Below are 225,501 nucleotides of genomic sequence, written 5' to 3' on the forward strand. Positions count from 1 at the left end.
TCTCACTCAGGTTTAACTCATTAGATAAAGATTCATTACTTATTGGGATCCAGTTTGTCTCCTCAGTGATCATCACAAAATCCTGGCTGCAGTTCTTGCTGATAGAATAAAACTAGTCTTAACTCGATTATCGATGAGACACAATCAGGCTTTGTGAAGAACAGACTTATTAAAAACAATATTAGACTTGTTTTGAACTTGTTGATGATGATGGCTTCATTTTATTTTTAGACTTTTACAAAGCCTTTGACACGATTGAGCAAAATATTCATTTTCCAATCTCAAGATCTCAAGATCAGTCTTTTGAATTTCAAAAAATATATGAACTTATGCTGATGAAGAACTGCTCTGAAAGTGAAATGATGAATATTCCAGTTCAAACTGAGGTTAATCTTCACAAAGAACCACCATGACACATGTTCAGAGAGCTTTATTATAACAATCAAAAAGACTCAAAAGAAGCTGAATCCTTGGCTTGTTAGAGATCTCTCATCTTAATAAAGAAATCAAAAAATCTTCTTCAATTATTTTTTTTCTGAATGTGGTGATCTAAACACTTTCCCTTTCATGGCTTACCAACACCTTGAAAATGAACTGCATTCATCAGTTTTACTGCTACTTCTTCAAGTTGGAAAAAGAAGTATCCTTCAGAATTCCTCATAGATTTTACCCCTGCAGGAGTTATCTAAAAAATGTTTGAATCAGGCAGTGTGAATATAAAAATTCAAAGGAATTCTTAATTAACCTGCTACTTTTTTAGCAAAATTTCGAATTCACAAAACCAGATTTTTATAAAGAAAATCCCTATTTTTGACTTTTATTTTGGAGGTCAAATATTATCTTAATTCTACCTTTCTCTAAAAATCAGAAAGCTGTGAAATGTCTTTAGATCGGTTCCCAATATAACATATTATGAAAATGATCTTTTTTATTCTCTCTGTTATTTGGTGTGTACTACTGCATACTTCTCTCTCTCACTCCCTGGCAAATGTTCTCACTTTTTGCACTTTTTATATTGCAGAAGTTGTTTTTTTTATGTGTGCCTTGCATAAATCTTCCATATGTAAATATTCTGTTTGTGTGAATACAATTTAAAAAAAAAACTACACATGAAATAGCAAACAGTAAAGTAATAAATTGTGAAATTTCTTTTCAAAAACAGTAACTGGTAATGTCATTGAAATTTACGAAGTAATGAGTAGCTAGTAACTAATTACTTTTTTGAGTAACCGCCCCAAAATTGATATTAATAAAAAAAATCTATATAAAGTATTTTAAATGAATTACAATTTGAACTTTGATGTGTTTTAAAAAACTGACATTACAGGTGTAAAAACTCCGGACCCCACATGGCTTTATTGTTTGTAATGTCGTGCTGTCGCCACTAGGGGGCGGTAACTCTGTTACAGAGGAAGAAACAAACCCCTATTTCCTTCGGTTTATATTGGCCAATCAGGAGTTCGTATCTTGTATTACGTCACAGTTTTAAACTCTGCCTTTTCCGGTTACTGTTGACCAATCAGGAGTCCTTAAGCCTTTCACTGTTGTAAACTCCGCCTACTCTGCGGTGTATCGACCAATCAGGAGCCTCCCAGCTCTTCCTGGTTGTAAACCCCGCCTCCTCCGGTTCGCATTGGCCAATCAGGAGTACTGCAGCGCTTGACTAGTTCGCTGTAGTGACTCGGAACCGCTAAACACTGACACGAAGCTAAAAACAAGAAACTCTTTGGGTTTTTCGGGTTTGTTCGGGTCCCCAAGTTTTCTTCCACCCGGGTCACCAGCTCACTCAGCCGCCGAACGCTTCGCCATGGTGGGAGTAAAAGTGATCGGCAGCGACCCGGACTTCACTCCGGAGCTGGCGGCCGCCGGCTCCAGGCTCGCCGTGGTGAAGTTCACAATGGCCGGGTAAGCTGAGCGAACCGGCGGCGAGGCCTCGAGGCTCCGCGGGCTGTCACCGGTCTTTATCCAGCTTCAGAGTGGAAAACCGCCAGGACAAGCTGTAAAACGACCAGAACCGAGTCTGTAATTCTGTCCGAAACGGGACCCTATGCTGGAATAACGAGCTTCCTCCAGGCTAGCATGCTTCCGTTAGCATGCGGGAGCTAACTAGCTGCGCTGCTTACAATGACTTAGCACTATTTAACTGTCAGTGGAGCACAGAACTGGGAGGATCTACATTATCTAAAGCATTCACGGTAACTAAAGTAATTCGCCGTTTTTACTGTAACTAATGTATTTACAGTCACTGATCTAAAGGTTAAAGTCTGTTAGTCATTTAAAGGAACAGACTGTCATCAATAACGTGGTCAACATTAATACTATTTAAATATGTAATCAATAATCTAACAGATGAAACATCAAGTTCCTCAAACTGCAGGTCTGAAAACTGCAAACTACTAGTTATTACCAGTTTTATAAGATTAATATAACATTACTATATGTTGTCTTTGCTGGTGAATTGCTGTCAAGGATGTAATTCAGATGTTTACTCTCAGCTGGGCCGTGAAGCTTTCAGCAGACTCCAGCTCATATCGCCTCAGTGATGAAATCCACTCTCAAAGTTTCTACTGCTGTCATCTGATCTGCATCCCAGCCAGAGGACACACACACACACACACACACACACACACTCACACACACACACACACACCATCTGAGCGCTGTCATTCCTGTCTTTGAACCTGCATACTGTACACCTGCCAGAAAGCTTAAAACCAACAGATTTGTTCTCAAACTGTCAATAACCTTGATTAATGAGACACAAGCGTGTTTCTTTTTTCATATTGGTGATGAACATAAAAGTCTGAGTGTTTACAATTCCAAGATATGTACCTCAACATCGCCGTAGTTGTAAATCCTTTATAAGTCAGTCAAATTCTTGGTTTCAGTGTTGATGCTTTCTATCATAAGGAGCCAAAAATGATCCAATAATCAGTGTTTTTTTTTCTGCGCGTGAGCATCAAAAATCATTATAAAGACAAAAAAAAATCAAGATCTTTCAGTGCATGTTTTAAAATTCCTGAATTCCAGTCTTCAGTTAAAAATCAAAGAGCAGTTTTATATAAACGGTGATCTGGTATTCTGTGTTCTGAATCTGCTGATCTGAGATCAGCTGATGCTTGACGCTCACTGTGGCCCCTCTGCCTCCTCAGGTGTGGCCCCTGCGTCAGAATAGCTCCCGTGTTCAACATGCTCAGCAACAAGTACCCACAGGTGGTCTGCCTGGAGGTGGACGTTCACGTCTGTCAGGTACGTCTCAGGGTGGATCAACTCTTCTCTCCTGTTTCTGTTAGTGTGGAACAGTCCTGGAAAACACACACAAAAAAAAAAACAAATCCATTCTCGTTTATCGGCTTGTCTTCAGGCAACAGCAGCAGCCCACAACATCACAGCCACGCCCACCTTCCTGTTCTTCAGGAACCGGGTCCGGGTGGATCAGTACCAGGGCGGGGACCCGGCGGGGCTGGAGGAGAAGATCAAGCAGCACACAGAGAACGACCCCGGGAACAGCGAGGACTCGGACATTCCTAAAGGATATGTGAGTGGCGCTCCGACGCCGCCGACTTTCAGCCGGGAGCAGACTGAGAAACATCCTGTTGGATGTTTCTCAGTTGACAAAAGTCAAAGTTGACATTTGAGATATAAATCGGTGTGACTCGCCGTGTCGTTCCCAGATGGACCTCATGCCTTTCGTCAACAAAGCCGGCTGTGAGTGCCTGAACGAGAGCGACGACTGCGGCTTCGACAACTGTTTAATCAAAGACTCTTCCTACCTGGAGTCGGACTGCGATGAACAGGTCCCGAGCGTCTGAGACGTCTTCTCAAGTGTTTTCCCTGTGGGGGTGTTACTTAATGTGTGTGTGTGTGTGTGTGTGTGTGTGTGTGTGTGTGTGTGTGTGTGTGTGTGTGTGTGTGTGTGTGTGTGTGTGTGTGTGTGTGTGTGTGTGTGTGTGTGTGTGTGTCCAGCTGTTGATAACGATGGCCTTCAACCAGCCGGTGAAGCTCTTCTCCATGAAGCTCCAGTGTTCAGACTTCGGTGAGTTCTCTTGGTTTTGTCTGAGGTCGACACAGTGAGACCGGTCCTGACGTCCGTCCCTCCCGTCCCCCCTGTCCCCCCGTCCCCTCCAGCCCAGGCGCCGAAGGAGGTGAAGGTGTTCATCAACCTGCCGCGGTCGATGGGCTTCGACGACGCCGAGCGCAGCGAAGCCACCCAGAGCCTGGAGCTGTCGGAGGAGGACTACAAGGAGGACGGCTCCGTCGCCCTGCGCTACGTCAAGTTCCAGAACGTTCAGAGCGTCACGGTGAGAGCCCGGGCCCCACGCCGCTGGAGGAGGTTTCAGGAGTTGGAGCGTGTGTCTGATGCGTGTTTCCTCTCCAGTTGTTCATCAAGTCGAATCAAGCAGACGAGGAAACGACGAAAATCAACTACCTGACGTTTATCGGCACTCCGGTACAGGCCACCAACATGAACGACTTCAAACGGGTACGAGGCTCCTGGCTGCAGTCCTCCTCCTCCCGGGGGTCCGGTTTGCTTCACTGACAAAATGTAATGTGTGTGTGTTTGTGTGTGTGTTTTCGTCACGCAGATCTCAGGGAAGAGAGGTGAGAGTCACTGAGGAAGAGGAAGAGGAAGAGGCTGCCCATACATCCAAGGACTTTCCTTCTGCCAAAGCAACCACACACACACTCTCACACTCTCTCACACACACACACACACACACACAGCCAGCCTCCAGATGTCGTCCTTGAGCCCTGAATGAATCGTCCCTCTGCGGAGACTCGCTCTATAAATCATTTGTATTGTAATTCTGATGGCATCTCTGTAAATAAAACCCGGTCCTTTTCCAAAGGCATGTGTGTCGTTGGTGCTTTCTTTGACTGGAGGTCAGCAGGGGGCGTCTTGCTGCGGTGAGGACAGGCTGACGGCTGCAGAGGTCATACTGACAGCACAGTTAACTGGAACTGGTCAGCGCTTTAGATTGAAATCAAACGAGCCTTTTTCACTCCGCTGTGATGTGAGAGGAACAGCCTCAGAATGAATAAAGCTGTTCTTACTGTGCTGCGTCTGTCTGCACTTCTCTGCTCTGGGCCCTTGGGGGCAGTGTTGGGTTTTATTTTTGTCAGTTTTTGCCTAGTAATGTCAGGTTTGCAGTGATATTTTGGAGTTTGAGTATATTTTGTTTGTGAGATCAGTTCAGTAGCAGCAGAGGTCGCGGAGGCCCGGAGGAGAGAGGCCCGGAGCCCACGCGCCTCCTGAGGGCCAGTGTTTTGGTCTCCACAGGGTTGGGCGGACTTTATGCTGGAAGCTGTCAGTCCGACCTGGCAACCCTGCAGCAGAGGATGGCGGTGAGGAGCCTCCGCAGCGGCCGGACTCGAGGTGAGTCTCAGCGGGTCTGTGGGGGTCAGGGGCCCCGGGACCCGGTGAGGACCCTGCTGACCCCCCCGGTCTTGGTCCCGACAGGCGACAGCGGAGAGGAGAGCGTCCCGCTGGACGTGAGCAGAGGTAAGACCGGCTCCGGGTCCTGCTGCTGCTCTTTAAGAAGTCCCATTCAGTTCGGATTTAACAGGATCTGAACTTCGGTCTAATGTGAGTGAAGGTCGCGAGTTCGAATCCCACCAAGGATACACTTTATAAATGTTATCTTTGACTTCTCCACTAAACCACAATTCATTGAGAAGCAATATAAAGAGTCCAATCATTCAGATAATTTATTATGAGCAACTTAAAAGAGTTCCTCCTTTGAGATCTCAATACGTGGGCAGATGAGGAATCAAACCTGCAACTTTATGTGGCGTATTAACCATCAGCCCTCTCCTGCTGTGTCTATGAAGGATTTACAAATCTGAAAAAAAAGAGACTAAAATACAATAAGCCTTATATTCAGTTGAAAACTGAGACAGTTTTATTTATGATTTAAATATAGTTTTTTTTTTTTTTTGTTTTTATAATGTATGAGTTTCCACTATAGAACTGCAGGGTGTGAAGCTTTCCAGAGTGTGTGGAGAGCAGGGATGTGCAGCTTCACTCCTGCTGACAGCCTCGAAACGACCGTCACCTACTGAGGGAAAGTAATCCTGAGAGCTTTAATGTCACAGCAGCTTCATTTCTCCAGGGCCACAGCGGTCTGAGCATGGCAGCAGGAGAACAGTCCTCCACCGTTTCCTCCTTTTCAGTCTCATTTCAGTATATGTGGAATAATAAATCAACCTTGGCAGCAGGGTCTTCTATAAAACTACAATCAGAGATGTAAATGTGGCTGTAGGTCAGTGGGGAGCTGAGCGAAGTGAAGTTTACACTGCAAACAGGCCGCTGTCAACACAACAGGCGGCGCAGTGAGGGTCAGTGAAACGTGAGCGGGGAAGTCCAGTCTCACCGGCGTGTCTGAAGTTTGGTATAAACAGCGACCCGTCGGCCATTCAGGAGCTCGGCGTGCCGAGAGGAGCGTCCGATGTTCCACATTCACCAGTTTCTCATGTCATCAGCCTCTAAGCCTCTCCTCCGTTCAAACTGGTACAAAAAGTTGTGAAATGTGTGTCAGACCCAGGCTGGAGGGACTTCAGCCGGCCCCCAGGCGGACTCGTCCGCCTGTATTTACCTCCCGAGTGTTTTTGTTCCACGTTATTATGGTGACACTCGGTAATGAGGCGTCTTCGGAAACGTGGCTGCAGGCGACGCTGTGAGGAAGAGTCTCACTCGCCTCTCTGGAACGTTGTTTCCAGATCCTGCAGAGAACGTCCGGGAAATCCTCCAGAATGTGGCCAAGCAGCAGGGAATCCCCAACGTGCTCAAGCTGGCGCACCTCAACAACTTCGTCAAGGTCGGTCCAAACGAGGCTCAGTCGGAGAAAGGTCGAGGTCACAGGTCGCTGTGGTCATGCTGCTGCCAAGGAGGTCAAACTGGTGCATTGTGGGTGCTAATGTTCTCTATTAGGCGATCTCTGAAGCATCTCTGAGCAGATGCCAATGACTTCATCTGCAACAGCAACTTATTGTGAAAATACAGAATGTCAAGACAGACTTCCCGCTTGGCTTGAGGCAAAGTGTGTGTGACTGCTGTGGGAGTGAAGGTGGAGCCGGTGGCTTCAGCGTTTCCCTCCCTCCTCCCTCCAGCTCCTCCGCCATGTCGGCGTATCCGAGGACCGGCTCGGCTTCAGCTTGGAGGAGATCATCATCTGGTGAGTCTGCGGACGCCTCGCCTGCAGCTGCCCCCCTGCAGAGTTCTCACTCCTCTGCTTCTCCCAAGTCTCCGGCTGGCCCTGCTGAACGAGGCCAAGGAGGTCCGGGCCGCCGGACTCCGAGCCCTGCGCCACCTGACCAGGGACGGCGGCGTGCTGGAGAAGCTGCTCCTGCTGCAGGTGGACTACCTGATCGCACGGTGAGGCGCGTTGTGAGGAGCTGCTACCCACAATGCCCCCGTTAAACCGGATCGAGTTGTAATCACTGTTTCCCCGTCGTCCTCTGGATGCTGATGCAGGTGCATAGACATCCAGCAGAATAATGAAGTGGAGCGGACGCAGGCTCTCAGGCTGGCTCGCAAGGTGAGATCTGCTGCTCACACTCTTTTCTTTCATCATTTGGAGGCTTTCTGCTATTCCGGTTGGGGTGAGGGAACAGAAAGAGAAGGAGAGAGGACAGTTTCTTGTATCTACATACATTTCATGTATAAGCAGAGAGTATGTGGACTATAAGAGAAACAATAATCAATGACTCGTAGTTATGAAACATTACATATAGAGACCACCATTTCTAATAGAAGATCAAGAACATTTAAAGATCTCTGCCTCGATATAGTCTCCAGAGCAGTTTAAACACAGCTCAAACCAGTGATCAACACTCCATCACTCAACATGGAGACATTGATTTGAGCCTGAGAAGCTCTCAGCTGGGAGAGAACACCACGGATCCCACAGGAGCCCTGAGACTACTAAGACCACAGACTGAAGTGGTCTGACTTGTTGTTTTTGTACCTGATGGCTGCAGGTCTTCAGGAGTCTCTGAATGTGGTCCTTGTCTCCTGGTAAACCTTTCTGACCACCTTTTTCCACAGCTGTCAGAGACCTGGTGAGACACAAGGCCGGTCTCTCTTTTTCCCGGTTTTGACTTTTGACAGCGTAAATCTTCATGTTACTAACGTCTTCAAGAAGACAGTGAAGGTCTGGATGTTTCCTCGCCTGAGCTAGCTCTCGTTAGGACCGAACTGAGAGGTCGGACGGCCACCGCTTCTCTCTGGAGCGGAACACGTCCTGCTCTGCGACAGGCTTCAGGGTGATAAAATGTTTGGAGTGAAAACGGTGTTGCGCTGCCTGTGTGGCTGAGACCTGAGTGCTGTGGATCTGCTGCCTGTCCAGATGCTCAGCGTCAACGCGCTGCTCTTCCCCTCCTCCATCACCAACTCCCTGATCGCCGTGGGCAACGACGGGCTGCAGCAGCGGGACCGTCTGGCCCGGGCCTGCACCGCCATCATCTGCGAGCTGTGTGCGTAGAAACACACACACACACACACACGCTCAGACAGAGGCGGAGTGTGAGGTCAGCGGCGTTGGCAGACCTCTGTGTGGGCCCTTTATTCCCCAGCCGTGAAGAACCCGGTGGCGGCGGCGCGGCGAGGCGGCCTCAGCACCGTGCTGAAGAGCGTGACCGACTGTCAGCTGAGCCGCATCAATGAGGCGCTCATCACCACCATCCTGCACCTCCTCAACCACCCGCACACCAGGCAGTACATCCGCTCCGACGTCGGGCTGGAGGTGTCGGCACTCCTCCATCACACATCCAGCATGTGTGTGTGTGTGTGTGTGTGTGAGTGTGTGTGTGGACTTCGACTCTCATCCATCTACTGTTTCGCAGCAAATCCTGGCTCCGTACACAGACTTCCACTACAGACACACCCCGGAGCTCGCAGAGGGCCAGCTCCAGTGAGTCCAGCACTGTGTGAGAGCGGCAGGGTCCGGGGCAGCTGGATCCAACACCGACAGTAATCTGAATGTGTGTCCCGCAGGGAGGACAGGGAGGCTCGCTTCACGGCCAGTAAAATGTCCATCGTGGCGTCTTTTCGGTCCTGGTCAGGTAAATGAGTCGGTTCACAGTGGTGCTCTGAAGTCATGGATTTCATTTACACCTGTGGGAAATCCTTCATAGCTATTGACTGTTTGGAGTGTTGGACCGTCAGAAACCAGCAGTGAATGGGTAATTAGATTATTTATTTTGTACACAAATATCCAAAGTGTCCTCTGTGTCTGATCACCTCACAGGCATCATCAGCCTCTGTAAGACAGGAAACTCTGGGATCCAGTCCCTGATTGGCTTGTTCTGCATCCCGAACATGGAGGTGCAGGTCAGTGTTTTGCTGTCGTCTCTCACAGTGTGAGGAGAGAGGTCTGAGGATGTTTCAGCTGACACGCCGACGCGACACGAACAGCAGCAGCTGCTCTTTACATTTTCAGCCGTGATGATCAGAAGCATAAACGATAACGCGTCCCGTTTCTCGGCCTTGTCGTCCTCAGAAGGCTCTGCTGGAGGTGCTGTTCGAGGTCTTCCTGCTGGCTCCGCCCTCAGCGACAGCAGACTTCAGCGAAGCCCTGATGAGTATCGGTTGGTGGACCCCAGTGGCCTCGGTGACGGGTTATTTTTTCTCCCACTGACTGGAGCTCAGTCCAGACTGCCGTCTGCTCAGACCCCAACAGGTTTCAGGACAGCTGGAGGTTGTCTCATGGATTCGTGGCTTCTGAAGCCAAATCAATTCTTCCTCACCGATCCAGCTCGAGGTGAAACCGGGCCCGAGGCTCTGATATGTCCTGTTTCTGATCTGTGCTCAGAGGTTTTACTGCCCGGCTTCTGTTCCAGGCCCAACCTGGTGAACAACTACCTGGCTTTCGTGCTCTCCGCCTTCATCAAGAGCGGCTTGCTGGAGGTACAGCGACCATCCAGGAGAGTTTCCCCATCTTCCGCCTCTTTGTGACGCTGACTGTGACTCCGCAGAGTCTGGTGGAGGTGATCACCTGCAGTACGGACGTGGTGTCCATCCAGGCCACCATCCTGGTGGGGGAGCTCCTGCACATGGTACCCTCCTCCCGTCGTCCACACACACACACACACACACGCCACTCTGGTGCCAGTTCGGCTTGAAAGCAGGACTTTCCTCCTCCTGCAGGCCAACACACTCCTCCCTCACAGCCACAGCCACCACCTGCACTGCTTACCCAGCCTCATCAACATGGCCGCCTCCTTCGACGGCCCGTCCGAGAAGCGACTGTGAGTGCGGGAGGTTTGGCGGGAGGCCGCGGCGTTACCGTCCGGCGACTCACACGGAGGCTTCTTTCAGACGAGCGGGCACCGCCGTCAACCGCCTGAAGCGTTTCCACGAGAGGAAGAAGCGAGGAGTGCGAGCGAGCAGTCTGTACCTGGACCACATCCTGCGCACATCGGGACAGTCCCAGGCCTGCGGGAACCCCCTCTCCAGATCCCACAGAGACAACTCATTTCTCAAGGTGTGCTCACAGCTTCACGTTTTAATCAAATACCAGGGTAATTTATATTTTAGTCACGTTACTTTAAACTTAAGCCCCAAAATAGGACCTCAACAAAAAAAAACTCAAGAACCATTAGCACCTGCTGTGTCATTCAAAACCAAAACTGAAACAAATTATTCATCATTTCATATTCTAGCTCTCCATTGGACCAGTTCTTTTTCCAGTTTTCTAAGAATAATTTTGAATCCTAGTCAAGGACAGTGGGCAGTTGGGGCACAGACAAACGACTAGCTAGCCTGACTAGCCTATGGCAAAAACATGAGCTAAGCTCAAGCTGCCAGTCACTGTCAACAGTGTGCCAACGTTAGACAATGATTCAGGATTTTATGAGACTGGACTAGAAGCAGAGTGTCCTCAGGATTAGCTCACTTGCTAGTCAAATGCTAACAATGGCAACAACAGGCCCTTACCTGTACTTAACCTTTTGTTGAAGTTTGAAGTAGTTCCATGACCGTCTGTGATCGTCGAATTGCAAAACCTGCATTCAGCTATCTGTTTATTGTTAACCACTTGGTCATTTTTGAAATTCAGTTCTTCCAACTGTAAACGGAGGAGGGGTGGAGGCGTTGTGGGGGGGGGGGGGGGGGGGGGGGGGGTTTCCACATGGAGCCTTGAACCTCCATGTGACTGATGACGGGAGTCACGACACCGACTTTGTTTAATCTTGTAATGAAGTCATGAAACATAGAAATGACAAATTTATTATACTTTGGATTTTGAAAAAAACTGTCATTATATGATAACTGGACATGACAAGAAGGGGTCACGTCAAGTCCAAGTTTAGGGTCTCTGTGCCAGAGTATAAGTCAGTCCTGCAATGTGAAAGAGTTTCTGTCTCCTCCAGGACACTGAAGACACTCTGATGAGCATCATGAGAGACAGCCACGTCCTCAGCCATAAAGACAGCCTGGAATGGAACTGGGACCTCATCGAGACCGTCTTAAAGGTCGAAAACATCCAGCTTCAACACTGATCAGTCACATATGTGGCTGTGCGAAGCTATTCTGATTAATCATTCCGTCCAGTTTGACTCGATGAGCTGCGTTCCTGTACATTTGTAAAAACCTCATCGCGATCACACTTCTCTGCTTGTACTCGCTCCTTTTCAAATGTGTCTGTAAGTTTGATGCAGAATGATGTTGAAGCTGTGTTTTGTACCAGAAATGAGGCTCATTCATTCAATCTCGTCTGTATCTCGTCTCTAGTGGCCAAATATTAGCCTCCGCGGCAGTAAAGACGAACAGATGCACAAGTGAGTCTTCCTCCTCTCACTCGGCCTCATTCGCCTTTCACAGCGCTGATAAACGCCTCGTTGGGCTCATGTTGGCCTTGTGGTGTGCAGGTTTGTACAGAGGCTGCTCTCCTTCTACAAGCCCAGCAGTGTGCTGTACGGCCACCTGGAGCTGAAGCATCCCAAAGCCAAGCAGCTCACGATGGTGGGCTGTCACTTCATGGACTTCCTGTTGGCGTCTGAAGAGGTTAGAGGGAACGGTTCCTGAGCTCCGCCCTGCCTCAGAGCTGACAGGATGAAGCACCTTCAGAAGGTGGACTGTGTGAATCTCGGTCCCCCTCACTCCCGTCCGTCTCTCCGTCTTGGTCAGGACGGTCAGGTGTACTTGGAGGACCTGGTGAGGGACGTGGTGGTGTGCCTCTTCTCGCCCGCCGGCCTCAGGGCCGAGCGCAGCCGACTGCTGGCCACACTCAGCCAGAAGTACTTCCTGCTGCTGGGCACGCTGTCGGCCCACCCCAACGGCATCAAGGTGCTGGAGAAGTGCAGCGTCTTCCAGTGGTGAGGGCCTGCACCTGCATGAGACCTGTGTGTTCATGTCACGGCACCAAACATCACGAAATCCACAAGAGAACCCGACTGATGGCGAAGAAAAACAAGTATTTCTCTAAAAGCTTCCTCAGATGGAGGAAAGGTCAGGTGTGACTCTGACCTCTTGTGTTTCTCCTGTCAGCCTGTTGAGACTGTGCAGCGTGAGGAATCAGGAGCAGCTGCTGAAGCTGAGCGTCTCCACGCTGGACTACAGCCGAGACGGCCTGGCTCGCATCGTTCTGTCCAAAATCCTCACGGCTGCCTCCGATGTGAGAACACACACTGCTCCGAGTCTCCACTGGAAAACGACACTGATAGCGGTCATACACACTCAGACTGAGAACACACAGTTAGTGCATCAGGAAGTTCATGCACTCCATCTCTAGTTGAGCATAGTGATGTGTGAGATCTTCCGTTTGGACGTCAAGTGCTGAGCTGTTGGTTCTCACTCTTGCGTCTCCTGGGCTGAACGCAGACCTGCAGGCTGTACGCTACCCAACACCTGCGGGTGCTGCTCCGTGCCGGGGTGGAGTTCTTCACCAACTGGGGCATGGAGCTGCTGGTCACGCAGCTCCACGACCGCAGCAGAGCGGTCTCCATGGAGGCGCTGGACATCCTGGACGAGGCCTGCGAGGACAAGGTGAGGCTGCAGCCACGGCCTGAAGGAGGCGCCTGGCGTCACGTGGGCCGAGCTGAGCTCTGTGTTTGCTTCAGACCAACCTCCACGCCCTGACTGAGATCAGACCTGCGCTCACTCACCTGGGGGACAAGGGGATGCTGCTGCAGCTCAGGTACTGCGTTCAGACTCGGTTTGTGTCTGGGAGCGGGGTTCAGAGTGTATTTAGATGTTTTCAGCTTAAAATAACTCAGAATCCCTGGAGCTGCGCTGTGATCTCTCCTGGTTTGCTCCGTCTCCAGGTTTGCATCTATTCCGAAGGGACTGTCCTATCTGAGCGAGAGAGGATACATCAAGAAGCAGCTGGAGGAATGGCAGCAGGTACAAACGTGACTTCCCTCTCTCCTCCCGTGAAGCGAACCCTCTGACGCCGCCGTGTGTCCCTGCAGGGGTACAACCTGAGATATGTGGATTTGATAGAGGGCCAACTGAACGAGGCCCTCACCACAAACCGCCAGCCTGCCGGTGGCGACGGCTCCCTCCACCGCTGCAGCCAGAGGTGACGGCCTGCGCCCAGCGCTCGCCACATGGCGGAGGCCCAGCGCTTCTCCACTCAGAAGTGTTCAGACTAGGACCAGTTCTTATTGAGATGTGGTTCTCCCCCCCCCCATTGCTGTTTCAGGCTCCAGAGGCCCAGCGTCTACCTGCCTGTCCACCTGTACGGCCAGCTGGTCCAGGAGAAGAGCGGCTGCCAGCTGCTTCAAACGCAGGTCGGTCTTTTGAACACAAGAACTATAAATCAGAAATGTGTGTAAACGTGGGTGGAAGAAGCTCAGGTCCAGAACGGTCTATGACCCCTGCTGTAGAGGAGTTGTGCTCCCTGCAGGCCTGCAGAGGGTCAGCGTGAGTCTTCATGCTTCATGAGTCTTCATGCTTGCTGCTCTGAACTCATCTACTGTTGATGTGCTTGTCTGGTTCTCCTGCAGGGCGTGGTTCCCGGTCTCAGCAACCTGGTCCGAAGTCCAGTCCTGGAGCACTGGCAGGGGATCAAACAGCTGAAGGCGGCGCTCTGGGCTTTGGTCAGCTTGTCTGCTTGACTCCTCTGAGATGTTTGACCTGAATGCATTTTGCAGTTGTTCACCAGCAGCGTCTTTGTCCAGGGACACATCGGCTCCTCAAACTGGGGGGTGAAGCTGCTGCAGGAGGACGGGCTGATCCCGGACCTGGTGTCTCTGGCCCACCACTGTGAGGTCCTGTCGGTCCGAGGGTAGGGATCCGAACAGCACAGGAAGTGTCTTGTAACGTCCGTGGATGGCGTCACTGTAAGCTCCCACTGTGTGTGTGTGTGTGTGTGTGTGTGTGTGTGTGTGTGTGTGTGTGTGCGTGCAGGACGTGTGTGTATGTGCTGGGCCTCATCAGTAAGACCTGGCAGGGCTGCGACTCGCTGAAGCAGCACGGCTGGGATGCGGTGAGGCACAGCCTCAACACGCTGTGGCCCGTCGTCCCGGAGGAGCTGGAGCCGCCGTCCAAACCCTGCGCCCCGCTGCCCTCCACCGCCCCGCCCGGCCACGACGGCGGCTCCACGCACGCCGGTAAGACCCGGCAGGATCCGGCTCAGGGCTGCCGGGGAGCTGCTGACGTGAGATGCTGCTGTGCGGTTCACAGGCGGCAGCCTGCAGGACCGGGGCGGTTTGGAGAATGGTGGGGGAGTGGAGGAGTCCGGGGTCCAGACGGAGCAGGACTCCCAGCAGTCTGCGGGAGATGCAGCGCAGGTGAAAATGCGCAGCCACAGCTTGAACTGCGGCGTCGGCTCCCTGAGCTCCAGCCCGTCCGGAGAGACGCTGCCCTCCTCCGACTGCCTCACCGTCACCACACACTCACCCCTAGCTCCGCCCTCCATCCACAAGTCCTGCTCCATGTCCCTGGACTCCCCCGGTTCTGCCCGCGCTGCCCCCCGCAGAACCCAGTCCCTCAGGTCCCCCGGCGTGAGGGCCCTGAGCCGGTCGGAGGACCGCGGCCTCGTGCACTGGGGCTCCAGGCGAGCGCTGCCTTCCGCCACGCTCAAGTCCTCCAGCTTCCACGGCGGCCGCACCAGTCCGCGGGACGCTCAGGGCTACGCCACCCTGCGGAGGCTGCAGCAGCTGCGCATCCAGCCGTCTCTGTCCCGCAGCAAGGCCCTGGTGTCCCCGGCCACGGACCTGCTCTTCGCCGACGTGATCACCATGAGCACCGGCAGCCTGGCCTCCAGACGGACGTCACAGAGGTACAGTTCAGACAGACTCACCTTACAGCCGGACCCGTTTCAGCTTCAGCATATATATTTCTAACTGATCTCATAACACAATAAATGAAACTGAGGCAACATGTTTTGGGGTTCACGGAATCAAATCTTCCTCATGTCTGATTTGAGGTTTCTGAAAGCTCTGAGTTTTACCTCTTTGGACAAAGAAGAGCTGCTCAGCCCGATCAACCAGAGCACGCTGCAGCGCTCGTCGTCTGTCCGCTCCATCGTGTCCAAAGCCGCCTTCAGCTCCTCCCGGGACTACATCGGCCTGGCCTTACCCGTTAACATCAGCAGCATGTTCCAGGTGAGAGCGTCACAGCTGACTCCATCCCCTCTGGGACTCTCCTCTGGCTGCCTGACTCAAATAGTTGGTCTCTTGTGTTTTCAGATTAAAGAGAGTCTGTATTTCCAGAGGACTGGCTCTCCTCCTGAGGAGCATCCTGCTGGGATCACCTCTGGAAGCTCAGACGGTGAGAGTCAGTCAGTGAGCCGTGTGTTTGAGCAGCAGGGTGAATGAGTCCTGCAGAGTCGACCTGTCCTGCTGTTAGTTCACATTTCAACAGCAGGTTTGGGAAGAACAGCAAATCAAATTTACTGACCTTCACTGACCTCTGACCCCCACATCAGTATTGACCATGAGCACAGACTCATGGTCAGTACTGACTGATGCCAATGCTGTGTGTGTCTCTGTGTGTGTGTAGGATCCAGTGTCGGCTGTGAGACCCTCGGTCTTCCCTCTCAGGGTCTTCTGGAGTCCAGCGTTGCAGAACAGCAGCTGGGATCAGATGAGACCGGACTCCAGGAGCACCGACACGACAACTGTCTGTACTGTTCTGCTCTGTCTGTGCTGGAGCTGCACCTCCAGAGCAGCAGCCAAGGTGGGCCCTCTTCCTCCACGGTGGTCTTCATCAGTGGCTCCCTGTGAACAGGAGTTAACCAAACCCTGAAGGAGTGTGGTACTGAATGACTCCTACCTGGACTCTCTCTCCTCCCTCCCCAGAGGGAGCAGACGTCCCCCCGCCGCCGGAGAAGAGCCCTCCTCCTTCCAGGAGCCTGCTGGAGGCCCCGGTGGCTGCGGGGCCCTCGGGGGTGTCGGGGTGCAGTGACATCGTGTCCCAGGGGTCGGGGGGCAGCACTGGCAGTGCAGAGCTTGTTGTGGGTGCGTGCTTTGAGCTCAGCTGCAGACTTTCAGTGACGTTACTGTGTTTGTGTTTGAGGAAATACCAAAACCTTAACTGTCTCGGCTCAGACAGAAGCAGAGTTCTGACGCTCAGTCTTTTTCTTTGTGTCGGCAGGAGTGAAGTTCCTCCCGGAGGACGCTGCAGCCGGTCGGGTCCCGCTGAGGAAGGAGGTGCTTCGACTTGTCGTCAACCTCAGCTCCTCGGTCGGGACCAAAAACCACGAGAACAGCCTGTTAAAGTGAGTGAACCCTGAACCCTGACCCCTGAACCCGAACACCTCAGCCTCCCGGGACGCGTCGGCTCATTCTGGTTTTGTTGATCAGGATCAAGGAGAAGTTCCCCCACACGTTCGATGACGTCTGTTTGTATTCAGAAGTGTCCAACCTGCTGGCTCACTGCAAGTTCCGCCTGCCTGCACGCCGCTTCATCCAGGAGCTCTTCCAGGACGTGTCCTTCCTCCCTGTAAGCCTCCCTCTCTGTGGTTCAGACATGCAGGGCTGGAACAGCACAAACATTCTGATGTTCTGAGTGTGTGTTTCTCAGATGTATGAGGAGGCAGAGAGCATCCTGTCTCTGTATGTGCAGAAGACCTCCGCTCCACAGTCCGATTCAGCCTGAAGACTTCATCATCTTCATCATCCTGACGGCTCCTCGCCACCGGAGATCCATCCAGCGAAGTCTGCATGCTGTTAGAAGACCAGCAGCGAGCTGTGGGTGTGTTTCTACCACCTGCATCACAGCAGAGGGAACTGGGAGCTCTGGCTATAGTTTTTCTTAAAAAGGATTTTCTCTTTTCTTTTCCACATTGATTCTTCCTGATGTGGAATAGTTGTGTTTTCTCTCAAATCGTAAACATGAAATCACCTGGGAGATGACCTGGAACGACACTGAAAAGCCCCGTTATGGTAAACAGACTCACCTGTCCTGGTAAACGCAGTACAGGGAGCGTTCCTGCTCTGGTGTGTGTTAGGGGTGCAACGGTTCAGTTAGCCCACGGTTCGGTTTGTACCTCGGTTTCGGGATTACGGTTTCGGTTCGGTTTCGGTTTGTGCTTTGCATTAAAAAAACAAGAAGTTTGACTTTCCAAAAGATTCCTTTTATTTTGCTTTTAAGAAAACTAAATTATGACAATGCCTCTTAGTCTTAACTATTATATGGCTGATACATGTTATCAGGGTTAGGTTAGGTTATCAAAATAAAATACAATATAATAATTAATATGGAAACAGCAATACTGTGATGATTAAAAGATATCAATGGCAATAATAGTCATAACAGCAATTACAAAATTTAAATATAACAAAAATATTATACTAACTGTGATAACAACATGTGATAATAATAGATATAACAGCACAATATCACAATAATGCTGATCAGAATCATACAACCATAATATCAATAGAAATCAAGTACAATATACATCCTTAAACCAATTCTCTCAATAAAAATCTCTGTCTGGAGAGTTTATGACTTCGTTCATGTCTGTGTGTCCTCTGTGTATGATGTTCATAATGAACTCGATCAGAAGTTGAAAACTGATCGATTTATGGTCACTTCTGTGCGGCACACAGCAGCAGACTCACGTGACAACAATGCTGGTTTGAAGTTTGTGCCTGTTTAATTGCATTATTGTAAATTTTGTATTTGTAAAACTCCTGTAGTTTCTCATCAATTGGTTGATTCTCACATTTTTCCTCCGTGCAGGTTTGGGTTGTAATTTGATTGTTCTTGTTAAAAGTGGAGCTACATGAGTCCAGGCTGGACTTCAGTTTACTGTTACAATTTTTAATGCTAAAATCACAGGGTGCAGGTAAAGTCACGGCAGGATGCTCTGTAGAAGCTCTATAAAGTCTGCAGCCACTTCAGAAGTGAGGTAGGTCTCCTCACTGTTCTCACCGGGACTTCCTTCTGGTAAAACTGGTGATGCTAAAAGAAAAGACATGGTCAAACAGCCAGGTCAACAACAGCACACACTGATGGAAAGACCGGGTCAGAACCAGGTCCAGGGTGTGTCTGTTGTGAGTCGGGTCTGTGAAATGCCGTTTAAAATCAAAACATTTTAAAAATTATCTGAACATTGAGTCCAAGATAACATCAATATGTCAGTTAAAAACACCAGTAATTAAAGTTCTGTTGCATTTAGAATGAATAACTGATAGAAGTTCTGAAAATTCACTAAAAAAAAGACTAGAGTACTGAGGGGATCCGTACACTGTTGGATTGGGGACTGACGAAAAGAAAGGTACGACGCTCAAATGAAATAAAACTGTTACAGCAACAGTTAAAATTTGGTGCGGAAGCCTCGGTGAGGATAATGCTACGTTCACACCGCCAAGTGCTGTCTGCGATTTTGCGTCAAAGACAAGTGAAAACAAATGGGAATGCGCGTTCCAGCTGCGATGAGACGCAACGCGTTGGACGCGGCGCGTCGTCACGATGCGTCATGACGCGTCGTGCGGCGCGTCGGGGCGTTGGCGCTACGCATCGCGATTTTGCGTCCGACGCTGAAGTTGGGAAATCTGAACTTTGGCGCGTCACGATTTTGCGGCAAGCCAATCATAGAGCGTGTCCATGGTGACGTCGGCCAGGGAGCGGGAACCGGTCCGAAGAGAAGCACTACGACCATGGAGGAGCGTGTTATATATAATGGCCGTTTACGCTCGCCCAGAGCTCTGGGACAAAACTTCTTCATTTTACAGGGAGCCCCGCCTCCCCGCCAGACACGACGCGTCGCGTCTGGTGGGGAGGCGGCTTTTGGCCCCGCGTTGTTCAGCGTCGGACCTCAGAATTGACACGCGTTCAGCTTCTCGCGTTGACGCGCTTTTTGACGCAAAATCGCGTTCGGTGTGAACGTAGCTTAACAGGTGCATCGGTGCCACCATGTCTCAGTAAAAATAAAACTATCTAAACTATGATCTAAAATAAAATCATTTATGATGAAAGATTTGTTTAAAAGAGAGCAGACATTCAGCAGCGCCATGTTCAGACTCGTGGATGGGCTGCATGTGTGACCTCCCACAGCTCTCCAGCAGTTTAGAAAGGTCTTTAAAATCCTGCTTGGTGACCTCCGACGGCCGCCGGGCCGTGTTGCTAGCCCCGATGTGGACGAACACCCAGCGAAGAGTGGAGGAGATGGACTGCAGGAGCTCCGGGAGTCTGTAGAATCGTGGGGACTGGAGCACCAGGAATACACCGTTTTCCAGTGTGAGGTTGACATCACGGCTCAAACCACTGTGGCCATCTTTGAGATAAAAATAAACAAATATCCTGACGCTACTGTCCCCAGCCGTGACCGCCGGATCAGCGGGGACACCGGGGAGCGGTGGACACACCTGTGGGTGCGGGAGCAGCGGAGACCACAGCAGCAGACCCAGAGGCTGGACGCCAGTCTTCACCGCCGCCGTGGTGCTGGGCCAGGGCCAGGAGGCGGGCTGAGACAGGGAGTGGAGGCGGAGCCGCGGTGGGATTGGGCTTGTGTCCATGATGGCTGGTGGTTTGGCGCGGAGCAGGAGGGAGCCCAGGGTGCTGGGTGGGCGGGGGCCGAGAATGACGCCATCCTTGCTCGTGGGCCACCGCCTGGGTCTGTGCCAGCAGAGCGTCTTCCTCGCTGACCTCAAGTTAGCAATAAGTTTTTCAGTTTTTGTGACCAGGAAGTGCGGGTTAAGTCCGCGGTGCGCGGCTGCCGCCATGCGGGCACAGAGCTGTGGGACGCTGATGGCGCAGCCAAGCTAGCCGGCTAGCAGCCAGCCAGTCAGTACCCAGGAGAATTTTTGGTGGACCTGGGAATGTGTTGTCACTTGAAGTCATGTCGGGACTTGAAATCCCAGTGAAGAACCTTCTAGAACACCTGAGGACCGAGAAGCTCACTTCTTATAATTTAGACATCATTGAAACAACACATCATCAGTAGAGGAAAACTAACCTGTCTCACGACGCTCTTTAGGAAATACAAAAAGAATACTAACACTGAGTTTCTCCATGAGGCAGGGCAGATTTATTCTGCAGCGCTGTTCAAACGGCTCCACAGCTTCACTAAAGAAAAAAAAAAAAAAAGCAATGCATTAAAATAAAGAGAGTAATAATCTTCATCTGAAGTGATGAATATGAAGAAAAACATTCAAAGACAACAGGAATGGCATAAAAGAGAGGATAAATAAAGCTAAAGGTTTATTCAGATGTAGGTAAGAAATTAAGTAAAATCTATTGTTTAATGTAAAACATAAGCCTTTAATAATACTTTAGGTTTCAGTGTCTGTGTTGGAGTAAATGTTTCTTGAAAGAAAATACACTGAGCAAGTGACAAATCTCCTGTATTCTTGTTTTTATTTATTTTTAAAGTAATTGAATACTAAAGTGTTTGCCAGAAAGTCACGTGTGTTCTTCTTGTCCTGGTTCCAGTTTCATTTCTGGTTCTTTCCAGATGGAGACTGTGTCTGGGACTCCCTCCTCCTGTCTGATTGCTGCTGATGTGTTTCACCTGTGCTGAGTGTGTGATCGTCTTCACCTGCTGGCTCTGCTTTATATATCGGCCGTCTTCAGCGTGTTCTGGTTGTTGGCTCGTCTGTCTTTCTGTGTGGGGACGTCTGTTTTGTCTCGGTCTGTATTTCTGTGTCCTGCTTTCCACTGCCTCAGTCAGATCTGTGACGTCTTAGATGTTATTTTGAACATTTGTGGAGTTTTGTTTTTGTTTCTCATTGGGAAAGACGATGAGCATCTGTTCGACCATCAGCAGTGTCCTGAATCTTCCTCTGAGTCAAATTCAATTCTTCACATTATTCAGTCAATTTCCAGAAATACTAAAAGGTTGGTTTCACAGCTAATGGCAGGATGAAGGTCATTTTAAATACTTCTGAACCAGGTGGCCATTGAAATGCCTCCAATTTGATACATTTCTGTTTATTTAAAGGTGAAACTGTCAGTTGCATGAATATTGTTTGTAATCAGAGACATATTTAGTCCTTTTGTCACTGATATTTCTGCAATAATCCTGATAAATCCTGGTGAATGTGTCCCTTCAGATGTTGAGTGAATGTTTTGTTTGAAGACAATGAAAGTTAAAATTTAACGTTTGAAAAGGGGTCAAAGGAAGCAAAGGCTTGTTGAATTCACCTTCTCTACAGTCACTGTTTATCGATCACACAACCATTAACTTTCAAACTTAAATAACAAAGCAAAGAAAACAGGCAGCAAGTACATAAACAGAATGTGAGATGAAGAACTCCCCTCATGTCTGCTCCACCTTCCCCTTCCTCCACCTGCTGAACACCATTTCTTGGTGCTGCTGTTTGTGTCCTGCTTTCTGAAGCTTGTATTGAAAAAGGCTGGAATACTGAGGTTTCAACTCGGTCCTCTTTGGCTTCATCTGGTGGCCAAAAGAATGAAGATCAGCCTGAGTGAAGTGCTTCATTTTGGAGGCTCCACTGCAGGATGGAGCAACAGCTTCTGTTTAACATCATGTGACAGTTCTGTCTGGAGTCAGGCTGATGTTATGGAGCTACCAGCGTTTTAACTTGATTAATTTTGAAAAGACTCTCCTTGTGTAAAGATATGGCATGGTGTGGTTTCCCTTTGCCTGTGACTTCTTGATGTTTGTGAACTTAATAGATACTGGTCAATACAATCTTGTAGAAGTACTTCTAGACTGGGGAAGTACTGTTGAGCTGGTAAAAGCAACACATGGTACAGATTAGTTTATTTTCATCATCAAAGCCCTGATCACTTTCCTCTGTGTGGGATTTTGAAAAATGTCCCACTCCCCACTCTCCTGTCCTCTTCTCACTCTTGGACTGCTGGTTGGAGAAGGAGGGGGAGCCTGAAGACAGCCGTCCTCTCCTGGTCCGGGATCTTAACCCCCACCCGCCACTGGAGGGCGCGGTTTTCCCCTGTGAGCCAGCGTTCAGCGACCTCCACCAGCCTGAGGAGGCTGGAGTCAACGGAGGAGAAACAGTCCTCTGGGTTTCCACAGCCTGGAGTTCCCAGCTGCCTCTGCAGCGTGTTTCAGCCCCCGGCTGGATGTCCAGCCAGGGCTGGTCCTCGCTCCTGCTGTCCTGGTTGTTTCCCGGGTTCACTACCGCTGTGATCACTGTGGTTCTATCTAATAGGCCACATTTCCTCAGAAACCGACCCACAGTCCAAATTGCAGGAGTTTTGGCTAACTCCTTGGACTCCGCGCGAGCTGCTCTTCGCGTCTTCACCATGTTTCACTCGTCTCTGGTGCGTCCAGCTGGGTTTCAGGAACTAGATGAACGGGCTGCGTAGGTCCCTAGAAATACAATAATGATTTGAAACTAGCTTACATATAATCATTTTTTTTCCTTGAATACGGTAAATAAAAAAATAAAAATGACTTCCCTCCAGTAAAAAGTGCCCTGAAAGTCTGTCAACTGAATCTCAACACGTACCGGTCCAGTGAGCTGAGACAGGTCTGGGAAATATAAAATAACTTTTTTTCTTTTTTGACAAAAAAAAACTCTCTAATGTATTCAATTTTCAGAAATACTAAAGGACTGGTTGCACAACTAATGATAGGATGGAGGTCATTTTAAATACTTCTCAAACAGGTGGCCATTGAAATGCCTCCAAATATTTTTTTAAAAATATGAGATTATCAAATGCATGAGTATTGTTTGACACTAGAGACATATTTAGACCCTTTGTCACTGATAGATGAAATAAATCTGATAAATCCTGATGCACGTGTCCCTTCAGATGTTGAATGAATGTTTTGAGTGTGAAGACAATGAAAAATTAAAATTTAACGTGCTTGAAAAAGGGGTCAGGGGAAGCAAAAGCTCATTAAATCCCTCCTCTAGTCGTTCTGTTTTCCATCAATCACATAACCATAGAATTATACATACAGTTTCTCCTGCTTTCAGACAATTCTCTCACGTGGAACAGAAGAGGCAGAGAAACCGTCGTGACAGTTTACCGGTGGTGTGTAGTAACTGAATCCAGGGCAGCGAGAGCAGCTTCACAATTATATTCAGAAAAGTCCTGCTTCCTCCTCCTGGACCTGGGAGTGGGTGCAACAGCTGGGGGTGTTGGTGAAGCTTCTGCTTCAGCAGGAGGCGGAGGTGGCCCTGAGGTAGATGAAGATGGAGAGACCGAGTCTTCCATGCCGACACTGGAGAGCTCCTGGCAGGCGGTTGATGGATCCTGACTCACTGACCGACTGACCTTCACCAGGGTCCGACTCATCGATGACCTCCAAAATAGAGAAATGCTCCTAAAGGAGATGTTTGCACAAACTGATAACATTTTTCATCGTGATATAAAATGTTATATTAATTCTAATGAGTATGATGATTATCTGATCATGATGACATAATTATTGCGACATTCTTTGGGATTATTCTGTACTTCCCTTATCCTGCTGAATGGGCATATTAGTGGCTGTCGGATGTTGTTTAATGTTCGTCCAGCCACTGCAGACTGGTGAGCAGGGCTGCTGCTGGTTTCCTGCTGCCGGCCTCTGCTCCTCTTGTCAGCGACACAGCGCCTTGGCAAATTTATCTCGCAGGTTCTTCCACCTCCTCCGACACTTGCTGTCATCCATATTTAAATTTTTGGACAATTTCTGCCCATGAGTTATTGCACATTTTTGCATCTGTATGGCTATTTGAGCTCAGGTTGTGAAGGTGCTGGTAGCACCTGACTGAGGCTGATAAGGACCGGAGACTTTCTGTCTTTATTAGTTACAATGGGGGAAATAAGTATTGAACGCATTAACTGTTTTGTCATTACATTTATTTCCAAAGATGCAATTCATGTGACATTTCTTCCAGACACTGGTATTAACTCAAATAATCCACACATGAAAAGAAATCACAACATTCAAATCCATAAAGAGTGATTATGTGGAATTAAGTGCAATAACACAGGAAAAAAGTATTGAACACACTATCTGAGACTCGTTTAATACTTTGTGGAGAAGCCTTTGTTTGCAATGACTGCTTCCAGACGCTTGTTGTATGTATGAACTAATCGCCCACACTGCTCAGGTGTGATTTTTGCCCATTCCTCCGCACAGATTGTCTTCAAATCCTGAATGTTCTTTGGTGCCCTCTGGTGAACCCTTATCTTTAGTTCTTTCCACAAATGTTCGATCGGATTTAAGTCAGGTGATTGACTGGGCCATTCTAACACATTGATTTTCTTTTTTTTAAACCATTCGAGAGTCAACTTTGCCGTGTGCTTCGGATCGTTGTCCTGTTGAAAGGTCCAGCCCCGTCTCATCTTCATCATCCTGGTGGATGGCAGGAGGTTCATCTCAAGAATTTGCCGATAGATGTTTCCATTCATTGCTCCTTCAATTATATGAAGTCTGCCAGTACCACGAGATGAGAAACAACCCCATGCCATGATGTTTCCACCACCAAACTTCACTGTTGGTATAGTGTTATTTGGGTGATGTGCAGTGCCATTTCTCCTCCAAACATGGTGTGTAGTATGACAGCCAAAAAGTTCAATTTTGGTCTCATCTGACCAGACAACATTCTCCCAGTATTCCACAGGCTTATCCAGATGCTGTTTAGCAAACTTTAGACGAGCTTCAACATGCCTTTTTTTGAGGAACGGAGTCTTGCGGGCTGAGCGTCCATAGAGGCCATGGCGGTGGAGTGCATTGCCTATCGTTTTCTCTGTAACACTTGTACCTGCTGCCTCCATGTCTTGCTGGAGTGCTTTCCGGGTGGTCCTTGGCTCTTTGAGAACTCTTCTGACCATCTTTCTGACTCCCTGGTCAGAAATCTTGCGAGGAGCTCCTGTGCGCGGCCTGTTGATGATAAGGTGATGCTTCTTCCACTTGCGGATAATGGCCCCAACGGTGCTTACTGGAATACTCAGATTCTTTGAGATAAGTCTGTAACCAGTTCCATTCTGATGCTGAGCAACAATCAGGCTGCGAAGGTCTTGAGAGAGCTCCTTGCTTTTACCCATCATGAGATGTGTCTTGTTTGACTACTTGGTGAAAAAACAACCTGTTTATAGGGCCATCAATTAGCACTAACCCAGCTGATGTTGGTTTGCACTTATAGGAAGTACAAAGACTAATTACTTTCAGGTGTGAGATGGTATGGTGCCTTTCCTTGACAAACTATACAGCTTTTCCATGGTGTGTTCAATACTTTTTTCCTGTGTTATTGCACTTAATTCCACATAATCACTATTTATGGATTTGAATGTTGTGATTTCTTTTCATGTGTGGATTATTTGAGTTAATACCAGTGTCTGGAAGAAATGTCACATGAATTGCATCTTTGGAAATAAATGTAATGACAAAACAGTTAATGCATTCAAAACTTATTTCCCCCATTGTATCTGACATTTTGACTGAGGATGAACAGAATCAAAAAAGAAACAAAAAATGTACATTTGTGGTATTTTTATTCATTTTGAGTTTGACGAAAATAATGGGAAAACCGGAGCGGCGGGAGAAAACCCAGACTTGACCAGCGCTGGGCGGATGAAACTTACCTTTTTTTTTATTTCATTCTGCCTCCACCAGCGCTGGGCGGATGAATCTAACTTTTTATTATTTCTTTCTGCCTCCACACCAGCGCTGGGCGGATGAATCTAACTTTTTATTATTTCTTTCTGCCTCCACACCAGCGCTGGGCGGATGAATCTAACTTTTTATTATTTCTTTCTGCCTCCACCAGCGCTGGGCGGATGAATCTAACTTTTTCTTTGATTCTTGATTCTCCCTCCACGCCCTCTACACCCTCCCTGCCCCCCCTCACCCACACAGACTGTCCAGCACCAGCACCCCCTCGATCACACTCTTGGGTGCTCACATTAAGCCACCATGATGGCCGTCCCCCTCAGCCCACCTCGACCTCTTGAGGTTCTTCTAGGCTCACATCTCTGCTTGTGGTTCCTCTTGGACCGACGAACCGAGGACGCAGCTGGGACCGGGTCCTGGTTCTGGCCTCTGGTCGTGCTGGATCTGAGCCAATAGGTGTGCAGAGCAGGAACCCGGCCCTCATCCTGGTCTCTGGTCCAGGTGTCTCTGAGGTCAGAGGTGGACAGTGAACTATAGGAGCTACTGTCCACCTCTGACCTTGTCCTCTTGGTCTCCGGCGGTTCCCGCTCAGAGTCACAGCTGTCGTCCCTTTTTCTTTTGCGGCTGAACCTGGAGTCCTCCCGGACGTGGGCTTCCTCCTGTGACTCTTCTTCCTCATCAGAATAATTACTCTTGAGGGAGTAGACGTCGTCCGAGTCAAAGTCGTACAGGAGGAAGCTGGTCTCCTCTTCTGGGATGGAGAAAACCTCGTCCTCCACCCCTCCTTCATCCAGGCGGACCTCTGGAATGTTCTCCCGTTCATACACTCCAGGATTCTGACGAACAATGGCGGCGCCCTGGTCCTGGTTCGGTTGGGCAATCATGTGATTGACCGAGTCTCCAGCTTCAGCATAGAAGCGAAGCAGCGGTCCGACTGGGAGGAGAGAAATATGAGTTAGTTTCAACATCTTCAAACAGTTCTCTGTGATTTCTAAAAGTCATGCAGGTGATTTGATTAAAGTGCAGCTAGTCAGGAACAGATTTCTCTTGCTTGATGCTAAATGTGAAGAAAAGTTGGACTCTTACAGAACATGTTGCCGTGCTGTCGTGGCTCCATCTCTCTCTGGTTGTTCATGATGTGAATTTCAGGCTTTCGCTCACAGCTGTTCACGCGGGGTGCCCTCTGGTGCTCTGTTCACAGACACTGTGGCAAGTTCTGTGGTGAGAAGCGACAGGAGGGATTCAAGGCGCTGATGACGTCACCACTGACTGTGACGTCACATAGCTGAGAAATCCACAAGTGGGAGGAGCCTAAGAGTCCAACTCATAACAAACGTGTTGTCATGGCGACGGATCCACGAGCTTCATTTATAAACCCGTGTGTAGAGCAAGTTTCTGAATTCTGTGTTAGGAAGGAAATGTAGAATGTGTGTCAGTACAAAGAAATCTGGAATGTTACTCATTTTTCAAGTTTTATATGAAGATAATTACCTTAAAAAGGGAGACAATGAGAAAAGTGAAATATAAACGCACCCGCTCACTCCTCTGTATTTAGTGATGGGGAAAGGACGCTACTGCCCCCTACTGGAACCCCGAGGTAACACCACAAATGACAACAAAACATGCTGGAGCTGTGATGGCTTCCTCCCTCTAATGCATAGAAAATAAATTAATCAGTAGAGAAATCCAAAATATGGAAATGGCAACAAAATGTCTGAAAATCAACCACTTCCCCAAACCTCTAACAATGTTTGTTACATATACCGACCGCATCAGCAGGTTGAAGCTAACCAGAAAACATTATTTGGTCCAAAATTGTTGGTGAAACCAACCAAAGGGGAGATTCTGTCTGGGATAAGGTAACCACCACAGTGAAGTGAGCAAATGGGAAAAAGGGTGGAATACTTAAAAAAGAAATCACTGTTAATTTATCTGGTACTGTCTTTTCATTCTTGCCGGTCCACGCTCTACAGTGAGTCAACAGGCCTCAAGGTAACTCATTTTCCTCAACATGCAGCTGCAGTGTGGTTCACCCTGGACCGGTTACTGGATAATTTAGCCACAAATTAACTTCTCATGTATGTTTTTAAACTTGTGGAAGGAAATCAGAGCATCCTCAGAATAACATATACACACACCCAGAGAGTACAACCCCAAAGACACCCAAAACATTCACATTAATCATATTCTACATTTTCATAAAGAGGACCAACCTTTTTTCCCTGAGAATGTATCCAGTTTCATTAAAATACCTCCGACACGCTGCGTTTCCACTGGTACGGGGTACGTTTGGAACGTGGGCGGGGCTATGAGTGTCTGTCTCACCACACCGTATGTGACCAGTTACACGTCCGGCAAAGGCGGGAGAATTTGTGAAAGACTTTGTGGAGTAAACCTTGACGAAATCGTGTTCTTTCTCTTTGCTTTTTACTTCCTTGCAAAGAACAGTCAGGCTGTGTTGCAAAGCAGACTCCATGAGGCTCGGAGAGATGCTGCCGCCAAAGAGAGTGTGCAGACACGCTGTTGCGGTGTGGAAGCTGGCGACCGACGCTGACTATCGGAGCATCGGCCATCTTTTCAGAGTCTGCAAAACAACCGTGTGTCGCTGTGTGCAGGACTTCTGCGATGCCACCTGTGAGCTGTTGGTCCCGGAGCTCATCAAGTTTCCTGACCAGCAGAGCCTGCAAGAGGTGTCAGCCTACTTCTGCAGTGGGTGTGTGCTTTTGATGGTTCACACATTCCCATTATAGCACCTCAAGAATTCCACTGCGATTACTTTAATCACAAAGGCTGGCACTCCATCATCCTCCAGGGAGTTGTGGATGGGAGGTGTTTTTTCCGAAGTGTGCATGACACACGTTTCTTCAGACTGTCCACCCTCTGGGAACTGGTAGACCATGGCTGCTTGTTCTCTTCATGGACAAGGGACATCAGTGGGATGGATTTGGGCTACTACGTCCTTGGAGACTCTGCTAAGACTCTAAATCACACTGCTCACAACCCCAGCTCCACCAACCACAGTTAATGGTATGTATTGGTATGCATTGCAGGAAAACTGCTGCCACTGCAAGGGAGTGACTGCACATGTCAATCCAGCATTTCCACAACACCGTCCTTCACTTGGAACTCGTGAGTTCAGAAAACTTACTCCCCAGATGAAGTACGTTGAAGCTGAGCCGTGAAATGAGAGATGGGAAATAATAATAATAATAATAATAAAAAACTTCATTTATATAGCACTTTTTGAGATCATCATGTCACAAGGTGCTTTAAAAAAGCATAAACGAGGGATAAAAACACCGAGCAGAAATCAACACAGAAACAGGTAAATAAACAACAAATCACAGAAAAGTAAGTCTAAAAAGATGGGTCTCAGGCTGCTTTTTAAAAGAGTCGACAGTGTCCGCTGATCTTAGATGAGGTGGGAGGGAGTTCCACAGAGGGGTGCCACAACCTCAAACGCGCGGTCTCCTTTAGTGGGTGACCTCCTGCAATCCATACATTAACAGTTATTTTGCCCCCTACAACCAGCATGTCTGCTACACATGTTCTGCCACTCGTGTGGCTCATGTGTTCAGACAGACATTGCATTCTCAAAATAACATGGGCAAATACAAATACAAGAAATGAATATATGGAATGTGTGAAAATGTCATGGTGATCTAAAAACAACAGTTTATTGTCAGTCTAGTGGTTCTTCTCTCCAAAACACATCAGCGTCATGTCACTGTGTGCGTCATCACATGCACACGTTCATCTGTCAAAAGTGGTCAAGAGCAAACAGCTATGCCACGCACCCCAGGACATGACATTGGTGTGATGGTAAGGAGCACTGCCAAATCTGTTTTGTTGTTCAGAGAACACCGTGTGCACATTCAGTTCTTCTCAGAAATACACAAACCAAAAGCAGTGGAAGGATATCCTTATTATGCCGAGGTCCTCCAGATGTGAAAATAAGTTGAACTACCCCAGTGAAAACGTCAATGGAGTTGTCACGTTGCCTCACTTGTAATTGAAAACCACTGGCTGAATTTATCCGGTAGTGCTACACAGTGTATTGACAGACCATAAACACACATTCTGTCTGTTTGGGTTGTGTTGTGGTTCAACTTCCTGCATCTCTGACAACTTCATGACTTTGGGTACGCAGTGTGAGCAGGCAGTGCTGAGTGTCTACAGGTTATTTCTTCAAAAGCTCATGTCAGTGCAAAGGCTACAGACGGGTTCCTGTGGGAGGGCAGGGGAACGTGGTGGTTTACCACTTGGGGTGGGGTGTGGACATCGCTTGGTGCAGCGCTGCAGATACAAGTTGTGCCAACACTTTTGTTTTGGTGTTTTATGTATCCTGCATAACCTTGTGCACCACGCCATATACTTGAGTGATAAATACCACCTTACCGTGTTTTCCATTCACACCGGCCATTTAGGAAGAATGTCAAATGGTATATTGTCGCTTGGCCTAATGTGCTTGTGTAGACCAAAAACAAGTACATGCAGATTTCGATAGGGTGTTAAAAACTGATTTTATTGCCTAAAACAACTATTCAGTCAGTCCAGTGCCACGCAGAGCTGCCATGCCCTGTCTAAACGCAGACACACTCTGCAGAAATGTATGGGCGAAGAAGTGATTGTGCTCTGTGAGCTGCACCGCCGTCGTGGCTTCATTCTGCTGTGCAGTTTGTGCCTGGTTCTGGAGGAACATCAGGTACCGACGCCGCTCCTCCTGACGGAGGCGCCGCTCCTGCTGAGTTGTGCCTCCCTCGTATCGTTGGCTTGGAGCTCCTGCAGGACCATCGACAGGTCGCGCTGATGGTCCCGCCGCCTCCGGGCTTCAAAGCAAAGAGCGACAGAATTGTTAAGCACAGCACCGCCACCCACCCACACACTGCACTGACCCACGAAGGAACTGTAGAGGCAGTTTGCTACGTCATGCCCATGGCCAATAACATCACAGAGCACGTGTGACGCATTTCCGGGGTTGCATAGTGTAGCCAGTGACTGACTGTTCTGCACATCTGTAAAGGATTCACCGTTTCCTCTTTTGGTCACTAACAATTTCTGTGGCGTTGACATATTGTGGCGACTGTGACACTTCTGTGCAGCATCTACAGCATGTACAAGAGTCCTCCTCACCTGAGCGCTGCAGTGTGCATGATACCACCGATGGAGCTACACGTCCTCCGGGAGGTGGTATGGGGGAGCACGGCTGGGCGAGTGACGGTGTAGATGCCAACGTATTCACCGGTGCCGAGTGCTGCATCTCCCGTCGACGTCGCTGGGCCCAGAGGCAGGGGGCTCCTCACGCAGGAGCGCCACACGTCCTCCTGGAGAAATGTTACACAGAAAAGAACACTTAAAAAAAAATGCCGACAGCACATGGGTGCTAACTGGCTGAGCCGCGTGCTGAAGCTACTAGCTAGCGCCCCACACCAGTGCAAATTAAAGACCAAAAGCATGGAGTGAAGTCCTGGATAATTAATTGCATAGCAGCACCGGTGGTTGAAAGCACAGTTAAGAATTGCGAAAACTCACCGTTGCCGCCCACAACAGATCTGCGCCGGGCTTCGTTGCTCTCCGCTGTGGTTTCCTTCCCTTGGCTGGCCGGTCTATGGCCATAAATGACGTCCATCGCTTCAAACCACCGCCAGTTCTCACTCTGGACCCCACTGCGGCCGTTGTGGTCCTTCACCTTCCGATTGTCGTTACACATTTTTTGGGACTTGGCATGGCATTGCTCAGTAGCGGTTGACGCCGTGTTGCCTCATGCGATCTGAAATGACACAGAACGTCTTCTGATTGCGGACGGCGCCGTCCAGGTCACGCTGTATGTCCTCCTCACCGATTATGCCGAGGAGTGCTTCAACCTCGTGCTTTGACCACTGTTCGGTCGACATTTTAAGCGGAGAATCTGTGAAGTTGTTGTTACTGGTAGAATGGATTTCCACAGATGGCTGGCTGCTTCAAGGGCGAGCTAGACTGGCAATTGTCACGGACCAATGAGCAGACAGCGGTGTTCAGTTCCTCCCTACCATATCCGGTGCAGCATGATTGGTCACTCCTCGCAACCAGGGGCGAAAAATTGTCACGGGTCGTAACTCTTATTACGTCACCACGGCCAGTGGAAACGCACATCTGGCACAACCCGACCCGTGCCTGACCCGTGCCGGAGCTGTGGAAATTAGGCTTAATTCAACTACTTCAGCCTCCATAACAAGTAGTGGGCTGAGCCAGGCCGCCCTCTCTTCAGCACCAACATCACCCGACACTCCCTCGGGCACCGCTGGGCCCACATCAGAATCCAGCCAAGGACCTTCTGTTTCAAAAAACAATGTTCCTGCCATTAAAACCAAATAAAATCAGTGTCAGTACAGTTTTTCCAAACCTGCACTGACCCCACTGAGACGGGCAAAACTCGATAAAGAACTCGTCCAAATTATTGCAACTGACTTGCAGCCATTTTATTTTGTGGAAGGTCGTGGATTTAAAAGGTTCTGTGATGCTCTAAACTCCTCGCGCAGTCTACCGAAATAGAAAGATAATGTCCCACAAAATAGATGTCAAAGTGTCAGCTATGTGTCTCACAACAGACTGCTGGACTCCCAGAGTGACCGCCTCCTTCATGTCTGTAGCCTGCCACTTCACTGAGGACTTCAAAATGTGCTCCTGTATAACCAGCAATGCTGCCAGCGTAACAAACGCCATCCAAATCACAGATTGGCCCCACCTGCCATGTCTGGCACACACCATAAACCTTCTGGTGAAAGATTTGGGAACAGAACAGACAGGACTGTGTCATCAGGTGGAATTCCACCTGTCACAGGTTGCAGCGGTTTCTCATCAACAAACACCCCATCGTCTCCACCCTGGCTGTCACAGAGGCACCAGTCAGACCTTTTATTCCCTCAGGTGGCTTTGCAGGATTGGCTGACGGGCCTGACGAGCTGCTTCCCATGGCTCCACAGGTGCCAGCGATCAAACAAGGCTCAGATCCTGCTGCAGCAGCAACCTTTCAAACTGCTCTCACACACATATATATTCAAATCAAAACTCTCACATGCTGAAAGAGGAAAATGCAATTTCAGGGAAGTCCTCAAAGCAGGTCACACTTATTGCTTACACTTATTACATTGTTCAGATTGTTCTGCAGTTTAGCACTGACATCTTCATCATGCCCAAGTTTTATAGTTATTTAGATTTTTATATACACTTTATTCTTATTTGTGTTCTTTCTGTAATACACAAATATTCTTGCGTGGTTTACATTGTTTTTAATCAGTGTTTACGTTGATATTTGATTGTTCTACAAGTTTACATTTTCACCAGGTTCTTATTTTTATTCTAGTTTTATTTGTTTTTGACAGACACTTTATTTTCTTTTTGTATTACAGATATATTGTTGTGTGGTTTATGTTGTCATAATTGTTCTACAATTTTGCAATTTCTACACTAATATTTTTTATACATTTCATACATTTTTTTATATATAATGTAATTGTTAAAATGTTCTTGTGTGGGAAATATTACCGTAAAGTTGTTTTGCATGGAAGTCATCTGTAGCCTGTGCAGTTTTTATGTTGCCATAAAGTTTTATAGGGGAGGTAAAGTTTAATCCTGGGGATTTGTCACCCTATGGCATGTTTGTACGCGATGCTGCAGAGACGTGTCAACCAAGACAGTCCCTGCACATCCAGAGACTCACGGTACTCGGGGCGAACCTCGTCCACCCCGGCGCCTTGCCACCGAGGAGCTGTCATCTGAAGATCTGGAACTCTAAAAGGAAAGACTAGCAGTGGCAGCTGACATGTACAGTAAAAGGCTGTTTTACCTCCATGTGCAACGACCAAAATGTATTTCCTTACTAAACAAGAGGAGGAGATGAGCCCAAGTTGAGCAGAACACTTTATTTTTCTTGTGGAAAAAATATAAATAACGTGCAAAAAATGCATAGGAGGATTTCAAAGGGGCATGGCTTCCTCGCCACACCTGCTGGTGACCACGTCTGCGCTGAGAAAATTACAAAATCTACCTTTTCTATTTTCTGTCTTTTACTGATTTTATTTTTTGTTATTCTAAATATAAAATGAAAATCAAATAATGATTCTTTTTTTAATACCATTTCAGAACAGAAAATCCAATTGTCAGCATCTCTGCCAGCTTTAAACACACATGACACAAATTCAAGTGTTATTTACTTGAACAAAACTATGAACACAACAGAAAGAACTATGTACCAACAAATGAACAAACTAAATAACTGACAAACAACTGGTGATTAATACAAGTTTTTAATTATTGCCAGAGCTGTAAACAGTCCAGCCAGTGGGAGAACGGCTCCTCCTCTCTTCCATGGAGTCTGCATCCCACCAGTCTGGAGGAGAACATGGGCTGGGTCGGTACATCTAGAAAGAAAAGGAAAAGGAAAACTGATATTCTGGACTGTTTCTAAAACACTGCTGACTCAGAAATAATTAAGGAGAGAGTAGACTTTTAAATGGACTGGGGTCAGGAAAAATAAACATGTACAGTAGTTATTTGTGCACATAAAGTAAACATCAAATTAAAGTGAGGTTCTTAATCACTGTCAAAATATCAAACTTATCAAATCCATCAGTCCATCACTGAAGGAATTGTTGTCATGCTCCAGGTGATCACTTCTGTTTCACTTGTAATTTCCAAAGGTGTAAAATAAACACAGTTCCTCTGCAGGTCAAGCACAGGAAGGCCTGCTGGTGTTGTTTATGATCTCTGCTCTGTGATCAAATGTATTTGTCACTGATCGGCCTGTTCAAACTTTCGTCAGCTAATATTTGAAATCTAAACAATACCTGGTTCTCCATCTTCTCTGCTAAACTCTTGTGAAAGCAGTCATCTCATCTGCAGGGATTTTCCTTGCATTTTGTCTCCATTAGAAGACGAAGACAGTCGTTGGTCTTCATGTTCTGCCTCTGCATTCACACCAAAACCATTCATTTATCCATACAGCAGCTATCGGGCTTAAATGGAAACCAAACAGGAAGTCTTACTGCAAGTTACCCAGTGTGCCTTCAGACTCTACAGTTTCATTTCCAAGACCGTCTGTCAGGATGTAGCTTCCATCGTTCCCCTTGGCCTCCTTCACTGTTTAATCAGTCACTGGTACGACGGCCTCTTCTTCAACAACTCCAACCATGACCACCCAGCTGGTCATTTGTAGGGTTCGGCTCTTTCACGTGTTTCTCCGAGGACATCGGTAACTTGTATAGAAGTAATCCATCATGGTAAATCCCCAAGTGAGCTCTCCTGTTATTTATATCCAAAAATGTTAGCTCACCCAGTCGTCACTGTTTTGCCAACATTTGGACGGAGCCCATCTGTTTTCTTTTTGTCTTGCAAACTATAAATGTGACATTCTGCTGGATTTCTGAATTCAGTCAGTCTGATTCAATATTCGCTTTATTCAGTCTTTCCTCGTTGAGGTCAAATTACTGTTTAACATGCAAGTGACACTCTTGCAGCAGACAGGTAACCCAACTTGTCCTGTAAAAAGAACAAGTTTAATGTCACAGGGTTCAGGTTCTTCATGCATTTTTACACCAAAGGTCCAGGTGCTCCAGAAACAGAAGTGAAGCCCCTCCTACCTTCGGATTGACCGAGACGTGCTCACTGATCTTGGCAGCTGGCCCTTGATTCCAGTGGCTGATTGCTGCCCAGATGGAGGTGGGGGTGGGGGTGGTGGAGCTGGGGCTGCCTGCTGACTGTCCTGCTTCTCTACTGTGATCCTCATAGAGCTGAAACTCCCATCATCCATGGGGAACAACTGCAATATTTCTGGCATCAGTGATATAGAGGTGAGCTGCGCTGACCTTAAAAGAAACATCAATAAAACGCCAATTTCATATTTCATAATTACACCGTTGTAATTTATTTCCAGGAAGAGCTGTCAGTAGATGGCGCTCCCTTCGTTCCCTCTCCTCCTCCTCCTTCTGCTGACTGGGAAAAAGCCTCCAAGAAACTCACGTTTGAATTTCCTGTGACTCTCCGGACTGGCTGGTTTCCACAGCCAGCCGCTGAGCGCCAGTGAGACAGGCTCTTACTGACATTTAAACTTCAACTTGTTTTTTTATTTTAGCATTTTAAAAATAGTCAATTTACATTTTACGCTGTTTTACGCTGTTTTTTAAAGGGGCACAGCGCAGTTTTAAATATTAAATTATCAATTATTCACACCCACACACGTTTTCACCTTTGCCTGATGGGCAGCAAGAGCTATTTTTGCAAGATCGCAGTCGCTCCAATTGTCCTGTGCAGGGCACTGAAGGCACAGCAGTATGAGTGATTCGGGTACAAATCGCTCTGAGCCTGACGTAATGCGCGCTCCCGCTGGCCTGGTATTTCGATTTGTCCGCCATTACTCCGCCAGGCGCTTAGCAGCAACAACTGAGCAGTACTGAGGATGGAGCTTCAAGAAAGTAAGAACAGACCAGCTTCTACACTGCCACAGCTCCAGCACAGACCCCACCAGGCAGAAGAAAGTTACATTTTACTCGAGCACTGCTAAAAGAGCGAGGAAGGAGTTCCCCTCTTGTGTGCACGTGCATGGGCGCATGCCACAGACACGAGCTTTTCACTAAGCTACAGTTACGCCTAAGGCCTGCAGGGGTCGGTGTTTCGCATAAAACGAGCAAACTGCGCTGTGCTCCTTCAAGGTTGGAGCTGGATTTCAACCAGACTGGTTTTTCTGCTCCAAGGAGCTCATGCGCCATCTGGTGGCTAAACTGTGGCATTACAACCACACACAGCAGCCACTGATGAGTTTGAGCAGCTTGTAGGAACATTACAGTAAAGAGAATAAAAGCTAGGATGGGCTTCAAATGAACAAATTATTGATCTGAATGAACAAGTTAACTGTGTCATGGCAGGACAAATCCTGCAAAAAGACAAAAGGTACAGTAACCATACCTGCTGAGAAAAGAGACTCTCTAGGATAGAGGTTGGTACGATCCACTCACATCTCCACCCCGATGTAAACAAAATGGCTTTTAATGAGACTGGAATCCACAGCGACAATGAAATGTGCCTCTATGTAGCTTCAAATGGACTCTCCAGCCTTGTTGAAGACACGTGTTTAGTATTAAATCCTCCATGGCTGGGTCTAGAGGGTTTTGGAGAATTCAGCTTCCAGTTCTGCAAACAGTCTGTAGAGAGCTTGAGATACTTTTCTCACTGTTTCTGTTTATTATTTAAGTAGACGATGATGAGGAGATCCACACAGGGTTACTCCCCCAATCATTTTTTTTAATAAATACTTTTATCAAGTCAGGAGATGTTAATCCAACAAACAGCACAGGCTCTCCTCTCATATTCCGCCGCCGCCTTCTTCTTCTCCTTCTTCTTCTTCGAGTTTTACGGCAGTTGCCAACCAACGTAGGAGCATTACCGCCACTCTCACATGCCTCACTCGCGCGCCCTCTTTACCCTGCAGCTCCAGTCAGCCTGACTGGCTTCAGGTGTGTCTGTTCTCTCACCTGCAGCTCATGCAAGAGGAAAAGCAGTGAACACAAAGGGGAAAGAAACAGATGTGTAAATGAATAAACCAAAAGGGAAAATGTCTACACCCAAAAATATTTTTGAATGAAACCGTAAAAAGTCACCAAACATATCCCCCCACTACTGATTTAAGTGCGAGGAATGTGCACCTTCAGGACATTTCTCACCCCTTCTCCCGGTGGCTGACGCATAGCGCAGAGTGTCGGTGGCCCACCTGAAGGCCAGGCCCTCCTTCTCAGTGGTAGAATACCTCTTCTCCCGGCTGAAAAGGTTTCTACTCAGGAACAGGTTCTTCCTTCTCCGGGTTCTCCTTGCACCAGCGCAGCTCCCAGCCCGACATCTGAAGCATCTACTTGGAGAAGGATGCAGGAGCTTGGCAGATGAGAAATCTTGAAGGTCAGCCTGGACTCTTCAGTCCACTGTAGTTTTGATTCTCTGGACGTCTTCGTGTGGTCGGTTAATGTGGGATGAACCTTCTGTACCACCCAGTAAGTCCAAGAGATGATCTTAGCTGCTTCTTAGGTTCAGGTCTTGGGATCATTTCTACCGCTTTGACCTTCTCCACCTGGGGTTTTTATCTCTCCCTTGCCAATCAGGGAACCCAGGTACCTCACCTCCTCTCTGGCCCTGGAGGATTTTACTGTACAGGCAGGTTCTGGAGCTACCTGCCAGGATCCTTTGCAAAGATCCAAGGTGGTAATGCTCTTGGCTTTGCCCGGTTTTTCCAAAAGTTCATCACTGAAAACGAGTCATAACCTGAAACCCGCCCCCCTCGTCCAATCAGAACGCTTCACAGCCCCCGCTGTTAAAGAGGATGTAATCCTTCGTTTTTCCCACGTAAACACCAAGCTCAGGAATAGAATTCAGACTAAACCAATTCCAAATTAAAAACATCTTCTAACCGGACTCAGTGAATTATAACTGTATATTATTTCTCAACTTTTGATTGATAAACACATAAATAAGATAAAGGCTGGTTTCTCAATTTTCAAATTCAGTCAAAGATTTAAAGTCTGTTCTGCTGATAAACAGAACATCAGCTGGATAAACTGAATTGTAACTTCCCAGCCTGAGAGCTTGTGGACATGCAGGTCCTCCGGCAGCCAGCAGGCGGCGCTGCGGCGCAGACGCTTCCAGAAAAACAGGACACCGGCGTGAAGAAGGTTTGTACGGGTGAGTACAGTGATTGATTTTTAATGGCTTCATAAACAACTATATAAAACAGCTCATAAAAATCCATGCACTTTCAGTGTAAATTCATTTGGAAATATAGAGGGAATCTATGTACAACAGTGAGAACCAGAACAGCGACTTCATTCAGTTGGCTGGTTCCACACACACTTGGCTGCATAGAAACATTGACATTATTATTATTATTGCCTACGTAGAAAAAAAAAAATCAAAGAAACAAAGTCTAGTTGGTTTAAGATCTACCAGCTGCTTCTACTGAGAGACGGCGGCCCGCTGCCGGGACCGAGCCCGGCGGCGAGGCGAGGCCGGGCGGCTCCGGATCCAAACGCGCCCAGAAAAAAAAAAACTAAGGACTTAGAGAGTTCAGCGAGACCTTTCCCTTTACCAAAAGTTACATTCTGAAGACCCATGATACAGAAGCTCGCTGGGAGAACGACAAAAAGCCTGAGTCGATGGGAAAGGAGAGTCCGAATAAATCCAAAAGCCTGAGGAAAAAGACCACCTTTTACTATTTTACAAAAAAAATGTACAGTCTTATTTAAGAAACAACATGATACAAGATGCTCTGAAAAATTCCACATGACCATTTTGTACAGCTAAGATATGTTATTAAATAATTCACACCTGGCGGAACAAAGGAAAACCTGCTGAGACATGAGAAATGCTGTATATGAGGTACTCCAGGCGGGGGCCCGGTTCGATCGCGGTGCGGCCGGCGGGGTCGCCGCCGTCTCACTCAACTAACACTTAAATAAGGTCGTCACAGGAAGCATGATGGCGACACACACACACACACACACACGCGCGCGCACGCAGACGGACAGACAGACACACACACATCCAGTGTCATGTGAGGCAGCACTCAGGGTCAACGTGTCCATTTCCAGAGTTTAAAAAAAAAAAAACAAAAAAAAAGTTTTACAAAAATAAGAAAAGACCTTGTGCTGCGCGGCGCCGAGCCGACACGGCCCCGCGGCGGCGGCGGCGGCGGCGGCAGCCGACGGCTCTTAAATAGAAAAATAAGCTCTGATTGGTTTCCTCCGACAGGCAGTCCTGTAAGGCCTCTGCTGTGTGGTGAGTCTATGGCTGCTACCGCAGACCCGGCAGCTCCTGCTATGTCTTGCGGCTGCTCCAGATCTGCTCCGGTGTGCTCTTGTGGTCCGACGAGTAGTCGAAGGGCGAGCGGTGCCCCATGGGCGAGCGCGAGTCGTAGGGCGAGCGCTGGTCCCGCGGCGAGCGCGGCCCGCTGGCCGACGCCCGCTGCTCCGCCTGCCAGTCCGAGTGGTAACGGTACGAGGAGCGGTGCTCCGCGTGGGAGTGGTCCTTCAGGTCCGGGCGGTGGTCTCTGCTGCCGCCGCGGTAGTCCTCCAGCTTCCTGTGCTTACTGTCGTTGTAGTATCTACACACACACACACACGCAAACACACACGCATTGCATTTTTAGAAAAGCATTGACTTCAATTTTTTTCCGCCATCTTGAAAACCACATCGATTTCAACCATGAGTGTTTTGTGTTGAGTTTTCTGTCCTCACCGGTCCCGGTCCCGGTCTCTGTCTCGGTCCCGGTCCCTGTCCCGATCCCGGTCTCGGTCCCTGTCCCGGTCCCGGTCCCGGTCTCTGCTGTCCGGCCTGTAGTGGTCTCGGTCTCGGTGGTCTTTGCCGTTGCTGAAGGAGGAGTAGGGTCTCTTCCTGGACTCCCCTCCGGCGGTCTTCCTGTGGGGCTCGGAGCTGGGCCGCTCCTTGGCGCCGCCGCCGTCGTGGTACCGGCCCGAGGGCGGGTGCCGGTCCGAGCTGTAGCTGTCCCGGCTGCTCTCGTCCTGGTGACAGTTGTCCTTCAGGCGCTCGATGTCTGGCGGAGGAAGCAGAGGGACGGAGGTGGGTGTGGACCGGTCCGTCTGGTCCTGAGGGTCTGCAGACGGACCGGGCCGGGGCTCACCTGCATGTTTGTAGCTGTGGGCGTTCAGACTTCTAGTGTTCTGCTCCAAGGCCTGCGGAGACGGACAATACCATCACCATCATCATCATCATCACCGCCGCCGCCATGCGGGTCTCCTCCAGACTCACCTGAGCGTTCTCCTGCCTCTTCTTGATTGCGTGCTTATAAAGTTTATGGAGTTTCCTGGCGTCGAACTCGGTGAACTTGGAAACAAATATCCACAGGTTTCTGCGGGGGAAACGTCACGGCGTTAAATCTAACGGCGAAAACCGAACGGCTGCGAGGAGAAGAGCGGTACACGAAGCGCACTGACTTCCTCCACTGCTTGATCTGGTCGGGGTTGGAGTACTCCTTCAGGCACTCGGTGATGTGGTCCCCGATCTTGATGAGACACTGCCGGGTGTGTTCCAGCTGCTCCCGCTCCGACAGGCCCTTCTCCGGCCGGTCCAGCTGCTTCAGGGCGGCCTTCACGGGACGCATCCTCTCCTTGCACTGCAACACCCAGCAAAACGCCGCCCGTCAGTCACACCAGGAGCACAACGGGCAGAGAAGCAGAGGACCGAGAGAACCGCGGGAATCTGATGGATGGAGACTACACAGACCTTTGAGGTGAGGGCGAAGTAGAGATGAGGATCTTTAATGTGTTGAATTGAATTTTTGGATGATTACAGTCGTTTCTCATGATGCAAACCAGAAAGTCTTTAAAGACACTCGGTTTCTTTCCCACAGTTTGAAGACAGTGAAGCAGGCAGTACCTCTGCCTCACTGCAGGGGGCAGTGCTGAGCAGAACAAACATCAAAATAAACTCTAAATGCTCCATATTCCTCTAATTTTCCGTTTTTTGTTGATGGCAAGTCTCATGTTCTTAAGTTTAATGAACTCACACATGCCAAAATAAACTAGCAATAGAATTTATCATCCTTTTTGTATTTTTGAAAACACATTTCACAATAAAAAATGTTTAGGGGAAGAAACTGGTGTTTAAAAAAAAACTAGAACTTTCAAAAGATTAACTTTCCCCAAACAAGATTAATCACATTATTTCCATAGTTAATCACGCTTTGAACTGCACATTTTAAATGTTGTTGTTTTGATTTGAAGGCTGTTTTCAGTCCATAACATAAATCGTAAAGCATCCATCAGTCCAGAAAATCAGCTATGAAGTTAAAGGTGCCTTAAGGAGTTTGCACGTTTTATGCGAAACAGCGCCCCCTGCAGGCCTTGGGCGTAACGCAGCTTAGTGAAAAACTCGTCCCTGTGGCTCGCGTGCATGGAAGACGGGGACTCCGTCTTCGCTCGTTTAGTAGCGCTCAAGTAAGATTTAAGTTTCTTCTACCTGGTGGGTCTGTGTGGAGCTGTGGCAGTGCTAGAAGCCAGTCTGTTCTTACTTTCTGGAAGCTCCTGCTCAGTTGTTGCTCACTAAGCATCTGGCGGAGTAATGGCGGACAAATCGAAACCTATCCAGCCGGAGCGAGCATTACGTCATTCCTTTCAAATTCTCCCCCAAAAAACTCTGGTGCCGGACCGGCACTGTGACTTTCAAGTGACAATTTAGCGCTGTTAGAGGTACTTATAATGAATATCTCAGAGCACATTGTACACATCATTAAAAATGCGGAACATATTTATGGTGGAAAATAAGTATTTTTAAGGTTGTAAAACTCCTTAATGCACCTTTAAATTTAAAGTCATTGCTGAAGTTTCAGCATCACGACTTCTTGCAGCCGCCGATTTCTGACCAGAGCGTCTTGATCGGGAATCGGACACAGAGAAAGAATTTCCTTTTTAACCTTGTTGGCAGTTTTTTTCAAAATAAAGTGTCATGTAGATCAACTTAATGAAATGTTAAAAATACAGTTTTCAAACTGAGAAAAAGCCCTAGGTCTAATAATGTAATCACATAATATCACGATTTTTAAATCATGATTAATCAACTACGATTTAAAAAATTGATCCTTAGTCATTCCTACATTAATTAATCATTTTCTAATGTGATTAACTAACAGCCCTAAAAAAAACTAGACATTTGAACAGTGTTTTCTTCTGCCTGTGATACTTTAATGTGTGTAGGATTAATATTTCTGATGTGAGTGTTGGAAGCTTCAGTGCAGAGGAGTGACTGGACGGGGGTGACGGGGGGTGACGGGGGACGCACCACGCTGAAGGTCCTCTGGTCCAGCTCCTCGGACTCCTCGGACACGGGGACGGGCTCGCCGCTGGCCGTGATGTGAAGCGGCCCGTCGGACGGCTTCTTGGCCCGCTCCCGGGCTTCGGGCTTGACGTCGTTCTGCTGGACGGGAGCGAAGGATTCAGTCAGACCGAGTCCGAGGATCAGGTGACCCCGGCGCTCGCGGCGGCGTCCTCACCTTGTCCAGGCTGTCCTCCTGTTTATGGACGGCCTCCAGCGGCTTCGCCTCCTTCTTCTCCTTCGGCTCCTTCGTCTCTTTCAGGTCGAAGCTCTCCTCCTTCTTCTCCTTCTTTCCATCCTTCTTGATCTCTTTTTCTTTGGGCTCCCTCTCGCCGGCCGAAGACAGCTCCTCCTGCTCGGGCTCCTCCTCCTCCTCCTCGTCCTCGTCGTTGTAGTCGTCGTCTTCGTCGTCCTCCTCCTCCTTCAGCGCCGGCCGGTCGGCTCGGCCTCGTCTGCTCGGAGTCTTGGCCGGCGCCGTTTCCTGGAGGACGGGAACAAGTCGGGTGAGGAGGTGAAGAGAGCCGAGCCGAGCCGAGCCGAGGCGGGCCGACCTACCTTCTCCTCCTCCATCTCGTCCTCGTCGTCCGACCTCTTGTCGGACTGCAGGTCGGAGGACGGGCTCTTCATCACCTCGTCCATCTTGGGAGGCTTCACAGTTTTGCTTTTCTTGTTTCGGGGTTTCCTCTTTCGTGAGTTGGCCTGCGGACATCGAGAGGGGTTCAGAGGTTCTGGTTTTGTCAGCGCGAGGACTGGAGTGGCGCCGAGACTTACGCCGCCGGCCAGTTTCTGAGCCTCCTTCTTGGCCAGGTCTTTGCTCAGTAGCTTGATGAGGTAGTCTGCTCGGGTCTGCAGCTGCTTGGCCTGCGGCTTCTTATCGGGGTCGTCCGGTAGAAGCTGTTTCCACACAGCAGGACGTTAAAATGACAGAATCCTGCAGAGCAGCGGTGGAAGGAGGCCTGAGCGGAGTCTGGACTCACCTTGTGAGTGAGGTTGAGGTCTGGATCCATCTTGATCATCTCCCAGCTGCCGTAGCCGTACTCGTAGATTCCTATCAGCAGGCTGGAGTCGTCCTCCTTCCCCCACTCGATGTCGAAGTGGGCCGCCTTCGAGTGGCACGGAATCATATACCTGAACACACGGCATGCAGTTCAACGCACGAGCCACGTGCGACGCGAAGCGGGACGGGAGGGGGGCGGGGCTTACTTCTTCCTCTCCTCGGGGTCGGCGGGAATGGCCTTGTGGAGCGGCGCCAGCTCCTCTTCGTGGGAGATGACGAGCTTGGCGTTGACCTGGACCCCGGAGATCCTGAAGGTGGGACCTTTCACCTTCCCTCTCCTGCCCCCTGGTGGCCACAGTGTGGAAACACATGAGCGCCTTCACATCTCTTGATGGTTCAACACGAAACAAACCCAGCCCGGCGAGAAAGCTCCGCCTACCTGAAGTCTTCTCCGGCCCGCAGGGGTTCTCCCGTAACGTTCTCACACAGCCGTTGTGAACCGTCTCTGCCAAACGTTTCAGGTCGTGCTCGGATTTGTCCACCAGCTCCGCGTCCCGAGCTATAGCGTCCAGCCTGAGGGGAATCGAACCGTCAGCAGGCTGGAGAAACACACGTCTGAAGACCGGACGGGAGGACGGCGGCAGACTCACCTCTCCAGTGGTCCCCCAAACTTTTTGTAGCTCTTGACAAACCTGTGAGGTTGTTTACAGACGCATTAGGAGGGAACACTGACAACTTCACCAACACACACACACACACACACACACACGCGCAGCGGTGCATCACCGTCGGATCTCAGCGTCACTGAATCCTTTAATGTTCTCTCGTGGAATGGTCCGAGGCCGTCCCCGCTTCTTCGGCCTCTTCCGGTCTGAGGGCGAGTCGCTGTCGGAGCCGGAGTACCTCCTGCTCCTGCTGAGGCGGCCCTCGCTGGCGTTGAAGCTGATCTGTTAAAGCAAACCGATCCGGATCACACGCCTGTCCCGCAGTCCCCTGCGTCGGCGGCGGACGGCGGCGCTCCGTACCTGCTTGGCGCAGTTCCTCATGCGGGGCAGCATGTAGATCTCCTCCAGCTCCTTCTGCCGCTCCTCCTCCTCCATCCTCCGCCGCTGCTCCTCGGGAATGATGTCGTCCCAGCTGCGCTGGCTCCGCTCCGAGTCGATGTCGATGTCTTCGTCCTCCATCATGGTGAAGTTGGCCACCTGTGGGAGACGGAGCGGCACACCTCAGTCAGCGCCGAAACCTTCAGGACACTCTGAAACTTGAAAAAAAATTTAAAAAATCATCTCCTACCTTAAACTGCGACAGCAGCTCCTCTCCCACCGTGGAGGGTCCGGGGTCGTTCTCCCTGGTTTCAGCTCTTTTCAGGATCTCGTCGATGTCCATTTCCTACAGGAAGGAAGCGTCCGATTTGACTGATATTCCGTCTTTCTGTGCCGTTCCGCCAGTTCTCGGAGCAGGAGGACACACACACCTGAGGCTCCTGCTCTTCTCCCTCCGGCTCCTTGAAGAGCTCCTCGGCGCCAAACTTCAGGATGGCAGAGAGCTCCTCTTTGTTGAACGGCGCAGAGCTGAGAATGAAAAACACACCTTCAAGTCAGACGACGTGGCCAACGGGCCGAGAGCTTTAAGAAGAAGAAGAAAAACTGATCGAAAAGCCATAAAAACAGCCCCGTGTCGGCTGAAACTCCGTCACTTGCCTGGACGGAGCCGCCCCGGTGTGCAGGACGGTTTTCCCCGTGGTGTCCATCCTCTGGATGACCAGGTGGTCCAGCACCATCTTCTTCTTGGCCCTCTCGATGATGTCCTCCTCCACCGAGCCCTTGGTCACCAGGCGGTAGATGTTCACCTGCGGGTTCCGCCGGCAGACGCGCGGCGGTCAGCGGCGGGGATCGAACCGGCTCTCGGTGGTGGTGGGACTCGTGCGGCGCTCACCTGTCTCTTCTGGCCGATCCTGTGCGCCCTGGCCTGGGCCTGCAGGTCGTTCTGGGGGTTCCAGTCCGAGTCGAAGATCACCACCGTGTCGGCCGACGCCAGGTTGATTCCCAGGCCGCCGGCCCGCGTCGACAGCAGGAAGCAGAAGTCCTGCACACAGGAAACTTTCAGGACGCCGCCCACTCTGACGAGTCTGGAGCAGGAAGGAGCGGCGGCGGCGGCGCCGTACCTCCGAGCCCTCGGCGTTAAAATGATCCAGCGCCTGCTTCCTCATCTCCCCTTTGATGGAGCCGTCCAGCCTCTGCAGACGAGCAAAAACAAGAAACGGGTCAAGCACGTTCCCGGATGAGAGCGGCGAGCGGCGTGCCGGTCTGTCCCATCGGAGCGGCGCGGATCCACCTGGAACAGGAACTGCCGGCTCTTCAGGTAGTCGGCCAGGATATCCAGCATCCGGACCATCTGGGAGAAGATGAGCACCCGGTGGCCTCGCTCCTTCAGACGCACCAGCAGCTTGTCCAGCAGCACCAGCTTCCCACTGCTGCGGATCAGTTGCTGCCGAAGGAGGGAGAAAGATGTTCAGCTGGTGAATAAACGGTGAAACTGTGTAATCCATTTCAAAACGCAGAGTGCGGAAGGTTCAAAGGTTCGTTTATCGCCAGTGACGATGAAGTAAAAACCATTCACGTTTCCGCATGTGCTCAGGTCCCGGCACAATAAAACGGAGCAATAAAAGATAAGAGCAACTGAAACGCAGACCAAAGCCAATCCTCAGAGTCTCCCGTTCAGGACCCTGAAGAACCAACCTGCAGCGCTTCGGCCCGGTTGAGGAACTCGTTGTCCTCCGGAGGCTTGATGAGATAGCAGTGGTTACAGCACTTCTTCAGCTCCATCATGATGTTGAGGAAGCCCGACGTGCTGCCTTTGGTACCTTTGCTCAGAGCTTTGTAGTTTCTGGTCAGGATCCATCTGAGACACACACACAGACACACACACACACATTAGGACCAGATCCAGAAGATTTCCCGTTTCTCTCTGGATTCTGTCAGCTGGAATCCATCAGCTTCCGAGAGAGAAGCACTCCGTACTTGTAATACTGTTTCTGGATGGCGCTCATCTCCACCCGGAGGATCTGCTCCACCTTGGCCGGGAGCGACTTCTCCACGTCCTTCTTGACTCTGCGCAGCAGGAACGGCTCCAGCTCTTTGTGCAGGCTGGTGTAACCCGAGTCCCGGCCTTTCCCGTGCTCCTCCTCGAACAGCTCCCAGGAGTGAAACCTGCACAGCGGACGGCAAAAGTCCATCAGGATCGAGACGCTGATGGTTCACCGTTTAGCATGAAGCTCGGTTATCAAACATTCAGACGGACCAGCAGCAGTTTTCCTGGATTTTTCTCGAGCCAAGTCAAATCAGAGAGAGAGAGAGAGAGAGAGAGAGGTTTACTTCTCTGGCATGATGAAGTGCAGCAGCGACCACAGCTCCTTCAGAGAGTTCTGCAGCGGCGTTCCCGTGATCAGCAGCCTGTGGTTGGACTTGAAGTCGATCATGGTCTTGTAGAGGAGCGAGTCGTCGTTTTTGAGCCGATGGGCCTCGTCCACGCCGATGAAGGCCCAGTTCACGTTGCCCAGAAAGGACTGGAAACACACACAAACACACACACACACACAGTTAAAACAGTGACACGTGATGAGGAAAGCAGGAGAGGGGATTTGGTGGAGCAGCGGCCGACCTTGTCTTTGAGCAGGATCTCGTACGTGGTGAGCAGGATGTTGAATTTCAGCCTCTTGCTGTGGGCGTGCATCCACTCGTGAGTTCTGATCTGAAAGAGCAGAAAGCCACACGTCTGGATCGCGCTTCGCTCTCCGCCCGCCGCGAACCCCCCCGACCCGAGCCGAGCCGAAACGCACCATGTTCCTGCTGCTGATGTCTCCCAGGTAGACCACCACGTTCATCTGGGGCGCCCACAGCTGGATCTCCCTCTGCCAGGAGGTGAGCGTGGACAGGGGGACCACCAGCAGGAAGGGCCCGTACAGCTGGTGCTCGTGGAACAGGTAGTTGAGGAAGGAGATGGTCTGGATGGTCTTCCCCAGACCCATCTCGTCCGCCAGGATGCAGCTGTTGCCTCTGTGCAGGAGGACAGGGCGGCAGGTCAGACGGCGGGCAGGTGAAGCTCTGAGAAAATGGCGTTCGGGGATCACGGCGTGTCGTACTTGCACCAGGAGTGGGCCATCCAGTTCAGACTGTCCAGCTGGTAGTCTCGGAGCTCCAGCCCGTCGTGGCCGATGTACGACGGCTGCTTCTTCATGGGCACGAACCGGGGCCTCTGCTTCAGCACCTGGCGGGAGAGAAGCGGCGGTTCTGACGGCTCGCTGCTTTTTAAACGGCCCACCCCGGGGAGGCAGCGCAGACCCACCTTGCATTCTCTGAAGGGAATGGTCTTGGACTGGTTCCGGCTCATGTAGTCGTCGATGCACTTCTGGAACTTCTTGGCGATCAGGGCGCCGTCCTCCCAGCTGCACTCCGAGTACGGCAAGCCCTGCCACTTGCACAGGTAGTCCGGGAAGCCCGCCGCCGACTTCTGGTTCGAATGCCCTGCTCACAGACGGTCCGTCATCAATGAACTGACACCGAACTGCGGAGAGACGGTTAAAGGAGGAGGACGCTGTACCTATGATCCGCTCCACCAGCTGGTACTGAGAGTGCAGGTCGTCCATCAGCTCCTCCTGACAGTTGAAGTATTCTATGTCTTCTGGTGACGCTGCCTTTAGCCTGTGGTGACAAGAACAGCTTTTCACTCCAGATCTTTCCTCGATCATCACGAGAGAGCAAACACTTGAGGAGATTATGGGAAAACATATGGAATCTTTTAGCTTCGTAAGTCCAGTTGGAGCTCCAGAACCGTCTGTGAAGACGTTCCTCAGCTCCTCACAACCTCCTCACACACTCTCAGCTCTTTCTGCTGCACCTTTTTAAAGCTTGCAGACACTTTTCTGTGAGTCTGTAGCAGCTTTTTGTAGTCATACAGTGACATCTAGTGGCCACAGATGATAAGGATCACCACATCTAAACAGTTTCTTACAATAACGTTTAATATAAACCGCATGAGGAGCTGAGCAGCTACAAAGTCCATCAAAAAGATGAGGGAGAAACGCTGACACACGATTCTCTGACTTAACGATCTCCCCTGATCAGAAGCTGAAACACTGACGGATGTGAATCAGTCACAGCGGCTCGTACCATTTCTTCCGCTCCTGTTCCTTCTTCTTGAAGTTGTCCAGCTTCTTCATGCCCTTGACGTTCTGGAGCTTGAGCGTCTCCTCCGTCTCCCACGTGTTGTGGATGTGGGCCCAGTTCTTCCACTTGATCAGATACTGGACCTCTCCGGCCTCCTTGTTGGGGTTGAAGTTGGCGTTGGGGTCTCCGTCTGCTTCGATGGCGTACACCGTCGTCACACTTCCAGTTGCTGGAAAGAGAATTTGTTGACAGAAATCAGACCAAACCAGCCGGACCGGGAGCTTCCACAGCCACGTCACGGGAATTTACCTCTCTTCCTTCCTATCCGGCCTTCCATCACTCGCTCCAGGGTCTCGAACTCGTCCTCCTCGGGCTGCGGCACGTCTTCCCCCAGAACCTCCACCAGGTCGTCCGAGTCCGTCTTCAGCTCTTCGTCCTCCTTGTAGCTGATGTTGACGGTGGCCTGCCGCCGAGGCCCGGCAGACGCCACCTTCTTGTAGTTCTCGTCATCGTCGTCTGAGGACGAACATTTCTGGCTCTTCTTTTTCGGCACGCTGCTTTTCTTTCCATTACGGAAATTCATCCTGAGACACGAAGCAAACGGAACATTTCCAAGAGGCTTCAGATGTGAGGAGCGGCACTGAGAGAGCCGTGAAACAATCAGCGGACACTCACTTGGTTGGAGGTTTTCTGCTTTTGATTTTGTGACTCGGCTCGTAGTCCGACGCCGTCTCGTCGCTGTTGTCCTCCGCTGATGAGTCGGATCCTGACCCGCTCCCGGAGCCCGACCCCGATCCCGAGTCGGAGGAGCCAGAGTTTTTTCTCCTTTTGGATCCGCTTGATGAATCTGATTCGTCGCTGCTTGATGAGTCCTGCGCGGAAACAACGCAGAGCGTCAGAAACGGAGACGAACGAGGCTTTAAATCCAGACGCTTTCCTGAACGAACCTCATCAGATCCGCTGTTGGAGGAGCTCTGCCGCTGCTGCTGCTGCTGCTGCTGCTGAAGCTGCTGTTTCCTGAGCATGGCAGATCTCTGCACTGCGAGGATGCTGGGGTTTGCCTTCCAGAACTGAAATCAATACACAATCGCATCAGTCCAAAAAGGCTGAAGCCGGCGCGGAAGCGTCGCATGACGACTGTGACAATAACTGATTGATTCAGGTTCACGGCTGCAGAGTGCCGATCTGATCCAGCTCAGAGTGAAGGCAGGTTCAGCTCTTCACACACAGAGACGCACTCACTCACATTCAGTCACCATCTAATGAAAAATGCATGCTTTAAAACTAAACACGGCTCGGGGAGAACATGCAAACTCCACACTATAACACTGATCACCAGAACATGAGAATTACAGTCTGTTTGCAGGGAGGATTTCAACACTGTTCACTAGTTTACAAACTGTCCGTCTCAACTTTGGCTCATGTCGTACCTCGGCTCCGTCGATGTTTGACTTATTTGGTTGGTCCATCTTTTCCTTGGACTTCTCTGTGTCTGAATCCGAGTGGCTGCCGGAGTCTGAGCCGCTTCCTGAGTCGCTGCTTCCTGATTGGCTGCTGCTGCTGGAGGAGCTGGAGCTGGAGCCTGAGCCAGACCCTGAGGCCGAACCCGACCCAGAACCGGACTCATCATCAGAATTACTGTCGCACAGGGAAAGGAAAACACGGCAATTTAGCTTCGACTGGCATGTGGCTGCTTCACGCAGGCTGATTCTGACAACAGGGCACACAAACTTACACTGACCACAGACATGAACGTCCTGACAGGTTTGTTGTTGTTTACATGTTGACATGGGTTGCAGGTAAAGAAAGTCAGCTGAATAGTTAGAGCCCCCTCTTTCTGGACATTAGTTCTCATCCTTTACATTATCTTGTTGACTATTTTGACTGCACATTGTATTTGCCATTATGTACAGCATAGCAGCTGTTTAAAATTTGTTCATATTATTTATTATTCATTCTTCTGTCTTGTAAGTGGAGTCACTGCTTCCTGAAGGTTTCGTGTTGTCTGCCAGCTGTACAGACGGCGCTCATGTCTGAGGTCAGAAGTGTTTTCCTGACAGGTGATGGGTGAGGATACCTGGATTCTCCACTGCTGTTGCTCACACTTTCATCCTCACTGCGTCCAGCCATGCTGAAACCCACAGTACACACTTCCTCCAACAGCCTGTAGTATTATCTTCCACGTGATTAATCTGGAGGAAAGACAAGGTGATAGATAACATTAGAGAATGCTGGATGGAATGGGCTGCATTCACTGAGGCTGTCCTCAGTATTATGACTTGATCACAAAGTGTGACAAAAACAGAACGAAACACGAGTCGTACAGTCAAATTAATTAAACGCAGACTTAGCCAGCTGAACAAACATCATTACTATGATCTATCGAAGGCGTTCATGTCTTCTGCTCCAGCCTGTGTCAGTGATCTGGAGACAGGCAGAGCAGATGGACTGGAGCTCACTGCAGAGGCCTTCAGGCCTGCTCCATCCAGCGGCTTTCCCAGCCTCCGCAAGCCCCGAGAAACGCTCAAAAGCAGACACACAGCGCCCAAAAATGTCCCGCAGAGGACGGCTGGTGTCCTGCAGGGGACAGACTGACGTCCACATCAGGTCTCAGGCGTCCCGAGCGGGTTCCTGCTGCAGTTCGTTTAGCTTGTAGCATTAGCATGTAGCGGCTAGTTGACGGCTCGTTAGCTGTTGGCGGGTTAGCGGGGATGAATGCGGAGCACCGCGGACAGCCGCGGGATCGAGCCCCGGTTTAACCCGAGGACCCGCCGCCGGATCCCGGTCCGAACCGAGAGCCAGCGGCCGGGTCCCGGTCCAAAACCGAGAACCAGCCGCAGGATCCCGGTCCAGACCGAGAATAAATGAGCAGTATTGTGAGCGCATCACCGCACAGTGAGCGTGTTATTACCGCGGGACAGCCGCTCTCTGCACTGTTTGTTAGCTCCTTATGTCATTTTTCTGGGTGAGGGAACCATAAAACCATAAAATCACCGGCCCGCGGTCTGTAGCCAGGGCCCGGGTCTGCGACCCGGGTCCAAACACTGGATTCGGTCCATTTATTACAACTATTATTGATGAGTGTGTGTGAGTGTGTGTGTAGTAAACAAGCAGAGTGAAGCAGCTAGCTTGAGTGAGACACGAGGCTAGCTGGAGGCTAACACAGGGAGCAAAGTTTGCGGATGGAGGCTGTGCGGTGTTTTTACTTTCTGCTCCGCTGCTCCGCGGTTCGGCTTCACCCCTCTATGTAAATGAAAGCAGAGGGTTTAATCCTCCGGGGCTCGCGGCTGAGGCGCGGAGCGGCTCTCCAGCCCAGCTCCCCGGAGCAGCGCTCTAACTTCTCCCTCTTCCATCTTGTTTTCCTCCGCTCTCTTCTCGCGGCTTTTACTCATCAACATGCAGCTTTAGCTCACTTTTCCCCCGCAGCCCGCAGCTAACTCCGGCTGCATGTGTCCGCCGCGCGGTCGCCTTACCGGAGAAGCTCCACGGAGACGGCTTTAAAACCCGCTTTCCCCTCCGGAAGAGTCCTTTCTTCTATTATTCAGGCGGCGAGCCTCCGCCGACAGCTAGCCGTCCGCTGCTAGCTAGCTCTCCCGGTCCGGGAGCGCAGCCCCGAACAACTCAGCCCGGTGGAACCGCTCAAATCCCGCTCCTTCCCCCGGTCAACAGTTCAGTTAGTCCCCGGTCCTTCGGTTCAGATGTACGGAAAGAGTCCTCCCAGTCGTTCAGCACCGAGTACACAGAGCTGGCATTTCAGTTCAGGGTCCTCCGACAACCGGCCTCCGCCATGACGCCGTAGGGTTCACTCCACTAGGAAAGCCCGGACAGTGACGTAACGGCGGGGCAAATCCTCACCGCAGCGCCGGTGGTGCTCCGGCTGACTCCCCAGACACATTCACCCATCCGGCAGCACATTCACCCATCCGGCAGCACATTCATCCATCTATGCAACACATTTATCCATCCGATGATGCATTTATCCATCTACATTCATCCATCTGACAGTGTATTTATTCATTTATACAGGCATATATCATACATACACACATTTATCCATCAACAACACATCTGTTCACCCATACAGCACATCCATACATATTGCTCATAAAGTTGTATCAGGTGACTAAACATCATGTTTTTATTCACTTTTCGACATCTTCTTTTCACCGACACAGTTTTTTAAATCATGTTTGGAACGAACACTGAGAGACCTCTTCAGTTTTTTTTTTTTTTTTGTTTTCGTACTAAGAACATGAATTATAAAGTCCCTAAATAAATCAAATTAATTTTCACACTTTAAATATATTATAATTATATTTATTCTGAAAATTCTGTTGAGCTGTAGAGTCACTATAGATTATGTTGAAGTCGACACTTCAGTGGTTCTGGTTGATTGTATCTTCATGTCCTAATATGAATATACCTGAACACATGGTCATCTTTTCGATTCCTACATCTGAACCCACTTTTTAGAGATTTTAATTCTATCCATAGCCCTCCCCTGGAGACCACTGTCCTGAAGTCTCTTTTATTACATGATGTGAACACAGTTATGTGTTAAAAACACACTTTTGGTTCCATCCGGCGTGTTGTTAGCACATTCCTTTACACTGAGTACGTGGTAAACTATTTTAATCTGTCCTGCTGAAACCTTGAAAGGTTTCACTGAGTGCTTCACACCTTTTAGTGCCACCAGCAGCTCACACAGCCGCTCACAGCTCTTGTTTCTTCTTATTGTTACACAAAGAGCCGTAGAGCCACAATCTTTCATCGTCAGTTTCATTTTCAATGTTACCAACAGTGTTGGTACCATACATTGTATGTTAGATTACCCTTTCAAAGAAAATTAAAAAAAAAAACCCAATAGAAGGGTCCATTATATTTATATAAAAATTACAATGTTATTTCCGATATTCACAATCTTGCCTTAGATCTAAACAGGTAAATATTTGAATTAATTACTCAGTAGGCTACTAATAAAACTTCAGTAATAAATAGATATATGAATAACATGTGTACAAATGGTAAACTGGAAGAGAGGAACCGGCCAAAAAAATAACCTGTAATTTAGGAGGAGAGACAGTAAAAATCTTAATAAAAATTCAGATTTCTGAAGAAAGAAGTTAAAAAAAAAAATCAGAACAAAACAAAGTGAAGACATTTTGAGAGGCTGCTCTTCAGGCGTGCTGTCTGTTTAAGGGTTAGAAACGCGCCCCATTGGCCAGCGTGTGTGTGTGTGTGTGTGTGTGTGTGTGTGTGTGTGTGTGTGTGTGTGTGTGTGTGTGTGTGTGTGTGTGTGTGTGTGCGCGCGCTGCAGGGCTGCAGCTAACAGAAGCTCCTCTTCCAGGATGCTCCCGCTGCTCCTCTCCCCGCCGCAGAGCGCCTCAGCCCGGACGCAGCGGCGGCCATGAGCCGGTGAGTCCCGCACGCCCCGCAAACCCCGCAGACCCCGCGGGCACGCGCCTCCGCTCCGGTCACCCGCCGATTCCCCCGCGTTTCTGCGTTAAACCCGCTGACCCGCACCTCTCTCCCGCCGCAGTGTCAGCGTGAACCGTGATGGAGGGAGCAGGTGTGTTCACGCGCTTCCTCCTTATCAATCGCTGTGATCGTCACGTGAGCGCGCGTCTGCGTTCGGCATTGATCCGGATGAGGAGGTTCTCTCAGGTAGCCTCACCTGCTCCTCACCAGGGGCGGATCTAACAGCAGGGGGGTCCGGGGCACAGCGGGCCACCAGGAGCCGCCAATCAGCGCCTCTCACCGATATCCAGCTGGTTCTTATTATTATTATATGGCAAAACAATAGATTAATTCATTATTCTGAATTAATATCGGAGGGTTGTGAAGGGTTCTGATTGGAGGGAGTGGTGAAGATTAAAAAAACATCCTGCCCCTGTGTTTTTTCTTTCACGATTAACTTTGACGCTTTAAACAGGTCTCATGCTCCCGTCCATCCACTCGTTTCTTGACATCCATTTCTTTTAGACTTTCGTCAAACTCATCGTCTCGGCTCGGGTCCAACGCTCGCTTCGGACGCTCGCTTCGGGCGGCCATCTTGGAATATTTGTGTCGTGGCAACAGGACAAGAGAACGAGAAGAACGAATTTAGAGAGGAATGAAGGTTTACGTGATGGAGGAATTATTTAATTCACATTTAAAATCCGCTTAATTTAGAATAAAGTTTGATTCAGAATAATCATTTTATTCGGAACTAGAAATTGGCACTCAGAGAGCGCAGACCTCCGCCACAGCTCAAATCAGTCACCAACAACCATAAGAACACCGTATATAATCGCACAACATTGTGATCGGGGTGTGATCAGAGCCGAGCGCTGCAGCGTGCAATGCCTCTCTCTGTCGCCCTCTCTCCCTTTGTGTGTGTGTGTGTGTGTGTGTGTGTGTGTGTGTGTGTGTTTATCTGAAAAGGAAAACCGAAAAGCAACATAATTTATGTTATTTTACTTCATTTTAATTTGAAAATGGACCGGATTCTCTCGTATTTTCCGTTCCCGACTTCCTGTGTGGTGCGATCTGCTCTGTCCAGCTTTACAACTGGCGGTCCACGGCGCTCGCGGAGAAAATAGAGAGGAGCGGAGCGGCCGCGGTCCATGGCGCGAGCTGCTACGCACGCAGCGCTGTCCCGCGCCTCCTGTATGAACCGTCAGATAGGTTAACAGGGGCGCCGATCTGACAGTCGGTGCGCGGAGCTTCTCACTTCCACGTTGGAAGCAGCACGTCCTGTGAACCAGGTGTTTGTCGCCCCCTGTCGGCGGGCCTGCCCAACCATGTGAAAGACTCCCTATCTCTCAATGATAAAGAATCCTTTAAAAAATTCCTGGATCCAGACAGTGATCCGGATCATCACCAAAATTTAATCAATTCTAAGTTAGCCCAAGACCCACCTTTCCACAAAGTTTCATTGCAATCCGTCAGTTACTTTTTTCCGGGATCTTGCTAACAAACCAACCAACAAACCAACAAACCAACAAACCGACATGATTACATAACCTCCTGGTGGAGGTAATTACGTGTTGATGTGGTCATTTTTTGTGTTTTTTTAAAGCAGACTTAATTTTTGTCTGGTATTGAAAGTGTCTTCTAGGCATGGCTATTGATTTAAAGACACTTTTAAAGAGGTAAAAAGACAATTCCACATGAGTAGCAGGAAACAGTGGAAAAGAAACGCTGCCTCTGCTCCTTCCTGACATTGACGCACTGACTAAACCATAATGCCACACATGGTTTCTGTTGAAAGATGTGTATCTTTGGTCTCATATTTCAATCGTGACCATATTGTAGATATCAGAGTCGGTGGGATTCCGCTGAAGAATAAACCACACAGTGCTATATGAATAAATTAAAATCAGCACAACTTTCAGCAGTAAAATACGAGATGCATATCATGCATGGAGGAGGCATCATCAGTGAAGGGCTGCAGCAGAATGGATGACCTCAGTGACCTGCACTTTAGCTCCATCCCTTAAAACAACTTAAAAAAAAAGACAGGACAAATAAATAACTTCAGTAAGTCAACCAATCAATCTCCAAATCTCAGGAATTCAATTCAAACTGCAATTTAACGTAGAGAAACTTTAAAAGCTGCATTTTCTTCATTCTGAACTTTAAACCAGCTCAATTTCTGATAATATTATCAAAACTATGAAAAAACAGTTTTTACAACAACAATAAGGCTGATAGTAGTATTGTTATTAATGAAATGCCTGTGTTATTTAATATAACTGTCACCTACATAAACTCTGCGTGGAATAAATCTTTTTCCTGCTGTAGATCTTATAAAGTGTCATTTTTCCAGCTGCAGGCAGAAAAAAAGCTTCCGGCTGCCCTTTCAAAGGTCGCCAACCTCAGGTTGAGAACCAACAAGTAGAGTCATGAGGGACAGGAGGCAAATCCTCATTTAGTGGATGAAGTCTGCCCCCTGTAGGCCGAACATGGAACTGTTCAAACTTCATGGTCCATCATTCATCCTCTCATCTTCTTTTTTTAAGCTAACCGTTAGCTTTGCTGATGCTAACCTTTAGCCTTTCTTCATGATCCATCGTTTACGTCTCCATCTGCTTCATAATCTGTCATCTGTTACTCAGAAGTTACTGATTTGCCGCTGCTTGTTACCTTTATAAAGTTTGTTACTGGTTATTTTCCCAGTTTGCTGTGTTTGTTACCAGTTTCTGTTTATTTCTGATCATTTTACCAGTTGGTTACTTTTTTGTTGCCTGTTTGTTACTGGTTAGTTACATGTTTGTTACCAGTTTGTTTCCATTTGTTACTGGCTGATTACCTTCTAGTTGCCTTTTTTATCAAAATGTTATTTGTTTTTTTTTGACCATTTTGTTACCTGTTTGTTACTGGTTAGTTACATGTGTTTTCAGTTTCTGTTACTGGTTATTTTACCAGTATTATTACATCTTTGTTACCATTAGTTTCCATTTCTTACCATTTTTTATGGACTTGTTACCAGTTATTTTACCAGTTTGTTACCATTTATTACTATTTACGTATTAAGTTCCCAGTTTGTTACCTGTTACCTGTTTGCTACAGATCTAAACTGGGCGACAGTGGGTTGAAACAACAGTGATTTCACTCATTTCAGTCATTTTATTATCATTCATAAACTTGATTTAATTCAAAAACAGTTATCTCTAAATACAGTGTTTCATAGGTTCCCACTGTTTATTTCTCCACTTCTTGTCCTCATAACTCCCTCATCACTGTTGCATTGAAAGTATTGCTCAGTTACTTGTGTAACCTTTGTGTTGAGGTGAAATAAACCCTGGTTTAAAATGTGGAGCTGTGCAGCAGAAAGCAGAGGAAGTGTGTCAAACAGGTGACGGCAGAGAAGAGAAGATGTGTGTCGTCCTGCAGCGAGCGGCTGGAGGCAGGCAGCTGGAGGATGTCGAGACGCGGCACTTCCTCCGCCGTCAGGGCCACGGTTCGAGGAACCGGAGTCCAGACGGGCCCGGAGGAGCTGCGAAGACCGGCTCCTCGCTCGTCTTCTCCAAATGTCACCGCGTTGCACAACTTCTCCATCCTGCCCCGTCGCCTCCACCTCTCTGTCAACGGTCTGACATCAATGCCCCCTGAGATCTACACATTTCTGCTCATTTCCCTTCTTTTATTTTCACCAAATGTAAGACAGAATAAGGACAAAGCAGAAAATATGAGTTACAGGTTTTTATGCAGAGCAGAAAAGACGCTCAAAGTACAAATTCCTCATGTTAGAAGAACTGTTTGATGAAATGATAATGAGAGCAAATGGAGTTTGAAATGTTTCTGTTACATTATTCAAACTGCAAACTTCATTCTAAATAAATTAATGTCCTATTTTGATATTCTTTTTGTAGTTTTCACATTTCACAGTGATCTCAAATCATTCAAAAGTCTAATAATGGAATAATATCATTACTGTGCATAATAAAGGAACATAAAGCATGACAGAAAAACACCTGTTTTTAGATTCAAACAACAGAAATGAAAAACTCAGTCAAGTATACAGAGATACAAGCTGTAATCTACATTATCAGTGCTGCTAAAAGGTGTAGAGATGATCTTCTCAGGGCGGTCTGAGTGTGTTCAGCAGACCGCTGGTCAGTGAGCAGCTGAAAAAAAAAGAAAAAAAAAGGAAGTAGCAGTGTTAAAATGTGAAGGAAGCTGTTGAAATGAGGAAGTTGGAGGGCTGCACGGCTTCAGACCGAGTCTGAGGTGAGATGTAGACGGACTGAACGGACCGAGGAAGCAGCTCCGCTCCGCTCAGCTCGCACAGTAAGAACAGTGAAGAACGGCTGCTGCCGGAGAACCGTTCTCTCCGCCGTGTTCTGCTCTCTGCGTTCTGATCTCTGCGTTCTGATCTCTGCGTTCTGATCTCTGTCTTTTCTGACTGGACGTGTCTCTCTTCTGGCCTTTTCCTCCTGTGGCCTCACTGCTTTGAGAGTCGACTGATTACTGATCAATATAAAGCTGTGAAAGCGTTTTAGCCCGTTATAAAGAACTCCTATGGATCAATAGATCAAATCTGAACTGGTTTTCTCTCGCTGTTTTGGACGTTCGGACCGTCTGTCACTCTTCTGTCAGTGGTGAAAGTACTGAAGTAAACAGTCGTGTTCTCTGATAGTCAATCAATAAGATCATTTCCTTTGATTTTATGTATATATTTTGATTTAATCATCAGGTTTTGGTGTTTATTTGGTTCTGGACTCAGCATGCATCCCATGTAGAGCTCTGCAGAAGATCTGGAAATGTCCTGATTCTCACACTTGAAGCGAGAATTTAAGTTATTCTTTAATGTTTCTGGCAGCCTGCAGCTCTGTGTGTGCATGAGTCTGGAGCGACTCCACATTCAAAGGCTTAGAGAGATTAAAAACCTAAATCAGATTACAAGGTTTACAGAGATTACAAGGCTAAAAGACATTAAAAAGATAAAAGAGATTAAAAGACTGGAACAGATTAAAAGGCTTAAGCAGACTTAATGCTGTTAAATTGTTAAGTTAAATTGCTGCAAAAAATAAAAGATTAAACAATTAAAATAACCTAAGGCTGACATATATAGTAAAATAGCTAAAATGGTCAAATATCTGCAATATTTAAAATGTCTATAATATTATATAAATTGTCAGGTGGTTAATAGATAAAAAAAGATTTATTGGCTAAAGTTGTTCTAACTTCAAAAACAGTTGTAATGAGAAAACAGCTAAAACATTTATGATTTAAAGTTAAAATGAGGTTAAAAGAGCTGCAGTGGTCAAATCAGTTAAAACTATTAAAAACTGTTCAGTAAATACTAACATATCTTCAAATTCGTCAATGCAGATTGAAATATTTATAAATCCAACGGACGCTGCAGGCCTGATAAAAACAGAAACACTTCGGCCTGAGTTTCGAAGCTGTTTTATCTTTCCTCTTTAATCTTTCAAATGTTTCGCGGCTCCTGATAGCATGTGCTCAGCGCGAATTGTTGAAAATATCACAGCTGTCACAGTTTTCTTCTGCTTGACCAAAACTCACATCTCATTTCTTTGTGGAAGGGACACATTTAATTAGACTTTTAATGCTTTATCCAATAAAACTCTGAAATCTAAATTTCAGGCAAAGAAAAAAGGAAAAAAAAAAAAATTTATGACAATTTTTTGCATTTTTTATTACTGTCCTCTGCTGCTGCAACAATGGAAATGAAGGATAATCTGATCTAATCTAATGTATTATAATATATCTATATATATATATATATATATATATATATATATATATATATATATATATATATATATATATATATATATATATATATATATAACTGCTGTTCTTTTCTTTCTGTTTTCATGCAGAGAGACACAAGTAACTCCACAGTTGTCTTTGGTCTGAATTTATTTTTAAATTGATCGTTTTTAAGGTAAATGAGATCACTTTAACCACGATGCCATTTGAAAAGGGGGCGAAGCGGCGTGAAACGTCCAAAAGCCACATCCTGTTTGCTGCTCGCCGTGCACGTTTTCACTTTTTCACGCGAGCGGCTCGACGCCCCCGCCTCGGTCGGCCGGGAAGCCGAGCGACGCCGTGGGTCGGACCGGACCGCCGCCGGGCCCCCTTCGGTCCACGGGTCTCATGTTTGGCACCTCAGCGTTGAGGGGTGGTGGTGAGCGGTCCTCCCGGGCGGTGCAGCAGAAGACGAAAGAAGTGAAGCGGCTGAAGCTTCTGGAGAGCGCGAAGAGTGAAAAACATCTTAAAATGTCTTTAAAACAGCTGAAACTGTCAACAAGGATGAGGAAATATTATCTGTAGTTTAACTGTAGTTTAACTGTAGTTTTCAGATTTACAGTTTGGAAAATCCGCCAGAAGATCAGAAGATTTGTTTTCTTGTTTTGATCCAAAAACCCATTTTTTTGGCTTTTGGTCTAAAGAGGTGAAGATTTATTTTTTGGTCATAAAAGTTGCAGTTTCCATTCTGGATTTAGTCCTGGCCTAGTCCCAGACTTAGTCCTGGTTTTACTCCTGGTTTTAGTCCTAGGTTTAGTCCTGGGTTTAATTTATCAAATTAAATAATTTATCTAAGAATTCTTCGAAGAAAAGACATTGCAACTGAGATTCAGGATTTTAATCTTCTTTTAAAAAAGCAGCTGCACAAACTCTGCTGCGCTCCAACATAACTGAACCTGGACCAGACGTCTCTGGACGTCCTGTACAGCTGCAGCAGTAAGAGACCCCGTGACAGTGTCTCTGGAGCTTCATGGCTGTTGTTACAGCGTCTCTAGAGCAGGTGTCTCCAACCCTGTTCCTGGAGAGCCCCTATCCAGCATGTTTTAGTTCTCTCCCTGCTTCAACACACCTGTATCTAATGATTCTGGCCTCACCAGGCGCAGAGCAAAGCCCAGTAACGAGCCTGTTAATGCCAGCAGGTGTATTGAAGCAGGGAGGGAAGTAAAACATGCTGGATAGGGGCTCTCCAGGAACAGGGTTGGAGACCCCTGCTCTCGAGCGTCATGGCTGTTGTTACAGTGTCTCTGGAGCGTCATGGCGGCTGTTGTTACAGTGTCTCTGGAGCGTCATGGCGGCTGTTGTTACAGTGTCTCTGGAGCGTCATGGCGGCTGTTGTTACAGTATCTCTGAAGCTTCATGGCGGTCGTTGCGGTCGCCGTTGTACTTGACAGCTGGCGGCTGTGAGCGTCTGTTTGCTCTCTGGTCACAACACAAGGCCCATCGTATCGACTTCCTGTTTAGCTTCTATTTTTACAGTCGAACGCGGCGCTCCCACTCAAGCTGCTCGCGTGCTTTATTCAGAATTTTGCTCTCAGTCGGGAACATTTCGCAATGAGACATGACGAAAAGATGAAAAGCAGACCTGACTTGGACTTACAGTAAAAACCATCGAGACCAAACCAACATGGACGAAGACAGTACCAGAACCGTAGAACTTACACTACAATCATTCAAGTCCAAGAATCATGTTCCCCTCATTCTGCCTCCCTGTTCGTTGGCGCTCTGCGTTGCAGGATTCTTGCTTCCTGGTGGCTGAACCCGGCTCGGCCCACCAGCGACAGAGACACCATGTCCGACAACGTCAACGCCTTGCCGTTCTTCTACGGGAACATCACCCGGGAGGAGGCGGAGAGCTACCTGAAGCCGGCGGGCTCGGACAGCGGCGTCTACCTCCTGCGGCAGAGCAGGAACTACCTGGGGGGGTTCGCGCTGTCGGTGTCCAACCTGGGCCGCTGCTACCACTACACCATCGAGAGGCAGCCCAACGAGACCTACGCCATCGCCGGGGGCAAGAGCCACCGCAGCCCCGTGGACGTGATCGACTACCACTCCCAGGAGACGGACGGCCTGGTGTGCCTGCTGAAGAAGCCTTGCAACCGGCCCAAGAACATGCAGCCCAAGGTGGGCCCGTTCGAGGACCTGAAGGAGAAGCTGATCCGCGAGTACGTCAAGCAGACCTGGAACCTGCAGGTGAGTGTGAAGAGGGGGGAGGGTTCCGGGAGAGAACCCGGGTCGGGATGGGACTGACGCTCTGTGTGCTGGGCGTGCAGGGCGCCGCCCTGGAGCAGGCCATCATCAGCCAGAGGCCTCAGCTGGAGAAGCTGATCGCCACCACGGCCCACGAGCGCATGCCCTGGTTCCACGGGACCATCACGCGAGAGGACTCCGAGCCGCGGCTGCAGCACGGGCCCCGCGTCAACGGGAAGTTCCTGTGAGTACCCCGCGCCCCCGCGGTCCGGCCTGCGGCGTGACGAGACGCCCGGCGAATCGACTCGGTCCAGGGTGACGCGTTTCTGCATCTGTGGTGCAAACCAGCCGTTCGGTCTCAGTTATGAAACGACAGAAAGTCCCCGATGGACACACTCTGTTCAGAGCAGTTCTTCAACAGCCACAGCAAAGCTGCAGCTGAAGTCCGATCGATGCGGCCGGGCGACACTTTCGGTTTCTCCTGTCGGTTCACGCTCTTCTTCTTTCACTCGGTAGAACTCGGGTCAGCTGCTGCCTCGCAGCTGAGCCCAGGCCCCGGCAGAGTGTGTGTGTGTGTGTGTGTGTGTGTGTGTGTGTGTGTGTGTGTGTGTGTGTGCGCGCAGTATTTATAGCAGTTTCAGTTAGGATGACGGCGCACACACACACACACACACACACACACACACACACGCTGTGGTTTCCGCTCTGTCAGTTTGCAAAAGACTTCCTGAAGTAGCCGAAGAAGAGAAGAGGAAGAAGGAGACTCTTCTGTCCTTTTTCTCACCAAGAGCCCCCTCCCACACACACACACACACACACACACACACACACACACACACACACACTCCAAATACATCCAGGTTCATCTTTTATTTCCTTTGTTTAATTTGCAGTCAATTAATCAAACAGAAGTGTGACTTTTATTCAGCTTTATCTCTTTATTTATTTCATTTTGAATGTGGTTCATATTTGTTTCATTTAATTTCAGTTTTTGAAAATCCTTCAAATATGATTCGGTGTTTAATTAGATTTTAAATAATTATTGGCACAATTAAAAACCGTTTGCACCGACAGCGACTGATTTGAACAGGTTCTTCTGAAACAGTATTCTTGATACCTGCAATATTTACACCGCATGCAAAAAAAAAAAACAAACAAAAAGATGGCTGCTGCTGTTTTCTGTTAGTCTTTTTAACAGTTTTATCTGAAAAGTTGTTTCTGTTCCCTCGGTGAGGTCTGAGTCTTTGGTGAAATGATATTTCAGGTTTTTCATGTTTGGCGGTTTGACAGGAGCCTCGTCTCAAACGTCTCTCGCTCCGTTCCACAGAGCCGGTCTGATGTCTGAAACATCAAAGCCGTGAGCCGCGGCGCCGGCGATCGACAGCCTCCGTCGACCTGAAATTGTGAAATTCTGACTTGACGCGACACATTTTGTGTTTTAAACACTGCCAGTGAACCGGATCTACTTTAGGGCAAAAAAAAAAAAAAAGCACAACATATAGAAGAGAAAGGTTTATTTAAAGTGTTAAAATGTGCTTCTGTACAGCCGGGGCTCCATTTTTCAGTTCCCAGTGTTTTGAAGAGATTCACCCTGATGAAATGTGTTTACATGGGAACAGTTCAACTCATCAGAACTTTATTCAACCAGACAGAAAACAACGGTGATCTGAGCTTCACTCTTCTTTCCCACAACTATCAAACATTTTCCGCTGCAGCTGGATGAGTTTGGCTCTGATATTGGCAGTGAGGCTCGTTTATCTTCTCATGGTGTTTCAGTCCATCTGCTGTCAGGGTTTTATCGGCTCTGACGTGTTTTTAAACTTCTTCAAACCGAATCAGCATGGAGGAATCTGATTCCGGGAAGCAAACGGGAACCCAATCAGCACTTTTATGTCTTTATTAACGCTCTATCAGACTCGTGACTGCGCCCGCTGACTTCTTCATTTCTTTCTGTTGCTTCCAAACTGGAAACACACAGCTGTCATTCAGCATTTACTGTCCATCAGATACGTGTGAAAAACAAAAAGGTGTTGGTCGTTAGTGAGCGGTGACGGAGCTGATCAGAACGACTGCAGGTTTAAACGCTTAAATCATGGACTCTTTATAAACCACTCATTCTGCTGCGCTAAAAACATGTAATATAGTTCCTATTATATTTTAAGATGCATGTTGTACATAAAGTTAGATCTTTTCTTTTTACATTTCTATTATTCTTATCAAGATTTGCACTGTTACTTATTCTTTATTTGTACCTTTCACCACTTCTTGCACTCTCCTGTGTCTTACATGGTGAGATTCATGAAGTCTATGTTATTCTGTTCTAAAGACTCATTTTAAATCATCCTTTTGCTCGTGGTTGCAGGATTCGACAGAGGGACACCAAAGGCTCGTACGCTCTGTGTCTGCTGCACGAGGGGCAGGTCATGCACTACCGCATCGACAGGGACCGCAGCGGAAAGCTGTCCATCCCCGACGGGAAGAAGTTCGACACCCTGTGGCAGGTCGGCCCCACATTAACCCCCCCCTCAGTGATCAATGATGAAACCCACTGATTAACACAGGGGTCAGAGGTCAGCTCAGGGAATCACTTCTCAGTATTTTGTCTGAATAGACAGAATTGGGCGCTCAGACTCAAGGTCTTTTTTTTTACATTCATAAAGACTTATTGTTTCTCCCGCCCGATAAGGAGGTGTGTGTTTCTACACACCGCCTCGTTATCTCTCAAGGCCGCAAGTCCTCCTTTCTTCACGTCCGTCGGACGCAAGCCTTCCTGTGAGATGATAAAAAAAAAAATTACATGCAAGGAAGGAGAGTGCAACCTGGGGGACGTCTCACAACCTCCAACACAAAACTAAATATTTCCCTTCATTAGAGAGTAATTATCCTCAGAACAGTGAGAAGTGAACCTCGGTCTCTGTGTCTCTCTGCATGTCGGCGTGTCGGCGTCGCTCAGCTGGTGGAGCACTACTCCTACAAGCCCGACGGGCTGCTGCGGGTGCTGACGGAGGCCTGTCCCCGACCCGACGGAGACATCAGTACGAACCGAGGCCGCCGACAAAAATCACACCTTCCAGCGAAGACGTGCGACTGAACTGACCTGCCGTGTCTTTCTCCCTCCTCAGCTCTGGTCGACCCCTCGCTGCAGCATCACCTCGGGCTGGGTCAGAGCCTGGTGAGACACACACACACACACACACACACACACACACACACACACACACACACACACACACACACATATGCAGTGATCTAACCGTGAAAAACTGTTGCAGTAGAAAGTTTGTTAATAGTTTAAAGTTATTTAAGCTGTAGGAAGTGGAAAAACCCTCAGCGTCGGCTGGGTTCAGCACATAAGCACCAGATTCGTTTCCTCTTTTTCATGTAAATCGACTCACATCTTCAGCCGTCAGTCAAATGTCAGTTACTGTAAAGGGAGAAGAAAACCACCCAGACGATGCAAATGGAACAGTATCTTTAATCACACAGAGAAAATGTCTCAACCGCTCGGTTTATGTGCCTTTACTTCACGCTTTGATGGTTTAAAGAGCTCCTTCAGAGGACCTCCGACTCAAAGTTTGGATTTCACAGAACCCTAATATTATAATGAGGATTAAAAAAAAGTAAAGAAAACTCCTCCGAGGTCCAGAGGTAGAGCTGAAGAAACGGGGCGTATCAGCACTGAACTCAGCCGTTTACACACAAGCAGTAATGAAGCACAGCCGGTAGCAATGACGGGATGATCAGAGGAGGATACAGGGCGGAGTGATGAGACATACCGGCAGGAAACGTGAAGAAAAACACGTCAGATGCTACCGAAACTAAAACATGAAACCATGAGGCGAGTTTAAAACGGGAACAAGTTTCAGCGGATGTAGTTTTTGTCTTTAAATGGACGTTTTCTGAATGAGTGAGGAGCAGCCTGAACGTCTGTGTTTGATCTTCGATGTGCTTCGGCACTCATAACCTCTCTGACGTCTCTTTTCCAGCATAATGCAACCAATGGACTCATCTCCATAATCAAGAGGACCGCCATACTGGGACGGCAAAAGGTGCACTGCAGTGCCCCCCCCCCTGCCCCCATCTCTCCTTTCAGCCCCGCCCCTCTGGCGGTCTCTCCTGCATCCCCATCCTTTGCTTCATGTCACTCAAACCTGATTCCAACAGTCCCTGTAGTTTGCCCCTCTCACCAATGGGTGACTCTCTAGCCCCATCCAGAGGTGTGTGAGGGTAATTACAACGTGACGTCTCGTGTTGAAACGCTCTCTCGTCGTTCCTCTCCTAGCTGCCGGGTTCTCGACATGACAACTCAGACCATCTCAATTCGTACGAAACCAGAGTGCCCAGCGGTCAAGCTCACACCAAAGGTGAGTGGCTTCAGCTCGGGAAGCCGTGCACTCCTGAGGTGACGATTCCTCACTTCCAGATGATCCGCCACGTCCAGACAAGATGAGCTATCCCCAGAAATAAAGACCCAAATGCAAGGCAGCAAACAAGGCAGGAAGACTGGCTGTCCTCCACTGTAGCCTGGGAGGTCTTCAGGCCGGTTTGGCCTCTGTCCTGTCTGTCTATCTGTCTCCGTGCTGCAGTGTTCTTCCTCACACGGGCCTTTATAGAGCAAACATTGAATGTGATGAAGCAGGAAAACGTTCCTCACATGCAGGGAAGCAGGTCTTCAGGACCAGTTCTGGAAACCAACAGTTTCATATCACAGTTTTTCCATACAAATGCACATATTATTTTACATCCTAAGAACAGGAACAACCTGGTGTGTAAACTTTTGACCTTAAACCCTTAACCCTTAACCTTGACCCCAAGACCCTTAATACAAAACATTAAACCCTTAACCTTAACCTTAAACCCTGAACCCTAAACCTTTCATCTTTTCTTAACCCTGAACCCTACCCTTAACCTGGACCCCTAGATCCTTAACACTAAACATTAAAGCCTAAACCCTAACCCCTTAAATCCTAAACTGTTAATCTAAAATCCTAAACCCTTAACCTTGAACCCTGAAACGTAAACCCTTAATCCTTCCTTAACCCTAACCCTAACCCTAACATTTGACCTTAAACCCTTAACCTTGACCCCTAGACCAGGGGTCGGCAATTAGATTTGGCGTCAGGCCACTTTTTTTGGGGCACTTGAATCACAGGCCGGGGGTGTGGGGCTCGCACGTGCGCCCATCAGCGGGGAGGAATTGGTGGCAGCGGCGGCATACATCCGCGGATCGGGTGGTGGGGGGACAACGGGGCAGAGGGGCGGGTTGTCGGGTGGCGGCGACGGAGGCATGCACCTGCAGAGCGAGCGGGGGGGGAGAACCGTCAATATGGGGTGTGTGCGTCTGCTCCAGGGCCCAGGGTAATGTGTGCATGTGTGCATGTGTGCGTGCGTGCGTGCATGTGTGCGTGCGTGCGTGCGTGCGTTGAAATCCTCTCTCGGGCCGGAAATTTCCGACCACTGCCCTAGACCCTTAACACTAAACATTTAACCCTAAACCCTGAACCCTAAACCTTAATCATTTACCCTAAATCCCTGCCTTAACCCTGAACCTTAACCCATAGCCCTTAACCCTAAACCCTTAATCCTTCACCCTAAACCCTTCAACCTAAACCTTAAACCCTTAATCCTTCACCCTAAACCCTTAAACCTAAACCTTAAACCCTTATCCATTAACCCTAAACCCTTAAACCCTTAACAGTTAACTCTAAACCCTAAACCCTAAACCCTAACCTTATGGTGGCCTGTGAGGAGACAGTCCTGCTTCCAGCAGGTTCTCCTGGGGTCTCTACACCTTAGCAGAGCATCAGACATGTGGAGACATTACAGAAACCATATTATGATGATTTGACATTTACTAGAGTCCAGCAGAAACCTGAAGGTCCCTGATGTTGTACGTGCATGACCTCCTATCTGGGTTGACTGAGGCATTCCGAGAAGCTGGAAGCAGATTGGCGGATCCACAGCTTGTTTAGAGGGAGCTGATGTTCTGTTGATGATCCCATCACTGCTCCTCTGACCTGAAGTGGCTGTCGCTCCATCAGAGGCCATGCCGATGGACACGGGGGTGTACGAGAGTCCTTACGCTGATCCGGACGAACTGCGGAGCTCCACCGTGAACCGCAGCCAGCTCTTCCTGGAGGACGGAGAACTGGGCTCTGGAAACTTTGGCACGGTCTTAAGAGGCACCTACACCATGAGGAAGTATGACGCTTTGCTTCACGCCCCGTCAGGCTAACATTCTGGCAACACTAGTTCTCAAATTCTGCAGCTCATGTTCCTGAACTCCTCTCGTACTTCAGGACAAAGAAACCCGTCGCCGTCAAAATCCTGAAGAACGACGACAGCAACCCGTCAGTCCGCGAGGAGATGCTGCGAGAAGCCAACGTCATGCAGCAGCTGGACAATCCCTACATCGTGAGGATGATCGGCATCTGCGAGGCGGAGAACCTCATGCTGGTGATGGAGCTGGCCGAGCTGGGGCCGCTCCACAAGTTCCTGCAGAAAAACAAGTCCGTGCTTCTGCTGTCTTTATCAATGCGTCCGCAACTCTTTAATTATCAGTACAATGGTTCGGTTTAAAGTCTGCGGTCTAGTTTGAGGTCTAATGTGAGACCTGTTGACCGTAGGAGCACCTCCATGAAGAACATCACTGAGCTGGTCCACCAGGTGTCCATGGGCATGAAGTACCTGGAGGAGCATAACTTCGTCCACAGGGACCTGGCGGCCCGAAACGTCCTGCTGGTCACGCAGCACTACGCCAAGATCAGCGACTTCGGCCTGTCTAAGGCCGTGGCCGAGGAGCAGAACTACTACAAGGTAGCTCACAGTGTCGCTGATTATTCAGCAGTCCCATTCCGACGATCGGTGGGATCTGAGGCTAAAAAACCAGCCAGAACGCACACCTGACAGTGTCTGTCCCTTCAGGCAAAGGCTCATGGGAAGTGGCCGGTGAAGTGGTACGCTCCCGAGTGCATCAACTACTTCAAGTTCTCCTCGAAAAGCGACGTGTGGAGCTTCGGGGTGCTCATGTGGGAGGCCTTCTCCTACGGACAGAAGCCATACAAGGTGAGGAGGCAGCTCCCGGTGCCCAAGCTGTGGTTCTCCCATCTCAGCAGTTCCTCATTGGAGGGTGAAAACTACAAATACTTTATTAAGACGTATCTTTCTGACCGAGTTTGTGTCCGTCCACAGGGGATGAAGGGGAACGACGTGATGCAGATGATCGAGAGCGGGCAGCGGATGGACTCGCCGCCGAACTGCCCCCCGGAGATGTACGAGCTGATGAGGACCTGCTGGACGTACAAGTGAGACGCTCACGCCGTCCCCCGGCCTCCGCGCCGCCGCACCGCTCGCTTTAGCTGACCGCTCACTCCGCTCGTGTCTTCCAGGGCAGAAGAACGGCCGGCGTTCTCCATCGTGGAGCCCAGGCTACGAGAGTATTACTACGACATCGCTCAGTGATCCGTCATGTGGACGTCTGGAGTCTATGCAAACTCTTGGCTGAGGAGGAAAATCCCAGCAGCTGGAAATGGTTATGTAATATTCACTGTTAGTTCAACTTTTAATATAAGTATGCAATAATAATAATATTGATAAGAATGGCATTTATTTTATTACTTTGAGTCCCTGGAAGTTGTGATGAACATGTGAGTTCAGCTAACTTCACGGAAACGAAGGAGAACTCGCTTAAATGCTGCATGCTTCATGTGAAACAGCAGGGGTGTCAAACATATGGTTCAGGGGCCAAAACCGGCCCGCCAGAGTCTTAATTTATGTAGTGGGGATTGTAGTGTTGAAGGAATGTGGGATAGAAACTGCATCGTGGTGCAAATGGGTTAAAGTCAGGGGTTAGGGGTGAAGGGTTAGGGTTAGGGTGAGGGGTAGGGGTTAGGGTTAAGGGTAATGGGTTAAGGGTAGGGGTGAGGGGTTTGGAGGTAGGGGTTAGGGTTTAAGATTGTTTAATATATAAATACATGTTCATATTTCATAATGCACTCACACTTCTTTGCACTATAATGAAGCCATACATTTGGAGTTTTACTCACCTCGTCGTTCTGATGAAACCCGCTGTATGAGACCTGAACTCTGACCTACAGGCAGTCTGACTCCCTGCTTGAGCTCAGATCATCATGAAAACCTGCAGAGACGTCCTGAAAAGACAGATGGGTCTACAGGTCTGGTGGTCTCGGTGTGAATTAGAGGTGGATCTGTCTGCAAGTCGTTCCACTCTGACTGCTCGTCTTCCCACATGAAATAAAAGACATTATTGCGTCTCGTCTGTGTGTGTTCTTCAACTTGTGTCCAAAATCTGGGATCAGACAAACCTCCAGTCAGGGAGGAGGACGGTTGATCCAGGAGGACTGACGATTTTCATAATGAACACTTTTCAAAGAAAGACAACAGAGAGCAGAGCTCTGATCAAAACAACAGACAGGCACTTTACTTAACAGGCGCACACACGCACACACACACACACAGTGACTGCTTCCCGGAGACGATCCTGTACGGTAGTGCAGTCAGTCTGTCCAGCACCCGCCGCTCACACACAGATCTTAGACCACCGCAGAGCCTTGTTTGTCCAGATGTGTGACGTCCCTCGTTATGATCAGAACATCATTTACAGATGCTGAAGGATTACTTCAGACTACTGTGAAATAAAAATCCTTCGATGTATTAATAGGGTAATTAATAATAATAACAACAACAATAATAATAATTAGAATAATTAGATTAAAGGTGCTGTAGGCAGGATTCCGCATCTCCGCCATCTTGCTTAGGCTTACCTAAGCAAGATGGCGATTTGACCCATCTAAGAAGACGATTTGAAACCCAGCACAGCCAATCCTGTCCTGTTTTCTCTGACATCACGCCCTCACGCAAGTTAAGCCCCTCCCACAAGAACGTGCAACGAACGCCCCTCGATCAATCACGGTTAGCGCCTCAGGGGCTCTTCTGATTGGTCAAAGATACCTGGAGCTGTCGAGATTCCTTTTCAGCTCAGAACAGAGACAGATGGAAACGCTGCGCCCTCACGGTATTGCAATTATGCTACACTCCTAAAGGATTATCAATGGATACTGTAACATTTAATCCAAAGAAAACACAGAAAAATTAGCACTGACTAGCAAAATCCTGCCTACAGCACCTTTAATTGGCCTCAATGTCAATAATTTTCATGTTTTCACTTTTATTTTTTAGTCTGGTTTTCCTTTTTTTATTATTATTTCCAACAAATAATCAAACAATTGTATCTGTTGATTTCTCTGTAACCTGAAGGTAAACAGAGGAGTGCTGTCGAACAAGTGTGTGAGGTTTGGATGAGCGGTGATGACCTGTTGGACCAGCAGGTGGCAGCAGAGTCAACTTATTGTTCAAACCAGGAGGAGAGTCACAAAACCACAGAACTTCACCTGGCTCTTTCATTCATTCATTCACCTGTGTGTTTTTGAAAGACATTTGACTACATGGTGAGACTGTATCTGAATAAAAACGTTGATGTTTTTTCTTCAAACAACTCTTTGAACTTGTTCATTGAGATTTTTCATTTTCAATCTCTGAGAAGAAACTGATGAAAACGAAAATATTCACTTTTAGAATATTACTTTTTTTTTATTAGAGCAAAGATTTTTATTACAATTTTTAAAAAAAAACACTAGAACAAGGACAGTTCTGTTGCTTTATATCTGATGGATCAATATCAGTTCTTAATATTTCATCATAAATTATTGATTTCCATGAGACAAAGGAAAGAAGAGTCAGAATCTTCATGTGGGGCTTTAAAATAACAGGTGTTCTTTAGCATTATTTCAGTATAACTTCTTCATGATGTGACGGCCCGATGCAGGGAGTCCAGTGTGGATGCAAGCCTCTGTTAGACCATCACACCTCCGCTGGTCCAGGTCTGATGGAGACTCCTCAGACCTCCTCTGGTCCAGTCCTGGTGGTCTTGTGTGAAGTGTATCCTCGTTTTCCTGCAGGGTCCCTCGTTGTGGTCTTGATCAGCTGTTGGAGAGGCTCGGCCAGTCAGTGGTCATAATGTTTTGGCTTCTCCGTGTTCACATTTCTGTAAAACTGCAGTTTGCTATGAACTACATCTAAAATGAAATGCAGGAGTGAAGAAACATTCAGATTTATTGATCCATCTTCATTCGGCTGAAGAACCCAAGGCTGCTTTTGTTTTAGAGTCTGAAACTGAAGATAATCCAGAGTCTTAATCCAGCTGATCAGACTTATCGACCCAGCTCTTGAAACTTCCTGTGTTTAGTTGAAGGATTGTTTGTTTAGTGAGGTTTTCTGTCGTCTCGTGACAGATTTACTGCACCCATGATCTCAATGCAGTTTGTGACGTTCTTCTGGGATTATGGGAAACGAGTTTCACTTCTATGAAACTCTTTGAAAACTCTTTCCACCGTGAGTCCATCCATCGTGTTTCTACCGTCTACCTGTGCAGAGTTCCAGACACACTCAGTATACATTTTTCGTTGTTTTTCAGAGTTTCTCTGCAGTTCAAACTATTTCCACCGAGGCGACGGTTTCTAATGTCGGCGCAGCTTCAGTTATGCTATATAAAAACTCCAGAAATAGCCTCCATTGGCATTGGTGACCTAAAACCACTTTTTGAGAAACCGTTAAAACCCGAGCAGCCGGCGCGCTGGAAGCCAGCAGGAAGAGGCACAACTCCCACACCGCCGTCCCTAACAACACAAACCCAGCTCCTGTGCGAGGGACGCCGTTACAGTTACACCTCCCACCGCTCCTCCGAGCAGCGGCTGCCCGCGAGCCTCCGGCGTTTCTTTACGCAACTCAGGCTTGTGGTGGGATCCCCCTCGGCTCAGAGCTGGGACATCTGCCGGAAGGAGGTCAGCCACAGTGGGGATGTTCAGACGGGTGGGTGTCAGCCTCAGAGCAGCAGCAGCAGCAGCATGAAGCCACAGGGCAGGCCTGCAACGCACGCACACACACACACACACACACACACACACACACACCCTCAAGACAGATTCCCTTCAACAAAAGATTTGTGTTTTGTACCTGGTTGTTTAATTCTAGTCCTACATTGAGCTTTGACTCATCTGAGGAGATCCACATCCACGAAGGGTCGAGCAGCTCCCACTCTCTAAAACATGGAGCTGATCTGAGGTGTGGCGCTCTGGAACATTCTGCTGGGAAGACAACAAGCCGTCTCCAGGCTGCGGCAACAGGAGAAAACCCATTCCAGAAACTACAACGGGATCCGGAGAGACGACGTCTGCGGTTTGGGACATTCCCCGTCCAGGGAAGACATGCAGTTGGTGGATGGTCGCACAATCACTCCCATGGTGAAGAGAAAACTCTTCATAACAGAAAACCAAGTGAGCAACTCTCTCCAGGAGGTCAGCGGATCAAAGACTGGAAATACAAAGGGTTCACTTCAAGGTGCTCGAAACTCAGAGGCCCCAAGAAGAGGCAGGCTGGCAGGCTCTCCAGAAACACCTCAAAGACAGAGAGAGTCAACTCAGACACGGTCAAAACACAGTCTATGCAGCTCAAGAGTTTATCAAAGTATTGAATTATTCTTTAACAGCCAAGTCAGTGATGACTATGTGTTAAAGATATCAGGGTGTCATCAACAGAAAGGGATTTTCAAGCAGTTAGGAATGAATTGTTTATTTTCAGTTTTGTGTTAAAAAAAAGCTTTGGTTCCTTCCTCATATTTTTATGTAATCTTTCACTGAATTTAAGATGAAAGCCTGCACTCCTGCTACATGTGACCTGCTTCATTTAAAATTAACTGTGGAAACTTTCAGAAGCAAAATTAGAAAAAAGCTGCCTCTGTCCAAAACTTTGTAAACCCAATTGCAACTGAAAATGACTCACAGCTGCAAAATACAACTGAGGAGAGAAGATTAACCTCTGAAGACAAAACAAAAGGACAGACAGAAGCTCTGTTAGCTAGACGCTAGCTGCTCTACAATCTGGATGTTAGAGGAGGAAGATGCTCTATAATGTGGATGTTAATGGTGGAACACACATCTAGGAATGGAGAATCACAGGAATACAGACAGGTTAAAAAAAAGCACCATAGATCCAGTTCTGAAGCAGAATCAATATTTATTGATCTGAAGAGGTGGAGACATCGGGATTATTTCATGGCTGTATGTGTAAACACAGGACGAGTGAGGTGAACTGGACCAACAGTTCTAAATAATGTGATCTGGTTCATCACGCTTTCTGCCAGGTACTTTTCAGTTTGATTGATTGAATCTGATCTGATCACATCTCTCCAAACCGCACCCCGGTGGAGCTCAGGTCCACCTGGACAGGTGAGGACAACGTCAACACGACGAGGGACCGACAGACCGAACTCACTGCTTCAGCACAAACACAGACATGAAGACAGAAAAAGGCCACTCTGAGGTATAAAGTAATCTGGAGGGAAGAAAACGGTTTCGACGGAATTCATCCGCCGCTATCGGAACATCAGAAACCACTGAAGTTCTCTCAATCTCTGTTTTATACATGTGACATTAGATATGGAGATAATCTACAGCGAAGAATCACCAGGGAAAATATCTGAACTTGCTTCATGGAGTTCTCACAGCGTTAGACGATACGTTTTAATTCTCAATCTGGCTTCACTCGCAGTTTTGCACTAAAGCTAATTTATCTTTACAAATGACCAGTTACACGTTCATTAAATTCAGTATTAAAAAAAAAATGAAGTGAAATCATGAAACCACTGTGGGGAAAAGAATCCTGACCATCAGAATCCTCAGCAGGCGTCCCACAGGGAGGGCCGGCACCACAGTTTGAGAACCAGCATTCGATACAGATGTGTGAGAGAACTACAGTTTGAGCTAATCTAAGCGGTTTAATCTGGGATCATTGGGATGATTGATCCTGGCTAAGAGCACACGGAGGCACCAAAGGAAGACATTTAGATCCTCAACAGTTTCAACAAATCGCAAATCCAAACCATTTTATTCAAGTGAAGAAAAGAAAAATAAACCTGATGGGTGATGTCATGCAGTAGCAGGATACTAATAAACCTGTAGGTTGGTCGATCGTGTGCAGGACACTCTCTATGTCCTCTATCGTTGGTTTTCTACGTCATGGTTGATGGCCTCCAGGGGGTTGCTGGGACCCTGCGGGCCGAGGCCGATGCTTGGTTAGTGTCTTGGTTTCTCGGTGAACGGTTAGTAGACTCCGCCGGTCCGTGGTGGCGCCCGGCGTGCCGCAGCCGCCGTCACGCCGCCGTCCCTCGGGTTGATGCGTTGATGGAGCGGCTGCCCTTCACTCCCCTTTGTAGTTGGGACGCCGCTTCTCCTTGAAGGCGGCCAGGCCCTCCAGACGGTCCTTAGTGGGAATCACCTGAGAGAAACACACGGCGTCAGGATCCCGAGTCTCTCCTGCTGGAGGTTTGATTCTGGGGCGGAGGAGGCGGGGCTCACCTGGGCGTAGCACGCCTCCTCTATGGCCAGACCTGTAACCAAATCCACCTGCAGGAGACAGACGCATGTCTAGTTACTGAGTGTGGTTACAGGGTGTTTTTAATTTAGAATTGGTTTATTCTGAATTAAGTAATTCAGAATTATATTCATGAGCTTCGTGTTTACATGGGAAAAATGGAGGATTAACGGGATACTTCAACATTTTGGCAAATTGGCCCATTCAGCGCAATTCCTTAGTCATTTTGAACAGCATACATACTTTTTTTGTGAGGGCAAGCTGTTGTTTATTCAGAGGTGAGTCGGGGAAGGTTTTCGGGACGGACACAATGGAAGTGGATGGTATTTTTGTTCCCCCTCGTCAAACTCATCAAATACACAATCCAACAACCCCAAAACAGTTTGATGGACACGTTATAATCCGTACATTCACTACACTGTGAAATACTAATGTAAAATTACAAGATTGAGTTGTTTATGCGAGGATTGCTAAGACGGAACTACTTACTAAACATGGCGTCTGGGCGTAGTGATTTCAAAAGAAAAAGTAGTTCCCAGTATTTGCTTCAGTGTCAAACGCTACAATATTATTTGTTGGTGTTCCACAGCGTAGTGAATGTGTGGATTATGACGTGTCCACCAAAGTGTTTTGGGGTTGTTGTGTTGTGTATTTGATGAGTTTGACGAGGGAGAACAAAAATACCATCCACTTCCATTGTGTCCGTCCCGAAAACCTTCCCCGACTCACCTCTGAATAAACAACAGCTCGCCCTCACAAAAAAAGTATGCTGTTCGAAATGACTAAGGAATTGCACTAAATGGGACAATTTGCCAAAATGTTGAAGTATTCCTTTAAATCCTCTTTGATGCCAGGCTTTGCGAGGTCTTCTGATTGGATGCGGCGGCCGTGACGTACTGACGTCTCCCGGAAGTAAACAGCGTTATTCTCGTCTTCCTCTCTCGATGAACTTTGACGCTACAGCTTTGAAAATGTCCGCGTTGTTAAGCGCCCGCCCATCCGCTCGTTTCATTATATCCAATTCTCCCAAAACTGCTGTTAAATAAATCATCTGCGTACGAGTCGAAATGCGGACTGCGGGCCGCCATCTTGGAATATTGCGTCATCACGACAGAGCATGCGCAGAACGAAGTCGCCTAATTCGCATATAATTCCGATTTATTCGGATTCAAACTCAATTCCAAACATAGTTTTCAGGCGTTTACATGGTCGCTTTAGAGCAGAATTAGGCTTTATTCGGATTTACAGAGGAATAAAAAGTGCCATTTAAACGCACGGACCGAGGACAGTTCACGCTCAAACTCACCTCAATGCCCTGGTTGATGGCCAGCTTCGCCATCCTGACCGCGATGGGACCCTGCGGAGCCAGACGACAGCGTTAAGCCTCCGGCGGCGCAGTGCCGGCCGCCCTGCGGCATCTCACTACGGGGCGTGGTTACCTGAGGGTTGATCTCCCGGGCCAGCTCCAGAGCACGCAGGTAGGCGGCGTCTCCGCTCTCGTTCTGCTCCACCGAGTGGTTGACCAGCCCCAGGCGGCACGCCTCCGCCCCCTGCACCACCCGCGCCGAGAAGATCAGCTCCTTCGCCTGGGAGACGCCGATCGCCCGCGGGAGGCGCTGCGTGCCTCCTGCAGGGGCAAACAACCAGGAGATCAGCCCCGGAGCCAAACACCAAGGGGCAAATAACCACAAATGTTATTTGTTTTATACATGCAGACCAATTACAAACGACCCTCCAGAGCTTTCTGGTGTCCTCCAGACAGGCTGCGCACCACAGAGTGAGAAACACACCAAGCTCTGGAGACGTTAATGAGACTTTGGCTGGCGAGCAAGAGAACGGTTGTGTCATCAATCGTCTCACCTCCTCCAGGAATGATGGCCAGTCGAGTCTCCACAAGACCCATCTTTGCGTCATTGGCTAAAAAAAAACAAAAACAAAAAGAATCATTGCACAGGATTTACTTTAGTTACTTTTAAACTATAAGCAGGACTGATCACTTCAGGAAGTTACAGATTGAAGCTGGGAGTCACAGCATGGACACTTTACAGAGAAAACATTAACGTGAACGCTACAGGAGCCAACCACATGAAGAGAAACGAGGAAGTGAACTGAGATGAACTGCTCCGGCACGACAAACACACCGGCTTGACGACGAAGAAATAACTGGAACTACAGTTTAATCTGGAAAACAAGTCAAATATAGAACAAAACTATTGATTCTGGGTTTATTTATAGATGCAGGTTGATTCAATATTTATTTAAGGCAAGTTGAAAAGTTTATTGGGGAGTGTCTTATCATTTCTTGGCAATTTTGTTTGTTCATTTATGAAAAAAAAAACTAGACACTTTAAGGACTCACAAGAAATCCTGATGTCGCAGGAGAGCGCCATTTCCAGACCTCCTCCTAAAGCGGCTCCGTCGATGGCCGCGATGGTCGGCACGGGCAGGTTCCCTGAGAGAGGCGAGGAGGGAAACACACACTCTCACACACACTGCTCAGCAGACCCTCCGCTCCACCCGAGGACTTCCTGCTCCGCCCCGACTCACCCATCTCTGAGATCAGGGCTCTGGCCTTCGACACGAACGGACCCACCTCGCTGGGCTGCATCTTGGTCCGTTCCTTCAGGTCTGCACCTGCAGGAACAGACACCGTGAGGCACGCGTCCGTTCCTTCCTCTGACCAACAGCTGGTTCCTGCAGCGTACCTGCACAGAAGATCCCCGGAACCAGACTGCAGAAGATGACGCTGCGCACGCGGTTGTTCTTCTTGATGTCCTCCACGGCCTCGAACAACTGGAACAACGAGAAAATCGCAGAGCAGCGGTCAGAACGGAGCGGCAGCTGAATGACAAGACTCCATGAAATCACGATAAATAAGTAAAGATGAAATTAAATATCATTTATCTTCATCATGGATAAAAGACAACACCAACCAGTTTAACCAGATTTCTGCTGATGGCATTTTTGGCTTTTGGTCGATTCATCCCAACAACAACGATCCCTGAAACAGAGGAGACAACGAGGCTTATTACTGACTGACAACAGCAAAGAGACTTTATTGATCACCATGAAATAAGAAAAGTTACACTAAAGTCCAGCTGAGAACATCTGGATCAGTGATGGAGACATGAACAGATTACATGCAGTTTGGATTATTAAGTTTAAATGTCTCGCCATGGTTTGGGACTGTTTCTATTTTAAATCCTCCATCTGATTGTGCAGGTGTCTTCCTGTTTGTCTTTTCCTCTGTCTGCGGTATTTGCTCTGGTTTGTTTGTTTTGACTGCTCTGTGTTCACAGCTGTATCAATAAAGTTTCCTTCAGTCGCTGCATTAAAACTCGATCTGCAGGTTGAAATAATAAAACCTGTAAATCCTGCTGATTGGGACTTTATCACTGAGCACCTGGAGGACCGGGGCCGGTGACGTCAGCACGTCGCCTGGAGCGTGAAGTGGGCGGGGCTCCGTCACCTAGCTGGACCTGTGCCCAGTGTCACCGGGTCGCGAGCCCTGCGGTCAACGCGCGCGTGCAGAGGTGCAGAGCACCGGGGGCCGTGTCTGGACCTACCGGAGTCTTCTCCGTCCAGGTACCGGACGCGCAGGTCCTCCTTGTGGTCGGAGCTGTAGCGCCGCGTGGCGACGACGCCGAGGCGGGAGCACTGCGGCGCCGCCCCGCACCACACGGCCCGGTCCCGGGCGGGGAGGCCGCCCGCCGCCCGGCCCGGTGCCTGCTGGCGGAGCGCCGTCCACAGGACTCTGCGTCCCAACTGCACCGCCATGATGCAGCCGCACTGCGTGACTTTGAACTCCGACCCGTCACGTGACCCGTCACATGACTCTGCGTCCACTGCAGAGAAACATAGAGATACACCAATAGAATGTAGACATATAGAAGTAGTATAGATATAGTGTGTTCTCATATAATTTTCATTTCTCATATAACTCATTCATCTGAAGTCACTGTTACAGACAGAAATCATCACTTCCGCTTGAACAAACAGATTAAATCTCCCCATAACATGAAGAATCCTGCAGAACCAGACTCAGAGGAGGTTTTTTGTGTTTGTGGGTTAGAGGTGAGAAAAGAGGGATTCAAACCGTGGTTCTGTTCGCAGGGAGACACAAGCAAAGAGCAACGGATTGCGAGGAGAAGTCATAAATCCAGCCACTGCAGGTGTGATGGCTGCTGGAGGTTCAGACCACAAACTTTCAGTTCCTCTGTCAAGATGAAGAAATATATAAATCTACAAATAGACATATAGATATATAGACATGCAAGAATGTTGTTCTTTGTTTCAGGATCCATCTTAGCTGAAAGAGGATCCAGTAAATATACATTAAGTCACTTCCTAAAATAAGCCTTCAGTCATTTTTGGGGGAAAAAAGGAGTTTTTAATATTTATTTATTTATTTATTTATTTATTTATTTATTTATTTATTTATTAGCTGTATCATTGTAAGTGAATATCATATATTCAATATTCTTAGTTGTTTTGTGCTTTTCTGAAAAAATGACTTAAGCCAATATTTTAAGATGTAATCGATGTGTAATATATTAAACATGAAGGAGTCTAGGGGGAGACACACACATCAGTGAACTCGTTGACATGTAGATGTAGATATGCTGTCAGAACACACAGATCGTTATCACAGCACACACATTTATAGGTGGACAAAGTTCAGATATACATAGAGGCCTTTTCTACTATGTGTGAATTCACAAACCAAAGCTGAACCACTTGCATCAACTATCCTCTGAAAACTTTAGGACAAAAGGAATACGGTTGGTGACTTTTCATCAAATAAATTTGCATAGAATCACAAACAAAAGTATATTTTTGTTGTTTTTGTTGTATTGAGAACATACTGCTGACAGGAAACCACGGCTTCTTTTTGGACTCAGAGATTAGAAGAACATTAAAATGTTTCTTTGCACTAAACTTAGTACACTGAGTCAGTAAAGATGTTTATAGAGCCACATGTGGCTGCAGGGCTTCAACAGTGAACAGGCTGATCACCTCAGAGGGGAGAAAAAAAAAGCCATTGGTGAACGTCTGAACTTTACCCCGACGCTAAACAACGCTGTCGGGACATTTATTTGTGGAGTGGGAATAAATTGTTGGGTAAAAACACTATGTGGGGGTTAAAACAGGACAGGAGACTGACGGCAGCCTGTTGGATGTACCAGGCTGCTGTGGACTGCACCGTGGTGTGTGGAGTTTGCATGTTCTCCCTAAGCTGGGCTGAGGTTTCTCTGGCTCCTGTAGACGACAGATTCATGGCTGTTACTTCGGGACCTGGAGGAACTGCTTTCATGCAGGAAACAAAGACATTACTGAGTTTATGGACCTGTGGTCTGAACATCAGACTATATCTACTGTTTAGAGTAATGCGGTCACAGGTTGAGCCCTCGTAAAAGCAGGATGCCAATAAAGCTTCACAAGAACTTGACCTCAAATCAAGGTTTTGGAATTTAGAATAGAGTTGAAAGCAAACAGACGGAGGATTTAACAGGCTTCTGTTTATAGTGTGTTTATCACTTTTTCTTCCTTTCATACTTTGCCTCAGTGCTTATAAATCCGAGCATCTTAGCAGCACCTGCCATAAACCTTATCTTACCTTCAGTCGAATTTCATGTTGACGACACTCATCCAGCTCAAACACACCATTACATGTTAGTTACTTTTTTGTATCAGGCTAAAAATATTCAGTTTTATTTTCAAATCAAACCTTTTTTTTAATACAACTGCTTCCATTTTTTCCTGTTATTAATTAGTAAGTATTTCCCGTGTATCATTTGTTGAATAAAATGAAGGTGTCATCAGCAAACGTTTGCGTTAATGGCAAACTTCTTGAACATTTTAAAGACGTCGTCTTCTGTTTATCCTCTGTACTCTGAGAGTCGATGTGAATCATGAAAAAACTCCAGAAAACGTAGACGCAGGTCAGTGGCAGGACATTTATTGTAAACAAAAAACTCACTATTACAAGAAGTTTTGAGGCTGCTGGCAAAGGGGCTCATCATCATCATCATCATCATCATCATCATCATCATCATCACTTCCTGCTCAGTCTGTCAACAAACACACTTTCAGTGTCAGAGTTTAAACTCTCCTCCCGGGACGGGATCACCTCTCACGGCGAGACAGAATAAATAATCCACCTGCTGAGCGCCGCCGCCTCCGTCCGGCGCTGTGAGGGCGCGGGATTCGAACCCTCGCAGGACGTCTTGCTTGGTGAAGTCTTCTCGCTCTCCTCTGCCAGCAGCATCAGAAGAAGCCACAGCTCTCGGCCAGTGTCACACACCATCTCAGTTTAACCAGCAGCCTGGAGGCTTTCAGTCGTCTAACTAAACTACCAAAAATAAAAGGTGTGCTCGCAACAAAAGTAAAGCAAAGCAGGCGGCGGCTCGCAGGAAAACAGTGGAAAACCTAAACATCTGTGTTTCCAGAAAAGGAGCTTTTTGTTTGTTTTTGAATGGGCTCTGATTTCAACTCATATTTCTTCAAAACCGTATTTCTGGATCCGGCGATCATACAACATAATCATAAAGCATGAAGGGTTTCAGCTGTAAGGCAAATGGCGGCCGGACTCAGTGAGCCAGTCAGGACCGTTCTGGTCCCTCTGCTCGTCCAGCTGTTTGTGGATTATTATGCTGCTGTTCTCCTGCTCCGAGCCGGTCCAGATTATAATCTGGACTGGCTGCTGGTAGAAACCCCCGAACTGATCCGTAACCTCTCTCCTGGATCTGCAGACTTTTAGAAAACTAAAAAGTAAGAGTGTGTGGGGGCCGGGAAGCAGGGTGTTGAGAATGAATGCGGCCTGTAAAGAAGGAGAAACGCCTCCAAACAGCTTTAATCTGAGACTCTGGCGCCGCGTCAACAGCTCCAGACTGAAGACCAAATCAAAACGTTTCACACTCACACACGCACACACACACACACACAGTGGACAGCGACGACAGTGAAGCATCATGGGCAGGAGCCCGGCGGTGGTGAAGGCCCCCGGCGGTCAGCGGTGCTCTGAGACGTGCCTTGCTCCGAGGCAGGCGGCGTGACGGGGCCGCCGGCGTCTTCCTGTGCGTTAGCGGCGGGGCTGGAGCTCCGCCCACTCCAGTCCCGCATGCTGCTGAGCTGCAGCGACAGGGGGCAGTGGGGGGTCTTGGCGAGCCCCGAGCAGTCCTGAGCGGCCCGGCAGCCCCCCTCCTCCGGAGCCGTGAGCTTGGCGGAGGACTCGTACTCGGGGTCGACGGCCTCCACTTTGATCTGCAGGGTTCTGGATTTGATCCGCAGTTTGTGGGGCAGAGCGGAGGAGCCGCCGTCGGGCACTTTGTGTGTGGAGACGATGACGCTGCGGGGGTCGGGCGCTGACAGGGCCGCCGGCGCCGGGCCTTTGGGGACCCGCTGCTCGTCCTCGCCGTCCGACGACTTGCTGACCGCCCCGTCGTCGGAGCTGCGGGGCGAGTCGCTGGACGAGCGGGCGAGCTGCATGAAGGCGGCGGGCTGGGAGAAGGCGGCGGTCAGGGCGCCGGCCACGCAGCGCTGGTACAGCTCGTAGGGGCTCCGCCTCTCCTCCGCCGGCTCCCGCTTCACCTCGGCGCTCCCGCACACGCCGGCGAAGCCTCCCTGAGCGGCGGCGCGCGTCCCGGGCACGTGGGGTGAATGCTTGATGACCGATATGTGCAGAGGCTCCACCTCCCTGCCGCCGGACGCCAGGCCGCCGGCGGCGGGGACGAAGTCCGGGTACAGGCTGACGGGCGAGGCGCTGGACAGCTTCTGGACCTCCTGAGCGTAGACCGCCGAACTCACCAGGCCAAACCTGAGCTTGAGGGACAGCAGCTCGGCCTTCAGCGAGGCGTTCTCCTCCCCCAGCGCCAGCAGCTTGTTCTCCAGAACCATGTCGTTGATGCGCCGCTTCTCTCGGGAGCGTTTGGCCGCCTCGTTGTTCTTCCGGCGCCGCTCCCAGTAAACCGTGTCCTTCTTCTCCTCCGGGATGAACTCCCTCTTCCTGCGGCAGGTGGTCTTACCCTTGTAGGGCAGCGAGGGGACTTGGTGTCCCAGCAGGTCTGCGTTGTCCCCCTGTAAGGCCACGGCCAGCACCAGGGCGTCGTCTCCGCTGTAGGACCCGCTGGAGTCCAGCTCCTGCTTTATGGACTGCATGCTGCCCACCCGCTGCTGCCCGGGGCGTCTAGACCAGCATCGCTGTGCCTGCTGGCAGCCACGGGCGCTGACGGGGAGTCCACGTCTGAGGAGACAGGGAGACAGAGACAGTGCTGAGATATCGCTGGCTTCAACGTTAATCAGATATTTCATCAATTAGAGTCGTTTTCTGTCCATGAACTGAGGTTTCTAACTTTATGGACATTTTATTCAGAGCTAAAGACAGCAGTATACCAGGGCGAGCGTCTTTCAGGGCGGACTGTCGGGATTCGTTTCATGGGACGTGAGTCCGGCGTCGTCTGTCGGTGTTTTTTCAGGTCTTTCCCTTCACATACTTTCTGTCTGTATTCATACATTCGTACACTCGCGTTCACCTCTTAGAGCTAAAGAACATGGAGCTCTGCAACGTGTTCACAAATCACTGATTCATCCATGATTCATCACCACGTACCCCTCATCGCATCTGGACCTGATCAAACCTTCGCTGGGGGGCTCACTCCATCAGTTTATTCTCAATTCATCAATTTATATCCGTTTCTTGGTGAAATGTTTGAGGCGACTGTGACAGTGAAGGGTCTGTGATCTACGATATGTGTTTATCTCACAGTGGACAAATTCAGTGTTGTCAGCAGCAGCACAGAGAGACACATATTAACAGACAAATGTACACATAAATAAATGCAGACATAAGTTTAAACAACACAGAGAATGGTGCAATAAAGGAATTGGAATGTAAATATATAAAGTTTTCCTCTGTGATCATCTGAATGTCATTTCATTCTGAAAACGGGGGCAGAGGAGGAAGTCAGCATGGAGGCTGGGTTCATAAGGGTTAATAAATGAACTCCCCGGACCGTTCAGAGTGAAAGCCGTCACCGTGAATCAGCTTCACGCCGCTCTTCTCCCGGCCGGTAGCGCGAAGGCCGAGAGAGACGGCGGTCCTCTTTGTCCTCCTGACATCAGACTTCACATGCTGACGTCTGCACGGCCTTTTGTCTCCGCTCTCTGTGACATCAGGACTAAATTTAGACCACACGTGATAGAGAGGGCGCTAGCTCTCCAGCGGTGTCACATAGATGTGCCGGAGGGGGCGTCAGCGCAGCCTATTGCCCCAGATTCCTTCATTGTGTCAGTGTTACACAATAATGCCCCCACCCCGGCTCCCTGCCCGGCTCCCGACCCCCCCGCCCGGGGACGCTTCACAAACGGGAACCAACCTCGGTGGATGTTTCAGATACGGGCCATATTTATTAATAGTTTAATCATTTATTACTTTCAACTAGTCTGTGGCGTGTTCAAGTATTATTTAGTCTTTTAACCATTTAAAACCCAAACAGGAAAAAAAGGCCGAGCACTTATTCTACCTATATTATATAGACAAATATATACATGTCTATATTCTGACCAGGCCCCCCCCCCCGGTCCAGGTCTCACAGGTCTCTCCTCCCTCCTCTGCTGCTCATCTCGCTCTACAGCTGCAGACATTATGCAACATCAGCTTGTGTGGCAATAACTGCAGACAGATTACATGGTCAGTACTCAGATTACACCAGAAAACCAACACCAGGGCCAGACGGCAGCACGGCGGCCGAGCAGCAACCGGATCTTTAACACCATAGAATAGAATTAAGAACAGGTGAGAAATCTGGAGCCTGTGTTTTCTGATATTTGCTGTGTTGCTGCAGGGAAGTGATTCTGGGTCTTCATGAGTGTGTGAGAATACACGTCTTGTTTTACGTTTGTGAAGGAGGATGAGCTTTTTATCGCGGTATCGAGAATGCCTCCTCTGGACGAAGTTTCTCTTTTCGATTCTCACTACATAAATAAACCTGTACAGACGAAACATTTTCATTCGGTGTCTTTTGACTGCAGATGCGTCAGATTTCATTCTTTATTCTTCTTTATTTATATGGGTTTATAAAACGCGTTTGATGATGAGAAAAGAATTTGTCCGCTCACTTTTTATCTTGGATCGTGAACTTGGAGTGAACAGGCTGCTCTGCAGACATGACGCAATTTACCATGTGTGAAACACTGAGGTGATGAAGAGGAGCTGTGTGGGGCGCTGTGTCTGCAGGCTCAGTGTAACAGGCTGTGTGTAACAGTGTAACAGGCTGTGTGGAACAGTGTAACAGTGTGACACCCCTTTCCCACTGAAACTAGCATGTAACACGGGTCAAACACTAACAATCGGCAACTGACTCCTCTCCCATCGCCTGCAGACCCGGGTCAAATCACCAGCAGGTGAGCTGCGTTTTCTCGCGCTGATGGTGTCCCACGTTGATGACATCATCAGGGCAAAGGAGCACAGCGAGGTAAACAATGTGGAGGAGCACCGTCTCCGTTACCTGTCGACGAAACCAAGAGAAGCTCTCTGGTCTCGCTATCTTGCCAGTGCTGGGTCATCTTGACGAAGGAAATCTCTCACTTCGTCTAGGCACGCTACGTCAACGTCATCCCGTAAATCACCTCGTCGACCCGGGTCGGGCTTTCCCGCTGAAGGCGATCGGAGGCGAGCCGATTAAAACCCGGGTCGCTCGCAGGGTCGATCGACCCGGGTCAGAATGCCGATTAAACCCTTTCCCACTGCCATGAGGAGCCGGTTATTAGCGGGTTAAAACGGGTTTTTTGGCAAGTGGGGAAGGGGTGTAACAGTCTGTATGTAACAGTGTAACAGTCTGTATGTAACAGCCTGTATGTAACAGTGTAACAGTCTGTATGTAACATTGTAACAGTCTGTATGTAACAGTCTGTATGTAACAGTGTAACAGTCTGTATGTAACAGTGTAACAGTCTGTATGTAACAGTGTATCGGGCAGTGTGTAACAGGCTGTGTGCAACATGCTGTGTGTAACAGTGTAACAGGATGTGTGTAACAGTGTAAGAGGCTGTGTTTATCAGTGAAACATGCTGTGTGTGTGTGTGTGTGTGTGTGTGTGTGTGTGTGTGTGTGTGTGTGTGTGTGTGTGTGTGTGTGTGTGTGTGTGTGCCGGTTGAGACAATGTGGCTCTGAGCGTTACATGACATCACTGCTGCTTACTCATGACACCCGGCGGATCGACGCCCTGAAAACTCTCAAAGTCTCCAGAAAACTGCCTCAGCGCGGCCGGAACCGGGACACCTCCTCCTCCAGAGCCGCTCCCGGGGGAAACGGGAGCTTTTTGACCCGCACCCGGGCTCCTCCGAGCCGGTCCCGCACCGTGCGGCGGTCCGGCGGAAGGCCTCCCCGCTCCGTCCCGGAGCCGCTCAGTCCTCCAGCCTCAGCGGGCTCACCGCAGACGGGACACACACACACCTTCACACGGCCCACCGTGAGCGGACCCCCGGCAGCCACATGGTTCCGGGGAGCGGCGAGCTGGACCCGGGGCGGAAACACAACAACACTCCCGGACCCGGTTCACTCACCTTCTCCTCCACCTGGACCCGCTCCGAGGCTCTCCCACGGCGGACCATGCACGGACAACAACCGAGGTCCCCCGGCGGCGGCTGGGGGGCGACTGAGCACCGGAGCCGCCGTCCGCCCTTCTCCTCCCTGTTCCTCCTGCTGCTCCTGCCGCTCCTCCCGGTTCCTCCTCTCAAGGAGGCTCCTGACTCAGGATCTGTGTTAGTAGGTCACTACTTATAACTGCACGGCTAGCGTCACGTGACTGACAGCTGCCGCAGCCAATCAGAGCGCAGCTCAGCGGCGCCTCAGCCAATCAGAGGCCGAGTCGGTGAGCAGGAGCTGAAATCTGTGACGGCACTGATGATCTGAATCAGCTCGAGACATTTTACACCACAACACTCCTTGTAAACACCTTTCACACCACAACACTCCTTGGAAACATATTCTAGACCAAAACACTCTTTATAAACATATTATACACGAAAGACTATTTCACAAACATGTTTTACACTAAAATAAGATTGATTAATAAATGCTTCACACTAAAAGAGGCTATTTTAAACACATTTTACACTAAAATACACTTCAGTAAAATATTTTACGTTAAAAAGAACATTTAAAGACATATTACACTAAAACAAACTGTATAAACATCTTTTACACGGAAGCACAATTTATAAAAAACTTTTACACTGTAAAAAATATTGTAAACATAATTTACACCAAAACACAATTGATTAAAAAAACGTTTACAATAAAACACATCTAAAAAAAAGGTTTTAAAAACATTTTACTCTAAAACAATCTTCATAAAAATCAAACAAACTCTTTTCAATCACATTAAAACACACTTTTTGAAAACTTTACAGTCCACCACTTTCACCCTGACCTCAAAAACATTTTAAAATGAGCACACAGCTCATGAAAGATCGTTTTCATAATTTGGAACTACATTTGGGACTTACATACTTTTTTTTTTTTTTTTTTTTTGTAGTTTAACCACTTTCGGTTGTAATTCTTTTTCAGAAGTTTGTAATTAATTTAGTAATTTTTTTAATGTTTTTCCGACTTATGTCTTCTATTTACATGAGCGGTAACACATCTGGAGCTTCATATTTAATGTTTCTGGATACCACAGCATACTGTCTGACAGAGGCTCTGGTCTGCATTACATTGGGTTGAATCTTCTTAAAGTTCAAGGTGTAACAATCATGGTCCTATTCAGACCAACGGGGTTAAACATGTGGCCCCCGGGGCCAAAAACTCAGGAGTTCATGGACTGACCACTGAGGGTCAAACCCGACCCACAGCAAGCCAAACTTTACTGAGACACCTGACAATTACTGCATTTTCTAATCAATGCAAGTGCTGTAAAGAATCTGTCCATGTGTGTGTGTGTGTGTGTGTGTGTGTGTGTGTGTGTGTATGAGCGTTCTTGTATTTCTATCCTTGTCGGGCCCAAATGTCCCCACAAGGATAGCAAAACGTGGAACGACGTGCCTTGTGGGGACCTTTTTCCGGTCCTAAGTAGGAGAAACAGTGTTTTCTTGACCATGTTGTTGTTACTGAAAAAAGTAAAAGTGCAAAAACATTTCTTTAGGGTTAGGCTTTGTTGTGGTGTGGGTTAGGGTTAGGGTAAGGGTCAGGGTTAGGGGCTAGACATGAATGGGAGTCAATGGACGGTCCCCACAAGGATAGAAATACAAGACTGAGCGTGTGTGTGTGTGTGTGTGTGTGTGTGTGTGTGTGTGTGTGTGTGTGTGTGTGTGTGTGTGTGTGTGTGTGTGTGTGTGTGTGTGTGTGTGTGTGTTTGATCAGATCAGCAGAATGAACGTTCGCATGTTTCCTTCAGGTTGTGCTTGCCGGTGCCCACCAGGAGGGAGCGCTGCTGTCTAACAGCTGCGGCCTCCTGCAGCTTCACCCTCAAAATGGCTGCTGCAGGAGCAGAACTTCAGGACTCCTCCACAAATGTCATGTTACGAACTAAAAGCCTGACTTTACTGTGTTTCAGAAGAAGGAACATCAGAACAACCCTTCCTAGTTGTTAATTTATATCAGTCTTGACTCCACACAAACATTAAATCATAGTTATTTAACTGTAGAGGAAGAACATCGAGACTGTGTTTGTTTTTTAAATATAACTTCTTCTATTTGGGTTATGTTATTGCTTCTGCTTCGGTCCAAGATTGCCGGTAATCTAGAACTTCTGATATTATTTAGTGAGACAGTTAATCAATAGATGACTGATTGTTTCATTTCAAAAGCCAAAACTGACATGAATGTTGAAAGACGTAGTTTATTTTTTGACATTTTGGTTTATTCATTTATTGACAGGTATTCGTTGCTAAAAGCAGCAGATAAAGGTCATGTTTTTTTTTTCTTTATCTTGATGAGTTCTGCAGATCTTTGCTGTCAGGTGAGACATAGTCATTAAAAACAGTTAACTTGACTCTCTAATTCCAACGTCAATGCATTAGAAATTAGAGTTTTTGACCCCTATTTCTGCTATGGGAGCTGTAAAAGCAGAATGAATACCCACAGCTGTCAAATGAATACCCACATGCTTCTGGAGAAAAACATCATCAGCTGCATCTATTATTTCCATCCGAGGTGTACGTTCGACCGTCTTGACCTTTGGCTTCAATACATTAATGAAGCTGCTGAAGATGGCCTGGTTCTCCTCCACCTCTTCTGCCTTTACATCGTTTCCGTGTAATTCCTCCTCCAGCTTTTTTGTATGAGACACATTTTGCCAATCTTGCCGTTCTCCCCACTGTATTCAGGGTAAACTCATGTTGCCATCATGTTTCTTCTGCAGCGTCCCACCATGTCTCCAGAGGACAGACCAGCAGTTTGAACTCATGCTGTGCTTTATTCTGATGTGCAGAGACCCTTTAACATTCATTAATCCTTTCCTCTGCTAAACAAACTCTGCTCGGATTATGTGTCTGGCAGAAAACACTCTCGTCTCAGATTTCACATCCTCAGACATATTTTGTGGGAGCTGGACTGAACCACACGAGCATTCCTCCAATAAAACCACGTTTGATGGTCTGAGACTTTTTAGTTTCATCACTGTGCTGCTCTGAGGTTTTGTCGGGTGGTCACTGAAAATAAAAGAAATATTTTAATACAATGCTGCAGAAAAGGCCTGGTATTCATTTTATGACACAGTGCAGCTTCATCTTGAGTGGAACAGAGCAGAAACAAGCAAGCGAACCTAGAAATAAAGACATGATAACCCAGGAATACACAGAAAATATGCATAATATTCTTTCACAGCTGAGAATTATCTATAAATACATAGGTGTCTTTACCTGTGAAAACGAAAACAAGCAGAACATATGAAAATGACCATGAAAACCTATACATAGAATCATAATCAGTTAATATAAATGCAGTAGCTAAGTCACAAATCCATGAAAATACACTTGCTCTGATAAATTAAGATTTCTTTTAGTATATTATGCAAGAATCTCCATGGAAATATGTCCATATTTCCTTTTTTTTTCCCTTTGGCTGCTCATGCAATTAGAGAATATACCCGTACATACAATGTGTGACCACTAGATGTCTCTGTATGACCACAGAAAGCTGCTACAGTAAAACATGAAAACCTCCATTAGTAATGGACAGAGCAAGAAAAGAGAACCCCGAGTATTGAGAAAGAAAACGTCTAATTAAAGAAAAGTATCATGAAAGAAAAATCTCCAAAACAGAAGTGAGAAGAGAAAACAGAGAGCAGCAGAAAGAGTTCAGAGCGAGACGCTTGTGACGGAAAAAAGAAATTGAGGACTGAGGAAATTTGACAGAAGGTTCTGGAAGCTGCTGAACCTGGATTCATCATCTGGACTTGGAGGATGAATGTGTATTTTTCCCTCTTCATGGAGCCTTTTCTGACCAGTGTGGCTTTTCCTGAGGGGAGACTCATATTCAAATATTCCAATGCATCTTTCATGTTTATTTCTAGTTTGTACACTTTGTAAAGTCATCTCATGAACCGTCTTTGGCCCATGTGACGTATTTTTGAAAGCCATAATACACAGCAGAGTCCTGTCTTCAATGGATGAAATATTTTTATCTTTCTACAAGACTCTTCTCCCCCAGCTGAAGGTTCAAATGTTCCATTTAAAGTAAAAAAACGTTGAATGATTGATACGGTAAAGTGTTCATGCTCATGTTGAGTTTTCAAAGTCTCCACTTGCTGAGATAAAATCCAAACCAAGTTTCCTCGGTTTCTTTCACCTGCTGTTTTACCTGGAGCTCTGAGGCGAGAACGCAAATTACTGAAGAGCCATGATGAGGTCTGGAATGAAAAAACTCTGAAAATGACTGGAGAAAGATGAAAAAAAAAACATTGAAAAATATGAAACAAATAATAAAAATATATGTATACATGGTAACAGGAAGTAGCTGAAGGTTAGTCCTTGTACTGGTCCTTTAAATCCCTGCTGGAAATGGTTTTCTTCAAAACAGCAATAGTAAGCATGAATAGTAGTGCTGTCTATCTATTAAAATATTTAATCAATTGCAACTCTGACGATAATTAATCAATTAGTCGCGTCTTCATCAACTCACAATGCAACGCCAATTTAATGCAGAAAAATTGCTTTATCTGAATCTTACAAGTGGCACACATCAGAAAACACTCACAAAATGTGGGATTTGAACCATCCATCATTTTAAAGTTGAGATGCTCAAGGGAAGGCCAGTCCCATTTTCTCTTTATGTGTTGAACAGTTCACATCATAGACGGCCACAGGAGGATCGTTGTAACATTTTCTAGCTTCAAATGAAGAATCCAATTCTGATAATTCACCTGGACTGCAGGGATGAACTGAACAATGAAGTCCCAGTGACGGTAAAATGACTTCTCTCTCCTCTTTCTCTTCTTTGAGCTGATTGCTAACCCTAACCCCAATTCTGCGATCAATTGCAATTTTAAAAAATAGTTGACAGCCCTATATTAATTAATCTCGTTTGACGCGATTAAAACTGACAGCCCTGATAAATAGCTGAAATGGAAAGACAGATTCAAAGAAGTCTCAAACTCGTGAAAGTGTTAAAGCTGCGAGGATTTATCTCTGTGTAGTTTATTAAAACCTTTAATAACAGATGATGCTGAATTCAAACCAACAGGTAATGTTCTTCAAACTGAGAGGAAAACAGATTTTATTCATTATTTCAGTACATGACAGCAAAAACATCATCGTATAAACTCCTAGCTCAGCAACCTTTACACAAAGAAACAGTTAAAACCAAAGTGCATAAATTACTCATCTACGCAGTTTGGTTAACTCAACGTCAAAAATTAAACACATCCGGTCGGTTTGACCGTTTTCACCTCTGAACATTTCTTCTTCTCACAAATCTTCTGCTTTGTGACTTGGTTTTAACAAGAACCCACTCACAAAGAGGGGCACACTGGTTCTGGTTCTGGTTCTGGTTGAGGAGCTGGTGCTCTGGAGGTTTGATCCCCGTCAGTCCTTCACTGACAAGCCACTAAACAGCTGGTAGCTTCAGGAAACCTGGAAAGAACTTCCCAGAAGTCTTTGTGTTGCACAGCAACGGCAGGAAAAAAGGCTCCTCTGAACGGCGACGGCATAAAAACACGGTATAAAGAGGAATTGCACAGTTTGGTCAATGACACAGGGGTTGAGAATGAACACAGCTGACGCTCACGGGCATCCGGACTATCTAAGAAACATAAAACGGACATTCGGTCTCTGTTCCTTCACTTGGCGTCGCCCACAGAGGACCAGCTGCTTTATGTGTCCTGGCACAGGTGAAGCATCAGGTCGTCCGTCTGGGCAGCCTCGCCGTCCCCCAGCAGCTCCGTCTCCGGCACGGACGTGTCCTCGTGGTGGGACGCCTCCTCGTCCGCGCCCTCGCCGTCGTTGGCCCTGGAGTCCTCGGCGAGCAGGGCGGCCCGCTCGGTGGCGGACGTGTTGGAGGGGGCGGTGGTGACGTAGCCCGTGGACGTGGACCCGCTGCCGCTGTGGTGAGAGCCGGCCTTGTTCGCCGCCTGCGGCGGGTGGTGCATCTGCTGGTGGGGCATGGCCATGGGGATCTGCACCGGGTAGAAGTTCTGCAGGTAGGGGTAGGCGGGCATGGGGTGGTACCCGTTGACGGGGATGTAGAGCTGGGGGGGGACCATGGGCCGGTGCATCGGGCCCTTCATGGGCACGAACTGGGGCTGGTGGAACGGCGAGGTCTTCTTGGGGCTGGCGTAGCGCGACGCGTTGGCCGTGCTCATGCTGACGTTGCTGACCGGGCTGGTGCTCAGGGAGCTGGTCTGGGTCATGTTGCTGGTGCCCGACGTCTGGGCCGAGCTGTTGTAGTTGGACAGACTCTCCCAGGAGCGCAGGCGCGCGTGGATGTCCTTGAAGCGAGGCCTCCTGGCGGGAAACTCGCTCCAGCACTCCAGCATGAGGGTGTAAATCCAGGCGGGGCAGTCGTCCGGGCAAGGCAGCAGCTGGTGGCTTCGCACCATCTCGATCACGTCCTGGTTGGAGTATCCGCAGTACGGCTGCAGGCCGTAGCTGAAGGTCTCCCACAGCAGCACGCCGTACGACCAGATGTCGGAGTCGGTGGACAGTTTGCCGTACATGAGCGCCTCCGGGGACATCCAGCGGATCGGGAAAGGACTCGTCCCCATGAGGTTGTAGTAATCCGCAGAGTAGACGTCTCTGTACAGGCCCAGATCCAGGATCCTGACGGTGAGTTTGTCAAACACCAGGATGTTCCGGGCGGCCAGGTCTTTGTGGACGACCTGGTGGCCGGACAGGTACTCCATCCCGGCGGCGACCTGCGTGATGACGTGGAGGAAGTCGGCCTGCTCCAGGGCGGACTTCACCGTCTTGTCGTCGTCGGAGCTGCCCACGTCCGAGTTGGGGGAGCGCATCACCAGGTACTCGTGCAGGTCGCCCAGGCTGGAGTAGGTGAAGACCATGCTGAGGGGCTGCTCTTTGGTGACCACGCCCAGCAGGCTGACCACGTTCTGGTGCTGCAGGTGGAAGCGCAGCATGGCCTCGTGCCGGAACTCCTCGCACAGCGCGGCGTCCACCTTGTCTTTCAGAGTCTTGATGGCCACCACCTGGGTCTGCTCGCCGGGGGCGGTGCCGTACAGGTGGCCCTTGTAAACCTTCCCGAAGCGATCCTCGCCCAACTCCTCCATAAATCGCACCGCCGACATGTTTATCTCCCGGAGTTTGGGCTGCAGTCAGAGAAAAGAAGACACGTCAGGAAAGTGTATGAGTGAGTGTTTTCAGTATCACATACTGAGGAGGGGGGGTTACCTGGTTCTTCTGCTGGCCCAGCAGAGACAGCTCCACCTCCTGCGTCGGGGGGCTGCTGAGCTGGCAGCTCGGGGGCGTCTCCGTCGAAGCCTTCTGTTTATTCCGACACATGCAGACCAGGAAGAAGACGCCCGCGATGATCAGCGGCGTCATGATGGCGGAGCTCATGATGAACAGGATGGTGTTCTGGGGGTTTTCTGGAGGACCTGCAGAGACAGACACGGCGTTTGTCTCTCGGCTTCGTCGGTTTCAGAGAGACTTCCCCGTGAGCGCCGCTGCTCTGCCACCTCCTGACATTAACGCAGCAGCTGCTCGTTAATAAGAATTAAAGCGGTGAATCTAATGAAAACCCTGCAGCTTCTTTAAGAGCATACAGTTTAAACCGGCGACTGGGAGGAAAGGGAAGTATGTGAACACTTTTCCAAATGTTTGTCTGATGCTAAATAAAGAAGTAAAATGAAAGTGAGACAGGGTGAGACCACCAAACACATGGCATGGTTTTCATCTTTAATAATAATTATTGCATTTGTTTTTTCCTGCTGGCTCCCCACAGCTTTTATTCACAGACTTTAGGATAAGATAGTCTTTATTTTTATTTATTACTCCCTCTGAGGGGGAATTTCTTCACTGAATCAACCAGCAGCAACCAGCAGCCTGGCTGCTGGTCAGGAAACGTTTAAAGTCTTCAGCAGTGAAAGCATCCAGCATGCCAGACGTCACCACGTACGGCACAAACGACTCTTTAAAGAGCTGAATAAGCGGTGTTGTTACGGAGCGTGTGTCCTCCTGATCCACACATCAGTCTCTCCTTTCAGCTCTGAAAGAACGGGGCGGTTTAATCGCAACAAAGGGCGATATCTTAAGTTCTCCCACGCACAAAGACGGACCGCGACAGTGACGGAGCTCCTGGAGCTCCACCGTCTCACTCAGCGGCGCAGCATCTTTTCTTTTTACGGTCAGCAGTAACACTAAACTCCTCAGGTCGTCAGACATGAAAGCTACTGGAAAAGATTTACGGCGGTTTTCTGTCAGAGCCGAAACATCTCGGGTTCCCCTCCGTGAAAGAATACTGTATGATAAACTGCCAGCAGCCAGGATCTCTTTTCATTGGATATGTGAAGACAAAAGGTCATTTCAAGGGTTAAAAACATTCAAATGTTGATGTATTGATGCCGTTTTTAGAACGTAAACATCTCCCTGTGCTGATCAGAGTTGGTGTTTTCTCATTTAAACTGGAATGTGTTCAGGGGTCACTATTCCAGTTTAATGGCTGAAATTAGCCTGAAATCACACAAAAAATGCAAACCAAGTTTAAATAGTAAAGGATTCTGATAACTTCTGACTAATTTATGCCATCAGCTTGAGTCATTTGATCGTAAAGCATAAGATGAGAATATATTACCGTGGACCAACAGACACAAAAGAACACTCAGGGTGCATGAAAAATCTAGAAATACAGTAAGAGTTCAGTTCTGGGAGTTTGTGACAATCGATTAATTTACAACATGCAACTTCCTTTATCCCACTGCCCAAAAAGTCGTCCAAAACACATCGTCTCCTCGATGAGCAGAGATACAGACGTGTTCTGGACCACCTTCTGCTTCCTCTTGTGTTTTTCTGCTGTCTGTAATTAAAACTGAGCTGAACTGTGAGCAGATGAACAGCTGGGGAGTGTGTGTCGGGGCTCTTACTGCAGGGCTGGACGTCACACAGGTCCACGCGCACGTCGGGGTCCAGGGTGAAGCACCAGGGCGCCTGCATCTGGCCGCCGGGGTTGCGGCAGAAGTTGTGGCTGCCCCAGAGCTCGGGGTAGTCCTTGGACAGGTGGTGGCTGTGGGGGTACTGGGCGGCCCACGGCTGGCAGTGCAGCCCCGACTTGGTGGTGCTGACGGTGCCGCGGTAGTCCGCCCCGCTGCCGTTGTAGCAGGTGAACTCCGAGGGCGAGTCTGCAGAGACGCACAGTCAGCACGGAGCTCACACCTCACCGCGGCGCCGACGGCTTCTGACGGAGCTTCACCTACATGAGCCCAGCTTCTCCGAGGGAACGCCGATCCTCATGCAGGACGCGGCGTCCGCCGTGCCCGGCCGGGGCAGCAGGTGGCAGGTGGGCAGCTCCAGCTGCATGAGGATCATGGGGTTGGAGCGGGCGATGGTGTACTCGGCGTGGCAGATGTTGTTCTCCAGGGCCTCGCACTCGTCCCTGCACAGCTGGCGGCGCCGCGGGCCCCGGGAGCCCTCGTCGCACAGCGGGAAGACGTAGTAGCAGAAGGACGGGATGGCGAACTTGGAGCACTGGTCCGACAGGTGGGTGGAGGTGCCGATCATGGTGAAGGCAGCTGGGAGGGAGAAGATCAGGCAGACAGTCTGTCACACACACACACACACACACCACACACACACACACACACACACACACAGGTCGGCTGAGCCGCTGCGGTCCTCACCGGTGATGCGGTTCTCGCTCTCGCCCTGCATCTGCAGCGACTCCACGTAGATACTCTGGTTCCCGATGAAGCGAGCGCAGGCGATGCCGCGGTACGGCTGGCAGAAGCCTTTATCACCAGACCTGAGGGAGACGCAGCACACACACCACAGGCACACTCTTACTGCTGCACCATCCTCTACCGCACCTGCACCGAAAGAAGAGTCAAACATGTGGCCCGTGGTCTGGATCCAGGCCACAAGAACACTCAGTCTGGGCCGCCTGATGATGTTTGAAAATAAAACAAACAAAAATGTTGTGAGTAAGAAATGTAATATTTCCAGTAGCTAATGATAAATGATAGCATTTCCATAATGTCGGAGGAAGACATATAACATTGTTTGGCTCATCCAAGTGCCAGATTTTTTTTAAGATTCTTTCTTAAAAACTGAAACAAAATGTGCTCAAACGGGGAGCTGGGCCTCAAAAGAACTCAACAGAAGAAGGAAGGACAGTGAGGAAGCTCTGCTTGTGCCTTAATAAAGTAAAGTTGAGTTTAAACTGTCCAATGAATTACTGTTGAATAATCTCACCATGTTAGCCATCAACAGAGTCTGCAGTTATCTGCCAGATTTCCTTCCTGGATTTTGCTGCGGCAACAGCGTTGCTTTAGTTGAGGATGATATGTTTGAATTGTTCCTGTCTTTGGAGGATAGCTGTTTGCTCCTCATGGTGAAGGGAGCTGCTCTGCAGGGTTTGTGATTGGTCAGACGCTGAAAACTCCTCCCCTCTAAATGGCAGTGCATCGAGCACCATTGGAAACGCCTGGGTTGAATTATTGAGTTGATCAACGGCTTCGTAGAACCACTAATCAGGAATGTCCACCTTGTTTCCCGCTCATCACTGAAGGGGAAGAGGTGGCAGCATGGAGCATCTCTCCTCTGCAGCGTCTGCAGATCTGAACAACCCACGGTGGAATCTCTCCAGCGGGGCCCGGGGTCTCCTCCCAGTGGGATGTGGGTCCGGTAGGCCTCAGCCAGGAGGCCACCAGGGGGCATCCTACTCATCTGGATCCCCTCAACATGGAGGAGGAGCAGCTCCACTCTGGCCTCCTCCTGGAGGATCCAGCTCCTCAATCCGCTGGACTCCAGTGGTTCACTGAGCAGCAGGGCGACGTACTGCAGGGAGGCAGCCTGGAAGCACCGATCGGACGGAAAACCCTTCAAAAACACCCAAAACACAGGAGGGTCTGGCCCCCCAGAGGGTGTGGGGGTTTTGCCTGACGCCAGTTCTGGTCCCGCCTGCCGCGTCGCTGCTGCACATGTGCAGGAAGTTGTTCTGGTTCACCCGACTGATCCCCGCTTGTTTTTAGACCGAGGTCAGTCGCATGTCATGTTTATGCTGGGTTTAGTCTCCCAGGTCGGACTTAAGTCTTAATCCACAAAACAAACACAGAGAGGCCAGAGCAGGAAATAAACACACACAACTGACCCACACACACATTTACACAGGTCAGCTCATTAAACCACCGACAGAAGAAGAAATGCAGACTCCCTCTGCCACCGATGGGATTCTCTCTCATTCCAACGCTCTGCGTCTTCATACAGCTCCTAATGCAACACAGCAGCAGAGTCCCTTCAAGAGGAAAGAAAGTGGACGTTCCCCAACATTCAGCAGGCCTGAAACAAAGGTGATCTGCCTCCATGAGGCCCGCAGCCCTAAACCGGCCAAACGCTGATCTGGCAAAGCAAACGGGGGAAAGCGCTGATGATTTAAGTCTTTAAGTGTTTGCACTGTTTCAGGAACAACAGACAATACGGCTCTTAAGACAGGAGGTCAGAGGTCGGAGGTCAGAGGTGACGTCCTGGTGCCAGATTTTAAGAGTTTCCAGGTTAGAGTTGATTTACATGTTGGTGAAATAAAAACTGAAGGCAGATGATTCATGAAAGATGTTACACAGGCTGTAGTTCAATCAGTAAACCTGTGTTTCCTGTGAAGAAGATTTAATGAAAACACAGTTTGAATCCAACTCCAAACGGACTTAAAGTACACTAAACATGTCCAACAAGTCAACGGTGGGCACAGCAGAACATGCTGTCTTTGTTATTCACTCATTTATCTGATAATAACAGAGTCATGTATTTTTCCCAGGCCTTCAGGATGAGCTGTAACGTCTCATGTTGGATGTTTGCCTGAAGTAAACCGAGTCTGGTTGTTTGGAACTTGGACTGTCGGACGTCTCCGATTATTCTTCAATTATCACAAACTGAAGCCGATGTGGAACCTGCTGAAAAAGAGCTTTAGGGGAACCGCTCTGCTCCAACCCGGCTCATCTGAAGCATTATCAGGCTCCGCCTGTTTGAATTATACAGCTGGGAAACCCAGACTAGGATTAAGGTTAGTGAGCTGAGCGGTCCGTCCCAGAAGAACACCTGAATTCAGCTATCTGATCAGACCGAAGAGGTGGAGGACAGGCTGGTCCAGACCACGGAGACGTCTCCAGACTGAGGAGGCTCCTCGGAGGAACAGCTTGACTCTTAATGTCGGGGTGCAAAAAGTTCTTCAGAGTTTGTGTTAAAGCGTGACCGAAGTGAAGCCCTGACATGTCTCTGCATGCTCCCTGCAGCCTCAGACCACCAACTCAACGTGCTTTCACCTCCACATTCAGGAGGAGGGAGGCTCTTTGACTCATCTCTGAAACAGCAGCGAACCGATCCGTGCTGACCGCTGGAGTCACTGCTGACTGTGGTTACATGTTTTTAATTCCGAATTGTTTTATTCTGAATTAAGCAATTCAGAATTATATTCATGAGCGTTGTGTTTACATGGGGAAGACGAAGAATTATATCCTCTCTCAGGCCGGGGTCTGCGAAGCGTTCTGATTGGACGGGGCGGCCGTGACGTACTGACGCTTCCCGGAAGTAAACAACGTTTTCCTCGTCTTTCTTTCTCGATTAACTTTGACGCCACAGCTTTGAAAACGTCCGCGTTATTAAACGCCCGTCGACCCGCTCGTTTCATTATATCAAATTCTTCTAAAACGGCCGTTAAATAAATCGTCTCCATACGAGTCGAAAAGCGGACAGCGGGCCGCCATCTTGGAAAATTACGTAATCACGAGCATGCGCAGAACGAGCAGAATGAAGTTGCGCCTAATTAGCATAAACTTCCTCTTCCAAAGGAGAATAAACCCCGCAGATCCATTCAAATTTAAACTTAATTCTGAATAAAGTTTTGAGGCATTTACATGGTCACTTTAGAGCGCAAATCTGATTAATACAGGAAAAAAAGTCCCATGTAAAAACACGGACTGTAATGAGAGGAAAGACTCGTCTGAACCCTGAGCACAACATGTTACTCTGAACCAAAGGACAAAAGCCTTCACAATCTGAAGCTGAACTAATGGCGCATAAATCCAGAATAATGAACTCACATTCAAGTGCGTCCCTGCTGGTCTGTGGATATTATATGACCCACATCACGAGTGTCAAACAACAGAGCAAACCCATGAGTGCAGTTTCCCAGCAGGCCTCGGTACTCTTTATATGATTCCCTGTGGAAAACTGCTGCACGAGTGCTGTGCTCAGAGTTTAGAGATGAATCCATAAAGAAATTCCAGCAGGCCTGGTCTGTTCACTGTAAACAGGAATCGTGCTAACAATGGCGTTTGGAAGGTCATAAATTAGCCGGTTTGTATAAAACACAGGCCCAGTTTTCTTTATACACCAGTCCCTCTCTTAAAGGACGTCTAATCCCTAACACTCCGCATGTTTCATCCGTGACAGCAACATTTCACAGAGCAGCCATAACAGTGTGTAAATAACACAAAGATTAAAGTTACTCTCATTTTAAAGCACTGTCCCAACCTTTTTGCCACGGGGTTGTACATATATTAGGCTTTTTGTACAAGGATGGGCTCTGATTGGACACTTTCCAGCTCCACACTGCCTGGATATACATTAAGTTCACGGTGAGACAGCTTGAGTCGGGTTTGAGCTGACTGACTGATTCTCCAGCGTCTGTCACTCAAACTGCCGTTGATTTGCCCTCAGTGCTTTCAGGGGTTGTTACTCATGGAGTTTAGTATTGAAGGCTTCCTGCCCCGGTGGCTGTAAAGAGGTCCCTGGTATGCTTTGACTTTTTTTTTTCTTTTACAACATGTTCTTGGGTGGATTGCAGCGTCTTCAGTTATCCAGCTGCTCTCCTGTGACTCTGATCCTGACTGCTCCGCGATCCCTTTTAAAAACTTCAACAAAATACATTAATTTCTTTGGTCTTTGAGGTTTTAACATGCACGTAGTGTTTCTGTCCTGCTTTTCTTCTGCTTCCAGCTGTCAGAACGCACATGTGCTGGATAAAGAATGAACAGGACGGTTCCATGTGGACTCCTGAACCCATTCCTGTGTCTGTGCTGGTTAAACCTTATTCCACACCCTGTCTCAGTACCAACCTTCACACCGATATGAGTCTATATGATGTGTTTACATCATTATGATGATTAATTAGTAATGTTTTGTTCATCCCAAACTGATCCTCAAACAACTCCAGAGCAGTAATTCTTAATCTGATGCCAGGCAGTCAATATTCTGGCTCTTGTTTAACAATGAACCAATACATGACGTAGAAATCAACAAGTTTGTCAAGTTATTTTCAGCACAGCAGCGTCTTTTAGCAATGAAACTCACAAATTGAAATCCTAAACATCCCTTAATGTTTGTGAGCCTTGTGGCTGAATGCCCTCCCCTCCTCCTACTTTGTTAAATCCTTAACTAAATCAGCCTCTCCACTTATTTGACGTTAAGTCATTAAGGCTGAACCGTGTAACTGTAAATATTTAGGCAGTTTGTGGCCGGTCATTAATCTCATTACCACCGAAGTAGTTCTCAGATTAAGAAGGCCAATGGTTCCTGGCGTCAGCTGTCCTGGGAAACAGAAATATCCTGGGAGAGTCTTTTTCTGTTCACAGACACGTCATTACTACCATCTTCATCATATGACTGAAAATCCTGAAATAGCTTGAATACTCAGAATTCAGAAGCTTTCTGACGTGTGAAACAGCAGTGAAACACCAGATTACTGTGCTGAGACTTACGGCTCATCGGGACCACGTGTGGGCATCTGTCCTGTGAATCCAGAAGACGACAAACGTTAGGTCCACATCCTGCTCCCTGTGTTTTCAGCTGAGGTGTCTGGATCAAAGTGAGGCTCACCCAGTTTGACGTAAAGCACTCCGGTGGCGGAGATGACCTTCAGCGAGTTGGAGGCCACGCACTGGTAGTAGCCGGTGTCGGTGGTGTCCAGGTCCTGGATGCGGAGCTTGGAGCCCGCCTCCGTCTTGCGGATGGTGATGCGCCCCTGCTCCTGGACCACCGGCGCGTCGTTCTTCAGCCAGCGGATGGTCGGCCTCGGGTTGCCGCTCACCTTGCAGTGCAGCGTGGCCGTCTGGCCCTGGAAGTGAGTGATGTTGTTGACGGGCTCCTGGAACTCCAGGAAGTAACCTGGAGGAGGCGAGACGGCTTTTCAGGGTTCAGAGGTTCAAAAGAGAGCTGCAGGATAACGTCTGATGTGTTTCGTCATTGACTGTCGTAACGAAATGATCTGAGCTCAATCCAAACAGGGTCACAGGTCAGGGTGGAAAGCAACAGAGGACAGCAGTCCTGTTTCTGACGCCGTGACTGGATTAACTCAGACTATCATCAGTCCCAGCACCCGACTGGAAGCCTGGATCTGAGCCAAAATCAAGTTCTGCTTCAACATTTGGTTTTCATTTTTGCTGACGGTATCCAGCCGTCAACGGTCATTAAGCAAGAGGAATACTTTACTGGAGGGACTGGAAACTGTGATTTTACACTGGTTCTACAGAAAGTCTCCTCTGACTCTGGTTCTGCAGGTTCTTTAACGTTACAGGGAGTTTCCACCATCTCCTCAATTTGCTCTTGTGGAATTTTCTGTCAAGCGTTTGCAGATGACTGTGTTGTGTTTTGAGGTGTCGAAATAAAGTTGAACCAAAGTGAAATAACTTGCACAGATTGAGTTTCAGCTGTCCTAAAAACTGTTGTGATTTCAGTTGCTGGACACATAAATCATTTACAACAAAGACAGGAGAAAAAACACAATTACCATTTCCTATGTCAGTATTGATCATTCTCTCATATACTGGTTTTGGACTGGGGTGTTAAATCAGCGTGGCAGCCATAAAGCTTTAAACCAGGCATGTCAAACCCATTTTATGTAAGAAGTCACTTTACAGTCCTACGTCATCTAAAGTGAATCAGGAAAATGAAAGATCATCCACAACTCCCATCTTTTCTTTGTTTCTTGGAAAATATGAGTAAAATATGACAAAGCGGTATTTCATTATCTTTTCACAAAACCTAAAAACCACGTTGATATTCACAAAATAAAAATATACAATCAGTTTGTATTGATTACTCAAGCACTAAGTTTCTGCTGCCCTCGGCACATTTTTCATCCACCCTCACAGAGCGCTAATGCTACGTCACCCTCAGAGAATCAGGTGAATGATTGATATGAGTGACAGTAACCTTCAGCTGCACCAGAGAACACAGCAGATTATAATCCAGTCTGATTACAGCAGGGGGCATTCAGAGTGCTTATAGCTCAGCTCACGGAGAATTGAATCCAGATATCACAGAAAATTAGATCAGTTCTTTCTTGTTCAATTAACTGTTAGTTTGCAACTAAACAATCCAAGTATCTCCAAAAGTTTCTGACCAATCAACCACCTGGCCAGCCAGCCAACCAACCAACCAACCAACCAGCCAACCAACCAACCAAGAAGCCAGCCAGCCAGCCAACCAACCAAGAAGCCAGCCAGCCAACCAACCAACCAAGAAGCCAGCCAGCCAGCCAACCAACTGACCAACCAACCAACCAACCAACCAGCCAACCAACCAACCAAGAAGCCAGCCAGCCAGCCAACCAACCAAGAAGCCAGCCAGCCAGCCAACCAACCAGGAAGCCAGCCAGCCAGCCAACCAACCAGGAAGCCAGCCAGCCAGCCAGCCAACCAACCAAGAAGCCAGCCAGCCAGCCAACCAACCAACCAAGAAGCCAGCCAGCCAGCCAACCAACCAAGAAGCCAGCCAGCCAACCAACCAACCAAGAAGCCAGCCAGCCAGCCAACCAACTGACCAACCAACCAACCAACCAACCAGCCAACCAACCAACCAAGAAGCCAGCCAGCCAGCCAACCAACCAAGAAGCCAGCCAGCCAGACAGCCAACCAACCAAGAAGCCAGCCAGCCAGCCAACCAACCAGGAAGCCAGCCAGCCAGCCAGCCAACCAAAAAAGAAGCCAGCCAGCCAGCCAACCAACCAAGAAGCCAGCCAGCCAACCAACCAACCAAGAAGCCAGCCAGCCAGCCAACCAACCGACCAACCAACCAGCCAGCCAGCCAACCAACCAACCAACCAACCAGTCAATCAACCAGCCAGCCAGCCAACCAACCAACCAAGAAGCCAGCCAGCCAGCCAACCAACCGACCAACCAACCAGCCAGCCAGCCAGCCAACCAACCAACCAACCAACCAACCAGCCAATCAACCAGCCAACCAACCAACCAACCAACCAGCCAATCAACCAGCCAGCCAGCCAACCAACCAACCAGCCAGCTAGCCAACCAACCAACCAACCAACCAGCCAACCAAACAGTCAGCCAATCAACCAGCCAGTCAGCCAGAGGGCAGAAAAGCAAATGTTTGAACGGCACCATAAACTGCTAATTGCAAAATGACACTAAAATAATTCCTCTTCAGGCACAACACAGATTCTTGCTTCAATCCTGCAGTTTGAATGAATCCACATCAGAAACCTGCAAACACAGCATGAGCTCAATGACACACTCTACTGTGTGAAAATAAAGTCAGGGTGGAAAAGCAATCTAACAACAAGTGGAGATATCAAGTAGTGACCTTTTCTGTCTCGGTTTTATGAATTGTTATCCATTACTTGTTCCTCAGATGTCACCACGATGATATACATCTAAAGGATTATTCATAGTTTGGATTAAATCACCTGAAACAGCAGCTCAGCGAACATCTGTATTCTGCATTCAGACTTTCTGCTCCCACAGAAATATTTCAGGTTCTTCTGACGTGAGGTTCTGGAGTGAGAATATTTATGAGCCGTCTGTAACGGAGACCAGCGCTCCATAGATCCTCAGAAGATTTACTTAGCGAGGACAGACAGGAAATGTCTGCAGTAATGATTCAGCTGGGAATCGAACAGGGGAGCCACTGCTGTGACATCGCTGTTCATGCGGGGTTTGAGGTGGAAACCTTTCCCCCTGGTCATTAGTCGGTAAAGAACCTCAGTTCACCTCATTTCACGGACTGTTTAAGTTCCCGCGGTTGTTTGGTAAAGTTTCAGCTTTCGGATGAAGAAGCTGAATCTAGTCGGCATGCAGCCTGCAGCATGTACAGAGCTCCTCATCCAAACGTAGTCTCTCCAGCTTTTCATGTTTTTTATTTATAATATTTACATTTTCATGCGAAGCTCCAGTCTACATTCACTACACTGACCCGCTGCTAATAAGCCGGGATTTCCTGTTCCGACGTTATCTCCGTCCTGCAATCATTTACGTCTGCATGACAAGGATCTGCTGGATTTACAAAGACTTTCATGATAAATGTTTCCTTCCTGAGATGCGGTCCCACATGAACGCAGACTTGTTTGTTTTGCTTCCTCCTCCACTGCTTTATGCTTCTTCTTCTTCTTGTTTCTGCTCTCAGCTGTGATGAGCTTCATTCAGACAGTGAGGACAGAACAAACAAACATTTTGGAGCAAACCACCGACGGCTGACTGATACCAGCAGGCAGGAGTGAGCCTGGATGTTCACACGTGGTTCTGTTTAAGGTGCACGTCGTGTGCACGCAGGCCTGTTGGTATGTAATGTCACAGAAACAACACAATACAGCTTTGTGCACTGATGTAACCCTGCAGAGGGTACGGAACATACTACACCAGCTAGTAACTCTTTGTGCCTCCACTGCTTTCGAAAAAAGTAATAACAATAAGAAGAAAGATCCTCAAAGTCACTTTACAGGGAACATAAAAGAAAAAAGAACTGGCATAGAGTAGTTAAAAATAAAGAAACAACGAGATAAGAGTAGTTAAATATTGAAATCCATCTTGAACAGGTGGGTTTTCATGGTTATTTTTAATGTAGCATTAAATTTAATATATAACTGAGCATAACTAAGCATTTAATAACTATAACCAAGTATTAAAATGAAAATCGCTAAAATGGAAAATAAAAAAAGAAATGTTTGAACAGCTAAACCCTGAAAAAGCTGGAAGAGTTAAAACTGCTAATCTGGCTAGAAATGCAAAAGATCCAAAAAAACAAAAATAACTAATAAACAAATAATTAGTTAAAGCCATTAAAATGCTGGTGTGTGTGTGTGTGTGTGTGTGTGTGTGTGTGTGTGTGTGTGTGTGTGTGTGTGTGTGTGTGTGTGTGTGGTGGTGGTGGTGGTGGTGGTGGGTGGGGGGGGGGGTGGGTACAAATGTGTTTGTACTTTGTTGAAACACGTTTCATCACTGAATATTTTTCTTTGGGCCACATTTCAAAAACAGATGGACTGAAGCACTGATTGGCTTTCCCTCCAGTCCTGAAGCCCGACCATTAACGCCCCCCCCCTCCCATACAGAGCAGCCTCCGGGCCTGCTGACAGCGGGGCGAGCGGGACGGAGCGATGAAAAGCGAAGGTAGACGTGAACGCAGGCCACTGAGAGGCTGGCACCGCTTCATCCTCATTCCAGCTGGAAGACGTTTCCTCTTTGTGGCGGCCGGAGGCAGAACTGGCAGTTCAACCACTGGTGATTCAAACAGATCCGCCTTAAATGGATGTGCAGAGAGGCCGATACACAAGGCTCATTATTTTATTACGTATCGACAGCGGTTTTTTATTTTTCTCTCTCTTTTTAAGTTAAAGCAGCTGAATAATCTGGATTTGATTTGAATTCAGACTATCAAAGCTGAGTTGCTCATTATCTGATCTACAAAAGCTGAATGAAGCGATACTCCTCCTCACCCCCACAGTTGGTCAGTCAGTAAAGGATTACAGCTGTAACGCAGAGCCTGGATGATTCCTCGCGCCTGTTTGCCTGGACGTCATGTAGCTGCATGTATGACTGTATAAGGCAATAACAGCAGAGACAATGATAAACACTGGCCGACTTTCAGAAGTCTCGTGGCTCTGGCTAGCATCTGCATTTCAAGCAGAAGCGTCGCTCTGGAGTTTACGCAATGGAAAAACAGAGAAGTGTGGCCGGATTCCCGTCCTGGCTCAGCAGAGCTCTGCTGCACATGAGTAATGTCACCACACGGCTCTGTAATTATAAAGTCTTCAGCCTCCCTGCCACTCGCTGCCTGTGTGAGGTAAGAAAACATCCAACAGCTGACAAGCTGCACTTAAAACTACCTGCAGGATCCACAAGTTAAAGGAGGGAATGTACCAGCACACAATTCACTCTCTGAGCACAAAGGCTTGTAGATCCAATACTGTTACAAAGCTTCCACGTCTTCTGTCACCTTCTGTTATATAAGATGATAATTAACACACCCATTGATTTATCTGCTCTGAGAAAGAGTGTGAAAGTTACGTGAAATTGTGTTTCGTAAAATACCCAACTGTAAACTGTGATAGTTTGGATTAAAATTCCCATTTGAATAAGTCATCAGGAACATTTCCAGCTCAGAATTCTCTGTATGTATCACAGCAGGATGAAAAGCTGTCAGCTCCTGTCCTCCGTCTTCCTTCATGCTGTAAGTCCACTCAGGGTCAGAATGAAGAAATGTTCTCCTCGTACGCAGATGACACCGCTCTAAATGTCTCTGCTGATTAAGCTGCTGGCGCCGTACCAACTACCTTTCTCCTCCTCTTGATATTTTCTCAGAACATAATTTACAGTTCGTCTTTTGTTGACATTTCACTAATATTAAAGTATCTCAATATCAATGCATCCTTTGTTGGAAATGTTGATTTGGATAAGAGAGGTTGAGTTCTAAAGAAACACTCTGAATCCTCCGCCGATGTTGTGCAGAAACAAATGTTCTGTAAAGAAAACACCCCGAAGGTTTTCAGCGGAAAGTGTGGCTGAGTAAACAGGCTCTTAGTGGTCTGTAGTTTGGCTCTTAATGTGTCTCACCTGAACGTTTCCACCTGCGTCTCCTTAAAGCCTCCGTCTGTTTCGTGCCCTCACCTCTGGCCGGCTCACTTTTTGTTTTGGAAAGAAAGAGTTAAACCTGATCTGTTGGTCCATTCTTCCTGCTGCAGCTCAGCGAAGGCAGCATGCCTGCATGTATTATAGGCTCACAATCACCGATCAACTGTGAGATTCTGAGAGCATCATTCCCGGTCTAAATCCATTCCACTTTGTGCCCGGCGAGGTACTTAAAGCGTGGCAGTCTCAAATATCAAGGCCCAAGTGCTTGATTGATTAGTCTTATCCCCACGAGATAGAGGTAATGAAAAGCAGCTTTCTCTCCGAGCTCGCCGGCTGGCACGCCTCCAAAGCCTCCAAAACCCGGTCTACTTGGACCACCAGCTTGTTTTTCTAAGAAACAAAGTGCTCCAGAAATGTGACAAACGGAGCCAAAAGGGTTTCAGAGCGAGTCTGACTCGGTAAATCAGGCGCGGTCAGGAAACAGTGGACTGCAGAAGTGTGAATGAAGTCTCGGACAGCCGCTGAGTTATGAAGGTTTGATTCGCTAATGAGAAGCTCACACACATCCCTGAAACAACAGGAAGTCGGCGTGCTACTCCTGTTTAGCTTAGCCTTCACATCTGGGCAGAGAAAATAAGACCTACCGGCACAAAACTCAGTCCTGTGCACAAAATGAGCTGCGTGGCCTCCACACAAACACAACCCTCTACTCTGGGTGAAAGAGGTGATATCAGTAAACAAACTGCACCTTAAATCATCATTATAACAAGGAAGTCATAATTAGACATGTGCAGTGACTTCTGAGAGGCTCAGTGCTCCCCTCAGCCCGAGGCAGGCCGGTGGTCAAACTCTCATGACAATGTACCGTTTCATTTCCCCACCCTGGCATTAAACAGAGCCTGCTGCAGCGGTGCCGAAGCGTCCCCTGAAATTACAGCATGATTGATGCTCGCGGGCCAGGAGGCCGCGCTGAACACCCACCGAGCGGCGGGAACGGTCCCACAGACCAGAGGGCGACGCCGCCGACCAGCAAGAACCCCGCTCCACATCATTAATGAGCGCCGGGAAAACTGCTTCAGCAACTCTGATGTGACAATAATTCATCCCAGATCAACGGTGTGTGTGTGTGTGTGTGTGTGTGTGTGTGTGTGTGTGTGTGTGTGTGTGTGTGTGTGTGTGTGTGAGAGATCCTGAAGTCCCTGTTTCGACAACAACAGCGCCAACTCGTGGCCCAACATGAAAACTATTTCATTCAAGAGAAAGCTTCATTCTGAGGTAGAAAAACAAACAACTGCTTTTTGTTTAATCCACTCATATTGTCTTAAAATGATGTGGTTACACAAAATGCGTTCTTTTGCGATCACTTTGGGAATATAATCTACATTTTGCACTGAGAATAAGGTAAACCAAAATCCCTACGAAGAGCCGTAATCAAACATGTTTGTAAGAGTCGAAACTGCTCCCACCACACTGTAAATACTGGGGCATGTTCGTGGAGTCTGTGGTCCACAAACAGAATTCCCAAACGACCGTTTTTACAGCTAAAGAAGAGCAAATCCCAGAAACATGCCGCGCGTGATTCCCCGCTCGCCCCGACCAGCAGCACCACTTTTCAATCTGCGGATCTGAGTGTAGGAGGAAGACTTCTGTCTGCAGTTCAGACCAGAACCTGCTGACAACCAGCGCTAATGTTTATGTAATGCTGAAACAAAGAGAAATCCAAACAGATCCTCTTCAAAAGTTGAGCATATTTCCCTGTTTCTTGAAGAAAAGCACGTTATTTTGTTTGAGCAGTTCATCTCCTGGTTCGCCACAGGCTGATAATCAGGTAAACTCATGTCGGAGGAGAGTGCGCACGTTTGGCCTGATTCAATGGAGGTTTGCGTTCAAAAACAGGTGGATTGCCAAGTCCTGCGATTCCGTCACATTAAACCCATCCTGTTTCCACAAGCAGAAGGTTACAAACCAACCACAACTCCGAATGCTGGAATTCATGCATGCGTTACCGGCGGCCTGTGGATTAGCGATGCTGCTAATGCTGACGGACAATTCAAAGCCAAATGTTTTACAGAGCGTCACACACAAACAGGGTGCGAGGAGGGAGGAGTCACCGACCTTCAGATGTGGGGGCGGCTCCACTCTGAGCCTCCAGCAGTCCGTCTGTGTCCGCCGACAGGCCCGGGTCAGCTGCAGGAACAGCACAGGACACACAGTCAAACCTCAGAGCCCAGCAGGCCGACACCGAGCCCGGCGGTCCCCGGAGACGGCGGAGACCACCACAAGCATAACAAAGGAGTCGGATGAAGGAGACGGCATCGGGAACTGTTTACGGAGGGACTAAACATTTCAAGGTCTGCGTGTGGTGCTGGGAAGGCCCACGAGACATTAATACGGGGACTTGAGTGATGTTCAGGGCAGCCTGCCTGTTACACAGTGACTGTACGAGGGTGAAATCCACGGCCGAGGGGCGAGCGGCCGGCACATACATCCTGACAAAGAAATCCCCAGCTGGATTCTGGGAAGGCCACAACCCCAGCATGGTCCAAAATGTGCTTCTCAACGGCCTCTGTCGGGTTTCCATTCAAAAAAAGAAAGAGAGAGAAAAGAACGAAGCTTCTCACGACTGTGTCCGGAGAGGAAATGTGCCCAGATCATTTTATTATAATTAATCTGCTTTAAAAACATGAAACACATGTTAAACTGCTGCAGAGCAAATGTCAGAGTGTTGCTGTGGAAATACGCAGATGTTGGTATTCTAAAGTCTGACCTGACGAGCATGTGAATAACGTCTTTACTGTAAAGCCCAGATCAGTCAGAAATGAGGCGCCGCCATCATCAGCATGAAAACCATAGAAATATAACCAAAACCAGCAAAGTGAGTGGACTGCTCTGCTGGTAGAAACACGTGATGGAAAAAAATGAAGCAAAAAAAAAAAAAAAAAGAGCTCAGTCACTGCTGGTGGAAATTAGGGGCAAGAAAAAGAACACTGGTGTTTTGGCTGACAGAGGACGGCTATCTCTGGAGCTCTCAACGTTATCACGTTTACTTAATCCGGAGCAGCCCTCGCAGTCAATTCTAATAAACAGACTGTCGAACCTGAGCCTCGTATCGCTCCTCTGAGCTCCGACTGAATTCCTTCAACAACATCTGATCTCCGGCGGCTTCGGTCCCGCGCTCGGAATCCTCCTTGATGAGAACCAGCTCGCGAACCACAATTATGTCTGATGGAAAATCAGAAAAAAACAGTGGAGTCTCAAACTGTCAAACAAGATTTTTCTCAGCGTTCTGGAGCTCCTCTGCCGTGGCACGGAGCGAACGTGTTGACCAGCATCCACAGCAACAGCAAGGCGTCAGAGCTGCCTTCAGAGGTGGCTGCGCTCTGATAATGATGGGAAACTTTGATTGCTTCCTGCTCTCGCGCCGAGCTTTTGGCTTTCCATAACCCCATACTGTTGTTTCTTGTGAGTAACAGACACTCTGGCTGCTCCTCTGATTGGCTGCAGCTCTCCCTGGGAGCTAATCAGGATCAGGCTCCGTTATTAGCTCCACTCCGCTTGGCACCGGCCGCCGCTGCTCGCTCATACGCTGCATGTGCTCCACAGATGTGGGCGCTGGAGGAAATTGGTGGTGCTGGAGACTCGGGAAGAACAGTGTGCAGCGTTGGTTTGACGAGCCCCACCGGCTCCCGCAGGAACAGGAACAGTGAAGACACACTCGGCCTTCAGCCGCCTGCAGACACTGGAAGCTTCGTGTTCCTGTGCAGTCAGAACCGGACCGTTTCTGGACGTCCGCGAGACGAGGCCTCACTTCAGAGCTCCTAAACACCGACGACCACATGACAGGACCGAGCAGAAGCATCAAAGCGCGACGTCTTGTTGGCTGTTTGGATCTTTGATCATGTTCACCGCTGCTGCCATCTGGTCTCCATCCACTGCACTCAGTTTTCAACCAGAACCACCAGAGTGAGGCCGGGCGGGTTTTCACGTTTTCATACCGTTAGAAGTTCCTCACATTGCCCGGGGTGTGCGGTATTAAAATCACCGTGAAGAGCTCAGAGGGAAGGCTTGAGCCAAATCAAGTGTTGGGACTTCTTATTTACCTGACAAGGCTTGAACGCAACACAGTTAGGGGCCGTTCAGGAGCCAGTTCACCTGACAAATCAAGATTGTCCTGTTAGACGGGGATGGTCCTGTTAGAAGTAGCGTCCATCCTGTCAAAGGGGATCCTTCCTAGAAAGGGTTTATCAAGTTAGACGGGGGAATCCTAGACCCGACACTGGGATGACATCCTCAGGTGGACTCTCAGGACATTGGACAGGTCTTACCAGCTGGACGGGGGTCTTTGAAGGGGGAGCTGGAGAAACAAGGCAATGGGATGTCTTTTCAAGGTGACATACCATAAGTTTGAGCACTTTATTTTGTTTCCTTCGCTTCCTTTCTTTTTCTTTTCTTTTTCAAATGTGTTTTAAAAACAGATTTTCTGAGCCGTTCCTCTTCTTAGGCTCTGGAATCTTTTCTCAAACTCTCCTGTTTTTCCATAGATTTCACTTTGGAGTCTCGTTATTAGCTGGGCAGCTACAAAACAAACCGAAAACACAATCTATTTGCAATCCGTGTGCAATTCGGCACATTTTATGAAGGATCTCTGTAAATCAAGAAGTTTCTTCTCTTCCACATAAGCAGCTGAAGCTTCAGCTCGCTGCTCACACACACAAGCATACAGGAGTTACATGACTGTGCTGAAACATCATGAAACGGCTCATTTCAGCGAGTCCACCGCCACCGTAAACGATTCGCCGCCCTCATGAATCAGCAGTATTTTTCCAGACCCTGTGTGTGAAGCCGTGATGGCCAGGAGCCGAGCGGAGTGGAGCTTGATAACGCCGCCTTGGAACGCAGCGAAGTGAAGGCAACAGGATGCTTTTCCACGCCGGGCTCAGCCGGAGCGCCGGCCGCCGCATTCCTGCAGCCTGCTGCCTCCGCCATGAAAGACTCCTTTGAGAGCGGCGAGGCCGAGCCACCGCCGCACGGCGAGGGCCTCCTGGCACACCTCAACACTTTCCTTCACTCCGCTGTTAAAGTGCTGCCGACACGCGCGTGTGTGTGCGCGCGCGTGTGTGTGCTGTTTACACAGTCGTAATGCGGCCGTGCGTGTTCTTAAAGGACAAAAGTTATTCCTCATTACAGAAATAGTTAGAACGTGAAGTGATGAAGTGCTTACAGATTTACAGTGAAGTCGTTAAGGGAGTTAGTTTTGAGTGTGTGTGTGTGTGTGTGTGTGTGTGTGTGTGTGTGTGTGTGTGTGTGTGTGTGTGACGGGAGCGTGGCCTGATTTTACAGTTCACAGACAGCGGAGCGGCCTTGTACAAACATCTCTGTGCTTTCCAGGCGGAGACGCCGCCGCTGAGCAGGAAAACATAACCGCCGCCTCTCTTCCCTCCTCTGCAGGAGCGCCGCGGCGAGCCGGAGCGCTCGCAAGCAGCCAAGCAACACAACACGGAAACAGAGTGAACACAGAGGGCCGGGCCGTCCACGCTGACTGAAGCCTCCTGAAGCCTTCAGACTCAGAAACATGGCTTCAGTGAAGATGTGGTCAACCGGCCTCCTCCCGCGATCCGGTCCAGCCCCGGCTGTGAGCCTCCTCTGTCCCTCTCCCCCCCGTTCAGCCTCTCAGTTTTCCGTCTTGGGACTTATTCAGGACCTCCTCGGTTTCAGAGTTAAGTGCAGTGAAGAAAGCCCTCGCTGCTGCTTTCAGATCAGTTCAGCTCAAATCTCCTCCGCACCAGCCGGCCCAGTTCTACTGCGCACAAAGCGGCAATAATGAAAAGACAGGACGCCGTGCAAGAGGTCAGACCGCGAGCTCCAGGATCGAGGGAAAGAAGCGGTCCGGTTCATCTGGAGGTGGAGGAGGAGGGGTCAGGGCGAGGGGAGGGATTACTCTGCTCCAGGAGTTACTGTGACCTGCGTGTAAAGGTATGAAAGTCAAATCTGAACCTGCGGCGGTCGACTCGCAGCAGCGAGTTTCCATGATGGTCTGTACCGTCCCTGAATCTTCCAGCCGGCTCTCATGTTCAGCAACGATTCAGTCTGACTAAGAGCAGAGCAGGTCAAGATTTACAACAGATATGAAACCTCTCAAAGCTGCATCTTTAATCTCCTCGCTGAGGACGGAGAAGAAAACCAGCCGTGAAAAAGTTCCTGTGCTGAGAAGCGATCCTCTTCTTTCATCTCCCTCCACCCCGATAAACATCTCTATCCGAAGCAGAACTGTGACGATCGAATGCAAAGTGTGCAATGTGGGACGAGTGTGCTTTGAAGAGGAAATGCAGATAGAGCGGAGCGGCGGCTCAGGCTGGCCGTGTGGAGAGCGGTGGGTGCAGCGTCCCGTCTGCCGGACCGAGCTGCCAGCCAGCCAGAAAAAACTCCACTGGATCAGACAGCGAAAAATGAGAGCGGAAATTCTAAATTATTACTCTCCCAAGCCAGTTAAGAGCGGGCTGGAAAGTCTGAATACAACATGTAGGAATGTGTTACCGGCAGATCGCTGTGTTTGTCCAGCGCTCAGCGTCTCTCCGCTCGGAGAGGACGCGGGAGGCAGACGGCAGTTATGACCCCTCATAAACACTAAAGGTCAGAGAATCTGAAGCCTCCCCAGTGAAAACAGCCCAGACGGCCCTGCAGGTTCCTCGTTCCCATTCAGCTTTAGGCTTCATTCGGCCTTAAAGGCGCAATAAGTAGGAAATTTCCATTTTTCATCTGCCGTTGAAGAAATATTCCCTGTGAACATCCATTGTCTCCTTAAACAATGTCTTTGTCAAGTGTTCTTCTTCCAAAATGAGTTGTTCAGGATGGAGCAGCAGGGTTGCCAAACAAGCAGGACAACATTCCGTATTTTATGACTGCGCTGTTAGCCGAGCGGCCAGGACCACCAGTCGACACCAGTCGTGCTCGAGCATGGCGGGCGTGCGATGTCAGTCATGTGCGATGTGCCGCGAGGGCGACGCGCCTGAATACAGTCATCTAAAGTCTCCCAACCTGGCAACCTGCATGACGCTCTCTAAAGAGGAGGGGGAGGAGAACATTATGTGAGGTAATATTACTTACTGCAATTTTAAAGGAATACTCCCAAGATTTTGGACCCACGCCCTTTCCCTATCATTGACAAAGTTAGACAAGATCATACATACCTTTTTTGTGTCTCTGCGTCCAGTGGCTGGATCCCAGCTGTTAGCATCGTAGTTAGCTTATTTATTGAGCTTATTTAGCTCAATTGCTGGAAGTCAATAGGAATCAGAGCCGGACTGACGAAAGTGGACAAAATACTCCTTCCAGTGGTCCAGGGGACGGCGTATTAGCATGTGAAGTAAATCCGAATGGTTGTGAAACATTTTAAAAGTTGCGTTTTCTTTTCAATCTGTTAAAATAACATTTTGACACACACAGATCTGCACAAGCATAGTGATCCGCGGAAGGATATACCAGCACACAGCGGCTTAAGTCTGTGGCTTCTACTGCTGTGCTCCGGTACGTCCTTCCGCGGAGCACTGCGCATGCGCAGATCTCTGTGTATCAAAACGTTATTTTAACGGATTGAAAAGAAAACACGTCTTTTAAAACGTTTTATAACCATTCGGATTTACTGCACGTGCTAATATGCCGTCCCCTGGACCACTGGGAGGAGTACTTTGTCCACTTTCGTCAGTCCGGCTCTGATTCCTATTGACTTCCAGCAATTGAGCTAAGCTAACAACGATGCTAACAGCTGGGATCCAGCCACTGGACGCAGAGACACAAAAAAGGTATTTATGAGTTTGACTAACTTTGTCAATAGGGAAAGGGCGTGGGTCCAAAATCTTCGGAGTATTCCTTTAACATGTTTTATTCAGCCTTAACTCAGGTTTCATATCCTTCAAATTCTCAGTTAATCATTCACATGGTGCGAAAATAAATCGGGAACATTTTCAGTTCTGTATTAATGCACTTATGCATGCTGACTTCTGAATATGCTGCTGTTTTCAGCTCCTCATTTTTCACTTCCCGGACCGTTAGGATCAAGCTGCCCTCATGTTTTTATCTCTCGCTCGGAGGTGATGAATGTGGCTCTGCTGTTTAACTCCGTCTGCTGCTGAGTGGAGGCTTCAGCAGAGCTATTTTTACTGAAAACCTCCGCCTGCCCGATAAAACCGGAGCCTTAATACAAACTTCAAGACTTGTTTCACCGTCCTGAACGTGGGATCTTTGTTATCCTGCAGTGGTTAAAGCTTTATGGGAGAGGCCGCTGAGACGCTGCACGCCATCAAAGACAAAGGACTGAAAGCAGCTTGATTTCTTCCACCTCTTCAGTCTGACGGAGTTCAGCAGCCCTGGAAGTTTATGACCGACTCGACCTTTGTGACGCAGTTTGACTGCACAGTGCCTCTATTTTACTGATTCTGAAGAGAAAACCACCTACCAGAGTCAAGATGGCCTCAACACCCGGAAGACTAAAGAGGTCATCATTGACTTCTAGAAAGGGAGGACCACACTCAGGCCTGAACATCCAGCAGGAACGAGTGTCACCAGGTCACATTCCTGTGAGTCCATGTCTCAGAGGACCTGGGCCGGACTGTGAACACCACCCACATCATTAGGAACACACCCCCTCCACCTCTGCCGAGAAACTTTTACCACCGTGCAATAAAGACCGTCCTGACTGATGGATGTACGGAGCGGTATGCGTCCCAGAGAAAACAACGGCGGCGGGTTATCAAGATGGCTCCCCCACTCCCACGCCTCAGGGAGATCCACTCAAGACGCCTTCTCCAACGGGATACAACCCCACCCACCCAGGACACTCCACTCTCCACCCAGGACACTGTTTGGTGTCTTTATTCGCGGAGAGCAGCTGTGGCTCGCAGTAGCGCTGTTCACGGATTTCTGACTCTCTCAGAAGTTAATCCGATGCCGTCCGTGGACCCACGAGCGTGACAAAGCCTCTCCATGACCCCCTCACATCACGGCACAGATTTCAAACCGGCATCAAAGGCATCAACGCGACTGTCCATCCGACGTCGGACGGCATAAAGTCACCTCCGGACAAATGCACTGGCGAGCGGCTCAGCGGAGCAGGTCCTGTCACTCAGTAACCATGAGCAGATGTGATTATGTTTGCCACATAGGCTCCATCACTCTTATCACTCAGACATAAACACGCATGTAAAGCCAGTTTACAGCGTGTGTGACGGAGCGGCTGGATCGCAGCGCTCCGCGGCTCCTCTCCAGGTCCTCAGATGGTATCGCCGGCTCAAAGTGGAATTTCCCTTCTCCCGCTCTGATGCTATCTCCCGCCCGGCGAGCCCTCATCAGCGGGCCAGCTCCAGCAGGGTAACTCCATCCCCATGACTGAGTTAAAACAACAGCAGCCATCTCATAAAAAAGCAAGCATTTCCCTTCAGATGTTTGGCCATTTGGAGGCTCAAAGACAAGACAATAACCAAGTCTGGGAGGTGGGGCTGGAGGTGGAGGGGGGGAGCTCTCTCATATTGTACCCCCCCTTTCTGATAAGCATGCCAGAGTCCATCTGAGGAGGCATTTCTTTATCTTTCTGACTCATTTTTCCAGAAGTGAGCGCTGCAGTGTGAGGCTGAGCGGAGCCAGAGGGACGATCCGACGGTCCGAAGCTTCACTGCAGCTTCTCTGAACTGTGATTAACAAAGCATCTGCTGCAGGAGGAGGGACGGCCATGATTCTGACAGGCTGTTATTCTGACAGGCTGCTGTTAGCATGTTTCCACAGACTGTAAAACCTGCCAGTCCACAGTCTCTAACAGAGTCTCTAACAGTCCAGAGTCTAACAGTCCAGAGTCTCTAACAGTCCAGAGCCTCTAACAGTCCAGAGCCTTTAACCACCTCGAGAAGTGATTCTGAGTGAAGACGCATGAAGACGTACTGGTGCCTGTTCACACTTGTCTTCAGTACTCTATGAACAGGGCCTGAGAGGACTCGGTCCAGCCTCAACCTGAGAGAAAGCGACTTGGTCAACGAGACACTTCAAACATTCTCCTGTGCTCTACTTTCTACTTCACTATACAACTACAGCTGGACAACAATAACAATGAGCTCATTTACTTTTAAATATCACAATTAAGGATCGACCAATTATTGGCCTGGCCGATAATATCGGCCGATATTGGGCATTTTTCTAATAATCGGCATCGGCCTTTTTTTCCACCAATAGCCGATAAAATAAATTTATTTAAAAACATGCTCTTTGGATCATATATACAGCCGTCTCTCTCTCGGCCTGAAGTCACTACCCTGGGCTGTGTAACAATTACCCCTTTCCCACTGCAACTAGCGGGTCGACCCGCGTCTGCGACCCGCTAACTATCGCCTTTTTAGACGCCTTTCCCACCGCCTGCAGACCCGCGTTTCACCTCCTGCTGGCGAGCCGCGTCGCTGCGTTTTCCCGCACTGATGGTGTCCCACGTTGATGACATCATCAGCGCGACGGAGCAAAACGAAAGTAAACAATGCAGCGGAAAACAGTCCCCGTTACCTGTAGACGAATCTCCTCTTCCCCACGGATCAGGAGAAGCTCTCTGGTCTCGTTATCTTGCCATTGCTGGGTCATCTTGACGAAGGAAATCTCACGCTGTGTCCAGAAACAACAACTAGCGCGTTAACTTAGCCGCGCTGCGTCAACGTCATAGTGTAAGTTCCCGGATGTGTCCCTCCCACTAAAAGATGCTACAAACTCACCCGGGAATTTACCGTGTCGATTGCAGGGTCAACGACCCGGGTCGAAATCCCGGGTCAAACCTTTTCCCACTGCCATCACTTAGCGGGTTTAAACGGGTTTTTTGGCCAGTGGTAAATGTCCCACCCACAGCTAAATTTTGACGCCAGAATGTTCATTTTCACTACAAATGATTATCGGTTCGACATATCGGTTATCGGTTTCCATAAGCACCAATAATCGGCATCGGCCCTAAAAAAGCCATATCGGCCGATCCTTAGTCACAATCCATCAGAATCAGTCAGTCCCATCAAATAATCTTAACTCAATGTCTGTTCGCACCATGTTTTAATGGTTTGTGTCTGACTCGTCCTGCCTTACGGCTCCCATTGTTACATGCAAGTGCTTGTTATTATGGTTTTAGTGTAGAAACTCAGTCCCGATGGCAGCAGGTAATCACATTACCAGTTCATATTTAAATTAATTTCAGATCTGATTTCACAGTGAATAGAAGCAGATCAACCTTATGAATTAATTTTATAAACATTGTTCATGTTTATTATTGTGATAACCAGTTTGAAAGCAGCGTTTTAATGTTGGTTTCACACACTCAGAGGAACTCGCACACCGCCAGGACTTCAGAGAACCGCTCAGGGACACGTGGACTCCTGGACATGTGGACGAGGCAGAACAGGACCGAACCACCAACCTCCAGAAGATTCCTGCTGCTCGTTTCCAGCATTGTTTAAACATCAGCCGCACGATGAGTTAAACATGTGACCCAATTTTAACCAGATGAAACTTTCACTTGTTTTTCCTTTGTTTCTTGTGTGTCTTCAGTTTCCTCCAGCTGTCTTCAGTTTGTTGACTTTGTTCTGAGGATTCAGGTGTTCGCTTGTTTTCGGCTGGACTTCCAGAAACGCCAGAGTGAGTGAACCGTGCTGGTTCCGCTGAACATCACGAACATGTTGTTCCGTAGACCCGGGCCAACTGGGACTACAGGAAGTGGACTCAGTCCGCCACTTCATTCACCAAACAGAGACGGTGAGTCACACACTGGACACCTTCCAGTCACACGGAAACGAGAGAAGAAAGAAGAACATGCAGACTCCAGAGTCCAGACGCACAGCGTCCTTGCTCCCAGGCACTAAACCACTGCACAGTCCTTCATAATTACTGTTAAATGATTTTCACCAACGAACAATGGAGCACAGATGTGTGGCCGGCTCCTGGTAGAATCACTGAATCTAATCAGTGGAACATCGCCTGGTTTTTTCCATTTATACACGAGAATGTTTCCACTGTTGTGCAGCACCGAGGAAACAAATCCAATCAGCTCCAGTCACTGTGGGCCTGTTGTAGGGTGTCGAACGAGCTCGCATTGTTCGAAGCAGGGCTGCTGGGCGGGAGCTGTCGACGTTCTCGCTCTGTCACATCTGCTCTCTGACTCATTAAAGCCATGTTGGAATGTGTTAATATAAGAAACCGCATCACCGTCGGGCTCAAAACATAAAGCAGAGGTAAAGAGTTTCAACTGGATTTCACAGCCAATCACCCGAGCAGGCGGGAGTCCCACGAGTTCAGCGCTAACCGTGTTTCTGTGAGTTAGAGGAGGAATGTGTAAGCTCCACGGTCACATCCACATCAATGCAATAAGTCCCACAATAGAGTTACACAGGTAGAGAAGTATGCACAATAAAACATGAGAACACATCCTGGGACCCTTTAACAGGATAATTACAAACAGACTCAACAACACAGCCCGTGGCTCCGAGTGTCTTCTAATCCAAACGCAGCGCCGTTAAAAACATCTTCTGCGGGGAAAACCTCCACCTTCCTCCTGCGGAGTCTTCGAGACAAGAAGGGTAAAAGCTCTGCTGGCTTCACTCTGACCTCTGAGTCAGGGGTGGGGGCGGTGGGGGTCCTCTCTCAGTAGACTATACAGTTTATATAGCCCAGTTCCAGAGGTGATGGAGACCACTTCCTGTCCAAACAAGTGGGGGTTTCGGACCCGTTTGACCTGCAGACAGTCGGTCCTGGTTCGCGCCTGCCTGTGTGGACACGCTCTCAGGATGAGAGCCACACGGCGCGGAGCAAGTGTTTCGTCACGATGAATGAATCCCACCGTGCTTTCTGTTCATACATGATCAATTTCAGACTCTCTACACACACATCGGCACATGCCGAGTCCTCCCTGACACACCGTGTGGTTCTTCTGATGATATGCCGATGATACCCGAGTGTTCGCTCCACCTTCAATAAAACACATTCCTCAGCACATACCTGACTGCACCTCCTGCTCGCCGCACAGCGAGCAGCTGAGCAGCCGAGCGGCTCCTCGGATTATTAAAAGACTTCATATCTCCAGCTCAATCAGAAAACGGCTCTCTGGAGCTGAAGAGAACGAGCTTCAAAAGCTTTGGAATTCCTGAATATCTGACCTGGTGTGAGAAAGTGAGTGCTTCACGACACGATATTACTGCATTACTTTTAGCTGATTACAGAGTAGTACTGGCTTAAATCACAGGTAAAGGATTGTGTGGAAAGTTGTACTAGTTTTATAAATGCAATGCAACTTTCCAAGGTTTATTAGTTTTAGATAAAACTCATCCATAAGGTGAAATGACTCGAGGGCAAACAGCCAAAATGTGACCCAAATCCCAAAAAATGATCAACAATTAGCACAATAATTTAGTGCAAATTTATCAATAAGAAAGTGATCACTTGAAAGAAAATAGAAGGCTGCATAAACTTTAGTGAAGTTATACCAGTTTTGTTATGTTAAATATGTTAATTAGTGAGAGTAATTAAGAAGTAATCTTCAGTAAACTGCTGATGCCTGTGGAGGAGATCTGAAGCAGAACGCTGCTGAAGCTCCAGATTCACTTCCTTCTGAGGACCTGCAGGATGAAATCAGATCCACTTCCAGGATTATAATTAATCCCAGACTGAGTCCAAGTGTGTGTGTGTGTGTGTGTGTGTGTGTGTGTGTGTGTGTGTGTGTGTGTGTGTGTGTGTGTGTGTGGTTGTCGCCCCCTCACACTAATGAGCTGAGGACAAAGTGATTCCTCTGGGACGTCCAGGTCTCTACTGAAACCACAGACCTTCAGCATGTGCGGATTTTTACTCTTTGTTTTGAGGAGACCGTTTTTAACCCTAAGCTGGACGCACAGCGGCGTCCGTGGGTGAAGAGGTGACCTCCCCGCCAGGCGCACAGTCTGCTTTTTAAAGACACTGTTCACCCAACCAATCACAAACACCTTGTGTTCAGGTGAAACGTGTCAGACATGGTTCCTCTTGCTGAGTTCCTGTTATTGATTTCTGATTTCAATGTGATTGTCTGGTGGGCTGGAGACGGGACAGACGGGGAAATAGTAGGCCCGCGGGCCACCAGTTTCCCTTCCTCGGTTCTCTGAGGACTCTTTCACTTCCTTCAGGCCTTTTCCAGAGAAAACCTTGTGTGTTCCTCAGTGGATAATCACACGCTCAGTCTGGGTTTCATCCATTCATACGGGTCAATCGCCTCTTTATTCGTGTTCACACCAGACTCGGCGTGATCACATGACACCCGAAAAAAAAAAAAACAACAAATCACTGCAACTGAAACTCCACTTTAAGGCGAGAAGGTGCCGGAGGTTCCCGTTACTGAAGGAGGAGCTCCTCCTGCATGTAAACACGTCAATCAGACTGAAGCTGGTGTTCTACACTGGAGCTGCCTGTCTTCTTCTGTGTTTAGAAAAACGAATTCAAAGGTTTTCATATAGTAGTCGACTGAATATGGAAGCACCATGAGAGGATCATGAAAGGATCATGAAAGGATCATGAGAGGATCATGAGAGGATCATGACGGGACCATAAGAGGACTGCAGCCAGGCCGTCCTCTCTGCTGGGCGATACGGCGAAAATGGCAGCAGACTGGATTTAATAAAGTTCTTCCTCAAATACAAATTCTGGGTCAAAGTCACTAACAAACTGCAACACAGGCACTTTAATAACCACCAGCCGCACAAAATAAACATGTGGATTCTCCAGGAAAATAGTGCAAAAAAAAAAGTGGCATGCATTAAAAAAACAGATGCTTGTGGGGTTCAGGCCAGCTGAGGCAAACTCATTTTAGTTCAGAGAGAAACTGGAGGGGGTCGGAGCAATGAAAAAACTGCACAATAATGCACAAACATCCACAAATCCAAACGTGTCAATGCAAATAAATAGAATACATGAATGGAAATGTAAAAATTTGTGCAATTTCAACATCCTCTCAGTTTTGTTATCATTTTATCACCCGGCTCTAACTATAATTCACACTTTAACTGTTTGCTAGAAGATGAAACTCCGGACTGTGTCTGGCTGTTCGTGTCTCGTTCAATAGACGATGACACGGCGCTTGTAGCTAAAACCCCTCCGCCATCAGCCGTTACACACAAGTTTATATGCTTTCCAAATATCAGCTGCAAACCTTGGTATTGTACCGAGACAAATTTCTCAAGTTGCCCAATGTGCACACACTGGAGTGTGTAAAATGAATATCCCTGTGAAGAAGGATATTAATGGAACAACATCACTCGAAACATAAAATTACCTCAAATCAATGCAGGAATTGAGCTCCTGACTGTACCAGAAGCTCTTGAGCCACTGGAGGTGGTCTGTATGGTGTATGGCTGTATGGTGGATGGAGGACCATTTGCTACGAGGACCAGGACGCGATGGACGAAATGGACCACTAGGAGGCAGCAGTTAGACGACTGCAGACAGTAAACATCCACAAGTAACTGTCAACAAGGTCTCTGTTGTGAAACTGGGGGAAGTTTGTCAACCCCGGACGCAATCACTTCGACTCCTCCACTCCTCTACTGTAAACGCTTCAAAGATCAATCCAAAGCAGAAACATGTGGTTGAACTAAAGGGCCCGAAGAAGATGAAAGTAGAAGTTAAAGCTACTCAAACAGAAGAAAGACACTGAACTTTCTAAAGATAGCATCTCTAATGAAGCATATGAATTGATGGTTAAAGAAACACCACCCTCCAACCACTGGAAAGAGGTCGAGGAGGAGCAGTGGAACCTCTCGGTCAGCGCTCTACAGCAGAATGAGACGGTACATGAAAACATCGAAGCCAAAGAGGAGCAGATCACGAAGCTTCGGGAGGAGAATGAGGAGCCGAGTTGGCACAACAAGTCCGGTACATGTCTGGAAGGTACATGTTTGGGAAAGGACCAGGTGAAAGAATACTTCCTCAGCTACAGGAACACCAGAAAAGGACAAGAGCAAGAAGGAACCTCAGGGTTGGAGACTTCGTCCTCATCATGGACAGCACGGCACCTCGGAACTCATGGCTGATGGGACGACAGGTTCAAACCTTTCCAGACCGTCGGGGATTTGTCCGTCAGGTTAGGATCAAAACTCAGATCAGCTGTCTGGCCCTAGCCTCGTAAACCAGCCCGGCCCGCCAATACCAACTCTGTGCAGGGGGCGTCGTTACTCCTTTGACTGACAAGCACTTCAGCCAATCAGCACTTCAAAACAAATACGTCATCAAAATGCGTTAGCTTCTCTGAGAGTTAGCTTTTAGCTATCTAGCTCTAGCTTATCGATATGCAATGAAACTCACCAGGCGCAGACTGTTGCTCTTTCTTCATTGTTGTAATTCTTGGTATTTCGGCTAGAACTTCACTTATTGCAGCTTTCAGACGATGGTTAAAGTTCATCTCCGTAATCTCCGCTACGCACAGTGATGGCGTCACTTCCAGTTTAGTCGACGGAATTCGCCAAAAAAATTTGAAAACAAAAAGTGGCAACGCCAATTGGATCGCATTCGCTTTCTGTTGCTTGGTCCCCAGACCCACCCCAGCTCCAAAATCCAAATGTGGATGAGGAGTGGGCGGGGCTGGTTCACGAGGCTAGTCTGGACCGAGAGGTACCGAGATCTGTTTGCTGCAGGAGGCTGACGCTGGTTAAGGACGAACTGGCCTCAGCAGAGACGTTGGATCCTGTGGATCCCCTACGGAACTCGATCTATGGATTACCTTTTTGATTTTTTTCTTCACTTTCGTGCTTCGAGTCAGAGGGTTCTGGAACAGCAGCTGCTGGACCTGGACCCACAACATCCGATACTCAGGTGTGACTGATAGTCCGGAAAATGTGGTACTTGTGAAGTAGCACTAGATCAGGGTGAGCATGGGTTTACGAGCACGTTCCAGGTCGAAGCTGCAGAAATCATCTGCAGAAGGTTTTTCCACCAACGTGAAGAGAAATCCAGTCGCAGAGGAAAACAAGAAGCTGCTTTTAGAGCATTTCCTTGTATTTTACCACCAGTATTTCACCACATTCATTCACTTGGAGTTGAGGTTGTTTGTAGATTATTTTTGCGGGTCTGGACCTGACTCCAGATCAGCCTGCTGCTGCGAGAGGCCAGCTTCACATTCTGCTGCTTCATGCTCCACAAGTACCGAGGAAAACCCCGAGCAACGGACTCCAGATTAATGCTGCGACCTCTGGCTAACTCCTCCGAGTGTGTGTGTGCGTGTGTGTGTCAGTTCATCCAGTCCATGAAGCCTCAGTCAGGTTCTGCTCCCTGATTTCTTCAGACTGTGTCTGATCTTCTGTTCTGCACCTGACGACAACATTAACTGTTCGTAGCCTCGAGCGATGAATGAAGCTGAAGTGAATCACTCTCAGCTGCTGTTTTATGTCTTCCTGGTTTAGACTTTAGAGGGACAAACACACACACACACACACACACACACACACACACACACACACAGTGTGAAGCAGCTGAACCAGTCCGCGGTGAAGCGCCCACACCGTCGGGGCCATGCTTCGTCTCAGAGGAACATTTCCAGCACCAGTTAACACAGGAAGCGACAGGCGGAGCTGGAAATGCTTCTGTAATCTGCACAGGAATTACAAGATTCAGGATTTCACTGGAAACACGCGTTCACCTTCATTCTAGCTCATTTCAGTGCCGGCGGATCAGCTGGCTGGACCATGAAGACCTCTGCAGTCCAGAGAAGTTTCCTTCTAATTTAATGAAGAGAATTCTGACTGAGGAAATATCTTTTTCCTGGTAAAATGTTCACACGGAGAGAAGCCGGACAATGCTGGACAATACCAGGCTGTTTTATTGGCGGCTGTATTTGCGGCCTGCAGGCGTCTCTCCTGCAGAGTGAATCCTGAACATCACTGACGCTTTTCAGCCCCGCCGAGTTAAAAACTCAGTGAAAGCGGTAAAAGATCCAACTTTACAGTTTTGTCCCTGTTTTCATGAGATTTTCAAGTGAAAATGCAAAACCTACGTAGTTTTAAGCGATTCTGCCACGTAAACGGGCTTTACTGTGCAAACACAAAACCATACTGAAATGAAAAAGCAAAAATAATAGTTTTTCCTTTGAAAAGTGGTGGAAATGGAGCCTCATTTCCCAACATGGCCGACTGCAGGGTGTGTTTTTGGCACAAACTGTGAATCATTCAAGCACTTCAGAGATGTTTTCCTCCATGAAGATGTTGATGTCAGGATGAAGATATGAACAAAATGCTTGTGCTCGTGCTCAGAGAAAACAGCTTTCAGATTGAGGATGATCTATGAAGACGCTCCAGCCTGATTTTCCCAGGAAGTGTCCTCTTGAGGCGTTTGGCAGACGTGAAGCTGGATGTTTGAGGAGCTCCTCACTCTGAGTCACAGCTGATGTCTGAGGTCCAGAGCAGCTCTCTCTGCTTCCTGGGAGATTTTCCCCGGTTTCCTACCTCCTGTGTGTGTCCAGAATGAAAACAAGTGGCTTGTTTAGAGTCGCTCATCGTGATCGGATCCAGGAATGTGGAATCAGACGAGGTTCACTGACGTGTTTATGATGAAGTAACTCTGCTTAATGGAGGATCAGCTGCAGCTGGGAACATGATGGAGGTCTTCCTGAGGAGGAGGAGGAGGAGGAGGAGGAGGAGGAAGAGGAGGAGGAGGAGGAGCAGCATTCAGGACACAGCTGCTGTTCACACACCTTGTTCCCACTTTATCCACCGATTTAAAAATGTCAAACATCTCACCGATTGACAACAGGGCTGTCAAGCATATGGCCCGCGGCCCAAAAACTGGCCTGCTGACAGTCAAATCCAGCCTCAGGTCTAAATTTCACAGGATTCCACATTAATTCCAGTTTCCCAGGACAGTAGCCGCTGTTGTAACGACTCCACGGTGTTTCTGAGGCCAGAAGACATAAAGCTCCATTAACGCTTTCCTCGTGTTCCAGCAGCACTTTTTAAAATCTCTGTAACATCAAACACACATTCGCGGCGCGGCGCTGCTCTGTGCATGAAAGAAACAGAGCAGCCAGAGGAAATCTGGTTTAAATGAAGCTGAAATAAACATCATCTGCTGTTTTCTTGAAGAAAAGGACTCGAGGGCCCAAAAGTTTGTGGCCCGCAGGCCGCCACCTTCTCGTTCCTGGTACAGACATCTTGGTTTGTGTATTTAAGAAGTCAGATCCGCACGGCGGCAAATGTAGAACATGCAAACACGCAGACGCACAAAAATAATCCCCGGTGAAAGAAGCCTGATGTTCCCGAGCAGCCCTCCGCCTCCAGCAGGGTCCGGGGTCACAATGAAAGAGCGGCTTGTTTGCAGACCAGAGGAGCAGAGAGGTGGTAAAGGTGCAGATCCCAGAGCCCCCCTGAGCCCCCTGGACCCCCCCTGCCCCACCCCCACAGCCCCTTTCACTTCAAACCAAATGGTGAGTCCTGAAAACAGGAAACCTGCCCCCCTTCCTCCTTCTTCTCCTTCTTCCCAGCACTAAATGAATCAGCAGGACTGACAAAGGCCGGGATCACCTCCAGCTATGCATCATTAACATGACAAAGACGCAGAGACCCTCTCAGGCTGACACAAACACCTTCCTCTCTGGAAGAACAGGTCAACAAAGAGCCTGGAGGGGTCACACACAAACTCCACTTTACAAATCCTGAAGCATGGATCAATAAACCCTCTGAAACAGGGACCAAAGAAACCTCTGAAACTGGGATCAGCAAACCCTCTCATCAGTTTCAGACATCAGGAGTCAAAGCAGTGCAGAGAGAAGAGATCAGGCTGTTTCTGCAGACCCAGAGAAGACTTTCAGCCCTGGAACTGCAGGAAAAGGAAAAGTTCCTTCCAGGGTTTGAAATCCTCTCAGTGGAGGGTGAACAGAGGAAAGAAAATTAATTAAAAAAAAAAAACTTTTTAAACTTCTCAGGGAAGTTTTTTCAAACTTTTAAGGGTTTATCTTGTTAAAGTCTGTGCAGGTCTGGGAGAAACTCACCTTGACTCCTGAGGTCTGGAGCCACGCAGAGGATCCAGAGCAGGACCGGGAGGAGCGGCGCCATCAGTCCGAGTTCCTGTGCACCGAGCCGGGGGAGAAAGTTTCACAGCGCCGGGGAGAGTCTCATCCAGAGCTCCAGCCTCTCCTGCCTCTTCAGCCTCTCCTCGGCTCTCTCTGCTCGAGCAGCCCGCGCGCACAGCTCTTCCAACAGGACGTCCTCACGCACGCATGCACGCAGCTGCGGGACTGATGCGGGTTCACGGACGGAGACAAAGGCGCGTTCATGCCGAGCGGAGTCCGAGCGGAGGACGAGGCTGCGGATCAGCCGGAGACTGGAGAGGAGGAGAGGAGGAGGAGGAGAGGAGGAGAGGAGGAGGAGGAGAGGAGAGGAGGAGGACCGCGGAGCGCAGCGGGAGGAGGCCGGAGAGCTCCCTCTACTGGCCGAACACCGGAACAACAACCGACCGAACCCTGGAACAGCTCCAGCTTTTTTCTGTTCTGTTGACACTTTGCAACACTGTTCCTCAAAGCTCACTTCACAGCGACCAAGGTCATCAAACATAAGGCCTGGGGGCCAAAAGTGGCCCGCCAGAGGCCTTCATCCAGCCCACCAGAGATTAGACCAATCATGAGCTCACAGAAGTAAAGAGGTCGTGAAGGTGTAAAAATCAGTTTATTTAGCAGGAAAACAGTCGTCAGCATATAAAAACATGAACCATCATGAGCGGTCCGCGTACCGCAGACATCCAGTCGGACCGCCGGTCGGTACGTGAGCTGCAGTCAGTCATCTGGTCTGTGAACACGAGGAAGCCTTCAGCAACACCAACCAGGAAACATGGAGAGCGACACACTCAGACCTTTCAGAGTGTGTGTGTGTGTGTGTGTGTGTGAGAGCTTCACCCCCTGGACCACCCCCACCCTCCGGACCACCCCCACCCTTCAGTCAGGACTCCTCCAGCAGAGATCAGCCGAGCGTCACTTCAGGAGGACGGCGGCCGCTTCTTTGACACAACATACGAGTTTGAGCAGGTCGTCTTCGGTGTGCTCCACCGTCACCACCACACGGATACTGGAGAGAGAGAGAGAGGGAGAGAGAGAGAGAGAGAGAGAGAGAGAGAGAGAGAGAGAGAGAGAGAGAGAGAGAGAGAGAGTTAACAGCTTCCTGAGCAGAAATGAGTGACCCCTGACCCGGGCTGAGCAGAGGAGAGGCTCACCTGGGGGGTGGCGGGAAGCGCTCCTCCTTCTCCAGGTACCGAGCCAGAGTCAGAGCCACGTGCCTGTCCAGACACTGACACACGCACACACACACACACACACACACACGCACACACAGGATGAAGCCACTGTGGGTTCTAGAGCTGACATTGATGTTCAGAGTGTACTGTTCTCTGCAACAGCGCCAACTAGTGGACCTACATGCTAACTGCTGTCATTTTCATGGAAACGGAAACAGATTTCAAAACTTTTTGCAAACTTTCCCGAAGTGAAAAGGCAAAAAAAAAAAATTATGGCTTTTAACTTGAAACGCTGTCATGGAAACGCAGCCTGGGATGGAAGAAAAGAGACAGAACTCACGTAGTCCACGATGTTTCTGAGAAGCCTCATGTCTCCGTCTCTGGAGCCCGACGACTTCTCCAGCTGCAGGTGCAGAGCGGGAGCCACCGGGACGCCCTCCAGCTTCAGACCGGGAATACTGACACACACACACACACACACACACACACACACACACACACACACACACACACACACACACACACACACACACACACACACACACACACACACACACACACACACAGAAAAATTTACAGCCAAGTTCAGCAATGTTTCCAAACGTTTCTGAAGGATCTTCCAGCAGAGGGCGCTCTCAGCCCGATCGCTACACAAAGCTGAAGCTGCTTTGCCTGAGAGGATGAGTTGATGGGTGGAAGATGGTGAAAAGTCACAAAGAGCCGCCTCACTTCACTTCCTGAAGCTTTCAAGACTGCAAGACGCTTCTAAAGTTTAGACTCTAAACATACGCTGCAGGGACAATGCTAAATGCTAAATGCTAAATGCTAACCTCCAGAGCCCCGCAGGGAGCTTCGACAGACTTTGAAGGCTGTGATAAACTCTCCATATCCACACAGCTGAGGAGTAAATCAGTGCTGTGCAGGAAACAAAACCTCCTGCTCTCCGAGTTGGACTGGAAGCGAACAAACATTCCACGCTGCTGGTTTAACCAGCGACGGTTCTCTACTCACCCCTGTAGCGCCTGGTAAACCTGTTTACACTTCTGCCTCAGCACGCTGAAAATGTCTGCAGAAAACACAGTGGAGATGTGTTTGAACGTCAAAGAAATTGGCTTCATGTCTCTGCGCATTTCAAAGTTTCTCACACTTCCTTATAAAAGGAATTCAAATAGAAATTAAGATAAAAATGAACCGAGATGCTGTTAGAAAGGAATCTGATCTAATCTGAAGTGATCTATCATGGTGCTGCAGAGCTGAGATGAAGGGTCGGGGGTTCCGGGGGTCAGGTCTGGTACCTGGATCCTCCTCCATGATGTTCAGGGCCTCGATGGCAGCAGCAGCCAGCATGGGAGGCAGCGAGGCGGAGAAGCAGTAACCCTGACCCGACAGACGCTGTGAAACACACACACACACACACACACACACACACACACACACACACACACACACAGATCCTGAGTCAGGGCCTGGACCGGGACCGGGACCCGATCGCTTCCAGTGAGATGAGATCGACTGATAACGTCTGACAGCTGCACCGGTCGTCACCTGGTGGTCGATGACGAAGGAGCGTCCGCAGCAGAACCCTCCGATGGAGGCCACGGCGTTCTCCATGTTGGCGCTGATCAGGTCGATGTCGTCGATCTGCAGGGAGACCGAGGGAAGCTCAGCACCTCGACGGCTCCAGCCGCTCCTGTAACCCTGAACCTGTCGGGACGTGTCCGGTACTCACGTTGACCCCGAAGTGCTCGGTGACTCCGCGGCCGTGTTCTCCCAGCACGCCGAACGACATGCTCTCCTCCAGGAAGATCCGCACCTTGTACTTGTACTTGAGCTTCACCTGGAGGTCAAACGGGTTGGACAGGAGGAGGAAGAGGTCAGCGGGGCGGAGCAACCAGGGTCGCTACCGAAACACGCTGCATGTCTGAGATCAGAAGGAACACTGATTTCCTGCTGCAGGACTCAAACCGAGGTTCCCCTCCTGGAGCAGGCGGGGCGCGGCGGCGGCTCCTCACCAGCTCCGGCAGAGGACAGATGTCCGCCGTGTTGATGTACAGACCCTCCACCACGATGAACTTCCGCGTCACTCGAGCTTTCCGCGGATTCTGAAACGGAAACCACCTCCAGTGAGAACGGTAACCACACACACACACACACACACACTCACACACACTTTCTACAACGACTCCACACAGCCAGGTCGTCGTGCTCGACTCCTTTAACGGCTTCGTCGAGCTCCGCTGATCAGAGGGTCGCCGCTGGGAGTGAGACAGACTCACAAAGGCTTCATGGGTCAGGCTGCTCCGCTGACATACTGAACTTCACCTTAACATGAACTTTCAAAATAAAACCACTGATGGAAAACGGAAGGAGCTCGGAGTGGATGTGTTTCCTGATGTGGGTCCGGGGCGGCGGCCGCTCTCACCTTCTGGTCCTCCACCTCCTGCTCCTTCAGCAGCCTCTCCAGGTCGTCCAGGTCGTTGTGTTTGAAGTACTTGATGAAGCTGCGAGACGCCTGGAGGCCTTTCTGGATGGAGAAGCAGGCGGCTTCGTCCCTGCAGGCACCAGCACATGATGGAGCGGTGAGAGCTCCGCCCACATCGCGTCGATCGACGCCGGACGACGTCCGGAGCGTGACATGAGGCGCCGAAGAGTCGGCACTCACACGAAGATGATGTCGCCCCTCTTGGAGTAGGCGGGGATGGCGCTGGCGATGGTGGCGAAGCCGTAGGAGTAGATGATGGCCTCCTCCGTCTTCATGAAGTGAGCCAGGCGGCTCTCCAGCTCCAGGTGGACGTCTGAGGGACCAGAACAGCTCAGTCCCAGACGGACGCCGGCAGCAGCTCGGACAGCGCCGCAGACGGAGGGCACACTCACCGAACGTGCCGTAGAAGCCTCGCGGTCCACACGTCCCCACGCCGTACTTCTTCAGGGACGCCAAAGCCTTTTCCTGGGAGGAGGAGGAGCAGAAGCCAGGTTGACCAGCTGACGTTCACTAGTTTTAAGAGCGTGCGGCGCTGAAGACGGACCTTGACGCGCTCGTTGTCCAGCAGACCCAGGAAGTTAAAGGAGGCGAAGTTGATGCACTCTTTTCCGTTGATGATGATTTTGTGGCTGGGGGGTCTGCGGCAGAGAAACCGGCGATTAAGACCGCAGGGCGGAGGACTTCAGGGCTGTCAGAGCGTCTGGAGGCACGAAGCCGCTGGATTTCACCAACGTGTGACTGAAATAAACACCGTCTGCTGGTTTCTCTACATGTCAACGTGATTCTTCTTTGACCTTTCATAAAGCTCATAAAAAGATTTTCCAGATCCGTTTTTTTTTTAATTTTTGAAATAAAGATGATAAAATCACAGGAATATAATATAACAGCTGTTAGCTGTTTTTAATGACGGGCAGCAGGTTTAAGGAGGAATCTCAGCTGAACTGCTTTCATGAATTCTTTGAAAGTCTTGTTTAAGTTTAGACCAGGGGTGTTCAACCTGCGGCTCTGGAGCCACATGTGGCTCTTCAGTCCCTCTGTAGCGGCTCAATGAAGCTTTCTCAATACGAAACATAACTGAACATTGAACTTAATTTGAATATAGTTACACTCCACGGTACTGTTCAAAATGATTCGTCACTCTCAGTTCAAAAGGGATTCAAATGAAGGTGCAAGTAAATTTGGGAAAAATAGCTAAAACCACAAGAAGTGGAGAAAAAAGTGATAGAACGTCTTAAAAAACATTAAAAGTCTAGAATGTCTAAAAAAGAACATAAATATGGTTGGAAAAAAGCAAGCAAAATTGCTTTAAAAGGAGGTAAAACGGTTGAAACGGTTGAGCTAAACTGTTAAAATCAGGTACAAAGAAGTTAAATTTAATAAAATGTTCACTACTCTGAACTCTAACTTCATAAATGCATCATGAGATATATTTTTGCATGTGCATCAAAACTATATATGAAACTTCCTTATCTGCATTCAACTCATATTCAAGGTAAAATAAAATGAATGTTCTTTGTGGCTCCACAACTACTTGACTTGACGAAAAGTCACTAAAATGGCTCTAAATGTTGCAGAGCCCTGGTCAAGATAGATATTACTCCATTCCCTGGAAGCAAATCAACAAATCTGCTTTGAATCATAATCAACAGTGTGATAACCTGTGACAACATGTGGAAGTGGAAACATGGATTATTGATTTATTGGTCCTGATGTTGAGATTCCTTTAAGAAATACTTCCGTCCAAACTCGAATTCTGAACAGAATTCCCTCACAGCAGCTCAGATAAAGATCATCTCAGACACACTCCGTGTGTTTTACCCCGTGACCACGTCGTAGTTGAGGGCCGGATGCTCTTTGGACACCGGGGGGACGAGAGGTTCCGGCTGCCACTCTTCAATCAGGTCCTCTTTCTCCTGGAATTTGAGCAGTGTGTGAATGCGACGGTCGGATCACGCCGTCTGTTCCTCTCTAACGGGACTGTACCTTCTCCGTCAGCTTGTAGGTCTCGTGTAGTTTGTAGGTTTTAGAGAAGAGCAGCCTGATGATCCAGAGGATGAGGATCCCCTCCAGGATGAGGTGGTAAGCAGGAGCCTGGTGAGGACAGAGCAGGTCCACGTCAAATCCATTATCTGTATCTCACACACACTTTATTCCAGCCCTGATGAAGGATGCTGAATCTGAACTTGTGTTTTTGAGCCACACGGACCAGAACTTCTCCTTCAACTCCAACGTTAAACAAGTCTGCAGGACAACTTTCCTTCACATGGATTACTTCTAAAATCAGGAGCATGATGATTCAGAGTGGTAATGATATATTAATCCGTGCATTTGTTATTGATAGAGTGGACTATAGAAGAGTCAGGCTCTGCAGAAAGTCTTCACCAGATCTGGTTCTGTTTGTGTGGAATTATTGGCTTTTCTCTATAAAGTATCTTCTGATGACCCTGTTTGACAAAAAGCTGTAGAAATAGAGTTGATTTTAACCAGTTTAGCTCCACGGGGGTCCCAGACTAAGAGTCACGTGACATGAATTGGTGGTCTCAAACCCGGAAGTCCTCCTATCAATGTACTTGTCTGTGTTCATCTTACAGTATTGAGGAAATAAACAGAAACTTCTGACTTTCCGGTTAATTGTGAGTGGTTTTCCTTCAGTAAACCGTGAAAAGAAAACAGTGAACAAGTTTATCATACTGTAAACTGCATCTAACAACTCCCGCATTGCGTGTTTTCCGGAAGCTGATTGGTTGATGCGGGAACAGAGGGGCGGTACTTGCTAAAAGAAGAGACAGCTGATTGGCTGTACACACCTGTCAATCATATTTCAGAGAACTGTGGACATAGTGGCCGAAAACTGTACATATAATTCCCCTCTGGATGACTACAGGAGGTTTTATAATGACGAATTCATAAGAACAGATTGAAGTAGATAGAATTAGAAGAAGAAACACTCACCTCGTAAAACGCCTGAACCATTTCCACCAACACCCACTGCTGCCCCGCCGCCATGTTTATCCGGCTTCTTCCTGGAGGAGTGGTGCTGCGTTCAGGGGAGTGATGCAATGTAGGAAATCTGACCGCCGTGAAGCTCCATTATACTTTCAGGGGGAAGATGAGGCAGAACCAAACAGTGTTGTTGCTGCGCTCAGACAGTTTTGAAAACGCCAGTTCGTCTGAGGAAGTGAGGGGCATCTGAAGCCCCGTGCTGCATTCAGGGCAGTGAGACAGTGTTGTGCTTCATTCACGGTCTGCTTCAGTGTGGGACACCCGAGGCTCAGTGTTGCATTCAGGGGCATAAGACAGTGTGGGACGCTTGAAGGTCAGTGTTGTGTTGAGGGGTCTTCTTTCGTTAATATTATTTCAAAGCACTGTTTAAGCTTCGTTTTGAGAAGTGCGAGATGTGAATGAGTGAATATGAACACGATTATAAGTTATTTGGAATTTTTAACAGTGCTGAACCCAAAACACGAGCAAGCTAAACTCTCACTCAACATTTACCTGGATATTTTTTCAGTTCTCAAGAGATTATGAACTGATTTGATATCATACTGATATGGGGCCAATTTTCTCCTGTAGTAGTATGAAATTCCAAAAGGATTTTTTAAACTTTGGGTTTCATATTTAATAAACAGGGAAACTCATTAACTTCCAGTATTTTATGCATTGTCTCTGGAAAGTGTTTGCCACTGCATCATTGGTGTGTACATTGCGAGAAGGAAACATGAACCAAACATCAATAAAGTGTTTCAAGATTTATTAGAAATAATGAAATGTTAATACAGCACTTATTATTGCTGGCAGACTTTAACCCTTTATGTCGTTTAAGCAGTCAGAAACTGAAAACACTGAAATAATCCTTCATTCAATAAATATATTAAGAAATAAACATGAAACAATACAAACAGGTGTGTATTTCAATAAGAATAAAATCTGTTGACAAGTGCAAAACTGACAAAAACCGTCATCATTTGTTCATACTGCTTTTAAAGAACAGGTGAGGTTTGAATCTGTGACAGTCATAAATGACAAAACGCTCTCACGTGTCTGATAAAGGGTTAAAGTCACGAACTGAAACAGACTGATGGAAACAAATCAGATTACATCTCACAGAGCTGCACTGCAGCCGTCAAGAAAAAAAAAATTAGACTGAAGAGCTCAAAAGATGAAGCTGCGTGATAACTGGAAGTTATGGCTTCCAGACATCAATAAGAAATTACAAAATACATCCCCCGCTGTTTTTGGTGCATGTCAATAGAAAAATCTCAACAGTTTCTGAACTCCAGTGATTCACGGCTCAGGAATGGAGAACAGGTGAACAGATGAGTCTCCAGGAGCTCCGGAAGCCGTTCTGATGGAAGAAAACTAACTGGTTTGGTCAAAAGAATCATTTGGTTGAACCTGAAAGAAGCCCATCAACCTTCATTCAATCCCAAATCCAATAAAACCTCAATATGACTGCAGGAGAAACACAATCAGAGACAGACACCTGATGATTGTCCTGCAGTTTGACTTCTGTCCCTCCTCTTTTGATCACTTGCTCTCCCTGCTGATGGAACTTGTTCTTTGGGTAAGTCGTTGGAATTCTTCAGCACGATTCTGAGGTTTCAGATGTCAGGATGGTCCCAAAGCACCACATGTGAAGGGTTTCACCGTACCAACGGAAACGTGACGACCGCCTGAGCCGAACGAAGGTTTTCTGAACATGAAGTGTACCGCTGCGAGTTACGGGGCTGTCAGGAGCGCCCAAACACTTGACTTATCTCAGATTATTATTGCAATACGGCGTACCGAGTGTTGGAGCAGTCTGATTGGACGCTGCCTGGACAGCGTGTACCTGATGTGTCAGCTCAGCGTGAGCAGGGTGTACCTGACCGCTCCGCTCAGCGGTCTGGATGGACAGTCCGGTCCCGAGGCATCAGGAGGACGTCCTGTTGTAGCCCGCCTCGATGTGCTTCTCCAGCCACAGCTCCGCCAGCTGCATGGCGGACGCGAACGTGCTGGCCCTCGACCCCACGCACATTTTCTGCTGCTTCTGCTCCAGGCTGGCGTTGCAGTGGACCGGGTGGTAAACGTGCACGATGCCCGGTTCCTGACTGCGGACCACTTTCAAACCAGAATTGATGACTTTGGTGAAGAGGTCTACGTCCTCCAGTCCCCAGCCCAGGATCGAGGTGTCGAAACCGCCCGTCCTCAGCAGGTCACTCTTGAAGATGCAGGCGATGCCGAAGCCGTAGTCCCTCCAGAAGCCGCTCTTCTTGGTCAGGACGAACTTGCTGTTTGTCGGCGGCTTCTCGCCGTACACGATCTTGGGGTTGTACTGGCTGAAGACGACGGGGAAGTAGGCCTGGCGGCCCTGAGCCGTGTTGTCCCTGCAGCGCTGCAGGGCGTCGGCGCTGAACAGCAGGTCCACGTCGCAGAAGAAGAGCAGTGAGTCGTTGTGGAGCTGCGAGGAGCCCAGCTCCAGCGCCAGTCCGCGGGAGAAGTTCCCCGTCATGGGGATCACGGCCAGGTCCGCGCGGGGGTACTTCCTGCTGTAGTCCTCCATCAGCTCCACCTGCTTCCTGCTGCTCTGGCTGCCCTCGCCGTCCACCAGAATGACCGAGAGCTTCACGTTCTGCTTGGGCACCAGGCAGACCTTCTCGAAGTTCTCCATGAAGCGGACCAGCGTGTCGTAGCGGCCGGACAGCGGGACCAGGACGTTGACCTGCCTCTGGTTCTGCTCCCACATCTCTCTGGTGGACTCGTAGAACTGGAACGGCGACAGGAACTTCAGAGAGTTGGACAGGAAGGACAGGGACTGGGACTCCGAGTTGATGGCGGCCACCAGCTCCGCCACGTCGATCTCCTCGTTCTCAGCGAAGAAGGGTCGGCTGAAGGACTGCTGCAGGTAGGCGTGCCGCCGCACCGGCACCGTGATCTTGCGGCCTTTGTGTTTCTTGTACAGGAGCAGCAGGTCCAGGATGTACTCGGCGCCGTGCATCGGATCCACTCTGTAGTAGCCGTACTGGATCTCCTTGAAGTCGATCACACGGCCGCGAGTCTTGGAGTTCTCGTTGATCATCTCCATGACCTGCAGGACGACGTCCTCCAGCGCCGTCCGCAGCAGGTTCCCCAGGCTCTGCCGGGCCATCTTGTTCTCCACCGCGGCGTAGACGTGGCGGCCCGTCAGGAAGTTCCAGGAGATGACGTTGTTCCTGTCGTCGGGCCGATAGCGCATGTAGGACGGCGGAGCGCCGAGCTGCTGGTCCTCCCACAGAACCTCGGTGTCGCTCAGGCGGCTCATGGCCAGACCCTCGCGGTGCAGGGAGATGGTCCGGTACCGCAGCCGGGAGATCTCCCTGCTCAGCAGGAAGCCGTGCAGCCGGTACTGGTAGGCCGGGTTCTTGTTGGGGTGCAGCGTGATGGCGTTATGGATCTTCCGGCTGTGGAGCTCTTCGATGAAGCCCTTCTTGTTGTGTTCGTAGTTCTCATAGAAAAGCTGCTGCATCTAGAAACAGACGAGCGGAACAACAAGGTCACACAACACGACGAAAACACACCACCTGAATCTGAAGAAGAAGAAGAGTTCAGAGACCAGTGTGGAAAACACAGTTTCAAAACATCTGCTTCTTAAACATCCAACTTCTGCTTTTCTGTCTGCACTTCACCACCTGCAGCGACGCCGATAATCTCAGAAACTTTCCTCCTGTTTCTGAACTACAGTTCAGTGATATCAACATATCCGCAGGTCTCCAAGATTCAGAATAAAACACATCTATAGTATAAAGAACGATAAGACACATAAGCCTGGTCAGATGTCGGACGCCTCACCTCGTAGGACCACACACACTGAGTCCCTCCGAATCGCCGCACGCAGCGGCCCACCTCCACGTCCTCGTGGGTGGTGTACATCTCCCTCAGACAGGTGCCGATGTAGGGCACCATCCTGCGGAGCACCTCCCGGCTGAAGATCATCCCCGGGCCGCCCATGCAGAAGTTCTCCCCGGGCTCCAGGGCCAGCCGGCCCACCTCCTCGGCCATGCCCAGGCCCGTCTGGCCCAGGTAGTGGGGCTTGCTGCTGTTCAGGGAGCGCAGGAAGGACTCCAGCTTCTCACCTGGAACAGGTCAAAGGTCAGGTTCTCTACACAGTGAATCACACACACACACACACACACACACCTCTGATGTAGGCGTCGTCGTCGGCCCTCATGAACCACTCGTACTGGTCCAGGTAATGGTCGTGGATGTATTTGAGCATCATGAAGGACTTCTTCTGCGGCGGGTACGAGTCGTCCACTCCGTCCAGGGAGACCACCGGGAGCGGGACCGAAACCGGGACGGACCCGGACCCGGAGCTGGAGTAGAACTCCACCTTCCCCGGTATGGATCCGGCCCAGGTCTGGTAGGCTGCCACGGCCCGGGAGCCCACGTACTTCTTGGCCGTCATGACGCCCACATAGAGGAAGTGTTTGGGGGTGCCGACCGGCCTCCCGGTGCCGTTGCCCGGGCCCGGGGCGGGGGGCCGCTCCTCCTCCGGGCTGAGCCGCTCTCTGCCCGGGTCTCTCGGCGGGTCGAGCCCGCCGCCGGGCGGGGAGCCCCGGTAGGGGCACACCGGGGCTCCCCGCCTCTTCCCGTCCAGGACCTGCGGAACTATGAGCCAGGAGGACGCGGTGAAGCCGAGGAAGACCCCGAGCAGCAGGGTGGTCCAGGGTCTCCGGGCCTTCAGAGCCATGTCTGCTCAGCGGGCCCCGCGGACCGACGGGCGGGATGAATGCGGCCGTTGTCTGCGGAGCTGCTGACGTGTATCCAGCGGCATTATGGGGTCCGCATGACGCGGAGAGTTCCGCTCTCTGCCCCGCGACAACACGACCGCGGAGCCCGCGGTGCTCCCGTCCCGGCCCGGCCCGGCGCTGCTGCTGTCCCGGCCCGGCGCTGCTCTCACTGCACGGCCGCTCAGCCGGGCTTCATCCCGGCTGCGGAGCTCTCGGGCGGAGCGGAGGAACCACGGAGCTCCGCTGACTGTTCACGGCTGCTCCTCGCCCCGACGCTCTTCTCCGATCCTCCGGTAATACCGGAAACCAGACGGTAACCCGGGAGTTAATCCCGCTCTGGACTCACTGAGAAGTTCGCCGAGGTCAGCCCCTGTCGCTGACCCGCTCTGAGAGCCTCCATCCCGGCTGCGGTGTCCTCGAGCTAGCGCTGATTCACCGCCTCCGGGCCGATCCTGACCGGAAACACATCACTCCTTTCATAATAAAACCCCGGCGTCTTTCAGCAACTTTCACTGAGATTTAACTGGCAAATATAAATAATTCTCTGAACTATTTTCAATTAAACATAAATAAAATACTTAAATGTAATATTAAAATGTGATTTATGATATTTTTCGTCATTTTAGAGACTTAAAGATGTTCCAGGAAGACATCATTTCTTTTATTTGGAAAGGTTATATGATACGCGATTGTTTTCACTGTAAAAACAAAACAAACAAAACACATGGCAAATGTACAAAAAAGAAAAAACAAAATCAAAGTCCAAAACACACAATGATTTAAAAATAAATAAATAAATAAATAAATAAAAAGTTGAAATTCTAAACGTAAAGCAAACAAATAAAACGAGAAAAAACTAACTAAAACTAACTAACTAAACTAAAAAATAATCTTTCTTGCGCAATAAATGTCTGAAGCCATCATTAAGTGAAATCTGTTTTTTTTTTAATTAAAAAAGTCTGAATTACAAAACAGTTTCATAATTCTGATTATGTAAACTTTTGAATTCCGGCCGGGAAAACCACTAAAAATGAGAACGAAAAAATACCTTCGAATTCAGAGATTAAATTTAGAATTAATGCTGAAATAATGGTTTAATTTTGTACTTATTTTTTTTTACTTTATTGACTTTATTCTGACAGTCCTGAAACTTATTTTTGTCTAATTTCTGAGCAGAGTCTCCTCCTGCAGGAAACTCCTGAACAAACACTGAATAAAGCATGATGGAATCCTGAAAAACATGGACCCAGAGGAACTCACATGATATAAATATTAAAATCAATAAATGGCAGGTTATGATTGACTAGTATTTCCAGACTATGTAACTCAACACACCAATAAAATGACCTATGACCTCCACAACAGCAACACTCAGCAAAGCGACACCCAATATTTCCTCAAACATATATATCTTTGTCCATGGGCTGTAATCCTCCATCACTGCTCCTCCTCAGGTTTAGTGAGTTTATAACCTGTCACCGCAGTTTTTATCACTTCCACAAACACGCAGGAGCTCTGTCAAAGCATAGAGACACGTTTTAGCCTTCAAATCAAGCCCGTTCACTCTCAGAAAGAGAATTGAAGCTGCACAGGTGGGTCATCCTCCACCACAGGAGCTCCATGCTCTATCAAAGCTTCACCAGCAGGGGGCAGAACAGTCACACTGCTGATCAGTTCAATTCAAAGGTTTTCTTTTTATTATTTAAATTCTTTTCAGGGGGAAAGTTTATTCTTTCTCTCAGTAATTGATGTAAAAGAAACGTTCTCACCCAATCCACTAAAGTTTCTTAGAATCTAATTAAATATAAATAGTTAAGTAACTGAATCCGGTTCATAAATGTTGAGTTGCTTTCACGTCACTTATAACGGTGATGCGTACGATCCTTCATTTGTCAAGCTGTAAAGGTGAGGTCATCTTTATTTTCCTTCCTGTGAGCATAGCAGGACATCAGTTTTTATTCTAATGTCAGTTCATCCAGGAAACCTTCTTAAACCACATCACGTGATCACATTGTGCCACAGGAGTCCTCAGGCTGAGTTGACCCAGTGTGTGAAGGGTTAAGTGTGTGTGTGGGGCTGCAGCCTGTGATTGGTGCTCATGCTCCACACATACACACATTCAGAAGTGTGTGTGGACAGTCTGAGTCAGTCAGTGTGTTCAGGAGACTTCAGCCTCTTTCTTCAGTCCCTCACCAGTTGTGTTTGTTGAACCTGTGGATTTATTTGTGACGGCAGCAGACTGGATCCATGATCCTGGACTCAGCTCCTCCTCAGCAGTCCTGGAGGTCAACCTGCTGCCTGATGCTGTAACCCTGTATGTTATCCTCCTGGATCCATGAGCCTGGAATCAGCTCCTCCTCAGCAGTCCTGAAGGTAAACCTGCTCCTCTGCATCACCTGGATAAAACTGTATACATGTCATTATGTGGTAGTTATACATCAACTGTTTCAGAAAGCTGCAGAGAACTGAACAACATCCTCACATTTATATATGGTCAATCATTAAAATACTCAAATTACTATACAACACTGTTATTAATGTGACAACATTTTATTATGTTTTAAAAGGTTTTTTGAAAGTTTGTTCTTTTACATAAACCCAAACACACAGTCAGACAGAGACTGAAGAATCACAATGAAGCAGATCTTGTTGACACTTTCTGTGCCAGTGACTTCTACTGAGCTCATGTCTGAGCTCAAAATCTCATGTCCTGTTTAAACTGGGATCATTTCAGCTGGACTGGCTGCCTGAGATTTGAACTGAAGGCAAAAGCAGCTTCATTCAACCAGTTTGTTTTCATGATCCTTCAAACTTAAATGTTCACCAGAAACAGTATGAATTACCATCTGCCCAAGATTGGATTAAATATTTCAGGTCAGAAGTTTCGATTACTGTAAAATAAAGCAAATTTGACTCTATTGTGTTTATGTTTTCAGCACTGTCTCGTAGTTTTAGATGAATGCATCAATACCTGCTCCATCTGAGAACAGTTTGTTAAAGAAAACCACAACAATGATGTGAAGTTTCTGCTCTTATAGAAAGTTTTAATGAAAAATAAGCCCCATTTTCTCTTTTTCTGCTTTGTGAATGTTATCAGTTTTTTGGTTTAGAACAAAATCCTTTTCAAAAAAGATGCAGAAGCTGCTAAAAAACAGTCACTAAAGAGTAATGAGAGGCTCATTGTTCTTGCATTGATATAAAACTGTATTTGTTGAGAAATGATGCTTGAGATGAGGCCAGAGTCTCAGAGATGCTCCAGGTTGTTTCTCATGAAGAAAAACAGGAAGTTTTCCCCCAGCCGTGATGAACCCACGGCTGTCCTGACCCCCTCCAGCAGCAGAGCCCTCAGAAACTCGGCTCGCACCACTAAAGACAGAGCAGCTCGCGGCCGCAGAGGGCGTTCAGACGGCTATTTTGGGAAGAGGAGATGCTGGCCACAGCTTGGTGGGAGCAGCCTTTCTTCTAGTCTGTGAACGACTGTTGTGTGTAGTCTGCTCTATTATGACCTTCATGGTTTATTCACTCATGAAATTCAAAATGCAGTTTTGGATGCAGCAAGAAAAATCCCTGAAACCTTCAGAAAAACCTGAAATCCTTTTGGATTTCAGGTTTTTCTGAAGGTTTCAGGGGTTTTTCTTGCTTTGTTGCTGTGATTTAAATATTTACTAATTAACTTTTGTGAGTTTTTATTTGCTTCCTGATTTGCAGAACTGCTGTTTGTGCACTTTATGGTGGCTCTTTTTGTGAATGCAGTGTAAACATGCAGCACCTGTTGAAGCCTGAGAGGCTTTAACAGGCCTAATAAGCAGCACCTGTCTCACACACACACACACACACACACACACACACACACACACACACACACACACACACACACACACACTGTGGCTCTTCCATAGTGCTTTCACTGAATTATATATAAGCGAGTATTTTCTCATTTTAATTGCCTGAGGAGAGAAAAACAGCAGAATAGTTCAAACTTGTGAAGAAAATGACTAAAAAGTCTCAAAACAAAAACAATTTTCAGAGCTCATTCAATCTTCCGACATTCCCGAAATGCAACAAGCAGTTTTGTTCAGTTTTGTTTTGTCAGCGACACTTTTTGCCGCTGCAGACAAATTCCACCGAGTGTAAAATGGTTTAAAAAAAACGCTCTTTACGTTGCAGACGTTTGAGAAAAGTCAGTTCAGATTAGAGGACAGTGTGTTATCTGCTGCTGAATGAATCCATCCCATCTGAGAACACAGGCTGACACCCTGCAGTTTGACACCGAAGCTCCAACTCATAAAACATCAGGCTTCCTGCAGCAGGACCATATACTGTATACTTGGATCTCGTTCCACTTCTAACAATATGAAATTGATAGATACTGATTGACCAATAGTTTTAAAATGTAAATACACTGAAAGTTGATGAGGAATAAGAGACATAAAGAGGCCGTTAAAGCCTCAGTGAGGAGTGTGATGAGAGCTGCTGAAGGCTTCATGTGCCGCGATGAACAGTGAGCAGCAGCTGCAGGACAGAAACACTCGCCGCAGCAGTTTGGCCTCGGCGACATTAGCTGTGTTTTGGTAGGATTAGCAGACTTAAGGCTCATTCATGGTGTGTGTGTGTGTGTGTGCTGCGTAAGCTTCCCCGTGTGTTCAAAGTGTTAGAAAGACCATTCGGCCCACTGTCCCCACAGGACAAGCACTGAGGGGACCTTAAACACCTCAACATACACAAAGCCTGTCCATATTGAATCCGTATTGAACGCCGATTGATCGGGTTTTCCGATGGTTACGAGATGCTACGGTGACAGCTGTGAGGTGGACTCTAAACTGGGAACATTAGTCTAAAAAACAAAAAGACTGTGGCAATGATTGAAATAAAGTTCAAAGTTCTGGTCCATCTTCACTGGGGGGCCGATTGTGGCCCCTGAACTGAGAGGAGTCTGACAGCCGAGCGCCGTTTCCCCAGTGAAAGTGTCAGGAGTCGTTATTTCACTCTGCAGAAGACTCAGAGCTGACCAACACACACACGCGCGCGCGCACACACACACACACACACACACCAGTGGAAGATGTGGCAGATGTTTTTGAGTAAACAATTCAAAGACATTTCTATCTTCCCGTTGAGGCTGTCATCACCAAACATGTGGGGAATATTTAGTCCTGGCAGCTGCTGAAAGTTATCTTCCGCTCTTCTGCCGTGGTTTTCCACCCCTTTGGTGTAATGTTTTTGGCGATGGTTTTAGGACGCCGTGGGCCGTCGGGGTCAGCTCCCGGCAGTCGGAGATGTCTTCTGTAATCAGTCTAAGCCTCACTTTGTCAGGCTTCCTCAGCATCCACCGGAGTCAGCTGTGAGGCCACATCATTAACTTCAGCTGTTGTTTTCTCACACACAACCATCAAGTTACGATGGGAAAGTACCAGCGCTCATCTCCCTGAAAGAAAAATTCACACAAACAACCACAAACCATTACACACTTAATGTCCTGAAGGATGTTCCTGGTGACTCATTTCGCTGTTGGCCCATTGAACTTTCAAATCCAGGCTAGTTGACAAGTCGAACTGCAAAACTGTGAAAAACAAACTCAGCTTATTGTCAGGCGTTTTTAACTGCGTCTCTTCAGATTCAACATCTCCAGGAAACTTTCTGAAGTCTCCGAAACTTCAAGAAGTGAAGCGGCCATTGTGGCATTGAGCTGTGTTACCCTCTCAGACCTTCAACATGTCAAACTGCCCTGAGCGTGGCTAGCCAGCAGCTAGAAGCTAGCAGATAGAAGCTAAAAGCTAGAAGCTAGAAGCTAACAGCTAGAAGCTGGCAGCTAGAAGTTAGACGCTAGAAGCTAGCAGCTTGAAGCTAGGGAGGGTGAATAACAGATAAGCATGTTGTACATGAATAAAATGCCAACAGGCTGTTATTCCAGGTGCAGATTGGTGATGTTTAACCTTAAAAAGATTAGTGACGCGCTGGCTAGCTCTGAATACACAGTAACCACATGAAAGTGCTGCTGTCAGTGAAATACGCCTGCAGCTAGCTCTACGCCGTGTGCATTGTTAAAGATTATTTTCAGTTTCTGTTGGCGGAGTTCATGTGTCTTTGCTTTTGTGTGAGACTCTGAAGCTTCAGTTACACGTCCAGACACGAAAACAGCAGATGGTTTCCACGCTCCGTGTGAGTGGCCAAAGAACTGTGACATTTTTAATCACTTCTTAAATGCTTCCCAGCAGGAAGGAAAAAAAAAAAAAACTGTATGCAAGCAAGTAAACAAGCTGACAAATTGTGCCTCGTTTTAGTAAGTTCTTCCTGAAATAACAAAAACTGCCCACAAACATATATTGGTTCTCGGGGTGAGTGCGGCCTTTGTCCGGTTCTGGAAGGACTTCAGTCAGGTCCTGGTTTCTGGCACTGCTCAGTGGACGGACACGGAGGCGTCACCGCCGTGCTGCTGGGAACTGCGTATCAAAGTTGTGCTGCCCAGTCTAATCCGCTCCAGTAGGGGTTGTGTCTGGAGCCCTTTCACTCATACAGCATGCCCCTTGTTTGTGCAGTTGTCTTGGGTCGGGGGGGTCGGGGGGGTCCGGGGAGGGTTTCGTTGGTGGCGGCCGCAGCTGTGGCGTCTCTCTCAGCTCAGTGAAACCAGAGAAGACGACTGCGCCGCTCTGTAAAGTGCCTGTACAGACACGCTGTCAGGAGCCGTGCCCTGCACACATCTCCAAGGCTTCCTCCAGAAACCGGCGCTCTCAAAGGGAGGTGAGCCAGAAGACACTGAGCCGCTGACCGGCCTGAGCTCTCTATCACCCAGACTCATCCAGCAGCTGGGCCAGTAAAGACTCCCCAGCTGTTTCTGCCCCATTAAGGAAGAGGACCAGACAGACTTACTGTGGACACACTGTAAAAACCCCTGAAGATCCTTATGTTCTTGATACTTGGGATTACTTTTTAACCACCTTTGTTCTACAAAGGCGTCTGTTGCACAGCTTCCTCAGTAAAAAACTGGAGAAAACCGATGCTCCGTTTTCACAACGATTGACTGGAAACAGCATTGTTTCATCTTTGTTTCAGAAAAGTTTCCTGTTTATCAACAGAGAAACACTGGAAAGGCTGTCATTTTTATGCAGGCCACTAGTTGGAGCTGTGTTGAGCTGATGGTCCAGTCACTGTAGGAAACGGTGACTTGGTTGGATAAGAGCGGTTTAATTCTCACAAACTGTCTGAATCCTTCACTCCTGTTGTTCCTCGCTTCACACCTGAGCTCACAGCGACACGTCACACTCTGATAGACGTTTTTAAAACTCTACTGACTCCAAACGCCACAGTCTGTTCTCCTTTGAGAGGTCCAGGTGAAGCAGCAGTTGAAGGTAAAAGAGTGAAACGTTTCTCAGCTGAAGTTAAAGGCAGCAGGCAGGAGACACAGACCTTTGTTTTCTACCTTCAGCTGGAAGAGAAGGGTCATTCTGGAAGATTATCTCAAGTGTAAATAAGGTCAAAAGGCTTATTTCTGTGTGGTTTAATGGAATCTTCACAGAGCTGCTGCAGAGGAGCTGTTTCATAGGGTGATCACAGCAACATGGACGGTCCAGTTGATAAACACATTTAGTTAAAATCGACCTTGAAGTTTCCACAGCCTTCCACAACAGTAGAAGCATTGTACATCGAACTCTGCTCCTTCTCTTCCTGTCCAGCAGCGTTTTGAGTCCCGCCTTCTTGACGTGACTCAGTGAGGACGGTCACACGGCAACAGACTGATAAGTTTGATTTAAAGACTTCGTCACAGCTAAACATGCAGTGATGACTCGTAATGAACCAACTCTTCAGTGCGTGACGATGACGTCTTTATGGACTCATTCTTACTGTTTCTGCAGTTGGAAGCAGTCTGTTGACTTCTGTCATGATGCTGCAGCAGTTTGTTCTGGATCTCATATAAAGTAAAATGACTTGTACTGTGTGCTTCAGCAGGGTCTGTTGACACTGTGGTCTTCACAGAGAAACGGTTTGAAGGGTCTCTGGACTCACGTCGGGTTTCGTTGTCATCACAAAACATTTAGAAAGGGCTAAATAACGCCGAGCCGCCGATCTCAGATCTGTCATTGTGGTGACCAGTGAAAGATAAGTGAGGGTCTTTATGCGTGTGGTTCCACGCCGGCAGAGATATACCAGCTGATTATACGGCTCAGATTGTTCTTAATGAAACATTTATGTGACTGGACTGAAGGCGCCACTTTGGAAATTGAAGGTTTCAGTCGGAGCGTTGGTGACCGACGTGTTTAGATGATGGAGGGACGCTGCAGACGGCTGTGAGGGTCTGCAGCTCTCCTGAGAAATACAGGAGTGGATTTCAGCTTTAAGATGTGTGTCAAACTAAACAAAAGCTGAATTGACTGTCTGATGTGTGGAGCGTCAGTGTGATTGATGTTTGGGTGATTGTTCCATCAAAAACATCCATCACAATAACCAGTGGGGAAAAAAAAGATCCAACAAAGCAATTATTCAGCCACTTATCATGATTGTTGATTACAGTGTGCTGCAGATTGTGTATACAGCTCAGAAAGAAACTTTGAACATCAATATTCAGAACAGTTTTGTAAAAAAAAAGAAAGTAGCTACAACTCAGAAGGAACAGATCTTCACAAAACCAAAGTCAGGGAGCGTTACATTTTGGTTAAAGGGGTTCAGTTATGGAACAAACTGATTAAGGAATCAAAAGAATGTAACTCAATGCTAAATTCACAAAAGTGATCCAGATATTATTAAATAAAATACAAAGAACTGCTGTACTAGAATCATTGTGATGTGAAATAAAACTGGTGAAAGTTTGTTCGCTGTGTTCAAGGGAAACAGTTTCTTTGGTGCTTGCTGTTTGTTCCTTATGTTTGATGAATATAATCATTGATGATCAGATAGGTTTGTTTTTCCTTTCATTCAAGCAATTGAAAATGTTTGTTTTGTATTGTTCAGAACTGCTGTGTTTGTGTTTTCATGGTGAATGAAATAAACTCACGGCTGAGCCGTCTCAGGTGAAGCTGACGGTATCAGGCCGTCAGTAATGTCAGGGATAAGCCAGTGATTACATGTTTGAAGTGATAATGAGCACCGGCCCGCCGTAGTGATGCTCTTCCTGCCGAAGAAAACAAAAAACAGCTGAAGCAGCGCTCTGAGCTCCGGCTCTGTTACGCTTGTCCTCACCTGAGAGAACCTGACGTTGATATTAACTGAGCTGCCCCGCCCACCAGAGGAACATCAGCACCCTGGATCACATGAAGCAGTGTGGACGATGGATCGCACTGCTTCCCGATCCATTACAGCAGCAGGAGCACATGATGCCAGAGCCTCCGTCCCCCCTCATTAACGTCAGGAACACTTGAACTCTCTCCACAGAATCAGTCCGGTCCTCCATGGCTCTCAACACTGTGTCACGTCTGACCAGTAAATTCAAAAACTGAAATGATGAGAAGTGCATTTAAAAGTCTGAACCACATGGATCCACGTGATTTAGAAAGCTGTCGCTGTTGTAAAAACCCAACATTTCTCAATACAGTCTGAACCTAACAAGTGGATCTTCACCTACTTTAAACATAAACAGCTGATGTTTTAAAGCAAAACCAGATAAAACTCCAACAAGACCAAATCCTCGATGTGGAGGCAGGAGATTGTTGGATTGAATGTGATTTTTTTTTTAAAGATGTGAAGGTTATACGACTGGAAAGTAAAAACACCGAGTGGAGAAAACCACTGAGGTGGGAAACAAACCAGAGCAATGAAAGAGGACTCCTGATGTGAGCAACACAGGATGGAGGGAGCCGATCCTGTAAGGACTGAGAGAAGCTGAAGATGTAAAAAGAATGAAATCCGACGGATACCATCTGATGGTTACAGATCTAAAACTCAACCTCTGAAAGGTTGAAAGGATGAATCAGTCAGCTGAGCTCCACCAGCTCAAACTCAGTCATGTGTTCAGACTAAAAAAACAGTTTTTCTTCCTCTTTAACATGTTTTTAGAGGGATTAGCAGTGGCTTTCGTAGTCCCTGATGGTGTAAAATGGTAAATGGACTACACTTATATAGCACTTTTTCATCTGCATTAGCAGAGACCAAAGCACTTTACCCTGCAGGATCACATTCACCCATTCACACACACATTCACACACCGGTGGAGGCGGCTGCCATGCAAGGTGCTCAGTCCATCCACCGGGGCAATTCAGGGTTCAGTGTCTTGCCCAAGGACACTTCGACATGCAGACAGGGGGGAGACGGGAATCAAACTAACAACCTCTCAATTGTCAGACGACTGCTGGCCCCACTGAGCCACAGCTGCCCTTACACTACACGGGATCTCATGAGAGGCCAGCTGGCTTCATATCGGGCAAGTTTTAATGTTTCAAAGTTTCAAACGACTTTATTCATCTGATCACGTCTGCTGCCCTGGAACAGAAAGAGCCTGTGGTCTCTGTCGTCTTTCTGCTCTGTGTGATCTGATGTGGTCTTGGTGTTCTCGGTAGTCTCTGTGGTCTTAAGTAGTCTCAGTAGTCTCTGTGGTGTGTCTAGTCTCTGATCTTGGTGGCCGCTGTGGTCTCATAGGTCTCTATAGTCTCTGTAGTGTTAGTGGTCTTGGTGGTCTTTTTGGTCTGTGGGGTCCATGTGATCTGCATGGTCCCTGTAGTCTGTGTGGTCTTTATCGTCTCGATGGTCACTATGGTCTCTTTGTACCTTAGGTTTTTGTGGTCTTGGTGGTTTCTTTGGTCTTGATCGTCTCTATGAGATCTGTGGTCTGTGTGGTCTAGGTAGTCTTGGTGGTCTCTGTGGTCTTGGTGGTCTCTATGGTATCTGTGGTCTAGATAGTCTCTGTGATCTCTGTGGCCTTGGTAGTCTCTGTGGTCTAGATAGTCTCTGTAGTCTGTGTAATATTTGTGGTCTTGGTAGTGTTGGTGGTTTCTTTGGTCTTGTGGTCTCTATGGTATCTATAGTCTGTATGGTCTCTGTGGTCTAGGTAGTCTCTGTGGTCTGTATGATTTTTGTTGTCTCTGTGGTTTCTGTGGCCTTGGTGGTCTCTATGGTATCTATGGTCTATATGATCTCTGGGGTCTAGCTAGTTTCTGTGGTCTTGATTGTCTTTGTGGTCTCTGTGTTCTCGGTGGTATCTGTGCTCTGTATGGTCTCTGTGGTCTCGGTGGTTTCATTGGCCTAGGTGGTCTCTATGGTATCTGTGGTCATTATGGTCTCTATGTTCTAGGTAATCTCTGTGGTCTGTGTGGTCACTATGGTCTCTGTGGTCTGGGTCTCAGCTCTCAGAAGGTCTCACATGTGAAAGACCCTCATGTCAGTGTGAGTCCTCCATCAGCAGGACGTCTGACAGAACTTTAGCTTTCACAGGACCTGCTCCAGACCTCACCCTCTGCACTCCGTCCTCCGTCCGCTCGCTCCTGGTCTTCGGTGAACTCTGAAACCTTCAGCTCACACGGGTCTTCTGTTCGTCCATAGATCGGAGGAGCAGCTCTGAGAGATGGCCTCAACCCCGCGTTGCCTTTCCACAGTCCTCCTGACGGTGGCGCTCTGCCTCCTGCCTCTCATCGTTTCCTCCCTGAACCTGGAAGATCCCAACGTCTGCAGCCACTGGGAGAGGTGGGCTGAACTGGACCCGTCTTACCGACACTGCCTGGTCCTGCATAGACAGACTGTTAATGATTGGGGGGGGGGGTTGATCTTCCTGCATGGATGCTTAGAAGTAGACATGCAGTTATAGAAGAAGATGTGAGCCTGTCCAGTCTGTCCACTGGACATATAGAAGTAGACATGTGGAAATATAGAGGTAGGAGCATGGACATATAGCAGTAAACAAGTAGACATATAGCAGTAGACACATGGACATATAAAAGTAGATATATAGAGATTTAGAAGCAGACAGCCCATTGACTGTAGCATCTGATGTTGCAGCCTGGCTGCCATCTTGGATGAGGACTCGTCTTCTTAAACACATTCACTTCTTTTGGTGGAGGAGGTTTTTAAACAATTTAAATATCATAAATCACTGAATTTATACCATTATTTTCCTGCGTTGGCTTGTTAGAACCAGCAGACGTATAGATTTAGCTAATAAAGCGTCCTGGATGGAAACTACCTTTGTAACATGAGTTGTAATTGAACTTTTTGAGGAGCGTTTTCCTCCACGCTGAACTTCTGAATCAGTCAACAAAGTGTGTACTGTGTGCAGTGTGGATAGTCTGACCTGTTAAAAGACATTATAAGACATCTGAAAGCAGAACAGACAGTTCACCCTGTCACTGCTTCATCTCATTTTTATTTTAGAAGACAGCTGAGCAACAAACGATTAGATAAGATTTCAAAATTAAATCAAATGATTGATTCTTCTACTGTTAATTTCAAGAAAAATACATCGAGATTTAATAAAAATTTGGATCATGAAGAAGTTCATCGAAAGCTTCATTAGATCTGGCCTCCTGACAATATCACAGAATATTATTCTCTCGGTTTACTTCAGATTAAATCTGACTTCAATGATCTCTATTTAGTTTTACATCTGCTTAGAGTGATTTCATGAAATATAAAGTCAGTGTGCTTAGTTTATAACCTGAAATGGGGCCTTAAAGTACATTTACAAAAGCTAAAGTTATTTTTGTCGAACTGGTCCGATCACCTGGTGGAAATACAAAGTTCTTGCTGACAATTTCACGTGTGAAGAAGAAAAAGTCAATCAACAGAGATGCTAGAATGAGTTTGATGGAGTGGAAGTGAAAGTTCTCAAACATATTTGTAATTATCAAATGCTTTTGATTCCCTGAAACACGCTTAACTTAACAGTGAATTAAGAATTAAAACTGAAGTGATGAAAATAATTAGTGTGTTTACTTTTTTTTTTTTTTTTTTAATTTGCGATTTGTTTACATAAACAGTTTAGGCACATAGGAATTCCTGTGGGAAAAAAAAAAGAAATCGGGTTAAAAAGAGAAACAACACAATGGTCAACGACACAATAAAAAAAAAAAAAAAAAAAAAAAAAAAAACCCTGAGAAACGAGTCTGAGGAGAGTTCAGCAGTCATGAGGCTGAAACCAGAATCACTTGTAGGACCACACACAGTACAGTGGATATCTAATCCCTCATTAACACACACACACACACACACACACACACACACACACACACGAGTCTTGCTGGTGAGTGTTTGATACCGATTAAATGTGTTTGATGTTTGTTCTTCCAGCTACTCGGTGACGGTGCGGGAGTCGTACGCTCATCTTTACAATCAGGTTTATTACACGAGCTGCTCGGACATCCTGAAGTGGTTCAAGTGCACCAAACACGGGTGAGGAAGGGTGTCAAACACGCGGCCCGCTGCTAATATTTCCCATGAAACAGTCAAATGTTTGAGTGTGAACTCCTTCCATTGTTTCTGTTCTGTTGGTAGTAAAAAGTGGATTGGGTTGATTATCACACGACATCTTGTTATCCTCTGTGTGATCCTGTTCCTGTGTAGAATCAGCTACAAGACGGCGTACCGTCTGGGAAAGAAGACCATGTACAGCAGGAAGTCTCAGTGCTGCCCCGGTTTCTACGAGAACGGAGAGATCTGTGCTCGTAAGTTCCCTTTGCCGTGTGCATTAACCATGTAGAGTCACACAGGAGACGAGTTAAAGGTAAAACAAACAGAAAACAGCATGAAGACCACTGATAGCTCTATTGGACTGAGAATTGAACGATCTGCCCTGTCAGGACACGCTAACACTCCAGATTAGTGTGCGTCTGCACGCTGAGGAAAAAATGTCTTCACTGAATGACTCAGTGTTCAGGAAAAAGCTGTTGTTCACATGTGTCCTCTGCACAATGAAGACAGTGAGCGGCCGGCGGGCAGCGACAGGTGTTCGCCCCACAACAACTGTCTGCAGCCACGGCCTGCTGCCGCCGCTGCTGGGCTGCACCGAGGACGGGGATATTTCTTATTTGGAGGAGACGGAGACCACGCTTAATTTGCCTCCGGGACTTCAGAGGGGAATTTAGTTTGGTGTGAAAAGCCTTCGTTGTGTAAGCAGCCGTCACATGCTGCTTTCAGAGCTCCTCGTCGGAGGGGCAGGAAGCAGCTTTTAACCCCAGAAACAGCCCCTCCACACCAGAGCGTCAAGGAAACTGGGTTCATGTTGGAAAACTATTGCTGAGAAACTTCATTAAAATGTCTGAGGAAAATAAGATTTTTTTTCTGCTATTATTCCTTAGTGTTTGATCGAAACACTGTAAAATAGAAAATATCGTAAACTAAAGCCGATGCTACACAAACAGTGTTTTTGTGTGATTAGAGTCACTTTGTACAGTAAACTGATAAACCCAGAGAGTCATCACTGCCTGGTTTGGTGGTTTGTTTCTCAGTAATTCAATGACTGTTTAGTCTGATGGAATGAAGAGCTTCCTTTATAAACGCTTCACTTGTACCGGCTGCCCTCACTCAGAGAAACAGCTTCCTCGAAATCTGATACAGTCAGGAGCAGATTAGAGTGTTTCGCTGAATTACAAACAGTGAGGATGAAGCTCAACCCGTCTTTTAGGAGACGGGGGGACGCCATTAATGACACACTCCATCCATCATCCATCTAACCAACCAACCAACCAACCATCCAACCATCTGACCAACCATGTAATTAACCAACCAACCAACCAACCATCTGACCAATTATAGAAACATCCAACAAGTTAACCAACCATCTGACCAACCAAACAACCAGCCATCTAATTAACCAACAAACCAACCATCTGACCAAGCAATCAACAAACCATCTGACCAATTATCCAAACATCCAACCAGTTAACCAACCATAAGACCAACCAACCAACCAACCAACCATCTGGCCATTCAACCAACCATTTGACCAACCAATCAATCAACCAACTAACCAACCATCTGACCAAATAACCAACCATCCAACCAACTAACCAACCATCTGACAAACTAACCATCTGACCAACCAAGCAACCAAGCAACCATCTGACTAACAGACTGACTTACCGACCGAGCAATCAGCCAACCAACCGACCAAACATCTGACCATCAGATCCTCTGTTCAACCATTTAATTGAATTTATTGGTCTGGTCATAACAAAGAATGCAAAAGCACAGTATACTTATTTCTCAAAACAAGAGCTTTTTTTAACTTCACAGACTTGAGTCGAGGTCCACTGCTCTACTGGAGTCGATCAGCCTTCATTCATTATATGGAGAAAGCTGTTGATGAGTGTGATTGGTCGGTCTGAGTACCGGTCCTCTCACGTTGAGTCCTGACGAGTTCAGTGGTAGTGTGAGCTTCGGTCTTCCTGTGCTGGTCTCTGAACCCCGCCTGTCCTCTGGCTCCTCCATGTCCAGCTCACTGTGCGGAGAGCTGCGTTCACGGCCGCTGCATCGCGCCCAACACCTGCCAGTGCGAGCCGGGCTGGGGGGGCTCCAACTGCTCCAGCGGTAAGTCCTCCAGCTGCCGCTGCCCGTCAGACATCACGTCTTTGTGTGTGTGACTGTTTTTTTCTGTGAAAGCACTCTGAACTCACAAGAGGAAAAACAGGCCGGTATCGTCTTACAGCTCCGCTGAACATACGAGGGAACAGAACACTTGGGCTTTTTCCTCTAGTGGAACAAAGTTCAGCTACTATCTGTTTGATTTGACTTGATTTTGATCAGCGAACCACATTCTAATAGGTGATTATGTTTGTGGAGCAGCTGTGTTTTCCTCTCTGACCTCAACACTGCCGCCACATCTCATCTCATTTCATTAAACCGACATAAACAGACCCTCGTTCAAACACGATGATCTGTGTTCCACACATCCAAACATCTGCATTTTGTTGTAGTCCAGAACCAGGGGACAAGGCCGTGTCCTGTTTTCTGTGACGCTGTTGAAATCACTTGTGTTTCGGGGGTGGAGTCAGCTGATGCTCTTGCTGGTCACTAAGTTTCTCCATCATCCTTCAGCCTGCCAGGCTGTGGACCGGACTCATTACTGTAAGTTAACACAAACACACGGGACGGTCTGTGCGCCTGAGCTGCCTGAAGCTCCACACGTGTGTCCAGACTGGTGTGGAAGTTCCCAGAAGCTTCATCAGCCCATAACTGACAGCGGAAGCAAAGCGGGGGAAGTCCTGTCCTTTCATCTCGTGTCCATTCCACACTTCAGACGTCGGACCGATGCCAGCGGAGACGGCGGAGACTGCAGTGGGTCCCTTCGGCTCCTCATCGTTTAGGATTAGGATTTAGGAAGCTTGTTTGCATTTGGGGCCTTTAATAGACTCTGCTGGAAACCCGAGCCGTACAGTTTGGAGAAACCTCCCAGACGGAGTCGCTGTCTGTGGGAGGTTATTTTGGTTTTGTGCCTACGAGCATGAATGTGTCTCTGCCGGCCTGAGCGCTGGAGGAGCCACAGGGTGTGTCGCTGTCTTCACTTTCAGTCTGTAATAAAGGAGCTTATTGTTGTGTCTGGGCCCCCCGGGCTGCACCGGGCCCCAACACACACACACACACACACACACACACACACACACACACACACACACACACACACACACACACACACACACACACACACGGCACTCATCTATTAAAAACTGACCAATTGGAACTTATTGAGAGTTTGAATGTCTCAGTAACAAGGCTCAAAGGAAGCTGACTCCCGTTGTCTTTTCCTTGTTGACGTTCCTAAAGTGTCCTGGACAATGGAGACGCTGCAAGTGAAGAGCGAGTCATTCATAATGTCTGCCGCTCTCTGGAGTTTTCCAGGAAGAGACACTGCTCCTCGCTGTCTGACAGAGCGACGCCTGTGGGCAGCAGAAGTGATTTTTATCTCACTACAAGCTCGCCTTGGAGTCCAGCTTTGTTCCACAGGTGGTAAACTTTCAGAGTGTGACGGTGAAACAGATAAACAGCAGCAGAGAAACAACAAAGCAAACAGTTCATCAAACACCGTGAAGGTTTGGACCAATCTGGCCTGGTCTCAACGGTTCATCCGTTCTACGATCAGGCTGAAGCTCCATAGTCTACCTGAGGACGATCCTACATGACCACAGTGGACCATCTTCAGAACAAACCCTCTCAAAGTGGTATCTAGAACATGACGAAGACCGAACAGATTGATGAAATGATGATTAAAACATCAGGTTGGCCTGAAACAGCAAGAACGGGGACAAATCTGGAGCCGTCTGAGGAGAGCGCTGCGAAGCTCCTGGAAGGTCCATCGTTACAGGAAGCCACCGAAATAAAGACACTTCCAAATAGAATAAAGAATTAATCATGCAGCTGTTTTGTTTTGTTTACAGTGGTTTAGTTTTGGACCAGAGGATCACAACGACAGTTCTGTGTTTTCGTTTGATTCTCTGTGTTTCCCTCAAACGGAGGACGCCCCCCCGACGTCTTTCATTTCCTCCGGAGGCTCTAATGTATCGGCCGTCCTGCACAGGTCAGTGGGCCCCAACAATACGTCTGAGGATCAATTTGGGGACCAAGAGCAGGAAATGGAGAACGGCTGTGTTCGGCGGGGGGGAGCGGGGATAATGGCAGAAAATCGTGCGGTAGGAAATGACCCTGGGCAGTGGAGCTTGTGATTCAGTACACATGACAACAACACAAGACGCTCAGGAGGCTCCGGGTTCCGCTGTGGGAAGGCGGCGCACATCCCAGAAGAAGATACAGGGTCAGTTTTATCCACCGACATGAAAACCAAGAAAAAAAATCTGTTTCAGACCAAGCAGGATGATTCTGTAAAAAACATAATAAAGGACAGAATATGTTCTTCTGAGCAACGTGTTTGAGAATGCAGTTTATTTGCCTCTGAAGGTAATTTTGTGGAGAACTGGACTTGAGGATGTGCTCTGTGGGAACTGCAGGAGTGTTTTCTCTCTGGGAATCCTCCGCATTAAGCGTGCAGGACGCTTTCTTTTCCCACGAGCGCGCCATTCCTCGTAGACTGGGTAATCACTGAATAGATGGAAAAACATCCCCGTCCCACTGAGCGGAGCCAAGTGAGAACAACTGCCTGCTCCAGTTACCGCTCCCGGCCCTGCCTCCGCCCGGCGTGGGGCAGGAGGAGGCCGGGACGCCGAACCGGCGCTCCGGTGTGGAAAACACACCTTCTGATGAGCGATGTTTAGAGCATGAGCTCTGCGTGTGTTGGGTTTTGAACCGTTTAACACACACCTTCACGGCACGAGCCGTGAAAGCCATGGACTGTCTGAGAGTCAGGACCTGGAGATCCTGCCCGAGACGGACGAACCCGGCGCCGCGCATTAGCGTTTTGTTCTCGGCCGTCTTGAATGAGGCCGATGAAAAGGAACAATGCGCTTCTCCGGGAAGTGGACGAGCAGCCCCGAGCTCCTGCAGTTTGGCCTTTCTTTAATCTAGGTCAGGTTTCAAAATGGTACCAGAACAGCAGACGGCGTGAATTCACGGTGGGGGGTGGGGGATGGGGGGGGGGGGGGGGGGGGGGGGTGCATCCCGGTCTCTGTAATCCCCCTGCAGCGCCTCGCAGGGCCAGGCCGCCCCAGGAAAGGGAGGAAAGCAGGACTTGGGCAGGTCAGAGAGGAGCGTGCTAATGCAGCGGGAAGAAAAGCAGCCTGTTAATCACCCCAGCAGCCTGGGAATGGAGCGGCGGCGAGGGACGCCGGCGCTGCTCTGCATGCCGAGCACATCGCCCACCGGCAGGCTGTTTATGAGGCAGCGCAGGAGCCCGGCCGCCAGGGAAACTCATTCCCATTTCAAGAAGACGACCCTTTTTTTAAAAACAACACAAGAATCACAAATGTTCAAGGATGAAAGGAAGGATAATTCACTGGCTTCTGTCCCAGAGTTTTAATAAACATGCATTTGCTCTCTTGTCTTCACTCCCAGAAACTGTTTACTGGTACCTACAACTGGTAAAGTCATAGTTTGGTGCAGTTATTGATGGACTGAACAGCACTGGTCTTCAATGACATTTGACACTGACGGATGGTTTAATCCGTCCGGCAGCATGCTAGCTAAAGTTACAGCCGCTGTTCCAGTGTAACCACTAGGGGTCGCTCTTTTCCCATATCAGTAGATCAAACATGGAGGAACCAAACCGAGCATCAGATGGACACACTGAGTGAATAAATACTTCTTTACCAGCATCGTGGCTTTAGCATCGCAGCTAAACTGCGCTGTCCTGAGTGAAAATACATAATAAACCATTTCATTTGAATGTATGATGAGTTATTTCTCATGTTTACATGGTTCTCTGCTGTCAGTTGCTGTTTGAATGAAGCAGATCTGATGATTACAGGGTGTGCAGAATTATTAGGTAAGTTGTATTTTTGAGGATTAATTTTATTATAGAACAACAACTATGCTCTCAATGAACACAAAAGACTCAGAAATAACAAAGCTGAATATTTTGGGAAGTTTAGTGGGGCTTCTTTAGTTTCAGTATCTTAGGAGGATGTCTGTGTGTGCAGGTGACTGTTACTGTGCAGAATTGTTAGGCAACTTAACAAAAAACAAATATATACTCATTTCACTGATTTATTTTCACCAGGGAAACCAATATAACAACTCAAAATTCACAAATATACATTTCTGGCATTCAAAAACAAAAACAAATCAGTGACCAATAGAGCCACCTTTCTTTGCGAGGACACTCAAAAGCGGCCGTCCATAGATTCTGTCAGTGTCTTGATGTGTTCAGCAGCACCCACAGCCTCCCAGACCCCGTTTTCCCTCCCTGTAGAGCTCACATTTGGTGATGGACCACAGGTTCTGTATGGGGTTCAGATCAGGTGAACCAGGAGCCATGTCGTTATTTTTTCTTCTTCTAGAGCTTTTCTGGCCACACAGTGGAGTAGTTGGATGCGTGTGATGGAGCTTTGTCCTGCATGAAAATCACATTTTTCTTGAACGATGCTGTCGTCTTCCTGCACCACCGCTTGAAGGTGTCGTCCAGAAACTGGCAGTAGGACTGGGAGTTGAGCTGGACTCCATCCTCGACCCGAAAAGGTCCCGCAAGCTGCTCTCTGATGATACCAGCCCAGACCAGGACCCAGAGCAGTCCCCACCTCCACCCTGCTGGGTCTGATTCGGAGTGGAGCTCTCAGCCCCGGGCCTCCATCTGGCCATCAAGACGCTCTCTCATTTCATCAGTCCAGAAAACCTGAGAAAAATCAGTCCTATGATAGTTCTTGTCCCAGTCTTGACGTTTTATCTTGTGTGTCTTGTTCAGTGCTGGTGGTTTTTCAGCCTTCTTTACCTTCATCACTGGAGTTGCTTTTTGGCGCTCCAGTGATGCTGCAGCTCTGAATTATGGCAGAACTGCTGGCAAGTGGCCTCTTGGCAGCTCCACGCTTCATTTTCCTCAGTTCATAGGGAGTTATTTTCTGCCTTGTTTTTCCAACACGCTTCTTGCGACCCTGTTGACTATTATGAATGAAATGCTTGATTGTTCGATGATCACGCCTCAAAAGCTTGGCAATTTTAAGAGTACTGCATCCCTCTGCAAGACATGTTGTTAGTTTTGACTTTTCGGAGTCTGTCAATCTCTCTTCTGAGCCATTTTGCCAAAGGAAAGGAAGTTGCCTAATAATTCTGCACACCTGCTGCAGGGTGTTGATGTCTTTAGACCACACCCCTTCTCATTACAGAGATGACCATCAGCTGATATGCTTCATCAGTAGTAGGCTTTCAAGCCTAATGGAGTAGGACGACATGCATAAAGAGGATGATGTGGTCAAAATACTCATTTGCCTAATAATTCTACACACCTTTTATTACAGGACAGATGAGAATTTGTTTTCTAATTTCCTTCTCAAAAATGCTTTTTTTAAATGGTTTTCTGTTGATAGATGGTGTCTGTACTGTTTGACAAGGGTCAAACCGTGATAGTTCAGTGGAATATGTAAGCAGTAGGGTGATGGGTTGAAAATAACTTTTGAAAGTTGATTTGAATTGTATAGTATTTAATGTAGTGTCCATAATGGGAATGTTTATGGGAAATAACATTGAACTAAAAACCAAGCTGCACGTTAGGTTTTTGTATCATTTAACTTTGGTGACATTTGATGAAAAAAGTAGGTGTTGCTTGGCTCATTCTCCAAAACTCGTATACCATGAACACATTTCTTCTATCTTGAAGACGTTTGATGTCCAGAACGGAGGAAAGTCTCCATGAGGACAAACATTTGCATGACTTTCTGTCAATACTCCATTCTTAATGAAATGTGGTATTCAGTAAGCACCAGGCGCAAGGAAACTAAAATGAAATCTTAATCGAACGAGGCTTGAATTTTTATCTAAGTGCAAAATTTTTGAGTCATGTCTTTAATGTCATCAGAATGAACCGGAGCCTCATTACAAATCCCACACAGCTGCTTTCAATCATCCGCAGCGTCTTTAAGGAGTTTATGTGGAGCAGCAAGCAGCCTCATGTGAAGATGAAAAAAAAGGTCAGTCAGCAGGGGGGCTTTGGGATTTTATTACTGGACCTTTGGGCAGATAATTATACGACCTCCACCTCTGAGGGACGATGTCGAAGGAGAGGATCTGCCTCTGGTTTGACAGAACTCTTTCTGGATGTATTCAACCATCCACACTGCACCGAGTACACTCTCTGGCTTTATGCTGGAATCCTAAAATTCACCTCAGAGAGCATCAGTGTAACAGCAGAAGACTTTACAAGTGAAGAGGAGACAGGAGGTTACACCCAGACCGGGGCTTGTGGGCTCATTTTAAACATGAAACATGGTGCAGAAAGCAGATTGTACTTCACTTCCTTATGTTCACAATACGTTAAAGGCGAAAGCACCAAAATCAACAACAACAACAAAAAACTGCTTGACTTGTGGAAAAGCTGCTGGTAGAAAGTGAATAAACAGCAGTCCAGCTAGTTATTCGGTAGAGATATTGTGACTGGATGATTCCATTTCACACGTGGATCTAAGGCTGTGAAAATAAAGAAAGCTGTGATTTATTTTCTGTGCAGAGAGCAGAATGAAAAGGCTATAAAAAAAAAACAGCAAATGCACAGATATATTTTTACATTAAACACATGGCCTGCTTGGGGATAAAAAAAAATCACATGTAGCCATAAACCACAGAGTCACCGTCGTTACAATCACTTGGTTTTCCTTCCATGCACACATTCTGATTCAGTGGTGAAAGTACGATTAGCGGCAGAGATCCACCAGAGAACAGACTGAAAGCTGTGCAGAAAACAGATCTGTGTGTTTCAGATGAACACTTTCTGTGTGGAGTTTGCATGTTTTAGTCTAGTATGTCGTCAGAAGTGTTTCTTCACTCGGGTTCAGTTTGAACTTGAGGTGGAGTCTGAGTCTGGAATGAGGAGAGGAACTCCGGTGACTCTGCATCTCCTCTGCAGCGACTCCACCAAGCTTTGACTGAAATGTTTTTTTAATTTTCCACAAACAGTAGTCAGTGTTAAGCTTCCCCTCCTCCGGCGGTCTCCTCCCGGCTGGAGGGGTCTTCCCTGTCCTTTCCCTCCGGTGGCTCCTGTTCAGTCTTCTCCATCCGTTCTTTGAACTTTCCTCAACCTCTGTGGTTTCCAGTTTGCAGAAAAACCGTTTGTGTTCATCCCGTTAGTCTCTGAAGGGAGTCAAGGAGCTGCTTTGTTCTCTGGATCGAGCAGCTGAGTGTGGTGAAGGAGCTGCCGCTCGTAAAGTTTCCCTCTGATGTTCTCAGTAAAAAGTGTCACTTCTCTGATCCTGGCATCAACCTCTGTCATGTTATGGTTCCTTAATGAGAGATTGCTGTTCATGTTGTGTGAGATCTGGGTCTGTTTCACTCCGCTTTGTGAGAGAATTGATTTTCTAATCACCTTATCTGTGTGTTTTCATGGTGCTGCTGTTCCCCCTCAGCCTGCGACGGCGCCCACTGGGGTCCGCACTGCAGCAGCCGGTGCCAGTGCCAGAACGGGGGCCTGTGCAACCCCATCACCGGGGCCTGCATCTGCACCCCGGGCTTCCGGGGCTGGCGCTGCGAGGCCCACTGCGAGCCGGGCGCCTACGGGACCGGCTGCCAGCAGAAGTGCCAGTGCCGGAACGGGGCGGACTGCCACCATGTGACCGGGGAATGCACGTGCTCGCCCGGATACACCGGGGCTTTGTGAGTCTGTTTTTCCTGGTGGGTTCAGTAGCAGTTTGAGCTGTCAGGACGAGCCCCGGTCTCACCACAGCCTGTCCCCCTCCCGTCTCCTCCTGTCCTCTGCAGCTGTGAAGACCTGTGTCCTCCGGGGAAACATGGCCGGCAGTGTGAGGAGCGATGTCCCTGTCAGAACGGGGGAGTGTGTCACCACGTGACGGGGGCCTGCTCCTGTCCTGCAGGATGGACGGTACGGTGACCCTTCACCATCAGACCTGCTGCTGTCCTCCAGCATGTCCCACAGGAAACCAGGAAGTGGCAGCAGCTCACTTCTCCACACTGAAGACATTGAGTTTGAACAGGAGGACAGCTGCTTCTTCTCATCATGTTTAAGAAAACATGTTTTTAGGAGTGTGTAAATGTGTGTGTGTTGTGTCCGTGCGCAGGGTACAGTGTGTGGGCAGCCGTGTCCCGAGGGGAGATTCGGCCAGAACTGTTCCCAGGAGTGCCAGTGTCACAACGACGGCGTCTGTGAGCCGTCGACAGGACGGTGTGTGTGCAGCGCCGGATACACCGGAGAGCGGTAAGACGCCGCAAGTCCGCTTCAGCATGATGAGGGGGAAGCACACCGGGCTCAGGAGCTGGATCCAGGGGACCTGGAACACCTGTCACCTCTGGAGCTACATCGATGTACCTGGATTATCTCCCGTTCTGAAGTTTGATCCACTGGACCTGGATCATTGCTCGGCTCTGGATGTGGATTGATGGACCTGGATTACCTCTCAGATCTAGAGCTAGATCCTGTAGATCTAGCCTCCTGGAGTTGGATCCACTGGACCTGGATTATGTCCCTGATGTTTTTCAGAATGGAGAGACTTCCTGAAAGTGTCATGGAAGCGTCTGGGATCCAGTACTCGGTTACAGTTACCAGTTACCTCTTTAAAACTGAGTGTAATTACTTTAACAGGCAGTAAAGGTAAAAGAGTTGCATGAAATAGTCTGGCTAAAGAGTTGACCATTAGCATTAGCATTAGCATCAGCAGGTTTTTAGATTGTTAAACTCATGCTAATAACAAGTGAACTGAATAGAGACTGTCTGTAGAGTAGAGGCGTTGAAGCCTCAAACATGCAGAGTACATGACCATCAAGCCGTCGTCGTCCGCAGTCCTCTGAAACCATCTGTCCTCTGAAACCATCTGTATCTGCTGGAGTCGTCCACATCCTCCCGAGACAGCGGAGAAAACACCGGCAGGAAGCTCAGCTCTGTTTTCACAGACAAACTTCGGCGGAGCTTCAGGCCGGATAATTACCAATATCAGAGAGTGCAACATATACTTAAACCGACCAGGGACGGGACAGAAATAGACTTTCCAGGAGCGCTTTTATGAGTAAATAAGAGTTTGAGGGAAACCGAACGTCACAGTGCGGCACCGCGACACACACACCGCCAAACACACCACACCCAAACACACTGGAACCTATTAGCAGGACCAACGAGGGCTTCGCCAGGGAGAGAGAGAGAAAGAGAGAGAGAGAGCAGTAACTCCATCATCCACAGCTCCAGGTCCAAACACGACGGGTCAGAATGGACGGCTAAAGTTTGACCCCTGCAGACAGACCCGTCTGTCCGGTTCAGAAGGGTTTTCGTCTGCCTCTTCTCGACACAGTGGCCCGGTGGACACATGAGCAGAATGTGGACCGGGCATAAATCTGACATGGATGAGCCAAAATACAAACCGGCTCAGTCTTTGAACCTTTACAGTCCTTCCTCTAAAGCCCAGCAGCTGCTGCACCACAGGAAACCTGCTCCTGTCCCAACTTTTTCGAGACACTGTGATCAAAACAAACGTCTCAGTTTGAGCGTCTGACAAGCTGTTTCTGCTCTGTGGTGAATGAAGTCAGGCTGCACATGGAACCCGTGTTTACGGGTGTGTGTGTGTGTGTGTGTGTGTGTTCCTCTGAACAGGTGTCAGGACCAGTGTCCAGTTGGTTCTTACGGTGTCGACTGTGCAAAAACCTGCCGCTGCAAGAACAACGGCAAGTGTTCACACACCACCGGGGAGTGTGTGTGTGAGCCGGGCTTCAGCGGGGACACGTGCGACGTCCGGGTCTGTCCCGAGGGACACTACGGCCTGTCCTGCGACAGGAAGTGTCCGTGCTCCAGACGCAACACTCGCAGGTAGGCCCGTCGGTCCCAGAAGCATGAGGTGAGCGTGCAAGACGAAATGCTGTGACACCGAGTGTCTTCATAAAGGGGGACAGTGTCCTCTGGGGACAGCTGACCAGGCTTCAGCCTGCATGTGTCTCTGCACAGCTGTTCACTCTCTCAGAGTTATTGATGACTCTGTCCAGTGGTGTGAGGAGTCCTACCTTGGTGTTTGGGATAGGGATTCAAACCGTGGATCCAGTAGGGGGTAGGGATTCAGCTCTCTGTCACACCTCTGTACTGGTCCAAACCCTCAGGATGAACCTAGAGTGTGTGTGTGGCTCCTGAATTAAGATTCATTTTCACAAACACGCTCTGGTGTGTTTTCTCGGTGTCACCAGCTGCCACCCCATGTCAGGAGAGTGCACGTGTCGGCCCGGCTGGTCGGGCCTCTACTGCAACGAGACGTGCGCCCCGGGCTTCTACGGGGAGTCGTGCCGGCAGGTGTGCCGCTGCCGGAACGGAGCCGACTGCCACAGCGTGACCGGAGAGTGCAGCTGCGCTCCAGGATTCACGGTGAGAGAAAACCCGCTGCTCTTCTTCTGAGTCCTCATCTCAACACCTGAAGGCCCGGGCACCGCAGGTGCAGGAGCACGGTGACACCTGGTGGTGGCAATGTGACACTGCAGCAGCAGGCACTGAGACAGCTCTAATACCTGATACTGGACTGGTGACTGGTCTCCGTGTTCTGACCGGTGTGTGCGGATGGTGCAGGGACCGGACTGCCTGGCGCCGTGTCCCGCAGGACGCCACGGCCTGAACTGCTCCTCCAGCTGCAGCTGTCAGAACCAGGCCCAGTGCTCCCCGGTGGACGGGTCCTGTTCCTGTAAACCAGGTGAGGGAAGGTCACAGACCTGGGTCCAGGAGGGGCCTGGGGGGGCCTGCTCTGATCTGACTGTGACCCTCAGGCTGGCACGGGGTGGACTGCTCCATCAACTGCCCCAGTGGCAGCTGGGGGCAGGACTGTAACCTCACCTGCACGTGCGGGCCGGGCGGAGCCTGCAGCGCCCTGGACGGGAGCTGCACCTGCGCCCCGGGCTGGAGGGGCCAGCGCTGCGAGCTGCACTGCCAGGTCAGACACACACACACACACACACACACACACACACACACACACACACACACACACACACACACACACACCAATTCTAAAAGCCAGTTGTTTTCAAAACTATATGTTTTTCAAGGACAATAGCGACACAGGACAGTATTCAGGAAAGTAACTAACAGTGAGAGGTGAATAATAAAAGCTGTGTTTTCCCACTGTGGACTGAATTCTGAAAGTTTGATCCTCTTTCTTTCAAGTAAAACATGTTTAAAATCAGGATATCTCAGCTGATAAATTGTTTAATTGTGCCATGCATCCAAAGTCAGTATTTTATGTGAACCACACCACTACTGTGAACCAGAGGCAGAGCGTGGGTCTCAGTCCAGAGGGGGCGGAGCATTCTCCACAGGCCCTTATGATAGTAATTTTACCATTCAAACAATTACTCATCCTACCATCAAACAACACACTAATGCTCACTTTTACTGAGCCAAGCAAACCTCTATGCCTCAGAAAGCAGAATAAAGTCACAAACCAGTTCCCAAACTTGTAGAACAAATACACATAAGCACACCCGCACACAAATGCAGCCGACAGGCGTCAATCTCAGAGCGTCCGCTGTCCATGGTGCTGAAAGCTCAGATAAAAAGTCACAGGCTAAATCTGTACCATCTTTGATACAGCTTCAATATAAAATGAACACAGCTGGTCTAAAATTACACAGTCTATTCAGATAGATATAGACACAGCTATCTATATCTTTTGGAATTCACTATATTAGAAAAAAATAGAGTCGGCGGTCTCTTATAGTTGAGAGCAACACAAGGCACATTCAAATAGCCAGGTGTTTAAGACCACAGCATTCTGATAAAGATAATATTTTTGAAGCTTTCACTGACTCACCAGTGGCTCCGATGTTAGGTTTTGGGTAGTACCGCTAGCGGCTAGCGTAGTGTTTAGCATACTGTTTAACTTCCCTCCAAAAAGTTCAGATCAAGTGCAAAAGAAAAAACTCATTCATGCCGCACAGCCAATCAGCGCTGGCTTACAGCTCTGATGCATTCATGGACAGTCGTAAATTAAGAATTGGAAAAATTGGAGCCCACACTCATATGCGTATACCTTCTCGTACACACTGCACATTGTATTATAATAATTAATTTCCGATTAAATGTGAACACATCAAATGAAACGGGGCCCTATGACCTTGTGGGCCCTGGGGCGACCGCCCCCTTGCCCCCACTCTGGCTCTGCTACAGCTGTGAACTAATGAAGTGTCAGAGTTTTAATGTAGAAGACTGGACACGTTTACATTTTTAGCTCTTTTACCTTGTCATGATTTGGAGAATCATATCCATATATAGTCTTCTTTTTACCATATTTAGCAATGATTTTCAGCTCGTCTCAGAGCTCTAGATGAAGCAGCAGGTGAAAGTAACTGAGTGAAACCGTCTATTTTCTTATTTGGCTTAAATTCTCATCATTCTACCAAGAGGAGACTCTGGAAACTCAGCAGTTCTCAGCTGAAGTGAGAGATTGATGGAGTTTCTGCAGAGACTGTCTGTAGAGTCACGCTCCTCACAGGCTGCTGGCTGCTCTCTGCTCCTCCTCTGATGGTTGTGTTGTCCTCAGGCCGGGACGTACGGCCTGGACTGCAGAGAGCGGTGTGACTGCAGCCACGCTGACGGATGTGACCACGCCACCGGACACTGCCGCTGCTCGGCCGGATGGACCGGTGAGACCGGCCGTCTGTCTTCTCATGGCTCAGTGTGTCTCTATCTCTTCACGGCTTCACTGTGTGTGTGTGTGTGTGTGTGTGTGTGTGAGCAGGTATCCACTGCGACAGCGTGTGCACGGAGGGCCGCTGGGGCCCGAACTGCTCCCTGTCCTGCTCCTGTAAGAACGGGGCGTCGTGCTCTCCGGACGAGGGGACCTGTGAGTGCGCCCCGGGGTACCGAGGCACCACCTGCCAGAGGAGTGAGTCCTGCTGCACGCCCCACCTGCACTCCAGCCGCCTCTCGCATGTCTGCTCAATAAACACGTGTGTGTGTGTGTGTGTGTGCGTGCAGTCTGCTCTCCAGGTTACTTCGGCCACCGCTGCAGCCAGACGTGTCCGCAGTGCGTCCACAGCAACGGGCCCTGCCACCACGTGACGGGACAGTGTGACTGTCTGCCCGGCTTCAAGGGAGCCCTGTGCAACGAGGGTGAGCAGCACGCCCACACACACCCCTCCAACCCTAAATCACTGCTGATGCTTGTGTGTGTGTGTGTGTGTGTGTGTGTGTGTGCAGTGTGTCCCAGCGGGCGCTTTGGAAAGAACTGCGCGTGGAGCTGCAGCTGCACCAATAACGGCACCTGCCACCCGATCGACGGCTCCTGCCAGTGCTACCCGGGCTGGATCGGCAGCGACTGCTCCCAGCGTGAGTGCACCGGGGCGGGGCGAGCGGAGCGCCCTCTGGAGGACTCTCTTTTAAAGACCCGCTCCTCTCTCTGGCGTGTTGCAGCGTGTCCTCCCGGCCAGTGGGGTCCCAACTGCATCCACACCTGCAACTGCCACAACGGAGCCTACTGCAGCGCCTACGACGGAGAGTGCAAGTGCACCCCTGGATGGACCGGCCTGTACTGCACGCAGCGTCAGTCTCACACACACACACACACACACACACACACACACACACACACACACACACACACACACACACACACACACACACACAGACTTATCTTTCACACATGCCCTTCAGAAAGTGAGTGTTTGTGGTGTTACACCGCTTCAGGATATCATAGAATAAACTGATTAAACCTGCCAGATTTCCATAATAAGACTCATTTCTCTTGGTGTGGAATGTTTTGATACTGAGGGATTGTGGGTAACCCTCATGACAAAGTCTCTTACTTGCAGGAAATCTTGTTGCTGAATGCCATATTTCCTCTTCGGCTGAACAAAAGACATCATGGCAGAGCCGTCTAGTAGTGTGTCAAGAAGATATTGCTTTATTTTCCCAAGAAAGAAAATTATTGTCCATTACTCTGGAACTAAAATCAAAATGATCAGCTATTGGGAGTCAAAACCAAGATGAATTGAGATCTGCCTAAGTTATTACAATTAAGTTAGTACAAAAATGTGCCTTTTCTAATAAACTAAACATTATTTTAAAGGTATTTGGACAATGAACCTTCGACTAGATCAAGACGATTCTGCAGAGGGAAGGAAACTGTCATTTGTGATCAACTCCAAATGTTTTCTTCAGTCTAAAGAGGCATAAACACATGAACAGTTCAAATTAAAATCTATGTTCAATAAAGGAACAAGCTGAAACTTAGAGAGGAAAATGCTTTTTTAACATTTTTCATACACCCACATACAGTGAAATGTCACAAACTAAGTCCTCTGTAGATTTCATTCATGTTTTTACAGGTTGACCCTCACAGTGTGATTCTACGCCAATGATACGTCACAATAAGTTGATTTCACTGCATCTCTGATCCTGATCAACAGAAAATACCAGAAACATTAGTTCAGTTTTTTTGGAAAAATCGCAGTTAAACGTCAAAACGCCTGTGATACTTGGACTGTAGTAATTCATGCAAACAGCTTAAAGCTCACATACTGTCAATGTCCTTCTTAATGATTGAGTGTAACATCAGTCAAAGGACATTGGTGGATTTCACTCGGCACTGCTTTATATTGACTATAAATACAGAGCTGCATGTGAAGGATTTTGCATGATTTTTAACTTAAAAGAATTTTTATACTTCATTTAAATGTGTTGAAACAGAGTCCAGATTACAAAGTTGTGCCCTGTTCAAAGATTAAACCTCTGGATTCTGTTCTCACATGTCATATTTTCCAGTGTGAAATCATAAGAGCCGCTTAAAGACAGCGTGGTGTTTTTTTGTTCATGGATGTGAAGAGTGTGACGTGTCCTCCCGCAGGATGTCCTCTGGGCTTCTTCGGGAAGGACTGCTCTCGTACCTGCCAGTGTAAGAACGGAGCGGACTGCGACCACATCTCTGGACAGTGCACGTGTCGCACCGGCTTCATGGGGCAGCTCTGCGAGCAGAGTACGTCCTCCGCAATATGTCCACATCTTTAACCAACACAAAGCGTTTAGAGCTCCATAAAACTCTCAGAGCCACGTTTTCCACGACACCCAACTCTCTCCGACTCGATGACCCTTGTGATTTCTTGGCGTTTCCAGAGTGCCCTCCTGGTTCTTACGGCTACGGCTGCCGTCAGGTCTGCGACTGCCTGAACAACTCCACCTGCGACCACATGACCGGCACCTGCTACTGCAGCCCGGGCTGGAAGGGAGCTCGATGCGACCAAGGTGAGGCTGGACGGGGCGGCGAGACGGCTGTCTCCGTTTCCTCTGAGCTTCAGCTGGGTGTGAACTGTGCTCTGCAGCCGGCGTGGTGGTGGGCAGCCTCAACAGTCTGACCAGCGCCGCCATCCACGTGGACACCTACCAGATCGGCGCCATCGCGGGGATCATCGTCCTGGTGCTGCTGGTGCTCTTCCTCCTGCTGCTCTTCGTCATCTACAAGAAGAAGCAGAAAGGCAAAGAGCCCGCCATGCCGGCTGTGACCTACACCCCGGCCATGAGGGTCACAGCCGACTACACCATCACAGGTAGAACACACACCCAAAGGAAGGAAGTAGAAGGAAAAAGAATGAAGCGACGGAGGCAGAAAGGGGATTTAACAGACCTTTTCTGTTCTTGTCTTTCTCACATTTTCATCTTCCAGAAGCTCACCCGTCACCATGTGACGGCCAGCCCAGCAACTACTTCTCCAATCCCAGCTACCACACCCTGACGCAGTGCGTCAGCCCTCTGCACGTCAACAACGCTCCGTACGTAAAGGTCGGTATCGCCGGGCGGAGACGGGCTCCTGTCAGCGGGTTCTCAGTCCGTTTACAGTCATGGAAATGTCTTTCTGCTCATTTCAGACCAAGAACAACCAGATGTTTGTGAACTTGAAAAATGTGTATCAGAGGAAACTGAGTCCTGGAGACAACGGCGGCACGCTGCCTGCAGACTGGAAACAAGGGGACTGCTTCAACGAGCTGGGTGAGTCGCCGTCGTTCCTCCACATGTCAGAGAAATGATGCAAACTGGCCAAAACTGAAAGGCACTGGAGAATGTGAAGAGATAAAATTAGTGTTTCTTCCCGTGTCAGGAGCTTATGGGGTTGACAGCAGATACATGGGGAAGTCATTAAGAGGTAGGTCTTCCACATCAATGCAGATCTCTTCGTCTCGGTGCTGTCGTTCCTCTCTGATCCGCCCTTCTGTCCACCTGATGCAGATCTGGTGAAGGGCGCGCCCTACCACGCCAGCTCCTGCTCCCTCAGCAGCTCGGAAAACCCCTACGCCACCATCAAAGACCCGCCGCTGCTGACGGCCAAACACACCGAGTGTGGCTACGTGGAGATGAAGTCCCCGGCCAGACGCGACTCGCCGTACGCCGAGATCAGCAGCAGCCCCACCGACAAACGCAACGTCTACGAAGTCGGTGAGTGGCTCCGTCCTGCGTTCATTTATTCTCGTTCAGTGCTGCTGACGGGTCTGTTTTCTACTATCAGGTCTATTAGACATAAACAAGACTTGGTCTTTTGAATAGCAGCCGAACCTCTCAGTACCCAGTTTTCGAAGATTCTTGGTTGTATTTCACGGTTTATTCCGACAGTTTCCTTGCCTGTGGTTTCAGAGCCCACCGTCAGCTGCATCCCGTCCACAGGCGAGGACCGCAGCCACATGCAGTTTGGACAGGATCCGTACGATTTGCCAAAAAACAGCCACATCCCCTGTCACTACGACCTGCTGCCGCCCAGAGAAAGTCCGTCCTCGGAGCTCAGGGAGCCGGACGCTGAATGATGCCAGACCAGGTTGGACCTCCAGCGCCAGGCTCACTCACACCATCACCTGATTTTACCTTTTTTTGTTGTTGTCGTTGCTATGACGCCATATCTGGACTTTGAGTGGGTTTCTATGTCCGGAGGCCGGTTCTGCGGCTGATCCTTGTATCAGTACCTGTGCTGTCAAGCTGCCATGAAGTCTTCAGAGGTCTTTCCACCTGCACAGGAGGTGAGGTCTCACAGCGACTCCATCAAAGCCGGTAGTTTGATGACGTCTGGCCTCCATGAAGGACCGTATCTCCACCCCTCTGATCAGTGAGCTGAAATGTCTTCAGCACACCCGGATCGGGATCCATTGACACTAACACTTGGCGGTTGTGTACAGAGTCCCGCTCGCTTCCACGTCTGACAGATCTCATCTGCAGATTTGATCCCTTCTACATTCAGCAATCAACACCAACCAGAGCTCTATTTTTCTAACAGTATTAGAGAGTATTTTCTTTAATTATTAGCAGTTGTATCAAAGAACAAAGTTTCTGTTCATGAGGAAAGACTGAATGAGTGACGACTGGAAGTTTAGTTCAAGTTGGATTAGAGTTAACCAAAGAGTTAATGACGTGTCTCACCTTGTAACCACAATTCCCTTCATCACTCCACCCACAACATTGTAATATTTTCAAGACATATTGTCATTGAACACACTGTTCTGCGTCCACTGTAGTGGACACATGATGCTAACATTCACATGACAGTGAGACATGACATATAACAGTGACACAACATGGCACTGACATGACAGTAACATGACTTGACACTGATATGACCATGACATGGCATAGCATAATGTAACATGACACAACAGCAACGTGACATGACATAGCAGTGATACAACATGGCACTGACATGACAGTAACGTGACATTGATATGACCATGACATAGCATAACAATGACATGACATGACATAGCATAACATAACAGCAACATGACACAACAGCAACATAACATGACATAACATAACTTGACATGACATAGCAGTGACACAACATGCTACTGACATGACAGTAACATGACTGACACTAACATGACATGATGTGACATGACACTCACACAGCATGTGACAGCTGGATGTTGTCAGCTGGACCTCTCTCCCTGCTTTCGGTGGACCAAACACATTTCTGCGGTGTTTCACTTTTATTGTATCCGTCTTGCTTTGGTACTGCAGTTATTATCATCACACATGGAAATCCTTATTCAGGACTGGAAACTTTACCTGGATTTACACCGTGTGACACACCTGGAAAATATCTGCACTGGACTCCAACTGTTTGAGTGTTAACCTGTGGCCTAGATTTGGAGATCTTTCTGATTGAAAGACGACTTGTTGGAACAATGGACAAGACCACAAGTCCAGTCCGGGTGGAGACTCCTCAGACGTCCTCTGGTCCAGTTCTGGTGGTCCTGTTTGACCACAGTTTCCCCCAGTGTGGTCTCGATCAGCCATTGGAGAATCTCCTGGATGTTCTTCTGCTCACTGCAGGTTGGAACCAGAGGTTCTTTGACTTCCTGTCGTCTTTCTGTCATGTCCGTCCATCCTGTCCGTCCTCCTCTGGCCTGTTTCTGTCCCAGAGAACTGCTGCTCACTGGAGATCTTCAGACAGGAGCCTCCCACGCTTCAGTAACCTCTGCTCTAAACCCGTGTCATGTATCATCGACTTCAAACCGAGTAGAAAACGACATTAGGAGGCTCTAATGTCAGACTTCCTGTTTTCACATTGCTGTCATTCACCGATTCATACCAAGACGAAGGATTTACGTTAGAGGCTTCTAGCTGAAATAAAATCTACAATAAATCTCAGCACACCCTGAACACCACACACATTATTGTTCTTTAGTTTCTCAGTAACTTGTCTGCTTTGAATACATTTGCAGAAACATCTTTCAACTGGTTGTCTCTTACTGATGACTGACATTTGGTCTGTAGATTCAAAAGGATGAAAACTGATCAACAGTTCTTCACATTCCACTGATGAAATGCTGAGATGAGTTTTAAAGCTTTTTTTTGCACTGAAAACATGCTTTGTGGAAACGGAGAGTGTTGGAAATACATGTGTGAGAGGAAACTGGGGGTTCAGGATGAAGCGTCCTGCAGGGTTTGTGACGGGAAAGGACCCTGTAGGACTCCCAAATTTATGCTTTTATTACAGAAAGAGGTGTTTTTAGAGAAATGCTGAACTCTTCCTACAGATTTTACTGACCTTCCGGGACCTGGATCGAAGATGATTCAGGTCTGAAAACTTTTTCCATGAACTCACAATTTTTTTACAGCACCTGTAAAAACTCATCAACTGTTCTGAGTGAGATCAGGTGATCGGGATCAATCTCCTCTTTAGTGCTCACTGTAACAAACTGATCCATTAATAATAAGAGCGATCAGCTGAGAGATCACGGTATTGATTCCTTTCTAAAGAAATGAAATCTGGAGGCTCCTGCATGCTGGGTTCTGCTGTGTGTAAATGAAGTGATACTGAAGCTCAAGCTGGACTTTGGCTTTTTAGAGAAGAAACCTAGCAGAAAGAAAGAAAGATTAAAGAAGTGTGGCCCTGAATATTGGAGAGAGAAGGTGTTAATGCTCTTTCCTGCAGTGTGAACAGCAGAGACAGTCTGATCCGTTCCAAATGTTTGTAAAATGATGTACAGTCTTGATTTAAAGCGGACGGCGCTCCGTGGCCTGTCGTGTCCTTTCAGCACTGACCTGCAGCTCTTGGTCTTACAGACAGAGGTTATAGTCTGCCAGAGTTCATGTATGTCGTATTTAAGTCAATGTTAAGATGTGTTCTCTGGTTTGAAGAGAAAATTGAGCTGGTATTTTTTTTATTATTATTATTATCTGTCATTTGAAATAGGACAAACTACATTCACAAACTACATCATGGATTTGATTTATTATGCTTTTTGAAATGTCTTCTTTCATTAAATGTTTCTTTTTTGTGCAAATGCTTTGGAATAAAATATTATAAGAAAATCTGATTGGCTTCTTTTGGAGTCTGTTCAAACAACGGGCTCCTGCTACACATCCAACACAGAAATAATACATTTCTACATGAGCGAAGGAAGTGCAGCATAAATGAGGAGAATTTGGTCACGACAAAGGTAATAAAATAGTCTATTTGTTTGACAGCATGTGCAAATAATGCTTTAATTCCTGTGAAGTAAAGTAGGTAAACTAAGTGTTTGAGTCCTCATATCATATATTAAAAATATAAATCAGAATTTTCAAAGAAAAAAAGCCTACATGGCTGTTTTTATTATCGGCTCATCCTGTTCTGGGTTGTTCACCGAGATCAACTGAGATTAAATAATGAGCTCACAGTGTTTCACCAGGTGAATTATGGGAAATCGAGTTCAGGGAGGTGAAAATATACAGCAGAGGAATGAAGGGAAGGCTGGATCTTGATCTGTATCGAGGGTGAAAAGGCCTGTGGTTCATAAGCTGCCACTGAAAAGAGGTTGACAAAGTCATTAGTGCTCATAGTTAAAGGGGTAAATTAAATAAATTAAACTCTGAAATGCTGAAAAAGTTCTAGTTTTATTAGACAATTCTTCTGCACAACCTGAAAATAAAATCAGTGCAAGTCAACATACTGCTGCTGCAAAATGTGTCCCTGTCGATGAAGACGAAGCTCCCGCGGCCTTCAGCACCACGAACGCCTCGTGACGGGAAGGCTAACACTAGCTCGCTAGTTTTAGACTAGAAAACCAAGTGACGCTACCTGTTTAGCTTTGGTTTAAAGCTAGCCAGGTAGCATTAGTTTTAAACTGGCTTCAAACTAACTTTAAAGTTAATGATACCCTCTTAGCTTTAACACGAGAAAACCCAGGGTTTTACAGCTTAAAGCCAACGGTGTTAGCTTTAAATTAGCCTATCGCTACCTCGCTAGCTTTAAACTAGAAAACCCTGGGGCTTATAATTCAAAGCTAATGCTACCTTGCTAGCTTTAAAGCACGGCTGGACTCCTGTCTCCTCCTCTGGCCATGAGACTGGGCTGGATCTTCAGTGAATAAAGTAACGGCTGGAGTTTTTTTGAAAACAAAAGAAACTCCTCTTTGTCCTGATGTGGTTTCGGCCCGCAGGCCACATGTTTGACAACCCTGGACTACATATTTATTGCTAAATGACACTTCAGTCAACAGTAAACGCTCCAGTTCTGAGAAAAAGGAATGAAAAACGCTGACGTGACAGAAACAAATAAAAAACTGACAGAATTAAAACATTGAAATTGATTTTTTGATTCACTGTACTGAATTCTGTTCAACTTGGAATTAAGGCACTTGAACTGAGATTACTAATCTGAAAGACATTTCATCCTTCAAAATCTCTCGTCATTAACTTTCAGGAATTTAAAAGAACCATTCCTTCAAATCCCAGAAAAAAACTTACATCACTTCACACATCTGGATTAAAAACTTCCATTTCAAGTAAAAAAAAAAAAAGCAAAACAAAAATTAACCTTAGTCTGTAAACTGTGCAGATAAACCAAGAAACACACTTCAGTTATTCCTTCCTTAAGTCACACCTGCTCATTTCAAACGTGATTCCATTAAAGCTTTAGCTTCTCCATCATTAAAAAAATAATTTCTTCACTTATAAAACACAATTATCAGTGCAGAAAGTTAAAAACTTCTAGACTTTGTCTAAAAACAACCTTTTCATTAAGTGACTGGACGCAGTTTGCTGTTTAAAGGTGTTCAGATTCTCCTGATCAGGCTCTGTTCTCAATGAAACTCAAGTGTTCTGGGACGTCTCGTCATCTTCATGTGACTGTACCATGTGGTGCAAACAGCAGCAGGTCCCAGTCCAGGTCCCAGTCCAGGTCTCAGTCCAGGTCTCAGTCCTGGTCTCAGTCCAGGTCCTGCCGGGTCTTTCCAGAGTTCTACAGCTTTCGCTCTCCGGCGGCGATGCTCTTGTAGATGCCCTCTGTGAGGGGAATGTAGCTCTCCTGCTGGTAGTCCAACACGTAGAGCGGATCGCAGACGGTGGACGGGTTGAATCCGCTCTGGACCAGCTGGAACTTCTGCTGCTTGAAGGTGCTGGTCATCTCCATGATCTCCTGTGGACCGAGCCAGTAAGGTCTGAATGAGACACGGAGGCCCCGACAAGCTCTGCCAGTCCCAAACCGAAGAGGGAACCAGTGAAGGACATGAGCAGATGAACCTCGAGGCAGAAGAACCGGGAGGGGATGCATTGCAGTGACAGCAAAAAAAACACAAGATGGCGCCATGACCATGAAGCCACTGATTCTGGAACAGCAACAAAAGCACATGCTGACCTTCTTCATAATAGTTTTCTAACAGTGACCTGTGTGTCAGGTACCAGAAAGCCACATCTTCTCCAGGGTTGCCAGATCTGACTCACTGTTTCCAGCTCAAGCACAACGTAAAACCAGCCCAAATCTCAGCCTCCGTACAAACTCCTGTTAAACCACCGCTGTGTCAGGTTTTACCTGCAGCCGGATGAAGAGCGGACGGGCGTACGCCGGCAGGTCTCCCACCGCGTGCTCGAACAGCTTCTTCCCGTCGAAGGCCATGTCTGGTCGCACGATGACGGCCGCCATCCCAGCTCGGCCCTCATGTCCTGAACAGAGGTTAGAGGTCAGCAGAGGAGCAGCCTGCAGTGTCAGAGCACTACTACCATTACTCTGAAGTAAATGAAAACAGGAAGCAACTAAGGCCTGGTAGCACTTCATGGAAGGTATGATCTGTTTTTGAATTTGACGACAGAAGCATGCTTCGCATGCCTAAACCCTAACCCTAACCCCATCACTCCAAAGCCCTAACTCTGACCCAGACAGACTTTTCTTTTTGTATTTTTGAGTATATTCAGGGTGATATTTGAAAACAGAAAGGCAGTACGCTGCAGTAGCTAATTTTGCTAGTTTCCCCTGTGTCAGCACACTCATACGCTAAAATTCATACTTGTATGACAATCTATGTCGGTCCACTTTGGTATTTGCATTTGCACCAGAAAAACCATAGTGAGGGGAGACCTGGAGACCTGGCTCTCGGCCTGGTACCCTGTAGGGACCCTCAGGTTTGAGGACAGTCCTACCTGGCACTTCCACTCCGTACACGTTGACTTCCTGGATGAAGTCCACCAGCCCCAAAGTCTCCATCACCTCGGTGGTCGCTACGTTTTCGCCCTTCCACCTGGAACCAGAGGGCAGAAGCGTCAGTCAGACACACTGCGTGTACGGAGGCTGCTTTCTGGCTTCCCGCTGTGACCGTCACAGGGACGCGTCTCCATGACGAAGACACAAACAAACCCTGCCGATCTCCGACGGCGTCGCAGAAAACCTCCCGGGGCCAAACGGCATCGAACCGCACCTGTACGTGTCTCCCACTCGGTCCCGGAAGCAGATGAAGCCGTCGTGGTCTTCGGCCATGAGGTCCCCCGTGTTAAAGTACGCGTCGCCCTTCGCCAGCACGTTCCTCATCAGCTTCCTCTCCGTCAGCTTCTTGCTCCCGGCGTATCCGAAGAACGGGCTGAAGAAGCTGACCTTGGACAGCAGCAGTCCTGTCTCGCCTTCCCGGGTCGAGAGAGGGACAGTGAGGACAAATCAGACACCACGAGGGGAAATCTGCTGTCCTCTGAGAGGAATCCGTTTCGGTCTCACCCGTCTTCACTCGCTGGCAGAAGCCGTGCTGATCTCTCACCGGCTCGTCTTTCACCATGTCGTATTTCACCAGGTCGTACTTGAACAGAAGCTGCAGGAGAGGGACAAAGAGATTTGTTCTGAATAACAGTGCTCTTTCTCTTGCCCATAATTGACCCAGTGAGCCCCGTTTTTGTTTTTTTTTAACCTTCATTTTTTGGATTTGGTGTTTTTCTTGTCTTGGTTTAAAGTTTCTATCTTTCCAACAATGTTGATGAATTAATTGATTCATTTAACGGATTTCAGCTGAGAGAAATAATTGTTCTGATTCTTAGATTTCCATCAAGGGCTTCAATCTTCCTGTGTGGAGTTTGCATGTTCTTCCTTGTGTGTGCTATGCTCTCTCTGGCTCGTCCTACAGTATAAAAACCTGCGTTTGAGCTGCTTTAAGAATTTTACATTTATTGTCTCCAGCAGTCATTCTCTAGCGAACCTGCTACAGAAGGCTGTGGAATGATGGGTTGTTTTTTGTGATACTCTGAAAAGTGGGTCTCAAAAATTAAAGCTTAAAGGTGCCTTAAGGAGTTTGCACGTTTTATGCGAAACAGCGCCCCCTGCAGGCCTTGGGCGTAACGCAGCTTAGTGAAAAACTCGTCCCTGTGGCTCGCGTGCACGGAAGACGGGGACTCCGTCTTCGCTCGTTTAGAGGCGCTCAAGTAAGATTTAAGTTTCTTTTACCTGGTGGAGTCTGTGTGGAGCTGTGGCAGTGCTAGAAGCCAGTCTGTTCTTACTTTCTGGAAGCTCCTGCTCAGTTGTTGCTCACTAAGCATCTGGCGGAGTAATGGCGGACAAAGCGAAACCTATCCAGCCGGAGCGCGCATTACGTCATTCCTTTCAAATTCTCCCCCAAAAGATGCTGGTGCCGGACCGGCACTGCAACTTTCAAGTGACAATTTAGCGCTGTTAGAGGTACTTGTAATGAATATGTCAGGGCACATTGTACACATCATTAAAAATGTGTAACATATTTATGGTGGGAAATAAGTATTTTTAAGGTTGTAAAACTCCTTAATGCACCTTTAAATGAGTTTTCTTAAACAGGAGCTCAAACGGTCTGAATCTTACTGGCCGTGAAGTCAGGCCACACACTAAATACCACAGATTACATGGAAGACTGTAACATGACTGGCAGGAGTCTCTTAAGTCGGGGCTAAGTCCCCCGGCTCCCAGGGGTCAAGGGGTCGGACGCAGCAGACCTGCAGATGGTGCTGCAGCTGGGAGTGTCTCCAGCCTCCGTAACCTCCAGGATTAATTAGACACTCCGTTACAGAACTGCGAATCCTGTTATTTAAAAGCAGATATATGTTCCATAACTGTCTTTTGTAAGCGCGTGCAGGCCGGGAGGAGAGGCCGGCGGACACTCCTAAGAATAGCTCAGGTCACAGATTAGGGCTAAACACATGCAGTCAGTGTTTTGTAACTCCCCTCAGGAGCCGCTCTACGGACGAGCATTAGTGGTTAATTCCTACAACAACGGCCGGGAGGCCGCCTCGCCCCCGTCCAGCCGCCACCCTGCCGCTCGTCCTCCGACCTCGGCCCGTTTAGGATCCACTAATGATGACGGCTGCTGCACTGCTGAGTTTAAAAAAACGGCGTACTGCACTTGATAAAAGGAGATAATATGAAGCGCTTTGTTGTGTCTCCTCATAGTGATAATTTTATTATCTGTCTGAAATATAATGGAGCTCAGATTCCGATAAATCACACTAAAGTCTAAAGATAGAGGAAAGACATGAAGAAGCACAAAAAAACTCACATTCTCCTCCTGACAGCTTTCCTTTTCCTCTCATTCCTTCAAATGTGGTTCACTTTTCTCCTCCAACTTCAAAACTAAATATCTCACTTTAGACAAGCAGAATTTCCAAGAAAATGAATGCGATCACCTTCATATTTTCCAGTTTAAAAGAGCTTCTGACTCAAATAACCTTTTCATTCACGAACATCTGAACTACATCACTTTGAATTTCATTTACTGCTTCATGCAAAACATTTGATCAATCCTCAAATGTAGACATCACCTCTGTAAGAGCATGGTTTAGATCTTCTTTTATGATTCTCCAGACTTCTCCAGCAGAGGGTAGGGGGTGGGGGGAGTCTGGATTAAAACTTCGGCTTAAAAATCCAGATTAAAGGAACAAAGAGGGAGATGAAGCTCTGAGAAGCTGTGAGTTAACCCGTCCTGCTCTGAGCTCCCCGCCATCTCTCCCTGCAGCCTTCCTCCACTTCCTCACCCTGTAGAAGAAGTTGGAGCGGCCCACCACCCCGATCTTCCCGATGTGGTTCATGAAGCACAGGTTGCCCTCGGTGGAGCCGTACACCTCGCACATCTTGATGTTCCCGAAGCGGCTCAGGAACTCCCTCCAGACGTCCTGCCGCAGGCCGTTGCCCACGCCCATCCGCACCTGGTGGACCTTATCCAGCTCCGTCTGCGGGACGGAGAACACACCCCTGTTAGAGAGCCTGTCCAGAACACACACGATTTCTATTGTTTAAAATCAATATTCATAGTGTGTGTGTGTGTGTGTGTGTGTGTGTGTGTGTGTGTGTGTGTGTGTGTGTGTGTGTGTGTGTGTGTGTGTGTGTGTGTGTGTGTGTGGCAGACATGCTCTCATTAAACTCCCGCACTAATTGCTCTCGGTGTGTACGTGCTGGATGTGCTTCCATCTGTAATTTGTCCCTCAGTGATGAGGACGACTCGGCTGCCGTCCACCCACACAGTCCAACAGCAGGGGGACGGGGGGGACGGGGGGGATGGGGGGGGGGACCAGGGGACGGAAGGACAAAGAACACTTTGAGTCCGGGGTCAAGGAAGGACCAGCATCAGGGTCTTCACACTATGCATGCATGCGCGTGTGTGTGTGTGTGTGTGTGTGTGAGGACGTACAGACAAAGCCACAGCTTGTGTCTCTGACGTAGTAAACAGTGAGTCCCTCACACTGACGGAGGAGGACTCTGCAGACGGTCACTCACCAGATTATAATTGAATCTGAGCGTCGCCATGTCCTGCTCCACCCACATAAACCAACATTTAACCTGCTCCAACCACATTAAAAAACCACTTTAACCTCCTCCAACCACAAAAACCAACAGTTTAACCTGCTCCACCCACAAGTAACACTTCAAGAGACAGGAAACAGGAAGTGAGAAGTAGGTCAAGAACAGACAATGTCAGTGGGAAACTGACAGCAGCAGAGAGGCAGGGATATGCAATAACAACAAGACTGACTTGGAGAACGAGCAGCACTTCAAGTGTCTAGGAGTTTGTGCAAACTCCCGCTGAGCTCCGGTGCCCGGCCACCCTGGGCGCCACATCCTACACTCCGAACCGGCGGCCACAGGCACCGCAGGCCTTACTGATGCTCGCGCTTTGAAAAGATTACCTTCGGCTGGTTGCAGAGGTATCTGCAGAGTTCACCGATGTACTGGAAGATGGTGACGTCGTGTTTTCTGCAGTCGTTCCAGAAATGGGAGGCGGAGAACTTCTTCTTCAACACACAAGTGGCCCCTGAAAAACAAGCATCGTCCAATCGCCACGGGTGAACAAATCATCAGTCCCTTCCATGACACGAGGCCACAGCATTCATACACGCAGCAATACGGCAGGTACAAGAGCCACAGAACCAAAGAGTACTCCATCAACCCAGCACCCTGAAAGACTGCAAATAAAGATGTGGGCTTCATTCTGTCAAGTGTTTGTGAGTCCATGCCGATGAGACTTCGAATAAAGAAAGTGATGCAAATTTAGAATAAATCCAAACATCTGAGGGAGAGGAAGCCACCATGGATAATGGATGGATAATGAATCGGAGTGCATCCTGCTGGTGAGTCATTCATTCAGACATTAAGCTGTGCTGATGGTGTGTATCGAGTAGACAGGAAGTGGTATGGAAGATGAATGGACTTTGGATTGCTTGCTGCTGTAATGTGGATGCCTCTCAGTCTCCACACACATTGTTATCTCAGCCATCAGCCCCAGAGCATCTATATGAGGCGCCAGCATCATATTTTTTCAATATTTAAACTGTGTATGTTGATATTGTAATAATTATAAACTATCTATGTATCCTACAGTAATCTAGAATTTCTATGTACATTGTCTTGTATGTTTTATTAATCCTTACTTTGTCTTTCTTCTGGTTTTGATCACTTTTACAGATGGGATTTTTCAACCTCTATAAATGAATCACACAGAATTGCCTCCATGGAGACATATTTCGCGGCGCTAGTTAAAACGTAGAATCAAAAAGTCGATATAAAGCTTTAGGAATAATGTGTTCAGTTCAAACATTGTGGACATCCATCCATCTTCCATACAGCTTTATGGAAGATGGATGGATGTGAAGTTCTGGATCTGATCTAAAAAGCTGTGTGAAGTCAGGTTCACTAAATAGCAGACACTCGCAGCGAGGAGAATCTGACCACAACTATGGAGACCGGATCAGAACCAGGGTGGACCATTGGGTGGATCATTGGGTAGACCATTGGGTGGATCATTGGGTGGACCATTGAATTTACCATTGGATGGACCATTGAAGAGACTATTGGGCAGATCATTGGGTGAAGTGGGTATTGAACAGTGTGTGGTGACTGAGGGAGTCAAAATGACTTTACTCTGGTCTCAAAATCAAACCTGCCACCACGACCTTTTACCAACCTTTTTGACCGACCTTTTTCCTCAGTTTGAAAATGGGTATCACGTGGTTCAGAAACAACTTCACTGTCGACTTCAGTTGTTTTACACCATAATGACAGCATTAAGTGCTTAAAGGGGCACATCATCCACGTACTGCTGGGGCTTCACACCTTGACTAACTCAGCAAGAAACACACATAAGCACTGAAGAATAAATGTAGGTGTCAATATGTGGACACGTCGGCTGCCAACTGTCCTGTGCTGAATGTTTATGAGGAAAAGGAAACAACGGCCAATGACTGGGTTGAGCAAGCATCAAGGAAGCTACTTCAATAGAGGTTAAATTTAGCTCCAGACATCAACATGCTGCTGGAATTGAGTTTAGAGGCTCGGAGCGGGAGGATCCTGAACTTTACTCTCTGAACTCAAGCAAACCCAAAAGGTAAACCTGTTGTACATCATGTCTGTCAGTTATTACTGAAACACCACAGTGCAATGTGCCTTTACATGGAGGCAAACACAAAGGATGAAATGCAGCCAAGTGGGAGAGGTCGTTTCTAAAGATGTGCACATTACTGTGAATGAAACCTCAAGGCCACACTGCTCCAGTGCAGTGACATTTCACTGGCAGCACTCACAGTCTGCACAGAGGTCCAATTCATACAACGCTCAGAAAATATATACATGTTTATCTGCTCGTCAGACTATAAAGAAGTCCTAATTGACAAATAGTTCAATTTAAAAGAAGAAAGATGTGTTTGATCCCGTTTTTCACTTCAGCTGAGAAATGTCCAGGTATTTAAACTGCTGCTTCATCTGGAGCTTTGAGATGAGAAGGGAAACTACTGAGGAGTTATGATGATCGACTACAGATACAGCTGCTACACAAAGAGAAAAAGTAAAGATCTTCAGGTGTCAAAAAGAGTCAAAATAGCCCAAAATGTCAAAATAAGCCCCCAAAACAGGCCAAATGTCTCAAATAATCAAAACAGCTGAAACAGCAAAAACAGAAAAACTGCTAAATGGTTAAAAAATGGTTAAAATGTGGACAGAAACACTAAAACAGCTGCTAATGTAATAAAAGTGTAACAAAACTAGATGCATAATTCTTTGAGAGACAATTATACAAGTAGAAGAAACATCTCTGTTCGTCGTGAAAGTTGCAGATTTCTGTTGTCTAAACAAGAATCACTGTTTGATCATCTGCACTTTTTTTAATCAATTTTTTCATCATTTGACCTTTCACCTAAACACAGTCTCTCCACGTGTGCCCAGCCGTGTGGAGCTGAACCCGTGTACTGACCTCTGAACAGGTTCACTCACCCCTCATGGGAAGAACCGAGTGTGCCTTGTTGACATCAAACATCCAGGAACACAGTAAGCCACAGGTTTGTCTCTGGGTTGCTGCCCACCGAGACGCGACGCGGAACACAGTTTCTCAATCGTATCGCCCACGTGAACGGCGAACATTTGAAATGTGAGATCTGAGGTTTGTGCATCACAGTCGTAATGGCCATCTACTCTCATCCACTAAGACCTACCAACAGCTCCATCCTCACAAATTAATCAATGAAGCATTATTGTATTAAACCCGCACGAACACAAGAGAGGACATGCAACTTCAACATGATTTATGCATGATTGTATTATAAACATTTGTGTTAAAATACTTAAAGTGGCTCAAAGGTGCACTACAGACTTTGCTTTGCCTTCGTGTTCAGAAAGAAGAAGTGTGCTAAACAGATCCAGGGTTCACATGTTACAACAAAGGATTTCAGGTGGATTTAGGTCAGCGGTCACTTTAAAACTGAGCTTCTCTTCCTTTCAATCTGTTCCAACAGTCAAACGATTCTGCAGGGGAGAGTCTGGTGCCATGGTTTGATGTTTTGATGGAGCTTGCTAATGTCCTGGTGTTGACTGCTGCCTTCACGCTCTGAGAAAAACGGTAAAATTTTGTTGCAAAAAGAGCTTCAAGAAGATAACATTCCTGATACGCTTCTGTGTCTGACTCCACCTTGATCAGGAGAGGAGGACTCTTCTGGAAGGTGTAGCACTGCAGTCTCAGTCAACAGTTTTTTGTTTGCATATGTGAAGTTAGATGACAATAAACACAATAGAGGGTTAAAGAGTGTGAAATGTACAATGACTACCATACACTACACCATCATCTGCATATGTGGAGACACAATTCAAACATAAAGGGCCTGACTGGATCTGTACCATGAAGAAGGATGGAGAAAGGGAGTCTAAAATGTCCTGCTGTTCTCTGAACACATGTGCCTGTAATTGCATTTCAACATTTACACCACTATAAGAGGGTTTTAACCAGGAAATAAATGAAGCGGTCTCCCTGAGTCAGAGGTGAAAACACCAGGCTCTGTGTGTTTATGTGGTCATGTGTGCTCGTATTCTTCAGGTTTGATCGTGGTCAGTTTGTCTGCTGCTGAACGAGTCTGGACTTCTTCCAGGACGCTCGGATGAGTTTGGATTCTGGGTTTCAGTCCTCGTTTCAGTGAGATGCCAGTCATGGTATCATAACAAGCGTGAAGAATCTGTGCAGGGAGCACGTTAACTTATCATCTCATTATAATGCTGCTGCTGTTTTGGGACTAATGAAGTGAAGCCGCCGCGAAAACCACAGAGGAATCTGTTCCTCAAACAAGTCCTCCTCTCTTTGAGTGCTGCTTGGCCCGTTTTGGGGACACGGTTCATATCAGGCTGTCCAATATGTGGCGCAGGGTTATTAAACTTAGAATGTTTGAATCAGTTCATGATGAAAATGGAGGGTAAATGTGAGATATCATGAATTTCACAGGAGGCTGACCCCCCCCCCCCCCCCCCCCCCCCGGTCTGTTAGCAAGGGATGGTCCTTAAACGATAAGGACAGTGAAGAGTCCCGCTGGGTAACACAACAGACACATCAGCCACAGCTTCATCAGAAAATGTTCTGCTTTCACATCACTGGCTGTTTATTAGAACCTGTTAGTGAGGACGTTCACTTGGAGGGAAACAATCATAATACTCCCCTCATTATCTCCTCTGTCCAGTCCCTGCTCAGAGCCTCTAATTAAGCTGCTTGTTGGAGTGAAAAAGCATCTTTTCGCATCGTTCGGCAGCCACAATGAACACTGAACAACAGTTTACTGACAGAGCTCAGATCATATGACGAATGAAAGGAAAAGCCTTCACCACATCCAGCTGGATCCAGCTCAGGCAGGTGAGCAGATCCCCCCCCCCCCAGGGTACGATAGAACCCAGAGCTCACCCAGCTCGATGGTCCCGCCGATGCCGATGAGCGAGGCGGCGCTGTGGTAGAGCGGCAGAGGAGTATAGATCACGTCATCTTCTGTTGCTCCAAACGCCCAGAAGCCCGCGGCCGCCTTCAGGCTCTGCAGGTGAGTGATCACCGCAGCCTTCGGCAGCCCTGTGGGGAAAACACACACACACACACACACTGAGAAACACAGTCAGAGTAATACAACACATCACAAGCGGTTAGCTGCATGTTCTCCCTGTGCTTTGGGTCTTTCCCAGCCTGCGCACGCTGCTTTTTGACCGTCCTCTGCATGTCCTGCCACCAGTGAAGCTGCTCGTCTGCTTTAAAGTCACGATGAGACGCACGTGACGGAGACGCTGATTGAGTCTGCTGACCTGCGCTGGGAATAAGGCGCCAGTGTGTTTGTGCACGGAGGAGTCAGAGGGGCCTTTATGAGAGTGAAGTTCATCCATTTCCTGCCGCTGGAGTGGAACAGACCCCTGCGATGAACCTGATCTCATGATGGAGCGACACAGCCGTGGACGGGGATCAGCTCACCCGTCCAGGGTGAGCCCTCCGCAGGAAGCTGAAACCACCGTCTGCGTCTTAAACCGACGGCCATGTTTTCATCTGCTCCGCGGCGAGAGAGAGGAAGCGGGTCTGTTGACGCCGTCCACCCAGCAGGACAGCTGGATTCCTGCACTCCGAGGACTCCCAAGCCAGGGTTTCATTTCATCCGTATTGTCGGAACTATTTTTAATCTCAGATTGGTGCGGGCAGTGGGAGTTGGCGGGTCGGGTGTGTTTGTTTGGGAGTGTGTGTGGGGGCTGCCTCTTTGTAGTTATACTTTTACTCTGGAAAGCACTTTGTGTTGAAAAGCGCTCTATAAATAAATCTGATTCCACAGAACAGAGTCACCAGCTATTCTGTTCTCTTTTCTCCAGATGAAAACAATCCTGAGCCCCTCCGCTCATGTGGAAACTGATTATTCCCACGTTGTTTCTGCTATTTTCTTAATATCTTGCTTTATTTCCATCCTTTCAGTGTAATTGCATGGACTCCCCTGCCTTTGTGAAGCGCTCTGAATCCTCCCGTGCAGGAATGCTGTGATATAATTAAACCGGCCTCGCTGAAGTGGCTCCATTTCACCGGTGATGCAACCTGTTTTGATAACCTACATGAGAGCAGACTGAATAAACTATTACACAATGTGTTTCTCATGTCAGACTGGACGTCTGGACGGCGGGGGGGGGGGGGCTCACCGGTGGTTCCGGAGGTGAAGATGTAGAGCGTGGGGGCTTTGATGGAGGTGGTCTTGCGCAGCGCCTCGGGCACAGGCCGGTCGGACACGGCGTGGATGTTGTCCAGCAGGGTGGAGACCTGCGGGAGGTCCGTCCGCTCCGCCATGGCCCACACCTGGATGCTGTCCTCCAGCAGGCTGGGCAGGATGCCCTGCAGGCTGTCCAGCAGGTCTGGAGGGAGAACAGAGGGACTTCATGTTCTTCTCTCTGTCAGAGCAGCAGCTGAGCTGCAGAACCTGACACGTCCCTATATATTTATATATGCCTCTGTGGACTGTCTCATTACCCCCCCTCCCCCCTGCTGTTGCCCCGGGGCAGCAGTGAGGGCAGCGCTCCTGGCCTCCCGTCACATGGCAGCAGCACGATGGATCTCATTAACGCACACAGAGAGGATTCTAGGCGGAAAGTGAAAACGCCGCTGGAGTTTCTGTTTCAGGCCCGCGGCGGCGGCGGCGGGGGGGCGGGGCGAGCTCCCCACAGCGTCAAGGTAAACAAACGGGGACAGCTGCCAGGCCAGGAGCAACCCGGGACGCTCCACAGCCGGGGTGAGGCCGGGGAATCGAACGTTAAATATGAGCTCTGGAAGGCGTCCAAGGAAACCCAGCCGGCCGGCGAACAGGCTGTACAGACCGGGGGAACACACACCAGCTGAGAACACCCCCCCCCAACACCGGCACAGGGAGAACATGAAGCCAACCACTGCTCCACCACGCCGCAGTGAGGGGTGAAAACCCGCTGGCAGGAGGCAGCGTTGGCTTTCAATGAAAACCAGGATGTTTAGAGACGGAGACGGAGACGGAGACGGAGACAGAGACAGAGACAGAGACAGAGACAGAGACAGAGACAGAGACAGAGACAGAGACAGAGACAGAGACAGAGACAGAGACAGAGATGCTCTGTTGGCCTCTGAAGAGGATTTAAAATGACTAAAAGGCAAATGAGCAGTCGGGCAGCATGAGCTGCAGAAATGATCCTTTTATAATCAGAGACGAACTTTAACCTGCTTAACCCAATCAAAACACACACACACACACGCACGCACGCACGCACGCATGCACGCACGCACACACACACACACACACACACACACGGACCGGCTGCCATGTGAGCGGAGGAGTCGATGGATGGATCTATTGATCCCTGATCAGCATCACGTCGCTCCAGGTTTTGTTTGTCAAACCAAAGTCTGAGCCGCTGCACCCGACCACACACACCCCCGACGCCGGGACACGGGAACCTCAGAGGATCTGAGACGGACTCGTAGACGTGCAGCAAACGCGATGAGGATCCATCCCCGTGTGGCGTTTTATAAATAAAGCTGAACTAAGTTGAATTGAGCAGCAGCAGATATGGCCTCTAGCTGCAGGCTAAAAACTGAATATTCTATATAAACAGAGGCAAAGAGCTGCTGCTCTGATAAAGCAGAACTTTAGAAACAACGTGTGGATGAAGAGGATGAGGCAGCATGTTGATTTACCTTCACTGACACAGTAAATACTGACACAGGCATAATACTGGAAATAACATTAACAAATAATATAATACTAACTAACTAAACATATGAAGAAGCCCTGAACAGACACTCTGAGTTTAATTATCCTTTTGTCAGAATTCTGGGATTAAAGATGTAGAGATTAAACATTATTTTCCCATTTATTTTAACAGTAAAGTCTTGATTCTGGAATTTTTTCCTCATCAATTTGAGTTTTTCTCCCTCAGATACAGGAAGCATTTAGACCAGGGGTCTGCAACCTGTGGCTCTGGAGCCACATGAGGCCTTCAGTCCCTCTGCAGTGGCTCCACAGCTTTCACAGTATGAGAGGTGAATGAATACTGAATGAATATTAACCTTTTTCTTATTATAGTGGTACACCACAGTGCTATTCAAACTGATTCGTCACTCTCGGTTCAAAAGGGATTCAAATAAAGGTGCAAGTAAAACCAGGAAAAATATCTGAAACCACAAGAAATGAGGAAAAAAGGTAATAAAACATCTTAAAAAATGTGAAACGTCTTACTTTCTAAAAGAAGAACATAAATATGGTTGGAGAAAAATCCTGCAAAACTGCTTAAAAGTGGGTAAAATGGTTAAAACTGCTAAAATTTCTAAATTGTCAACTAAAAATACTTGAAGAGGAGCAAAACTGTTCTAATTAATTACAAAAACAGATAACATTTTTTAAAAATGTTGAGTATTCTGAACTCTAACTTCATAAATGCATCATAACATAGTTTATGTTTGTGCATCAAAACTATAGCTGAATATATTTCTCTCACAGAGGTTGCAGACCCCTGATTTAGACTTTTTATTCATCATCCATTTATTTGACCCCCCCCCCCCCCCCCGGACCCCGGACCCCGGGCCGGCGGTACCTGGTCCCACGATGAGGGTCGAGGCGCCGCAGCAGCGGAAGCAGTGCAGCAGGGACTTGGCCCTGATGTTGGTGTTGAGGAAGGCCACCGGGCAGCCCAGCTTGGCCAGGCCGAACCAGGCGCACAGGAAGTCGGGTTCGTTGCTCATGAGCAGCGCCACGCAGTCGCCCCTCCGCAGGCGCAGCCGCTGCAGGAACACCTGGGCCAGCCGGTTGCTGCGCAGCTCCACGTCCCGGTAGGTGTGCGCGGCGTCCCCGTACAGCACGAAGGGCTTGTCGGGCACGCGCCGCGCCTGCTGGACGAAGCGGTCCACCACGGTGCGCACGTCGCCGCGCAGCCGGTACAGCTCCAGCCTCGCGCCGTAGCGGAGCACCTTCAGCAAGAAGGAGGCGTCCCGCCACAGGTAGGGGAAGCGGAGCCTCTGCAGGACCAGGACCAGGACCAGGACCAGGACCAGGACCAGGACCGGGACCAGGACCAGGACCGGGACCGGGACCGGGACCGGGACCAGGGCCGGCGGCCAGCCCAGCCACGCGCTCATGGTCACGGCTCGGGACGCAGCGGGAGGAGGACGCGGTCCTGCAGCGGCACAGGTGATCCACACACACACTCACACACACACTCACTCACTCACGCTCACTCACACACACACTCTTTAAAGCCATGGAAACCGGCGACACGCCCGGAAACGTCAAGCCGCGAGTCCCCGTGCAGGAAGAGAGCCCTTCAGAGTAACAGGGGTTACAAAACCTGGAGGCTTTATCTGCCACACACACTCACACACGCTCACACGCTCTCACACACACTCACACACACTCACACGCTCACTTCTTATATTATTATCAGGGCTTTAACTCACTTTCTCATCAGCTGAAGCGACTTAAAGCTCATCCAGAGTTTATTATGGAGAGGACACTTCCTGTGTGTGTGTTTGTCTGTATGTGTGTGTGTGTGTGTGTGTGTCATGTGACAGTTGGGTGTGTCCTCAGTTGGTCCCACCACATTTTTGCAGATAACAGAGTGACTGTTGTTGATGAGGGAGGGCTGCCACTGCGCTGCCGAGCCGAGGCCCCTGGGGCTGGTCTGACAGCACCACGTCCCTGGAGCTCCGGTCCTGACAGCTGGGTAGAGCCTGTTTCTTCCAGCTGTGCAGTATCGCTAAGCTCAGACCCATGGTGTCTAAGAACCAGCTTGAAATGATCACCCATGCCTTCATATCCTGCGGCTGGACTACTGTAAAAGCCTGGTCTCAGCCAGAAAGAGTTTATCGTCTTCAGTACGAACAAAACTGGGCGGCGAGGCTGCTGAGCCTACATGGCCAGGCTCCCAGGTACATCAGAGACTTTAATGTAGCCCTACGGCTCGGCCCGAAGCCTGAGCTCCTCTGACCACAGCCTGCTGAGTCCCCCGGACTGGTTTTCAAACTCGAGGTGACCGCTGGTTCGTGTCCACCGCGCCTCGCCTGTGGAGCCAGCGTCCTCCAGACCTGCTCCCTGCACTCAGAAGGCCTTTAAATACATATCTGTGCAATGTCTCCAATCTCTTATCTCATATTGTACATGCTCTGTTGAATGTTCTTTCATCTCTTTATTTCTAATCTTTATATTTTGCTTTCTGATCTGTGAAAAGTGCTTTATAAATAAGTTTTACTTACTACTGGGTGCCACTTCTACTGCTACCACTGACTGGTCCTGGCAGGGCTGGAGTTATTATTGGAGGGTTAGTCGTCATATTTGATGTGAATCTGATTGTGGAACGGAAAAAGGACTGCTATCTGTTCTCTGTTTTTAGCCTTTTATGCCAGACTCATTAAAATGTGTGAAAATCGACATTTCTGTGCTTTTTAAACAGTGTTAAGTAATCATACGATCAGATGTGCTGCAGAGGGATTCCAGAGGAGATCGAGTTCTTTCTGGGTTTTAAAACTTCCTCATCTTTACTGTTGACAAACGAATAGAAACGATAAGTCACCGCAGAAGGACAAGCTGCTGCTCAGCAGTGAAATGTCTGCTTTAAGGCCCCAAATGAGGCTCTTCAGTAATCTGGGTGACGCAGCAGAGGTGACTGAAGCGTCGTTATCTCTGTATCTCACTGAACCATGGTGACATTTAGCAGACCATCTCATCACCTCTAACTCCACGTTTGACATGGACGTCTCACAGTAATAATGATAATAAAGATAACGATAATCGGTGTCCTTCAGTTTCCACAAGGATTTTATAAAACTTTGATTTTATGTCCTTAAAAAATGTCATAAATGTCAGACAAGACAACAGTTTAAATAAACTTGTTCAGTCTGCTGTTTGGTCCAGGCCTTGTGGTGTGTGGAGTTTGCATGTTCTCTCTCTCAGCACAGTGAAGTACTGCAGTGTGCTCTGAGGCCGAGCGCCTGTTCACACCTGGAAGACAATAGAAGACAGAACAGGGCAGGACAGCAGGGTTTCTGACAGGCCGAGGTGAACGCGAGCCGAGGAATCCTGCGGGAGCGAGCAGGGGAGCGGCCGCTCAGGAGCGAGCTGGAGGAACAGGTTGGGAAAACTTTACACCTCCCCTGCAGTGAAACTGGCTCCATGTTGCAACACAAAGTGCGGGTCTCTATATCCTCAGTCTTTCAGGTGTAAACTGACGCTCCCCCTCTGCTGAGCTGCAGCGCCACCTCCTGCTCAGCTGAAGGACTGCAGGAGGATCAGGTTAACCCCCATCTGACCCCTGACTGGAGGAAGAACTGATGAACAAATACTTCAGTTTAACTGGAAATGTGCTCACGAGAAAATCTGAACTCTGAACCAGCAGCCTTCAATTCTTCATATTTCTGGAGATCGATACTCTGCAGGGTTTGTAACTGGTCAGACTGCAAGCTCCGCCCCCTTTCCCCCCACTGATGCAGTCCTGGGTTGAGTTGCTGACCTGATAACCAGCTAGTTTTGATTTAGTCAACCCAGAGAACGGCGAGCTGTCCAGGAGTGTTGACTCAGCTGGAACTTTATTAAAATATTAGTTTTACTCGCTGCTACACACATCATTTCTTGGAGCGGCGGAGTCTGGGTCCGCCGCTCCCTCCCTCCCTTCCTGAACACTTCCTCTTTCCGCTCCTCAGGAAGTCGACATGCTTCCATCCAGCAGAGGTCAAATCAGAGCAGCGTTCGCTCTGAACAGACGTCAGAGACGTTCTCTACTGGACGGAGAAACACGTTTAGACAGAACGTCTGAAGATGAAATGTTCTGCTGAGAATGGAAGAAAAAACAAAAAAATCCGACCACAATCAGAATAGAATGAAGGTTTATTCATTCGTCTACGGGCTACAAACATCGCATGCATAGTAACACACACCAACACAAAGTACTGAAACACTTCAAATATAAAAGTTAAGAATACACTCGACACTTCACATGTGCTGCACCCCGTCGCGCTGAAGGCCGCCGTGCGGCCGTCCGGCTGCTGGCACTCCGGTCAATACAATCACATGCCAGCGCACACAGGGGCCCCGTCTCATTTAATGACATTATGCTTCAGAAGGTCCAGACAGCCGAGAGGAAGTCATCAATCACGTCCCGTCTCCTGATTTTCACCTGGTACAGTAGAGTCGGAGCTAAGTTGAAACAGGAAGTGGCTTCATTCTGATTTTAAAGGCCTAAGAAGAGCAGGTCGGCGGTACGATAAAATAATTCGGAGTACTGTTTGTGGTTTAAAGACGCGGCCGGAGCCGGAGCCGGAGCTCGGCGTTCAGCCACGGCTGGTAAAAAAAACAAAAAACAAAAAGGATCTGCGACACATCTCATTAAAAAACCAAATCAAACAGAAACACTACAAAAGATAGAAAAATAGTTCTAGTATTACAGTTGGCAGCAGACTGGCTGGGCTCAGACGAGGGGGAGGGGGGGGGGTGGAGGTGTCTGGTTGAGTCAGGTACATCACATGATGAGGCAGCCTCTCTTAGCGGCGCGAGGGTCCTGGAGAACACACACACACACACACACACACAGGGGGAGGGTCAGAGGCAGGACGTTGACTCTGTGTGTGTGTGTGTGTGTGTGTGTGTGTGGCGAGCCGAAGCCTCACCTGCTGGTGGAGCACGTCTTCCTCGATGGCCTCCACGCCGTTGTCTTCCTCCTCCTCTTCCTCCTGTTCCTCTTCTATTGTTGTCTTATAGGTGGTGGTTCTGGATGCCACCTCCTGACACACACACACACACAGAGCGTTAAGCAGGTGTGTGTGTGTTCTGGGTGTGTGCATGTGTGTGTGTGTGTGTGTGCGTGCATGTGTGCACTCACCTCTCCCTGAGGGTTGACCAGCGCCACGTGCACGTCCTCCCCGGAGCGCCAGGCCGTCTGGCTCTTCCACACCAGGTCCGACGGCGGCTTGGAGCTCACGCCGGCGTCAGACGCCCAGATCTGCAACGGCAGGGACGGTGAACCGCTGCTCCACCGCGGACGGAGGGAGGGAGGGAGGGAGGGGGGAGGGGGAGGAGGAGGAGGAGGAGGAGGAGGAGGAGGAGGAGGAGGAGGAGGAGGAGGAGGACTCACCAGGACCTTCTGCCCGGCCTTCAGGACATACTTGGGAGTGAACTTGTACGTGGCCGAAGCGCCGCCGATGGTTTTGACGAGCTCGTACCCCACCATGGCCTGGTCCTGGACAGAGAGAGACACGGCCGTCACAGGGCGCCCGGTGGGCTCCCCGGCGCCCCCCGCGGGCCGGCCCGGCGCCTCACCTCGTCCCCGCTGTTGTGGAGGCAGATGAACTTCCCGTCGGTGTCGATCTCGTCCACGCTGACGGGCCCGGTGGCCGAGGCGGTGTGGGCGATGGACACCGAGCTGCTGGCCTCCTGCTCCTCCACGTCCACGCGCTTCCTCTTCCCCTGGGTGGTGCGCAAGCTGCGGCTGCTGGACGAGGCCCGGGACACCGTCACCCGGGAGGACGGACTGGGGGACAGCTTGAGCCTGCGGGACGGGACCGGGAGCAGCGGTGAGACCCGGGACCCGGACGCCCCCACCCCTCCCCCGCCCCCTCCTCCTCCCCTCCTGACCTCTCCTCCTCGCCCTCCAGCAGCTTGCGGTAGGCGTTGATCTCCATGTCCAGCGCCAGCTTGACGTCCAGCAGCTGCTCGTACTCGCTCAGCTGCTGCAGCATCTTGTTCTGGATCTCCATCACCTCCCGCTCCTTCTCCGCCAGCTGCTTCCGGCTGGAGTCCTTCTCCTGGGCCAGCGCCGCCTCCAGCTCCGAGATGCGGTCACGCCAGCCGCGGGTCTGAACACGCACACACACACTCAGTAAACACTCAGAGGTAACAGGTCCACGCTGCAATCAAGAGTCAACAGGAAGCTGTTGACACAGTCGGGACTTTTCTGTCAGTCAAACATCAAACTAGACTTCCTGAATCTCCTGAGGTCAACCTGGAGTCTTCAACAGAGTTCAGATCAGTCTGTGTGTTCTGACTAAAGCAGGAGGAGGAAGAGGAGGGTGAAGGAGGAAGAGGAGCGGAGCGCTGACCTCCTTCTGCATGGCGGACAGCTGCGAGCTCAGACTCTCGATCCTCAGCGCCGACTCTCTCAGCTCCTCCCGGGCCAGGTTGGCCGACGCTCCGTTCATCTCCGAGAGGCGGTGCAGGTCCTCCAGCTGGAGACACACACACACACACACACATACACACACACATACACGGACAGACACACAAACACACACACACACACCCTCTGAGTTCAAGGCATCTACTTCACACTGCGCTCAGAAAGAAGAAGTGAACTCACTCAGTCACTTCCTGACATCGCAGGAAGGATGAAATGAAACGGGCACGTGAGGTGTGTGTGTGTGTGTGTGTGTGTGTGTGTGTGTGTGTGTGTGTGTGTGTACCTTGGTTGCGTAGGTGCCCTCCATGTTGTCCTTGTAGATCTTGATCTGCTCCTCGTTCTGGGCCCTCATCTCGGCCAGGGCCTGGGTCAGCTTGAACTCGTACTCCTCCTTGCGCCCGGAGTCGACCTCCACCAGGCGGGTCTCGTAGCGCTGCCGGGCCTCCTTCACCTCCTGCAGGGCGGAGCAGAGCAGAGCGCAGCGGCGAGATGAGCCAGCAGGCAAATAAAGCCACTGAGGAATCCAGTCACTCCAAGAAACCCTAACCACTTCATGAACCAATTACTTCAGTGTTTTGTTAAATACTTTTTCTCCTGAAGACAGCAGAACACTTTTCAGTCTGACCCTCAGCTGCTGTGGGGTAAAGCCTCGCTGCTGCCCCCTGGTGTCCGAGCAGGGACTCCAGAGAACCACAGGCTGCTCTTGACTCAACACCTTCACCACATGTGTGAAGATCAGGCCGTCATTCTCTCAAAGTCCAAATGAGAACATGTCAAACCCATAAAGTCTCAGTCTTCTTCATTTAAATGGCAGAAATGTTTAAATACTGACTCGTCTGCGGTCTATAAGCTTTGACTTTTTTTTAATTCAGAACATATTTTTGCTGGTTCTTGATTTTCCAGGGAGCTTCCTGGTTCTCCTGAGCATCGACCACATGAATGTTTTTGAGTGTGAAACCAAAAAAGGGAAATAAAATTAAAGGAAGGATTAACTGCAGCGCCAGATGTTCTGTAAAAATGAAACATTGTATTTTTAAAGTTTTGCTTCTTTGATACAAAATATCAAAAATGAAGAGTCGTTGAAGCTGAAGGGTCATTTTGACCTCTAACCTCAAAAACCCGGAGACGAACTGAGCGAGGAACCAGACTGCAGCTTCACACGCCGAACTGAGCGCCGGCTAAGCCCCGCCCCCAAACGCGCCTCACCTCTTCGTGCATGCTCTTGCGGAAGTCCATGTCCTCCGACAGACTCTGGCAGCGGTTCTCCAGGTCGACGCGCAGCAGCATCTCGTCGGAAAGCTGCTTCTTGGCCTGACTCAGACCCGAGTCCAGCTGCGACACACACACACACACACACAGAGCAGTGTTTAGACGGCAGCCTGTGGCGTAGGTGTCATGGCCGCCGCCCGCCCGGCTCCTACCTCCTGCAGCTGCTCCCGCAGCTCGGCCAGCGTGGCCTCCAGGCCGCGGTTCTCGGACAGCGCCGTGGCCAGCAGGGCCTCCTTGGAGTTGAGCTGAGCCTCCAGGTCCCGGAGGCGGGTCTGGGCCGCCGCCGCCTCCGAGTCCTTCTTGTTGTAGCTGAAGGGGAGAGAAGGCCCAGTCCCAGTTAAACCCGATGCACGTTTTAGAGTCTAATTTCATATTAAACCTTCAGTGTGGAGCAATGCTGAGAGGAATTTCCATCTGGGATCAATTATTTCTACTCTGAAGTGTAAAAAATGCTGAAAAAGAAGGATATAACTGCTGGAATCGAGTTAGGAAACAGCAGGGAATGAAATAAACCGTCCTCCATCCTAACCTGGGATTGAAACTTCATAAAACACACTTTCTGCTTGCTTCAAAACTTCAGTGAAGAGGAAACTTCAGAAGACGCATTCGGCTCGTTTTAAAAGTTAAACGTGTTTTGAGGCTCCAGGCAAAATTACGTTTGGTGGAAAAATCGTCAATCATAAAGGCCACAGACTGCTGGTGTTCATTTTACAGAATTAACGGGAGATTTCCCCGTGGAAGCCACGGCGGACGCGCGCTTCCGGGCTGCCGGGGAACAATGGAGGCATCAGAGTGGGTCCGGCCGGAGGAGCGGTGGGACACTGGGCCTTGTTTTCTCATGGTGTGCCTCTGGATTACGGCGGCTGGGTGGAACTGCAGCTAAAGTGGACAAACTATGATCGGAATGTGGAGCGGTATGTCTCGTCTCTCGGTTTACTGAGAAATCGGGAGTTGGGAGTTCAGCGGCCTGCCCTCCACACAGAGCCATCAGACAGAAACTCACGTGAGACGACTCGGAGCACAAGATCCTGATGGTCCAAATTAACAGTCATAGAGAGAAAGAGCTTCACCGCTCCTCAGACACTGAAACGACCACAGCTTAGTCTCAGAGTTTCACCTTAAGCTTTACTTTCATAGCTGGCGGTGATCGAAACTCAGCCTCAGTATCTGAGTGTTCAAAACTAAACTTCCTGCTAATTCATTCCACAGAGTGTGCGGTTAGCGCGTGACGGAATGTCCTGTAGGTGTGTGTGTGTGTGTGTGTGTGTGTGTGTGTGTGTGTGTGTGTGTGTGTGTGTGTGTGGCTGATTAGTGTGTGAGACCGCATGTCGTGCGTGTGGTTAGCAAGGGACTGGCACCCAGTTTAGATGGCATTTCAAGTGAAAACACCTTTTTGTTTCAGAGAGTTTCGAGTTTACGTATGTGTAGTTACCATGCCAGGCCACACGGTGGTGCTGTTGGTTATTTTTGTGTTAAAATCACACAAACAGAACAATAAAGCATAAACTACTCAGCATTTGAATGAACAGATGATGAGTTGGATGCTACTGGGGGGAATCTTAACTGTAAAACTAAAACAGATGATAAAACACTGGGAGTCGTGCCACTACAGAAGCCGCCATGTTTGGTTATCGTGCAGGAGCAGATTAATTTACCACGGCGTGGGTGGAGCCCATGCACAGCAGCAGCGCTCGGGAGTGGAGTCGGAGCATCTCAGAAAAAGTTCCACCACGAAGAGGCTCCGACCACCACCACCGTGGAAACGGACGCCCGAAACGCCACCGGAGTTCAGCATTTTCACCGGTTCTTGTTGACGTGTGAACGGCGCCCAAACGTCCTGCCGGTGTGGGTTTGTGTGTGTCCAGATCAATCAGCCCACACTGTGGTAAAAACCATCAGGACCACGTGGATCAATGAACGCCAACTGCTGTTACCAGCTGTGTTACACACACACTACTTTGTTCAACACACACACACACACACACACAGCTGACTCCTCACACCAACACATGCCTGCCGGACTGTGGGATTATTCTTTACGACCCGGTGGGATTAAGAAGCTGCTCTCATCATTCATTAAAAATTGTAGATTACAGAACAGTGAAAATAGTTTTGAGTTTGTGGTGGTAAAAATAGACAAACTTTTTATTTTGCCATTATTATCCAAACAACTTAGAAACTCTCCTGTGTGTTTTTTCTCCAGGTCAACAGCTGCAAGCAGCTGCTCTAAGTCAGAGGGGCCAAACATAAGGCCCGTGGGCCAGAGCCAGCCAGTGAGAGGGCCCAAAAGGACCAGAAAAAAAAAAAATTAAAGTGTAAATTCCTCAAATTTTAGTGGGACTGTCAGACATCAGTGAGCGGAATGCAGCAGCGGAACCAGGTGGAGCTTCTAAATTATTGATCATTCACTGTTTAAAGTGTTTTATATCTTACAGTGAAACAAGTCAACTGGATAAAAACTCTCCCTGAATGCCCTTAAAAGGCTTTAAACGTCCAGTTCTCTCATCCCTGATAAATCAAAACAAAGAAAATATCAATGTTTTTCCTCCAAACAGAGATGGTCGTCAACGAGTTTAAAAAAAAACAAAGCAGCGGAAGTGACCATATATGGTCATCCGTCCAATAAAGGGTTAAATTCGAACACTTCCACGCGCAATTTATATTTACACACATCCTGGATTATTACAGGAAGTGAAAGTACATTTTAAAAAAACGGTTTATTTCCGATAGATGTACATTATAAAAAGATTATCATCCAACATGATCTGTTATAATTGTATTTTTTTTTCCTTCCTGTAGGTCAAACAATAGCAATAGCATCGCCCGTTTATAATGGAAACAGAGCTGAGGCTCGGTGGGATGAATAAAGTGGATAATGTGCAATAGGTCGCTCTGAATGACGCGTGAAGGCGGAATTACGTGCGTGAAGCTGCAAGAAGTGGCTCGAAAATCAAAGTGAGTGTGAACCGTGCAGGACCCGGGTGCTCCCCGGACCCGGACCCGGGCCGCTCCGGTGCCGGGATTAGAGGCTCACCTGAGCAGCAGCTGCTCGTGCTCGGACTTGATCTTGCCCAGCTCGATCTGCAGCCAGGCCCGCTCCTTGGAGGAGTCGTCCAGACTCCTCCGCGCGTCCGCCAGCTCCGTCTCATAGAGCGCCTTGAGCCCGGTCACCTCGCGGCTCCGCACCTCCTCCTTCTCGCTGATCTGCAGGTGCAGCACGCTGTTCTCCGACTCCAGGCTGCGGACCTTGTCGATGTAGACGGCCAGGCGGTCGTTGAGGTCCCGGAGCTGCTGCTTCTCCTGCAGCCGGGTGATCCTGGTGGGGCTCAGAGGGGTGCTGCACGTGCTCCTCTGCCCGGGCGGAGGGGAGGCCGCCGCCGTCGCCATTGTAGCAGTTTGGTATAAAATAATCCGTCCGAAACGCTTCGGCTGAACGAGGCGGATTCACAATGGAACCGGTGTTAACAAGGACCGCGGTTCCCGCAGCTCCCGCACGCTCCCCGGGAAGAATCAAAGAGGGGCCCGGTCTAACATGGCGGGCATTGGAGACGTGACGTGGCCGGCAGGCAGCCAATGGCGTGGCTCGACGCAATGCGTTCTTTCAACTTTAACTTGGGGTGTGTTTGTGTTTGCAACCGACGTAGGCCGCCAAGGGCGGGGTCCATGAAGCTTCCAAGCGGATCATTCGGCGAGCGGGAGCCGGGTGTCCAGATGAAGATAACGAGTGTTTCCTCACAGCGCGGTAACGTCCCGTCTGAATGGGAGTCGTCGTGTTTGTACTGGCGCCATTTTGGCTCGGAAAGCAGCTGCCGGACGGTTAGGAGAAAGAGAAAGAAAGAGAGGATAACCCCTGAAAACACCCCAGGAAAACTCTAAAAACACCGCAAAACTCAGCGTTATCCTGCTGCGAAGAGAGAGAAAGGGAAAATAAGAGGAAAAGCCTCCAAAAGAAGTTCTGAAAACAACCAAAAAACACCCTAAAGCCTTTGAAAAATATCCTAAACACACCCTTTCCGCCTTACAGAGAGATAGACATCGAAAAAACCCACATTCAACCTCTCAAAACGAAACATCTTTAATAAATTAACACCCAGAAAAACTTATAGCAACACCCAAAACTCAGTTTACCCGTTACAGAGTAGAGAAAGAAAGAATTGAAAACCTCTTTATATATCTCCAAACCTCTACAAACACTATAAAACTATATTTAAAATGAATGATCTCTCATTAAAAGAATTATTTTTAAAAAGTTTAGCTGTTACAGAACAGAGAACAAAAGAGAGGAAAACCTCTTTAAACACCACAAAACTTCTAAAAACACCCCAAAACACAGTTTACATGGTTTGGATTGGTTTGTGTACTTTAAGACACTTTTGTTAATTTTCAATCCTTCTACAGTCACTAATGCTTGCTCATGAGGAATTGTTGGGTTTTTCTCCTGTATTTGGTGCTACATAAATAAAGTTGAATTTATGTATAGAAGAAATGTGCACTTGAGTTTTCTCTTGGTAGCTGGTTTCTTCTCAGTCTGCATGCCTTCCGGTGTATCCACATGGTAAAGACTTAAAGACATTTCTCTTCTTGTGACTGATAAATTAATCAAATTAAATTTCACTATCTGCAGCAGTATGCTCAAGATGACAACGGCCATGAAGAACTGCCCTGTGTTCTTTCTTTTCTCTTTTATCTGACAAACCTACAAACAGATCTCAGATCACCAGTGATTATCACTGACACAAAACTGAGTGCACACTAAAATATCATATACACACACACACTGTATCAGCAGACTGTAGAGTAAGAGACACACCTCCTTCAGTGTCATTGTGTTCACTTCAGCTATTTATCTGAAGTCACGGTTTAAAGTTCATCAGCTCCGTGAGCTCCTTGTCCTGAACCCTCACCACACATTGACCATTGGAACAGCCATAAAACACACTACTTTAAACACTGTGATGGTAAAATGTGATCAATCTGTAACCAGTTCTCTCACTTAAGAGGAACCGTTCTAGGAAGCCTTTCAGGGAACATTCTCATGGGAACAGTCAGGATCCGCCAAACATCCCGGAGGCGCCATACGGTGAAGCGGTGGTTAGCGCTCGCCTCATGGATTCAAATACCAGCCATGCCTTTCTCTGTGGAGTTTGCATGTTCTGCTCTAAACTTTCCGTCTCTGTGTTTACACTTTGATGGACTGGAGACCCGTCCAGATGTCCCTGTCCTCATTTGTCCAGGTGTCCTCTTGATGCTGATCCAGACTCGGGACATTTCAGATTATTCACCATGGACCCTCGAGTACGTGTAGCAGTGACTTACCAAAGTCAGTTTCACCTCCGTACTTCACTTTTCTGAACGAAGTATTGACAAGTTTTAATTTTATAATGATTTCATATATGAGTTTTCCCTAAAATAACTCCTCTTCTGGTTTCTGCTTCACTGCAGCGCGACAACACAGATAAACTCTGGTGTGTGTGAAGCTGAGAGTCTCTCCAGCAGGAACCACAGAAGCACCATTCAGTTTATTCACATTTACTCCCAGACACAAACTGAAACATGTGATTTTCTCAATGTACACACACACACACACACACACACACACACACACACACACACACACACACACACAGAAGACCACCAGAGTCACAGGGAAACACACAGAAGAAGGCAGATCTTTTTCCTTCGTGCTGTTTTGCATCCTTAATTGAGTCCGTCCATCTTTTTCCATATCAAAAATAAATCATATTATCAGCTTCCTGACTGCTTGTGTGCATTTTTTTCTGTGTATTTCCTGTATGGTAAGGGCAGCTGGGCGGAGAAACAATCGCTGCAGTTTTTATGAGAGACGACTGTGTGTTTTTCCTGTTTTTTTTTTCCTTCACAAGTACCAACATGTGGAAGCTTTTCGAAAGAGAAACACCGACATCCAGTGAGCTAGCGAAGGGACAGGAGAGTAACTTTCACCGATAAGCCTCATTGAAAATACCTCTTTAAACCAACAAACATTGATCAATCAGCTCACAGAGGAAGATTATATCTTTGAGGGAATGTGGTTTAATCCTTTGAAGAGACACTTGATACATTTTTCTAATCCACTTTTGGTATATTCAAGGATTGATTGTTGTTTTTTCACTCCTGCATACGGACTCTCACAGCTTTGGCGACTGCAGAATTGGGATTATGGACCTTTTATAGCCTCAAGGACCAAATTAAGAACGATAAGTCTGAGTTTTAGGAACAGAATGAGAATGGTGAGACGCATGTAAAGCAGTGCGAGGAGGAGGCAGGATAACTGGATATACTGTATCTCTCATTCAAAGACAGCTGAGCAAAAAGAATGAGACCAACTGAAGATGAATGAGACCTGTATAAACGATAGACAATGGAAGTTAATAGTTACAGAACAGAAATCTTATGAAATCTCATTGGTCTTTTCTGATTAGAATTTGGTTTTCACTGTTATTTTAATAAGACAATACAGACTCTTCTTCATAGTCTGAGAATTAAAATTGAGGAGTAGTTTCAAACCCATTTCCACTGGAATGCAGAACGAGGCAGGACCGTCCGTTTAGCCTCCTCTTTTTATCTTTATTGAGCCCCTGAGTCAGTGGATGAAAGGAGAACAAAAGATTCCTTTGTTCGCCGACGATACGTTGTTACAGGTTTCCGCTTCAGAACGATCTCCTGTACGGCTGTTTTTCAGGATTTCAGGTGAATGTTTCAAGAACCACACACCTTTACTTTTAATTCCAGTCCCTCAGTAGATATGAAGAAGCTATGGTTTGAATCGGGAGTCTGAATCCATGAGATATCTGGGGGTTAATACGCCTGTTAACACCGTTTTCACTCAGCTTTCTCCCGCTGAACAAAAACATTACAGAAAACAAAACAAGATGGGATTCAATACCTTCTATTGATTCTGGATCTCCATATATTTGGGCAAGCCAGAGACCCAGAATTAATTATCAGCTTACAATAAGATCCTACGTGTGAAAGATTATGACACAGCCGCTCAGTAACATGTTGGTGTGATCCAGAATACAGGACTGGCTGGAGGGAGACTGAGGGGCACGATGCAGAACCTGTTCAGAATGAACCATAACACGTTCGTTTCCTTCCTTTTTGGATTAGATTTCAGCCTTTCTAACAACATAATGTGACACTGTTTGTCTGTATTGGGGTGATAAACTGAAGGAATCTGACTTTTTGTCCCAGCAGAAAGAAGAAACAGATTATTCAGCCATCTGGTGCAAAGCTGTGGAGCAGTGGTGGAGTGTACGAGAAGCGCTTTTATTTTTATTCTCACTGTTGAAACAGGTGATTTTAAAATGAGTCATTAACAAACGTTATCTCATCATGCAGTGAAGTAACGCTCGGAGGAAACATGAATCAGACATCTCTCCAGAAACTCCCAGCTGCGTGAAACCCCACACCCAACAGTCACTGCTTGGAAATTGAGGATTAGCTCTGAGGTCGAAGGTCAAGTTTGGCCCAAAATCAGGCAGAAAGTGAAGCAAGGCTCTACAGGAAGTCAACTCCTCAAAGCTGAAGAAGAGTTTACAGTGAAATAATTTAGTGTTTAGTGGTTTGCAGAGCGTCCTGTCATTCTTCAGACCGCTGATGGGTTTTAGTTTCAGTTTGACAGCTTGTTATTAAGGACCGGCTCGACACGTTTTGTTGACACTGTTTCATTTACATTTTCTGTCTTTCTCTCCTTCCTTTCATTTTATTTTCTCTCCAGTGGCCTTGACATGCAGTGTTGCAATTGAGGTGAAGAAAAACAAACAAACAAACAAACAAACAAACAAAAAAAAAAAAAACTGAGGGACCATAGAGTTCAGAATTTGTGCGACTCAGTGAGGCTTCTGCCAGTCCGTCACCGTTTCATCTGAGCTGTTTGGAGTTGTGTTTATTACACTGTCAAGCCTTCTGGATGGCCGTAGGCCTTCTTTAAAGGTGCTACATGAGTAAACTTGACACTGACTTTCAAAATGTTTTCTGGGATGATCTGTTGAAAGTTTGCACCTTCAGTGTTATAAACACGGAGAACAATTCTCAGAACCTGTCTGAGAGTTTTGTGAAACATTTAAAGCAGCACTGAAAGCACGTGAGTCCGTCCATTAATCTGGATTATCTGGCAGGAGGGGTCTGCTGTGTCTCCCCTCGCCGCCGGGTTCACACCCTCCTCCAGTCTGACTTCTTCACCTCTCTCCGCTCATCTTCACAACACGACGCCAAACTGGATCGGAGGGAAAGTTTTGGGAAGGTTGGCAGTGAAAGGAAAGCTCAAGGCTGCGATCTGGAGCCTTTATCGATAGAGATAACAACCCAATCTTCCAAATTTCCAGCTCCAGAATAGTTCCACGTTGGTATAATCCTCAGCGGATGTCTGAAAAAGCTTGTCGTCACATCCTTTACTCCACTGAGGCAGTGCTCCACGGTTCATAAAGAAAAGATTTATGACCACGGCGTGTCTGTAAACGTCATTGTCACTCTACTGTTGGTTTTGGCAGAGATGTGGCGCCGATGGCGATCAGTTCCCGGATTAAGGGTTGAGGCAGAGCAGTGTTTGTCAGCAGGGATTAATCTGCACCCCGGGAGCTAATCTGCAGCACGTTACTGCTGTCACTGCTGTCCTCTGAACTCCGTCCTCTCTACAAGTTTTGTGCTTTCTGACAATTTCCCACTATGGAAACTCCGATTTCCCAGTTTGGAGTATTTTCTATTAAAAAAAAAAAGTCAAATAAGTTCCCACTTCATTTAGATGTGTTTCTCTCCACCTCCTCAGGGATTTACTGTTAGCATCACATTTTGGTTCAACCTTTTCCTTCTTTATTGAACTGCCTGTGGTATAAAAACACTGGGAACATGTGTGTGCTGTCAACTCCCGCATTAAAGCAACATGAAGTCCATCTGCAGGACCCGGCTGGAGCGCCGCTCCAGGCTCCGTCCGGTGACTCGCGCTGACTCATAAAGTGGCTTTAGTCTTAAATCACTCTTTAAGCTCGAACATTTGGCAGCTTAAAACATGTAAATAGGATCCAGGAGGGCAGAGACAGCCAGCAGGAGGTTAAGACAGCGAGGTATCGTGACAAGAAGGAGCCACGGCGCAGTCCGCCCGCCGTCTGCACGGCGACGCTCACGCCGCCGCTCACGCCGCCGCTCACGCCGCCGCTGTCCGCTGAGGCGGCAGAGCAGCAGTCTGGGTCTGCGCTCCATGATGGAGACTCCCAGAGGGCTCCAGGCCGGTCGGCACTTCTTTGGTCTTCATCGGGAGCGTTTGGCTTCGCCGCCGTGTTGCAGGGCGGTTAATGGAATTCACGTCCGCAAAGTGCCTGACACTTTCAGTCCCATTCTCTCACTTCACACACACCCTCACACACATACACACACACACACACACACACACACACACACACACACACACACACACACACACACACGCACGCACGCACACACACACACACACACACACACACTCACAAACCAACGGAGGCCTCTGCCGTGCAAGTCGCAGTTTGGGTTTCAGTGTCTTGCTCAAGCACACTTCAAAACGTGAGCAGAGGGAGATGGGGAGTCCAACCTGCAACCTTCCAGTTGACCTCTGGCTAAGCCCCGCCCTCCTCGGTCACTGTTACAAGCTGTTGACCGTGAGTTTACACAGCCGCTGTCAGCGGCCACAGTTCCACAGTGTCTGATTCACAATGACTTTACTCCAAATTAATAAATTCACAATTACATTAATTCTCTTTCATGTTTTCATGGGAAAAGCGAAGGATTAATCCTCTTTAATGCTAGGGGCTGCGGAGCATTCTGATTGGACAGGGGGCTGATGTGACGTACCTGTATCTACCAGAAGTAAACGAACCCTGGTGCTGGAGACTTTTCTCTCTTTCTCGATTGAATTTAATGCCTCAGCTCTGAAAAGGTCCACATTGTTATGCTTCTGTTCATCTGCTCTTTCCATGATATCCGTTACTTCGAACACTCCGTCAAATAAGTCGTCTCCAGACGAGTTGAAGCTTTGCTACAGGCCGCCATTTTGGAAAATTGCATCATGTGAACGAGCACCCGCAGAATAAAGTTAAAGCAGAACAGAGAGTTTACATGTCAAATATACAGATAATTCCACTACAGTATGAGAATAAATTGGTAAATTTATTCAGAATTGAGTTAATTTACACATTTTATTCAGAATCAGGTGCTTTCGTACTCACTTTAAAGCAGAATTAACTTTTATTCAGAGTTAAAGAGGAATTAAAAGTCCCACGTAAACCCACTCAGTGCAGAAACCAAACTGCAGCAGGTGCTAGATAGCATTTAGCCACCTAGCTTACTTGATAAGCTAGCGACGGTGATAGCAGTGTCCATGCGGTAAGCTAGGTGGCTAGCTTCAGGAAGCTCATCACTGCTAGCGCAACCCTTTATATTGTATGACTGGATTTATGGGTCAAGACATTTCCTCACCCTGGAACAGACAGTTTGTAGCTGTGGCGTTGATTTGTCTGCGTTTTCTGCCACACGGATTCGTCCTCGGGGGACATTTGTCCAGGTTTCGTCTCCACACTGTGCCTCAGAGCTCCTCTACAGAATATCATCTACAACAGACATCCAACACATGTTGCTAGGAAGACATTTATATTTCTATTATAAACTAAATCTACCACAGTCGATGCAGCACAGGACACAGAGTTACTTTATCTCCTCGGTCAGTCAGGGAGGATTTTCCTGTTACTGGGTAAAGGTTGGGATTAGGATTAGATTTGGGGTTAGGAGGACTTCAGGACTCCACTGATTCAAAATTTGAAATATTCTAATGTTTCCATGACAACAAATTTTAGATAGAAAAAAAAAAGGTTTGAAAATAAATTAAAAAAACTATGATAATATTCAGGTACACACACACACACACACACACACACTCACACACACATAGGGCAGTGTGCACTGATGGAAAGTCAGATTGTTCCAGTGAGTGACTGATGGTCACAGTTTGTAAATGCATTGAGACAAAAAGCAGCAGTCAGTGGGAATGTCTGGATCGTCCTGTGTACAAACGTGACCCCGCCCACATCTGGAGGCAGTGAGGAGTGTGTGTGTGTGTGTGTGTGTGTGGTGTGTGTGTGTGTGTGTGTGTGTGTGTGTGTGTGTGTGAGGAGCGTCAGGCCAGTGTGTAGTCGAACTGGCCCTTCTCCAGCCCGTCCAGGCCGTCAGCCCAGGTGGAGGTGGGCATGCTGCGGTACGGGTCCAGCAGGATGCGGAAGCATCTCACGATGAGGATGAGGAGGAAGACGAAGAGGAAGATGACCAGGGCGAAGGTGGTCTTCTGCTCCAGAGACATGGTGGCGACGGGCGAGTCGGACGAGGAGGAGGAGGAGGAGGAGGAGGAGAGGGCGATGAAGTGTCCACCGGCAGAGTAGAGCAGAGAGGAGAGAGCAGAGGTGAAGTTCTCTCCCTCCATCCTCCAGGAGGAGAGCAGGGTGGAGGGGACCAGGGTGGAGGAGACCAGGGTGGAGGGGACCAGGGTGGAGGGGACCGGGGTGGAGGGGACCGGGGTGGAGGGGACCGGGGTGGAGGGGACCAGGGTGGAGGGCACCAGGGTGGAGGAGGTGGGGCCGGGGCGGCGGTGGCTCTGCAGCTCCCACAGGGAGCGTCGTGGCATCCTGTTCACAGTCCGACCCAGACCCTGCATCAGGACCTTAGAGTCTGGACACACACACACACACACACACACACACACACACACACACACACACACACACACACACAAAATTCATCCTGTTAATTTGCTTCAGGCTGTGGGTTTGAGTCAGAGTCTTGCCCGTAGCGCTGTTTAATGATCACAGGATAACAGCTTGAAGAGGTGTTTGTTAATTACACACACTGGGACTGTAAAATCCAACCCCGTCCGACACGTTGCTATTCTAATCTCACCGCTACAGTAAAAGGAAGGTGACTGTGCGAGGAGGATGATTCCCACCATGCAGGAACCGTACAGGACCTTTCCAAGGTCAGTCTGCGGCTGCGAGGCTGACGCCTCCACAGGTCTGTTATTACATCTGGGACGAACACCAGACGTGTTAAATTCAGATTGTGGAGGGACTCCAGGTTGTTAGGATGTATATTTTTCTGAGCCGGCCGCCCTCCGTGGAGATGACAGCAGACGATGACGGCTGAATGTTAAACGCCGTCTGCTGTCCTCGGGTGAACCGCTGCTGTCCCGCGCTCACCTTTCTGAGGGTATTGATCTTTTTCACTTTCATTATCTTTCCCCCTGTTTCTATTTCTGGAAGCAGTGATTGTTTTTTAAAATGCACTCTCAGGACCCGAGGCCGCTGGATGTTTGGATGTTGGGATCCTCTGAGAACGGAAAGAGGACGGATCAGCAGCCAAAACACCGAAACACCACGTCTGTTCAGCCTGTTAGAGGATAACAGGTCCAAATGTTACCTCAGCATCAACTCCCCTCATGAGAGACTCATTCCCTCTTATTAATATCTCCTTAAAAAGCAGGATTTCACTTTCAAATAGAAAAAAAATCTGACCCACATTTATTACTGTGATTAATCAAGTCAGGCTCAAAGAACCGAATCATCACAGACATGAACAAATGATCCAGATAAATGTCTAAAACTGTCCAGTCCTCATCCTCATCCTCATCCTCATCGCCATCCTCAGCCAGTCCTCCTCCAGTCCTGGTTCCGGGGCCACCTACAGCTCAGTTCTTCTCTCGGGCCTTTTAAACTGTGTCACTTCAGTTTTAGTGTAAATAAAATAAAACATCTTGAAACTGTTAGAACGTAACACAACTTTATCAAAATCAATGAAAAACAACTTGAAATATCCAAAACAGATTGAAAAAAAAACTGTCATTAAACTTTATAAATGCAAACTAAGATGCAGTTTTGAAGATAAAACCTGACATTTCTGCACTTTTGACCAAGCTTTGAGGCTCCAGGTGGAACTGATCAGCACAGAGCGGCAGAAACGTCTCCTCCGACCGTAAAGTTTCTAATGAGGATAACTGCTGACTGCAGTGGAGTTCAGAGCGGCAGAGCGTCCACGCTGGAGGCGGGAAGCTCAGTGATGAGGTGGAGCAAACGCCGGGAGGGGAACTCCGTGCTTTGACCTTCAGCTCTCAGCAGCATCTGGAGACTCTGTTCCTGCATCCCTCTGAGCACTAAATGAAAACACTGTAAAGACTGACAGCCTGCTGTGAACACAGGCTCCAGAAAAGGCTTTATTTGGATTCCTCTGCCCGTTTTTTCTCAGCACTGTCAATTATTCATTAAGCAAAGGACGGTTATAATCTTTATCCAAGCATCTCTGGTGGAACTGAAGAGCATCAAGTCTGTGAATCAAACACCTCAAGCATCTATTTCCTGCAGTGAAAGGCAGGAACTGTTGCTTATCTCATCTAACTGAGACACGGGAGTCAGATTAAATGACGTTTTCTGTGGGATAAAATCAAAATAAGCTCCGTCTGTCTGCAGAACCTGGACATGGCCGCAGAAGGTGCAGCGTTACAGGAGCTGCAGGCCGGAGCCGGAGCTGAGCAGTCGTGATAAAAATCCTCATTTCTCCGGGCCTCTGGCAGGAAACGTTTCAGCGAGCGGGACTGGTGGTGCAGGACATCCGGGGACGACAGCAGAAGGTGGAGTCTGTTCTCCAACGTGAGCAGAAATGAATGAGTCTGCCCTCTCAGAAGCCCTGCACCTTTCACCACAGAATTCAGAATATCCGATTGGTCAAAAACTGCTTCATTAACAGAAAGAAACCCATTAATTCTCCATGTACAGATGTAAATGTTGATAATCGAGACATAAATGCTGATAATCCAGATGTAAACATAGATAATCCAGATGTAAGTACTGATAATCCTTCCAGAACCTTCTGTGAATTTGTTCCTCAGATTTTTTTTTTGTTCAAAATTAGCCACCTTTTAAACAGTTTCTCACGCTGAACTCTTTCTGCTGCTTTCTCTTTTCTGTGTTTGCCTTGAATCCTGACTGGATGCTTTCCATTTTTACAGTCATGTCTGCTGCTCTGTCAGTCAGTGGAGGGATTTCCAATGCTGTAGCAGCTTTCTGTGGTCATGCAGTGACATCTAGTGGTCACTGGTGGTATATTCGGGTTATATTGATGTATGCTGCCTAAGTTAAAACAATTCATAAGGTTAAATTTACAGTCTGGAAAGATATGGTCAACATTCTTCTCATTAAAAAATCTGATTCTATCATTCTAAGGACTTTTATCTCAGTAAATACACGAAAATAATCCACAAAAACTGGTGAAACCACCAGAGAACATGAAAACTGACCAAAAACTGGTCAAAATATCTAAAGAAGTTAAAATAACTAAAATGTTTAAAGTTGCTAAAATCTGTCCTGGCATGTCTTTTTGGAGTTTGCATGTTCTCCATGCTTTAAGTATAATCACATTTTAAACTGTAATCTGTTTTTTTAGAAATCACAATAAGAAGATCATCACTGTCTGGATCTCAAGATCAGTCACCTGGAGGGCTGCAAAGTTGACAGCAGGGATGAATCTGACCATGATGCTGCAGTATCCGTCCCTCCTCCCGTCATCCATCCATCATCCATCCATCATCCATCATCGATCCATCGATCCGGGATGTATTGATCAGTGGCAGAAGCAGCAGCTGTTCCACATCACTCAACAAGTGCGAGCAGCCCCGATGCCTCCACCCTGCTGTGCATCCACCCCAAATGTGCCAGGATCTCCCGCATGCACGCGCGCAGAGGTGAGGGGACGGACACATACCTGCGTGTGCGCGCGCCGAGGTGAGATCCATGTCCGGAGTCCGAGCGCAGACCGCGGGCTTCGGTCCATCCTCGCGCCGGCGAGCGGCGCACGGAGCCGGAGACCGGAGACCGGAGATTGCCCCCCCTCTCTCCGGCTCGGGACTCCACAGTCTGCCGGCCCGCTGCGCTGCTGCGCGGCTCCGCTCCGGGAGGAGGGGGGCGGATCTCTGCAGCCGGGGAGTCTCCACCCCGGAGGGAGCTCCAGAGCTCCAGAGCCCCAGACCAGGGGCGGGACTGCCCCGAAGCCCCAAACAGAGCCAATCAACCACTCTCTGATTAATAATCGATGGATCATTGACGCAGGACTCAGTTTAAAAGTTCACTTTATTGTGAAGCAACTGTTCCTGAAACCGAGCCTGTTTCATGGAGTCCCTCAGGGTTCAGTATTGGGCCCATTCATACTTCAGTGTTCATCTCATTTTGTAAACTTTCACAAAATTATGCAGATCTGCTGATTATATAAATCAATGAAGTAGGAAATTAACACAGAAAAACACAGATGGTGTTCAAATGAAAAGAGTTGAAAGTTTTTTTTTAGGGGAGAGTTTTTTAAAAAATATTTTTCAGATCAAAAGTGATTTATGAGCAGGAAGTATCCGTTCAAAGACAGAATGGGGTATTTTCACAGCTTCACTACTTCCTGAAAATAGCTGTGCACATTCATTTCCTGTCTTGCATTATTGGCCAAACTGATTAATCCAGGTGTGTCTGGTTTAGACTGCTGCAACAAGACACACCTGGATTAATCATTTTGGCCAATAATGCAAGACAGGAAATGAATGTGCACAGTTAATTTCAGGAAGTAGTGGAGCTGTGAAAATGGCCCATTCTTTCAGAAACTTCAGGATTTCATTTTGTGTGGTGCAATGAGAGGTGAGAGGAGTTGATTTTGAGTGGTTCCAGGATGAGAAAATCAAAGGTTTCATCAACATATTTTTAACCAGAAAAAAGATGAAATATCATTGAATAGATCTCTTTTAACGAGATCTGTATTAATGGTTAATGTAACCTCACATAACATCCAAATTATAGAGCATCTTCCTCCCTGGAACTGAAGTAACTTCAGCTCAAACAAATGTCCCGTCTGGTTTTGTTATGAAATCACAAATGAAGGAATTTGAAGATTTTGTGGTGATTTAAAAAAGGCCTGTTTGTTAGATGTAGTGTCCTGCTGGAGACAGGACAGTTCATCCGAGCTGATCGAGCTCCACGAGGTCTGGACGTTACCGAGGCTTTATGCTTTAATGAAGCTTCCGTCCTGGGAATAAAAAGATGGAAGCTCATCGAGTCGGAGTGAGGGGAAGAGGATGATCTCCGGATTAGAGCCAGAAGTTCTAATTAAAGAGGATCTATGTCAGTGAAGTGTGGTCAGCTCCACTGGGTTTGACTTCAGTCATGTGTAAATTTGGAATATCTGGGCTGGGTTTTGATCTTTGCCTCTGTTCTCTGCCTCTCACGGGTCTTTCCTATCAGGATTCACTGAGCGTGCAGCAGGAACCCCACAGAGGCTTCCTGTCTGGTTCTGCAGCGTCAGCAGAACGTCGGCGGAGGCCCCGACTCATGTTCCTCAAGGAAACGTGACGCGAATGCTCCCGTTCACTGATCTGCCCATGAACGCACGTCCACAGGACTGATGTGTAAATCTACACGTCATCTGAACAGTTCCAGGCCTTGGAGAAGGTCTGAGAGGAGCGTGAGGGTTACCCTTTAAGACAGCTTCAGAGAGCCTCTTTAAATTTTACAGTGACTCCTGGTTCTTCGGTCCATCTGGAGGGTTTCAACAGACCGACTGACACACTGTGGGAATAAACTCTGCATAGTCTGACAGTGTCTGTGGCCACTTCCTCTTTCCCACTCTCCCACCGCATGAATGGATGTTAAAGTACTGTGACATGTCAATCAATAATAATTAAAAACAACAAGAAAAGGTCAATAATCACCATCACAGCCACAGAGATACTTCTGAGCCTGGTTCTGCAGGTCTCTTCCTGGGGAATCGTCATCTCTCTACTCTGTGAAAGTTTCTTGTATTTGGTGTTATGTACAAATAAAGCTGAATTGAAGTGTGAAGATTTGTTTTGAATCAAGGTCTGCTGTGTTTGTGTTTCTTCCAGAACGCCAGGAGGCTCTGCCATTATTTTTAGTGCTGCTTGTCCTGAACTGGAGTCAGACATCCCAGACAAAAACACCCCGATCAATGATTTACAAACCTGGCTGGTCATATTTACTCCTCCAGGCAGGAGTATGAATCCTGAGACACACACACACACACACACACACACACACACACACACACACACACACACACGCCCAGTCTCGTATTTCTATCCTTGTGGGGACCTTCCATTGACTCCCATTCATGTCTAGCCCCTAACCCTGACCCTTACCCTAACCCTAACCCACACCACAACAAAGCCTAACCCTAAAGAAATGTTTTTGCACTTTTACTTTTTTCAGTAACAACAACATGGTCAAGAAAACACTGTTTCTCCTACTTAGGACCGGAAAAAGGTCCCCACAAGGCACGTCGTTCCACGTTTTGCTATCCTTGTGGGGACATTTGGCCCCGACAAGGATAGAAATACGAGAACACACACACACACACACACACACAGAGTTGCGTCCTGCCCTCAGGCAGCGTGAATCTTTGATGAGGGGACTCTCTGTAGTATTTTTGAACCTCAGAAGACAAGAAAAGAATTGAGCTCCTCAGATTTGAACCTGAAGCTGAACAGATGAGCCAGCTCAGGGAGGATATTTCATGACACTGGACAGATTTCAGTCTGTCGCGGTTCAGAGATGAAGAAGAAAAACTGCTCTACTCAGGTATTATTATGTAATGATTTTTAAAAACCTCATGTCAGACTGATGCAGTGTGAATTATGATCGCTGGAGACACACGACAGCATGAGCTCCTCTTTGTTTCCAAAAATAAATCACCTCAAATATCTGAAGCAGTAGATACAACTAGAATCTAAAAAACGAAAATCAAAACATCGAATCTTCTGAAAACTGCTTCAAAAAGGAGGGAATTTAATCAAACACCCTGAAATAAAGAGATGAAACTTAACAAACGCAGCAGCAGTCTTATTTTTTCATTCACTTTGTGAGCAGCTGTCTTATGTCAAAGTTTGAACATGTTGGTAAAATAATGTTCTCCCTGCCGCCCTCTTCTGGACAGATACGGTAAAGCACTTCATCAGCTTTTCATTTTTTTTTTTTAACAGAATTCAGAAAAATCACCAGAAACTTAACTTGATTTTAGGGAGTAAAACAAACATTAAGGAAAGTAATCAGATTACATTCCACGACATGGATCGACTCAGCCAACAGGAAAAGGGGATTATATTTATTTTAGTAAAAAGGCACATTTACAGGACAAAACACACAAACAGTTCCCCTCAGTGACCTCTGACCCCGACCCCTGGTGCCCCACTGGACGGCTGGATTTGGCAGCAGATGTTCTGGTCCCAGCTGAACACCAATTCTGACTGAAGTTTCCACATTCACACACTCCAGTTACGTAAAATCAACAAATTACACTTTAGCTACAGCGTTACCAACAGATTACTGACGACTGAAGTCTGAGTTTCAAACCGTTTCTCCTGAAAAACACCGAAAAGCTCATCTTGATTTAAAAAATATAAAAACTGAGGCGACTTTGTGCTTCAATGAGACGAGATGTGAGCCGGCGGAGGCGGAGCATCTGGTGGAACAGGTGCGATCCCTCTGGCGGATAGGTTCTGGCCCACAGGCCATATGTTTGACACCCTGGAGCAGGAAGTGGAGTTCTACTTCCTGTTTATCCTTTTCTTTTTATTAATTTAACAAAACTAAGCCTGTTTTATAGGAGAAATTCATTCTTCCACATTGCTCCTCCCTGTCCGCTGTGGGAATCAAACCTGTGACCTTCTGATCCCAAACCCACCTCTCCACAGCTCTGGATCAGGTCTGTCAGGACGTCTACTGTACCACTGGGACGCCACTGCTCATTCGTTGAAAATCATTCCCACATTATTCTTCATCAGTAAGTGAGGAGGAGGAGGATTGGATGGGTGAACACCCGGGGCCGCAAACCTTCACATCGTTACACTAATTACAGAAATGTGCGTTTGGCGTTGAGCTCAGAGGCGTCTGGAGAGCTGCGCTGGTCCACCAGCGGCCCGGGTCCCTGCTGGTCCCTGCCGGTCCGGGCCGGTCCGGCCCGCTCCCTGCCGGTCCCGGCTCTCACACAGTCCTGGGAGGAAGCTGCTGCTTGTAGATGCCGGCCAGCGCGGTGGCGGCGCTGTGGATCATGCGGCGCTGGCTGGTGCCGGTCAGCGCCTGGTGCCAGTCGGCCCGGTTGACGTTGGGCCTGCTGCGCTCCAGGACCTCCCCCACGGTGACCACCAGGCCGGACCAGCGCAGGCTGTAGTCCGGAGGGGTGAGGGTCTGGGCCTGGAGGGGGGGGGGATCAGTGTGGAATAAGGCGGCGTGCCGTGCCGTGACGTGACGTGCCGTGACGTGCCGTGACGTGACGTGACGTGAGGCGGTTTGCGTACCTGCTGGATGAGGTCCAGCGCCAGGGGCGTGGCCTGAGTGAAGACCTCGATGTGGATGCCGTGACCCGGGTCCTCCAGGATCAGACAGCCGATGTCGAACCACCTGCACGCGAGGGGGAGCGGAGAAAACACACAGTGTTCAGTCCGGGAGAGCCGGTTCGATTCCCGGTTTAGCTCCGCCCACTGCAACAGACCGTCAGGAGCTTCTTACTTATCAGGGAAAAGTTCAGCGATGAAGTTTTCCAGAGAGACGACGGGCTGCTTCTCGTGGATCACACCAGCCCGACGCAGGCTGTCGATGCGCTCCTGAGCCCCCTGAACACACACGCACACACACACACACACCTTACTGATCAGGTTCATGTGGGACGCGGGAGAGGAGAAGCGGCCGCGGTGCAGCAGTGGACTGACTGACCTTCACCCCCGCCGCGTAGCCCACCGGCTGCGGGGCGATGTTGGACTGACCGGGCTCTCCGCTCACCATGGCCATCCCAAACACCTCCTGGAAGGCGTCCCTGATGGCGTCCACGCTGGACTCCTTCTCCGAAGCCACCACGACGTCAATGTCTCCTCCAGACTCTGCAGAGGGACGGCGAGACGGGGGAGGAGCCGGGTGAGGAGGAGGAGGAGGAGGAGGAGGAGGAGGAGGAGGAGGAGGAGGAGGAGGAGGAGGAGGAAGAGGAAGAGGAGGAGGAGGAGGAGGAGGAGGACTCACTGATGTACGGCGCCATCCCCGGGTCCAGCGTGGTGATCATCGACTCCACAGAGTGTTTGGTTTTGTCCAGAACCGTCTTCACCACGGCGTTTCCCGCAACTCCCTGAGGACAGACGGGAGACGTCAGCCAGAACCTTCCGGGACAGGCCGTCACGGCGCTCCGTGAAGCGGCGGCACCGGCGGTACCTTGAAGAAGCCCCAGAGGCCGCCGCCGCCGCCGCCGCCGCCCGCGCCGGCGTCTCCGGACACCCGGGGGTCGTCGTGCTCCTCGGGGAACGTGATGGGAGAACCGGCGTCCAGACCGCCCGTCATGGCCGGCTGCTGCACCATGGGGTTGGACAGGACGCCTGGGGGACAGCGCCGCAGACGTTACGGACACACACACACACACACGCACGCACATACGCACACACACACTACAGCTCTGACCTGAGGAGGCGGCGGGGCTGGAGAAGGTGGGCATCAGAGGGGTCTGGGGGGTCCGGCCGGCGTGGCCCCGCGTGATGTCGTAGCCGGCGCTCATGGAGAAGCTGGACACGGGGGGGCCGGAGGGGGGGGCTGACAGGGCGGCGGGCGGCGGGGCGACCGCCCCGACGGATGAAACCAGCGGGGGCAGCGAGGGGGCAACGGAGGGAGGGAAGCTGGAGCCGCTGGTGAAGGGCGAGGAGAGCGGAGGAGGGGGGGCCGCCAGGGGGGGCATGGAGCTGGACAGACCTGAAACACACAGGAGAGACTGTTACAGCTCCAATATGGACTTTAGCTCTCTGTCCCTCGTCTCTTCAGGGGCTCCACCCTCCGACTGAAACCAGCCTGGGGGGGGGGGGGGTTCTTACCGATGGAGACCACCGGGCTGCTCACCGACGCCGCCGCCATCAGAGGAGGAGGAGTCGGGCTGGCAGGAGGCGTCGTCTCAATCCCGCTCTCTTCCATCATCTTCTCGGCTGGAGACACCTGCAGGTCAGAGCGCAGCAGTCAGAAGACAAACACCTGCTCACAAGAGTCCTCTGAAGAGGCTTCGACACGAGACTGTTTATACTGAATGTTTGTGCTTTAAAACACTCTGAGTCAGACTGAATTTATTCATGACAGATGGTGGAGGGGAGTGAAGTTATTCCTAATAGCTACAGTTTTACATGAGGGGATCAGCTTGCGGGAAACTCAGACATCAAACTAACTCCCAACATCCTGTAGAAACCCTGAAATAGACCGGAGACTCCCTTCAAGCCGGGCTGCAGACCCCCCCGCAGCCACATCCAGTGAACACAGTGGCGCTCATTTCCTCCTCTCAGAGCCTCCCTGGTGTGTGAGAGCAACACGGAGGAGCACACACACCTCGCTCACCCCTTCATACGCGGATCCGGAGCCTACATGTCAGATTATGTGTGTCTGCAGCTTCTTGCTGTGACACGACTGAAGGCAAACAGCTGAGAGCCACTGACCGTCCCCTCGTGACGGGCCAGCCGGGGCCGCGCTGGTCAAGATAACTAGTATCCACTCCGCCGGGAGCGAGCAGCGCGCCGGGCTGGTTAGGGTTAGTCTTTCTATTGGTTAGTTCTACTGATAGTCCGAGTTAGCACTCACCTGCTAGCAGAGTAGCTCACCACCAATAATAAACCTCCGGCTCACGCTGATGACGTAAGGGCTGCCACGTCTGCTCGCACGTGACTCCACCTCCAGAGCGTAGAAATACAACGAGGAGAACCGCAGAGCGTTGATATTAAGTTAATATTATGGACTGGATGAGTTAATAAGCTTCCTCTTGCTCATTCTCAGAAATCTGGAGGATTTTTTTGTTGGTGCAAGGAGTTCACTGTTCACCCCGTTTTCATTAATTTAGTGGAATTTTTGTTTTGGCTTAATTTTTTTTGCATTTTAAAGATAATCAAATGAATGAAAATTTATGAGGACACACATGCACATTTTTATATAAACGTACACACGTCTATGCATCTACTTATAGAATTAAATTAATATTGATGTATGTCTGCTTGTATGAATGCCAATGTCTAGGTCTACGTGGTCTACGTGTGTTTATCTATGGTTTCTTGTCCTGCAACGTGTCTGTAATTGGAACGCGCATGCGCAGTAGCAGCATTTTGGAATAGTACCGTTTTCAGTGCCTCCAGGCAAGTACAATTTGTGTAAACCTACACACAGTTTGGAGAAAAGTGATGATTTTTTGACTTGTTCATTGTTCTTCAGACTTCCCAACAGTTTTTGTATTGAAAAATCTGCACAGTTTGCACATTTACAGCCCATTCTTTTATGAGTAAAGAGAAATTTTCTTTTATTTCATTTTGTAAAAAAAATATGTGCTTTGATTTGTTTTTTTAGACTGTGGCCTTCTTGATTCAAACGCAATAATAATAAAAAAGTATGTTGTGCACAAAATCTTGTAATTATTTAAAATTATTTTAATTACAGGTCAAGTCTAAAATATAATTACACTCTGCAAAAATACATAATTACTGTAATCACTGGAGATGGATCTTCCTTGAGATCTTGCATTAAATGGTGATATTCTCCATGCTCTTTCGTTTGTAATCTATGATGGACCCAGGGTTGTTTGTTTCTTTTGACAGTGAACGTCAACAAAAATTTTGGTTACTTCAAGCGATCCGTGCATCTGTACAGTGTGGAGTGTGTCGCTGTCGCTGCTCTTCATTGTGCGCCGTGTGTAGAGCCCATAAATGAGCATCAAAAACAGGTTTCATTGTCTAAAAGACACCAAAAAGTGAGAATGGAGTAAAGAAGACAGCTGTTTCCCAGTAATTCCTGAGCTCGGGTCCTTTAATCATTCGTTTTCTGGAATGTGAATCGAGGTGTTTTGCGTCTCTTTCTGTTAACAGTGACACAGTTTGACGGAGAAGAAGGGGAAAGCTGGTGAAGACCAGAGAGTCCTCGCTCTCCTGTTGGAGAGAAGATGAGACGGTTGCTGGTTTGATTCCCTCCTCATGTTGCTGCCGCGTGCAGGAATGAAATGAAGCAGGTCTTTAAAGTCCTCGGACCACCTGAGATACCTGGACATCTTCACAAAAACACAGCTGATAGTTCTAAAAACAGACTATTTACACAAACACTAAATTCAGAATCTGACGACAGCTTGAATTCAGTATAAAGAACTACAGCGTGGCGTTAGATAAAACGTCTAAAACAGTCACAGCTCGTTTAGCTTATGTGCACTGAGGATGCTGCCGTCCACGCCTCTAAAAACGGACGTTTCCAGAAACGATGTCTTCGTACAGCGCCGAGTTCAGCGGGACGAAGGTCTTCTGGGAAGCGTCTAGGAAGAGCAGAGGGTCGCCGGTGAGCTGCGGGTTGAAGCCTTCCTGCACCAGCTTCGTCTTCTGCTGCTTGAAAGTGTCCGTCACGTCTAAGGACGTCTGGAAACAAGCAGAGACGCACGTCAGGCGCCGCAGCTCAGAGTCGGGACTGGCCGTGTGCAGGACTCACCTGTATTCTCACAAACCAGGGCCAGGCGTACGCAGGAAGGCTTTCCTCCAGCTGCCGGTAAAGCTGTTCGCCGTCCAACGAGTGATCCTGCTTCAGAACCACAGCAGCCATGCCAGCCCGACCCTCCGATCCTGAAAACAAAGGAGACACAAGTGAAGTGGCGATGAGCCGAAAGGCCTTTTAGAGCAGCGTCTCGTCTGAACCAAACAGGAAACCTCCTCTGGTCTCCTCTGAAGCTTTTCTGATGAAGCCCTCTGACCCACCCGGGACCGTGACTCCGTAGACGTTCGCCTCCTGGATGAAGGGGAGGAGGCCTAAAACCTCTGAGACCTCCATGGTGGAAACGTTCTCTCCTTTCCACCTGTCACAAAACATCTGCATTTGAAACAGTTTTTTTTTACTTTTGACACTAAGAATGACAGTTTGAGTGGAATCAGGTGGAGGAGGACCTGAAGGTGTCTCCGACGCGGTCCCGGAAGTACAGGAAGTCCCTGTGGTCCCGGAGCAGCAGGTCCCCGGTGTTGAAGTACACGTCTCCGGGCTGGAACACGTCTCGCAGCAGCTTCTTCTCCGACTGCTGCTGGTTCCCAGCGTAGCCCGAGAACTGGTTCCTGGCGGTGAGGGGAGCCACCAGGATCCCGGCCTCACCTGGACACAGAGGCAGGAGGAGGTCAGGGGTCAGGGGTCAGGGGTCAGAGGTACCTGAGGGCGCCGAGAGGCTCGCACCTGCTTCTGCCTTCAGGCATCTCCCCGACGGCGTGCGCACGGCCTCGAAGGTGTGAGGGTCGAACCTGAGCAGCTCGAAGGGCATGGAGAGCTGCAAGCACAAGGAAGGTCAGCGACGCTTCCCTCCTCGGCTGGCTCCTCACGGGAGAAGTCCCCGAACGCCGCCCTCTGACCTTGTTGAAGTATCCGGCCCGTCCGATCGGCCCCACCTCGTCGGTGTAGTTGAGGAAGCCCACGCCGGCCTCCGTCAGGCCGTAGCCTTCTCGGACTCTGATGGAACCGAAGCGCGAGACGAACTTCCTCCAGACGTCTGGGCGGAGGCCGCTGCCCGCCGCCAGCCGCACACGGTGGAGTTTCTCCTCAGGAACCTGCAGGCAGCGAGAAAAACACTCTCACACACCTCACATCTCCCAGGATCAGCACCTGAACTCACCTACACACACCTGTAAATACCTCTGCACACCTGAACTCACACCTGACCTCACCTTTACACACTTTTAAGTACCTATACACACATGTAATTACCTCTACATTCCTGTAAGTACCTATACACACTCGCACTCACCTCTACACACCTGTAAACACGTATACACACCTGTAATCACCGCTACACACCTGCAAGTACCTATACATTCCTGAACTCATCCCGACTCAACTCTACACACCTGTACGCACCTTTAAACACCTCTACACACCTGAACTCACCTCTTACACACCTGTAAGTACCTCTACACATCTTTAAGTTCCTATACACACATGTACTCACCTCTACACTCCTGTAAATACCTCTGCACACCTGAACTCACACCTGACCTAACCTTTACACACTTTTAAGTACCTATACACACTCGCACTCACCTTTACACACCTGTAAATACTTATACACACCTGAACTCAACTCTACACACCTGAACACATCTGTACGCAGCTCTACACACCTGTACAGCCCCGAGCTGCAGGCTGAAGAGCCCTGGTGTAGTCTGCCTTTACCCCCTGTCTCCATAATAAGAATGAAGCAGTTCAGAAGAACATCTGGATGTTTCAGGATTTTTCTCACTGACTCTGTAGCAAACAGCCATTTAATAGTCAGCAAAGTAATAATTTTGTCCATTTTGAATGCAATAAATGTTATATTAAATGGTGTAATAAAAGTGAAGGACTTTTTACAATGAAAATTGAGAGTTGATAAGCAAACTGCACAAAACATTAATTCCAGGAGATGTTGTCCTCTTGATGTGTTTTTACAACTTGAGTCATTTAAACGCTGCTCTTTCATGTAATAACTCCTTTCTCAGATCTATGTTATAGTGACATGATATTCCTTGAAGGATTAGTGTTCAGGGTTGCTCTCCTTGCTACACTGATGGCGGAGGGAAGGCTTGGCCTCACCGGCGGCTGGTTGAGCAGATATCTGCACAGCTCCCCGATGTACTGCACCACCGTCACTTTGTGCTTCACACAGTCCGGCCAGAACTGACGGGCAGAGAACTTCTTCTTCAACACACACGTTGCACCTGCCACACACAGAAAACCTACTCACACACACACAGCTCAGAGAGGACTTCCCTGTTTTGTTCCAGCCTCGCAGTTTTCCAGGAAGTGGGAATTCTCACAGGGAAACTGGAGCGCTACTAAAACCCATCCTGCTTTCCTCAACAGTCAGCTCCAAACTTCACCCAAAATAAACCACAGACTTCCAGGAATTGTTTTCAAGGAAACAGAGAGAAAAATAGAGAACCAGAAAAAACAACCTGAACAAACTAATTGTGTGTGTGTGTGTGTGTGTGTGTGTGTGTGACGTGCGGCTGCTCTTACCCAGGTGGATACACCCTCCGATCCCCAGCAGCGAGGCCGACATGTGGTACAGAGGCAGAGTGATGTAGATGACGTCCTCAGACGTGGCTCCACAGATGTGAAAGAAGGCCATGCTGGCGATGGCTTTCAGATGACCCACCCGGGCCGCCTTGGAGAGCCCTGACACACACACACACACACACACACAGGTTTTACATAGAGGATCACGTCCAACAGGTACGCTGGTGTGTGTGTGTGTCCACTACCTGTGGTGCCAGATGTGAAGATGTAGAGGAAGTTGGACGTGATCTGGACCTTGGGGGCGTCGGTCAGGGGTTCTCCGGACGCCGCGTCCACCTTGTCCAGCAGGGTGTGGAAGTCCTCGGAGGGCGACGTGTGATCCACCACCCACACACACACCTTCTGCTTCTGCAGCTCGGACCGAACCTCCTGCACCAGGGGCAGCAGGTCTGGAGACGGACCGACAGAAGACACACACACACACACACACATTCACACTTGCATCAGAAAGCATTTGTGAACACTGAAGTGTGTGTGTGTTTGACGGGTGTCAGCAGGGAGAAGTTGTGGATAACAGTTGAACTTTTCTTCATTAAAACCACAGAAAGTTTCATGACAGTGCTTCAGAGTTTTCATGACTCCATCATCCAGTTAGAAACTCAGCTCTGTCAGATTACAGCTTTCCTCTTGTGCACAATTCAGACCTGAAGTGATGGACGAATAGATCAATCTCAGTCTATTTCTAGGTCTGATTCTGAACCTGTCCCCTTCCCTGTACCTGGATCTGTCCCCTCTCTGTGGGATGGGCGTGCTTGAGGTGTGTGAGGGTCAATTATCTCCAACAACATCAGCGCTGAGTCCATGAAGCAAAGTCCAAGAGGGCTGACAGAGTTCACGTCCGGTTAAACTCATCCGGGGTCCATCTCCCCTCAGCACAGGGCCTCAAACAGTCTCTGGTCTGCTCCACAAACAGGCTCCGGAGACTCTTTGGTCCCCTCGGCTATCAGAAGGTACAACTCATCACTGAGCGGTGGGGGCGTCGAGGTCAGGAACACACTGGGGCTGATACACCGAGATTGTGGAACGCCTGTGCGCCAGATGTGGTTTACTACAGCTGTTTCTCCTGCTGCCTGTTGAAATCACTGCAGGCCACTTTAGATCACTTTATAGCAACTTTTAATAGCATTTAGAGTTTTGTAGATTCTAAACATTTTCACATTAAAAGTGTTTTGTGTGTTAACCTGTAGTGTGGATGTTAATCTGGCTGTATTTGACTGCTGCTGTTTTCACATGGACACAAAAGACAAAGCTGGATTGAAAGCTCTTCCCCTCATCAGACTCTGAACCAGCCCCATCGGTCCAGATGTGGATCAAGTGATGAGTATTATGGGATGATATTCTTGATTTAGCATCAGCCTGCGGGTCTAACGTGGCCACAGAAAAAGGGAGTTCATGGTTCTTTGAAAGTCTGGTTCACGACCATCACATCTCCAGCAGCGGCCGCGCTGCGGTCCGCGGGCCGGCGCTTTGACGTACCTGCGCCCAGCAGCAGGGTGGAGGCTCCGCAGGTGAGCAGGCAGTGCAGCAGGGCTGCGGGCTTCAGGTGGACGTTGATGAAGGCGGCCTGGCAGCCCAGCCTGCTGAGGCCGAACCAGGCGCACAGGAAGTCCGGCTCGTTGCTCATGAGCAGCGCCGCCACGGCCCCGGGCCGCAGCCCCGCCTCGGCCCGCAGCGCCCGGGCGAAGCGGTTGCTCCTCCGGTCCACCTCGCCGTAGGTCCAGGTCCGCTCCCCGAACACCACGAAGGGTCTGTCCGGGGCGCGGCTCGCCTGGCGGGCCAGGCAGTCGGCCAGGCTGAGCACCCCGCTCCGCATGCGGCTCTGCACGGTGCGCGAGAAGCCGCGCAGCCGCAGGTAGAAGCGCGCGTCCTGCCAGAGGAACGGGAGGAAGGTCCGCTGGTAGAGCAGCAGGGCCAGCAGGGCGGCCAGCGCGCTGCTCAGCAACACGGTCAGCATGCTGTCCAGACCGGGACCCGGACCAGGGAGAAACTTCTCCAAAAACTTCTAGAGAGAGAGGCGGGGCGGGGGAGCTGCTCCTCCGCGGAGCTCCGGAGGTCCCGGCCAATGAGCCGAGCAGCTCCAGAGGGGCTCCACAGGGCCCGGCCAATGAGCCGAGCAGCTCCAGAGGGGCTCCACAGGGCCCGGCCAATGAGCCGAGCAGCTCCAGAGGGGCTCCACAGGGCCCGGCCAATGAGCCGAGCAGCTCCAGAGGGGCTCCACAGGGCCCGGCCAATGAGCCGAGGAGCTCCAGAGGGGCTCCACAGGGCCCGGCCAATGAGCCGAGGAGCTCCAGAGGGGCTCCACAGGGCCCGGCCAATGAGCCGAGGAGATCCAGAG

At 48.4% G+C, this 225,501-nt stretch overlaps 15 protein-coding genes across 22 annotated transcripts; 4 read left to right on the top strand and 11 right to left on the bottom strand.

Annotated features, from left to right (window-relative positions):
• Positions 1–1,665: 1,665 nt before the first annotated feature.
• txnl1 (thioredoxin-like 1) lies at positions 1,666–4,853 on the top strand. The gene is made up of 8 exons (XM_030084774.1): positions 1,666–1,905; positions 3,153–3,249; positions 3,365–3,538; positions 3,675–3,797; positions 3,967–4,036; positions 4,129–4,301; positions 4,379–4,483; positions 4,587–4,853. Exons 1-8 carry the CDS (start codon positions 1,808–1,810, stop codon positions 4,614–4,616), a joined length of 870 nt encoding a protein of 289 aa, XP_029940634.1. The 5' UTR covers positions 1,666–1,807; the 3' UTR covers positions 4,617–4,853.
• Positions 4,854–5,241: 388 nt separating this feature from the next.
• Positions 5,242–17,906, top strand: LOC115383307 (rapamycin-insensitive companion of mTOR-like). The gene is made up of 38 exons (XM_030085464.1): positions 5,242–5,377; positions 5,462–5,503; positions 6,721–6,818; positions 7,111–7,175; positions 7,244–7,375; positions 7,475–7,538; positions 8,349–8,475; positions 8,575–8,744; positions 8,845–8,912; positions 8,996–9,063; positions 9,249–9,331; positions 9,501–9,588; positions 9,671–9,761; positions 9,841–9,907; positions 9,976–10,056; positions 10,148–10,248; positions 10,319–10,484; positions 11,371–11,472; positions 11,732–11,778; positions 11,869–12,004; positions 12,128–12,315; positions 12,488–12,614; positions 12,821–12,985; positions 13,060–13,136; positions 13,264–13,342; positions 13,411–13,520; positions 13,644–13,731; positions 13,948–14,040; positions 14,122–14,228; positions 14,351–14,553; positions 14,627–15,224; positions 15,372–15,549; positions 15,634–15,715; positions 15,947–16,123; positions 16,246–16,404; positions 16,541–16,664; positions 16,750–16,888; positions 16,970–17,906. Exons 1-38 carry the CDS (start codon positions 5,341–5,343, stop codon positions 17,042–17,044), a joined length of 4,602 nt encoding a protein of 1,533 aa, XP_029941324.1. The 5' UTR covers positions 5,242–5,340; the 3' UTR covers positions 17,045–17,906.
• A 20,706-nt stretch (positions 17,907–38,612) lies between these two features.
• On the bottom strand, positions 38,613–52,761 carry chd1 (chromodomain helicase DNA binding protein 1). 2 transcript variants are annotated; one of them, XM_030084636.1, is made up of 36 exons: positions 52,409–52,761; positions 51,013–51,127; positions 50,366–50,573; positions 49,883–50,005; positions 49,611–49,807; positions 49,245–49,519; positions 48,939–49,164; positions 48,370–48,470; positions 48,115–48,293; positions 47,912–48,036; positions 47,609–47,825; positions 47,431–47,520; positions 47,145–47,335; positions 46,791–46,979; positions 46,509–46,671; positions 46,105–46,257; positions 45,935–46,006; positions 45,706–45,855; positions 45,471–45,619; positions 45,245–45,341; positions 45,064–45,159; positions 44,796–44,972; positions 44,557–44,717; positions 44,421–44,462; positions 44,210–44,343; positions 43,977–44,115; positions 43,751–43,901; positions 43,545–43,667; positions 43,329–43,472; positions 42,952–43,254; positions 42,741–42,872; positions 40,898–41,076; positions 40,713–40,812; positions 40,585–40,636; positions 40,182–40,497; positions 38,613–40,047 (listed from the first exon to the last, which is right to left on the bottom strand). In XM_030084636.1, exons 2-36 carry the CDS (start codon positions 51,063–51,065, stop codon positions 39,762–39,764), a joined length of 5,493 nt encoding a protein of 1,830 aa, XP_029940496.1. In that variant the 5' UTR covers positions 51,066–51,127; positions 52,409–52,761; the 3' UTR covers positions 38,613–39,761. The 2 variants fall into 2 exon arrangements, with proteins under 2 accessions (XP_029940496.1, XP_029940495.1); XM_030084635.1 differs by having other exon boundaries at positions 42,741–42,875.
• Positions 52,762–58,576: 5,815 nt separating this feature from the next.
• syk (spleen tyrosine kinase) lies at positions 58,577–70,242 on the top strand. Its single transcript, XM_030085377.1, has 14 exons — positions 58,577–58,709; positions 61,931–62,387; positions 62,468–62,628; positions 64,747–64,885; positions 65,338–65,419; positions 65,507–65,556; positions 66,371–66,433; positions 66,667–66,748; positions 68,426–68,585; positions 68,684–68,893; positions 69,011–69,200; positions 69,309–69,449; positions 69,576–69,688; positions 69,773–70,242. The coding sequence occupies exons 2-14, from the start codon at positions 61,986–61,988 to the stop codon at positions 69,843–69,845; spliced, it is 1,866 nt and encodes a 621-aa protein (XP_029941237.1). The 5' UTR covers positions 58,577–58,709; positions 61,931–61,985; the 3' UTR covers positions 69,846–70,242.
• Positions 70,243–75,327: 5,085 nt separating this feature from the next.
• On the bottom strand, positions 75,328–79,647 carry auh (AU RNA binding protein/enoyl-CoA hydratase). The gene is made up of 10 exons (XM_030085600.1): positions 79,397–79,647; positions 78,764–78,831; positions 78,536–78,623; positions 78,378–78,464; positions 78,190–78,282; positions 77,691–77,747; positions 77,270–77,457; positions 77,137–77,187; positions 75,815–75,862; positions 75,328–75,734 (listed from the first exon to the last, which is right to left on the bottom strand). Exons 1-10 carry the CDS (start codon positions 79,605–79,607, stop codon positions 75,657–75,659), a joined length of 969 nt encoding a protein of 322 aa, XP_029941460.1. The 5' UTR covers positions 79,608–79,647; the 3' UTR covers positions 75,328–75,656.
• Positions 79,648–81,772: 2,125 nt separating this feature from the next.
• Positions 81,773–87,520, bottom strand: nfil3 (nuclear factor, interleukin 3 regulated). The gene is made up of 2 exons (XM_030085039.1): positions 87,393–87,520; positions 81,773–84,072 (listed from the first exon to the last, which is right to left on the bottom strand). Exon 2 carries the CDS (start codon positions 83,985–83,987, stop codon positions 82,800–82,802), a length of 1,188 nt encoding a protein of 395 aa, XP_029940899.1. The 5' UTR covers positions 83,988–84,072; positions 87,393–87,520; the 3' UTR covers positions 81,773–82,799.
• Positions 87,521–92,449: 4,929 nt separating this feature from the next.
• Positions 92,450–128,576, bottom strand: ror2 (receptor tyrosine kinase-like orphan receptor 2). Of its 2 annotated transcripts, XM_030085542.1 has the most exons (9): positions 128,283–128,576; positions 110,402–110,473; positions 102,303–102,590; positions 102,185–102,215; positions 97,115–97,236; positions 96,692–97,006; positions 96,362–96,616; positions 94,671–94,876; positions 92,450–94,588 (listed from the first exon to the last, which is right to left on the bottom strand). In XM_030085542.1, the coding sequence occupies exons 1-9, from the start codon at positions 128,344–128,346 to the stop codon at positions 93,140–93,142; spliced, it is 2,802 nt and encodes a 933-aa protein (XP_029941402.1). In that variant the 5' UTR covers positions 128,347–128,576; the 3' UTR covers positions 92,450–93,139. The 2 variants fall into 2 exon arrangements, with proteins under 2 accessions (XP_029941402.1, XP_029941403.1); XM_030085543.1 differs by lacking the exon at positions 110,402–110,473.
• Positions 128,577–129,217: 641 nt separating this feature from the next.
• Positions 129,218–135,027, bottom strand: sptlc1 (serine palmitoyltransferase, long chain base subunit 1). The gene is made up of 15 exons (XM_030084802.1): positions 134,952–135,027; positions 133,983–134,090; positions 133,818–133,912; positions 132,544–132,637; positions 132,392–132,464; positions 132,180–132,312; positions 131,940–132,069; positions 131,530–131,619; positions 131,247–131,354; positions 131,063–131,158; positions 130,813–130,909; positions 130,529–130,583; positions 129,858–129,975; positions 129,497–129,570; positions 129,218–129,351 (listed from the first exon to the last, which is right to left on the bottom strand). Exons 1-15 carry the CDS (start codon positions 135,003–135,005, stop codon positions 129,258–129,260), a joined length of 1,419 nt encoding a protein of 472 aa, XP_029940662.1. The 5' UTR covers positions 135,006–135,027; the 3' UTR covers positions 129,218–129,257.
• A 721-nt stretch (positions 135,028–135,748) lies between these two features.
• Positions 135,749–140,186, bottom strand: chsy3 (chondroitin sulfate synthase 3). The gene is made up of 3 exons (XM_030085529.1): positions 139,155–140,186; positions 138,807–139,090; positions 135,749–138,483 (listed from the first exon to the last, which is right to left on the bottom strand). The coding sequence occupies exons 1-3, from the start codon at positions 139,705–139,707 to the stop codon at positions 136,912–136,914; spliced, it is 2,409 nt and encodes an 802-aa protein (XP_029941389.1). The 5' UTR covers positions 139,708–140,186; the 3' UTR covers positions 135,749–136,911.
• Positions 140,187–144,241: 4,055 nt separating this feature from the next.
• megf10 (multiple EGF-like-domains 10) lies at positions 144,242–172,114 on the top strand. Its single transcript, XM_030085571.1, has 25 exons — positions 144,242–144,248; positions 151,264–151,351; positions 152,951–153,052; positions 153,224–153,324; positions 155,096–155,188; positions 162,592–162,838; positions 162,944–163,064; positions 163,261–163,397; positions 164,781–164,993; positions 165,362–165,536; positions 165,735–165,855; positions 165,929–166,092; positions 167,701–167,803; positions 167,899–168,045; positions 168,138–168,272; positions 168,360–168,488; positions 168,573–168,701; positions 170,005–170,133; positions 170,271–170,399; positions 170,477–170,701; positions 170,818–170,933; positions 171,020–171,140; positions 171,250–171,294; positions 171,378–171,584; positions 171,780–172,114. The coding sequence occupies exons 1-25, from the start codon at positions 144,242–144,244 to the stop codon at positions 171,944–171,946; spliced, it is 3,351 nt and encodes a 1,116-aa protein (XP_029941431.1). The 3' UTR covers positions 171,947–172,114.
• Positions 172,115–175,495: 3,381 nt separating this feature from the next.
• slc27a6 (solute carrier family 27 member 6) lies at positions 175,496–191,146 on the bottom strand. Of its 2 annotated transcripts, XM_030085340.1 has the most exons (11): positions 191,060–191,118; positions 190,201–190,924; positions 187,789–187,998; positions 186,536–186,694; positions 182,020–182,143; positions 180,870–181,068; positions 178,600–178,690; positions 178,310–178,508; positions 178,035–178,132; positions 177,430–177,560; positions 175,496–177,036 (listed from the first exon to the last, which is right to left on the bottom strand). In XM_030085340.1, the coding sequence occupies exons 2-11, from the start codon at positions 190,739–190,741 to the stop codon at positions 176,860–176,862; spliced, it is 1,929 nt and encodes a 642-aa protein (XP_029941200.1). In that variant the 5' UTR covers positions 190,742–190,924; positions 191,060–191,118; the 3' UTR covers positions 175,496–176,859. The 2 variants fall into 2 exon arrangements, with proteins under 2 accessions (XP_029941200.1, XP_029941201.1); XM_030085341.1 differs by having other exon boundaries at positions 180,870–181,064; positions 182,019–182,143; positions 190,201–191,146.
• Positions 191,147–193,461: 2,315 nt separating this feature from the next.
• On the bottom strand, positions 193,462–200,580 carry lmnb1 (lamin B1). The gene is made up of 11 exons (XM_030085243.1): positions 200,069–200,580; positions 197,187–197,343; positions 196,972–197,097; positions 196,049–196,219; positions 195,689–195,814; positions 195,225–195,445; positions 194,910–195,138; positions 194,725–194,829; positions 194,473–194,592; positions 194,261–194,374; positions 193,462–194,151 (listed from the first exon to the last, which is right to left on the bottom strand). The coding sequence occupies exons 1-11, from the start codon at positions 200,419–200,421 to the stop codon at positions 194,113–194,115; spliced, it is 1,761 nt and encodes a 586-aa protein (XP_029941103.1). The 5' UTR covers positions 200,422–200,580; the 3' UTR covers positions 193,462–194,112.
• A 7,612-nt stretch (positions 200,581–208,192) lies between these two features.
• Positions 208,193–208,432, bottom strand: ctxn3 (cortexin 3). Its single transcript, XM_030085242.1, has one exon. The coding sequence runs from the start codon at positions 208,370–208,372 to the stop codon at positions 208,193–208,195; it is 180 nt and encodes a 59-aa protein (XP_029941102.1). The 5' UTR covers positions 208,373–208,432.
• Positions 208,433–215,185: 6,753 nt separating this feature from the next.
• On the bottom strand, positions 215,186–218,746 carry prrc1 (proline-rich coiled-coil 1). 3 transcript variants are annotated; one of them, XM_030085371.1, is made up of 9 exons: positions 218,694–218,746; positions 217,946–218,063; positions 217,542–217,826; positions 217,299–217,459; positions 217,113–217,215; positions 216,813–216,976; positions 216,609–216,712; positions 216,398–216,500; positions 215,186–216,293 (listed from the first exon to the last, which is right to left on the bottom strand). In XM_030085371.1, the coding sequence occupies exons 2-9, from the start codon at positions 218,043–218,045 to the stop codon at positions 216,084–216,086; spliced, it is 1,230 nt and encodes a 409-aa protein (XP_029941231.1). In that variant the 5' UTR covers positions 218,046–218,063; positions 218,694–218,746; the 3' UTR covers positions 215,186–216,083. The 3 variants fall into 3 exon arrangements, with proteins under 3 accessions (XP_029941231.1, XP_029941233.1, XP_029941232.1); XM_030085373.1 differs by lacking the exon at positions 218,694–218,746 and adding an exon at positions 218,552–218,647; XM_030085372.1 differs by lacking the exon at positions 218,694–218,746 and adding an exon at positions 218,445–218,533.
• Positions 218,747–219,600: 854 nt separating this feature from the next.
• Positions 219,601–225,148, bottom strand: LOC115383247 (very long-chain acyl-CoA synthetase). Of its 3 annotated transcripts, none has more exons than XM_030085368.1 (10): positions 224,643–225,148; positions 223,352–223,555; positions 223,107–223,265; positions 222,681–222,805; positions 221,465–221,659; positions 221,292–221,382; positions 221,015–221,213; positions 220,829–220,926; positions 220,566–220,696; positions 219,601–220,495 (listed from the first exon to the last, which is right to left on the bottom strand). In XM_030085368.1, the coding sequence occupies exons 1-10, from the start codon at positions 225,118–225,120 to the stop codon at positions 220,319–220,321; spliced, it is 1,857 nt and encodes a 618-aa protein (XP_029941228.1). In that variant the 5' UTR covers positions 225,121–225,148; the 3' UTR covers positions 219,601–220,318. The 3 variants fall into 3 exon arrangements, with proteins under 3 accessions (XP_029941228.1, XP_029941227.1, XP_029941230.1); XM_030085367.1 differs by having other exon boundaries at positions 220,781–220,926; XM_030085370.1 differs by lacking the exon at positions 224,643–225,148 and adding an exon at positions 223,885–224,023 and having other exon boundaries at positions 220,781–220,926.
• Positions 225,149–225,501: the final 353 nt, after the last annotated feature.

The sequence above is a fragment of the Salarias fasciatus genome, assembly GCF_902148845.1.
Source record: "Salarias fasciatus chromosome 7 unlocalized genomic scaffold, fSalaFa1.1 super_scaffold_4, whole genome shotgun sequence".
Taxonomy (NCBI): Eukaryota; Metazoa; Chordata; class Actinopteri; order Blenniiformes; family Blenniidae; genus Salarias; species Salarias fasciatus.

Bases quoted from the DNA above. Each gene is read 5' to 3' on its own strand.
- txnl1 (XM_030084774.1), top strand. From the start codon at position 1,808: ATGGTGGGAGTAAAAGTGATCGGCAGCGACCCGGACTTCACTCCGGAG. The intron at 3,250-3,364 runs GTACGTCTCAGG...GCTTGTCTTCAG, and splicing joins TGGACGTTCACGTCTGTCAG to GCAACAGCAGCAGCCCACAA. The intron at 4,037-4,128 runs GTGAGTTCTCTT...CGTCCCCTCCAG, and splicing joins GCTCCAGTGTTCAGACTTCG to CCCAGGCGCCGAAGGAGGTG.
- LOC115383307 (XM_030085464.1), top strand. From the start codon at position 5,341: ATGGCGGTGAGGAGCCTCCGCAGCGGCCGGACTCGAG. The intron at 7,539-8,348 runs GTGAGATCTGCT...CTGCCTGTCCAG, and splicing joins CTCTCAGGCTGGCTCGCAAG to ATGCTCAGCGTCAACGCGCT. The intron at 14,229-14,350 runs GTAGGGATCCGA...GTGTGCGTGCAG, and splicing joins GAGGTCCTGTCGGTCCGAGG to GACGTGTGTGTATGTGCTGG.
- chd1 (XM_030084635.1), bottom strand. From the start codon at position 51,065: ATGGCTGGACGCAGTGAGGATGAAAGTGTGAGCAACAGCAGTGGAGAA. The intron at 49,808-49,882 runs GTTCGTTCAGGA...GTTTCCGCGCAG, and splicing joins CCAACAGCGGATCTGATGAG to GACTCATCAAGCAGCGACGA. The intron at 48,037-48,114 runs GTGGGTCTGCGC...CTCTCCCGCCAG, and splicing joins TTCCCTTCAGAGAATGCAAG to GTGCTGAAGCAGAGGCCCCG.
- syk (XM_030085377.1), top strand. From the start codon at position 61,986: ATGTCCGACAACGTCAACGCCTTGCCGTTCTTCTACGGGAACATCACC. The intron at 62,629-64,746 runs GTGAGTACCCCG...TCGTGGTTGCAG, and splicing joins CGCGTCAACGGGAAGTTCCT to GATTCGACAGAGGGACACCA. The intron at 68,894-69,010 runs GTCCGTGCTTCT...TGTTGACCGTAG, and splicing joins AAGTTCCTGCAGAAAAACAA to GAGCACCTCCATGAAGAACA.
- auh (XM_030085600.1), bottom strand. From the start codon at position 79,607: ATGGCGGTGCAGTTGGGACGCAGAGTCCTGTGGACGGCGCTCCGCCAG. The intron at 77,188-77,269 runs GTAACCACGCCC...CTGGCTCCGCAG, and splicing joins CCCGGGAGATCAACCCTCAG to GGTCCCATCGCGGTCAGGAT. The intron at 75,863-77,136 runs GTGAGTTTGAGC...TGTCTCCTGCAG, and splicing joins CCATCAACCAGGGCATTGAG to GTGGATTTGGTTACAGGTCT.
- nfil3 (XM_030085039.1), bottom strand. From the start codon at position 83,987: ATGCAGTCCATAAAGCAGGAGCTGGACTCCAGCGGGTCCTACAGCGGA.
- ror2 (XM_030085542.1), bottom strand. From the start codon at position 128,346: ATGGCGCCGCTCCTCCCGGTCCTGCTCTGGATCCTCTGCGTGGCTCCA. The intron at 110,474-128,282 runs GTGAGTTTCTCC...CTGTTCCTGCAG, and splicing joins TCCAGACCTCAGGAGTCAAG to CTGACCCGGGCCTGTCGGCG. The intron at 94,877-96,361 runs GTAAGAGCCCCG...CTGTCTCTGCAG, and splicing joins GTGTGACGTCCAGCCCTGCA to GTCCTCCAGAAAACCCCCAG.
- sptlc1 (XM_030084802.1), bottom strand. From the start codon at position 135,005: ATGGCGGCGGGGCAGCAGTGGGTGTTGGTGGAAATGGTTCAGGCGTTT. The intron at 132,465-132,543 runs GTCCGTCTTCAG...TCCTCCTCCCAG, and splicing joins TGGACAACGAGCGCGTCAAG to GAAAAGGCTTTGGCGTCCCT. The intron at 131,620-131,939 runs GTGAGAGCGGCC...TTTCCGTTTCAG, and splicing joins AGGAGGTGGAGGACCAGAAG to AATCCGCGGAAAGCTCGAGT.
- chsy3 (XM_030085529.1), bottom strand. From the start codon at position 139,707: ATGGCTCTGAAGGCCCGGAGACCCTGGACCACCCTGCTGCTCGGGGTC. The intron at 139,091-139,154 runs GTGTGTGTGTGT...GACCTGTTCCAG, and splicing joins CGACGACGCCTACATCAGAG to GTGAGAAGCTGGAGTCCTTC. The intron at 138,484-138,806 runs GTGAGGCGTCCG...GTCTGTTTCTAG, and splicing joins AGTGTGTGTGGTCCTACGAG to ATGCAGCAGCTTTTCTATGA.
- megf10 (XM_030085571.1), top strand. The intron at 165,856-165,928 runs GTGAGGGAAGGT...TGTGACCCTCAG, and splicing joins GTCCTGTTCCTGTAAACCAG to GCTGGCACGGGGTGGACTGC. The intron at 167,804-167,898 runs GTGAGACCGGCC...GTGTGTGAGCAG, and splicing joins CTGCTCGGCCGGATGGACCG to GTATCCACTGCGACAGCGTG.
- slc27a6 (XM_030085340.1), bottom strand. From the start codon at position 190,741: ATGAGCGCGTGGCTGGGCTGGCCGCCGGCCCTGGTCCCGGTCCCGGTC. The intron at 178,691-180,869 runs GTGAGGAAGTGG...CCTCTCCTGCAG, and splicing joins GCTCCAACTTCTTCTACAGG to CTTCTGTTCAAGTACGACCT. The intron at 178,133-178,309 runs GTGCGGTTCGAT...CTCTGGTTCCAG, and splicing joins CGAGTGGGAGACACGTACAG to GTGGAAGGGCGAAAACGTAG.
- lmnb1 (XM_030085243.1), bottom strand. From the start codon at position 200,421: ATGGCGACGGCGGCGGCCTCCCCTCCGCCCGGGCAGAGGAGCACGTGC. The intron at 197,344-200,068 runs GTGAGCCTCTAA...TCTCCCCTTCAG, and splicing joins CACGAGCAGCTGCTGCTCAG to CTACAACAAGAAGGACTCGG. The intron at 195,815-196,048 runs GTACACACACAC...GTGTGTCTCCAG, and splicing joins AGGGCACCTACGCAACCAAG to CTGGAGGACCTGCACCGCCT.
- ctxn3 (XM_030085242.1), bottom strand. From the start codon at position 208,372: ATGTCTCTGGAGCAGAAGACCACCTTCGCCCTGGTCATCTTCCTCTTC.
- prrc1 (XM_030085371.1), bottom strand. From the start codon at position 218,045: ATGATGGAAGAGAGCGGGATTGAGACGACGCCTCCTGCCAGCCCGACT. The intron at 217,827-217,945 runs GTAAGAACCCCC...TGTGTGTTTCAG, and splicing joins CAGCCCGGTGGTCTCCATCG to GTCTGTCCAGCTCCATGCCC. The intron at 217,460-217,541 runs GTCAGAGCTGTA...GCTGTCCCCCAG, and splicing joins CAGCCCCGCCGCCTCCTCAG to GCGTCCTGTCCAACCCCATG.
- LOC115383247 (XM_030085367.1), bottom strand. From the start codon at position 225,120: ATGCTGACCGTGTTGCTGAGCAGCGCGCTGGCCGCCCTGCTGGCCCTG. The intron at 221,660-222,680 runs GTGAGGCCAAGC...CGCTGCCTGCAG, and splicing joins ATCTGCTCAACCAGCCGCCG to GTTCCTGAGGAGAAACTCCA. The intron at 220,697-220,780 runs GTTTCCTGTTTG...CTTTGTTTTCAG, and splicing joins TTCAGAGGAGACCAGAGGAG to GATCGGAGGGTCGGGCTGGC.